The 288358-nt window shown below is 38.2% G+C and overlaps 3 protein-coding genes, 1 long non-coding RNA gene, 2 other non-coding genes and 1 pseudogene across 12 annotated transcripts; 4 read left to right on the top strand and 3 right to left on the bottom strand.

Moving 5' to 3' along the window:
• Positions 1-16480: 16480 nt before the first annotated feature.
• Positions 16481-19108, bottom strand: LOC105088814 (large ribosomal subunit protein uL24-like; annotated as a pseudogene).
• Positions 19109-50935: 31827 nt separating this feature from the next.
• GLS (glutaminase) lies at positions 50936-127596 on the top strand. 3 transcript variants are annotated; one of them, XM_031452111.2, is made up of 18 exons: positions 50936-51566; positions 64169-64265; positions 64618-64739; positions 69238-69367; positions 70096-70175; positions 72795-72958; positions 77795-77853; positions 85620-85652; positions 85741-85799; positions 88799-88865; positions 89334-89384; positions 91993-92169; positions 93932-94063; positions 95063-95155; positions 120858-120919; positions 122077-122153; positions 122240-122303; positions 124964-127596. In XM_031452111.2, the coding sequence occupies exons 1-18, from the start codon at positions 51166-51168 to the stop codon at positions 125118-125120; spliced, it is 2025 nt and encodes a 674-aa protein (XP_031307971.1). In that variant the 5' UTR covers positions 50936-51165; the 3' UTR covers positions 125121-127596. The 3 variants fall into 3 exon arrangements, with proteins under 3 accessions (XP_031307971.1, XP_031307972.1, XP_010978015.1); XM_031452112.2 differs by lacking the exons at positions 120858-120919; positions 122077-122153; positions 122240-122303; positions 124964-127596 and adding an exon at positions 96184-98821; XM_010979713.3 differs by lacking the exons at positions 50936-51566; positions 64169-64265; positions 64618-64739; ... (1 more) ...; positions 70096-70175; positions 72795-72958 and adding an exon at positions 84800-84833 and having other exon boundaries at positions 77794-77853.
• STAT1 (signal transducer and activator of transcription 1) lies at positions 73513-165269 on the bottom strand. 3 transcript variants are annotated; one of them, XM_031452109.2, is made up of 25 exons: positions 165131-165269; positions 162759-162887; positions 161898-162042; positions 160489-160587; positions 155439-155528; positions 154353-154431; positions 153190-153281; positions 152823-152974; positions 150467-150625; positions 148740-148832; positions 147178-147237; positions 144639-144668; positions 144449-144542; positions 143283-143324; positions 141933-142016; positions 141384-141482; positions 140144-140279; positions 138719-138768; positions 137916-138010; positions 137044-137189; positions 135354-135539; positions 134892-134967; positions 133868-133970; positions 105037-105080; positions 73513-73705 (listed from the first exon to the last, which is right to left on the bottom strand). In XM_031452109.2, exons 2-25 carry the CDS (start codon positions 162884-162886, stop codon positions 73666-73668), a joined length of 2322 nt encoding a protein of 773 aa, XP_031307969.1. In that variant the 5' UTR covers position 162887; positions 165131-165269; the 3' UTR covers positions 73513-73665. The 3 variants fall into 3 exon arrangements, with proteins under 3 accessions (XP_031307969.1, XP_010978010.1, XP_010978013.1); XM_010979708.3 differs by lacking the exon at positions 73513-73705 and adding an exon at positions 103380-103493; XM_010979711.3 differs by lacking the exons at positions 73513-73705; positions 105037-105080 and adding an exon at positions 128830-129984.
• An 8-nt stretch (positions 165270-165277) lies between these two features.
• LOC135321157 (uncharacterized) lies at positions 165278-178776 on the top strand. Of its 3 annotated transcripts, none has more exons than XR_010380682.1 (3): positions 165278-165342; positions 178000-178093; positions 178507-178776. It is a non-coding gene; the product is annotated as an uncharacterized LOC135321157 (long non-coding RNA). The 3 variants fall into 3 exon arrangements; XR_010380681.1 differs by lacking the exon at positions 165278-165342 and adding an exon at positions 170395-170552; XR_010380683.1 differs by lacking the exon at positions 165278-165342 and adding an exon at positions 174421-174916.
• STAT4 (signal transducer and activator of transcription 4) lies at positions 174921-257345 on the bottom strand. Its single transcript, XM_064485142.1, has 24 exons — positions 257191-257345; positions 254801-254929; positions 253351-253495; positions 209834-209932; positions 208337-208429; positions 207349-207427; positions 206225-206310; positions 204597-204748; positions 202747-202905; positions 201967-202059; positions 198505-198564; positions 198185-198202; positions 198004-198097; positions 196152-196199; positions 186044-186127; positions 184424-184522; positions 181919-182054; positions 180281-180330; positions 179946-180040; positions 179353-179489; positions 178828-179019; positions 177248-177314; positions 176226-176334; positions 174921-175210 (listed from the first exon to the last, which is right to left on the bottom strand). The coding sequence occupies exons 1-24, from the start codon at positions 257199-257201 to the stop codon at positions 175184-175186; spliced, it is 2262 nt and encodes a 753-aa protein (XP_064341212.1). The 5' UTR covers positions 257202-257345; the 3' UTR covers positions 174921-175183.
• On the top strand, positions 179614-179686 carry TRNAF-AAA (transfer RNA phenylalanine (anticodon AAA)). Its single transcript has one exon. It is a non-coding gene; the product is annotated as a tRNA-Phe (tRNA).
• Positions 249878-249950, top strand: TRNAA-GGC (transfer RNA alanine (anticodon GGC)). Its single transcript has one exon. It is a non-coding gene; the product is annotated as a tRNA-Ala (tRNA).
• Positions 257346-288358: the final 31013 nt, after the last annotated feature.

Here is a 288358-nt window from a genome sequence, read left to right as displayed (position 1 = left end):
CTTTTTATATCACCATCTCATGTTTAAAATTTAGAGGAGACACACACACATACATACAAAATCCCAATGATCTTTTCTGCTTCAAAGTTCATGAGCATCCCCTTTTTAGCACCTTGATCTCATTCTGTGAGTTAAATACTAGCATCAAGGATAAACTGTTAGTACCAAAATCACTGTTTCATGAAAATGCTAAGTCCTTTATAATTATGTAAAACCTATAAAACTTGAAGTAACATGGAAATAACACTTGAAATAATGTTGGTTGACAATCATTTTACTGAAAGATGTATCATAAAAATGAAAACTATGTATAAAGTTCTTATCAGAATATTTTACACACAGGACTCACCTAGACTTAGCTTTACTTCTCACTGTGAGGGAAGACTACAGTTCAGTTCATGCCCTTGTTTTAAAGGATGAAACTGAGTTAAATATGCAGTACTGAGAATTTGCTATCCATACCTGTGCAGACTTCTGGATACAAACCACGTTAAAAAAAAATCTGAATGTAGATACAAAGACTGACATATAGTATCACAGTGTTTGTCTACCAGAATTCCTTCAGTTATATTTATACAACATTTTTATTGAAGGTGCTCAAAGCCCTCCATAGCTATTATCTTAGATAATATTTTATTATCTTAGATTAGAATCTTTATAATATTCTCTTTAAGCAAGTAGAAACCAGAGGGATTATATTATCTCTTTCTTGAAGAACATGCTTTTAAGTGGAGGCAGCAAGGCCTTACCCCTGGTACCCCATTCCTCTCGACAGCTTGATGACTTGCCTTAGGTCAAGGACACTTATTCAGGTACCAGTGTGCCAAGAAAAGAATTTTAGTTTAATGATCCACCCACGAGATCTGGCTGACTTCCATGTGTACAAAGTCAGCCCTAAGACATTGCAGAGTAGGATGCTGGCTAAGGCTCTGTATATAAAACTCACTAAGTTTTCTATTAAAACATTTCTGGAAGATGAATCAAAACATACAAGTAATATAATGAATACTAGTCACATAGTTATGACCCCTCAGGCCCCATACTTCCTTGATATCACAATAGAAGACTAGGTTGGCCTGCACACTGTCATGGATTTACTCCCTTGTCTCATCCTGTCTCAGTTTCTGTCCCAGACCCTGGCTTTCACTCTTGATATTTCCAACAGGCAAATAATTAACTTGCTGCAGCCCTTCTCCTGGAATTAAAAGAAAAAGTCAGTAAATTTACACATTAATAATCCTCTTTAATTACACAAAGCAGTGGGGTTTGGAAACAGTCATATTAGGCAGTGACTTTATTGAGAAACAGGCTTCCCCACCTACCCTAACATCACTGTGGGAAGGTAAAACCACCTCTCTAGTATCTTCTGCCAAGGGCTTCTCAAGGTCACAGGTACCCAAGGAGGGGCCCTTTTCTGAGTCACCTGACTGATGCTTCTTCCATTTGTTATTTCTACCAGTGTTTTGGTGCCTTGAGGCTAGGTCTTCCTCTTCTTCTTTACTGCCCTGTTTCCCCACAGATTCCCTGTAAACATCCTGTCTTCCTTGATTATTCTACCCTCTCTACTCTAGACTTCTAAATATGTTCCCTCATCTTACCATCCCATTAACCTTGGACTTAGCCTTTCTTTGTACTACCAGTGTTTGCCCAGAATGGGTCTGAATTTGCTTTACTCTTGTTAGGACTTGCTCTCAGAAAGCTAACTTTCTCCATGGATACTGTGGCCATCACTCCCATTTGCCCCAAGTTCCTGTTAGTTTCTTAGCAATCCCCTCTTTCTCTTGACTTACATCCCCTTTCTCCTTGCTCCCCAAATGCCCTGTGGCAAATGCCATAAAAGGGTATTCTACTCCCTGCTGGCTGCCAGAATTCATACTGCCTTCATTTCCATGTAATTTCTTTCCTTCCAGACAGAGTCACCACCAAACTCTGCACAGTGGGGGCTGTTCATGTACTGTAAGTGGTTCTTCACTTACCAGAAGTGTGTAAAAGAACCATGGCAGGGCCAGAACTTCTGCCTCAGAATGAGATTCATAATTCAGCACTCTCATTGCTGACACATTGACCTGAGTCACTCAACTGCCTGGATTTAGGACTCTTTGTCTCTCCTTGACTCAGATTATTTCCTACTTAGGAATAGTTTCTTTACTGGGAAAAAAATTTTGTAAAACATAGAGGACTCTCATAGCTTAATAAGGCAAACAGCCCAATTAAAAAATGGACAAAAGAAATGGACAAATTTCACAAAAAGATATTCAAATGGAAAATAAATACATAAAAAGATGCTCAACACCATTAGTCATTAAAGAAATGCAATTAAAACCACAATGAGACACTACACATGCATCAGAATGCCTAAGTTACAAAGACAAGTAATACCAAGTTCTGTCAATAATGCAGTCTTTGGCATTCTCATACATTGCAGTGGAAATGTAAAATGGTACAGCTATTTTGGAAAACAGTTTGACAATTTCATATAAGATTCAACATGCTCTTACTATATGAGCCAGCAATCATTAGTGAGAACTGACATCCTATTTCAGAGAAAGTCTTCACCATTTGAAATTAAAAAAAAGGTCAAGGCGATGTTCCTACTTAAAGAGTAAAGATGAGTTTCTAATTCATTTCGGTGCTTTCAATGAAGGGTGTTTACCCTTTTAGCTGTAGGGCTGAAGAATGAGAGGCAGATCTTGTTCTTTTGGGTGGCCATATTGGCTTTGGATATTGGATTTTATGGCTTTCCAGGATAAATCTGTAAATGCAACATGTTACAGTCTTCTAAGAAGAGCAAAGAGAGACACATTTTGAGAAATCATGGCTATATTTACTTGATAATATAAATATACTACTGTTTTCATTGTTGATCCCATTACTTTTTCAACACCTCATCATTTGACCATTATTTAACAATTTGATGTTTTCAGATAATACGTTTGTCCTTTGTTTTTCTGGGGTTTTTTTGGGGGTGGGGTGGGGGAGATTCGGTTTGTTTGTTTGTTTGTTTGTTTGTTTATTTATTTATTTATTTATTTATTTAATGGAGGTACAGGGGATTGAACCCAGGACTTTGTGCATGCCAAGCATGCACTCTACCACTGAGCTATACCCTCCCCTCCCCGATAATACCTTTGTCATTTCAACAATCTTACGGTTTAATTTTACACCTACACAGATCTGACGCTCTGCTCCTAGTTGAGGATGGTGTCAGTTCAAAGGGAAAGGTAATTGTTGATCACTTGCATGCATTCTTTTGGTATTCATCAGATGTGACCATATTTCATCCTGAATGAAGTACAAAGCTTGAGAGCTTGATGGACCAGAGTGATCCATCAGGTCAGCTGTCACCTGTGTTCTCTTTCCCTAGAGATCAGACTGCCTGGTGGCTTCTTCCTTCTTTCTATCCTTCCTCCCTCTCTCATTTAAGTCTGCACCTGGCATAGGGATATATGATCATGTAAGAGACAAAGTTCCTGCCTTATAATCATTTATTACTAGAGCTTCCAGTTCATTCTGAATATTCAGTTTAAAAAGTTCAGTCTTTCTCCCCAACTCCATGTGTCTAAATCCTACCTGCCTTCAGCGTCCTCTCAAATGGAACTATCAGTCAGAAGCTTCCCTTGACCACCCAAGTCCTCTTCCTTTGAACAACCACGGTCACTAGTTGTATTACTCTTGTACCATCATCTACTCTGTGTCTTGTTCTACAATTTTTTAATCTCATCTCCTATACTAGACAGTGAGCACTTTGGGGACAAGATTCATCTTCATATCCTCAAAAAACCTACCATATTGATTTCTGCATAGTAGTTGCTTAAAATCACCTGCTAAATTATTGAATACATCCAAAAACTAAATATAGAAAGGCAACATACAATTTTTTTCATAGACTACATCTTTGGTCCAAAAACTTGTTCATTCCTAAGAGCCCTTGAATGAAAAGCAACAGGTGAAAAAGGTCTCTTAAAATTGATGTGTAGTAATTTTAATGCCAACAAATTTCTACTACTTTGGATTCACTTTCTGGAATCAGGTCAATTCTGAATCTCTAAGCCCCTGAGCAGGGAGGGAAGGATACATAATTTAAAAAGCTGGGCATGTTCAGGTTAGTATTAAATGCATTCTGCTAAAAACCCATACTTAGTACAGGTCATTCCTGACATAGGATGAGAATAACGTTTAGTTATAAGTTCTTTGAAGTCATTCACTCCTAATAGGACTTTCGCTATCTCTTTATTTTGCAGAGAATAATGTATTGGTTAACAAATAAAACAGTGTTATGTTTCACCAGCTAAACCTTAAGCTCTTTTCATTAAAGACAAATTTACACAATATTATCCTGCTGTGGTTAGAGTGTTGCTAATCCGGAAACAAGAAACACATTGTATTCTATTGCACAGTTAACTCTGGTGAACAAGGCTGAAGTTTAGTGTTTAAGCCTCATGAGCTCTGGTGTCTTGTTGCCTGCATTCACACCTTGCTCTGTGGTCTTGTAGTTTTGTAATCTTTGTAATCTAGTTAGCTTCCCTGTCTCAATTTCCTCATGATAAAATAGAGATAATAATTGCCTGTTGACCTGTAGTGAAGATTAAGTGAGTTTATGTAGCCAAAGCTCTTGGAATGGTGCCTGGAACATAGTAAACACCATGTGAGTATTGTTAAGGGTATAAGGGTAGACAGTAAGAACTTGAATCCCTTCTCTTCAAATTTGAGGAATGAATCAGACGAAAATGAATCTCATTTTAAGGTAGGTAAGTGGCTCCTTTTCCTGATAACCCTAAGGCCTGAAAGCTATTTCAACCAATGGAAGTCTAATTACTGGTATCTCTCCCTATATCTTTTTAACTCTTTCTATACCATCTCTGTTTAAAGTGCTATGCACCCCTCAGAGTCAAATTTCAGAAGGAGATCTATAGTGTCACATAACTGACTATAAACCTATGTAACATATCACCTCCCTGATCCGTGACTCCCATTCAAAGGTGAAAAGCGAAATTGTAGCTATTTCTTGATCAATAATACCCACATGGCTTAAGTGGAATTAGCAGGATTTTTTAATACTTCAACCATGCACTCCATGTGTTTGGCATATAAAGAGAAGCAAACTAATGGTGATATCAACTAACTTTAAAAAGATTAAATAAAAGGAAAAGGCTTAGTCTAAGAATTGGAGACAGAGGTAACACATGGCAACTGAGGTGTCTATCTTACCTCATTAAGCACAGGAGGCAAAGAGGGCCCCTAATTTCTTGGGGCAACTAGTTTCCAAAGACTCCTGCCAGTGTTTCTCAATTGCTTGGCTTGCTTCTATAAAATGCCAGTTTCTAGGGCTCACATGTGCAAATAGGATTCTGGGGGTGGGACCTAGTATCTCCATGTCTAACATTTTTCCCTCAGGTGATTCTAATGCCCCCAGCTCTCCTCTGCTAACTCATTTCTCAGTGATAAATAGGACACAAGGTATTGGTTGGAGAAATCTCTGATGAAAAGAGGACTCAGAGGTTATTTACAGTGCCTCCCTTTCATACACAGGACAAGGAGTTCCCTAGAAGTCAAAGAACTGGCCCAGGGTCACTCAGATTGGATAAGGTAGCACTTCTGAGGGGTTGCAAGAGCTAAGGAATTGCTCACCCACAAAATGTGCTTAAACTGCAAAGTTTTTATTTTGCTAACACACACAGCATTTCTAAAAATATCAAGGTAAGACAATGATGTTCTGTTTTAAAAGACTGCACTGCCACACATATATCTACATATTCATATCTCTTATAACCAGTTTATCTTGGGAGTTTTCTAATTAGCTTTCTTTTCCTTTTAAAAAAATCAACATTATTTTATTCTTTCTTTTGGTTTCTTAGATCAGGATTTCAGGGGGAGCTCAGGTGAGTAGTTCAGGATCAGGGTCTGCTTTTTTAAAAAATCATAGAATTCACCCATTTAAAGTGTACAATTCAATGATTTTTAGTGTATCCACAAAATTGTGCAAGGAGCACCACAACCTAAGTTTAAAACATTTTCACTATCTCAAAAGAGAACTCTGTATCTCTTGAGTCACACCTCATTCCTCTCACCCTTTCCCACACCCTTAACCCTACCTACCAACCACTAATCTACTTCCTTTGTCTATAAATTTGCCTATTTTGGGCATATCATATAAGTGGAATCATATACATGTGGCCTTTTATGACTGGCTTTTTTCACTTAGCATAATGTTTTCAAGATTTATCCATATTGTAGCATATATCAATACTTCATTTCTTCTGCTGAATAATATTCCATTGGATGGATATACCACATTTTGTTTATTCACCCAATATTTGATGAACATTTGGGTTGTTTCCACCTTTGGGCTATTTTGAATAATGCTGCTATAAACAATTCAAGTACAAGTATTTGTTTAAACACCTGTTTTCAATTCTCTTGGGTATATACCCAAGTGTAATTGTCAAGCCATATGGCAACTACATGTTTAACATTTTGAGGACCTGCCAGACTAGTTTCTAAAGGACTGCACTTCACATTCCCATCAGCAATGTATGAGGGTTCCAACTGCTCTACATTCTCACCAACAGTTATTATTCATCATCTTTATTATACTCATTTATTTTGATTTGCTAGGGCTGCTATAACAAAGTGCCATAAACTAAGTAATTTAAACAACACCAATTTATTGTCTCTCAGTTTTGGAGGCTAGAAGTCCAAGATCAAGGTCTGTAGGACCAAGTTCCCCTTGAAGATCCCAAGGTATTATCTGTTCCACATCTTTCTTCTAGCTTCTGGTAATTCCTTGGCTTATGGCAACACAATGCCAATCTTCACATGGTGTTTTCCCTTTAGGCAGTCTGTGTCCAAATTTCCCCTTTTTGTAAGGATATTAGCTATATTGGATTAGGGGCCCACCCTATTTCAGTATGACCTCATCTTAACTAATTGCATTTACAAAGATTCTATTTCCAAATAAGGTCACATTCTGGGGTTAAGGCTTTAACATACGAATTTTGGAGGATACAATTCAACCCATAACACCATACTTCTGGTATTTAATTGAGGATTTTTGTGTTTCTACTTGTAAGGGATATTGATATATAGTTTTCTTTTTGTGTAATATTTTTATCTGGGTTTGGTATCAGACTGATACTGGCTCACAGAATGACTGTCTTCTTTTTTTGGAAGAGTATATGAGGGACTGCCATTAATTCTTTAAATGTTTGGTAGAATTCATCAGTGAAGCTATCTGAAACTGGACATTTCTTTATGGGAAGTTTTTGAAAACTAATGCAATATCTTGTTATACAGATCTTTAGTTTTTATTTGAGCCAGTTTCAGTAGTTTGTGTTTTTTGAGGAATCTGTCCATTTCATCTAAGTTATCAGTTTTGTTGGCATATGCTCTTCATAGTTTTCATTTCCATTCTTCTCAAAGTATTTTCTAACTACCCTTATGATTTCTTCTTTGACCCACTGGTTATTTAGAAGTGTATTGTTTAGTTTCCACATATTTGTGAACTTCCCAGATTTCCTTGTTACTGATTTCTACTTTCATTCCAATTGGCTGGAAAATATACCTTGTATGATTTCAATGCTTTTAAATATATTGAGCCTTGTTTCATAGTCTAGTACATAATCTGTCCTGAAAAATGTTTCATATGCACTTGAGGAAAAACAATTCCACTGTTGTTGGACAGAATGTTCCATAAATTCATTCACATTCACATCTGTATGCTTATATTCTATATTAGATAATCTGCTTAGATTTACATCTGCCATTTTGCTTTTTATTTTCTATATTTCCCATGTCTTTCTGTTCTTCTCTTCATCCTTACTGTCTTCTTTTGTATTAAGTTGATTTTTTATAATGTAATATTTTAATTTCTTTCATAGTTTTTCAAAATTATATTTTTGAGTTTTTAAGATAGTTATTCTAGGGATTATAATATATTTATCAACTTAACAAAACCTACTTCAGATTTATACTATCCACATTCTAGGGAAATATGGAAATATGGGCTGTCATTACACCTGTATAATTACCTGTATATTACACCTTATGCCCTACTCCTTTTTTGTGCTATTATGGTTATAGCTATTACATTTACATGTATCACAAACCCAGCAATCCATTATAATTATTACTTTATATGATCTGATGTGTTTTAAAGAAGCTGAGAGAAGAAAGGAAAATTACTATCTGGTGTCATTTCCTTACACCAATACAGCTTTGTTTCTACCAGCCAACTTTGTACTGTTACTGGCAAATACATTACATTTCCATAAGCTATAGGCCCAATGATACATTGTACATACATATATTGTACATATAATCATATTATATTATTATGTTTTATGTAATTGCTTTTTATTTTTATTAAGCATATTATATATGTTGTTTTATGCAATTGCTTTTTAAATCATTTAAATGAAGAAAGGAGAAGAAATACACAATTATACTATTATAATCATCTACATAATTATCTTTCTTGCAAGGCAGGTCTGCTAGCAATGAATTCTCTCAGCTTTTGTTTATCCGGGAACATATTTATTTTGCCTTCATTTTTGAGAGATAATTTTGCTGAATATAAGATTCTTAATTGACAGTTTTTTACTTTTAATACTTTATGCCATCCTACTGCTTTCTGACCTCCATTGTTTCTTACGGGAAATTAGTTGTTAATAGGATTCGCTCGTATGTGATGAGTTCTTTTCTCTTACTCCTTTTAAGAATTTCTTGGCTTCTAACATTTGACTATGATGTGTCTGGGTGGGGATCTCTTTATAGTAACCTAATTGGAGTTTGTTCAGCTTCCTGGATATGTAGATTAATGTTTTTCATCAAATTTGGAAGTTTTGAGCCATTACTTCTTCTAACTTTTTTCTGCTACTTTCTCTCTCTCCTCATATTCTAGTACTCCCATTACAAATATGTTGGTACATTTAATTGTACCCCACCTCCTTCTGTGGCTACGCTCATTTTCTTCATTCTTCTTTCCTCTCTGTTCTTCAGATAGCACAATCTTTATTGATGTTCAGCTTCACAGGTTCTTCTTTTACCAGCTCACATATACTGTCAATAGTTACTGAACTTTTATTGTACTTTTCAACTCCAGAATTTCTGCTTAGTTACTTTCTATAATTTCTGTCTCTTTATTTACATTATCAATTTGATGAGACATTGTCATCATAGCTTCCTTTAATAATTTAAGCATGGTTTCTTTTAGTTCTTTGAACCTGTTTATAATAGCTGTTTTGAAGTCTTTGCTAAGTCCAAGATCTGGGTCCCCAGAGGCAGTTTCTGTTTGCCTGTTTTTGTTTCTATGTATGGATCATACTTTCCCATTTCTTTGCATATCTCATTATTTTTGTTGTTGTTGTTGAAATCTTTACATGATAGATAATATATTGTAATAATTCTGTATGCATATCCCCCTAGGGATTGGTGTTCTTTTTGTTTTTTGCTTGGTCATTACTTTATTTGTTCAATGACCTGGCTGAACTAATTTTGCGAAGTCTATTTTCCTGCAGTGTGCACTTTCTGATATTCCTACTCATATTTTTCTCCTTTGTTTCCATATTTCATCCTTGCTTTCTATCCTGGATATCTAGAAGGTATTCATGAGTCAGCACAAGTCACTTACTGTTTGGCTGTTAAACTTAAAAACTCTTAGCTAGTTAGATTTTCACTCTTCACTACTGACTGTGTGTGTGGCTTGGAGGCTGCTATCATAGTACATAGTTACATTTTTTACTCAGATTCAGAGATTAATACCTTAGAAATTCCCTTTCATATCACTCTTGAGATTCTCAAGTGCAGGCTTGGGCAGGCACACAGTCTTCCAGACTGCTAGGGATGTGATTTTATTTTCAACTGTGGCTTCATGGGAGTTGCCTCTGAATCAGGGTAGCTTATTTGTTCACTCAGTGTTTATGCAGAGGTTGTGCTTAAGTCCTTTGTGGCTGTGATGCTTCTGCCCTTTGTTGATGGATTTCTGTGTGACTTAGGAATGCTTTCAGTTCTGCCCCACATCCTGCTCTGATTGCTCCTGAATGGGTGCAGCTTAGCACGTTTGCACAGTCTCCTTGATCTCTGTTAAAACTCTGGCTGCTTTGGCTTCTTGTTTGTTGATGATAGTGTCATGGAGCTAAAAGCACCCTCTCAGTTGTTCTCTACCAAAATCTTCATTTTGAATAACACCCTTAAGCATGGAATTTCCACATTCTGTTCTAAACAAATCAGTCCCCTTAGGCGGAGGCATGGACCTTTTTGTCCTTGTGACCTGCCTCTCTACCTGAACATAATCTCTGAAGCACTGCACAGGAGCTGAAGGCAGAGACAGTAACCTGGTTCTCCCAGAATGACACTCTAGAAATACATGCAGTTGTTGGGAATGGAGGATGGAAAGCTGGTTTTCTCAGCTTGCCCCTTCCCCACCCCACCCAGTGTGGAACCTTTGCCCTATCAGTGAGCTTCAAGGCCCCAGTATTTTGGGCTTGCCAAGCCTGGAGCAGAGCTTCTTCCCTGTGACTAGGGGCTGGATGGATGAAGGAAACCCTAGTCCTTATAGCTGCACCTGTTGAAAATAGAGCTTCTAAAACACAGGGCTGAGGGTCCAAGAAATGCTAGTGGCTTTCCTCTGCTGGGGTGAAATTACAGCCCTAGACTGTGAGCTGTGGGGAAAGAGAGCTACCATCTTTTTGCCACACCATCCAGGAGTAGATCACCTAGAGCAGAGTTTCCATAGCATGGAGCTGGGGAAGAGGAGGGAGCTAGTCATGGCTCAAATGTCACAGACTCTCATACCAAGATTTAGTAGATTTTCTTGAATGAGTACTTCTCCATTTTCTCTATACACTTAGGACAATTTCTACAGATATTAGATAACTTTTTACTTTGGCTGTTTTACTGGGGAGAGAGTTTGCCAAGCACCTTACTCTGGAAGTTCCACTCCCTAATTTGCTTTTAAAGAGGTACCTTTCATAATCTCCACTGGCCTAGGTAGTTTCTCATATACTCCTCTACCAACATGAATTACAGAGCTTATAAAATAACATCATCAGGCAGAGAAGAACAAATTGCACATTTGGGAGAGAGGGGAGCTGGCTGAGGTCTGGAGTGGGTCATGTCCCCAGGGATGGGTAAGGCACCAGGAGGAAGAATCCAGCTGCAAACTAGTGAATAACTATCAAGGCAGGTAGAGCATGATCTGCAAAGTATAGTGAAAAGCAACAAGAGGCAACTCAAGGTAGGGTTCAGCATCAGAGTTGTCCCTAGAAGCACATGTGGGGATCTAAGAATAAGTAATCTGTGAAAACCCAGAAAGGAAAACACTATTATGTAGCAGTACCCATAGGCACAAGGAGGCAAGATTCCATTTCTTTTTTAAAGTGTGAGGTGAGGCACTATGTGTTGTGAAAAAGGCAGAAGCTCAGTTTTTGAAATTAAAAATAAGGTAAGACTCAGCAAAGTTAGTGAGCTCTGAGCTAGAAGTCATTATAAGTTCTCCAGTCTAAAATCCCTCCTGAAGTCATGGATGGTGAGGAGTCCCTGGCTGCACATTACAATACCTGGGGAGCTTTAAAAAAATCCTGATCACAAACCAATTACTTCCAAACACCTAGTATAGGGCTCAGGGCTCAGGAATAAGTAGTTTTTAGAGTTTTCCAGGTGATCCCAATGTAGAGCCAATTTAAGAACCACTATGATATGTGGCTGGGGAGGAGGATTAGCTGCGATCAAAGCAGGGTTAGAGGGGCAAGGAGACAGGTAGACCGCATGCAGCTTTTTCTTATCAAAAATCTCACCCAAGGAGTCTCCTCCAAACTTTTAGTTTTATATTAATAAATTTCTATACGCATGTGCCGGTCTTCTGAATTGATTATGCTACTTACTACCTTACATCTCATGCTTCTTCACTTATTTTGAATGTTATGTCTTTCCATTAGAAAGTGAGCTGTAATGTCTAACACTAGACATTAACTAAATGAAAAGTATATTTCATTTTGAATAAATATGTCTTTAGTATGTACACATTTTACTGACTATCTATCATACAGATATCCAGCAGGGATCCCAGCAGAAGTTCAGGCATACATTGGCATGGCTATTAAATTGGTGAAGATGGTCTAAAAGAAGTCTGTTCATGCGGAGTAAGAGCTTAATGGAAAGTTATATCCTCAGCAAGAAAATTATAGGGAGAAATTTATATATTAAATATTGATACATATGTTATTATTTGATATATAAATATCCCTTGCAAATAAGCTGAAAATTGAACACCCCAATGTAAATGTCCAAACTATATGAACAGGCAAATTATCAGGAGAATTATCAAACGTGGAATGTTAACTAAAATTTTTTAAATTTTAAATAAAAACAAGAATGCAGAATAATTTGTTTAAGTCTCTCAGACTGGCAAAGATGAAAAAGATTGGTAATATTATCTAGTGAAAATGAAAGAAAATAGCTAGCCTTATTCACAGATGACAGACTCCCTTCAACCTGTCTCCCTGCCCCTCTAACCCTCCTTTGATCTCAGCTAATCCACTGGTACAAACTCTGTACAGAAGATTTTCTCTTGTATCCATTAAAATTGTAATGTCTACTTACCATTGATTCACCAATTCTTCTAAGAATTTCTCCTAAAGGACTAATAATTGCATGTACAAAGATGTTTACAACATTACTTACAGTCAGGTGGCTAAAAACAACATAGAAGTCCATTAAAAAGGATCTGGCTAAAAAAGCTATACTGCATCCAACCACTACATGACCATGCAAAAAATAATAAGTAGATCTTTAATTTGAAATACATTTACAGAATATGGTGATTCCATTTAAGCAGCCACAATGAAGGAATAAAAGGACAAAACAAATGTTGGAGAAATAATAGCACATACACTTAAAATATTATTCACCATGGAATTGTGCCCCTTTCTTGGGGTTATATGACCACTGCCTTCAACACCTGAAGTAACAGTCTTGTTTTATTGCTGCAGAAAGCCAGATATGGCTTGATAAAAGTAAAATTATGTTAGAACTGAAAGTTATGCTAAGATTATCTTATCTGACCCTTTCATTTCATAGATCAGGCAACATATGACTTACATGATAATGACAAATAGTAAAATTATTTGATAAAACCATTTGGAGAATAGTTGATGGTTAACTAGACATTTCTATTGTATCACATTAAAACCACATAGACTATTTCCTAGTCACAAAGGAAAATAGAACTGTACAAGGGAGGGATCTGGTCATCATCACACTAAATGAATAGTTAAGTTTTATATCTCTAATGATGGTTCACCCAGAAAATATCTTCTGATGGGATTTAGCACGGAGTACCTAATGTTACCTATGACATAATCTAGGCAAGTGTTTAACTGGAATACATAAAGTTCAACAAGTGGTTCTGGGACAACTGGATATCCATATGTGAAAGAATGAATTTTGAATTCCTTCCTCATACCACACAAAAATTAACTCAGAGTGGATCAAAGCCCTAAATATAAGCATCTGAAACTATAAAGCTTTTAGAATGAAGCATGGGTGTAAATTTTTGTGACTTTATATTAGGCAATTGTTTCTCAAATATGATAGCAAAAGCACAAGAAGCATAAGCAATGAGAGGAAAATAGATAAATTGAATTTCATCAGAACTAAAACCTTTTTTATATTAAAAATCATTATCAAGAAAGTGAAAAGACAACTTACAGAATGAGAGAAAATGTTTGCAAATCATATATTTGATAAGGGTCTACTATCCAGAATATATAAGGAAACAAGCCAATTTAAAAATGAGCAAAGGATTCTAACAGACATTCCTCCAAAGAAGATATACAAGTGGTCAAAGAGCACCCAAAAAGATGCTCAACATCACTAGTTATTAGGGAAATGCAAATCAAAATCACAGTGAGATCCTTCACACCCACTTAGGTGATTATGAGTTTCTAAAAAATGGAAAATAATAGGTATGGGTGATGATGCGGAGAAATTGGAACCCTCATATATTGCTGGTGGAAATGTAAAATAGTGCAGCTGCTATGGAAAACAGTTTGGCAGGTCCTCAAAAAATTAATGATAGAGCTACCATGTGATGCAGCAATTTCACTCCTAGCTATATACTCAAAAGAGTTGAAAAATCTATGTTCAAATAAAAATATGTACAGGAATGTTCATATCAGCATTATTCAGAACAGCCAAAAAGTGAAAACAGTTCAAAGGTCCATCAACTGAAGAATGGATAAACACAATGTAGTGCCATGGAATATTATTCACCCACAAAAAGCAATAACATACAGATACATGCTGCAACATAAATGAACCTTGAAAACATTAAGCTATATGAAAAAAGACAGATACAAAAACACAAAAGACTGCATATTATATGATTCCATTTATGTGAGATGTCCAGAACAGGCAAATTTATGGAAACAGAAAATAGATTAGTGTTGCCAAAAGATTGGGGGAGGAAGATATTGGAAGATATGTGGTTTCCTTTTGGAATGATGGAAGTATTCTATAATTAGATAGGGGTGATGGTTGCACAAAACCATCAACATATAAAAGTCCACTGAATTGTACACTTGAAAATGGTGAAAATGGTGAATTTTATGTGAATTTTATCTCAGTAAAAAAGTCTTTTTTTAAAAAAAAAAGTACACAAAGTTTTAGATACAACATTTTACAGTTAACTCAGGCAATAGGGAAACAAGCTAAATGATATCAGGTGAGCAACAGGACAAACCCAGAAAGTGGCCCTGTAGGACAAGTGGACTGATGTTTTTTAAAGAATAATAACATAAAAAGGTGACTGGGCTAGCATATGAAATATATGGAAGAAGACAGCACCCCCTCTTCCAGCCCTTGGAAGGGTCCCAACAGAGGCTGGTGAGCCACCATTTGGGAATGCCGTGGACAAGACTCCTGTGTTGAGTCAGAAATGAAATAAATAGACTTAAGGGTCTTTCCACACTTAGAGACTTGGAAGTCATCTTTACCTTCTATTTCCATGTTATTAAACTCTGCCTGTCATTCCACTTCCTCAACATCTCTCATATTTATTCCTGTTTTTAGTTCTGCTGCCACTAGAGCTAAAATTTCCTAATAATCCTCTACATGAGCTCCATGATCACAGCAAACTTTACTAGAATGATTGCTCTTGCCTACTTATTTGTTGTGAATTCCATCATTTCTCATTTCTCAGCTCTAACTCTCCTCCTCAAGGAAGTTTTTTCTCATTCAGCCTAACAGAGTCCTTGATTACCTCCATTAAGCAAAACAATACCTTGGACATACTTCCATTATGCACTTATCATTCTATATTGCAATTTTGTGTTTACACATCTGGCTCCCTTACTAGAAGATAAACCTCCTCCAGGACAAGGATCATGCCTTATCTTTGTATCACCAGCACCTAGAAGAGTATTTCCTAGAAAAGTGGCTCAACAAATATTTGGTGAGTAAATCAATCAATGAGTCATTGGGATTCCATATTTCTATTAAGAATTCATATAATGTCATATGGCATCTTTGGAGATAAGAATGGAGTGTTTGGTGACTGAGGCCAGTATTTTTATATCTAAAGTAGTACTTCTCAGCTTTACAATTTTTATGTTCCCCATCTCCCAGGCTGAGGAAATGAGTTTGCTACAGATGACTAAAAGGAAGTATTGATGCAACAGTAAAGAAGAAGGTGAAAAGTTATTACAATGAGCATTTGGCTCTGGTAAGGCTCCATCTGAAGCCTTAATTAATATTAATGAGTAAGAAGAGAAATCAGGGGGTATAAAGGATATCATTTGATTGGTATCCAGGAGGAGATGAGGAAGCAGTGAAGAACATACATGGGCAGGAGAATGTAAACATCAGAGGACAGAGTGGATGAACAACATTTTTGGATTACATATATCAGTGCCACTTTGTGACACTGATACAAAGTGATGCTTAGAAGACCCTGGAAGTTCTCAATCTGAGGCAAGAATAGCGCACAAAGGGGCACAGCATTGCTCCTGGGAAGGGTTTATGAAGATCAGGCAGATGAAGATTAGCCTAGAGATATGCACTAAAGAAGGGTGCTCAGATTGCTGGTGCAAGGTCTCTTCCCCCTCCTAGCGTAAAAAGAATTCCCCCTTTCCCTGTGTATGCGAGATAATTTTTGGCTCTCTTGGCTAGCACCAACCTGAAGAAAATTTGGGAATTAGACAAAATTTAACATTTGTCCATTTTTTTTTAGAGTCCCTTCTTCCTTTTTACAGCCCCTGCTTTATCTCCAGTTTTTTCTAATTTCCCTATGGCCCTCTCCCCCATCTGTGACAACCCATCAGGGCATCCCAGCACTCCATTTACCTGGTTTATTCTTTACTAACCCTCCCTGGTGGCCATGGCACAGTGTTCATTCTTTCTGACAAAACTGCTTGGCCAGTCTGAGAAAATTCCACCCCCCCCCCCATTTTAATAGCTTTCTGTGAAAGTCATTTATAAAGTTACTTTATTCCTGCATCCTCTCAATTGTTTCTTCCTGATATTTGTCCTTTTCCTTTCCTACTTGGTGAGATTTGGCTTTACTTTCAAGGATCTTTTTGCAGTCTTTGTCTAGTTTTAGTCTAATGATAACCACCTTGCTGAGGTAAATGCCCATATCAGCCTTCTCCTGCTATGCTAGTTCAGGGTAGATGACTTATTTCTTCCTGTGAACTTGGACTGCTTTGCCAATTTGCTGCTCTTTGTAGTGCTCTTACGCAACCTGAACTTCAACATCCTTTCAGATGAGCATGGATGAAACGTCTACTTCTGTCTTAGTCCTTTGGAAAGAGGGGAAGACATCATCTTCCTGTGAATGTGGGAAGGTGAACTGACATGACTTTTCTGGTTCTTGCTTCAGTCAGAGGTCACAAGGGGACTGAACTTCGTTTTGGCTGCTGGTGCTTCAGCGATGGCTTTAAAGGGGAAGAGCTAAACCACAATGTTAATGACTGACAATGGCTTTGGTTCTTACTGTGCTATTCTTCTCATACATGCATTCTGCTAGAGATTTTCAGGGGCTTAATCTACAGGTGGAGTGAATATTAAATACTAACTAAAGGAAACCATTTGCAAAGCTAATCCAAACCAAACCTTCCATTTAAAATGAAGCTTCCTTAAGGAGCTGGAAATCCTTAAGAAACAGTTTCACATTTCACATTTCATTAAAATAAACAGAACACACAGTACTTCAGATTTTTGCTTCACTCTAATGATTTTGACAGCAGCTGTTGTTAATTGGGGAGGAGTATATTTGTCAAAGCAGCTAATCACCTTGTATTTTAAAAAACAGAATGTAATGGGAATTTGGAAATCTGCCCAGTGTGCATTTTGAGAAATGGATGGCGATAGGTGACGTCTCTTTTTTTCTGCCTCTTCCTGAAACTCCCTCACAGAGGCATAACCTGCCTATTCTCAGGGTGAACCTAAAGACAGATTGTTGTCTAATTAATGGCACAGAAATACATTCTCTCTGAACTGCACTGAAGGAGAATCTAATGAGGCAACCGTAAATTATTAACAGCTACTTTTATGAACCTGTTCTTCAAGAATGTAATACTGGTTGCTTTTAATGGTGCCTGGAAATTCTTTTCTCTGTTTTAAGAGCTAAAGAAAAAGTTTTTTTAAAAAGCAAGCAAACAGGAAGGGGTGGGGGGGGCAGTTAAAAATGAGAAGAGGAATACCTTAGCTCCCTACTGTTAAACAGTTCTGTATCTTTGAGATGTTGACATTTTGAAATGAAAGCTTCTTGGTACATTTATTTTTTCCCAAGATTCAGCCAAGGGCTTTGATGGGCAGTACCTGCTCACTGTCTTTCCCATATATTTTTTAAAAATTATGTACATATTTCCACATTTCATTTTATCTGTCTGGGTGGCTCTGTGTTGGAACATATGAGATAACTGTTTTAGGCACTTGTTTTTCCTCTCTCCAATGAACGCTATCTCTAATTCTCTTTACGCCTTTGTTTACATTATTTTGACATTAATAAAAAACCAGATCTGATAATGAGCTTTGATGGGGATAAGCCTCAGAAATGGCTTAGGATTCAGAGGTTAGCCTACTATGGCCCACAAACCAAATCTAGCCTGCTGACGGTTTTTAAAATAGTTTTATTGGAATACAGCCTTTCCCATTCATTTACGTATTGTCTGCAGGCTGCTTCCTTGCTATAATGACAAACTACACAGAGACTACATGCTCTAAAATTTTTTACTATCTTGTTCTTTATAGAAAAAACCATTTTTTTTGTGTTTACCCCTAAGCCTTGGATCTTGCTACCAAAAGTGTGGTTTACAGACTGCAATTTGTCTAGGTACTATTTATTATCAGTTTGCAGTAATGTGAGGAGCTAGCATGAACTATAAATAGAAACCAACTATGTCATAGGCACACTTGAATTAAGCTGATGTTCTTTTTGCATCAAGACTTTCTTGATGAAAGAAGCACTGTATAGATTTACATTCTGAGGCGAGCTCTTTATCTCTCTGTGGATCAGCATTTATAGTGGTACTGGCTTAAATGACAATAAAAATTTTAACTTACTTTGAGGAAAGTATTTACTTTATAACACTTCTAGGCTGTGACTTAAGAGAGGTACGTAGAGCTCTCAGCTAGCTTTTGCTGTTGAATAAACTTCCCCAAAACTTTGTGGCTTAAAACAAACTGCAGTTTGGCAATTTGGACAAGTCTTGGCTTGAAGGTTCTAGCCTTGGCTAGATTCAGCTGGTTGTTCAGCTAGGCTTGCTCATGTATCTGTGGTCAGTTGGAAGGTCACCCAGGGCTGGTTGGTCCAAGATGGTTCAACTAGAATAGCCTTCTGCTCCACATGTTCTCTCAGGATGCACAGTCTATCCCAGGCAGGAGTCTCAAAAGCAGATAAGAGGAAGCTGAGGCCTCTTGAGGCCTAGGTTCAAAACTCACAAAATACTACTTTCATCACATTCTTGGCCAAGGCAAGTTCCAAGAGCTGCCCACCTTATCTTGAGGATGGGAAATAGACTTTACCTCTTGATGTAGGAGTTGCAAACCACTGTAGTTCACTGTATTTCCCACATATTTTTGCAATCAACCGTAAAGTGGAAGGCAGAAACATTATTGCTTCTCTACACTCCCTTCTTACTTCTTTTCCAAACTTTGGTCAAATTTCACTATTCTAGTGAAAAATGCTAAGTGGAAACCTCTGAAACTGCCTCCAGACCCATACCAAGATAGCAAAAAAAAAAAAAAAAAAAAAAAAAAATCATATCCCATAAATAGTAGTGGAAATTGTTGCTACCATTAAATACCTAAATGATGCAGAAGTGGTGAGCCCTCTATTTCTGTTTAACTCACCAGTGTGGCCCCTGCAGAAACCAGATGAATACTGGAGAATGACTGTGGCCTATTACAGACTTAATCAAGTAGAAAACCTGATCATAGTTGCTGTACCAGACATGAATTTGTGCTAAGCAGATTAGTAAGACCTTAGGTACATGATATGCAGCCATTGATTTGGACAATGTCCTTTTTCATTCCACTTAGAAAAGAAGATCAGAAATGATTTGTACTCATGTGAGATAGACAATGGTGTTAATTTTCAATTTTGTCTCAGGGTTATATTAGTACTCTTACCCTTTGTCATAATTTTGCTTGAAAAATCTGAATCACCTCCACATCCCACAGAACATCACAGTGATTCATTATATCAATGATATCATAATGATTGGACAAGAGAGGAAGAGGTGGCTAGGACACTGAAGGCCTTGTTAAGACATGTTCTCCAGAGGGTGAAAGATAAATTGTCTGAAGACTCACGACCTGCCATTTCAATGAAATTTTTAGAGATCCAGTGGTCAGGGACATGCTAGGAGAGTCCTTCCAAAGTAAAAGACAGATTGCTGAAAATCTTGCATCTTCTACCATAAAGAGGAAAGCATAGTAGCTGGTAGGTCTCTTTGGGTTCTGCAAGTAATGCATTCAATACTTAGGAATAGAGCCCTGGTGACATGAAAGGCTGTCAGCTCTAAGTGGAGCCCAGAGCAGAAAAGGGCTCCAATTCAAGTCTAGCCTGTGATGCAAGCAGCTTTGCTGCTTAAGCCATATGATCTGGCAAACTCCATGATGCTGGAGGTGACAGTGGTGAGAAAATATGCAGGATGGTGTTTATGACAAATCTTGATAGGAGTTTCACAGTGTGGGACCCTGATATATGGAACAAGGCCATGATTAGGCAGCCTAGACCCTTTGTTACCTACCACAGTTGCACTGTACCCCTTCCCCAGTACCATGGCATTATGGAGGAGTCTGTTTGACCAGCTAAAGAAAAAAGTCTGAGCTTAGTTAAGATTGGCTTGACACATGAGAGTGAGCCAAAAATAGACTGCATTTCAGCCATACTAGGGATGGCCCTGAAAGACAGTGGAGAGGGAAAATCTTCCTAGTGAGCAGAGCAGTAAGCAGTACACCTGGCATCTACTTTCTACAGAAGTCAAGAATATTTATACATGTAAGTTCCTGGGTACAAGCAGCCAGTGGCCTGGCATTCTGATCAGAGATATGGAAATAAAAGCATTGGAAGGTTAGAGATAAGGGGGTATGGGATAGAGGTATGTGAGAAAATACATGGGAGGGGACATGAAGTGTATTGTACATTAATTCATCAGAAAGCCTCTACCATGAATGAAGTACTAAACAACGAAGTAGACAAAATGACTAGCTGATTGATGTTAGCCAGTCTTTGTCATCAGTCATCCCACAACTGTCACAATGGGTACATGAATGAAGGAGCCATGGTGGCAGACGTGCAGCCTATATATGGGCCCAACAGCATGGTCTACCACATATGGAGACTTATTTAGAAACTACTGTCTCTGAATATCCAGTCTATTAGCAACAGAGATCAATGCTGAGCCCTGAGTAAAGTACTATTTATTACTCAAAGAAACCAGCAGGCCACTTGGTGGTTAATGTTGACTACATTGGGGCCTTGGTTCATTCACAAGGGATAGATACCTATTCCAGGTTAGGGTCTGCCCTTCCTGTTCACAAAGTGTCAACTAGCACCACTATTTGCAGAAGTGAGAGGATGTATACGAGCTGCCATTCTGGGATCTACTGCAGTAATAGGGCCTGTAGTGCATCTCACTAACCTCCCCGTTTTTGGGTTCCCCCTAGGAAGATAGGTCCATGGTAGCCATGGAGTTGCTGCCCTCTGAACCTATGTGGAAAAGTAGATCTGTCTGATGAATGGAGTGGATAGTAATAGCCATGAAAATTTGACTTTCAGATTTCTAACCTTGGAAAGCATGACTGACCAACAGCCCTAGCTGTTGTGCTCAGAAATCTATCACCTATTTGCACTGAAACCATATTTCTCACAGGCTACTCCTAGGCAATGACCAAGTGAGGCAGGTCCATTCCCAGAAGGGCACAGGACTCCTCACAAGGTGACTTTGACTCAGGGACTCCTTCAGCCTTTCCTAACTTTCTCAGAACTGCACTGCAGTCTAAGATGTTTCTAGCCCACCTCACTTCCTTCTCTTTCTCATTTATCTAAAGGTAGACCTGTGCTATAGTCTGATGACTCTCTTGGCCTCTTCAGTCTCCCTGTTTCCCTCATAGACCTTTTTTAAAATAAAAATTTTCATCCAATCACATCCTGTCTTCTTCTCAAAAGACCTAAACTAACAAACTCAATAAAATCCTTTCAAACACTGCATGTATAAGAACATACACCTACACTTAAATGAGCCATTAGTTCAGACGATCTAGTAAATATTTCACCCCCCCCCTTCCCCATAGGTCCTCAGCACAAGAAAAAGAACCTACTTTCTAAGAAAAAAAAAAAAAAAAACCAAAAAAACTGAGTTAATAAAAGTTTATCATTAAAGCAAGGAAATGAGTAGAGTTGTCAGAGTAACCCATGATGCAGAAGTGAGGACTTTACACTAGAGGATCGAGCCCAAAGTCCTCTTTCCTTTTATACTTTTAGCCTGTTTTCTCCTTGCCTTCTGTGAAGCATCTGTTTTACCTTTTGTGAGATGGGAGAAGATTAGAAGCGAGCTCATAGAAAAGTGCCCAACCTGGTAACTCCCCTACTGGATGTCTCAAGCTACCAGACAAATCTTGAATGATTCAACATCCTGGTAGAAAAAGGAAACTACCAATTGTTCCATATACAGTAACTCACTTCAAGAAAACACACACACACACACACACACACACACACACACACACACACACACACACATACAGTATGTGGGCATTGTTTGAGAAAAGTGAAAAAAAATTAAAGCAATGGGCCCTTGAAAGAACTCTAAAGCACAAGAAAAAAAGTTAAATAAAGGATAGAAAGATCAAGTTTTACAGGAATTTAAAAAAAAAAAAAGCCTAAATGTTGAACTAGCAATACAAAAGAAGCTACTATACAAGGAAAAGTAACCTTGAAAGAATGGAAAGTTTGCCTTCAGAAAGTACCACAGAAGTATGGGTGTTAAATATATCAACTAAAATCTAGATGTCAAAAAAGAACTCAAGAAGAACTCAAGCGTCTTGAGGGGCTCAAAGAACAATACCGAGATTCTTTAAAATCCTTAATGATAAAAGTTCAGTTAAAATTTAAAAAGTACGAATTAATGTCTTCCTTTAGGAGGCATCAGAGGATTTCTAAGACCAAATTTTCTTCTGAACAACCAAGTTAGAGTGATTAGTCCAAGTTATGATAATGCTTATATCTTGTACAATTTATTAGCCAACCATTTGTAGGTTAACTCCTTAAAAACATGTTTTTCAAATATTTTACCACTCTTATTAAGGCTCTTACCAAAGGTTGTGGTTAGTCCTCATGGTGCCTTTGTAAGAATTAGAAAAAGATGCCCCCTCAGGAATTTCAGCTTCTACCGTAAAGGGCACAATCTTAATCCACTCACACGCCCACTCAGTGGATAAATTTAGCAGCAAATCTCAAAGAGAACTGAAACGAAGAGTTGTGAACTCTTTCATTTTCCAACCTTTCTACCTGAGATTTAACTCTGTCTCTCCACGCTCCCTCATGTCAGGAAGACATGCTCTTTCTGGACTTAGTCCATCCTCCTGGGCACTTCCTCCTCTCCCCTTCCAGGGCCCAGTTGTACCCATTTACATGCTCACACTGCTACTCCTGTGCTTTCTATAGCTTGTTTTCCTCGGTTTCCATGTAGGCTCAAGTCTCTTGACTTAAAAAATACTAACCCTTCTCTTCACTCTGTTCTCCAATGCCAAACTTACACACAGCTGTACGTACGTCTTTGTCCTCACTTCTTCACCCCTCATTTGCTCCTCAGCTTTCTCATTGTCGTATCTTATTTCACCACTTCATTCAAAAACATTCAAAAAAGGTCAGTCCTAACTCCGTAAATCACAATAATTTCTGTTTTTATCCTTCTTGATGTCTCTGCATCACTGGACTCTGTTGACTTTCTTTAAACTTTTTCTGCCACTGGCTTTTCAGAGACCTCCACCTCTCTGCCTTGTCTTTCTTAGCATATTATTCTGACTTTTATTGATTTAAAAAAGCAGGAAGAGCAGCACAGCCTCACCTCTATCTAAGCTTTAACAATGTAACTTACTATGAAGAGTAAGATCATTGAAAACTTGTACAAACTTGACATATTGATAGAAAATATATTTTATTTCATTAAGGGGAAATCATATCTAAAATAATGTGCCAAACTTCTTTGAAAGCAAAATTAAATACCTTAATGAGAGCATAACAATAAATGTAATGTTTATAGAAGTATTTGATAAGATTCTATACTAGAAACACTTAAAAACACAAAAGTCATCATGGAAAATATTTTGTGGGATAAGATCTACTCTAAAAGCACTAAATAAAGGATAAGGATAAATGGGCACTTATAATGCAAGTACTTTGAACAAGCACCCCCCTCCCCAAATTTAACTTTTCTCTCCAATTGCCTATTTACATTTATTCAGTGGGTCTGGTCCTTTGTCTGCTTCTCTGTAAAAACTTGGCTTTTCTTCTTACCCTTACATAAGAAGGGTTCAATCTGCTGGTTCACTTAAAGATTCACTCTTGGCCTGAGATAAAGGGGAATGTAGTACTTAACAACTTTCTCTCTTTAAAAAAAAAAAAATCACTTCCACAAATGCCCAGTAAAACTATAATTTGTTCCTTTGTGATAATGTGAGCTTTGTAACTCTAAAATTCACAAATTCACAATTCACTTAGGTACCTGATTCCTTAAGATCTCAGCTGAAACTTCCACCTTAACATTCCATTCCACCTGGATGAGAGATTCAAACAGCAGGGTACACCAGAAATTGGCTTTAAGGTATTCTTATGAAACAGTTTGGTAAATGATTTGAAAGTGAGCATATATGTGAAATCTCCAAAGTGTCATATGACACAAAACTTCCAATTAGTAAAATGTCAAGTCAATAGGATAAACTGCAGGAAGATGCAGGCTGGGTGAGTGGGCAGAGAAGTGGCAGATGGATATTCAAGGATAAGACAAAAGATGCTTTCAGGACAAAAATCCAAACACCACTGTTAGGGTAATGGTCTCTAGGATATCAGCCATGACTCTCTGGAAGTATGGGGTTCAGAAAAGGTACAAATCTGCACATGAAATACAGTTCTTATTTATAGTTCTTATGTTATTAGAGTCTTTTACATATTTGAACTAAAGTTCTTTATCCTCATTAAAATCATTAAAATAAGGCTGCATTCTATAGCAAGATTTTACCTTCAGTCAATATTTCCATATATACTTGTAATTAAGATAAAGTCTTAAAAACCGAAATTTATTATTCTTCACATAGAAGGTCTTTATTATGAATGTGCTAATAAAGTTTCCTTTTTGTTTCTATAAAGATGTGGGTATATCTTTCTACATGTATTTTCTCCCTATTGTGCATGTATGTGTACATTTGGTAATACATGTAATAGTATGTAATTACTTGAGGTGTAATTAAAAGTTTTTAGGAGACTCTTAAGATCTTTTTTCCCCAATTCAGAAGGCGAGGCATTGGATAGCTGGTACAATTTCCACTAATAAAAATAAATGTCCTTCAGACAGGAATTAGATAAGCAGCTTGTTTCTGCAAAAGTTGAACTGCAGCCAGTCTCCTACAAACTCATTTCATAAATATTTCTCTCTTCCAAAAAAAAATTGAGAAGATGGATGAACTAAAAAATTTCCAGGAAGGTACTGAGGATTCTGCTCAGGATTATCGCAGGGGGGAGCTTCCATCTGTTCTAATAGTTTAACTTGCTCTTCTTTGTTTCATATTTCTTTATCAGGACTTTGGAGTTTCTGCATAAGCTCAAATATTTTTCTCATTTCCCCCTTTTATTAAAAATACCACATGTATTTGAAAAACATTGCCTTGCTCTATTGCTTACACTATTATTTTAGGGTAGAAAAATATTTTGTCACAGAAATATTTCATGACATTTCTATGGCTATGTAAACATATAATTTTTTAAATGCTTTGATTGATTGGTTTTAGATTGTCTCAGATTCCATTAGCTTTCTCTGCCTCCCTGATAAACCTTCTTCAATTCCTGTGTAATTTCCTGTTTATTCCTGCTCCCTGGCCCACAAAGGTCACCTTCAAGATATTATCACATTTATGTAATGAAGGCAAAACCTAACCATCACCTAAATGATTTCAATATGAAGCATGACTATAAACCAATGTAAGTAATTTTTGAAGTAAACAGAAATTAAAGATAGTACAAGAAGAGTAACTCCACAAATCTCAGCATAAGAACAAGCACAAAACTTCTTTTCTGCTGAATTCTTCGAATATATAAGTGCTGTAGTACTTATTTATAAAATCATTCACACTGTTAATACTTTTATCTCATACTTGGTATTAATACGCTATATGGTTTTCTCTTTGTGTATGACATCTTCCTATTTTAATATTCATATTAATAGCTCTCATAACAGAAGTGGGCAGATTTTAATTTTTAGCAGTCCTTGGTTTTCTTCAGTACCTTCTCACTTTTAAAGATGAAAAACATGAAAGTGAATGTCTATAAGATTTTTTTAACTAGAGAAATTCCTTATATTGTTTTTAAAAAAAAAAAAAACAAAAACAAAAAACCCTGGGCCCAGTAATTCATGGTTTTAAATTACTTGTTTGGAATTTTAGGGACTTTTCTACTGCTCTGGTCTCCCAATTAAAAAAAAAAAAAAAAAGAAGAAGTATGCAAGGTGCATATGAAAACACTCTCAACTTCCCTGTGAAAGGTGATAGTTTATAATAATTCTTTTCTGATGGGTTTCTCTAATTTTCCATCACAAATTAGTATCCGAGGTTCTTTCAAGCAGACATTTCTTTCATATGCTCTAACCCTACATGGTTGACCTTGAGGTGGGAGTGGAAACCAGCCCAAATCACACTGACTCCCATTTTCTGCTCTAAACATTTTTATATGAAAATATCAGGTTAAAAGAAATAAACCTTAAAAGGAGGGAATGAGGAAGTCCAGAAGAGCCAAACCCAGTATGGGCAGAGGGTGTGCACAGAAGGTAAGCCAGTCTTACCTGACTGCTTTGACCAAGTGTATAGCAGTAAGTTGGGCTCACTGAATTCATATATAAAAAACTCCTCCCACCAAAAGAAAAAAGAATGCTGAGGACATTGAATTTTTACAGCCCTGTGAGTCAGGTAGTATTATTATCTTCATATTTTACAGATGAGAAAACTGTATTTCAGGGCATTTTTAGCACCAGTTGGGGAATTGGCCAACTGCCTGAGTGAGTCATGGTCCAGATGCTCAACCTTGCAGCCACTGGGGCCCAAGACAATTAGCCCATATTCTGATTCTCCTTGATTTAGCTGTGCCTAGTATACACCCTGAATATTTGATAATACAGGCTTAAAAATAACTGCATATTGTACAGTTTTATACAAATATCTGTGTTAATGAATATTTATTTTCAGTATTTTAATCACCAACTCTTATTTCAGTGCTGATTTTCACTTTGGCCATTTGTGCCAATATAAGGAGGCATTGGCATGAATATTGGAAGTGGGCAGTTTGCCCACCCAGCAGGACCACACAAATAAGCCAAACACTGAAACTTGCTGTCATATCATCCTTTAAAATTAAAGCTAGATTGAGGAAAGCTACCACCAGGGGGCAATAAATATTTTATCACATGGTCAGAACCAGAGAAAAATTAGTGGCCAGCAGCCATATTTTGCGTGGTTCAAGTGGTTTGTTGGTTTGTTCATTTTAAATTTAAGTCAACATTTAATAATCAGCCACGTTTACATAAAAATATAGATTTTCAGTTTTTCTGGGAAAATCAGAATATCGAGAAATTACTGACTCTATGTTTCCTCAAGATAACAGTTGGCTTCAGCTGACTCCAGCTGCCCTATTTGGATAGCCAGGCTATCTCCAGCACTCCATCATTCATACAATATATGCACATGTACTTACACCCAGCCTGCTTCAGGTTACCTGCCTGGCCTCTGTGGCATGTTAACGTGTGAACTCCTCATTCAAATAATCAGGTTAAGGCAGGAAGTATGGTTACAAGAAAGATCATATGTATTAACCGTCTAGAATTATTTAAATAAATATTTTAACTTTTTTGGCTAAAAACAACATTGTACCATCAAAGAATAAAATAATTGAACATTAATACTGAGATCAACATATTTTAAAATGGCCAAAACATTCTATATGTCTTTCACTAATGCTTAACTACTTTCAATTAAGTTATTCTAACTTTGTTCTTATCCTCTCTCTGAAACAGAAATTCGGATATTCATCCTATATCTACATCCTGAAGGAATCAGGGCCCTCCTAAAGAGGCTATATATTTTGTTACTTCAAACCAATTTGGCATCTGGTCATTCCCTTAGCTGCAAGTAAAAGCAAGAATTATACAGCTGCCATGAAAAGCTTGCTTAGATGCAGTTTCCTAACTTCTTACCTAACTCATTCTCTCTCTAGCAGGTGGAAAAACTGCTGGAGGAGATGACAAAGGCAGCATACTCTTCCTTTTTGCCTTCTTCTCACTCTTCTGTGAGTTTACTCACAATCAGAACAGGCAGAGAGAGGCAATGATGGTCTTCAAGGTCAATGGAAGCTTTGACAATGAGGATATTTCTCTTTTCAGACTCACAGACTGTTCTCACTACTCAGAGCCAAATTTTCTGGTTTCATAGAGAAGTTACTGTTGCTCTATAGAGGTAGTTTGGTGGCAGACAGAGTTCACCAGGTATTCATTACTAATTTACTTGTACTCTGAGGCTCAATTTTCTTGACTATAATATGAGGATAATACTATTGGCCCATACTACTCCCCCCATGTTATTATAAAGAATCGAAATAATATATATGATAAAAACAAAGTAGAGAACATTATGTAATATATAATAATTTGGAAAATGCTTTGGAGACAAACTGACCAAAGATGGCTACTTTTATAATTCTGAGGGTTTACTAATTAGGATGCAGATGAACAAGGTCTTCATAGTGAAAGAGACTTTTAAAAGTCAAAGCAGTGAGTCCTCAGGTAAGATGGCAGAGTAGGAAGTACCAGGAATCTGTCTCGCCAGTAAGACCAGAAACCATAAAACTTGTAGAAGAAAACACAGGCAATACATTTCTGGTCTTACATTTAGGTCCTTAAACCATTTTGAGTTAATTTTTGAATATGGTGTTAAAGAATGTTCTCCTTTTATTCTTCTACATATAGATGTTCCATTCAATAGATTTCCTAAAATAAAAGGAGAATCTGCTGAATGAGAGGAAATATTTGCAAATTATATGACTGATAAAGGGTTAATATCCAAAATATATAAACAGCTCATATAACTCAATATCAAAAAATAAACAACCCAATTAAAAAATGGGCATAAGACCTGAATAGACATTTTTCCAAAAAAGACATTCAGATGGCCAATAGGCACATGAAAAAATGTTCAACATCACTAATCATCAGAGAAATGCAAATCAAAACCACAATGAGATATCACCTCACACTTGTCAGAATAGCTATCATCAAAAAGATCACAAATAACAAATGTTGGCAAAGATGTGGTGAAAAGGAACTCTTGTACACTGTTGATGGAAATGTAAATTGATGTAGCCATTATGGAAAACAATATGGAAGTTTCTCAAAAAACTAAAAATAGAACTACCACATCATCCAGCAATTCCACTCCTAACTATATATCCAAAGAAAACAAAAACACTAATTTGAAAAGATACATGGACCCCAATATTCATAGCACCGTTATTTACAATAGCCAAGGTATAGAAGCAACCTAAGTGTCCATCAACACATAAATGGATAAAGAAGGTGTGGTATATGTATACCTATCTAGATAGATAGATAGATATAGATAGATATAATGCAATATTACTCATCCATAAACAAGAATGAAGTTTTGCCATTCACAACAACATGGATGGACATGGAGGGTATTATGCTTAGTGAAATAAGTCAGACAGAGAAAGACAAATACTGTATGTTATCACTTGTATGTGGAATCTAAAAAATGAAACAAATTAATATAACAAACCAGCAACAGGCTGACAGATATTGAGAACAAACCAGTGGGCTAGTGGTTACCAGTGGGCAGAGGGAGGAGGGGAGGGGTGAGATGGGGTAGGGGATTAAGAGGTACAAACTAGTATGTATAAAATAAATAAGATATAAGGATATATTGTATCACACAGGGAATATAGCCAATATTTTATAATAACTTTAAATGGAGTACAATCTATAAAATACTGAATCACTATGTTGTACACATAAAACTAATATAATATTGTAAATCAATTATACTTCAATAAAAAGAAAGAAAGAAAGAAAGAAAGAAGGAAGGAAAGGAAAGGAAAGAAGGAAAGAAAGAAAGAAAGAAAGAAAGAAAGAAAGAAAGAAAGAAAGAAAGAGAGAAAGAAAGAAAGAAAGAAAGAAAGAAAGAAAGAAAGAAAGAAAGAAAGAAAGAAAGAAAGACAGACAACTGTCCTAAAGATATTCAAAGAACTAAAGGAAGACATGGAGGAAGTCAAGAAAATAATGTATTAAAAAATGGAAATATCAATTAAGAGATAGAAAGCCTAAATTAAAAAGAAAACAAAAAGAAATTCTGAAGCTCAAAAGTGTAACTGCAATGAAAGACTCACTATAGAGATTCTAAAGCAGATTTGAGCAAGTGGAAAAAAGAATCAAGAAACTCAAAATAGGACAATGGGAATTCCTGAGCTGAAGAACATAAAGAAAAAGACCAAAAAAAAGTGAACAGAGCATAGGGGACTTGAAGGATACCAACAAGCAAATCAACATACAGATAGTGGGAGTCCTGGAAAGAGAAGAGAGAGAAAGGGGTAGAGGGAATATTTAAAGAAATAATGGACAAAAACCTTCCATATTTGATGAAAGTCATGAATATAAATATCCAAGAAGTTAATGAAACTCAAGTAGCATGAACTCAAAGAAGCACACGCTGAGACCTGTTGTAATCAAATTGTCAAAAGCCAAAGACAGAGCGATTCTTGAAAGCAGCAAGAGAAAAGCAACTCATCACATAAAAGGGACCCTCAATCAGATTACTAGCAAATTTCTCATCAGAAACTTTGGAGGCCAGAGGTCAGTGGGCTGATATATTCAATGTGCTAACAGACAAAAAAGTCAACCAAAAATCTTATGTCAGGCAAAACTGTCCTTCAAAAGTGAGGGAGAAATTAAGACATCTCTAGATAAACAAAGCTGAGGGAGTTCATGACCACTAGACCTGTCCTGTAAGAAATGCTCTAGGGAGTCCTGCAGATTGAAATGAAGGAACACTAGGCAGTACCTTGAACCCATGTGAAGAAATAAAGATCTCAATAAAGGTAAATACATGGGCAATTACAAAAGCTAGTGTTTTTGCTACAATGTTTGTAACTCCACTTTTTGTTTTCTGCATTATTTAAGAGACTAATACACTTAAAATTATTATTTTATGTTTTGGACACACAATGTATAAAGATGTAATTTTGTGACATCAGAAGCTGAAGGAGTAGAGATGGAGGTGCCAAGGAACAGAGCTTCTGTATGTTATTGATGTTAAACTGGCATAAATCCAAATTAGAGTGTTATAACTTTGGAATATTAAATGTAATACCCATGATAAGTACCAATAAAATGATACAGAATATACACAAAAGAAAATAAGAAAGGAATTCAAACATTTCACTACAAAAACACTAAACACAAAAGAAGACAGTAATGCAAGAAATGAAGGACAAAAAGCTAAAAAATATATAGAAAACAAACAGCAAATGACACGAGTAAGTCTTTCATCAGGTAACCTTAAAAAGAAATTCTGACACATGCTACAACGTAGATGAAACTTGAGGACATTATGCTAAGGGAAATAAGCCAGTCACAAAAGGACAAATATTGTATGATTTCACTTATATGAGGTACCTAGACTAGTGAAAATCATAAATACAGAAAATAGAATAGCGGTTGCCAGGGGATGGGATGAGGGGAATGGAAAGTTACTGCTAAATGGGTATAGAGTTTCAGTTTCACAGAATAAAGAGTTCTGGAGTGGACGGGTGGTGGTGGATGTACAACAATACCACTTAATACTTAATACCACTGAACTATACTTAAAAATAGTTAAAATGATATATTTTATGTTATACGTATTTTACCATAGTAAAAAAAATTGAAAAAAACCTATAATAAGGGCCTAGGGACTGTTAGGTGTAATGGGGTTTTCTTTTGGGGTGGTGAATATTCTAAAGTTGATTAGGGTGGTGATTGTACAATTCTGTCAAATATACTAAAAAAATTGAATCATACAATTTAAATGGATGAATTATATGTTATGTAATTTATATCTCATAAAGGCTGTTATAAAATAAAAATAATGATAATAATAGCTAATGAGTTCTTAAAATTCTGCCAATTTTGTGGTCTTAACTTTATAGAAAGATATAGACTCTTAAATATACAAGACCGTAAGATTCCCTTGTCATACAGAATTTTTCATTGATCAATAATTAAATAAACAAACTGAACTTTAAAATATAGCTTTTAAATACAATCTCTATCAGCTCAGTCATAACCAAACTTAAAACTTGAGTCCTATAAAGTAAGAGAGAATGGTTCAGGATTATAAAAATAAGATAGTCTTTTATATACAGAATGTTTCTCAGTTAAATTTTTGATCAACTATAGCTTCTTTTGCATAGTAATGATATGTAATCATACATTTAGGGATTTCAAAATATAGCCATAGCAAATACGTTTTGTTGATATTGCTAGGAACTACTAACTACCCCTCCCACCTTCTCCCCTTTTAAATGCATAAGGAAATTGAAATATGCCATCTTATAAACAGGGTAAAATATAATAGTGTATCATAAACAAATTCTGTGGGCAAAAGTTAACATGCAAAAGTTATTGCTGAGATATTTAAAAACTTGGATTTCTAGAATTTAGGAAGCTTGACAGTTCCTGGGAAAATCTGTATATTTAAATGGAGAAAATTAGGAAAATAATATAATCTTTCTGGAAATTCAAAATATCAAACAGCTCTTCATGTCAGAGAGGTATCAAAATGAAGCAGGTGGACCAATGTGATGGAGGATTTGGCCGTATCTCTCTGCCTCCATCCCTTTCTTAGCACCATCAAGGGTTGGGAAAGGGAAAGATCAGCCTTGCTCATAGGATTCCTTGCAGGATGTCTACTGTAGGTTAGCATTTTTCTGCTCTGCTTGGACCTGTCTCCTAGGGGATCACTCCTGTAAAAACAATATATCACCTCTTCACATCCAAATCATTTTTCTGATACAATGAAAATTGTTGCTACTGTAACTTTGGTTGATCAAATTTTGAAACTGGTTTGGATATTCGTTTATACTGTTCATTTTTACTCTTCTTTTCCTCTCATATCCAATCTGTACTGACTCAAACTTCAAAATGTTTTCAAGTCTGTCCACCTTTCTCACCCCTGCTACCCGAGTCCAATCTACCATCATCTCTCACCTCGAACTTCAGCAACAGCATTCTAACTAGTGTTCCTGCTTCCCCTTTTTGCTCTCTTCATCACACTCTCCACCTACTGGCCCACCAGGTCACATGACTCCCTGATGAAAATCCTCCGGAGAGGATTTTGCACAAGGAAGGCCTGTTACTGGGCCTCTGCCTATTTCTTCCTTGCTTACTATGCTCTGGCCACACTCACCTTCTTGCAGCTACTGAAATACACCAAGCTTGTGTGTGTCTTCCATTTGCTATCCCTCTGCCTTGAGAGTTCTTTGTGTGGCATGTCCTCTGGGTCATCCCAGGCCTCAGTTTAATGTTGCTGGCTCAAAGAAGCCTTCAGTCAGAAGTAACACTCCTCCATCCTGTTCACCCACTATCACATCACGTTTGATGTTCTCCATGGTTACCATTCTCTAAAATTACTTTGTCCATTTCTTCCTTTATGTGTATTGATGTTTCTACCTTCATGCAGTGTGAGCTCTCTAGGAGCAGGATCTTTCTATTTTGTTGACAGCTGTTTCTGTAGCACAAAGAACATACTGACATATGATAGGGATTCAAAAGTCATTTGCTGAATGAATAAGTGAAAAACAAATTTGATTCTGTTTTCAAGATGGAATATCTCTCAATTTCATCCAAAGCCTAGAGGCCCAATGACTCAGACTTGTTACTTTGTTCTAGTATCCTTGGTTTAGGGGGTAAAAAAAAACCACATTCTTTTCCAGCTTCTGATTTGCAAACCTAAAAAAGAGTTGAAAGAAAAATACAAAGAACACCCATATATTCTTCACCTAAATTCAACAATTGTTAATATTTTGCCACATTTGCAATATTTCTCTCTTTCTCTCCACACACACATCTCTCTAAATAAATTATTACAGTGATGACTATAAAATAGTAATTTTGTTTCTACTAGTCCTACCCTATTTATTAACTGGCATTATTCATAACCAATGACTTCTTAACACCAGAGCATATGGAGGCAGGTTTGTATTAACAGTGAAGTAGATAGATTCAGAAAAAAAGTTTCGATGATCTTGATGTACTTTTGAGTCAACCCCATTAGTGCAGTCCCCAAACAAAGAGCATGGAACTCAAAGCCCTGAATACTAAAATTCACTGCTGCCAGAAAAATGAAATTCTAAGATATTCATTTTTCTTCCTTCAGTGTAACAAGTGTAAAAGTGTCCCTATATTATTCTATTGTTATTATGATTGTTCCATCTGGTCCACAGACATTTTAAGTTATTTTGTTGTTAACACTAAAGTCAAAAGGAAAGAAATTGATGATATGTGTTTGCGATATGAGAAACAGTTTGGAATTGAAAGTTAATTTTAAATGTGTATAACATTTTCAAATGGCCCCAGATAACTGAAGAGGAAAACTCGCAGTCAGCATTTCATTATTGCCACTAATGCAGTGAGGCACTAATGCATTATTGTCATAATGTAGACCAGATATTCCCAACAGGATAAACCAAACATAATTTCTTAAGTTTAAAAATATTAAGTATAATTTTTGCCCCCAGCAGGTTTGATTAATAATATTTTTTCCACAAGTTAGGATTAGGACTAGTCTGATGGGGAAGGTTGTCTGGAAAAGGAGTCAGGGGAGCCAATCTGAAATTTGAAATCCTCCACAGGTATAGAAATTACTTCTTTTCAGGCTTTTAATATTGGCTGTTCCACTAATCAAATGATATGAACTTGGATTGCCTAACTACTGAGATAACCTCAGACAGTTCTAAAACATATTTATTCATTCATTCAGGAGTGGAATTCTTCTACATGCCACCTATATGCCAGGTGCTGGGATCCCCTGCATGTAACACCACAGTTCCTAACATCAAGTGTCATCACTCTCCTTTGGCTCTAAAGAAATCTCTCCCTAAGAAAGTGGGATAGGGTAGAGGTGACTGTAGGAAGGGATAAAAGGGGGCAGAAAAAGAATACTAAGAGTCAACAAAGAGTCTAGGCAAAAATAAAGCCTAACAGAAAAATGCAGATGGACCTTAGAGGTGAGATGTGAGTAGGGCAGCCACTAACTGAGTATTTAGTCTGAGTATCATGTAGACACTTGATGGAATAGCAAGGGGAACTGAAATCCAGGCCTAGTTCTACTTGTCAAACTTCATTCCCTGGGGGGTGGGAGAGACTTCATCTTCCCCTAAAAACAGGCACCTTTTTTTAATTCATGGTAAGACACTGCATGGGCTGTGTCCCTGAACCATTAAAACTAAACTTATTTCTCAAAAAAGGGATGTGAGTGGCATTTGGAGCAGGACAGTTCTTTGTTTTATAGAATGGTATTATATGCGGCAGAATATTTTAGCATCCCTGGTCTCATCCCACTAAATTCCAATAGAATCTCCCCTGCCACCTCACCTGCCAGTCACTGTGGCAACCAACAGGCCTCCCCACACATTTCCAAATGTGTGAGACAACCCTGGTGAGAACTTTTAGCCAATCCTTTTTAGAGCCAGTTAGATCCTTCTCTAATGGGAAGAATGCCCCGCCAGCCACACCCTCCAGGGAACTGACTTGCCTTGGACCTCCAGTGGCCACATCTCTGTTCAAAATACAGTGTGTGAATGAGAAAAAGCTGGCATGCACTTCCCTTTCAATATCCTCTAACTAATTCCAGTTAACTATCTTACCATGAGTCAGAAATTCAGACTAAAAGGATGGGAAATTTTTTTTGAAAATAAAGGCTTTCTTCAGATGGTGGCTTAGTGAGGAATCATTAGGTGGTTTGACATTGATCTTTCTAATATTGTGACAGTATCACTGGAAGAAACTATTCCCTTGGGGATAACATAACTTCAGAATTTCATCTAACTACAGTTGGAGTCATATTTGGTCTCATTCAAGACATCATTTTTAAAGAATTAGTACATAAGGAAAAGTTAGATAGAGGTACCATTGTCTCAAATGCCATGGTAACACACTAAAATATTGATTTTTAAAAAATTCCTCACTTGATACAATTTTTAATAAGTCAATTTTTATTACTTTCATTAATTTGTTACAATCAGGATTAAATGGTTTGAAGATATGGTCAGAATAAGAACTACATAATATCATAGCAAAATGCATTTCTAGTTTATGGTGGGTAGATCAAAGTTTCAAGGGCCACAAAGAGTTTTATTGGAGTGTAAAGTCCTTTTGTTTTCCTTTAGATAAGATATATGTGTAGAAGGCCCATGAGCAGCCATAGTGCTGGTCAGATGCCAATTTAGGAAAAGAAAGTGACTATACTTTGCGTTCAGGAATGCAGGGGCCATGTGATATTACTCTACCTCCAGTGGCTGAGCACAGGGCCTAGCATATAGAAGGCCCTTGAAGGAGTGGATAAGTTGAAAAACATTCACTCCTTTCTTCTAGTGTGACAGCCATACACCCTTGGTGATTCTCCCCCGAATCATACTCAATTCAACAAACTCTGGTTGTTAATAATAAGGCCTCTCATCATTATGCCTTTATCGTGTGCCAGGCACAAGATGACCATTATTTAATTTGATTATTAAATCAACCTCATGGCATAAGCATTATTATTGACCTTCTCAGATAAAGAAGCCAGATCTTAGAGAGGTCAGTAATTTGTTCTGGATAACATGGCACTGAATTGCAAATCCAGGTCTCTAAGACCTGAGTCTATTTATTGAGTGCCTAGTAGGCATGAAGCACTGTACCAGGAGATAGAGTTAGAGAAAGAAGAGCCTCTGGCCTCTAGTCAGGGAAAGAACCACAAGTCACCCCATTCACTATTAAATGGGCTATTAACAGAGAAAGCAATAAGGAAGCAACGAGTGGAATTTAGAGAAGAGCTAATCCTATGATAATAGGAGAATGACAGGAATTACATGTTGCCTCTCCAGATTCCCAGAGGCAAGCAAGTTATGTAAGCTGAGAAAAACCATCATACCTGGGTGTCCAACAATCCTGTCCCCGGCCCTAGTTCTCTTCAGGCAGCTCTGCACACCAGGCCAGTGTACACTGAGCAGCGCTGCTAAGCCTATCAGCGCTTACCTCAAATGCCCCCAGTACAACTCTTGTGTGATAGCTGTACTCACACACTACTCCTACCTACTTGAAAAGCTTCCCCCTGTTATTTCTGAGAGTCACCAAAAGAGATGCCTTACATGGAGAGGCAAATCAAGTCTCTCCTTTCTTACTGGGGTTCCCTCTTGCCAATGTCCACTGCAACTGAAGCTTCCTTAAGGAAACTGCTGCCCCTACTGCTAAAGACTGTTAAGCAGGATGCCTGTCAAGGATGCCAGTACTAATTGTGCCTTTACCCTGCAGAGCCATGGGAAATGGGAGGAAGCCCCCCATCTACAGTCAACTGGTCTCCAAGACACCCACTGCTAGCACCTAGTGTCTCTCAAAATAGAATTTCTTCCCCTTTTTTATCACCTTTAAGCAAAAATTTGTCTCAACAGAAAGAAGCAGCAGCATTCTCTGTGTGATCCCTATCCCGTTTATATGCTTCCAAGAAAAATGTTTTCTTTGCCTACTACTGAAATACAAGTAAACATGTATGCACACACACTCATCCAGGGGATTTGGAGATAGAAATCTAGCCCAAGGCTACACAATCAGCCATTTCCCTCACAAAACCAGAATGCTTAGTATCCTGTTCAGGTTAATGGTACTTGCTTTATATTTGTATAACTAAAAGAACCATTCTGGGTTTTTTTTCCCCTAAAACAAAGGAACAGTTTAAATTAAAGATGAATGAATATTTACTTGTAGAAACCAAAAATACATACAAAAAAGTTTATAAATTTTAAAGTTCAGTCTCAGCCAAGACACCTTATTACATCTAGGCGGAGAAATGAAGAGTTGGGAATATTAAGTTTGGTGGTTGAAATCATATGTAATAGCAGAGCTAGAGTTAGAATCTAGGTTTTCTGATTCCTAGTCTAATACTCTTTCTTCGGGGAGGGTGTGGGGCAGGAGGTAGGTTAAAAGAGGTGTAATGTGATAATTTTTCCTCTCTAGAAGAAAGAAGAATGGATTTCTCTGTTCTCCCTTGGTTTCCTTTTGGTCAGTTTTTGGTCACTTGCTTGGTATGTGTCATTTCTGGCTCTTGCCTTTTCAACACAACCGACCCTTGTATACTGAGCTGAGAGGCTCCCTGGTTTTCTGGAATGCTCAACATGAGTCTCCTCCAATGGGAGAGTTGCACAGCCCTCCTCGTTCTAAAAATACGCTTTTTGTTGAAATGGCTAAACTATTAAGGTTCATTTTACTATACTTTGAATTGGATCTAATTTATTTTTTATTGTTTTCCTTTTCATTTCCTGTGTTCTGGTTTTTTGAACAAACTGACCGTGATATGCTCCACATGGCCTAGAATCATTTACTTATGCTTTCTTATAAATCACAGCTTTTCCAGATTGTCATTAATGTTCAAACCTTTTCCCTTAGTATGGTTGCCTAGATATACTTACTGCCAGAGGTCCTGGAACATGATTTTGCCAGTACTAACTGCAATGTTAATATTCTGCTCAGTCTCCCTCTCCCCGGTCCAGGGAAAGGCTTCTTTTCTTCATCTTCATCAGGAAGTAGAAACCTGTGCATCTGCCAGCTTCGTAACCCTCTTGGCCGCTTTGAGTGTGATGCGGAAAAAAAATGTTGAGGGTAGTTTATAGCAGCTGTTTTACCACATTCCTGTGAAAATGCCTGCAGGCACAGACTGCTCCACTCAAGGCACAAAAAGGCCTTCTCCAGTCTTGGTAAATCTGCCTTGGCAGATCCCTGTTAGAATGCAGGGTCTCAGAGTTTAGCGTGCATAAAACACATCTCGGGGTGCAGATTTCTGGGATGTACTCCCAGAGTTTAGGAACCTGTCCATCTAGGGTAGAGCCCAAGGACCCTTCAGCAGCACCCAGGTGATTCCAATGCAGGCTGTCCGCAGAGCATTCTTTGAGAAATACTGGTTAGGACTTTAGAATTAGGTTCGTTATTATTTTAAGATTCTTTTTCTTGAAACCATGGCTGGATGGCCAGTTTTGAGGAATGCCAGAGGGGATTAACAAACAAGGGAGTGGGCCATACTTCTCAAGTCCCTTCCTTTTCACCTCTTGATTCCATGATTCTGCATTATTTTTTTTTTTTTGGATTATATATAATACATCTAAATCCATGGTATTTAGGCACAGTATAGAGAGGGTTCTTGGCATCTTTTCCCCACTACTGAAGCTCCTGCAAGATAAGGGTTGTGCTAAAATGTAGAAAATGTGTGCATAGAAGCAGTGATACCTTTTGGGAGTTGTTCTTTGCTAACTAAATAAAACCACAGCCTGCAGTCTATGGTCTCTCCCCATTCTCACCTTCTGGGCAGTTTGCTTGGTTTTACAAGATTAGACTGAAGTGAGTAGTTTCTGTAAATAGGAGCAGAGGAGGAATGTGCCCTGAGAATTGAGGTGAGCCTTAGAACCCAAAGGAGAGGGCTTGGAACATTGGGACAGGGCAGGCCAGGTTCACCTATGGGTGAAACAGACAGATCTTCTGTGGTGTGATTTTAGAAGAGACAAAGACACTTTGGTATGAAATTTCTCTATAGGGATGAAGGTGGCTGAATGCCAAAGACTCAGACTCTGTAAAGATAAAACTTATCTTCCTGGAAGGTATTTCTTAAATTCACACTATTATACACAAAAAATTTCCATGGAAGTTTCCAGAAAGCTGTTTTTAATGTAGAGGGGGGAAACTGCCATAGAAAGTTGGAGTGAGGTGGCGGCAGGAGGGGAAGGGGAGAAAGCAAATAAACTGGAGTATAAAAAATAGATCATTGACACCATGACTGTTCTGATTCTGTTTATCTGTAGGCAAAGACCTGACTATGTGGCCACCTCAACTAATAGGAGAGAAATTCTAAGCCAATTTAAGCACAAAGGGCCCTGACAAAGCAGATGCCACTGTGCTCTCATACTTCAGAGGAAGGGCCTCCGGTCCTCACTCAGAACAGCCTCAGGTCTGGCAGTTAAGTGGTAAATATATATTTTAACACAGACAGGGAAATCTCTTCAAGGACTTCCCCAGGACCTGCCTCTCACATTGGGAGTTTCCAAACAGGGACAGTCTAAAGGAAGATGTGAGACCAGGTTGGGGAGACAGACCTTAAAGAAAAATCAAAGACAGGTAGGGGGGAAGACTCAAAGTGGACAAGAAAATGCAGGAGAGACTGTCAATCTAGACAGACTACCAAGGCCAGAGAATGCAGAAGGGATGGCACCTAGCACAGTGCTTGGCACTTACAGACATTTCATTAAGTATCATGAAAAGAAGGGAGGGAAGACAGGGTATCCTATTAAAGCTTCCTGAGTTGTTGGAAGAGGTGGCAGGTTATAAAGTATTCTGTCATGCCTAAAAGACAAGTAGGACCAAATCTAGAATCCAAACAGAAAAGGATATTAGTACTTCCCTTCACAGACTTATGTAGAAGCACAACATAGGAAACTAAAGCGGGTAGCTTAGCCTATTGGTAAATGATCCAGAGGCACATGTAACACAGACTAGAAGCGAGGTACAAAGATATGCCTGGCAGGGACTTTCCTGCTGAGAGCTCAGGAGAGGAACTGCCTTGAGGCAGTACGTGTAGCTTGTCTCTTCTGTTCATAGTTGGTGACCCCTGCACTTCCTTCTCAAATCCCTCTTTCTATATAAAGTTTAGTTTTGCTCCAGAATCAACTGTTGAAATCCAGTGTATGGGGGTGGAAGAAAGGAAATGAGTTAAAGAGGAAGTAGACAGAGGTCACGAAACAAAGGCACAGTCTTTGATGGAAGCATTTACTTTCTCTTTTGCTTCTGGATGTTGGCTCAAGAAGGACTCTCAAAATCTGACATCAGCCTGGCTGGAGTAATGTTCTCCAATTTTTCACATCAGCAGCAAGATCTTTTGCTATATCTTTGGGTGGACTTTATTAGTAAATCTTTAACTCCAGCAACAAGCATTTCCTACATTCCTTCTTCATGCCAGACTATGGTGGGGGACTATCTCTCTTCAGTAGGGGAGAAACAGTCACCAGGATTATTCATTTGCTTGAAAGCAAAGACAAGTACTATGAGAGCTCTTAACAAGAAAATATAATTGAGAAGGTGACATTTAAGCTGAGACCTGAAGAGTAGCATTTCATCAGCAACAAAGGAGAAAGGTGAGGGTTTCAGGCAGAAGGAACATCATGTGCAGAAGCAGTGACAGTTCCCAAATTACAATTTTTTAAAAAAAATTTTATTTCATTGAGTTATAGTCCATTTATAATGTTGTGTTGATTTCCAGTGTAGCCAAATTACAATTTAAGAGGGCGTCAGACGCAGCAATTTGACTGAGTGGTGGACTGGCAGCTGTTTTTTGCATAGATTTACAAAATACCAATTATGCGTATCAAAGAAAAGATGGGCTTTGTGCATATTAAAAGATAAAGCCCCTCAACTCTCCCCTCATGCAATGACCACGCAGGAGCCATGAGACAGGCCTGTCCTATTTGAAGAGCCGAAAGAAGGCAATTATGGTCAGAGCATAAACCTCAATGGGAGACGGGCTGAAGATGCAGCTACATTTACGCAGAGCCAAGGAGGCCTTGTAGGGAAAATTGAATATTCTTAATTTTATCTTAGGTGTCATGGAAAGCCATTAAGGGTGTTAAGCTGAAGAATAATATGATATGATTTATAGCTTAAGATCACTCCGGCTTCTGGAGAGAAATGAACTACAAGGGACAAGGAGCTAATGTATGTTGAATCTGCATAGGCCTGTCCTTAAACAGTACGAGTACATTACTCACTTAAATCTCACAACAGCCTCCCCGAAGTGGGTGCTATTATCTTCACTTTACAAGTAAGGGAACTAAGGCCCTTTGAGGTTATATAAATTGCCCAGCATAACAGAGGGAGAGGCAAGAAAACGAGTGCAATTTGTTTTATTATTGTACAGTTAATGCATGGGGCTTACTTTACACCCAATAAAATCTCAACGATTGTTTTGTCATAAAATTTTGTAGGTAGTTGATAGTCATACCCAGAATGCAGTGATCATGGAAGGGTTAATACATGTTTTATTTCTAGCAAGGGTATGCCTGACACTGGCTGCTCATCTGAGAGATAGTGGATATAGCCACAAATGACTGAAGCTATTATAGGATTTTGCTCTTAAAACCTCTCTTATCATTGTTAAATGTGCGAAAGACCTCTTTTCACTGTTTTGATCTTTTTGTTAGGTCGTTTACCAGGAAGTGGTTGCTAGGAGTGAAAAGTTTTATTATTTAGAGATAAGTGGAGCTTAGGTAGACCATCTCCTTAAAAAGTACAAAAAAAAAAAAAAAACCCTACAGTAATTGACTTGAAAAGTATTTTTTGCTACACCATTTGTACCAGTCCACCTGCTTTCTATTTACTTACGGCTATCTCCTTTCGCTAATGATTCTCTGAAAGCACACACTAAGGTTTGCACCAAAATACTGTCCTGGAGACTGTTGGAGGCGTCTGCAGGGCTCTACAGAGTCAACAGTTGCCTCTAATGACAGTGAGCACGTGCACACTGAGTGACTACAGAGTTCCATGCCATGAGTGTGAATGTCAGCTCACTGCAGAGTACATGAATTACTCTTGAATATAGTTACCTTGATATCTTGATAACGTCTACCACTGGGAGAAAACTCATCGAGACTGAAACCAACCAGGTTACAGAGACACTGTTTCACATGCTAGGTGGGAACCCAGGCCCTGGGGTTCTTAGCTGTGTATCCCTTTGCCCCTTCTCATACCATCTCTTAAAGAATATTTGATTATTAACCTAAAGGTGTGTAAACTCTTTATTGCTCTTGCAGAACTGCCATATGCTAGGCTCTTTATAGCTTTTGTCTGGTCACTGGACTTAAAACATTCTTTAACCTTGTTTGATATTTATAATGTGTCACCCTGCAATTTTCATAATATCTGTTAGAAAAAAATAGACAGGAGATTTCATCAGTAAGTGACTAATAGTCTCCAGATAAAAACCACAACTGCTTATAACCGATGCTCAGAATCCCAGTTTAGACCCAGGCAGCACCTTTGAGGTCACTGAGGCCAAGCTTCCATTTTATAACAGAGGAAACTGAGGCACTGACAGATCAATGGACTTCCTAGGTCAACCAGTGAGGTAATGGCCAGGCTGGAGCTAAATTTCAGTTGCCTGACTCTCAGTTCAGAAAGCCTTTAGAGATCCACACACGTTATTAAAGTATTTAATAAACAAACATAAATTTAGTCTTTGAAATTGGACTTAAAATTTATTTATTGGATTTCTTACTATGCAAGAACTTGATTTTCCTCTCAATATTTGAGCAGATCCTAGAAAATATAAACACTTGAGGCACTTCCTTTGGCCATCACAAATTATTTAGGAAAAACTACAATTAATAAAGGAGACTAAGTTTTCTGCAGAGTCTTCATCTTTGTTCCCCATCCTCTCTTCTTCCTCTGGTTTTCTTCTTAGTATTTCTGGCATCTTAAGATAAGTATCCCAACCTGTTCATGGGCCCCTGGCCTTACATACTTACAATTTAGGATAACCCTTCATCATGTCGAGGCCTTTTCCTACCTTATTTCCTCCTTTGCCTACATAAACTCCCCTGTATAGTATATACTACCCTCTTAGCACCTCCTTTCAGGTAGTATGTTAGCAAAGCTTGAGTGCTAATCAACATAAATGTTCTCCTGTTTCTGTCTATCCCAAGGTGTCAACTTCTCACTATTTCAGTCACTCTCTTGGATTAAGACATTATTTCTAGAAATGACTGTTAAAATGTAATCAGTGTTAGCTGGGAGGTAAAATTCATGAAAGCAGTACTGTGTGAAGGCAGTACACCCTGCTAGAATTAAAACATAAGCCTGTTGTTCTCCAAATTGTAAGCATTGTCCTCTGTACCATGCCTCTTGCAGTAGAAATGTAAAAGCATCCATTGCTCAACACCAAGTTGTAGCTAATATATCCTGAGTCTGCAGATGCCTCTGGATGCTTTTTTCTCCAGATGAAACACTGATGAAATAGATCAGTGACTATGTAAGTGTGATTTTAAGTAAAGGATGGATTATGAAGACTTTTTCTTGATTCAAATTACATTTGTCAACTTTGGAATTAGTTGTGGAAATAAGAATAACTAGTGAGAAATGGCATTTAATTTAAAAAGCATAAAGTATGTTTACTTGAATTCACTGATTCCAATATTTCAGGCACACACTTTTAGGCAAATGGTCATTTTAAAGGCTGATCTTAGTATATGCTGGCTTCTCTATGATACAATGCTTTCTTCTACCTTCCTCCCATATTAGATGGATCAGTCAGGATAGGACAGCCTCAAAAGCACAGACACTTAAAATAACAAAGTTTCTTTCCTGAACTCACAGGGCCAGGTATACAGAGCAGCCACCAGCTTTAAGCATTAACAGAATAGCATAGGGAAAGAGAGAGTAGAAAATTGCACGTTTGCTTTTTAAGCTTATAATCACATTTCTCTGGCCAAAGCAAGCTACATGGATTCATCCAACTTCTAGGGAGCAGGGACATGCAATCCTACACAGGAGGAGACTGGAAATATTTAGTGGAGAGTGCTAATAATAACACACCAAATTGCTTGTAATTCTGGGAACTTACCATTTAACTTCTCTTTTTTGTTCTTGAAAGAATGCTCTCATCAACCTCATACACCTGGGTTTCTTCCAAGCAAATATCATCTACCTTCTAGAATATTCTACAATCTCTCTAATAGGATTTATTTTTATAACATTTTTATCCACTGAATGTACGTATATACCTACTGTTTACAGCATCCAGAATACTGTATTTTAATTAGGAGTTTATTTATCTGTTTCATCTACTGCCTTAAACCAAAAGACCATGTCTTATGCATCTCTGTAGTCTCAGCTCCCATCACAATGGTTGGCACAGGTAGATAGTCACTAAAAAACAAGGTGTCCATAAAGTCCCTTTACAGTCTGAATTTTTAATAAATATCCTCCTCTTTGTGAGATACATTAGACAAGGAACTTACTCAAGATTCAAATAAAATTGTAAAAGTTTTATTTATGCTAACACATTTATTTTACAGTTAATAAGTTCTATGTTACATTAAACAGCCTCAATTATGTTATTGAAAATGATGTTATTCAAAATGATAGTGGATATACTGAAAACTAAAAAATATTTAAGTCATCTTGTCCAGTTGGGAGAGAGGCACATGTAAATAATTAAGAGTAATACTGTAAATGAAGATATTACCAAACAAGCCCTGATGTAGAAAGAAAGTACCCCTTAACTCTACCTGAAGAGATCAAGGAAGGCTTCCCACAGAAGACATCATTTGAGCTGAGTTCTTAGGAAACAGAAGGTATATTTAGATGGGTAGTGAGGAGAAATAGGAGGGGTAAAAGCCATAGAGTCAAAAAATATGTGGTACTTTTAAGGCAAGTCACTACAGTGTTGAACAGATTATTTAATGTTTCTGTGTCAGTTTTCTCACCTGCAAAATGAACATACCTATTTGCCCATCTGAAATGGCTGTTATTATTTTTTAAAAAATCAGTCATTACAGAAACAGTCGAAGCTCTGTGTACATCTTCAATCCCATTCCCCATTAGACATAACCAGAGATAATAACCACTGCACTGAATTTGATGTTTATCATTCCTATATACATTTGAAACTTTTTAAGCCACATATGTGTAAATCTACAAACAATATGTTGCTTTGCATGTTTTACAATTTTATAATCATGTATCATAATATACATATCCACCTGTAACTTGTTTTTAAAATTTATCCACTTTAATACATGATACTGGGGATCATTAATTTTAAATAATTTATTTTGTCCCATTAGGTAGGAATATCACATTACCTTAATCCAGTCTTCTACTGACATTTAGGCTGTTTCTACAGAGACTTTTTTTTTTTTAATATACCACATTGTTGTACTCTCTGAGGTGCATATGAATAAAGCGCTGCCTCAGAACACACCACATGGTGCTGTCACTATAAGAAGCAGCGCTATCACAAATCAACCTTCCTTTTCTAGAGTTGCCTCTTATGACTTATAATTAGACAGAGGGACTCACACGCTAACTGTAAATGTCAGATACTTGAAAAATAAGGATAGTCTGAAGGCACCAACTCTATACAGAGGATGAATACTGATGCTTCTTTACCCCAGACATCAAAATACATTGCTGTATTCTGAACATCAAAATGTATCGCTGATGCTAAGCTTCTTTCCCAAATATCTGAATTTTGGATTTAGCTTCATAAATAATGATTTCAGTCGAGTTCGGTAACTGTTTTCCAAATTGGCAATACAATCTTACCATTTGGTGAGCACAAAGAGACAAAAGTCCAAGTTCATTTTTCTTTTTCAGGGCTTAGAAAATGTGATAAATTTTAGACACTGAACCAACATTAGATTTCATAGCATGAAACCAACGTAGCATAACTGATATGGAGCTCATACTTCAAACCACTTCTAATTTTCCCCAGTTAAAGGGTCCAAATATGTGCAGTATATTGAATAACCAATAAGACATCTCTCCTACATGAACTTTGATTTTAATCGTTTCTGAAAGAGAATGCCTATTCTGCATATGCCTATTCTGACTGTCTTCTCAGTGATACTCAGTTTCAACTGCTCTAGAGGTCATCTGCCTATCTTTTAGAGTTCTCAAATGCTCTTTGTAATTAATATTGGTCTTATGGCTGCCAAGTCTTCATTCAAGTTGGATAATGTATCAGTCAACTTAAGTCATTGTATGGTAATAACCCCCAAATTGAAATTACTTACAGTAAGGTTTATTTCTCTTCATGCTGTTAGTCACAGTCATCTTCAGCTTTGTTTCATTATTCTGGGACCCAGGTGAAGGAAGCATCTCCTCTTTAGAACATGCTGTTCATGTACCAAAAGGAAAAGAGAGATAGCAGAACTAAGTGATGACTCAAAGTTTCTGCTCAGCAGCAGCCTATATCACTTCTTTTCACACTATATTGAAGAAACCAAGGCATATGATCAAGCCTGCCATTCAACAAGGTGAAGAAGTAAAGTCCTTCCATTGAGAAGGACAAAAATATTTGGAAACAATAATACAATCTACCACAGAGGTTGTTTTCATTCACAAATAAGTACTCTTTTGACTGATATTTAGACTATTTATAAAGTCAAAACTTTCTAAAGTTTTGCTAATATACAAGTAAGACTTTTTGATGTCTAGGATAGGATTTAGTCCAATTTGATATTTTCTATGAATGTACAAAAAAAAAAAAAAGAAATTAAAATCACTTTGAAAAAATCAATAAATATCTGGAGGTCCCATGTGTATAACTGTGACCTAAGTGTAAACAATACTAATTTATAAAATGAACTAACTGAAATCTTTACCATAACACTCTGAATGAAGGAAAATAACTGATTACCACTCCACTCCCATCCCAGCCATCAGGGGACCCTCAAAAAGAATTTCACACAGCTAGTATTTTAAATGAGACCATTGAGTCTCTCCAAATTTGCTGAAAATCTCTTGCCATTTTTGTGTGATGTTGGAAGGAACAGAGTTTCGATTTAATTTACATAATTGGTAAATGATAGATTTTTAGGTTTAATTGTATGTGACATGTACATTTAGGCTAGCTTTTTTTTTTTTTTTTTTTTGGTCTAGCAATTCTTTGTTTAGTAAATTTTTTTTAGTTATTTGTAAATAGCTGGTACCTTGGGCACTGAGCCTAGCTTTGCTTAGTCTGACTGTCTTTGCAGCAGTCTCTTTCTATTTTAAAAATATTTTGGAAATTACTAGTTTGTTTTCTAAAAATGAAGAAAAATTATCTCATTTTGGGGAGCTAGCTTCTTCTTAAATGATATTTTATGGTTAGATGGTTTAAAACAGTTCCCAGTTTGCCTTTTCAATAATAGAAGTGACAACTAATCACACTGCACAACAAAATTTATTCAGTCACGGAAAAATAACAATAATTATAGCTAACACTTATAGAAGGCTACTAGCATTTTTCTAAGTCCTTTACATATAGATTCATTTAGTAGTCACAAAACCCTATGAGATAAGATACCAATAGTATCCATTTAAAAATATCACATATTTTACCATATATGGTAAAATAAATATAAAATGGTATGAGATACCATTTTATAGATGAGGGATTTATAATACTTACCTTAATAAAGATATAAATTCAGCTTTGGAAAAATAATGTTATGTTTGGCAGGGTTTATCAGAGAGGCTAGGAAGTTGGCCTGTTAAGCAGGAAACCAACAGAAGAAAGGGAAGTAGTAGCAGAAGCTTGTTTAGAGGTTTCCTGAACCTTACTCTATTCTCTACATAGATGAATTTCAAACAAACCAACAAACCAAAAAACTTACGTAATCCTTTTAAGCTGTTAGTCAAAGGATAATTATTTTCTATTTAGCTCTAGGTCAACAAACAACAACCTTTTTTAGTTTTTGTGAAGGCCAAGATCTGGAATTTATATATAGGTTACATTATGATCTTAGAACATTAGCCTTTTCTAACCTTCAAAAGAACACACAAGCTTAGGAACTGTTCTTCTAGTTAGAACAAAAACAGTTCATAAATTACAATTTTTCCCTTCTATGGTTGACTACCTTCTGAATGGCGATGAGAGCTCAACCCATTGTAGGGTAGATGCACTTATCTAGCAGCAAAGAGGAAGTATAAGAGTAGCTCTGACAATTCAGCCACATGTTAATCTGAAGAGCCATTCTTTATTTGAAGATATTTTGGTAGACTATGGTAGGTGTATGAAATGCTTACATAGGGATAGATTTTGTTTCATATGATGATATGATTTAATAGGTGAGTAATTAGCCTAAAGGAATTGTAATTAATTCCAATTCATAGTTCCAAAGTTGTATTTGATTAAAAAAATCACTAAAGATTTAAAAAATTATATAAGATGAAGAAAATAATCAAACAAAAGTACTAATGAGTCACACTTTAATTCTATTATAGTAGTCTCAATTTGCTGTCTTTTTGTTGGTCTTCTCAAATAAGGAGTTAAATTTCAGCAGACTTTTAAGTTCTTCTAAATGTTAGGAGAAACATTCTCACCAGTTCATTTTTAAAGTAGAAACTTTAGAAAATAATCTATTACTAGGTTTGCTTTCTATATTTGTTAAATACACTAGAAAGTATTTAAAACTTTAAACACTGGAAAGAATTTTCATAGGAAAATTTAAGAAACTAAGAGGAAAAACCAGGAGGAAAATAACTGGATTTGTCAATAAATTGGATGTGATTGAGAGAAAGGAAGCAGTCAAAGTTATACATAAGAGATGGGACAATACAGGTTTATGTCATTGATAAGTCAGACTGGAAAGATTATGGAGAGGTAGTATTTGTAACCTTTCCTCTAAAACTTACTGTTCCTTTTCCTGAATATATTGTTACTTTGACTCTTTATCAAATCTTAGTGACAGGTTACATTAAGTAGTAATAACAGCCTTGTAAATAATTTGCAATCATCTTAACTTAAAAAAAAAGTGACTAAGTGCTTTACGCATGATAGCTTTTCTCATGTTCTGGTTAAAGAGAAGATAGAAAAAAACTTAAAACATAGCAAAACTGTGACATGCCAAAGGTCACATAACCTGTAGGTACAGCCAGATTTCCTAATTACTAATTTAGTGCAATATTTTCAGATTCATTAGATTACTAAATTCGATGATTAATGATGTACCTGACATACACCCTTTCCATTTCATAAAAATCATCCCATTAACCTTTGTGGATCTATGCATTTAAGTCTAAGTGTTGCAGGAAATCGTCTAAAAACCTTTTTATCGTGTAGTGGATTGTATACGTAGGCTCAAAGGAAAACTCAGAGTTTATCAGTTCCTTGTCTCTTTTCCGACAGGTTCAAAAGAATAAATGAATAAATTGATACTAGGCTGAAACGATTTACAGAGAGCCATTATCCGGATGCTTCTATTTTACAGTGATGAAGCAGCTTTAAAATAGAAGTGTCTACATTTTTGCTTTCAAGCAAATTAATTTTAAGGTAATCACTGCTGTTCAAAAATATTTTTGAGATGTCGGTGTATATTTTAAAAAGTAATTTTTAAAAAGGAAAGCAGTCGTGTTCTGGAATTTCCTCCCTCTTTGCCCTCCCCCAAACTCCAACCTTCCAAATAGCTAAGTCGCATAGCTGAAAGGATTTTGCTCATTTTTTCCAAAACACTTCACATCTGGGCAGTCGCCAACCATGGAAAGTTTCAAGTAAATGTAACATTTGGGAGAGGGACAAAGATCGTCTGGGGCTGCCTTCGCGGGTCCGCGGCCCTCAGAGGCGTCGCCACACGCCCTTACCAGATAGCCGGGGTGGGGGTGGGGGGCAGCTGCAAGCTTGGACCAGCCGAGCTCCGACTGCCCGGCCAGGCGCCAGCCCGGGCCAAGCCCACTGACCGCCCGCCCCTCGGCTGTGGGGCTCTTGCCCATCAGTCGTCCAAACAGTTCGAGGCCCCACAGTCCAGGAATGCATCCGGGTCGTAAATGACGAGACCCTTGAGCCCCTCTAGTTCCCAGCTAGGGCAGCCTTGGCACTGAAGACGCGAGAAGGAAGGGGCTACTCTGGACACCGGCCTGGCTCCCCCGCCTCACACGTCAGTTTGATTCCTCTCCCCGCCCCACGCCAATCCCCCGCCCGCCTCCCGCCCGCCTCCCGCCCGCCTCCCGCCCGCCTCTACGCGCACGGGGCGCCGAAAGAAATTTGACTGTTCCAGAAACCAATCAGAAGCGAGATAGAGGATCTGATCCAATCAGAGCAGGCGAAAGGGGCGAGCCGCCGGCGTCCTCCCGCCTCCGGGAGGGTGAGCGCGGAATGTCACCGGCCCGCCCCTGCGCCTCAGTCTCAGTGCGGAACCCTCCGCTGTGTGAGGAGAGGCGGTCGCGGGCAGCCTTCGGGGCAGCAGCGGCGGCGGCGGCTGCGGCTGCGGGAGCAGAAGCCGAAGCCGGAACCACACCCACGTCACTGTCCCTGTCCTCTTGTGCCCTCTCGCCGTCCCACCGGAGACTGCGTTCGTGAAGGAGAGCGGCTGCCCACGTCCGGAGCATCCTCCCCTGTCAAGCGGGCGCTGACGGACCCGGCGGCATGATTCGACTGAGAGGCTCGGCGATACTGCGGGACCTTCTGCGGCCGCCTGCCGCCGCCTGCGCGGTTCTGAGGCGGGCACAGCCCTTCGCCACCCTGTGCCGGCGCCCCCGGGGCGGGGTACGATCAGCTGCGGGCCCGGCGACCGCCGTGCGGCTCTACCAGTGGTGGGGTGGGGGCGGCCGGCCGGCGGGGCTCCTCGCGAGGGGCTTGGCCAGCTCCCCCTCAGAGATCCTCCAGGAGCTGGGCAAGGGGGGCACGCAGCAGCAGCAGCAGCAGCCACCGCAGCCTGGGGCGTCACCTCCTGCAGCCCCGCCGGCGCCCGGCCCCAAGGACAGCCCAGGGGAGACGGACACATTCGGCAACAGCGAGGGCAAGGAGCTGGTGGTTTCGGGCGAAAAGTGAGTGTCTCCGCGAGGCGGAGGAGGCCTGGTCCCGCATGGGGTTGGGGTCCGGGCCCGGGAGGGGCCTGCGATGGGGCGGGATGGGAGTGGAGGTTCGAGAAAGAGAAAGAAAGAGATGCCGGGTCGGCCTGCGCCGTCTGCGCCATGTGATTAGGCCCGGCCCCGCCCGCGCCTTCCCCGCCTGCGCCCCTCCGCTAGGTCCTCACTTCCCTTCCTCGCCGCGGGGTGGAGCCGCCAAGGGGCTGGAGGGGCCCGTCTGGTCCACCACGTCACCCCCGCTCACCCGATCTGTGGCTGCCTGGTGCCCGCCGCGTGCTCCGCGCCCCGCTCCAGGCTGCAGCGCCTGGCCGCCCGCCCAGCCTTTCGTGGGTGATGCCGCACGAACATCTCCGCCGAGTGACATTTAGGAGGCCTGCGTCCTGTGCCGTCCTGACTCGTAGCTTTTCCAGGCTCAAGTTTCCTTTTTTTCCTGCTCTCCTTCGAACTCTGCCACCATTTCTTTGGAAGCCTATGTAGCAGAGTATTCTTAATATTTCTAGAGTAGCTTCTTCAGGCATGTGTAGAGCCATCTGGGGCACCGGAAATAATGCTTCCGAAACGAGATTAGGAGGAAAAAGGTCATGTGGCCGAGAAGATGGGGCACTCAGTTCAAACCACCTGTTTGCAATGGGGACCAGCTTTGGCCTGTACGATCTTTTCCATGAGATGGGCAAATGTTTGAAAATAAAAATTAGAATATCCTAGATGAAATGTGACAGATAAAACACTCAACTCTGAAAAAACCGAGTTAAAGAGTTTTTGTGACTTAAACGAATTGTGATAGGACGTTAACTCATTTATTCCGCACAGCAGTTTAGTCTTAAAATTGATTTTCCTTACACAGTTTCTGAGCCAATTTCCTGGATATGTTGTCTTGAGTTAATATAAATGGACACAAACGGTTTTCCCACTGTAGTTAAAAATTTATCTGTCTACTTTCTTTATACCCTGCAATTTTTCTGACTTTGTGCTGACATCATATGACCTGTTTTACCTCCTTTTACTTAATATATATCACTGTCTCCAGCCCCAGAATATTTTAAGCAAAACTGAAAGTGTGATTCTTGTACTTTAAATCTCAGGCCTGGCTTAATGTTTCCTGTAATTGAAATTGGCACCCTCCTGAAACATTGCAAGCTAAAGTTGTTTTCCCAGACTGAAAAACGACATTTTAGAAAATTATTTGGTGATGGGCAAAATTTGTGGTATTCTGTGATAATGATTTTGTGCCACAAAGTAGCCTTATGACTATGAGCAAGTCACTTAACATCTTCAGTTGGATGACTCAAATCTGTTCAAGTTCTAAAAATCTAGACTTTTGTCAAATTATTAGCTTTTCAATTTTTTTTGACGACTAGAAAGTGTATGCTTAATCTTATTTGGTACTCACTTACCTTAACATCATGTGAATCACCAGGCATGTAACTAGTTTAAATACAGTGCCCAGAGTTACAGAATCGAAAAATGCAATTACTAGCATTTAAAAGTTATCCTTAAAGGCTATAGAATGGGAACTGATGTCTTCCAGTCTGTCTCTTCAGTGACTTTAATGTCCCTCTTTTTTCCCCCTTATGTCAGAAAATTGAGCTCCTTTTCTAATTTACATGTTTCCCAGAAGCTTTTAGCTCCATTGCCTTCTAAATAAAAAATTCTTAATGTAACTTTGAAACACTGTTTTGTCTAATACTTATTGATAACTGTACATTGAAAATGTCCCAACCTGTCCCTCCCAACCCCCAGAGAAAACCAATTCTTTGGGGAGGCAGTCCTTCAAGAATATTTGCTCAGATGCCCTGAGAGCTTGAATGGCCAATAAGATAACCTTGTTTACTTAAGTTCATTGTTGTCTATTTTTTGCCACGAAAGTTTGGAGTAATATCTTCACAGCTCAAGTATATGATAAACCTGAGAGCTTTCAATCAAGGATTTCAAGAGTGAACCCCAGCTATCTCCAATTTACATATAAAGTAAAGAGCACTGACCTCAAGATTGTGAAAACATTTTTTAATCTGGTTAAAGATTCTATTTCCTGAATGATCTGGTTTCCAAATGTAGTTTTCCTCTTTTGACTCCATTTTGTCTTTATGTGATAAACGTTTCTCTTATTCTGGAGGTGAGGTTCAAGCTGTTTCTGTTGCCCTTTCTAAAGCTCAGCTTCTAAAGCATATGTCATCCCTCAGTCAGCAAGCCACCTGGAATGCCAGCACTCACCCAGGACTCTGCCACGTTTTACAGAGGATTATTAAAAGAAATAGCCACGTGAAAATGAATTGAGTTAACATTTTGTAAAAGGCTTATTAGAACAATATTTGGCATGTGTTAAATATTACGTAACTCTTCATTAAAAAAAATCAAATTGCTTTATTTATTGTAAAACCTTACAGGACATTGGCCTTTGAATTTTAGGCTCAAATCAGAAATTTCTTTTTGTTTCTTTGGTTTCTAGAAAAGATTTCTCTTGAGAGATTGTTGTACTTACGTGAAACGATGTGATTTGCGCTGTTTACCTTTTTGCCATGCTTCCAGTAAGCTTGGAGTGAATTTAATACTTAACCATAGCAATTTTATTAGTTCACATGGCTGGAATATTTGCTTTTCTTCATTTCCTTGACCCAACTCTGTATTTTATTAACCTTCATATTATATTCTGGAAGGAGGTGGGGTATAAGCAAGTTATTTTCTCATCTTTTTTCCATAGTCAGAGTCTTTGAACCAGGATCAAACTCTTTGATCCTAGGCTATGCCATCTCCTTCAGCCAACTTCAGTTCTAGTTTAGGTTACTGGTTTAGGTTAAGATTTTACTACTGTCCTAAATATCTTACAGGAAAATGTGATGATCTTTGCTCAGTTTGCTCTGCAGTGCTGTTAATTAATTTTCTTACCATCATTACATTGTTTTGGAAACCACTTTGTGTGGTTCTCTTCAATTTTTGGATTGTTCTTTCTTGTTCCCTGGCTCTTTTTGGGTTTGCTCACTGGGTAAGGCCTGAGGCTGAGAGGCCTTTGCTTCTTTCCCAATTGTCTGCCTTCTTGACAGCATATCCTTCTCTCAGCTTTCAGTCTCATCTCTGTGTAGATAATATTTCATCATTTATCCAAGCTGTGCTCTCATATTTACTTCAGATTTAAAATTTGTACCCCTGTATCCATTCTTTTGCCTCATTTCAATCTATTTTGCATACTGTTTTGAAATTAATTATTAAATTTTAATTTCAAAATATCACTCCTTCCAGAAAACCAGTATGGACTAGGATGAGCACTATGTCAGAGTCACAAGCCATACTGTGTAGCATTCAGGATTCTTGATTAACCTTTATTTTATGCCAGTACTTGCCCAACGTGAACATTTTTATCACACTCTTTTCAAGAATGCCATACTTCATTTCTGTAAAACCCAGAAGTGTATATTCTGTCTCAGTGAAAGATCCCTGGGAAGGGTTGGCAGGTGGGGATGAGGGGACATTTTTTTAAGCTGCTTTTTTGTTTGGGCAGTTTTATTGTTTAATTAGAAAAGAAAAGAGATATGACAGAGAAGGATAATGCTGGGAAAGTATCAGCATACGTATGCTCTTTAAAAAAGAGGTAATTCCTACAGGGTACAGTGTTGAAAGTATTCCATTAAAACAAGATCATTTTTCCCCTATTGGATTTGCAGATGTTAAATTAAGTGATGCAAAGGGTGTGGGAAATAGAAACTCTTCCATTACTGGTGGAGGTATAATTAGTTCAGCTATTTTAGAAGGCAGTTTGGTAGTATCTGCTAAAAACTGCATTCCCATGATGCAATCATTGTATGTTTGCTCATTTACAGGAAGTCATGGCCTTTTAAAGTATTTTTAATTGAACAAATATAATTAAAATATATTAAAAGTGAAAGTGCAAGCAAGAATGATTTTTAGCAAGCTTCAGATAGTATGATTTTGTTTTGGTAGTTTGTATTTACTGATAAATGGAAATCAAGGGGAAAAGAATCATTACATCATATGCTGTGAGAATTGAATTTCAAAGTAAGATTAAATACTTAACGCATTTCAGCAAACATTGAATTAAGTCTATAAAATAGTACTGATAATGAAGTTGAAACAGTATTTAGCAATTATAGATAATACATTTTGGAATTGAAAGACAGGAACCTCTGTTGAAATAGGTCACAGATTCTGTTATGATTCTTTAATAATGCATTTTCTTTTATAAAAGTAAATGTATTTACAGTTCACTTACATTAAAATCAAGATTGAAAATATGAACCCCTCAATGAACCCCTCAGATATTTTACTTGTGACTTCCTCAATATTAAAGTTTTTTTCTAGATTACAGTTATCAGTGAGTTTTAGTTTTGTTTGAATGGCCAGCCATAACATACATCATAAGACTTTTTGCTGCCTAATGTTTACTTTAAACCACATGCATCCATTTAGCTGTTGATAATATCTGTACATAATCGGTAACGAATAAACTACATGCTGCTAATTAACACTTAAAGTTCACTGAAAGCATGAATTAGATCCTGGAGTTTAGTCTTGAGTTTTAGCTTCTTGTTTCCAGGCTTTACATTTTCACAAAGAAGTTTGCCTACCTAAAAATCAACTAACTGAAGAAATGACTACCAAACAGAATTGTCTTTTTTTGTAAAGGCTGTATATAGGGAAAAGTAGGTGGCGGTTGAGGGTAGTGATGGACGGCACTGTTTTAGTCTGAAAAACATAAAAGTTACCTTGAAGAGAAATTTGTTGACATTATTTGTGGGTTTCTTTAACTTTAAAAATAAATCACTAAAAAGCTATACTACTTCCTTCTTTTGATGTTGAAGTGAAGAAAAATTACAGCTATAGAAACTGAAATTCTACTTGTACGATTTGCATTTTTAAGGATCTCAGTCTTCAATGCTGTATAAACCAAGGAGTTGCCTGCCTGCCATTTCGCTTAAGTCATTTGATAAAGAGGAATGCTTAAAACTAAGTGATCATATATATATATATATATATACACACACACATATATATATATATATATATATTTATAAAAATACTTAGTAACTATAGATATCTCTAAGGTTAATAGCTTTCAGGTAGACACATTGTTAATATGATTTTATCCTGGAATCTACTCAGGTATAAAATTACTTTGGTTATGAAATACAGGTGTATATGACAGAGAACTGCTTGGTGACTTTTCTGACCACTTATAATGTAATTAAAACAAAATGTTAATGTATCTTGGTTCTCTTTTGCGAAGTATTTTCTGGTTGGTGATTTCTAAAAGCATTTATAATGAAAGCACTATTTTAAAGCATAGAACTATTGATGTTGCATAATAAACAAACAAAAGATTGATAGCTTTCAGGATTTAGAAATATGTATTTTTGCCTACTAATTTCTGGTACAGGCCTCTAAAGAAGATTTTTAAATTGTCGTCTATATGAGGATATTTTGAGTGACATAGCCTGTTCCTTAGATTCTTGGTAGGAGTTAAAAGAGTACAGACTTCCTGAAGAACAATTTTTAAACTATATGAAAAACTTTAATTATGTTCATGCCTATTTAGGAATTTAGGCTAACAAACTGAGGTGTAGAAAGATATATTCACTAATGTTTTTGGCACAATATTAAGCTTCTTATAGAAAAGTGAAGAAAAACTTGTATTCGACATAAATGGAATGGTTAAGTAAATTATGGTACACGCATATGAGACTTTCTTATTTAGTTATTTTAAATGAATGCAGATACTTTTTAGGGCTATAAGATAATACAATGTTAAGTCAAAAGTTAGAATATAAATTTTTCCATGCAGTTTGATCTCAAGTGATCTTAAGCTTTTAAAAAATGCTTAGGAAAGGTGATGGAAATAAGCCAAAATGTTGTTGGCAGGTTGTGGTTTATGAGAATGGATGTTGTTTTTCCTGTCTCCTTATAGTTACTTTTAAGATTTCCCATTATGAGTATATTTAACTTCTATAAAGAGGAAACACATCTGTTAAATTTTAAACCTGTATATCTCTGCTTTGCTGTCCTAGTCTGCTATCTTAATATCCTGTTTCTGATATGTATAATAAGCACCATCACATTGAAAAAAGTTATGAAAAAGATTATGAATGGATTTATACAGCTTCTATTCATCAGCATTATCTAGTTGTATTCACTTTTAATCCTTAGACATCAGACTTTTTAATTTCTAAACTATTTTTGGTATAAGTCTCCTTAGAAAATGTTACTTTTTTTTTTGCCATATTGAAACATTATAATGAATAGAGTTCAACATTTCTTGTTCAACTCATGTTTACTGTAAGAGAGCATTACTATATTGTGCTAAAATACAGTGATGCTCTAAGGCAAGTGTTGGCAAACTTCTTCTCTGAAGGATCAAATAGTAAATATTTTTGGCTTATAGGCTATCTGGTTTCTGTTAAAATTATTCAAATCAGTTGTTGTAGCAAAGAAGCCATAGACAATAGGTAAACGAGTAGGCATGGTGGTCTTGCAATAAAACTTTATTTACAAAAACAGGTAGCCCCTGCACTAAACTGTATTTAGTTGTGTAAGGTGTTCTCTCCTATTCTGATTGGTTCTGCTTTACATGATCTGTTCTATAGATTTTTGTATCCTGTATCAGTTGCTATGTTTTGGTTTTGGCTTTCATGTTCCTACTTTGGCTATTTTCCCTCACTCTCACCTTCTATATCCAATTCCCCTTAGGTTTTTAAAAAATTGGGGTAAAACAAATATAAAATTTTTCATTCTGACAGTTTTTAAGTCTACAGTAAATGGCATTAAGTACTCCCCTTACTTTTAAAAGAACCCAGATAATTAAGCTCTTGTATGTAAAAAGTGTATCTGTAGGTCTTTTATGTCTATATAGGTCCTGTGTGAGTAAAGTTTATAATCTTTAGTATAGGAATTTAGGAGGACATCTATTTTCCACAACTCAAAAACTGAGAATTAGAGTTAGTGACTTTAAAGACATTGAATTCCACCTTATTTGACATTTTATAAACTGGTTACAGGTAATAAATGAACTAACCAAGTTCATACAATATTAGGACTTATTTTGTTTTTTATTCCACTATTAGGAGAGTAATACTTTATTGATTACTTTTTTAGGTTCAGTATTGGAAGAGACCTTAAAAACCCACTCCCCAGCTGAAGTTTTTTTCTCTTCTGTTATACTTCCTACATGTTGTTATTCATCTCTGTTTGAATACTTCTTGACAAGAGAATTTATACCTTTGGAAGTCAGCCCATTCCATTTTCAGAGCTGTTTTGTTTTTCCTCATATATAGCTGAAGTCTGCCTTTCGTTAACTTCTATCTATTTTAGTTATGTTGAAGAAGTCATCTCTAGTGTGATATCAAAGTGATTGCAGTGACATAATTCACATACTTATATTTTTACAACTAAAATGATTTGTTCAAGGACACTTGACTGAAGGAATACGTGGTTGGAAGGACTAACAGAGTCGGACATTAGACCTAATCTGTCAGGTCCTTGTTCTCCCATTGCAGTCAGGCAGACTGTCTCTGTGGGCTAGACTTCTAAAGCTGTACATGTGGACAAATTGCCATCAGCTGATGTGGACAGCCTGGCCACTTCCTCACGTAAAGCTGACTTTTGTGCTTCTTATTTTTGCTTGCTCTTGAATACATTTAATTGAAGTCCAGTCAAAACAGCAGCCCTAATTTAATATAATCTCATCCTTGCTTTGTAAATTTTAACAAGGCACAGTAACAATTTAGTTATCTGACATAAGTAATTTCCCCATTAGCATTTTGAATGGAAATTCTTCGATATGTAAGGAGACTCATCTTTTATTATTCTGAACAAATTTCAGGTATTCCTGCTAAGATGAAGTGTAACAGCTGAGCACAGTTGGTGTGGCATAGCAGGAAGAATCTGGGACTGGGAACCAAGGACTGGCTTTCTAGGACTAATTCTGGGTCCAGCCACTTGAGTTGTGTGACATTGGACATGTTACTTGACTTTGAGACTCTGCCCTTTTCTGTAAATTGGGGACAGTTTACCCACCTTGCTTTTAATACATAGACTTTTAACATAAAACAACAGAAAGTCCATTTTTAAAGGCTTAAAAGACAAAATATATTGTTTTTAAATTCACCAATAATTAGCCTTGGGGCAAAACGATTTAGAGGATGAACAGAATTTGTCACTTAGAGTTTTAGATGGTCAGCCAACATCAGTTCAGCTTTCAGCCTCACAGGTTTAATCTGCTAATTTACAGTGTTGATGGACACTTTCTATCAATCAAGTCACTCTAAATTTAAAATGATAAACTGATTGAAGAACATCTCTAAATACTTTTTAAAGATGATTGTTTTAAAATGAAGACACATGTAAAAACACAAAAGCATTATTTTGTATTGTTAGTGGGTGTCTTTTTTAAACCTAGTTGAAAAAAAGTTTTTTGATTATCTAATGGGTTTATCATACTATGTAATGCATTACATGAAGTTGACCAAAAAAGAAAGAAAGAAAGAAAGAAAGAAAGGCAGGCATTACTCTAGTCTTTATAGTTTGGAAAAGTTAAATAGTATGAAACATTATTTAACAAAATAAGACAGTATAGTTGGTTTCTTTTTTTTTTTTTTTTTTTTTAATGGAGGTACTGGGAAATGAACCCAGGAGCTCATGCATACTAGGCATGCCCTCTACCTCTTAGCTATTACTCTCTCTCCTCAGTTTTTTTCCCTCCTCTCACTTTGCAGTTCTTAATACTTTTCATTTTCTTCTTTTCGTTTTGTGGAGTTTTTTTTTTTTACTTAGAAAATTTTAATAGAATAGATAGTACAAAGTCAAATTATATTCAATTCAAACTTGGTATTGGGAAACTGATTAATAGAATAAACAAATGCAGCGTATCTTTTCATGTTTGCAGAATTTAAATTCCATATGTAAGTTTTTTGGCAGTCTCCTTATTTATTAGTTGATTTATATAGATCGCTCTCAACCCTGAAAATCAGGCATTTTAACAGCTAATGGGTAGAAACTGGCACCTTAATTCACATATCCTGTGCTTTAACTGTTTGCTGTTCTTTGTAAATACCTAGTGAATGTTTACCCTCATTGCTGTTGTCCTTCTATTTCTTTTGCCAGAAATCCTCTTCTGTTACCGTGTTTGCAGCTCCTACCCATCTTTCAAGTCTCACTCAAATTCCACCTCTTGTAAAAAAGCTTTACCTTATTATAATGTCCACAATGAAGTAAATTTCCAGTGACTGGATCCCATTGTTTCTTTCTTGTAATTTCTCATTTTGTGTCTTTTATTTCCCTTTTAGACTGTAAGCAATGGCTACTATAATGCTGTACATATTGTAGATGACAGTTAAATAAATGGTATTTTTCTTTTTCATTTTTTAAAAAAAATCATTTCTATTTTTTAAGCAGGTATTTTGTGAGGGTAAAGTAGGAGAAAGAATGGGTAAAAAAGGAACAAAATGATGGTGAAAAGACCTTAAAGGCAGAAATTAGAAAGGAAATGAGGGAGAATAAAAGGGAAGGAAATGAGGGAGAATAAAAGGGAAGGAATAAAAAGATATGAAACAAGGATTTTTCTTTGAGTTTACTAATCTTCTTTGTATATCCTATCTCAGTTGCTTAGTGTCATAACCATTTTATGTTTTTCCTAAGGGATCTAAGGAGTTATCAGCAATTGTTGGTATTACAATTTGAAGCCTGTTATAGTCTATTTTTTGTCATTAAATCTTGAATACTTCTCAAGGACTTCCTAGTTACTATATAGTCTGAAAACTGTAATTTTTAACTTTCGAGTTTTGATAGCAAAAACATCATGAAACGTTGCCACAAAGCCATATTAAATTTGGGGAAAGAAAAGAGGGTATTATCAAGAAAGGTCTTTGGAGTAATTTCTACTTGTTTGAAAGTTTGGCAAGAATCTTTGCATTTATTCACCAGACTGTTGAAGTGAACCATTCTCAGATCAGAGCCTGAGCTTTTAACAGCTGAGATAGGTAGTATTTTTTTTTAATCAATTTTTACCATTTATTTTGTGAGCATATTTTTTAGGGGTGACTTAAATCTTCTGTGGATAAAAATTAGTCTCTGGTCCAAAAGCAAGTAAATATTTACCTTTTTTGTTAGCTATGGCAATAAAACAGCCTTTTTTCTTTTTTTTTCTTTTTGCACTATGTACCATAAGCTAAAGAAGTGTATATTTTATGTTACTTACATAGCTTTTAGGCAAAGCAAATACCATTTACTGGTGTGATAAATACATAGAAAGCTTATTCTGCAGTTTTTTTAAAGTGAAAAACTACCATTACCTGAAGTTTATTTGGCAAACCATTTTCTGTAAGTAATTGGTATGTTATTTTCCACTGATTTTTTTCTTTTGACAGCTGGGTCAATTTTTCTTTAAATATTAAGTCATCAGTATTACTGAATGCTATTTAATGGTTTTAGATCAGGGTAAGATCTAGAAAAATTGTGCCTAATAGAGGAAGTAACTAGCTAGTAGGCTTGAGAGCCAGTAAAACTAGTGATAAATAGTTTGGGCTCTGGATTCTGAGAAATGGGGGTTCTAAATACATCTTTACCACTATGTAGTCTTGGGAAGTTTGTTGACCTGTCTGAGCCTCTGTGGAATGGGGATAGAGTGATTTTTATCAACAAATAATAAATATACTAAGCCTTTACTATGTACTGGGAACTATACTATGTTTTGGACAATAATAGTACCTTCTGTCATAAGATCATTGGAGGATTTAATTAGAATACATGTAAAACACTTAGAAGAGTACTTAGAACAAAAATGATCAATAAATTTTAGCTCTTATTATTAAAATATTCCAAATACATTTTAAAAAGTCCTCTAAGAGTTAAAATTGTTTCAGAGAGTAATTATATATCTGGGATATGTCATTAAATTACATTAATCCTATGTGTTTGTTTGTTTGTTTTTAATTGGCATGAAATTCTTATATTTTAAGGCTGATTTTAAAAACTAGTAGTTGGTTTAACAGCTTTGAAAACAAGTATAAATGATATTAATGCCAACATTAATGTTTGCTTTAGAAATTTTAATGTGCATGTGTAAGTGAACCAACACTATATTCTGTTATCTTTCAAGAAATATATGGACCACTGATAATAGTTAGGGAAGCAGTTATATTAGGAAATAAATAAATGTGGTTTATTAAAGTACGGAACTATTATATAATGTTCAGGTAATCCAGGAAATATTTAGACCTACAAAATACCTAGAAAAGCTCTTTTTAATAGTATAAAAACACAGTAGACTTACCCTCTGTGACAGTTAATTTTATAAAAGTAATGTATTCAATTTTCCTGTTGAAGTACCATTATACCTATGGCTAGTTAAGAATTGATAATATTAAGTTCTGAATTTAATTAAAAAAATATTTCCTCCTTTCTTTCTAATTTTCCATCTTTCTTGAAATACAGGTGAAGTTCTTTCCAGACACTTTATACATACACACATATATACATATACACACATGTATTTATTTCTTCCTTTGATTTTAATAAGTGATGGATGGGGAGGGGAATTGGTCTGCCTTAGATCTATAATTCTTACAGTATCATTATAAATCTTACAACATCACTTATGACAGTCATAAACATTCAGAATATTGAAGTGTGTTCATTTCCCTTCCAGAGCCAAAAAAAAAAGACATTTAATAGATTCATTATAGTTTATCTGAAAGCTTTTCAGCGAAGAGGAAAAAATTTTTGTTGTTTAAAAGTTTGGTTAATTATAGCATCTTATACTAGCTTATTAGTTAATTAAGATTTTAATGTGTTTTTTGTGGTAAAATTTTTATTCTAACAGTCTTTGTGACTTGTGGCATATGATCTGTGTATGTAAGCATAGATCACTTTAAAAATATTAACTACAACTGCCAACAATTGAGTACTTACTCTCTACCAGGGAGTTTTCCAAAGGTATCAAAAGTATCAAGTCAGCTAATCTTCACAACAGCCCTGTGAGGTGGGTGCTATTATGTCCCTTTCTCAGATGAGGAAACTGAATCACTAGAAGGTTAATTTACCCAGAATTACTCAGATAGTATTACAGCCAGGATTCAAGAATTTGTGCACTAATCTTTACTTAATTGCCCTTTCCCCAAGATTTTACAGTCAGGTTAACTATTTGAACAATATACATGTATAGTCATCATATTAAAAAACAACAACAACGGAACAAAGTATTGAACATTTGCTAGGCTCTATAATTAGTATTAGGTGATTGTATTAGGCTGTACAGGAAGGGTGTCATCATTAACAGATGGCTAGGCATTAGCACTACTAGAAATGGTAGTCAAGATTTTGAAACCTGAGATTAAAAAATATCTGAGTTAATGAATCTTGTTTTTGCTTGTTTTTTAGTAGAGTTTCAATAATACTGGTTTGATTTTGATAAATCAGCATTTATTATGACAGTAGATCTTGATGAGCAGTACAGTAGTCTCAACTGAGTCTGGTTCAATGATTATTTTTAAAATACATGTAGCTAAAATCTGCTAGAATGTTCATGTAAGGATTAATTTTATCTTTTTTTTTCCCTTTAGTAAAATAAAACAGGGTCTGTTACCTAGCTTGGAAGATTTGCTCTTCTATACAATTGCAGAAGGACAAGAGAAAATACCTGTTCATAAATTCATTACAGTAAGTTTTTATATTTTTCTGTCTTAATTTTTTTAAAGTCAGTAATACTGAATCAATAATATGGTAATATTGAAATGTAGTCTTAAAGGTCATCTGAAATGTAGATTCTGACTGACACTATTTCTCTTATTTTCAAATTTTCATCATGTTCATTTCAAGGTAATCAGTGAAAGAAAATGAAAGAAACAATGAGAATGTCCAGAAAGTGGGTAATAGTGACACTAAAATGCCATATACATACTCAGGTCTTGGGTAGAAGTTTTTATATACAGGAATTAAAAACTTGTAGTTGGAATAAGCATATACATTATTTGCACTTTATATTTACAAACTCTTATTTTTTTAAAAACAGGCACTCAAATCTACAGGATTGCGAACGTCTGATCCCAGGTTGAAAGAGTGTATGGATATGTTAAGATTAACTCTTCAAACAACATCAGATGGTGTCATGCTAGACAAAGATCTTTTTAAAAAGTAAAAAAAATTTCTGCCAAACCTTTAATGGTGATTTGCTATGCTATATGGTGTTTTTTCTTTTAAAAGAAAATTGCATCTTTGAAGGCCAGCGCTTCCTGTGTAACTGAAAAAAAAAAGGGGAAGGGTGTTTATAAACATCAATTGTTTGGAACAACCTGGTGCACATTAAGGTTCTATAATACACTGAGGCTAAGACTATACTTTGAAACTGTTCTGAGGAAATGTAGCCACAGATCTTTATTGCGTTCAGTTTGAATAGAGCACACTGTTTGTCCTATCATGGCTTAAATTAATCTTTAATTCATCTGCATATCTTGCAGGCTTTCTCAGTATGTTCTGTTTCTTGCCTACAAGGTGACTTAGATGACATCATAAAATGAGAAGGCTTCTTTCAGGCAGTGTATATTCCTCAGATTTACTTATCTCCTTTGTCTGCTTCTTTCCTCTCTTCAAACATATTACTACATAGGCTTTTGGCTATTTGGGATTTTTTTCCAGATTATTTAAAAACTTAATGCAGACTTTGGATATTAATGCCTTGATTTGGTTGTTGAAAATATTAATTTTGACCTTCTTATATTTGGCTATCTTTATTATTTCTCTTCATTAATGTGCTCCTACTTGTCTGATTGCTTAATGATTTAATAGATAGCATGTTTGTCATCGATCCCAAAGAGATGAACTATTGAACTACTAAACTTAGGTAAAAACTAGTATAAAACTGTAAACACTACTGTAAGACATTGGCTTTTTCTAGACCATAGGCTTAGGTTGGGATAGATCCAAAAAGTTCCAGCATCTGCCTTGAAAGTTTATTTGGATGTATGTATTTTTATTAACTTTTTCTTTTATTGTCTTTTGGGGGCTAAGATGATTTGTTCTTAGATATCTCCTGGGAATGTCCTAGAGTATTAAGTCATCTGCAGATAAAGGTATTTAGCTGAGATCCTCCCAGATATCTTGGCATACTGTGAAGCACTGCTGACAGTTTGGATTTTTATCTTTTCACCACAAGGTTCTTCAATCTGTTAATTCAGCTGACCTTATAAAGTATAGATTTAGGTCCACGTTGGAATTGGTGTTAGGAATTGTGAATCTTCAGAACCTGTTTCTTTGTGAAGAGAAGGAAATGTCTAGTTAACTGTGCTTTTGCAGTAAAGATTATTTTACTTTTAGTGTTCATGAACTGTGCAAAGTATCTTGATTATGGTGCTTTTTAGGGAGTTATTTTAGTGTATCTGAAAGTGAAGTTGTCAGAGAGATGGTAGGTAGATTTGTTGATAATGGGTATGAGGAATTGCTTTGGAATTCCTAAGTGAAAGCAGTATTTTATACCTTTGTAATACTGGTTAAATTTTTTTTGTGCTTCATAAACATTGCTGTGTTTAAATATGAAATTAAAAGTAACTTAAATATACTGATTATGAAGTCAAAAAACAGAACCATAAAATTTCTACCCATAAGTATATTTTAAAAATAATAATTAGCATTATTTAAACACTGATCCTTTTTTTTTTTTTTAATTGATGATTGTAATATAGGCAGTTCCCAACTTGACAAAGCTTAGTGGTACATGTGAGGAGGCAGTGGAAAAGTTTACGTTTATAGGCATATGATTTCTCTTCCTCCCTGGAATGAGGTGATTCAAAACCTCTGACTATTAACCTTTTCAGGTCACCTGGAAAGGTGACTGCTCCAGAGAAGTTTTTTTCTCTGTTTTCAAAATAAGTTTTCTTGTTAGTGTTGCCAGAAATAAACTATCTCAGCTCCGTGTAGGTGGGAAGAAGGTGTTAGGACAGTGGAATCTTTTTTCCCAGAGAAGTGATTCATAAAGGTGGAAAGATTTGGTTGAAGTCAATATGTTGATATTTTACCTAAAATACATTGTTGATTAATATGTTTAGCCTTTGATGGTAATCTGAGAAACAACTTGTATGTAGAACATTTTTTTAAATAGGAAAATGAATTCTAAGCATACCTTTTGGAGCATAATCTGTTTGAAAGTTGGAGACTGCCTGTACCCATCTAGATAGTGAATTGTTTTTAATGATAATATCTTTAATAGAAGTAGAAATTTGTGTTGAAAAGGAATGCATTAAAAAAAAAAAGAAAAGGAATGCCTTACTTATTCTTGCATTTTTAGCCATATAAACAGTAGAACTATTTTTATGTGTGATCATAATTTTTTCATCTTTTATGTTTTGGAGGAAAGTGAATGGTAGTCTTTGAATTTGTTTATTGTTTTATTTTTCTTAAAAAATTCGTATCCACTATGTTATTTTACTAATGAAAAATTATATGTGAGATATTTTATAAAACAGTTATGTGCATTACAGTTGTTAATCACAAACATTTAAGTAAAGAAGGAAGGAAAAATTATTATTACGAGTTTACAGTTAAGAAAACTGAACAAAGCATGAGAAAGATGTGACTTGCTGAAAAGCATAAGCAGTTCCTCATCAGCTCATTTTATGTGACTTCTGATTTTCTAATTAGGTTCATAAAATCTATGTTAAAATAACTTCCAAGAAAAACATTACTATTTGGAATGTTCATCAGTGTGGCACTAGGCACTCTTCTGAGTGGTAAGATTTCCTTGGTTGGGCACAGTAATTCACCAGGGAAGACTGTTAGCATAGCTTTACCAGCACCTTCTGATAGAGCAAAAACATCCCAGTTTCACTGACTACAGTTTTGTTAATGATAAAGCCTCCTTTTAAAAGTGCTGATTAATTTTGAATAGTTAAATAGTGGGTTAGTGGTAGGCTAATAATTTCTGCTTGTTTGGCAGTCCTCATATTTTCTCATGTAATACTTCTTGAAAAAAGGGGGGTGTAGATTTGATTTGATATAGATATAGTGATACAAGATCAGGAATTGTCTTTTCGGCTGAGAATACGACTTACAGCTCTCATGTGCAAGTTGAATTGCTATTTGAAGCATATTATAAATATTAAGTCAGTGGCAAAACTTAATACCTTTAGGTTAACATTGAAATTATCAGAAAATATATCAAAGTGTATTGAAGTAAATATTTATCTTTTGAATGTCAATTATTTTTATGTCTGAAGGTTAATAGAAATTAGGACTATAACTTTTACATGTTGTAATTGGGACACATCTTTATCACTGAAAATAATCTATTTTACTTTAAATCAGTGTTTAATTTTATGTTGACTGAGTATATGTTCTGGATTTTTATTAATAGTTAAAATATGATATTTGGCTTTTTAACTTTGATTTGATGTTTCATTTAGAACAACTGGAATTAAAATACTGAGAGAACAATTTCAAATACTGAGATATAAAAATTTATCATTTACCTATGGACTGAAAAAGAAATACTGAGAGTGCTTGCTCCTCCATCTCTCTTTTAATAATTGGTGCACATTAGTTACTTACAAGTTACATACAGAGTTTTCTTATCTGTAAAGTGGGAAATCATCTCAAAGTATTCATGTTTTAAGGGTTAAGCAGGATAAATAGTACTTGAAACAGTACTTTTTAGTCTGTTCTGGGCTTAGTCTTAAGTTGGTGTTATGGCTTGATGCTCACATCTGGAAAGTCTTACTTTATCAAGTAAGTATTCTATTACTAAATTTCTGAGACTCTCTTAAGAAGATGGACTTAGAGTATATGGTTGACTGCTACCTATTTACAAAACTCTTCTTTAAGGTTGTATTGATGAATTGATTTTCTGGCTTATATCTTTTTTAAAACAAAGCAGACCATTGGTTCACATCATTAGATTTCATGCTCTCCCATCCACATGATTTATCATACCTTTTAAATGGTTTATAACAATGAAACATTTTAATTCTTAATGTATTACGTATCTTACAGGGAATAGAATAATGTAGTTTAACATTTTTGGTGATTCAGATAATATAAAATTACTGTACTTCTATACATAATTTTTTAAAATTATACATTATTTTTATAAGCATTTTAATAAGTATTTCTTTAAGAGACAATCTGACTATACAAAGTTGATATTTCCATTTTTTTAGCTTGGAAATGCAAATTTTTCAAAATGTAATTCAGGAAAAATATGTTAAAATACAAAATGTTTAGTTTTTTGTCAAATACTAGTAATAGTTATATAGAAACTAAGGGATATATATTATTGAAGTCTGATTTTTATTAACCAAATGTCATGCTGAATGCTTATCAATTCTGGTAGGGTAAAAATCTTGTTTTTAGATGGTCTTGATACTTTACCTGGTGGAATACTCTGCTGTTTTAAACTTTGGCATAATTTTTAGGCTATCTAATTTGTTTCTTTAACTTGTTCAACAGCTTACAAGCAATTACATGAAAGGCTACTTGAAGGAAAGAGAATAATGTAGAAGGAGTATAATTTATAGAATTTAGTTTGTTGTGTAAAATGATGAATTTCTCTATTGTTTGAACATTCTCCTAATTAATATTGTTACTAGCAAGTACTAATATTTAAAAAGTACTAGTTTGTTAATTTTTTTCTCATATTCCACAGATGTGTTCAAAGCAACATTGTTTTGTTGACACAAGCCTTTAGAAGAAAATTTGTCATTCCTGACTTTATGTCTTTTACTTCACACATTGATGAGTTATATGAGAGTGCTAAAAAGCAGTCTGGAGGAAAGGTAACATTTTTGATGTGACTATTTTCCTAAACCAGTTAATTAAATTCAGCTCAACTTGAGGTATAGAGAGTAAAATTGTGTAGTTTTGTGCTTTGCTAATTAAGAAATTTAAGTTAAGTGAAGCTACTGGATTAAGTGCTTTTAAAATATTTAATTTAATTGTTATTTTAGCTAAAAAGAAATCTAAATTTAAGAATTCTTTGTGATTTTTGAAATGATTCGTACGGCTTTTAAATTTTTAATTAATTAGTAAGTAACTTATTGGAAATTTCTGCAGATATAATACCTTTGAACATTAAATAAAATGTTTCTAGTTTTTAGATTCTCCACATAAGGGCTACTTTATTTATTCTTCATATTGAAAGTTTTTAGACAATGAAACACTGTCAACATGACCCTGATTAAAAAAATTCTCTATTCCTTTCCCTTAAAAAAAAAAAAAATCAGGTCCTAGCTCCTATTTCAGACTGCTTTTTTAGGAAGAGAGGCACTGAAAAACAGAATGATGGAGATTGAGAGAAGTCATTTAGATCTCACTTACAATCCTCAGAAGTCTGTTGTGCCCTTAGTTTTTATGAATATTGTTATAAGAGATAGACTACAAAGCCACCGAGTGCTATAAAATAACTATTCATTGGTGGAAGCTAAATTGAGATAATTTTCTTGGTAGAAGAAAATACTATTTGCCTAGATTATATCTATTAATTTCTTTCCAATGTTTTGGATAGGTTGCGGATTATATTCCTCAGCTAGCCAAGTTCAGTCCTGATTTGTGGGGTGTGTCTGTTTGTACAGTAGATGGACAGAGGTAAGTTTATTTCAGACCCATCAAAACCAACTCTAAATCTTAAATTTTGCATAACTATGAACATGAGATAGAGGGGAACAACTTCTGTAATGGAAATTAGCGCCATAACATGACATAAATTCAAAAAGGTAAAGAAGTTTAGATTTTAGTTTAATTTAAGAAAATCAACTGAAACAATAACCGTACACTAAATTTTATGAGGCATTTCATCTCTCTTATTCACAGTTGTAGTCTTGTTTTTTGAATGTTTTTTGTACAAGGACCTGCAATCATGAATTTGTTTAGGAAGAGTAGACTTGGCAAAATGGGACATTATTTACTAGTGAATTGACCACCAATAAAATTAGTTCCCCTTTCTTGGCTTACCGTTGGTTACCCATCCTGTCATTATCTTTGTTCCTCTTGCTGCTGATATGATTAGAATCATAGTTAACACAATATAACATAATATAGTCTATTACTCATCAGTCATTTGCAAAGTGAAAAGTCAGTTGCAAAACATGCAGGACTTCATGAAGTCCATGAAAGCAATCTTTGGGATGTGCTCACGCTGTAGGCATAACCACTGACATATGAAGATCTAGGAAAATTATGAAAAGGATAATGATGTGAGAATACTTCACAGAGAATGATTTGATTTAAAAAGTCAGTTAGGAGAGGCCCTTCAAAAAATGGATAAAGTCTGAAATTCTTTTTTAAGAATGACTGTTAATGCTGTAAGTCAGACATGAAGATTTCTTACTGGGTTGCAATTTGGTTTTGTCAGTCAAAAAAATTATGCCAAAAAAGAAAAATCAATATTTTTATACTCATTTGAAGACTTTGGCTCAGAGGTATAATCCTTCTGTTTTTTTTTTTTTTTTGATTTTTAGTAAGATCATTATTACTTTTCTCAATAAAATATAACTTACATAAAAATGTATACTACTCCTAAGTGTGTACAGCTTGATGAATTTATATCAGAGATATAATTTTATCCTAAATTTTATTAAAACTACAAATCATTTAGCCATATAATTTTAGATTTTATTTTTCAGGATAATGTCCCAATTAAAACGTTTTCCACTCATTTATTAAATTTTAATCTCTTATCTAAGTGATCTTATTTTTCACTACTTACCCTCCTAAAGTATTTACACTACAAACTATGGTTGAGCTCATTGATTCTTACAACAAAGGAATCTGAGGCCCAGAGTTTGTATCAAACTGGCAGAGGTGGAACTAGCACCTAGGTCTCTTAACTTTTTTAGTCCGTTGTTTTCTCCATTATGAAAGGCTTTTACCTTCATTTAGGCCTTTGAAATGCACTAAACACTTGTGCGTTGAATTAAATGTTGGGTGCCATGAAAGGATACAGGTGTATGAAAAGACATGGCGTATCCTTATGGAGCAAATTCCAATAGGGAGTGATATTCCTATTTTTTTGTATTTGGAGGAAATGGTTTATAGTGTAGTGGAAATTGTTATATTTGGAGGAAATTGTTATCACCTAATGCTTACACATGCCTTTTTTTCTTCTTGAACATACTTTGTGAGTAAAATGGTTCTCTTTGTGTAGTTTTCTAATCTAGAGAATTCTTAACTTTGGACTAGAACATACGTATTTTTAAATTCAAAGTTTTTTAACTAAGACTTTAGTCAGGCTTTGATTAGAATGATTGCCAGGTTGAATTGGAAATTATTTATAAATTTGATAGGAAAAAATGTATTTTTGATATGTATACATATTTATTTATATTCTATCATATACTCAGAAGTCAGGTGACCCTTTGATGTATCTTTACCCTCTGATCTCTCCATTAACCTCTGTTTGCTCAGGGGTAGTTATTATAGTGCCCAGTTTCACTGTGACTGAGTTTCACTCTGAATGAATGAGTGCCTAAAATGTACTGGGGCATTGTTCAGGGCACCTGGGATGCTTCAGCAAATAAAACAGAGATCTGCCTTGTGAAGCTTACATTATAATTGGATTGGTCAGTTTTTCCTTTTTCATACCTATTCTCTACTTCATGTGCATCCCAGTTCGGTAACATGTAAAGCTTTCTTTTTGTTCTGTTGTTTACCTACATAGTGATAATGATTGCCATTTGTGCCAGCTTTGTCAGGTTTATGAGACTGAACGCTGTTTCTTTTAATGGGGCTTAAATTGTGAATAGATACTGTTCACAAGATGAAGCATTTATAGATAGGGTCTCAGAGAATCATATTGAATCTAAACTGAGTTCCATTTAAAAACTAACTACAGTTTAGGATGATTAAAGCTATGAGTAAAAGAATAGTGACTAATTTCTAAAAGGGCTAGCTCATTTTATGTGACTGAATACAGGTGGGAGCAAGGAGGGTCATACCCTCTTACCCTCAGAGGCAGTTTATCGCATTACTTATTTATTATCTAATTTTGAACCACTCTATTATTACCTGAGTACCTTAAGGTATTTGCCATTGTATTGTAGTATCCCTCTTAAAATAAACATACTTATATTTATTCTTTAATATCCAAGTAAACTTGTTGAATTATGGGAAAACTATTGAAGTTAGAATTAAAATATAAATAACAACTCCAATTATTGTTACGTTTTTTCCCAGTTGATCTTATTTTTTAAATCTACTTTTAAATAGACATTCTATTGGAGATACCAAAGTTCCATTTTGTCTTCAGTCCTGTGTAAAACCTTTGAAATATGCCATTGCTGTTAATGATCTTGGAACAGAATATGTGCATCGATATGTTGGGAAAGAGCCAAGTGGATTAAGATTCAACAAACTATTTTTAAACGAAGATGGTAAGAATTAAAGCTCTTGTTAAACTTTATATTCAGTTAATATAATACAGTGCTAAATTCCTGAGTTCTTTTTGTGATTTTTTTTCCTACAGACTTAGTGTCAACAGAATGTACATGGCAAAAAAATGTATTACTTAGAATGTTAAATTCATTTATCCCAAGCCCATTTTTTTGTTGTTGTTGTTTCTGAAATACTTCTTCACATTCAAATTCCTCTATTTGTTCATTCCTACTCTTTAAAGACCTCTCTCAAAACCAGTCATTTCACCAGAAACACCCAGTTTATTATTCTGCTTTGTCTTTTTTGGGAAATTTTTAATTTTTCTTATAAAATGTTTAATTTTGTTAGAAAAAAAATGTTAATTCTTTCCATATTAAATTTAGATGCCAGTGAGTTTATTAAACAAGGTGCTTCTGTGTATATGATATCCTTATTGAAGTTGCTAGTTTATAATAAGTTCCGTAAAATCAAATGTAGCATCAGGAAAGATTATGGTAAAGTAAGTAAGAAAAAGCAATTGCCCTCAAAACAAATAGGAAGAAAAGCAAGAAAATACTAGTTTTATAACTTTATTAAAAAAATAATAAAACAATAATGAGTATAAGCCACATTTCGTTTTTTATCCAACAGAAAGAAAAAATACAAAAGTATGTCTCACGACAATTACTGCAACCAGTAAATTCCTTCACTCTTGTTTTCTTTAATTCTATCTTAACTCATCACACAATGAGGAACCCAGCATATGCCTGAAAGATTAAAAAATAGAAATTAACCTATAGGTTGGTGTTTAGATTTAAAACCTCTGCCAGATCAGAAGTACTAATTACCTTTGTCCTCCCCTTTTCTTTTGGATTCCTGTAAAGTATTAAGACTTGTTAGTTACCCAACTATTTAACACAAGATATTTCTTTCAAATACCAAATGTTATGAAAGAGAAAAAGCAAAAATGCTCACCAACTCAACCAGAGCTACCATAAAACTTTTTTGTTATGGAAGTTCTCAAATGCATATAATATACAAAAGTAGAAAGAACAGAATATAAGCATGCATGTATCCATCATTTAGCTTCATGATTACTAACGTTTAGAAATAATCACACCCAGCACCCCCCACTACACTCCACTGAATTATCTTAAAGCAAATCCCAGACATTGTAAATTTATAAAGTGAAATCTTACTTCCTGCTCCCATCTTCTCTCCAGCCCACTTTCCAGTGATATGAGATGCCTAAAATAACCAGTTTTTAGAGTAGATGATTAAACTATTTCTGTGGGTTTCACAAAAATTCTATGACAAGTGAAAAAGTATGAATGTTTTTGATTTTCTTAAAAAAAAAAAAACTACTTAGATTTACACATGAAAATGAGGTATTTCTTTTTCCAAGTAATTTTTACATAAAACAAGGCTTTATAATATTGTAATGATAAATTACCATTAATATGAATATAATAAATAGATAAAGAAATTACAGTAGTTACTCTTTTATTATCAGTTTAAAAATGCTTTACAGCATAAAAAGTTTTAGCCCTATGGTGGGGAGTTGGCTAATACTTTCTATCATTATAAATAAGGAAATAAGTTACTTGATGGAGATGTCAATTTTGGATCTCCTCATTAAGTCTTTTCCACCTTAAAAAAGTTAAATATTTTTTAGCCTTCTTCCCCTATATTGTTAACATGGGCCTTGGTTCTTAAGTGTCTTATCTAGCTAATATTAAAGGATACAGAAAACAATTTACCTACATCTAATACATGGAAAAAGAAGACAAGCTCAAGTGCTGCATACTAATTATATTATCTTACTGCTAATATGTATATATCTTATATATTATATTATCTGTGTAATTGACAGAAGCCAAAATGTATGTGTTGGTTTATATGTGTAGAGGATTCAAAAAAGAAGTTGAGTTGAATTAATTTACATGAGAAGACAGGACTGAATTGTATTAGGAAGAACAGTTTGGGTGGTTGGGTAAGGGGGTACACTGCAGGATTAAACAACATATTAATTTTTATATGGTGATGTAAAATTCCACTTTAATACCTAAAATATAAACATCTGTTAAATTGAGCATTAATACTTTGTAGTTCTTTAGTATATGCATTAGCAGACTTTGACTTAGCCACAGTCATGAACCACATCTTTGAAAGGTTCATATGCTTAGCAATTAGAAAAGCTTTTTCCAGTATAATATGAAAGAACTTTCCACTTGTTTTATTCCCTTAGAGAGAATAAATATTTAAAAAATTGTTCAGTTTTGTGCATTCTAGTTTAAAAATGCTTATAAATTTCAGATGTCATCCATGTCCATTTTATCATTATACTAGGCTAATTTATGTCATTACTTCAGATATAGCCTTTGCTAATAGCTTAAGTGTTGTTTCTGCTGTCATAAATATTTTTAAATTATAAATTCTAAATGGAACCCTTCAATTCTTCCTTCTAACTACAGCAGAGCAGGAGACAAGTAGATTTCACTTTTAGGCTCAAGTTTTGTACTGCAGTAATGCTAGAGTTTTTAACATCTCTGGTTTATTTCCAAGTGTTCAGATGTCTGGCTTTTGAGTCATAGCAGAGTGAGCAAGCAGTTGCTTACATTTTAAAATTGTGCTGTCATGATGTGAAATGCTTTAGTGTTCTTGGAAGATCTTCTTGAATGTAGCTTATGTAGTATTTGCAGAATATTTATTATTTAGAAAATAGTAAATGTCCCCATACATGTGGTATCATTTGGAATATACACATTACCTCCTAGGGCCCTGGAGTCTAAACCTAATAATGTCAGGAAAAAAGAAAGAAGAAGAAAAGACAGATACATGAATATACGCAAGTACAAGTGTAAACTAATTTAGCACAGCCTGATGTCCATAGTTTGCTTCTGTCTGCATGTGGTTTTTCTTTCAGATGGATAATATTGGAAAATTTTTGTTTCTTGGCTCCCCATTTGCCATGTGATATTTTTCTGTGGTAACAGTTGCTTTCATTTTGTGTGATCTCAAAAGAAAGCAAACTTCTCTTAGCATAATTTGGAATAGGTGAAATCCTGACTGTACTAGTTAGATAGTATACCTGTACTAAGTTTTATTTTAACTTTTGAAATTAGTCATTATCATGGGTAACCCAAAATGTACAGTGTTTAAGGCATACCTAGATACTAAATCACATTGTTGATCTTATATTGAGGGAAACTGGTGTACTCTAAGTCAATGAAGATTTTTTTAATTAAAAAATTTTAGCAGTTTTATTGAGATACAATTCACCTACCACATAATTCACTCATTCAAAATGTACAGCTTAATGGCATTTAGCATATTCATAGAGTTGTGCAGCCATGACCACAATCAATTTTAGGCCACTTTTATCACACACAGAAGGTACCCTGTACCCACCGGTAGTCAGTACCTATTTCTCTTTTACCCTAGGAAACTAGTAATCTACTTTCTGTCTCTATGGATTTGCCTATTCTGGACATTTCATGTAAAGGGAATCATATTTGCTTTTATTACTGGTCTATTTAGCATAATATTTTTAAGGTACTTTTATGTTGTGGCATGTTTCAGTACTTCATTTTTTATTTCTGAACAATATCCCACTGTATGGATAATAATAATAACCACATTTGGTTTATCCACTTAACATTTGGCAGGAAGTTTTGGGTTGTGGGTTGCTTTCTGCTTTTTAACTATTATCAATAATACTGCTGTGAACATTTGTGTACAGGTTTTTGTGTGCACATACGCTTTTATTTCTCTTGGTTATATACCTGGGAATTGTTGGGTCATATGATAACTCTTTAACAGTTTGGAGAACTTCCTTATTTAGCTATAAGCTCATCTCACCAAAGATAACTTGCTTAAAATTCAAGGAGACTAGTAATGTAGCAATAATAACTTAATGAATTCTGTTAGATTTGTCAATTTAGGTAAAAAACTTGTTCTATAAGAAATAAAGTACTACCACAAATAGATTAGGAATTATACTTTCAAATAAATGTTTTCAGTGCCCTAAGAGTTTTATGTTTGGCATTTTGCTATGCTGTGAATGAAAATATACTCAGTTGAGATTTGAAATCCTGTTTGTCATAAGAATTAGAAGAAGTACAATTTTGGATGAATTTAAATTTTAAGTAATTTTTAAATTATATTAGGCATACATCCTTATTATCAGGAAATATAGAAAGTATAGGAAATACAACTTAAATCCCCTGTAATCTTTTATCCTATATATGTCACTTGTTAATGTCTGTGTTTTCTTTTTCTGTGTATGTATATACATAAACACAAAAATAAAATATTTTTAAAAAGGAAAATTGAGTCCAAACTAGACATGCTTTTTCCACGTTGATTTTTTAGTAATAATATTACTGAATTGCTTAAGGATGTGCCAGGTACTTTCTAAACATTTCATTTTTTTTAATTCATTCGAGTAGTATGACTCAGTGAGGTATTGGTGCTGTTATTACTCCTAGCTTACAGATGGAAAAATTGAGGCACAGTGAAAATCAATTACTTGCCTGGGGTCAAATAGCTAGTAAATGGCAGAGTTAGAAAATTTGATTGTGCTCTTTATTATACTACTATTCACTGCCTTTCTGTACTTGAATCTTTGCCTATATAATTATCATAGCCGCTTCCTAGAAGTGTATTACTGGTTTGGTATGTAAGTGCCTTAAATGCATTCCTCCAATCCAACTTCTCCCTTCCCCACTCCTGCCCCCCAAAGAACTATAACAATGGCTTACATAAAGAAAACAGATATGTTTATGGAAGTACCTGTGCATCACAGAAAATGGTGTCAGGTACTTGAAATAATGCTCTTGCTTTTATATTTTTAGATAAACCACACAATCCTATGGTAAATGCTGGAGCAATTGTTGTGACTTCATTAATAAAGGTAAAATGTTAACATTTCCTTTTAATCTAGTAAAATTTTAAATAGAATGAAAAAGATGAATCTTCATAAAGATGAATCTTACATATTTATGTGAAACTGTGTAAAGTTTTCTTTCGGTGTTAAATTAATCTTATAGTATAAGGTTAGGATATTTATTTCAAAATGCATGATGTAATTTCAAGGGCAAAATTAAAAATAGATGACTCATTATAAATTCCAACAGTTACCCTTGACCTGAAGATCTGGCAAAAATTCAAAAAGAAGTCTCTGCTGAATAATAGTCAAAGAAGTTTTTCTTCTTAAAGTTTAAGAATTTTTTCTTTCTCTTCTTTTTGGCTCTTCTGAATGAACAGATGTAAACAGAAGTAATAGCGTTTCACTGTTTGATGTTTCTCATCAGCATATGTAGGAACAAATGCTCTGGTACTTTGTTTTACAACAAAGTACATTTACCCTTGACTAGTCTCAAGTCCTTTATACTTTCATGAGCTGTAATCACAATTTTCACTTGAACTTGTTTCCTTGAATCATATAATAACTAAAATAAATAAGACTTATTCCAATTATTAAGTTATATTATTTTCACTACTCTTCGGTTTACATTGTATGTTTTGATTTTTATTGTTGTTGTTAAGTGTTTGGTTTGCCTTAATAATTGGAAACACTAATGTTATTTTGAAATAAGTATTTGAAAATGAGTCTATTGTGTGATACTGTTTAGTTTTAAATTTCCAAAAAATTTTATTTCTATTCAATTATGTTTCATTTGTGTTTGGAACATTTATATACTTTCTTCAGTAAACCTGTGCATATGTATTCCATGCTTGAAGAAAACATAACTACATGGCTTTGTAGATGCTTTACTGAGGATGGGATACCCTGGTTACACAAAGAATATTTGAACATAAATTATACCCTTGGCCCAATTAATAAAAATACACCCAATTTGTATACTAGAAATTTTCTCTTAACTTTCTTGAATTTTTTTTGTTCATGAGAAAAAGCCTTTAAAATGAATATAAATGTTGTTATTTTAGGGCAAATGCTTCGTGAGCACCGGCCCACTTATCCTTGTAACTCTAGTGAGGTAGATAGTATAGCCAAGTATTATTTTTTAATGTAACTAATTTTTTAGGCTAGGAAATTTTCATTTTGCCCATTATAACATTTAGTTATTCATGACTATTTTACATAAGAGAAAAGTTGTCAGTTTGAGATGAATGACACTATTTGTTTATTATAGAAAATTATAATATGAATATGTGCTAGGCATACTCATGCCTTCAGGTAGCTTTCAGCATAGTATAGGATATACACCAGTAAAAGGGCCCTTAACAATGAAATTCAATAAATACTGCGATGAAGGAAAAGCTCATTAATAATTATTCAGCTTGAACAAGTAACTTAAATTAGAAGTAAGGAAAGTTATGGTAATCTCTTGTGTGTGTTAGTGCTTGGTGAAAAAACCACTAGAATGGTTCTGAACCTTTTTGGGGTCTTCCTAGAATATATATTCATATATCATGATTTTATGTAAACTGTAGGAAGTTCACGACCCTTTAAAGCTGACTCATGGATCCCAGTTTAAGAACTCTTAACACTGGAGAAAGATTAACATGGCACACCAATAGAATTTTCAAGAAAGGGCATATGTGAATGATTAATAGAAGTCTTGCTTAACTGCATGCAGTTAAACATCTTTTGTTTAATGATTCATGGGCTTAATATACTACACTGAAATGCTGCACGTGGGAAATGCATGTCTGGTTAATCATATCATTACTTCATTAGTGTCACCAGGTTTAGTCACAAGCCATAAACTATACTTTGAGCCACATTAACATGAGTACTTAGAAATAGTTAAAAAAACACACATACACACCATAAGTGTTGCTCAGTGTCCAACTCTACAAACCTTTAACTAAGTCATTTTGTATTTACAAATTTGATCAGTGATTTTAAATTTATAAAATTTTAAATTTACTGACAAAATTGGAAATGAGGCTTTGGGGTATGGTGCATATTTAAGGTGACTTTCCTTGAGTTTTTTTGTTTGTTTTATTTTTAGAAGGTGTTTCACAAGTTTTGGGTCTTTTTTTTTTTTTTTTTAAATGTTCTTCTCTGTTTTGGAGGGGTAAGCCTGACATACCTCTGTATAAAACTGCCCGAGGATGTAATACTTTTCTTAGACTCTCAAAAAGAAATTCAGAACTTTCAGAAATAGTTATCTGTGATCTCTGCACATTGTATGATCACATCATATGTATGAATTGGTAGTTGAAGTAGTAAGACCATAGCTGAAGAAATTTTCAAACCTAGCCCTCTTACTGTATATGTAGATGCAATGAGGAAATGGAATGGATCATTCCAGTAGCAGTAGAATTGGGCTTGATCTGGGTCTCCCGATTTTCTGTTTGCTGCTCATTAGAATTCACTCTGCCATTTTTAATGTAGGTATTTGCTGTTTCTCTTGATAACGTTTTTGTCTTTACCTAACATAGTTATATTGTCCAATCAGCAGAAATTTTATTTTCTTTCTTTTACCTTTTTTTATTGAGTTATAGTCATTTTACAATGTTGTGTCATTATTTTCTTAATTTTAACTTATACGAAAGATAACAATTTGTTTCCTTAAAAGTCAGTTTAATTTTCAGTGAGAGTATGTAGTCATTCTTTGGGCACTAGTCAGTGCTTGCTGTCTGTAAGGAACTAGGCTTCTTCTCAAGGAGCTTGTGCTTTGAGTATCTGAAGTGTGGTTATTTTACCATGGCTACTAGGTGTAAATTCTGTGTTTTAGCTTTTAATTGATGACCTTAAGGCTATTTTTTTTTCTTTCAAAATTCAAGACTTTTATTATGGTGCTATTAAAACATCCTCCTCATGTTATTCCCCCTCCCACACAGACACACAACTTTAGTAGAGTCTTTAGTAAGACTCTTTGTTTCATAATTTTGTAGTATTGATATTTTTTCCTTGTAGGATTGGTGGTGATCCTCAGGAAATGGGGGAAGAGGCAGAGCAAATGTTCAAAAGGATTAGCAGATTGTGGAAAAAAAGGAGGATTTGGACAGAAGGAACCTGTTGCAATAAATTCTTAACTACTAAACTTGTAGGAATACTCCAGTATTTAAAAATTTAAACAAAGCTATATAGGTAAATACCTTCATAAAAACAAATGTCATTTTGTACTTAAAATGCACATAATTTAAAAATCATCAAGGTACTATACTTCCTCTCTTTTTCTCTGTGGTAGCTGCTAAACTCAAAGGAATGCTTTTTTGCAGTTTGTTTTATTCGATGATAATAATCTGGTTGTTTGCTTTAAAGTAAAGAATGAAAATAAATTTTGAAAGCACAGTTATTCTGGATGAAATAGCAGTATCTTTACATGATTTTTAACCTCACCTAGTTTTGTTTTAAAAATTAAGATCTTGTGATAACTTGAGGGTTAGGGTGGGAAGTTGAGAATAACGTTATAATTGTCGCACTTCTACTTTTTTATTTTCAAAGGTAAAGAGTAAGTTGTATTGTCTTCTATGTTTGTCTCTTGATTCTAGTAGTAGTTTCTGGCTTTTGTCATTTGAAGAAGCTTGATTTTTTTTTTAATCAGAAGTATTTTTGAGTTTATAATATTGAAGGCTTTTTTTCTCTTTTAAAAAAATAAGTATGCTCTATAAAAATCAAGACAAATTTAGTTAATATATATGTAATGCTCAGTTTGGTCATGTTAGCAATAACCTGTTACACTTTCTTATAAGCCACATTTTTAAGGTGATTTGTGGCTCTGGAGAGCAATGGATGATGCCTTGAACTTGGTAACATTCATAAGAAAGGATTATGTTGGTTTACTTCCTGTTTATATCAGTTGATGCATTTGAGTTTTTTTTTTTTTTTTAAATAAAAGGCAAGTAATTTATTGCCAACAGAATTCACTTTTCTGTTACTTTATTTCTAGGGTTGTCTATGAAAATGCTAGATTTAGAACTTTTTTTTTTTTTTACTGTAGTATCTATTTTAATCTCCCATGTATTATTTAGCTTTAAAGCATTTTCTTTGGTGGGATTAGACTAAATGTTTTATAAAATCATTTTTAATTACCTCTTTTTGCCTCTTCTATGTCTTTCCTCTATGATCTCTAATTTTCAGTTGGCTTCTACACCATACTTTATGAATGGAATCAAGTGATTTACTTACAAAATAACTGATTAATGCATTGACTTTAAATGAGTCATTTAATACTAAATTTATTGGCACATGTCCCTGTTAATAGTGATATTTTCACCTGTGTTATGATAGATAATATGTGATTTAGTTCATGAGTATATTGTAAAAACAGGCTATAAAACCACTCCAATGTAGTTATATTAATTATTTTAATTGCCAGTGTTAAAACTCAGTGCCTCTTTATCAAATTTTTATTCATAAAAGTTTTCCTCAAAGGATTGTAAATTCTTTAATTTGATAGGTATGTTTATTGAAAAGTTAATTTGTATAATTTTCTAATCTCAAGGTCTGGTTACTGACCTTTTCAAACAAACCACATGGTTTGCTTTTTAAAAGTCATTTGATAAATGGATTAGAAACTTTAGTAGATACATTTTGTCCAACTTTTTGTTTTGTTTTCCTACTGTACTTACTATAAATTACTCCAACTTTTTAAAGATTAAAATAACATATCTAATAATGCTTATGCAGTTATTTAAAACTGTAATAAACGTATCCCTGGGCATGGAAATTTTTTTCCGAGAGATAACGGGGTATTGAGAGTTTTAAGACTGTCAATTTTCAAATCTGTTTCCATATGTACCTTTATTAAAATTTAACCCACCTTTGGTCTAGGTTTCCTCCCATTTTCCAAAAGAAAGGCATACTTACTATGTCCTAGATTTTACTATGGTGCGCTGCTTCAGGTTATAAAAACTTCTTGGGCACAGTCAAAAGAGAGTTTTGAAACATTGTAGTCATTGGTATTAAGGATGTGCATCATTGTAATAATCACTAATGACTGGGAACAAGTCATATACTGGATTTCCAGGCTTTTGGTTTCAGCAAAATGGAAAGAGGATCTAATTAAGTTGTTAGTTAATAAGAGTACTAAATGTAATTTTTGAGGATGTTATTTTACTGTGTGACTTGTACGTAATGAAATAAATGTCTAAAGAACTTAGCGACATTGCTGTAACAAAACCTTTTCTATTTCCATCTACTCATCTGTTAGCAATATTTCTCAACTTGTAAATCTGTAAAAATTCAAGATAGTAAGAGAGTAAAACTCCTCATTCTAACGATAGAAAATATCCACTGATACATGAACTGATTAAAAATCAATGACTATTTCAAAGGAGAAAGAAAATACCCTAAAGGAGCAGTTTTTAATTATTGTGGAAAATTATTAGCAAATAAACATTTTTCCTTTAACTTTATGTGAAAAATTTCAAAGACATACAAAATAAATTGAATAGTTTAACCAGTCCCCATCAACTCATTCCTGGCTTTAATTTTCATAACATGTGTTCCTTTACTTCTCTGTACCCTACTACTAGAGAAATGACAATTTTTTTCTCTTTTTTACAGTTTGTGTTTTTGCTTTGGTGGCAGGGGGGGAGTTACTCTAGGTTATTTTGTATGTGTATGTGTGTTTTTTTCTAACATCTTTGCAAATAAACTTTATACTGTAAATTTTTCAAAATTAAAATTACATGACATCATAACAATTATTAGATCCCATATATCCCTGGGGTACATGAAGTCTTTCCGAGAGATTACAGAGGCAAATATATTTTGTCAACTTAAATTAAATGCTATTTCCAGGTAGATAATAAAAGAAATATTAATCAAGTGCTTTTACATTTAAATGGGGAAGTTTTGGGGGGAGAGACTTGAGTCAACACAATCATCAGATATTTTATTTTGCCTGTTCACATAACCTGCCGAGGACATTTCAAGTAGCTTACCCAAAATGTTATATAATGGTAGACATAGATAAATATCAGTTGTTCCTTAAAAACAGCAAAGAAGCAAAACCTAATTATAGTTTAATTTAGTAAGCTACAAAGTAGACTAAGAATGTGACCATAGTCAAGAGTTGAAACAGTTTTTGTTTTTTTAAAGCTAAACATGACAGCTAAATAAAGAAAATTTGTGTTAGTTTTATAGGCACAAGTCAGAGAATGAAAGTTCAATATAACTTGTTTATTTTTACATTGATTAATTGTATAACCAGTAATTATCCATGTGACATCCCAATGCAAATGCTGACATCCTTTTCCAAAAGAGTTGTTTTTTGTTTTTTTTGTTTTTTGTGCTTTCTCAAAGGTTGCAAAGGTTTTTGTGGTTTAAATGTTGTTACATATTTTACAGCATTAGGATCTATGGAATATTTTGACAACTGCAACAGTTCAATGAAGTTGGTAATTTCTTCTTTTAATTATTTTTCATTGAACAGCTTTGGAGTTACATTTCTACATTTTGATTTCTGGTGTATTATAAAGAAAGAAAATTTAGAATATGTCAAAGGACGCTTTAGAGAAATACATAGGTAGTCATTACAATATGACTGTAGCTAAATTATCCTTATCTTGTTTAAACTTTGTTAGTGCCTGATTTTGATGAAATAGTGTGGTGTTCTTTCCAGCTATTGATTGTATACGTGATTGCACATTCTTTCTCAAATAAGTTGATTTGAAAGGTTTCACAGATTATCAGCTACATGCTAATCCGCTTGTAAAGTGGAGATTGAATCTGGCTTTATTTAAATAATACTCTGGTACAGGTTTTCCCCCCATAATAAAATTTTAAAGTGTAATGTTTTGGGTTTTTTGAGGGTAAAGTTTAAAAATTTCGCTTTAGTAGTTGTCAAATTACTTTTATTTTAAACCTGTTGTAAAAAGTAGAGATGTATTGTTTCTTTTGGGTGCATATCACCAATTAATACGTTTGATTTCAGATCTACAACTTACTGCTTTGTAAACTTCGCCGAGGTAAAATGAAACCATTTGGCTACTTGAACTGATCTACGTTACATAGGTTTTTCCTATTGACATTTGCAGTAGCTAACGTGAGAAATAGAAGTGATGAAACAATACATCTTCCATACTCTGAATTGGCTTAATTGGCATAATAGCAAAATGTAGCTAATTTTTTTTAGAGACTATGAAATATAATTTTTTTAGTTCAAGTATTGTTAAACAAGTGAGATATTAAAGGTAGAGCTTTCTCTACAATAGTAAAATACATCCAAAATGTTTACATATACTAGAATTGCAAAAGATTAGTTTTGCAGTGTAACTCTTGTTCTAACTCTAATACTGGTTTAAGGTTATTTTTAAAATATAAGTAGATTGTTCTTAATTGAAAACCATAATTTATTTGTACTTAATTCTTTCCTAAGGGTAAAACTTTATTTTAAGTTCTTTTTAATGTGAAATTAAATAGCATACATTCTAGCAGATTATGTGGTGTTATGAAAGATAAGGGGATTTGGAAACTTGTATTTAAAATTCTGTAACTTTGGGTTGGGAAAAGTTATACTTAAAATAAAGCATTCCCTTTGTAATTCAGATCCATTCTCAACATATGGGTGTTAATGAAAGCACATGTTAAAAAGCTTATGTAAATATTAAATTAGAAGTATTCCTAGATTTAAAAGTACTAATGCACAGTATATTAATTATAATGTTAGCAGTTTGAAGTTTTGATATTATATTCACTTAAAACTTAACTAGGTGGGGCCTATATTAACATATTTATGTCTCATTTCTTTGCAGCAAGGAGTGAATAATGCTGAAAAATTTGACTATGTAAGTGAAATATAGAATTCAGTTTTCAAGCTACATTCTTTTTATATTTGTATTTTGATTACTAATACTTTATAACTTTGGATTATAGGTAATGCAGTTTTTGAATAAGATGGCTGGTAATGAATATGTTGGATTCAGTAATGCAACGTGAGTTTGATTTTTGATTTAGGTTTTTGTAATGAATCATATCTCTTGAAATTAATTTTTAAAGTCTATATTATAGAATTTTATTTTAAATACTGTTTTGTGACTCCTTGTGTATATACTTCAGTAAATAAGTAATTACTTCGAATTTAGTCATTAGAGGGAAATGTATGATTTCTAAATTACCTGAGGGAGAACACTTAAAATGCTTTAACTAGTTTTGATAAACTTCCTGTGAGAAAGCATAGAATTAGATGGGACTCCAAGTTTAACTCAAGTTACCTGCACTTATTCAGTTTTTTCTTTGCCTATAATACCTGTCTTATCTCTTATAATCTCTCTGTGCCTGGCTAACTTGATTTTTACCCCAATTTTTTATTTTCAAATTTGCAAGTCCACAGAAAAGGTCAAAGAATAAATGATGAAATTCTGGATATCTTTCACTTTATCTTCTGATTAATATTATATCTCATTTGCTTTTTCTCAGCCTGTCTCTCTTTATATGGACAGATAAAGATGTCTCACTATATACACATACATGTACATATATGTAAATATAGATGTACGTGGGGTGGGTTTTTTCAAAACTGTTTGAAATTAATTTGAAGACCTCATTTGACACTTCACCCTTAGTGTGTGTATCCTAGAAATAAGGACATTTTCCTTTATAACCGCAATACCAGCAATACACTTACTAAGAACATTAACATGAATTTTTAAATATCATGATAGTAATCAATATATAAATGTTCTCAGCTTTGTAAATGCCTTTTGTGGCCTTTTAGATTTTTTTCAGGAAGAAATCAATGTTCATGCATAAGATTTGTTATGACCTTTTTGCCTTTTTAAAGTAAAATAGTTCGCCTACCCTAGACCCTTCCTTTTTAAAATTTTATTAAATGGCTTTTTTTTTGAAAGTGTCAGTCAGTTGTTTTATAGAACAGGAATTAACCAACTTTTTCTGTGAAGGACCAGATAGTAAATATTTTGTGCTTGTGGGCCATATGGTCTCTGTTGTAACTACTTGCTCTACTGTTTTAGTAGGAAAGCAAGTGATGAACAATGTGAAGCTATATTCCAAAAATTTTTATTTATAAAAACAGGCTGGATCAAACTCATAGGCTGTAGCAGACATTCCTCATTTTGATTAGATCTGATTGTTTCCTTGTGATTAGATAAAACTTAAACAGTTTTGGCATGAATACTAAGTAGGTGATCTTCATATTTCATGTTTTCTGCCTTACCAACTTTTATTCATCATCTTAAGTATCTTATTCATGAATCTTATCTCGTCTTTCTTCTGTGCTTTTATATTATATTTTATTGAACTTACTCTATGATTCTGTCTCTTTTTGCCTTGTCATCCCCATTAAACTCTGACTTTTTTAAGACCTAGATAGAATTGTCTTCCAGTTCATTTCTGTATTCCTGCTATCTGGTGGATAATAAGCACTTGATACAATGTTTGATGAACAGAACCATGTGCTAGGCACTGTGATCATTGTTGAGTAGTTAGTCCTTTATCTATACTATATTGATCTGTTTTTTAAAAGTATAGCAGGTTGACAACTTCATTTCCAAGAACTTTATCTATACTATATTGATGTGGGTGTTTTGTTTTGTTTTGTTTTGTTTTGTTTTGTTTTGTTTTGTTTTGTTGTGGTGGAGGGGAGGTAATTAGGTCTGTTTATTTTTAGAGGAGGTACTGGGATTGAACTCAGGACCTTGTGCATGCTAAGCATATGCTCTACCACTTGAGCTACACCCTCCCCCCTTGATGTGTTTTTTTAAAGTATAGCAGGTTGACAGCTTGATTTCTAAGAACTTTTCTGTATCCAATATTATTTTTCTGGCCATAGAAATATTAAAATGTGCAGTTAGAAGGAGCTGTCCACCCATAATCGGTAATAAAAAGAGCGTCACACAGTTCTTTTAGCAGCAGCTGTCTGAACACCTGTAGGCTGAGTTCTCAAATGTACCACAAATTAAATCTGTTTATATCAGAACTCATTCTCTTCCACTGCAAAGTGCTCTTTGTTCTCGGGATCCCAATTTAGTTGATACTGCAAACCTTTCTGTAGACCATGTTAGAAATCTAGGCTTTCTACCAGACTTCACCCTGTTTCTCTTTCCCATTAGGTCAGAAGACTTGCTCATCTGCTGTCATGTTTGAGCATACCTCTCCTTCCATTCCTATCATCACTGCCTAAGTTAAGGCTTCCTGTGGCTCTCATTAACAGTAGTCTCCTAATAATATCATTCATCCTTTCTTTTCCCCTTTCCCAAACTGATGTCAGAGTTATCCTTCTGAAATATAGATCTCATAAGGTAACTTATTTGAAAACCTTCAAGCTTTCATTTTGTAAGCAATCAGGAGCCATTACATTTTTTAGCATTTATCAGTCTTGATAATTTGGTCCCAGTCTCCTTTGTTGGTTTGATATTTCTCCATGAACCTATTTCCCAGGCACATCAGAATATTTGCCATTCTTCAATGGCATTCTTGTCTTTTATACTTTTATAACTCTGTTCATACTGCATGGTATTTGCCACCGCCTAGGCTTCCACCAGTAATTTGTTAATGCAGCAAATGCTGTAAGGCTCATTTCAGGTATTCCTCTCTCAGTGAAATTTCCATAGGTTCCTTCAGATGGAATTGACTGTTGTACTTTTGGGGGAACCAGGAGATTCTGTAATTTTTAAGTATATTTTAATTGTAGAATATGTGATAATTTAAAAGTTAGCTTCTTTATTCACTAAATATGAAGGCTAGAAAGGGCCTAGTTCATTTCAGTCCTATTGTAGCTGAGAAAATTAAAGAAAAAATAGTCACTTAAAGGACCTTCCCAAGGCTACATAGCTAACCTGTTGATGGAACTTGGCCTGGAACCCAGCAACCTTCAGTGTTCTTTATACTGCACTTTGCTATGCAAGTTAAACTACAGAATAATTGTGCTTTTACAGAAAGCAAATAAATAGAGCAATTTTTTTTTTCCTTCTAGGTTTCAGTCTGAAAGAGAAAGTGGAGATCGAAATTTTGCAATAGGATATTACTTAAAAGAAAAAAAGGTTTTTAAATTTTTGTTTCTATTTCAAAAGTTTTTGCAAAATGCTCTTGAGTTAATACTATCAAAGTGTTAATCTCATTAAATCAGTTTGTATTTAGTAGTATTCAAATATTTAACTAGTTATATTAATGTAAATTTTGCCCAAGAATTGGACCATTTTTTCAAAAAGTGTAATGCTTGACTACTGATTACACTTGATTTTAAAAATTTAACTTGGTAACTTGGTTCATGAATTATGAATCAGTTTATCATTGTCAGTTAAACTAGTATCTAGAAATCTATATGTGAGGTAATTTTGCTTTATTGTTTGTCTTATATTTCGTGTTTGTACCCTTTGTGTGCTGTTTGGTTCTCAATTAGAATGAAACTTTTATGTACATTTTAAATTTACTCTTCATGTATCTTTTATTTATGTATATATATTTTTTCTGTGTGCCTATGTTTTTAATTGCCTTTATGTATTTTTCAGTGTTTTCCAGAAGGCACAGACATGGTTGGTATATTAGACTTCTATTTCCAGGTAATTTACTTTAACTGTATGAATTGTGTGTATAAATGGGTGTGTCACATTTTAAAGAATTTAGATGTCTCTGAAATCTTGGCTCTAGGCCAAGAAAAAATACATTTCCCATTGAATACTTTCCAAAAAAAAGTCCTCGTGAAAGGTAATCTCATGTCTATATCTCCAAAAAAAAAGTACGTCTCAGAATGTAACAGGGAAATGTTTTCTTCTGTAAAAACATTATATTTAGGAAGTGTGAAAAATAATGTACAGCCCCAGCAGTTGGCTTCTCTTTATTATAAACTGAGCTGTTCTCTTAGTTTTTAAGTTTTGTTTGGAGGAGTTATTTGTTTCTTTATCAGAAAGTTTATATTCATCATTTTAAAGCAGCAGTTTCTCAGTTTGTTTAGTTTGTTCCTTCAGTGTCACATAGTGGATTTTCTACCAAGTTAGAGGAGCTCTTCATATTCATAGGGGGAAGGGCCACTCACATATCTACTATGGTATTGAACTCAGTTTAAGATGGCCTTCCTGGACATCCCTCTCCCCCTCATATTTTCAGTTCAATTCATTCTTACCAATTTAATACCTTTGGTACCTCTGATGAATCTATAATATGAAGCTACATAGTAATTAATTATTGTTTGTTTCTGGTTTACCTTACATTTACCTGTTTTTACTTTTGAAGATTCTTTAATTTTAACCTTCCAGTAATCTTAAAGAATGTATAAGGAAAGTTGATAATGAAGTAGATTTTGATGGAAGTCCAGGTAACTGTTTGTCACCTGCCAATGTGAAGAACTATAAATTGAGAATCCATAGTCAATATAAAATCAAAGTCTAACCTGGCCACATTTTAGCCACGTGACCTAGTTTCACTTACTGAGCCCTGGTTTCATTATGTAGCCTATGCTTGACCTAACTTCCTGCATTGCATTGACAATAACATGAGATGTGTGTGAAATTCCTTTGAAACTATGAAGTGTTATATGAAACATAGTGTCAGATTTACTTTTTATCCAGTAGCCTTTGTTTTTTCCCTAGCCAAGTGGAGTTCTTCCATGTTAAAGGTTTTTTTCCCCTTGGTATACATATTTAACTTTGGCTGTTACAGTTTAGGTGCTTCTAATCTGCGAAATTTCTATACTTCAGGGCAAAAATCAAGAGACAGCCATGGAAGCCTTACTTGCTCTTTTGGAGAATGGCTGCATCTCATTGAACATCCATCAGGGTACCAGGAGAGTACTCTTAAATTGGGATTTGTCAAATTGGAAGTATATAACCTTATGACAAACAAAATTTTCGTTGATACCAATTATAAATTAGGAAATGGTCACTGGAATTTAAAACATTTCTGTTAGAAAGCCTTTCATAATTAAATCACATTTACTCTAAGTCTTTGCCACGTGGGTCTGTATAGTAAGTAGATTCTGTAGTTCTGAAGAAATAGGGAAGGGGTTTTAATATAAATAGCAAAAGTTAAAGTCAGTCAAAAAGTGGCTCCTATTCAGTTTCAGTGGCTCCTAATTCACTATAGTTAACTAGTTTTCCTTATTGCTATTTCCAAACCCCTTTGTGCCTCTTATAGATCTTGAAATATGAGTAAGGAAAATTGTAAGTTGAGAACTGAAGTGTTTTCTTCCTCTGACCCCTTCCTACCCTCTCTTTCTCTTCCACTTTCCTCTCAGTTTTGGTTACTGTTAGCGAAAATTAAAATAGAGCATTTATTGTTTTAGTTTTATGGATAAACTTAGGTTTGGTGTGGTAAACTATTTCTGTTATTTTGATTATATTTAAATGCAAAAATTTCACCCTACATTGTACCTGGACTTTACTTTTTTCATTATATCCAGCACTGATAGTCAATATCAAATAAGTATTTGAATGTTAATAAATGGTTTAAAATGTAATATTTTGGTTTAGGCACACAGAGCATGCAGGCTGGAACTAGCTTAGATTTGTTTTCCCATAGTCCTTTGCATGTTGCTGTATGGGGATGCTGAGCTTTGTTATAGGCAAGGTGTCTTTTTTTTTATTCTTAAAAGTCACAATTTCTTGTGTAGATACTAACTGTCATAATACTGATGTATGTTGCTTTATCTTAAAAATAGATCATGGCTTTTTTTTCCCTGTCAAGTTAAAAATAATTATATTTGTGTATCCTACAGGAAGCACTAATATTTAAGCAAATTTGAATATTACATGAGGCAGTTACAAATCTTAGTGCTTAGGAGCTGGCTCTTTCTATCCTACTTCTGCCATTAAAAGACTGAATGATGGTGGGGTGGAGGGGAGATGCGTATAGCTCAGTGGTAGAGTGCAAAAGTCCTGGATTCAATCCCTAGTACCTCCAATAAACAAACAAACCAACCAACCTAACTACACCCCCCACCCCCCCAAAAAAAGACTGAATGGCTGGGCAAATTAGGATAAGCCTTAAAGGAGCTAGAACATTGTTTAAATTAAAAATCATTGTAATGTCATCAAGTTAATTAATATCCCTTTGGGAGAAAGATTTCAGTTCTGTATGAAGTACCAGACAAAAGAGATTATCTTAGAAGTCAAATGTAATACTAAAAATAATGTGAGCCTAAGTTTTCAGAATTTAGTTTTTTCTTCCTTTTAGCTGTGCTCCATTGAAGTAACTTGTGAATCAGCTAGTGTGATGGCTGCAACACTGGCTAATGGTGGTTTCTGCCCAATTACTGGTGAAAGAGTACTGAGCCCTGAAGCAGTTCGAAATACACTCAGTCTGATGCATTCCTGTGGCATGTATGATTTCTCAGGGCAGTTTGCTTTCCATGTAAGTAATTGGTTAATCTTAATTTCTCTGGCAGGAAACTAGTCTGGACTAGCTCTTTTAAAAATGCAGTGTGAACTTTGCTTCTAAAGCTGTACATTAATTTTTGAGAGACAGGCTTGTTTTCAAAGTTAATTTGTTACAGAATTCGTAAGGAATAGAGTTAAGCAGTCTTTGAGATGTTCTTAAGAACTTGAAGTTTAATTTATAGAACCTCATCACTCTTATTTTTAAGGCATTTCAGTGTACAAGCCTAGTGCATGCAGACTTTACTCTTAGTTGTTAATGTTTAGCATTATGGTGATTACATAACTCAAGAATTTTTTAAGTTCAGAGAAAGTGCTTAACTGTGATGTTTAACATCTTTGGTCACAGCCATAAGTGTTTTAAAGGACTTAAAATATATTAAAGTTAATGTACTGTTGTGCATTTGCCACTTGTGAAATATCATAGGCTTTTCGTATTTCATCCTGTGTCAAGTCATAATGTCCTAAAATTTGTTTTATTTTGAAAATTTTAAAACAGAAAAATAGATGCATTTAAGGTTACCCATTACTCAACTTTAATAATTATCAGTACATGTATACTGAAAAATTGTGCTCTACAATGGAATTTGACACAACATTGTAAAATGACTATAATTCAATGAAAAATATTAAAAAAATTACCAATATGTGACAAATCTTGTTTCATCTATATTATACCTACTTCCCATACCCTTTTCACCGTTCAGTATGTAATTCTAAATGATAAAGACTCAAAAAAACCCACAGCACCATTATCATGTGTAAAAGTCTAAAAAGAATTTTAATCTTTAATAACATCAAAATATTTAGTCAATGTTCAGATTATTTGGATTATCTTAAAAGTTATTTTACAATTTGTTTCACTTGGGTTGCAAATAGGGCCATACATTGTGCTTGGTTGTGTCTCTTAATTATTATTTTTTTTAATCTTTAGTCTCCACCTTCACCTCTTTCTTCTTCTTATTTTTGGTTGGAAAAACTGGGTCATTTTTCCTGTACAGTTTCTCAGAGTCTAGATTTTGCTTATTACATCCCTTCCATTTTCCCTTCTATTACCTGTAAACTGGTAGGGCCCATTCAGGTGATTATTTTGTTTTGCTTCGTTTTGTGCAAGAGTGCTTCTGGTGAGAGGTACTCAGTGTCTGAATATTAGTAAGCCATTAATGAACACTGTCCTGATGATATTAATTTTGTCTTTTACTATAATTATTGTCAAGTTTTATATAATGTAAACTTAAATGTTTTGAAGAGGCTTAATTTGAAATAGTACCATCTTATCTCTATCCTTTAGAATTTCTCTGCCAGTATACCACAGAGAATCTTTTAATAAGATATAATTTCTCATTGTTTTTAGTCATAAAATATTTTTTGAAAATAACTTTCAATATTTAAAAGCAATACCTGTTTATTATAGAACAATTAGAAAATATAGTCAAAAGTCAAAATATAGTCAAAATAAATGCATTACTCCACCATTTAGATGTAATCTCCTTTAATTCCTTAGAATGTATCTTTCAAAATTTTTTCTATATTTAAATACATCCCAACTGTTTTATAACTGTCTTTTCACTTACTATATTTTAAACATGTTTACAAATACTTACCTACAACATTTTTAATGTTGGAACTCTGCTGTATGAATAGATACCGTAATTTTTTAACCAGTCCCTTATTGTTGGACATAACTTCTCTTATTTTAAAATGTTAACACGAATGTCCTTTTTTCAAATTACTTTCAGGTTGGTCTTCCCGCCAAATCTGGAGTTGCTGGGGGCATTCTTTTAGTTGTCCCCAATGTCATGGGCATGATGTGCTGGTCTCCTCCTCTGGACAAAATGGGCAATAGTGTTAAGGGAATTCACTTCTGTCATGTAAGCATGTTTTCTTAATGAGAATAATGATCATATAAGTTGAGCCATCTGTTAATTCTACCTTTTTACTTACTTCCATAGTTTATTGATTGTTGGCACTCTGACTGCCAGTTACTTGGTAGCCTTGGAAGTGTTCACAGAGGAGCTTTAAGTTACTTCTACCAGAGAGCTCCCATATAGTCATCCTCACAGAAAATTACATTTGTTTTATGCTTATATTTTAATTATTATGGTTGTAATTTGTTTTCAGTTTCCAAAAGCTCAGAAAAATATGAAGATTATTATAGTTTATAGTATGAACTTTAATCTGCATGACTGAATACCTTTATGCATTAAACCACCTTTGAAAGTCTGGGGTTTGTTTTTTGTTATTGTTGTTTTGTTTTGTTTGTTTTTGTTTTTTTAGGAAATAAGTACTATAATTTAAAAGCATTACTACTATTAATTAGTTCAGTATTTTATGTTGTGACCTAAGTTTTGCTAACATTGTGTCTTCTGATTTTATTTACACTTACTACTTTCCTAGAATATTCACTACCGTAATTTTTCCTGCAGACTTTCTCAATTAAAATTCCAATTTATTTTTCATTTTCTTATGTTTTACAAAAGCCAGAGAATGACATTGGATTCCTTAAAGACTATAATAGTTTGTAACCAGAATATTTCTTTATGTTTTTGTGATGCTTTATAGTTATTTGATACAAGAATTCTTTCATGTGGACTGTTACTATAATGCCCATTTTATAGAAAATGAAAATTAAGCAACTTGAGTGGCTGAGCTCTAGAGTCATGCTAGTAAGCAGTGTTTTCAAAATTTGTATCCATGTCTTATTCTGATTTCAGCCCTCCTCTTGATGCATCATGCTGCTTTGTTAACATGCAGTGGTGTTTTCCATGACGTAGTAATTAATTTGACAGCATTAGTGTAATGTGTTAGAATATGAAAAGACAATAGCCAGTGACTAGCCAATTTCTTATACCTGTTCTATTTATTTACAGGATCTTGTTTCTCTGTGTAATTTCCATAACTATGATAATTTGCGACACTTTGCAAAAAAACTTGATCCTCGAAGAGAAGGTGGTGATCAAAGGGTAAGCAAAACTCTTATTTAGATTATTATGTAATTTTTTTAAGAAAGAGAAAATAATGTTCACCAGTTTAAATAAAACATGGTTTAATTGTTAGTGGCCTTATGTCTTTACTAATATCAAATGAGTGTAAAGAAATTGTTGACATTTTCATCCTGGACCAGTAGTACATAGATATTATATATGGGTGTTTTATTTAAATTGAAACTGGTTAGCCTAGGAGCAGGGGTTCCTCCCTTCCCCCATTTTTCAGCTATTTTAAGCAATATTTTTAAGAATTGATTCTATTAAAAGAAGACACCTTGGAAAGTGCTACATGCTATAAAGAAAAAGCCCGTTTTTACTCTTTATATTTGTCAGCTATTGTCTTAAATTGTAGTTTATTTTGATGTGGATGGATTTGTAGATGGGAAAGGGATTATAGTATTAGTGAGAGACCTTACAAAGCTTTATAATGTTTTATAGGCCACTGTAGATGAAATATTTTTCTATACAAAATGTTTAATGCAATATTCCTGATTCTGTTATTTTAAAGTAATATTTGTTTATTATCAGTATGTTTGACTTCATGCTTTTGCACATACATATATATACTTTAAGGAGTCAGGACTTAAATTTCAGGAACAAGATTTTTTTTGTCTTCATTGTTCACTGGACTAAGGGACTTGTTTTGAATTTAAATTCCTTTGCATCCCATGTGGAAAATGTTGAGAGTAAACTTACCTAATTAGACTTGAAGCTAATATGTATAAAGCACTTAAAAGTAGAAAATATTTTTAATAGGTACTAAGTAAATTTTCCTATCGTTCAAATCAAAGTAACTTCTAATAATGTATGAGAATTATGCAAAGCCAACAAAATAGAAACTTCCATGGGAGTCAACACAAGTAACATGGAGCAAAACATCAGATGGTGGTGGGTGAAAATGTTAACAGACTTTAATAACATTCATTGAAAAATACCGTTTTATAGCTTGGACCTTTCTTCACTCAAGTGCACTAATAAATTATGTATGTTGCTTGAACAACTAGCATTCCTTTGGACCATTGGACTATGAAAGTCTCCAACAAGAACTTGCTTTAAAAGAGACAGTATGGAAAAAAGTGTCACCTGAGTCAAATGAGGACATCTCTACAACTGTAGTGTATAGAATGGAAAGTCTGGGAGAGAAAAGCTAAAGAAATGGGTTCTAGTTTCAGAATGTTCTTCATTTAACCTTTCAAACATCTTTAGTTTTTTGCATACTATATTTATTTGAGTTTTTTGTGTTCTCAACCTTGGGTGCTGGAGCCATAAAGCTTTTTCTTTTAATCTTTGTATAAAGTTAATAGATTAAAAAATGAATTTGTCAGTCTTTTAAAAAGTATTTATAAGTAAATAAAGCAAATTTGCTTTATTTTTAAAAAATGAAGAAAGGAAAAATTTCTTTTAAATTTTTCTTGATGTAGTTAAAAATTTAATTATATAGTAGTCTGATAGTCCCAATTTAAAATAGTAACAGGAATTTGTGATTTCTTGGTTCTGAAACCCACACATTGAACTCATAAATTTCACCACATTTTGTTTTTTTCTTTTCCAGTTTTAAAACTGACATATCTGTAGTAGCAATAGAAAGTATTTCTCTGCTAAATATAAACCTAAAAAGGCAAAGTAATGAATTCTAAATTATTTAATAGAGCAGTAGATTATAAAATTAGCTTAAATTAACATTTTATGCCATTTTTAGTGATAGATTGGCATTTTTTTGTTTGTTTTAAATTTTAAAAAATTCACTGAAAATTTTATCAAACACTTTAAAATATAAGTCCTGTTTTTGCTTTTTCACTTTGCAACTCCTTTGTTCTGTCAGAATTGTCATGTACAGGAGTGTCTTATGTTATTAAAACATTCCGGCCAAAGAATTTCGGATGTAAGATAATGACATGTTTCACTGTTGAAAAGCTATAATGGTTACTCAGAAGAAGCAACAGTGAGTGTCTTCAAGTGAAGTGTTTACCTGAACAATTTTATTTTCATAATATCCACATAATTTTTCCTGTTATATTTAAGTATGAATGGTGAATCTTGATTTTTAGCCTTTAATAATTTTATTATCATAATAATTTGACAAATGCTAATGAATCTTTTATGATAAATTATAATAATGCCTCATAAAGTTTGTTCTATCTGAACTCTTTTAGAGTACTTAGGAAATGAATTCAGTCTGAAGGTAGTAAGTATGCTTCGAAGATATCTATTAGATCTGAATCCTTTTGTTCGATTATAAAAATGCAATATTGAGAATCAAAACTTGTTTTTAAAAGGACTGTAGGTTCTACACAACCTAATTTCAAATAATTCACAATGTTTAAAGTCTGTCTTGGCAAAGTAATTGGAAAATTCTGTAGGACCTATTCACACTTCTTCCTTCCTCCATATACCTCTTTGGTTTTCCCCACAGTTCCCCTCAGCTTCAGGACTTGGGAGGGGCAGGAGTGAGGTCAGAAAGGAGGGCTTGATAGTTTCTTAGCATCATGGCATACATGTGGTAGGGTAAAGTCTGTAAAAGTAATTATCGTGTAGCAAAAAAGATTTTACTGGATGATTTAGCTGCTAGTGCAATTACAGATATAGAAAATCTTGATTAGATGATATTTTGAGTTTGGGAACTATGAAATTAGGAAAAGAAGTTCCCTCCCAAAGTTGTTGGTCAAAAGCCTTTGGGGTGTAACTGAAGTATTAAACATACATTTAAATAATTGTATGTTAAGTTTTAGGGGAGATATCAAGGATTTTATGACTACCTGAATGTTCCTCTAATGAACAGATGCAAATCCTAGCTGGATGCTCCTGGCTTGGCTATGTACAGGAGAGCGGTGTGTCCGAAGCCCTTCACCTCGGCCATACCTTCACACCCTGTTAATTGTATTAGTTTCACAGAGCCCTTTGTGGTTCGGGGAACTTAATGTCTTAACTGAGAGTTCGCAAAAAAGGCTTTTTTTTCCTATGACCTAATTTTTACATCTTACTGTTTTATTTGGAGGTAGATTTTACTTTATAAAATGAAATTTTAGTATTTCATATTGTATCCATATTTGTGTAAGTTTCAAAATTATGTTATTAATTTTTGAACTTACTATGTTGATAAGGCTTAAATGCCTACTTACCAATGAAGTAGGTTTATCTAGACTACTGTGTTTATAGAGTTTTGTTAAGAATGAGTAGCCAGAAATATTTGTAGGAAGGTATAAATGGGAGAAGGAAAGCATTGTGAATAGGCCTCCAAACTTTAAAAAAAAAAAAAGGAAAAGGAAAATCTTTGCCAGATTTAAAGACATTATTTTGATTCTTTCAGTATTTTAAATATCTTTTCAAATGAAGTTCTTGAAAAGTACCCAGCATTGTTGGATTTAATGTTTTATGCCATTACTGATTCTTGATATTCAAGCATTTAGAAGTTAGCATATTTGTTTATCTTTTGTTCCCATCATTAACATTTCATTTGAAATGCATATCCTTTCTGAAATACTTTTATTTTTAGCATAAATGTTGTGCATTTTATCTTAGTGTTTGAATTAAAACATTTGTGTTATTTAGCTTTCTTTTATTTGCTTTGTATATTAATGTACGTTTTATTTTCCAGTATGCTTATTACTTTTTGTATTGTACAATAAATTTATTTTAAGCTGATTTTATTGGTTTTTTTTTTTTTTGATGAAAGCGTATCTAGCATTTTAAGTACAACAAGATAGTTGGAATTTTAACCTAAAGAATCATCCTTTATGAAAAGACTATTAAAATACTTTATATTTTTAGTTAATTCTGAGGCTGCAGTGAAGAAAAACTAGAAACACTGAAGGGATTCATTTGAGTCTTTTTTTTTTTTTTTTTTTTAAGAAATGTAACATTGGTGGGGGTTTTTGGCGGGGAGGACGTTTTGGTTGTACTAGAAGTATTTGAATAAAGACTATTCTCCCAATTTTTTTTTTGTTTTGTTTTTCCATTTGACAACTTAAAAAAAAAAAAACACTATCCTGTGTGCCAGGTTCTTTCTGCTTTCTAGGAAGAATATCACTGATTCACTATGTGACTGTTGTTTTATCTGTTTTCTAGAGTAGGAAAAACATTGTTAAATCAGATAAAGAGAATGAATTGCTTTAGAATAGAACTGTCAATCTCAATAGAATTTATACTGAGTAGAATAACTGTACATTTGAGATTCACTTTAACTGCTTTTTAAGGAATTTGATTTTCAGAAGGAACTTAGTATATGTTTATAGCATGGTCTAAATTATACCTAGATTCCATATGTTGTAGGTCAAATACAGTACTTTAAATTTTGTTTGATGAAATCTGCCATTTGTATCCAGAGAAGATGTCCCAAATATATTGTGGAAGTTTTTAAAACTATTTGAAGGAGAAATATTGTTGTTTACAGGAATTTGTATTTATCTGTGGGATTTTTTTCATAAAATTCCTTTGGGACTAGTAAATAAGGTGTTCCATTGTCATGGTGTATTCAATATATGTAAGTTTATGATCACTTTTTAAAGATCATTTGGGGTTGTTTTTGTTGTTGGATGTTTTTAATCCATTTGAAATAGAGAGGTGACTCAAAGAGCTTGGTGATCTTGTCTAACAGTACAAAATTTCATAGGCATGTATGTGTGTGGAAAGAACCACTGACATATACTGATATGTTAGCCTGTATCCTGAAATTTATGTATCGTGTGTGTTGTGTATATATATGTGTGTGTTTGCATGTACATCTAATATATGTCAATCTGTCTTTCAGTTTATCTGTCTCTGTTTATCCATCCATCCATCCATCCATCCATATTCTGAAAATCAGCAGCAGTTATTTCTACATAGTGTGTCATGTATGAATGCTTCATTGATCTATTCCAAGTTTTGTTATAAGAGAACTTCGAACATTTTGGCTGCCCTAGAATTTATAAAATATGACATAGTTTACTTGTTCAATTTACCTTTAAAGATTTGTGGTTTCTGTTTTGCTCCCATTCACTACCAGCACTGTCAGGGTAGGAGAATTTAGGATGTGGGAGAACTCCACAAAAGGGAAAGCAAGAACATCAGGTTTCATGTGGAAGCTGACTTTAAAGTAGTTTCCGAAGTGACTGTTTAGAAGGATTGTATTGAACTTAAAATAATGTACTTCTCAGTTTGAACAGTTAACCATATGGAATAGTTTTATTCTAAAAATTGTGCGCGATTTTTAGTTTTCAGAATCTGCTTTGCTATTCATTTGTAAAAAAATTTGTTTTTTCTCCTTGATGGTCTCGAAAATGCTAAAATGCATTTAAAAAAAAGTAACATGCTTTCTGTTTAATTCCTTCTTTACCATTTTATATTAAATGCAATGTTTAATTAAAACCAGATGTTGGAGATATGGCTTCTTATGATGCATCATGGCCCAACTCTTCAGATTTTTACTTAGATTTATTCAGAATAGACTTGAATTTGGTCCATTTACTGTCATGGAGTTCACGTCCAAAATTATACATGAACATACATTCAAGCATATCAAGTTCAGTCACTTAAAAAAAATAGGCAAGTAATGATCCTTTGTGCCAACTGCTTTGATGAGCTCTATAAGCAGTCCAGTATGGAGGCTTCATAGGAAGGAGTAATGAAATGAAAATTTCTGGCTATTGATCTTATAGTGTTGTTACTGTTATTAGACTTTTAACTCTAAATCTCATTTTGAGTTAAAATTTGGAAATAGTTTAGTTAAAATCTCAGTGATAATGAACAATTTGGTGAACTTATGTTTAAGCCAAATTTGAATATCTGATTTTCCTGGGCATAGCATTATTAAAAAGAAAGATTTTTATTTCATTAAGCATTTGCCTTGCTGGAATATTTTCAATTCTAATGGCTCAGATGGTTGAAATTATCTACTTGGAGGGCTTAGCTTTTGGAAGGAAAAATTCTTACCTGAAATAATACTAAATTTCTGTTTTAATATTTCTATGATTTTTGTTTATATAATGAAAATCTCCTCTGCCCAGCAATTCCACTTGGAACTCATAATTTTAATTCATAGTCTGTAAACAGGTAAAGAATTTGTTTTATTTATTTATTTATTTTGTTTTATAATTAGTTTTTTTTTTTTTTTGTATTGAGTTAGTATACAATGTTGTGTCAATTTCTGGTGTAGAGCACAATTTTTCAGTCATACATGAATATACATATATTCATTTTCATATTCTTTTCACCATGAGCTACCACAAGATCTTGTGTATATTTCCCTGTATATTTTTATACAGTATAAACTCATTTATTCTATATATACCTGTCAGTATCTGTAAATCTCAAACTCCTAGTCTGTCCCTACCTAGCCCCCTCCCCCCTGGCAACTGCAAGTTTGTATGAATTTGTTTTATTTTTAAAGCATAGTTCAACCTTTCTAGATCTTTGTTGTTTTTTCATTTACCATAATCTTGTAATTTATTGGAATCACTTGAATATGCTGGAAGGTAATCTTAAAGGTTATCTGGTGCAAACCCCTATTCCTCCCAGCTGTCTTCCAGATAGCACCTTGCTTTCTCAATTAGCATTTTTTTCCCTCTTTTTTGATGGAGTTGGTCTGTTTTATGTTTTGTTTGGACAACCTTTTGTTTCTTGGTTGTTTATTTTTGTTGAGAAGCGTAATGGGCAGTCCTAGTTAACAGGACTAAGTTATTTGGCAGACTAATCGTCCCATCAGTGTTTATTCAAGTTACTTAATTGTGTTTTTCTAATATATAGTTATATGCCACATTTCTAAAGACTAATAAAGGTAGAAGTGAGTGTCTCAATTATACAGTAGTTCTAAAAATGAAACATTACCCTAGAACCTTTGGAAGAGCAGCAGAAATGTGACTCTAAAAATAAATATTGTACCATTGGCTTTTTAAAATAAATTCCTTTGGGGTTAGGCTAAATAAGTAAAAATATTTTAAATAACAGAAACTTATTGGAGTTCTAAACAGACGTTTCCTGGAAAAAAAGATTTCTTTTTCTTTGTAAATTAGCTTTTCCCAACACATACCATGCAAAATATCTAGTTACTTCCATTGTTTTTATTTTCAGTATTTGGATCTTTGAGTGGCTTCAGAATAAGGCTCCTTGTTTGTCTGTTTAGTACTCTATTGTGTATATTGTCTTCAGTACAAATATTTTTTCATAGTTCTGGGATTTTTATTTTTTATTTATGAAAGGAATGAATATTGCTGTTCTTGAAATGCATTAATTTTCAAAAGACTTAGTTGAATTAAATGTTAAAACTTAAATATTATTACTCTGAAAAGGAAATAGTGATTTCTCCTCAAAATTTAAACTTACTTAGGAAGCTTTTCTCCCACAAGTTTGTGAAGATGAGAATCTGAACATTTAAGAGACTGGCTCTTATTCAATATAAGTTATGTTATGTTGCTTTCACATTATACCTGTTAAAATAGAATGATGTTAAAATATTAAAATAAATTATGCAAATATAACTATTCATGTTTCGACCAGTCCATTGTGAAATCGAAATTAAAATCATGATCTTCAGCCCCTTGTTGTTTACAACTTAGGTTAAAATTACTAGTTGTCATTATTCTGCATCTGTCTTTCATGAATCATTGCTAGGGACAATTACAATTTGTCCTTTGAGGGGATAACATAAAACTTAAGTCTTTTTTCCATTTAATGAGATTAATGATGTTGTAGAAAACTATGGTATAAATTATTAATTGAGTTATATCCAAGGTCTATTGTTTTGTTCTTTCTCACAGTCACTCAAAATGTAAAGATCCTAACTGAAAAACTCACAAATCTATTAATTTTGAATATTCTTTCTTTTCTATCCTTTCCTATCATAATTCATTTTTTGCTGAACATGAATTTTTAAAGTTATATCAAAGTTGCTCATAAAATGGATTTTCATTTTCAAATCTTTACTGCTGATATGTTCATTTCCAAATCTTTTAATGTTGTTGACATTTGCCACTCTTTTATTTTCTTTGAAAGTTTTTTTTAAGCCCATAAGTGTTAGAGTCTAAACTTCTTTTTTAAAATATAATATAGCTTATTGTTGATAATTTATTTTACAATCAACGTTGAATGCATATATCTGTGGGTCAAGGTCTATACACAAGATTTATAATTTAAATAAAGAGATGAACCAAGTAATGCTGTTTCTACTTTGAATTGAAATGAATAAATGTTACATTTTCTGCAAAATAGAACTTCTTTGACATCCTTTGGTGAAATTGCAAGACAAGTGATTTTATTAAAATTCTGTGGTGACCAATAGTATTAACCCTCTTTAATCATACCAATAAAATATTCCTGGTTTACTGTCTCTTCTTTTTACCTGAAAGAGAAATTTTAGGGGATGGTTTTTAGGAAGAGGAGAAGTAGAGCTTAACCTTCTATTACCTGTTTGTGAAGTGTTTCAACTAAAACATGCTGTTAAAAAAGACATTGTATGACATTTTTTCTTTTTCACCTGAAGGAGAAACAAAGGAGAAAAAGCTAATTTGCTGTGTTTTTAGCCAAGTAATAAAAATTTGAGGAGCTATAACTTTTATTTTGTCTCTGTTGTACAGTTTTATTTTACATTCACCATATACGTCTGTCACATGGAGCCATCACTGTTGTTCATTTGGCTATCTCTTATATGTTGGATTTTGTCATGTAATGATCTACTTGTGTGTTAGTGCATTTACCTTGTAGGTAGGGACTTCTGGATAGAGGGCTGCTATTCTTTGCATATTGTGTTTTGTTGTTTTTGCAAAAATTCTTATTCAGTGCCATTGTGAGGCTTAGAACTTTGTGTTAAGAACTTGGGATCTTCTGCAAAAGTTCTTAATAGATTGAAACTTTGATTTACTTTGTGCTTTTTGGACTTAAATAGCATCGATGAGTGCTGGGCAGTTGGGCATAGGATAGGATTCGGGTGGGTAGCTTGATGTGGTATACCATGGGCATGAGCTTCTGAGTTTTGTTTCGTTTTGCTTTGCTTTTCATTTCCCTATTTACACACAAACATGCCCACAGCGTTCTGGCAGTATGTTAGGTGTTGGAGATGCCGCTCTAAAACGAAGAGGCAAGGTCCCCTCCTTTTCCACCCTGGAGGGGTGGGGGGCTGGGGTTACAATCATCTGTAGAAACAGCGAGGCTGCCTCAGTTCTATAACTCTAAGATTAACAGTGGCAAGTTTTCTGTGCCATATATCAGCAAGCAGTAAATATTACTGGAATCTAAACATCCTTGGGACTCCTGGATCAAATTTAAAAATTTCAATTTCATAAATTGTATGTTTGGCTCACTTAATTCCACGTAGCTAGAGGTTCAAAAGTATGTCATTGTTTAGTATTAAGCTTCATGTTGACTGTTCATGGCAACAATGTAGATGTTCAGCAGAAAATATCACTAGGAGAAAGGACTGAGTCAGGCTATGAAGTAATAACCAATGTGCCACCTTCCTTTTTAGAAAACTCTGCAATTAGCTTTCTTCATTGAGTAGTTGCTGGACCAAATACACAAAAGCAAATAGGTTTTACAGGACTTGGTGCCAAATCCAATGACTGTGTTGTAGTTTATTTTGCCCTAGACAACTTCGTTTGCAGAGAGGCAAGGGAAAGGAAGCAAGGCAGTACTACCAGAAAAGTTACAAAATGTTTTACAAAAACATAGACAGTAGGTGCAAAAGGTCATTCATTTGTTCATTTGTCTTCATGCAGCATTTACAGAGCACGTACTACCAGAAAAGTTACAAAATGTTTTACAAAAACATAGACAGTAGGTGCAAAAGGTCATTCATTTGTTCATTTGTCTTCATGCAGCATTTACAGAGCACGTACTATAAGCCAGGAACTATTGTATGTTCTGGGCAAGATCATGGGAGATTTTACCTCATGGACCGCACATCCTGGGAGTCAACACAGAAAGTAGCAGCCTAGAGAAGTAAATAAATAAGATAATTTCAAATAGTGTTAATATCTACAAGAAAATGAACTTCTGTCACTGATCTACCTTAACTTAGAAATCTCAAACTTAAGCAGGCACCAAAAAAAACCAAAAAAACAAAGGCTAATTTAGGTACTTCAGTCTCTATCATTACATAGTAAATTGCTGAACCAGGAAAAAGCCTTCCTCAGCTGGGTTCTTTGAGGTAATGACCACCTGGACCACTTGACTCATTCATTGATGAGAATATTATTTATCTCTTTTGGAATGTTAAAATTACAAATTTTTTGAAGTATAAGAAACAGAAAAGGACTTTAAGAAATGATACTGGTGGTAACAGCCCATTTACTAAGTTTGTACCTGATTCTGAGTAGGCTCTTTAATGTTCTAAAAGTTGGTTTGGGGGCTCAAGCAAAATCTTTTAAAGTTTAGTGTCTTATAACATATTCATGGAAACATTATTGGATGTACATACAGTTGAACCTTGAACGACACAGGTGTTAGGGACTCCGATGCCCCCCCCCCAGTCAACTTTACAGTAAGCCCTCTATATCCTTGGTTCCACATCTGTGGATTCAGCCAATGGTGGATTGTGTAATACTGTAGTATATAGTTATTGGGAAAAACCATATAAGTTGACCCATGCAGTTCAAACCCGTGTCATTCAAGCATCAATTGTATGGTTTTTTCATCCATTTTTCCCACCCTTCACCACTGCCTCTTGTAACCACCAATCTCTTCTATATCTATGAGCTTGTCTTTTTGTTTTTAGATTTCCAAATATGAGAGAGATCATACAGTATTTTGTCTTTCTGTGTCTGACTTGTTTCACTTAGTGTAATGCCCTTGAAGTTCATCTATGGCAATATTTCATAAATGGCCATATTTCACTTTTTATGGCTGAATATTACTCCTCTGTGTGTGTGTTTGTGTGTGTGTGTATGTGTATAGATCTCACAAATGCAGCAGTGAACATATCTTTTCAAGTTAGTGTTTTAATTTTCTCTAATACCCAGAAGTGGGATTGCTGGATCATATGGTAGTTCTGTTTTTAAATTTTTTGAGTAACCTTTGTACTGTTTTCTAATGCCATCTATTTTAATTACTATAACTTTGTAATATAGTTTGACATCAGGGAGTGTGATGCCTCTACCTTTGTTTTTCTTTTTCAAGATTGTTTTAGCTATTGGGGTCTTTTTTTGTTCCATACAAATTTTGGAATTATTTTTTTCTATTTCTGTGAAAAATATCATTGGTCTTTTTATAGGGATTGCATTGAATCTGTGTGTTACTTTGGGTAGCATAGACATTGTAACAGTATTCCAGTCCATGAGCAGGAAATATTTTTCTGTTTGTGACTTTTTCTGTTTCTTTCATTAATGTCTTGTAGTTTTCACTACATAGGTCTTTTGCTCCTTGGTTAAATTTATTATTAGATGTTGTATTCTTTTTGCTGCATTGCAAATGGGTTTTTTTTCCCTTAATTTCTCTTGGTAGTTTATTAGTGTATAGAAATGCAACAGATTTTTGTGCATTGATTTTACTGAATTCATTTGTCCTAACAGTTTTTTGATGGAGCCTTTAGAGTTTTCCATTTATAAAATCATGTCATCTGCAAATAATGACAGTTTTACTTTTTCCTTTCCAATTTGGATTTTTCTTATTTATTTTTATTGTGTGATTGCTGTGTGTAGGACTTCCAATACTCTGTTGAATAAAAATGATGAGAGTTGGCATGCTGTTCTGTTCCTGATCTTAGAGGAAAAGATCTTTCAGCTTTCACCATTAAATATGATGTTCACTGTGGACTTGTCATATATGGCCTTTATTATGTGAGGTACATTCCCTCTATACCCACTTTGTTGAGAGTTTTTATCATAAATGAATGCTGAAGTTTGTCAGATGCTTTTTCTGTGCCTATTGAAATGATCGTATGATTTTTATCTTTCATTTTGTTAATTTGGTGTATCTCATTGACTGATTTGTGGATGTTGAACCATCCTTGCATCCCTGGAATAAATCCTGCTGGATCGTGGTATATGATCCTTTTAATGAATTGCTGAATTCGGTTTGCTAATATCTTGTTAAGAATTTTTGCATCTATGTTTGTTAGGTATGTGGGCCTATAATTTTCTTTTTTTTTGTGTGTGATATCTTTATCTGGTTTTGGAATCAGAGTGATGGTGGCCTTGTAAAATGAGTTTGGAAGAGTTCCTCCCTTTCCAGATACAGAAGAGGCATTTTTCAGTCCTTTTGTTTGCCTTCTCTAAATGTCCATTAGCTACACTCAATTTATTAAAACCTTTATAAATCCTGACTTTTCATAGAGCTCAAAGTTAGGGGTTTTCATTAATCCTATTTATTTGTAACAGTTTTATGACCTAGAACTTTATTATCCCAAAATGAGTGTGTCATTGTTCACATTTGCACTTGTTTTTGGATAAAAATTTTTTTGGTAACCTACAGAACTGGATTGATTCAGTGATGAAAAGATGAAACAGTCTGTCCTCATCTAGAGCTATTTACAGTTGTCCTTGTATACCTTTGATTTTTAGTTTAATGATGATGTTAAATATAAGCAAAATCACAAAAATATGCCATGTATACTGGACTGTGAAGAAACACAATTCTGCTATTAAAATGTATCTAAAAAATAACTTCTGCCTGTCCCAATGCCCTTATTCTGGCAGGTTGGCAGTAAATGTATGCATTTTCCACGTGTTCTCCTTTTCTTCCAGAATTGTTTTTTGTAATGTAGAATGATACAAGAGTGGTCAAATAGTCCATTCTGTGTATAAAGTTGTTTTCTCACTTTTGTGGCTGTAAGAAAGTAGCTAAGATGTTTCTGGTCTCTAGGTTTCCACTTCAGTATTGTACTGTTGTACTTAGTTACCAAACAATTTTTCAACTCCTCTGTGTACCAAGAATTTTGTTTTCTTCCTGTATGTGTTTTCTCCTCTTTTCTGGTGCTATATGTAGGTCCCCCGCCAATGTCCAAGATTAGATCCCTCTATATAAATAAATATATATATAAAACCTTTAAAATTATTTTTCCTTTCTTTCTGTTAAGAACCAGTTATCCCTCAGTATTTATTAGTTTTTGTTTAAACAGCATGCTAACAATTAGTTCAAGATATTTAGCCTATTTCATTTGATGGAGTGGCTCAGATTTTATATAAATTAACCTTAGCATTATTATTCATTCATGAATTAGTTCTTCATTCAAGCATATATATATATATGCCTATTATGTCTATTATGTGCCAGAAACTTCAAAGTGTTTAGGATGTGCAGTGGTTAATGATTCAGCTCTTGGTGTTTATAATGTAAAGAGGTCTGCAGATATTGAATAAATAATTACTAAAGTAATTAAATGGTGATAAGTGATTTGTTCATACTAATACATGTACATGAGTTCATTTTAACTGTTGTAAGGGAGATGAAATGATATAAACTGTATGATACCCTTAACAGACTTTATGAGACAAGTATACAGTGTGGTTAAAGTATAAGAACATGCAGACCAGTCTTCACTACAGCTGAGCTCTTGGAAGAAAGGGAGTGGATACAGGGGGAATATTTAGCTATATGTTTAATATTTTATTTACTTAGAAAATTCTAAGCAAATATGATGGTAATAAATGGTAGGAAAGTACAGAATGCTGGGAGAGGGTGTAACAAGAAGACCTCATTTTATCAGTGAATAGGTGTGGTGAATTTTCCATGAAAGGTGATAGTTAAATTTTGAATGAGTTAGAGGAAGGGTGGAGTAGGACTGATAGGATAGCCTGGCTTGAATTCCCCAGGACAGGAAGGAGTTCAGTACATTTGAGAAGGTGAAAGAAAGCAAATGTGATGAGAGAAGAGTGAGGCAAGGTAAATGGAGATTGGATGAGTTTTAGAGAGAAGATCACATTATGTAGGGTAGGCTTGCTCATATTTTAACGTGCATCCTAATTGTTAGTGTGCCATAATTTTAAAGTGGAGATTCGTAAAGCCCAGCCCCAAAGATTGATTTTAAAATCTGCATGTTTAAGAAGCACCCTGGGTGTTTCTGCTGCTGGTAGTCCACTGAACATAGTTTGGGAAATATTTAGGTACGGTTTTATATGCCATGTCGAGAGTTTTAGACTATTCAAAGTGCAATTGGAAACTTGGAGGCTTTTAAGAAGAGGAATAACATGATTTGGTTTTTAAACACTGCTCTGTGGAGGACAGATTAGAGGGAGACAAAAGTTGAAGTTCTGGGTCTGAAATGAGATATAGTGGCTTAGAATAGGGTTTCAAGGTGCGAAAAGTAAACAGATGTGAGTTTAAGAGATGAAATTGGTAGCACTTGGTGATAGTATTTGGTGGGTGAAAAAGTATGAGATATCAAGTTGACTACCAGGTTTTTGGTGGGAACAATAGAGCAGATGCTCCTGCATTTACTATGATGAACGCTGGAGAAGCAAACCTTGAAAGTGCAGAAAGAAATTAATTTTGGTTGTAACATTAAGAGTCTGCTTGACTGTAGATATCAGGAGGTTAATTAACAGTGATTTAGACAAATGGGACTATTTTTCTAATATAACAAGTCTAGGATAGACAATTCAGGATGAGAGCCATCAGTAAGGTACGCTTCTGCTCCAGCCAGCCTTATTGTGTGTGTGTTAGACTTCATGTCTGTCACCTGGTAGCTGCATGATAGCGGTTCCACTTTTGGCCTCACTTGTATGATCAAAGTGGAAGAAGAAAGAGTGACACCTAAATCAGGTAAAAGAAGTTTCCCAGAAGCCCATCAGACACTCAGATGTAAGGGAATTGAGGGAAATATATTTCAGTTGGGCACATTGCTACCCCTAGCAAATAGAGATTCCAGTAGCATGGACAGGGGTAGGGAATGGATAATGGGGTAGGCAGTTAACAATGTGTGAAAGCTAATGTCTTTTTGACATGTCTATATATGTGAGATATTTAAGTAGTGACATCCACTAAGTGTCAATATACAGGCCTAGAATTCAGGAGAGAGGTCTAAGCTGGAGATAGAATTTTGTGAGTGGTCAGCATGGAGAGACGATTCAAAGCTGTGGAGAGGTATGTGAGATTGCCCCAGGAGACAGTGTGGAATGAGAAGGAATCCTAAGGAACTCCCATTTTAAAAGTAGGATAGAGAAGTAGGGCTCTTACTTAGGAAAAATGGCCAGAGAAGAGAAAATCAAGCATAGTATAGTATCAGAAGTCAAGGAAAGAGTATTTGAGGAAGTTTTGAACAATCAGTTGTACCAAAGCAGGTAACTGTTAAGATGAGGAGTGTCTGTTTACATGATGTCCTTCCTAATTTTCTTTCTTTTGGTATTAAAATATCTTTTTATTTAGTAAATGATAATAGTAGATGGTAAAGTTGTCTCTGTTGTTTGCACTCAGAAAATAAAATATTTGTAGCCCATATTGGTAACCTCCCCACCTTTTAAGAAAATTTTATTGGCTTTGAGATTTTAAGGTCAGAAAATTATTAGAGCAGGTTTGGCTGCTGATAGAAAAGATCCAGTACAGAAGGAAATGTTGAAGTAGATGTGAGGGAGAGGAAAAGTGAGGTCCCTGGAAGGAGATGGAGCTCTCAGCACAAGTGGAGGATTAGGTTTGATGGGAGGAAGAGCATCTCCTGCAATAAAGTAGAACGTGGAGAGGCAGGCAGGTGGGTTTGCAGACATAGTGGTAGGAGGCTGAGTTTCTGTCCGTTGGCTTCCATTTTCCTGAAGAATATGAAAGAAGGCTTTCTGCTAAGAATGAGGTGTGGCTTAGAGTGAGGCTATGAGGTTTCAGGGCATAGAGAGGATACGAAATGTTCATTCTTGGAGAGTGGGAGAGCTGAGGGAAACATGGCAACATTGTTAGAATACTGTTGAGGTTGGTAACCATGGATTTATAGTGATGACAATCTGTTCTGTTGTACCCCTACTCCCAGCCCATGCTGCATCCCAAATTTGGGGTTAGGAACTGCAGAAAATCAGGCAGAGGATTTTAGAGCATTTATCAGAAAGTGATTTTAACAGTAGGTTTTGAAGTCTCCTTTAGATACTTCCTACGTAGAAGACATGCTTTTAGTCTTTTAGACCTAAAAGGTCTTTTCTCTTTTAGAATTTGGTTCTACTTAAAAGATTTTTCAAATTATACAGATTACACTAACAAGTGAGTTCTGGGTATCATTTTGCCCTGTCTGTCCTCCTCCTTGCTTCACAGAGTAAAATATTACCAGTAATTATAAATGTTTAAATGTAGATAGGTTAAGCCGTCTCACAATAAGGCTTAAATGTATTTTTTCCCATCAAGTGTCACATTTCTTTATTTTTGAGGATCTTAAAAATATCCTATCCTATTATATCCTGGAGGAATGTGTTCTCCTAAATTGAATAGTAATCAAATTAGAATGTCTGTGAAAGCATTTTGAAAAGTACAGAGCACTAGAGAAACATATTGTTAATGTACCTGTTCTCTGTATGTTGTCCACAAAGCACGCATGTTGGACTTTTCACAGTACAACTGTGAAATGAACGTTGAAGAATGTAGAGAATTAAGTATGGCTCTCTGGAAACTGATGAAAATGAGAGAGATTTTTTTTCCCTAAAGTCAAAGCAGTCAATAAGGACGCATTGTGGTTTGAATAACTATGGAGTACTCACGTGCCGGAGCCTTGCTTTGTTGGAGTGGTATTCAGGAGATTCAAAGGAGAGACAGGTCCTTTAACTCTAAACTGAAATCATTCTGCCTCTATTGCAGCCGAAACTTTGTTTTGTTTTTCATCAGAAAGAGAACTCCACCTCTTTCAGGGACCTTGTTTGTATTTCTTTATTTTCAATTTTTACCGGACAGCGTGGTCTCTCCTTAATTTCAGTGGTCCTGATGCTGGTTTTTTTTAAAGTAATATGAACAAGCATCTGGTGACCAATTTCTTTTTCTGTCTTATTCTTTGCTTTTAGCTTCTTTAACTCTTTTGGATTTTATGTACTTGTTTTTTAGTTAATAATAATTGTAAAAAATCATGACACTTTGTCACGGCAGCAGTGTGGTACCTTGTTCTCTATCTGAACACTAGTGTATGTTAACTCGTCTTTATAGAATTTTATAACTATTTGTTTGTATGGGAGAGGGAAGAGAACCAGGAAGACAGTGAATACAAAACTTCAGTGGTTGTCAGGGCAGTGCAAATACTCTTAGGTCTGCCACATGAAAGATATACTTTTGTCCTTCAGAGGAATAGCTGCCTTTGCCCTTACTCATTTCTGTTTTTCTCGTATTTGCTGCTTTCTTCTTAATTAGAGTGCTGTTTGTCAGCCCACACAAAGATGAACGTTGTTAGCTACCTTTATACTGGGATATAAAAAGAGGGTTGCTTATGAGCCCATTGGTATCTTTTTAGAACATTCATTGGCATTTACCAGAATAACATGAGCCACTGAGATAAGTTTATTTGCTGCCAATGCTGTAGCATTCGTGCTTACTTTATTCACATTAACCCAAAACTCACATTTCATTTTTAGAGACTTAAACATAAAGAATGAAGACATCTTTTTTTAAACCCCTATGGCATTCATATGCTGAATTGAATGACTTGTTCCTTTATTTTCTGTTAAAAAAAAAACCCTTGGTTAGCACCTCAGTAGAAAATTAGTATCTCTGATTTCCCTATAAATTGTTTCTTAGTTGTTCTCTGGTTTTCCATCACAACATAGTTTAGTCTTGGTACTGTATTGGTGGGGAAATCTAATCTCAGGTTTACTTAGAAAATCTCTTGGCCCAGTAGACACTGAGTCGTGGCTGAGAACACTGACACTGGCATCAGGCAGACTGGGTCTGAGCCCTCATTCTGCCTCTTACTAGCATGATTACCTTGCTCAAGTTAATTAAAACATGCTAGCCTTCAGTTTCCTATCCTTTGAATAATAACAGGGATAACAATACTTAAAGCACTTATTTCAGTCAAGGGAGAATAGGTACTACATATTAGCTATTTTGTTGTAAATAATATATAACTTAAATTATTTTGTCTTCGTGGGTTGTTAGATTTCTTTGATATAATTGTGACTTCTTAGTTTAAGAGTGAGTAAAATTGTTTCAAATTAATCTACTCATTGTGAAATTTTGAAAATGGTGTGCTTAAGAGAGTTTATTGCTTAGCTGATAAGAGCAGAATGCAGTGTTTGGAGCTGCCATTTTGAGGTTGTATTTTATAAGTGAAATTCCTGTACTCTTTTAGAGTAAAATTTACTGTTTAATTTATTCTTCTCTATTAAAATTACAGCATGAGAACATCCTGCATTTGTGTAAAAATGTGGTCATGAAATTGCTGAACTGTTACTCCTATAAAGGATTTTCTTTAATCCTCTGATCATGTCAGATGGCTTAGTCTTTTCTATTTATAGTAACAGTCATCCCTAGGTATCTTTGGAGATTGGTTTCAGGACCCCTCCCCCTCCCACCACTGCAGATATTAAAATCTAAGGATGCTCAAGTCCCTTACAGTCAGCCCTCTGTATCCACGTGCAAAACCCATGGATATGGAAGGCCAACTATACAGTAATAATTGTGTCTGAATAAGTCATTGGGAAGCTTAGGATCATGTAGCCTCACACTCACACTGTCTAATCCTAAAAGAACTATAATTTTGTTTTACCCATCCATATGAATGTTAAATAAACTCAGGAGTAAGAAAAAGAGGGAATATCTTTGATCACATACACATACTGGTTTATATTTCTAACCTTGTCCACAAGCGATTACACTTGCTGGAGTTTTTCTATAGCTGCACTATAGTAGGCTTGTATTTTTTCAACCTGACCATAAGAAAAATATTTATGAAAGAAAGCAGGAAATTTATTTTCATTTAGAGGCTATAAAAGGCCAAGTTGGAGCGAAGCTTTTAAAACAAAATTGGATCTGGAGCGATGATGGTTTATTTAACAGATGAAGAAGAGTATCTGTTTCACAGCAACAGATACTGTAGTGAGCTAGAAACGAGAGAGCAGCTTACGTCAAACTGGACGCGGCAGGAACAGAAGGATGGTTTTTCAGTTACCTGCTTTTTTCCTTTAAAACCTTTTCCAAAAGGACGAATTAGTCTTTGTATGAAGACAGAAAGTAATGATGAAAAACAAGGCAAACCACAGTTTTGTCGTTGGTGATAGCGTTGGAAATAAAATACTTGGAGAAAAGTGTCAAGCCTGTGTGTGGGAGTATATCAGTCTCCCTCCCCCACTCTTCATCTCTCTCCTCCTCTTCCTTCTGCACTCCTTCCCTCCCATATATCCTTCCTTCTTTCCTTCTAATATCTAGCAAAGGATCTTTATGGATTAGAGCTAAATTGCTATTTAGTCTTTAACTGTTCTTCTATCCTTTGGATAACAGTCTGAGCTCTATCAAGGACTCACATCTTCACGGTCTAGTTGTACAAGACTGGGAATGTATCCCAGCTACATTACTAATTCATTATGTTATATGACCTTGAGCCGAGGCCCTTAACCTTAGTGGTAGTAATAAATTAAATATAATTATATTTTACAAGCAGCCTGTCAGAGATATTTTAAAATAGTTATAATTTTTAAAATGTTAAATTTTTCAAGGTCATTCACTATATAAATACAAAGTGGTGTGATTATGTAATCCTAAGAATTGCTACTTGTACAGAATTAGGGTATTTGGAAGGAAGACACAAAAGCTATACAATTCAACTTTAAAACAGGTTCAATTGAATAGGAGAATGATAAGACTGAAAAGTTAGGAATGCCATATTTTAGACTTGTAAAATTGAAAGAATCTTTAACTGCTTTTACCTTTTTGGGAAAGAAGTATGATTCTGATATGCCAGGCATGCTAGTGTTAAATGAGCTCATGTGAACTGTGACATTTTTGTTCCACTGTTGTTATGACTGTACAATCTAAAATAAGGTTGTCTGGTTCTGGCAGGTTCTGATAAAGAGATTTAATAATGAAAATGTAGTACTGGGAAATCTGCAATGTGAAAGGAGAACTTAACATTTAATTTATGAATTTTTAGTGGCTACCTGCCCAAATGAAGTTTCTCTTTGCCGGGGTGGGGGTAGGCATGCATTAAACATCAGATTCCTTCATTTAAATGGGCTACTGTTCTGCTGTGTTTGCTTGCTGTCTTTGTACTGAGGATTGAGTCATCAAAACACAGGTTCCATGCCTCTGGCAGTTAGTTAACACATTGTTTTCTGGACCCTGGCCTTCTTGACAGATATTTTTAAATTAACGTAACTGAAGTATCCATTGGGGAATTAGGAGAATGAGCCTTGATCAATGGTTAGCACACCTACATCCTTTACAAGAGTTGGCTTGGAGTTGGATGAGTCATCTTTTTTTTTTTTTGAATTGAAATTATAGTCAATTACAAGGTATCAATTTCTGGTGTACAGCATAATATTTCAGTCATACGTATACATACATATATTTGTTTCCATATTCTTTTTCATTATAAGTTACTATAAGATACTGAATATAGTTCCCTGAGCTATACAGAAGAAATTTGATTTTTAAATCTGTTTTATATATAGTAGTTAATATTAGCAATGATGAGTCATCTTACAGGTTGCTCTCCTCCTTCAGTTTGGTTTGTTATGGTAGTCATTCCAGAGGGCGTGTCAGTTTTGGAAATATTTATGGAACTCTTTTAACAGACCAGGAAGTGGACTGTCCCTAAGTGAAAATAACACTCCATCTGCTGTCTCAAAACTGTTAAAATGTTCCATTTTCTTTCTTGGCATTCTACTCATAGCTCATTTCTTGATTTATGCAAACCTTAATATGGGTGGCTGTTTGCTATAGTAAAGAGGCATTTGTAGTTTGAGTTTTAAGTGGTGCTTTGTGCTGCCTCCTAGTGTTTTTCTGTCTTGGAGTGAATGACACTCATTTTATATTTCTCTCTCTGAGCTGAAACATGCTTGTGAATAAAGTATTGGTATACCCTCAAGAAACTCATTATACTCTAAAAGCAGCCTTTCGTGGGCCTTATTAATAAGGTTATCTTTTAGCACTTTGGAAATATTAAGTAAGTGTTTAAGTGATACTATGTGTAATAAAATCTTTTCAAACTTGCTTGATCTAAATTCAGAATTTTAAAAGGAGATATAGTTCATGCATATAGTTATTGAAGTAGGTCACAGATTTATTGTTTAGAAGGGCAATGTACTTTAAAGAATAAGAATTATGGGTAGTTAATGGATCAGTGGTGTACACATTGGAATTCTAGATTTCTTTTGAGTAGTGGGGGAGACAAGAAACAAGTAAATATACCATGTGTGATAGTGCCCTAGTGAGGCCTGTGTAATAGAAAGAGATGACTTCTGATTTAAGAGATTGGTGTCGAGCTCACAGAGGAGGGGTTGAGAATAACACTGCAGGGAGAAAGGGGCGGGGGAAAGATACTTTCAGGGAATAAATAGTATGTACTGTGGTTAAGTAGGAACAGAAGGTATCTAATTGGTGACTCCTTGGCACGTGCTGTCACAAAGCCCTATGTGGGTAACCGGCAGCAAGCCCCATGGGTAGTGAATGTTGGATGGGATGCCTGGGGAAGGGGCTTTCAGGCTAGCCCTTGAGGGAGGGGAAAGATTTGATTAGGAATCTAGGTGTTCCCAAAAGGAGAGAAAGAGAGCAAAGGCACTAAGATAAAAACAAGGACAGTAAGTAAGATCAATTTTACTCTGTTGAGGTTAAGAGAGAAAAAAGTTAACCACACTGAAGGATCTTGAATGCAAGGCTAATGAATTTAAATTTTATCAGGAGTGAATTGAGTGGTTTTTTTTTTTTAATGGATCAGCTGAGAAACCTTTAGTGATCAGAGCAATGTTTCGTAAAGATGATGAGACATATGTGGAGAAGTTTTGGAGGGTAGAAGAAAGATTAGAAGGAGAAGCACATTAGGAGGATTGAATAAACTTCGTAATGATGTTTGAAGGAGTAAAAGTCAAGGGAGATAGAAGAATTAATAATTATTAGAATTTAACCCCCAAATGGGGGTAGTGATTTGGATATTTGATGCTTTTGGAGAGAATATTCATTTAGTCAACACATTTTTTAATTGAAATATAATTGACATACAACACTGTGTAAGTTTAAGGTGTACTGCGTGTTGATTTGAGTCAACCCATTTTAATGAGTACCTATTATGTGCGGTGGACACTGGGTAATAGTGGGGAAGAGAAAAGACAAGGTCTCTGCCTACATGGGCCTTGTGTTTAGTTGAGGAGACAAGACACGTGTGTGTGTGTTCATGTCAGATAATGGTAAGTCCTCTGAAGAAAAGAAGCGAGGCAGAGGATAAGGATTGATGAAAACGAGGGCAGTGTTTCAGAGTCCTTGGGATAACATTTGAGTAGAGACCTGAATGAAGTGAGGAAGGGAGCCTCCTCAGGACCTAGGGAGCGAGCATCCTGGGCTGTAGCACAGCAGGGTCGGCCCTGAGGGCCCGGGACCAGCAGGCCGGCTGGAGGGCGCTGCAGGGGGTGGGGCAGTAGGGAATGAGCCGCTTAGTGTGACCACTTAGTGTCCTGAAAGCTGTGGTACAGAGTTTGGATTTTATTCTAGGTTTGATAGGAAGTTGCCACAATCTGTCTTTTTAAAAGATCCCTGTGGAGTTGAACAGGTGGAACAGGCAGCTGCTGCAGGCCTCCAGGAGAGATGAGGTGCTGGCTCAGAGCCTAGGGTAATAATAATGGAGGTGATGAGAAGTGGTGGGATTCCGTATGTATTTTGGAATAAATTTGGTGGAGCAAATTTGTTTGAGCTTGATGAGGGTCATGTGAAATAGAAATAGGAATCCTTATCCCCAAGGTCTATGTGGTGGCTTTGTGTGAATTAGAAAAAGCTACTTCTGCCTCTTGGTGTTTGTGTGAAGAAGGCTCCTTTCTTCCCATAGATGTACCTGGGCACTGGGTGAGGGGAGCAGGGGCTGGGTACCTCCTAATTGGCTGGGCATCCTTGCGGGGAGCTCAGACCTAGGTGATGACTGTTTTTGGCCTGAGCAACTGGGTGATTTGTAGTGTCATCCCAAAATGAGGGACACTGTAAGAGGAGCTAAGTTGGGGTGAGAGATGGTGGTGGAAATCAGGTTTATTTTGAGCAAAAGTCTGAGATGCCTATTAAACATCCCAGAGGAAATGTCAAGTAAGCAGATGGATATGGATTTTTGGAGGCTGGGTGGGTAGCCATCAGAGCTGCAGAGAGGTTTGCTGTTTTTGAGTTTGAAATGAAAATATGACAAGTAAATCAAATTAAGGCTTAGGAATAAAGATTTTAAATGTAGATTGGGAAGTCATTCTGCCCAAAGGAATGTATGAAACCTTTGAGGGAAATTATGTTGAAAAACAAGACGGATGGAGACTGCCTCTGGAGTATTATCAGGCAGTGGAAAGTGGGAAGTGACTGCAAAGCAGCTGTTAGGAGGAAGCTCCTGGTAATCAGCATCATTGGAGACAAGGAATGAGAGGGTGGGGCATCTTGGAGAGGTCAGAAAGGTTCAGGGCTTAGGAAGGCTCCTGGAGCTTTTGAGAGTACTATTAATAGCTAATAGTGGGTGTGAAGGTGATCTGCAGAGAATTAAAAATAGAAACTATTCTCAGAAAATATGGCCTAAAAGGGGGTAACAATGGGGTTTTATTTATTGGTTTTTCAAAATAGGATGAAGTTGTGTCTGTATTAAGGCAGAGATAAGGGAACCAGTGAAGGAGGGAAACGTAGAAGGTGCTAGAAATAAAGAGGATAAAGGAGGGAGCAGGGCTAGGAGATCTGGAGGATGTATGTTGGAGGAATAGGTAAAGAAGTGTCTCAGAAATGAGGAAGGATGGATAATTTTTGCTTTCAGGTTTGGAGGGAAGGAAGAGATAATAGATATTTGAAGCTGGAATTTTGCATAAGAGTGGAAAGACAATCTGTTATGTTAGTAAAGCTGTGGTTAGGGTCATCTGTTTTGGGGGTCTCCATTGGTATAGGCCTGAAGAAAGTGTGAAAGTAAACTGATAAGAAAAAAATTGTCAAGCAGTAATGAGAGACCGGTTGGAAATACAGAAAATAATTTGTAATAGCCCGTCAGTGTTCTTCTGTGGGCCCAAGAGCACAAGGGAATTGAGAATTCCAAATTGATCCAATTAAAAAAGAAAGAAGTTTAGAGTACCTGGAACAGTGGTTCATAACCCAGAAGAGTGTGTATCAAAATCACCTGGAGACTTTTTCAAAAGACTATTTTCCCTAAAATGTATCGAACTGAGGTGTGGGAATAGGACAACTAGAAATGGGAAGACAGATGCCTATGTAAATCTTTAGAACATTCTGGGTGATTCCATTAAGTTCTTTCCCCTCACCCCCATTGAGAAAACTGTTCTGGACTCGGGGTTAGTAGGAGACTGACCACAGAGTGCAGGCTGGGCGGGCGTAGTAAAGGGTAGCTGGATGGGAAGCTGATGAACTGAAAGACTTAAGAGGGGTTTTGGGATGATCTCAACAGTATAGTTAAGTAGTAGTGAAATTTAGGGGGTGTGCTCAGCTGGATAGGTTCCTGTACTGCAGAACTTTACAGGGCCATCCATGTGCTCATGAATCTTCAAGAAGGGGATTTAATATTTTAAGAAAATATCTGAACACAGAACCCCTTTTTTCAGTGGCACATTTGTGAACTAGTTTCTGCAGAACACATTTTGAAAATGCTGAATTAGGAGTTCAGCAGTGGTTAGTTCCAGTTCAACTTAAAAGTTCACAGGTTGTGGGGAAAATAAGCCATCGTGGAAAGGGGGAGTGTCCAGGTTAAGCCCCAGCTTCAGGAAGCACAGCTCCCAGGGCCGTGGCTTTGTTAGTGGATAGCTGGGTTACTTTCCATCCCTCCAAGTAAACTTCTGTTTTCTACCATTGAGTCCAATATCAGTTGGATCATCAATATGAATGTTTAAGTTGCAAAGATTGAGACGAAAGTGGTGATCTATTAGATATTGACAGTGTATGTTCAGTAGTTTGGTTTCTCAAAAACAGTTGGATGGTCTTGATAAAAGCAGACCAAAATCCAGTGGCCTTTAGGATAACTAGCCTTTTCCTTAAAAAGGACAAGAAAGTAGTTACTGTCAAAAGAAGATACACTTTGAAGTCTTGGAGCACTTAGTGGCAGTGACAGTATTTTGGGAGTTTACCACCTGTTGAGCCAAGGCACTGTCGCAGGCTCTGAGAATGCCCCCATTTGTACTGCCTGGCCTCTGAACTGAAGTCTGCCTTTCCAGTGAAGTACAGTCCTGTTCTTAAGTTTGAGATGATTAATACTGAATGTTGTCTCTTAAGGTTTCCAAAGAAGCCAGTGATTGGTGATTGGTGAGGACAGTGATTGCTGGCAGGGATTAGACATTTATATAGCATGACTTAGTTTTTAATAATGCTGTGATGTGAATTGCATGAGTATACAAGTCAGCTCACAGCACGGCTCACATACTAAGTGAGGAAAGTTCCAAACAATTTTCAGTTGCCCCAACTATGTGTGTTTCACAGGTCACAAGTTTCCATTCTTTGGTGCCAATTGATACATTCATTCCATTCCTTCCCTCATGTATCCTTATTGTTGAATTTCCCCTCCTAATCCTCTATTTTGGTTACAGCAGTGAATTTATGATAACTTTCTGTGTGTGAGCCAGCTGAAGTGTTTAAAGCACGTGGAAATCACTTACCGGTGACAAGTGTACATTCTGTGTATTTATTTTCCCCTGTGGATGCCTGAACTTTCTTTTCTTCACAGGTTAAGTCAGTGATAAACCTTTTGTTTGCTGCATATACTGGAGATGTGTCTGCACTTCGAAGGTACGTTTACAAAGTGTGTTAGCACATGGTTTAGATGTTTATGAAGTTGCTTCTGGGCAAAGGGCCATTTTAGGGCTAAAATCTCACTTCCATTTCCCTCTAATAAAAATGGTCCAAACAAATTTATATTAAGTGGCCACTTTCAGTGCCGTAGTCTTGTTGCACAGTCTTTCCTTTTCCTCTGGAAACTACCTCCTATGAAAGCCCAGTCCTCTGTTTTCCCAAGCAGTAACTATTCAGCTAGTCTGGCTAATTAGTGTTAGTGTTTTACTGGAATTTGGACAATGCCTCCTCAACCCCCATCTACCTGCCACTCTCCATGTTTGGAGGTGAGGGGGGATGGGCAAATAGGGGCATTTGGTGTTCTGTAGATACCAGGGTTGGGAAGGTCACGTAGTACTACTGTATGGTTAACATAGGTCTCTTCTATAGAGTTACAACTGAACTTTAAGCTGCAAAAATATTTATGCTTTATTTCCACCTTTGTTTTAAAGTTGATTAGTACTTGTATCAACAGTACTGTATTATAAACATCAAAGCTGCTAAGAGACTAGCTCTTAGTTCTCGTAACAAAAAAAAGAAATGATATTTATGTGACATGAGTGAGAGAGATGTTTGCTAACGCTGCAGTGGTAATCATCTTGCAATATATCAATATATCAAGCCAACACGTTGTACACCTTAAACTAACATGATGTCAGTTTTATCTCAATAAAAATGTGCACTTTAAAATGAAAAAAACTTGTAAACTGTAGACTGTAAAATGTGAAAGAATGAGCGTCTCAGTGAAAACATTCAATTTTAATATAGGTATTAGTTTCTTATATAGGTATTAGTTTCTTGCCCATCTGAGTTACAAACAGGGTGTAGTTGTGCCACTATTCTTGAGTTTTGGACAATAATATAATGAAGCTTAATTCTGTGAGAGATGGTGCATGATTCCTCTTTCCCAGAAAGAGCAAAGCTAAGGAAGAGCAGTGAAGTGAAGTGGCATTTACTCAAGACACCTGTGTACTGGTTGAATAGGGTCTCCAGTTCCCAGTAGCCTGGTGAAGAATGGCACCTGTCTCACAGGACCTTAGGTTGAACCGATGGGGTAAATGTTGCAAGTGTGAATTAAGTTTATATAATGAATAGCTATGCTTACAAATTTTCAGATTTGCTTTGTCAGCCATGGACATGGAACAGCGAGACTATGATTCTAGAACAGCTCTCCACGTGGCTGCTGCAGAGGGTAATATATGAACCACTCATCTATTGTTTTTTCAGACTTAATTTCTACTCAGTACTAAAATATGCTTGTTTCTGTTTTGGATGTAGGTCATGTTGAAGTTGTTAAATTTTTGCTGGAAGCCTGCAAAGTAAATCCTTTCCCCAAGGACAGGTGAGTGCTATGTTACTTTCTAACACAAGGCTAGAATATTTAACTCCACTCTGTATATTGGAGACATTCTTAAACTTGCTGTGGTGCCTTATACAGGCAACAAACAAAACCTTGTTTCTGCTCGGTAGATCATTCTCTCTCCCATATCCTATTTCTTACCTGAGGAAGTTCTTTCACTTACAATTTTCCAGGTTAGTCTGTCAGTCAACACACTGAATGAAGAAAACAATTCTTGGTGTATGGAAAGATGAAATGGGAATTTTGTCTTCATGGGGCTTTTGACTACACAGAGTAGACAAGATAAACACTTATAGGACCATATTAAAAATGTGTAAGGAGATTACTGTTACAGAACTCTAAAATGAATATATTGGGGTTTGTTGAAATTCCTGTATTTGGAGTCAGTTTTAGAAAGCCTTATGGAAGCTGAATTTTAATCAGGACCCTGAGGGAGAGATGAGGGTGTGGCAGGAAGAGAAGGGCACTCTATCTAGAGTGGGAAAAGTCTGCCTGGATATGTTCTGCTCCTTCCTCTCCCTCCTGGGCACATGGCAAACTGACATTCATCCCGCAGTAAATGCTGCTCACAAGGTGGATGTTCGAGGGAGGAGTCAGGGTGCAGCTTCGTATGTACATACACTTGCACGTTACATAACTGGATGAGTCAGTGAGGCAGGAGAATATAAAGGTTTAGAAGAATAGTAGAAAAAATACTTGATGGGAGAGGTTTAATATGTATGATTAGGAGTTTGAATTGGCTGTTTGAGGACTGTATTAAGTTTGGAGCAAGTTGATTATTCTCTAGCTATTAGATCTTTGTTCTCATGTTTTACTGTTTTTTAAATTAGAGGTTTGAGTGTTCTTAGCTCAGCTTGCAAGAAATGCAGAAAAGTTATAACATCACTGTCTGAAAATTATTAGCAATTTTTTAAGTGTAGCTACACTATGATTACCTAAAATCATGACCTTTATTGGCAATATTTTAAAACCTCATGTTATGGTGACAATCCTCTGTTTTACCCCCAAATGTAATTAATACCCATACCAGCTCTTTCTAGAGCAAGAAACTGAAGAGAGTCATTCCTCCTTTCCCCTGTGTCTGTAATCCCAAGTAAAATACTATTTAACATAGGCTCAAAATATCTACTGTGCCTTGCATGTTTAAGGATCAAAATATTTTGTTTTGGTTTTGCCCTGAATTGGCCTCCAGGAGGGTGGAAGTAGAAGTACCCATCTGAGAGGCAAAAGTTAGCTTAGTAACTAACTTGAATGTAAGCTAGACCAAGACATCTCTTTTCTCTAATTCATAGAATCATTGTTACCTCAAACTGTAAAAGAGGCTTGAGCAAATTTAGTATATTCTTTAGAGTTGATATTTTGCATTATTTCATGGAAAAGAAAAGTTGTTTAAAAAAAGAAAGTAACTTGCAGTTAACATTCAGTTTTCCAGGAAGACAGATAATTATATGCTGTAGATGAATGAAAAGTCCCCCCACCTCCTGGTTTCAGGCCACCAACTCCCTAACTTAATGAAGGCCAGTATAGAAGTAAAAGGCAACTTTAAAAAATTCAGCTGTTTTTTGAGAAGCACAAAGATGCATGTAATATGTTACTTACCTGATTTTAAAAATTGAGAACTGGTTACCAAACTTAATTCAACAATATTTTTCAAATGAGACTATTTTAAAAAGACCTTTCAGTTCCCCATCATCACCCCATTGAGAAGGTAAAAAGTTAAGGACAAAGTTGGAAAGAAAAGAAGAAATGGAAAGGAGGAGAACCTGCAGCTGATGATCGTGGCATGTGAAAAAATGGAGTCAGGGAGCCTGGTGGCTATGAAGTTAAGTGACATAAGTAGAGAGAGGACGCGATGAGAAGCTTAATAGCTTGTGACATACTAGAGAACTCATAGACTTACTAGGTCATTTACTTGGGTTCTGAGTTACACAGTGCTGTCTCCTCTTTCAAGAGGCTAATAAGGTGACTAACAACTGCTGGAAACTCTTTGTTTCTTCTTATCTTCAGTCTTCATCTGTATGACTCTAAAAAGCACAGCCCAGAAGCACACTGCCTATGTAGGTAGTTCTTCTGGTTGTGCGGTGGTCTGCCTGACCACGGGAGTCCAGTCCTTCCCAGAGAGGAGGAAAATGTCACTTCCCCTGGGGCCCGTCTTGCTCCTCCAATGTATATCTGAGCCTAATGAGATCCTGCTCATTTCCAGGCTTGTGAGATTTATTGTGCTTTTGCACCAAAAGGAACACAAATTTTCTATCAAAGGCTAGGGTGATGGATGTTACAGAGCTGAATTTTCTTTAAACATTTTACTTAAAGAGAGATCCTTTGGGCTTTTCATGAAGTTAAAATTCAGGAATACTCGAGGACTCTATCCTATCTGTCAACACTAGGACTTTCCCTCCATAAGCACTTACATAATGTGAACAGGATCCTTTTCTAGAAGATAGGGTTCCCTTCCTCCTCATATCCCAAGTTGTCTCCAAAGACCACTTTTTGGATTATAAATCCCTTTCTGCATTTCTTCAATATTAAGCAGCTAAATCTGAATGGCCCTTTAACCTGCATTTAAAATCTAAGAATGCTGGACTATCACCTTTGTACAGAAATTACCTAATGACGCAGTCCATGCTATGCTACTTGCTTAGGTGGAATAACACTCCCATGGATGAAGCGCTGCACTTTGGCCACCATGACGTATTTAAAATCCTGCAGGAATACCAAGTTCAGTACACACCTCAAGGAGATTCCGACAATGGAAAGGAAAATCAGACCGTCCATAAGAATCTTGATGGATTGCTATAATGGTCGTAAGCCCAAGATTTAAATCACTTACCTATTTAATTGTGGAAAATGATTACGAAGAACATGTGTATTTCTATCTGGTAGTGATGTATATTTACAACATTTGTCGTATCAGTGTTACTGGAGTTTTCTTCATTATGTGCACAGGACAAATCTGATTTCTTTGGGACAAAATAGAAATAAAACAATCTCCCTCCATAATGTGAGCAATATTTACCTCGTGCATTGTATAATCTGATGTAAAAGAAATAGTTACCAATGCTAGCTTAACTGTGTGGTCCTCATGATTTATTTTTGTCTATTTTGTGAATTTTCAACTTATGGTGATGATCTGCTGATATGCATTTATAAATTAAACTCTGTTGTACAATCTGTCCAAATGGGTCAAGGCTGCCTTTAGAAGCAAAATAGTGTGATTTTCATGACTTCAAATAGAGATTTAGTTTGAATGTTTTAACAACTATATGCACTTAACGGTTATGTGTGTAAAATGTCTCCCATCATCCTAGCTTCATGATGTGACTCTAAAAATTATAATAGTTAACAACTGTTAGTAGATTGACCAGTTCTGATTAGACTTTATCAGGGAATCTGTTTAAGATATGTTTGGTGACCAAAACATAGGTGTGAATGTAGTTATAATACTTTTGAAAAAATTTCCTTTTTCTATATCCCCTTAGCCCAACCTCTCTTCCCAGACACTGAGCTATTTGCCTCTTTCCTTTTGCTGGGAAAGTGGTGCTGGCAGTCTATGCAGTTTTCACGTTTTCCACGACAAATCAGAAAATGCCTCATGTATCTGGCATCCTAGCTGTAACTATGCCATGTGTCTACAGAAGATGAACCAGAGACAGATTACTAAGTACAAATTAGTCAAATTCATCAGCCAGTAAAAAAGAAGGGATGTGCTACTGCAGCTCTTTAAGAAGACATTTTTCAGCTTTCAGGATAAAGAGAAATTCAGAAGTGCTCCAAGCTACCAAAGTGACTATGAAAGTATGGGAACTGCTACAAATAGCATTTGTTTTTAAACCTGTCATTAAAAGTCTGCATCAAGATATTTGTTCACTAGATGACCCAGTCAGTTTTCTTTTGATTCTCTACTGTTTATTTTTGGTGGACTTTACAGTTTAATAATAAGGAAAGGCCATTTCATTTTAAATCAAGACCCATCATTTGTCTTGGGGAAGGAACTGCACATAAACTATTCTATCATACCTCCAAGGTACAGGGGTGAATGAGGGTTTCTGATATTAAGCACACATACAAACACATACAAATGGACTTCTTTGAAGCTATGTTTAGTGAAATGAGCAGAATCCTCTACTACATGAATGCTGGTTGTTACATTAATATAGACAATACCTTTCTTTTCCTCTCTTTTCTATCGGCACACACTGCTGCTTCCAAGCTTTATCATTGCCTAATAGCCCTTTCCCACTCTAACAGCCTCCAAGTGTCTTGATTATTGCTTCTGGTCTCAATCAGTGGCTTCAGCCACCACCCTCTTATTACCTGGCCAGCGCCTCCTTTGGTGGAACCACAGCGTTCCTTAACTGAGCTGCATCAGGCACGAAGCCATTCCCGTGTGTGTGCTTCTGTGGGGAATGTGGTGGGTGGGATCTATCAAGCCATGCAGACAGGTAGTGTTTGCAAAATCCTGCAGAGGAACAGCATTCTCTCCAAAGATATTATGGGATAGACATTCTCTGACTGAAATCAATGAAAATAACTGCTCAAACAGCAGCTTGTTTGGTGTGATTTAAAGGAAACATTAAGATGGTTCAATTATGTGGCTTGAAGATTACCAATGATTTTGAGGCTTTTTTCTAATTAAAAGAGGTTTTAACTATTATTTGGGAACAAAGAGTTTCATCTTTTCTCAGATCAAAACTATTTTGTGAAATCTTTGTGGTTTAGTTAAATGTGCCCTTATTTACTCATGAGGTTACTTATCACTGTACACTGGTTCCTGCTCTGGCTGTTTGCTGTTGATTTAAATGCTTTTAACTATGCTGTTAACTGCTGTCATCAATATACTCCAAAGATCTTTTTGTTTTGCCTTTAGGATCATATGTGCTTTTTCTGTATCATGAGAGCTCTACACAGTGTGTTTATTTAAAGCTTTGTATACATTGTTGTTTTTGCTGGCCTCATTTCTAATGACCTCATCTCTGAGTGTACTGTGCTGTACCCCACTGCTGCCCCACACTGCCCTTTAGCTGCAGAGCTGGATAAGCTATCGACCATTTGATGCTGTTGTCTGCCTGGCAGGGACTGAATGACCTGATGCTGGATTTAGATTCTTCCTGGGGATTGTACAGCTATGAATGTATTTGCTTCCAGAACCTCCCAAAGTGAATCTAATCTTAAAATTATAAGTTGTAAGTATTCTGAAATTGGAAAATATTTATTTTAAATGAAATTAGGTAGTGTTGCTTTTTACAGCTTAATAAATACATGTATCAAGAAAAAAGACCTGTGAAAAATGAATTTTTTTAAACAACTAAGGTTTTCTCTTACATCACTGGGTTGGGAGCTCCATGAACACAGGAACTACGTCTAGGCGTTTCTGATGCCTACTGTGGGCCAGGTACCACTACACAAGGTGTCCAGTGGGACACAGTGATTAAGATGAGACTCACGGCTTTCTAGCTTACAACATTCAGAGAAAAAACGGCAGCTTTTTGTTGTGGGTGCATAATTTCTTAGTAATATCTCACCTCCTCAATGAGGTGTGGATTTTAGACGCTGCTGTGGAGACAAGATAGAGTCCCATTTTACATGTATTTTAAAATTAAAACCTTATATTAGCAGTACTGAAATTCACTTAAAATAAATGCCAGATTATTTCTGCATTTGGAGGCAGCTGTGGTCACCAAGACCAAAGGACTTTTGTTCATTTGCTTTTCATGGTACTCAGTATAGCTTGTTCCAACAATGTTTCCTCTATGAGCTCTTCCACTGACTTATCTTAATCTGGGTAAGAAAGGGCAACACTTAGGAAAATGGCATTAATCTTATTTAAAAATAAAGACTGATGTATTTTTATGTTTAATCATAAGAAAAGATGAGAAAAACATCAAACCTACACATAATGCAAGTAACTTTTAAAATCTTTACACCAAAATATTATTTATAAGAGACTATACTTTTTTAAAAGTAAACAAAGTTCTCTTGGCTGTTGTAATAAAATAAAACTATGTCAAAGCATTCTTAGAGGGCAAAGATACACCAAATAGTTATTAGCAATCGGAAACAATTTTTCTAACTGTTGTCTTGTTCCTTCATTATTTCAAACTTAAAAAATCAACTCAAACTCAGGGAGGTTCAAGTCAGTCATCTTATGTAAAAACTGAGAGGAGGATTTAATTTGTGTTTAGTACCAAGGAAAGTACCATGTGCATATTATATTTAATGTAATACATATACTTTAACTTTAATTTTAAAATAGACTTCAAGAGAACTTTATCCCTACCAGAAAAATACAGTATTTACACAGTATGACTGTGGTGGTGACAGCAGAAAAATAAGATGCAGCTGCAGATAGCAGTCTGAGAAAATTATCTAGAAGAACCCTGTCAAACGCACTCCCTAAATGCCTTTTTTATGTCCGCGCTAATGAAGGGAGGAGGGAAGTAACACAACACACTTCACAAACAACATCCAGTCCAAAAAAGGGTCTAGAAAAAGCACAAGAGAGAAAAAGCACAGTGGAACCATTTGCAGTGTATTTGTGAGAGAAACACATTTATCAGTGAAAAATATGCAATTCTTAACATGGTTACATAGGATGAGTTTTCAAACTATTTGATTCTCATAATTTCTGGTTTTAATGATTTGTCAGTTACTCTTTTTTCTTCTCAACTTGACAGTTTTATGACTAAGACTAAATACCAGTGAATAACAATAAAGTGAACCCATTTAAGAAACATGCATTAAATTTCTGAGTCTGTCTACATCTATGATTAATTTCAACTTTTTGAAAAATAACAGGATTTGCCTTCAAAGAGCTGTTACTAGTCTGGCTCCCTTGACAGAACTGTGGAGACAATTTCATTTACTAGTGACCACTGATGAAGGCAGAATACATTCACCTTTGGATATTAAAGTTTAAACGGAAAACACTACTCATGAATTAAGAAAGTTTACTTCCTTCTATTGGGATTAGCCAGCATCAAAAAGCCGTAACAGACAGAAAAGCTAACTCTCCCAAGAGTGAGAATTTGTATTCTGCTTCCAATGGCCAGTGTGGAAGACACAATAAAATAAAGAACGCAACTCTTATCCCCTGCCCAGATACAGGATGGCTACCTTTGATAAAGAAGGGATATAATTCTATATAAGCTTAACTTTGTACTATTTCATAGGTAAACCCCTGGAAAACTTCCAGCCATATTTAAAGCAGAGAGAACAAATAAGAATTCTCCAGAACAGAAATACTCCAATCCTGCATCTAGAAGTTGCCTATATAACCGTGTGACCACCGCCTGGAACAAGTGGGCACTGACTCTGTATGGCATTTGCTGGATGCTGCTAAACTTCCCACCTTTCCCAAAGGACTCTCACTCTATCCTGGTGTTTCTGGTGTATCTGGTTGTTTTTCATTTGTAAAACCCACTCTGGAGAGGGCCTCTCAATTTTACCTTCAAAAAGATGCATGAAGCCCTTCAGGGTAACATGTTTCTGAATTAGGGAAAAATCCATTTGCTAACAACAGGTTGCGGCGAATTTGTTGGCCTTTCTTTCATTTCCCTAGAAATACAGGACGTGAAGGAACAGAGTAGCAGGAGGGAATCACAGGTGGGAAGGAAAAATGTCGCCAGAGAAGATGAGAAAAGTTCATGCTCTATACTGCATTCATCTGTAAAAAGATAAAATGTGGTTACGTTTATACACTGATCTTGTGAAATGCAGACTCACATATTCAACATTACTTGTGTGTTCTACCGTGGAGGAGTAGAAAGACAACGTCCCACAGCAAAAAACAACTCTGGAATTAGAGGGCCTTCAGCACGCGCTGTCCTTTCTCCTGGACTAAGCGAGACCTTTTATATCACCTAAGCTGATGGATTATTACTCTGCAGCCTGCTGGCTTAACTCTGTGAATTCATCCAGGCTGCATAAAGCTTTTTGCTGTTATGCAAGTCTGGGGACAGAGCAACGTGGCAAATCGGCTCATACAAAACAAGGGTGAGGCAATGCTGAGCTGCACGCCAGAGGGAGACGGATGTGGGGGAAATGACGAATTTTCCTTAAAGGCCACTCAATAGGAGTAATAAATGAATGTGTTTCAGGTACAGGCTAGAGACGCAGAACAATTAGGAACCCCTCCACCTCCCTCAGCAGTGACTCCTGCCCGGTTGCCTGGAACAGGGCCCCTTGGAGGCAGTGAATAGCTCCTCCAAAGGACACCAGCCTGACACCACCTTCCTATCTCAAGATCAGGTGCTCCCGGGGGGAGGGCATAGCTCAAGCGGTTCACGCTTAGCGTGCATGAGGTCCTGAGTTCACCCCCCAGAACCTGCATTAAAAAACAAACAAAAACTCATAATAAATTAATAGACCTAATAACCTCCCCTACACCAAAAAAAAAAAAAAAAGCAAAAAACATCAGGGGCTCCTGACCAGGGTGTGACTGTCCAAAAATGAAGACGTTTTTGATTGTCATGCCCGGGTGTGTGTGGGGGGTGATCCTGGCATCTAGTGAGCAGAGGTCAGGGATGCTGCCACACGTTCTACGATGCGTAGGCCGGCCCCACAGTTGAGATTCACCAGCCCCCAAATACCAACTGCAACACAGCTACAAGTCTCTTGAGAACCGAGTCATTTTTTTTTTAATCCCAAGTACTCAATAGTGGCTAGTGGTACATAGTAGGCTTTTAGGGAAATATTTTGGATTAAAAAAGTACATTGAAAGTTTTGCCCTTGTTTCAATCTGGCTGACAGTGAAAATATGTAAAAATGGTATTTTCTCTTTAGAGATCACCCTCTTTAGTGGGGGAGTGGGGAGAGAAAGAGAGAGAGCGAGAGAGAGCACACAAACTCAGGTTCAAATCCTGTCACCGTCTCTTACGAGCTGTGTGACCAAGACATACTTAACCTTTCTAAATCCCAATCTCTAAATCCTCTAGTCAGAGAAGGCTCAGTCCCGAGCAGACACATCTACTGAAAGGACTAAATCAGACACCATATGTAGAATAACTAGTATAGGAGATGGGAAATAGCAGACAGTTAATAAATGTTCCTACTATAATCATCAGCTTTGTCCAGAGGCCTCTAGGAGAGCAGACTGGTTCTCATGTAGTCCCAGAGGAAAGTTGACTACACAGGAAATCCAGACTAAATAAATACTGGAGTCAGCTACAGTGAACACTGGTGCTCTGTCTCTCAGGAGCCTGCGGTCCTCCTGCTCCCGAGGCAGCACCCCGCCTCGGCCTGGTGCCCCACGCCCCCACCCCGGCTGGAGCCTGCAAACTCCAGACGTGGCTGAAACCGCCAGCTCCATGAAAGGTCTGTTTCAGAGCATATGCCCTAACTCCAAGAGTGGATGCTGAAAGGAAATCAGGGCCAAGGTTGAGGATAATTTGAGACAGGCAAGGAGGAGTCCACCCCATTTGGAGACTAATACAACTTTTTTTCTGTCTAACCACGGCTGTGCCTATATTACAGCCTGCTTTAGCCCTTAATTCTTCTCCAGGCTTAATCTGGAGATTTGTGTGTGTGTGCATGTGCGTGTGTGTAAAATAGATTTATTCTACAAATGAAACGAATGAAATCATCTGGAATGGAATGGATGGCTCCGGGGGACGGGGGATCCAGAGCCACAAAACCATTTCCGGGCATTTATTTAGAGTAACCAGGCTGCTCTCCCAGTATCGCTCCACGAGCACAGGGAGAGAGTCACACTGCTGCACAGATGGAGGGCGCTAATCCATCTTAGCTTCTCAAGGTCACAGGGAATGATGGTAATGACAGAGTTGGAGCTCTGGTTTCCAAATCCCAAACACAGGCCTCTCACCTGAAGGCGACACTGCCTTCGTCTTAATAAACCAGAATAACACATATTCAGTCAAGTGCAAGCAGCTTCTCTGGGGTGCAGGCCTTGATGAACCGGAGACCAGCTTTCTGTGGGAGGCACCCCAGGAGAGTGGACGAGGGCATGCACTCTAGAGACACCCCAGGTGGATTCAAATATTCGTTCCCTCATTTACTATCCACTTGACCTTAGTCAAGTTTCGTAGCTTTGAGGAGTCTCTTTTTCCACATCTACCAAGTGGGAACAACAGTAATACCTAACTCAGAAGGTTGTGTGGACCAAGTTACTACTCATGGAGTCCCTGGCACACAGTAGGTGCTTTAAAGGTGTCACCTATTAATGGTGGTGGTGATCATGATGACGATGTAACTTGCTCAGGAACAACAAAGGAGGCGTAGAAAGCCACTCCCCTTGTCTGGTTCCGTCCATCTATCTTACATTTTCAGAATAGAGCTTGACATTTATTCCATTTTAATGTCAGGCTTACAAAGCACTTTAGAGCAGAGTTGGGAGAATGCAACCTTACAAAGACAGGAGGTTCATTTTTCACTTGCCCACAGGCACTGAGCTGTTTTGCTATGACACTACCTAAGCATTTTTCTAAGTGATTTTTTCAGCCACAACAATGAGGAAGGTGTAAGAAAGCAGTCTCTAAATTTTAGCCTGTACTTCTTCAGGTGAGGAAAAAGGATGCAGAGAAAGGTTACACACCAGAAACTTGACTCTAAGCAGACATTAGTGATGCCACACAAATGCATTCCCCGAACGCAGGGATGTGTGACCCCAAATGTCAGAAGAGCGGCGCCCTCTGCCCCCACCCTCGCCCTCCCCGCCTGTCCCCCTCATGACAGTGCGCACCGTCTGCGCCAGGCATCGGGTACACGGTGATGAAGAAAGGCCAGTCATGACTCAGAAAGGTTTTTTCTTTTTTAAAAACATTAAACAAATTTTTAAAAATAAATGGGAAGAGCTTCTTATGGAAAAGAGCTTAAAATTAATTAGCAACAGCAAAAATCCAGCCAATCAAAGAAAAATCTGTAAGAGGGAAGATTTTGCTTTGAAGGCAAATGATACCGCTTGATGTACTGAAAAATATTCTCCCAAAGGAAGATGTGCTCTTTCATGGGCAACCCTGTCCCCATTCCTATCAAGACACTCATTATCTGTTTCACTCCTTGAACTTTTTACTCTTGGCAAGCCATTCACAGCTCCAGGTGCTGGCGGTGCAAATTAGCCTCCAACACAAAGCAGGTGAAAGTGTTTCACTGTGACTGGCCAAGTCATTAACAGTGATTGTAACTACCAAGCATTAGCCTCCTTCCTTCCTAAAAGTAACACCTCTTCACCCAGACACGCACTAAGACAACAGGCCAAAGGAAAATGTTTTCTTACCAGTGAAATCTTAGTTCCTCAATATATGAGATTTCTACAAGAACAACTTTCAAAGGCAGAGGGGGCACTTTCAAATATTTGAAATGTCATTATTTTTTGGAAGGTGCTGAATGCCAGGATTACAAATCCTGGTGATGATGTAGCTTGTTTAAACACAGCCAGCTCCAGCTGTCACAGCTAATCTAAAAAACACCCTTCTGGGCTCCGTGAGCGGCTCCTTCCAACAGCCAGCAGCCGCCCAGGTCTGCCAGGCGTCCCCCTGCTTTGGAGAGCAGACGCTCAGCTGGCGCTGCGAGCAGCCCCGCGTTCTACTCACCATGGTGTCGAATTCTACAGAGCCCACGATCCGAGACACCTCGTCAAACTCCTCGGGAGACATGGGGAGAAGGTTGTCTGTGGTTTGAAGTCGAGAAGGGTGACTAAAACGGGAGAAAGAAACAGGAAATATTAACATCTACACTATGAAAGCAGGGGTGCAAACAGTCATTTCATCTTTGACCTGTGACTGAAGCATCACTTCAGATTTTGACTTCAGATAAGTGCGTACACTTGTAAAATACATTTGAAAAAACACAGGTCACAGAGGTTCACGTCCCCAGCCCAGTCCCTTGGGAAACACACTGGACTCCAGAGACATGAGCAAGAACAGCCAGTCTGTACCCTGGGCCGCCTCTGACTGTGTAAACCTGGGTGCGAGAGTTTGCAGCACATCACCTGCGATGACAACACCTGGAGGCTGACCCTGGCCCGAGAAGCAGCAGGGAAATGTCTGGGGAGTCCCTCATCCCTACCTTGAGGTGTGTATGCAGATAAAGCTGCTCCAGAGTGTTTTTACATGAAGGCTACATCCATTCACCCCAAGACAGTGCTGCTGGCCAAATAACTGACATTGACTTTTCCAATTTTTTTTTCTACCTTTTACAAAATGAAACAACAAAATCAAAGAAAGTGGAAAAAAAAATGTATCTCAATCATTACTCTGGCCTCTTCTAGATCAAAAAGAACTGCTTTCCCACTCTGATCAATTTTTGTTCATTTTATTTACAAGTTTTCAAAGTATCAGTTTGGGGAGAACTTAGATACCTTAAATACAACTTTGGGGTTTTTTTTGGATTTTGGGGGGCTTTGGAGGTTTTTCTTGTTTTTCAATAAAGGCAGTAAAACGCTGACTGGCGGTGACACCGGGGTCTCTAATTAGGATCCTTCCAGCAAGTCCAGCTGTGACGGCGGCTGCAGCCATTACCACGGAAAAGCAAAGAACGAGCATCTTCAACAGGCCCCAGCCGGGAGCGCGGCTGGTGTGGGGCCTTTAAACATGGCACTCTTCTCTGTTCACTTACACTTCAGACACAGAGATCAGCTCCGTCTTGATGTATCCTGTTCCTTTGGGGCCATCAAGTTCCATAGGTTCTGGGGCTAGAAGCAAACACATCGTGTGCACATTCCATGAGAAGAAATGACACAAGAACAACCAGCTTCGTCTTTGATCAAGACTGTACTGCCTTTCCTGGCAGTCAGGTCAGCCCCCCTGCCTGGGTCACCTGGAGTTGTGGCGTGAATGCAGAAACAATCAGAAGAAAAGGGGAGGGGCATTTAGCATAGAACCCAAGCTTAATCAAAGGGTTCTTCTTCAGAGGCTTCAAATCCTACGGAAGTTATATCTGCGTGTAGACGTACAGCGTGTGGAATTAAACCCTGTCTCCTGCAAACCTCTGGACAACGATGGAACAAGAACACAACCACAGCAATGACTGGGCTGTGCTATTGACATCAGGGCCATGGGGGCTCGCTGGCCCACGTACCTTCCTTTGGCCTGGAGTAGTACTTTCCAAAGGCATGGTCTTTATCAATATTGGGATACAGATACTTCAGGGGATTCTCTGGAATATTTTCAGCGGCCATGACCTTGTAATTGCGAATAATATCAGGGAAGGTAACAGCAGAAAGTTCTTTCTTTGTGTACGGTTCAACCGCGTGGAAGTAGGGTTCTAGAAAGAAGAAAAGCGCAGTGAGTCCCACAGACTATCCGAAAACAATGGAGGCTTGAAACAAAACATTGCAAACATTGCAGAGCTTCTGGACTTGAGAGAACCTGGTAAGAGCGAACCACAACCTAGGAGTTACAGCACAGAGAGCAGCCTGCTTTACTTCTAAGCAAATTATAATCCTTTCTTCAAAACAGGAAAAATAAAGGCAGTCATTACTCTGAATAATACTGCAATTGTCATTACTTAAATTTGTAAATCTGGCCAAAAGAAATGTATTAACCACCTTTAAAATAGCTAATTACTAACTGGGTCATCTTGGCTCAAGCCACAGATTAAGTTACTAGAAGATAAGCTCACTTTGTTTTTCTTTTCACACAGAAAAATGAAAATAAATGATGACAATACACGGAAAGCAATTTTTAAACAACAAAAAAGACACTTTGCTATCTCTTTCTCTAATCCTTAACGTAAAACACCAGTTTAAATTCACTCCTGGTCTAAGTCCCAGACTCCATTTGAATCCTGCTTCCCAGCAGATCCAGGGTCTCACTTTTGGGGACAGACACTCCAGAGGCTGCTGTCCGGTGCTCTGGGGACCCTGCCCTAGAATTTCGGACTAACGCGTTGTAGCCAGTGCTGCCCCCCTTAAACTTCTCAGCTGCCAGTGGTTTGCACGTGGGCCCAGTTTGCCAGTTCCACCTCTCAGCAAGTGCAGGAAAGAACTGCCAGGGAGAAGAAAAAAAGAGGGCTCTAATCCCGGCTCCCCCCCTCCCTTTTTTTTTTTTACCAGAAAAAGAAAATAAATAGAACTAGAAAAGTCTCCCATCTTTTTGCATCTTCCCACTGAAAAGCATAAGTCATTGAACAAATTCATTTTCCCTCCAATCCTTCAAACAGAGCAAACTAGAAGCAACAGGGAAAAGTAACCGGTTTGGCTTTATCATTTTCTCATCTCTGCTATTCAGCCTCACCCTCAGAAACCTGTCTCATAAAGGATAAGGTTTTCAGAATTGTCTTGCCATGGATGCACTTGGTTAAACAGAAACCCAAACTATAACCCAGACAGACATGCACCTGCCCTACGTGAAGGCAGGTGGAGGGCTGTACCCAGTCCAAGGACCCCGCTCACAAAGCCTGCCCTCATCTCTGCACATCCTCGTGGGACTCCCCTCCATGGGTCTGGAAGCTCACACCTGTGCACGACGGATTTCCTACGAACCAGTTGCCGGTCATACCGACTCATCCTTCATCTACAAGTAACCAACCTGACAAAAGGGAAAGAATTTGGCCTTGTCTTTTAAAAACCGTCATTTACACAGTATATTGCAGGCAGTGCATCCCCAATATTCATGGTCATGTATCAGAGCCTATCTGGGAGGCTCAGCTGGGGGTAAGTACATGGGCTGCAGTTTTATGTCAAATCTCACTATCTCTATGAGCTGACCTGCAGCGATGAAGGACTTTCATGTCCTGAATCAGTGTGTGTAGAGGTGCCCTGGCTTACCACCTCCATTCTGGGACCGCTCCACCCACGTGAACGTGATGGCCCCTTCCCGGCAGCTCTCACTGAACCGCAGCAGGAACGTCCCCGGCTGCTGGTCCTTCAGCAGTGCCCGCTCTCGCTCCTTGCTGATAAAGCCCACGATACACCTGGATGTGGAAAAGGACTGACGTTCAGTCATGACTGTCATGTTCACGTTAACTTACAAATCAAGACGACTGCAACTTGGCAAAAGAACATCAGAGAAAAATGTATTGACTATATTAGATGCTTTAAAATCTATCTAACTGACACTTCAGGAAGCGTTTCACTCATACATATATATGTTGAAGTCCCCAGAAAAGCTCATTAACATGGTGCCAGCAGGATGCTACTGATCATCAATAAATATTCGCTGGAGTAATGAGCCTTTCATTTTCACTTGGTGATTTCAAAGGTCATAAAAATGTCTGAATTTATGCATCCTTTACAGTGAAGAAGGCTCAGACAATCTATTTTCATGTTCTAGACTTGCTGAAACATCAACTAATCCTGGGAATAAGACAGAAACAATTTACCAAGTTAAAGTTTTTTCCTCCTTTCTTGGTGGCAATAAGTAAGTGCTCAAGAAATTTTTGTTGGATGCATGAATGACACTAAGGGTTTTTTAATTTAGCTTTAAAAACGCATGTACATATACTACGAAAGTGTAAGTTTAATCTTATCAGGGCCCGCTATCATGAATCTCTGAAGGGACAGCCTATAAGCACCTGTTTCTGTGAGACACACACAAGTCTGTCTGGGTCAGGCCAGCCTTGCAGTAAGGGAGCATGTGCTCAACATATGTTTCAAAAATACATCTATCAAAAAAATATACATCTCTCAGCGGCCCTTACCCATCATTCCAGAGAGAGAGCAGGTGTTTTTTAATGAGTTCAAGGATGCTTTCGATCCAAAGCCAGAAAGGAAAATTTTTATCATTTATATTTTCCTGCAAGTATACAAATGCACACATTAGGAACCAAGAAATCCTAAATAGTGATGTGTACGCCTCCTCCCCCCATCAGATTTTAGTTTGCAAAGACTGCCCAGCTGCCAAAGCTAGCCCTGCCCCCCCAAGAGCAGTCTCTCCGCTCTTATCGGTGCTCAGACACCAAGCTCTCCGTTTCCTGAGCCGGGCTCTGCTTCCCTTTCCAAACAGTAGCGACCCAGCCAGGGAATGACCTCCAGGGTGAATCACGGAACACAGGCTGCCTGCCTTCGTGCTGGTAAAACCCGGTAGTGCAAGCCTGTCAGTACTGTCTGGTGACCCCGGGGGTCTGACTGCTCCCCACGGCCGGCCCCGCTGCCTGAGCAGGCTCGGGGAAGCTGGCGTGGCCCCACAGGCCGGTCACCCCGGCACACAGCACACACAACTCGGGGCTGGGACTGAAACGCCGCCAGGCCAGGGGCCGGCATGGGCAAACACAAGACTGGCTTCAGATACGAGAGAATGTTATCACACAGGCAGGTGCTTCCTGTCAGACTCACACTTGGAGACTAGCCTTCTGCGGAGGAAAGTAAACAGCTTGCCCTCGGGGCTCCGTGGGCGAGAGGAACAGGCCAAAGTCAGCACACAGTGCAGTCAGCACCGCGGCGAGAAACACGGCCACCTCCGGAGAGTGGGAAGAACTCAGTACAAAGCCCAGACAGCACTCACCTTACAGAACCGCGTCCATGGGATAAGACCGTCGGGGACCGCACTGGGACCTAAACAAACAAAAATAAGCTTTCTCAGGAAATGGACGTTGATTCTGAAGCTCTGGCTGGATGGCTGGCCGACACTCTACAAGGGAAGGTTGCACGTGCAAGGCTGACAGTCTCAGATTCACTGATGCTAATGACTTGCACTCTCGGGAGAGGCCTCCGTTTGGTCCATCCCTGTGCTGCATCATTTCCCACTGCCTCCCTCTCCCTCCTTAGCAGTCTCCTCTCCCACTGACCCTACGGAGGTTTCTCCCATGTTCAAACTAAGACCAAGATCACCCCTAGGTGATCTATTTAACTGACAATTGACTTTACAAGCTTATTTTAGACATTAATTAGGCATTTCTCTCAGCCCTCCTCCAATCAGGACATGGGTTCAGGCAGGCTGATGCAAAGCAAAAGCCAAGTGGGAGAAATGAGAGAGGGGAAGGGATACTAGGGGTTCGCAGCTACACAAATTGAAGTGGCCAAGGCCGTAAGAGGTGGTGAGCCACCATCTCCCTTCACAGAGAATCACAAGTAAGCCATTCCAGGCAGGAGAGACACCTGTCTTAATTCTCACCAAATAAGGGAATGGAGTAAGGAGATCTCTTACATTTTTATGAAAGAGCACGGGACCCCCACTGTGACAGGCATCTGGCCAAGAGAAGGCCGTTTGGTTAGGAAAAGCCTGCAGGTGTTTGCAGTTCATGCAGTGTGCTATACAGAAGGTAAAACTGGAAAAAGGTGCCCGTGGATTCTTAAAGAAATAGTTCAGATACTCCCATTCACTGAAGATCTGACTTTGGGACCAGCAGGTCTTAGATTTGCTCAGTGTGGAAGACTAGTAAAATCCATGATGTTAGCTCCTGAAAGGAAATTCTCTATCATGACCTGGACCCTGCCCATCAGGCAAACTGCTGGTCACAGGCACCCTCCTGATGTGGACAGTGTCTCCTTCTACCTGGACCACCTGATGGAAGAGACTTGGGTGTATGCTGTGCAGTGAGAGGCCCACGGCCTTACTTTTACCATGTTGGGGCTTACTTTTTTCTCCCCAAGATTAATAAGACTTCATCTTTCTCAAAAGGAACTTATTTTAGCCACAAGTAATATATCTTGCATAATTCAAAAATCTTTTCCTTAGGAACCCTGCTCAGAAATGTTAATATGAGATAATGGAGAAATGATCCATTTAAATCTTTTATGAGGTCTCTATCTTCTTCTAAGGTGAGGCATAATTCACACTTAGCTATAATAAACAGCAGATGGAAAATCCAACAGATTTTAACACTCTTCAACCTTGAGCAAAACAGAGAGCAAAGAGGGGAAAGGAGCAAGTCAAGATATTTTTATAAATTTCAACTTTTAGATACATAAAAAATTAATATGCTCATACCAAGAAGTTTCTCTCCCAGCATGTTCAGCTGGTCCACATTGAGACCTCTTTTGGTGACAGAAGAAAACTGCCAGCTCAGCACCTCTGAAAGCTGAGACCATCGTGCACAAGGTGGGTTCAGGAAGAAGGACAGATTCTAGAGAGAAAACACCCAGAAGCTAAGGGCTACTGGAAAGCCATCAGTCACAAGCTGGACACTGACACATGAGGTCTGTGCCAAGGTTCAGTTCTAGTCTCTGTGACACACAGAAGTTTTCGCAGTGTAAGAAGAGAAATACAGTTGATTCTCATTATTTGCAGATTCACATTTGTGAAGTCATCTACTCACTAAAATTTACTTCAACCTCAAAATCAGTACTCATGGTCATCTGTGGACACACCCATGCACAGAGCAGTGAAAACTTTGAGTTGCCTGGCATGTATATTTCCAGTTAAGGTCAAAGTTATGCTCTGCCTTCCTGTTTCAGCTCTCATACTATATGAGTGTCTTTTTTGAGGTCTTTTTAGTGCCATGGGTTTGGTTTTTTTTTTTTGCATTTTTGTGTGTTTCCTGGTTGGTGATTTCATTTTTAAAATGCCCCCCAAGTGTAGTGTTGAAGTGCTGTCTGGTGCTTCTAAGTGCCTTATGGAGAGGATGCATGTGCTATATAAGCTCTTTTCAGGTGTGAGTAAAATGCTGTTGGCCGTGAGTTACAATGTTAATAAAACAAATATATTAGGTAAGGGATCTTTAAACAGAAACACACATAAACAAGGCTATGTATTGATCAGCTGATGCAAAGGATGTGAATCAGAGGCTCACAGGAACCTAACCCCTAGGTGTAATGTTCAGTATTCACTAATTCAGTGTTCACAGTGACTTTAAAGAATGTAAACACAGCAAATAACGAGAATCGACTATAATTAACCAACCGTGAGTACACACACTCTAAGACAGGAGCATGCTTGTTTAGCAGATGTACCCATTTTTTAAAAAGAGTAACAATAAAGGACCTCCTTCACAATAAACGTTATATGAAATCATCTGTTTCCTGAGCTTATTCACATGGAAGGAAGTTCCTAATTCTCATTTCTAACACATACACATGCTTCGCGTTTCTGCAGTTCCTCGGCAAGGCCACTCAAGTTAGGTCACTTCTCCCTCAACACCCAGCCCTCAGGGGCTCTTCCCGACATGCAGAAGCTAGAGCCTGCAGTCTCTGGTTAACCCCTGGGATGAAAGGAGATGTGTTTTCCATACCCTGGGTTCTGCCACCAGCATGTTGTACCACAGGATGGAGGCCCAGCCGCTCGGGAGCTGGCTGACATTGGAGATCACCACGACAGGCAGGGAGGTCGTCTACAAGATGACAGAGACTTTGAAGTCATCCGAATCACAGGAACATCACCTTCAGACCACCATGCAGCCTCACAGCTAAGCAAGGGACTCTCTGTACATCTGCATATATTTTACGCTTGAAAACTGAAAATGTAAAGTTACGTTCTTTTCTTTGTAGCTTATCTTTGATATACCTTTTCAGTTAAGAAATAAGCTTTAATGCTTCATATAAAAAATTAAAACAGGACACCTCAACTGGAACATTTAGCTTGTAGTATCTGAAATTCCATTCAGTTCTCTAGCTTCCTGAACCATTAAATCAATGTCAAGATAGTATTGGCTGAAAAAAGAAAATCACCTTTTTTAGCAATTAGGTAAGTATGTCTAAAATAAAAATTGAGAAATAAAAATACATGTAACAGTTTAAAGTAAAAATAAAGTTCTCCACGTCTGGAACAGGTTAAGTCTTACCTCAAGGTCAATGACCAAACCAGGCTGGCACAGCTGGGTTTCAAAACTGAGAGAGTGAAGCTCTTCAGTAACGATGAGAGGACCCTTAAAAGAGAAAAGGGAAACAGAAGGAATATGGTGATTCATCCACTGATCCTGCAACTCTGAAGAGCCTCCTAAGCATTTTTTGCAACAGGCTGCAGAAAGCATGAACCCAACTAGCTGCAATTCAGAAGATGATTCCAGTTTTCGGTAACCTATTTTAGATGTAGTTATTCTGAGTATCTCAGTGTTCTCTCAAAGACAGAATTTCTGATACTTTGGCAAGGATTATGGATGAAGGTGAAGAAATGTCGACAGGGAAACAGCAATGTCTACTGGGTTTATTCCTGACCTACAGCTTCCTGATCCTCAGCCCCCTCTGCCCAGCACTGCCCTGCCCGGCAAGAGCTGCACACCTGAGGCAGACGGGGGTGGGGGTGGGTTGGGGTGTTGGGGGTGGGTGGGTTGAAGTGCACATGTGTTCCAGGTGTGATTATCTACTGGAAGGGCTGATTTGCATAAGCCTGGCAGGTCATAAAGTGCCTTGGTTTGGGCAGAAGTGTTACAGTGTTCAAAGTGCCTTCAAACATAATATTTCACACGAGCTTCACAACAACTCAGAACCAGAGAGGTGTGGCTCCCATCCCCACTTACAGGAGAGGAAACAAGTCCTGGGAGGCCACAAACACAGCAACAATCCAAACCAGGGCTGCTCGGCTTGTCCTGGCGCTGCCCCACACGACCTCTGCTGGCCGAGGTGGGGAAGGACAGCCCGCTATATAGGCACAAAGGACAAAAACTGTTCCAAACCAAGGCAACTCCAGGCATTTTGTCCTCTGCTCATCGTAAACAGTAACTCTTCAAGGATCCGGCTGTAAAAAGGAAACTGATAGAAGGATGATGACATTGAGTAGGGGATGCAATGGCAGGGCACATGCTGCCTCTCTGCACAAACTGTGTCCGGCAGGGCAGTCATGAAACTGGCCTCTAGTTCCAGTTCTGACAGTAACTTCCCGTGCACCCCTAGCTAAATCCCGCAAACTTCTTGTGATCCAATTTCCTCACCTGTGAAATGTAACGCAAAAGCTCACCACTGGGCTGTGAGGGGCCAGTAAATTCACATGCAAAATCATTTGCCAACCACAAAGCACTAGCAGAGTGTTTCACCATTACCACAGATACACCACATCCCACAGCTCATTCGCTGCTCTTCCCTGCTGGGTCTGAACCCCTCTGTGAGGTGTCTCCAGCCACCAGGGCTACTGGGCCACTGAGCCAACCTCACTGGACAGGTCTGCTAGTCAGAGACCAATCGTGACAGAGACTCACCTCATTAGTTCTGGCACCAGCATTTTTCTGTTCTTTCAGTTGCTACAAAAAAGAAAGGATCTTAGTACACAGCACAATAATCATCAAGTTGCTATTTTCATCTACAGATCAAACCAAAGTCAGGACTTAGAATAAAGGAGGCAAAATATTCTCAGAATGCAGATCACGAGATGAAGCGACCCTTGTGTGGGTTCACAAGTGGAGCGCCTCTCCCCAGCAGCCTGATGCCAGGCGGACACGGCGGGCTCAGCAGGATCCCAGGGAACGGCATCTCGCTAGCTTTTCCTGAACCATCCCCCATCACCTCCATTAGCCGTTTCAGGCTCCCCAGACTCAGGGCACAGCTCCTCTGTCTCCCACTTCCCCCAGCAGAGTCTCCCAGACTAGGTCCAGTGACTCCAGCCCTCAAAGACTGTTCTTAGAAGGACTTTGATCCCTGAGGCTTTAAGCGAGCAACGTGGAGCCCTGAGAGCAGCTCTGGACACCCTCCGACTCCCGAGTTGGACCGAGGCTCTTGCACAAGGTCAAGCTTCCTAACTGTGAGTTTGCTGACTCACAAGATGTTGCCAGCAAAAAGGGTGCCTTGAACAGGGAGCACACAGGGCCCCCAACACACATCTGCAGAACAACTGGCCACCCCAGGGTCTTCTTGGAGACAGGCAAGAAGGCACCACCCACTGAAAACCCCTCTGCTGATTTCTGCTGCCTGGTGCCCGGGCCCTACTCCTCTGGAGACAGAGCGCTAGACCCAGTGGTTGTGGACAAGATGCCAGGAAGGAGGAGGTAAAGAAGGGGCTGAGAGCTCCCTGGGGTCTGCCGCTCTTGGAGGGGTGAGAAGGAATGGTCAGGATGTGGAGCAGTAACAACCTCTTGAGAAACTGCCAGAGTCTAGAGCAAGTCCTGGAGGAACCACATACAGATAACTTATGTGCACACTGGTTCATGGAGTATTTTACTGAGTTCACTGCTCCCCAAAGAAGGTGTCTCTGGAAGAGAGAGATTGGCAGAGCACACAGGAACAGTCCTGGGATAAGGAGGAAGAATGAACATTCCCCAAGCCGCCAGCCGCAAACTCTAGTAACTCTTCCCCTGGGGGTCCGCCCACATCACACAGTGCACAAGGCGCCACTCTACTGTAACAAAGAAGGGGGAGCCGGTCTCCCTACCAGGTGCCGGAATTCTGCCGCCAGACTTCCATTGGTGGACTCCTCCATGTTCATCACCTTCGTGTGAGTGCCCAGAATGTTGAACTTTCTAAATCTAGACAACACAGGGCAGAAGTATGTAAAACGCTTGGAACTATTAAACACGCAAAGAAAGAAGATAGTAGAATATGGTGCAAAGGACTTCACATACCCTTTTACTGTATTTCTCTCATTTACATCTCTGCAAAAAAAAAAAGAATATATAACACATATGTGCATTTAAAATTTGAAATGAGCTTTGACAAAAATATAAAAGTCGGTGTGTAAAATCAACATCAAATCTATAGCTGTGGGTTTTCAGCCCATTCCCTCACTCATGCTCTCCCTCCATCAGCCATACCGGCGCTGCCAAGTACTGCTGAGTGACCTTAGGCATATCAACCATGTGGGCCTCACACTTCTCATATGCACATCGTGCTAACAGCACCAACCTCACGGGTTACTGAGAGGAGTAAATGAGTGGGTGGGTTAGGAGCACAGAGCACACCCTCAGCAGACGGAAGCCTCAGGTACCACTATTTCCTGAGCAGTTGCTCACTCCGTGCAGGCGCCGTGCTAAGCACCAGGGATTCAGTAGACAGCACTGCTCACTCTGCAGGGACAGAACTTAGAGGACCTTCTAAAGTGATAGCTCGATCCTTATTTTTGTTCTCTGTTAGTTTTAGTGCTTTCAGGGAAATACCCGAATAGTCAATTACTTGGGGAAACTGTCAAGCTGAAGTTTTAAATCTGAGGTTAAAATCCCGAGAGACCTTGCATTTTTTTATAAATTCAGTGATAACTTTGTCATGTTCTGGACAAATAATGTATCTGTTAGGCACAGGAGAAGGTTAGAGACTGTTAGCACACTCACAGTAAATGAGTTAGCTTCCTTTTCTATCTCAATGAGAAGTTCAAGGTTTTGTGAAAGACAATCACTGTTAGCTATGAGAGTGACCGATTTTCCCGTATACAAAAAGAAAAAAAAAAGAATTTACACTTTATAACCATGGAACCTTTGTCACGACCAAGAAGCCAGCACTGGTATGTGACTTTCAGCTACCTTGACACTTCATTTGGACTTCATCGCCTCCCCACAGCATCCTTGTCTGGTCCCAGGACCCAACATTACATTTGTTTTTTGTATCACCCCAGCCTCCTCTGGTCTGTAACAGTTTCTCACATGTTCCTTGTCTTTGAAGTTCCTGACAGTTTTGAGGAGCACTGCTCTGGTATTTTACAGAATGTCCTTCAATTTGAGTTTCTCCAGTGTGGCATCTCATTTTTTTTAAATTGTGGTAAAACATACATAACATAAAATTTATGATTTTAGCCGTCTTAAATGTACAGTTCAGTAGCATTAAATACATCCACACTGTTGTGCAAAAAAAAAAAAAAAAGAGAATTTACATTAAAAGGAACAGTGTGATACAAAGCTACCTTGTTAAAGCTAAGAAGAAAACTCAAAAGTGGGACAGAAAAGACAAAAGAGCAAGAACAAACTGAGAGACTGAGTTAAGCAGAGTGTGGTAAATTGCAGTGGCCACAAACCCTCTGCAGCTCTGTCTTCAAGAGACAGAAGGTATTTATTTCCCTGTCCCTTGAATCTCAGGGGACTCTGACTTGCTTTTACCACCACAATGGAGGGACGTGGAGCTGTGCAAGTTCCAAGTCTGGGCTCCCAGGCCCAGCACACTGCTGCTCTTACCCACTTGGAATGCTGTTGTCACATGAGAAAGCCCAGGCCAGATTCTCTGAGAGCCCCCTTGAGAAGGGCCCAGTTAACCCAGCTGAGACCTCAGACTTGTAAGGAGGCTATGCTAGACCACTCAGTGACAAGCAAGGCAGCCCAGACCAGAAGGACCGCCCACAGCCCACAGAGTAAAATAATACGTTTTTGACTTTTAAGCCACTAAGTTTTGGGGAGATTTGTTACACAGCAAAGATAACTGATACACAGAGAAACCAAGGATGATAGCAGGAAAGACAAAGCCACTGACTATGCTACTAAGAAGAATACAGTTATAGGAATGGAAAGAGACAAAAAGCCAGAGGAAAATGACCTGGATTATCATGAATGGTTTTGAAACTTAGTAAACTGGTATGTTACACACACCAACGAAAGCATTAAATACATTAAGGGGAATGTCGGGAGCTAACCCATCTTGTTCCTTAATGTAAGTGGCTGGGTCACTGCTAGTCCAGGTCCAGGGTCTAAGGACAAAACAGGATGAGCTTGCTCCATTTAAACCCCACAAGAGACTCTGCCCACTCCTGGGTCCCTACTGAAGAGACAAGCATGAAGCTGGCAGGCTCCACACAGGCCCCCAAAATGCCATCAGCTTCACACCAGAAACATCCCCACACTGGCCACAAACTCACGGCACCTGGAGGATCCTCAGACTGAGTCTGATCAAGAGCCCCTCCTCTGGGGCTGGCCTAGGAGGAGGGGTGGTAGCTACCTGAAGACTTGATCATTAAAAAAACATATGCATAATATGCACTCATTCTTTGGGTCATTTATTGCCTAAAAATGCACAGGCATCTTGATACCAGCTCTAGGGGAAGCTCCCAACATCCTGAACAGGAGGTACTGATTTAAATTTGCTGGGATCACTTACAAACAGCCCCCGTGTATCAGCCCATGTTTGGATAACAAAACCAGCATTTCAATAGTACTTATATCTTAGATAATATTAAAGATATCTTACTTATCAAATAGGACTTTGACCTTCAAATTATAATTCAGCTCTTGCAATTTCACCAACAGTCTGAAAAGAAAAATAAGCCATTGTTACTTTTAAAAACTATGCCAATTCTCTATCAACAACCATTTCAATAACCCTCATCCCATCCAGTTTTTGGTTATTACAAACAATGGAACTGACATCCTTGTATGTCTACTTGGATTTTTTTTAAAATGTATTTGTAGGATAAATTCCTAGCTATGAAATTACCAGGACAAAACTACAACATGAAATTCTGAAAGAGAGCAGCGCTGATTTTACATTCCCACCAACTGTTAGTGAGGGTACCTGCTTTCCTACACAGCCTCGCCAACGCTGGGTTTTATCAAAATTTCTATTTTGGCCAGTTCTATAGGTAAAACATAGTGAACATTACTTTCTACTAAAACTTGTACTTAATGCTTGTCCTATTCGGACAAAATGAAAATTCCACCCATAACTGGGGAGAAGGAGGCTCACATCTATAATTGCTCCAGGGCGGTATGGAAAGATGGAAGGAAGGAGACCTGGGCTGAGATGCAGATATGCCTCTGCTCCAATGAGCTGAAGACTTTGGGCAGGAGCCCCCCACTAGCCGGCTCCATTTACTGAAGCAGGTGATGGGATTAGACTTCGAGCCCCAGCCCTGCCAGCTGTGAGTTCTAGGACCCACGGGTGCTTCAGTGTGGTGCTGGAACACCAGCAGCCAGGAAGCAGCACCGTGAACCTAACTCAGCAGCATCCCGGAATAAAGGACTAGGGCCAACTCCGGAGGCAAGTCCAGCTCTTCAGAGTCCAGCTGCTCATCAGTAGAGGAATAGTTAAATGAATGTAGCCCACGCAACAGAAGAGAGTAAAGCCGTATGTTCTCATGTGGAAACACTCCTGTCAAGGAGAGAAACAGGTTGCCAAACACCAGAGACAGCAGAACCTTAGTTTTTAAAAATGAAATATTGTGGGTCACATATATTTGTGTGTGTCTATGCAGAAACAAACTATACACATGTAAACACAATGGATTCATTTATATATTTGTGTAGACATGGACAAAATTCTAGGAGGACTGACATTAGGCTATTTACCATGGTGGTCTATGGATATTGAGATCACACACAGCTCTGAGACTCTGATGAAAGATATGAACACACTCACCAGAAAAACGTTCCCCTCATGAGTCCACATTCACAACACACTGTGTATAGTTCCGGGGGAGATGTGCAGCTCAGGGTATGAGGGGATAAAGATGCAGGGAACTTTTACTCTCAACTACATGCAGCACTGTAATTTTGAATTTCTTTTGACAGTAAACGTTCATTACATTTACAACTGGAAGAAAATCAGGTATCTGTGTATGTATGTACACATATCTGTTATATTTCTAGTTTGAATAGAAAAGATACTCTTAGATATTCTAAATAAGAATTCATATTAAAATGCCTACTGCAGAATTACCTCTAAAGCACCCTGCCTAACAGTGCTGTGAAAGGAAGTTGGTGCAAACATCCTTCGCGGTAGGAGGTGTAGGGGCTACACCTTCTCTTTCTTACCTCAGCTTCACAGTAAACTGTACTCCAGTCTTCAAGACCAGTGGCCTCTGAGGATGAGTGGGCATGCAAGGCTGCCTTTCCACCACAAAGGAGCTGTAAATTCCCAGCAAAGAGCAAATTAGCATTTCCATGAATGTTGACGCAGTAAAAAGTTATTTTCCAGACAGAGAAGAGGGGGTTAAAGGGCACAAGCTAAAAACCAGTTTGAAAGAGTCTAACGGGTTGGATGAATAAAGTGAGGTTTTCCAGTCAGTAAAGAAATCCCCACATCTAACTTGCGCTCAGCAAAATCAGAGTAATTGCAGTGACCTGTGATGCTCTTCAACAATGAAAACCCTGAGTTGGATTCTGTTCATTTACAAATCTGCATTAAGAGTCAAGTTTGCTAATTAGACTTTGGTCTTCACAACATATACAAATGTCAAATCATAATGCTGTACGTCTGAAACTAATATGTTACACGTCAATAGTATGTCAATTTAAAAATAAAAATAAAAACAACAAAACAAAAATAAATTTTACTACAGTTGAAAATGAACCATGTACCCACACTGCTTATCACCGTAATTTTAAATTGATATTTTAACATCCTTTGGAAATTTGCTCTTCTTCTAGTAAAATTTAGTGGTATTTACTATCCAACAAACATTTCAAAACATTAATTTTCAATTTAAAAAAAGAATAAAATTTGCATTCCAAAACCCAAGTAAATATTCTTGATTATTTCAAAATCCATCACCCAGGCATTCCTGTTTGGACATTAGCCACAGGGAACAAAAGACACTTTTATTATGTCAAGTTAGCATTTTAAAAAATTGCAATATGAACTCTATTCTTCTACTCAGCACCATTTATTAATCTACTATCTACTATGCATGTCTGCAACACCTCCCCATGGGTGAGGCACTGCATAAGGCCCTGGTGGGGGAAGAAAATGACAAAGGTACATCTCTGTCTACTACGACTTTCCACTTTACAACAAAGATAACAGAAACACACAGACAACTATGTAAGAAAATCCAGAATGAGGGAAGGATAAAGAATGAACCATGCAGATCTGAAAGGGAGGCAGCATCTGCCTGGGAACTCTGAGACTTCATGATGAGACATAAGCTGAAATGTTCAGGATGTGCAGTTTTGAAAAGAGGTACCAGAGAAGGCTCTGAGGCCGAGGAAACACTGTACAGAGCGGCCTGGAGAAGCAACGACCAGAGTGGGCATGAGGTCAAGTCTGCCTGGAAATGGGGCACATGGAGAAGCTAATTCTGGAGTGGCTGCTGAGGGCCGGGCTGTGGAGGTGGCGCTTGGGAGTCTGGCTTAAGGGCTCCCCTCAGATTAGCAAGTGATGAGAAGCCAGACTGAACTCTGCTCTGGGACAGCGCAGGGTCACAGGGACGAGTGAGGGACCATTTAGGAGACTAAGAGTTCAGCAGAGAGGACTTCACAGTTTGAAACGTGACGAGACCACAGAACAGGAATGAGGACAAATATCAAGAGGTTAGACAGGTCTCGTTACAGACCAGCCACAGGAGGACACTGGTTACCAGCCTAGGTGGTCATAAGAACGATGGGCCATTGGCATCAACAAGGGATTCAGGAAGACCTGATTCAGGGACGCCATAAAAAATTTCATGTAACCTACTCAACCCTTCTACGTTACCAGAATTACCATAAAAATTTCCTTGCAAATCATTGCAAAAGGTGCAAAAACATCTCCCTCAAGTTACCTCTGAATGAGCTGCTGGAAGAGGCTGAAGGTGCGGTCCCATAACGCTTGTTTGTTTTTCGTGATGGGGTCATGTTCGTAGGTATATTTCTGCTCCAGTTCCTCCAGCTTCTTCAGCTGCTGACGAACCTGCTGCAGACTCTCCGCAACTATGGTGAACCTGGGAAGGCACAAGCCACAGGGGTCTGCATCAGAGGCCGTCCCCAGGCAGCCCGGATTGAAGAGAACCGCAGAAACCAACACGTGGTCTTTACAGGCGGCACACAAGGTTATCCGCCCAGCCGGCGCTGCAGGGAGAAACAGGGAGCAAACCTTCTCCTGGTGTAACGAGTTGTTATTTGGGAGGAAAAAAAAAAAACTACTGTGCACTGAATGATTACAGCCCAAGTAAAAAACCTCTGCACACAAATGAGAGGCACCAAAGAGAGGTGGGTGTGGGCCAGGGCTTCTGGGAGATCTGTGACTTCAACTGAGTTGTAAGATAACTGGGACTTAAAGGGACAAGGCAAAGGGAAGGGCGGAGGCAGAGGACGTCAGAGGTGATGTGGAGGCAGCGAGGGGCCGTGGGCAGTGACACGTGGTGGGGAGGAGCAGGAGAGCCCCGGGAACAAGGTCACTCTCCCCCTACACGGGAAGGAGAAGGCAGGACGTGCAATCAAGACACTCAAAAAAATACGTATATAAACCAAGGAGGACACCCAGCGACTGTGTTCAGTTTCCTCTGTCCTGACAGTAAACCACCAACGGTGGTGCCACCTCTGAGCCCAGCTGGGCTGTGGAAGTGCTGTTTAACTCCCCTGAAGCAATGACAGAAGAAAACCTTCTCCTAAGGGAAAAACATCTTCACTCGGTGGTCTCACTCCTTGGAAAGTTCAAAGCACTGAGCACAGCCGTTGGCCATGAAGTGAGAGGCAGGATAAAGGCAGGTGGGTGAGCTCTAGACGGATTCTAACCCAGTGATTCCCTACTTCGCTCAGGCCATGGCACACAAGAGCGCGATACTCCTTGTACAGCACAGTGGGGGACACCAGAGGGCATTCATGTCCCTGGAAGGGGTTCCTTGTGGCCTCAAGTGACCACTAGGGGACCCCAGCCAGCTGGAGGCCCCGCCGGGCCTCAGAGGCCAGTGTCTCACAAGGCACATGGGGGCACACCAGACTGGGGAGCTATGTTCCCACCTACAAGAAATTTGGGATATGGACTGGCAATTCAGAAATAAAAACAAGTGGCTGAATATTAATTGTGAATTACAAAAACAGCAATCCAGAAAGTAATCTATCTCATGAGCTCTCTGGTCCTTGGGCCTTTCTGTTCCAGGCCACCACCCCTCCTGCGGACTGACTCTACCTTTGCACCCCTCTCAGCTCGCTTCCTTCCTCAGCTCTGCAGGCCTCCCAGGAACTATGCGTGCACACCCTCAGGGCAGGCCACCTGGCCTTTCTGTCTCCGGTCTGTCCTCAGACTGCTGCCAGAAATCTGAAAAATTAACCTCCACTTAGGTGAAAAAAAAAACCCGCCTGGCTCACCAGTGCCCACCAGGTAAAGTCCCAGAATTCCCAGCTAGGTGTGGGAAGCTGCAGGAGCAGCTCCAGCCTCTCGCCCTCCTGGCACCCGACTCACTAGCCCCCAGCGTGAGGACTGAGGGCCCCTGCCCATGCCGGCCCCTCCTCCCATGCTCTTCCCCTCTCTGGTTCACAAGAAGTATGGCTGCTCACTCCCGAGTCAGGCCCACTTCCTCTCTCTAATCTTCCCTGTGACTCCTTCCTCGTTCTCCATGAGCTCTAGGCGGACCCTGTCAGAGCCCTGGCAACCTTTCACTGAACAGAGTCATTACCACGTCCATCTCCCGCCTCCACACTGAGAGCTCCTTACTGGCAACCACCAAGAATCATTCACCTTGTGTCCCCAGGCCCTCGCCCAGTGCCTGACACACACTGTTTAACAGGTGAATTTACTAGATGGATGACTGAATGAATGGCCCACTGACTATTATTTCATGTAAGCCTGGAAAATGCCTCAAGCTCTTTTGTTTTTAATAAACACTGGGACTCGAGCTGTTAAATGTGTTGTGTGACGACCATGGCACTGGTGTGTTGGCACAGTCAAACGACACATCCCACGGCACACGTACAGCAGGAGAGGAGGGCTCCAAACCAACCAGGACCTGGCTCAACCTGGCGTGATTAACACTGTGTTTTTCAAGTCAGTGTCTCCAGGGCAAGAAGCGGCTGGACTACATCAAAGTCTAAACCAAACTTTCGACAGGATCTGTTTCACTAACACAGCAGGAAGGTGCACACTATGAGTTTACACGGTTAGCGAGTCGGCTGCCAATTTTCTGCTTTGGAGAATCTCACCAGTTCTGCAGCTGATCGAGGCAGGCGTTGGGGGGTCCCCCAATACAGGCACTCTGCTGTCTCTGCTTCCATTCCACCAGTTCATCATTAATCAGGGCTTTCTGAGTAAGTTCGGTGACATTCAACAACTCTATTATTTTGTGAACTACTTCCTAAGGGGAGAGAAAGAAACAAAGTGAAATAAACTCATCTTTAATCACTGAATTTTAGAAGATTTTTTTTTAAGGAAAGCAAATATTCTTTCATCTCAATTGGGGCTGTAAGCCAGGTGGTTATAAAAATAACTTGTCCTCTGTTCTAAACTTCGAGTCCATTATTTACAGTCCCTGGCAAAACCAATGTGTTACCCTGGGAAGTGAATCACTACCTTTCTCTTACTGTCAAGCATTAAATACATCTTCTGGAGTAACATCTGTTCCTGTTTCTGATCATTCTTTGCCACACCATTGGTTTCATGTTCTGTGAATTGGGAGAGACAACAGATAAATATACATGTAAAAGAAGACAAAACCGACTAAAGCTAAGGCTCACATACATTTAGGAGAAATAAGGTCCAAATGCTGTCTGGAGATAGGTCAAAGTTGGTCCTTCTTTAGTCATTATTAAACAAAACAAGAAAAATGTCCTACACACAAAACCTGGACACCCTGAAACAAAGTACTTGCTTTCAGTGACTCATGTAAATGGTACTGTCTGGTTCTTAAGACACCGTCAGAATATTACCTAAATGAATATAAGTGACAAAATTCAAAGTCTCAGATAAAAAGTTGATAAAAAGCATCTCTGTGGCTTTGAAAGAGAAGCAGACAACTAGGAAATAGTAGTTGAAGTTTCTTTCTCTCCTACTTTGATTCAAGTTATTGCTAATAATCTCTCCATATTAACCATGGTATCCTCCAAACAACGCTAGGGGTACGTGGTAGCCTACGTGCTCTATACAATGCACACTTTCGGGTTACTTTCAGTGATGTTCTCTCATCATTAAAAACAAGGAAAACAACAAAATAGAGCAAAAGCGCTTTAAAACTTGAGGAAAAGGCTGAACTTCACCTGTGGAGTATATACGTGGAGCTGGAATGTTGGAAGGAACCTTGGGTTTTAGGGCAGGGGAACTCCACCACCTATCAGTCTATGTCAAAGTGGGCCAGGCGCAACGAGTGACGTGAATAACCCATAACCAGCGGCTATCAACTGGGTCGACTTTGCTACCCCAGGGATCACTGGAACGTCTGGACACCAGCTGGGCTGTCACCACTGGGGATTAGGGGATGATTCTCCTGCCATCTGGTGGGCAGAAGTCGGGGATGCGCCAAACGTCCTACAATGCACAGGACAGCCCCCACAATAAAGACTTATCTGGCCCAAAAGGTCACTAGCATGGAGGTTAAGAGACCCTGGCCTGGGTCATCAAGAAGCCAACTCTAGCAATTCAGAATCATAAAATATTTGGCAAATATGAAGGACTTTGTTATCTAGTGTAGACAGAAAAAATTACAGCCAATGGACACTGCTGTCAATGCTAACTCTTACCTCTGTTCTGCAAGGTCTTGCATTTAAAATCATATTCATCTTGTAAATCTTCTAGAGTCTTGATTTCATGCTCTATACACTACAAACAAAGACACAAAAAAGTTTCCCACTGTACTTAGAACAAAGACTTTAGGAAACAGATTATTGCTTCTATAGCTCCCAGAACACCGTGGAAACAGTCCTGCTCCCTCAAAGATGGATTTGACTTGTAAAATTCTGATCACACACATGAAATAATTTTCATTTCATTAGTAAGTATGTAATACGTTTATGAAAAGAAAAGCTATGGCTATTTTTGGACTGGGCCATTTGATATCTACTTTAACGAAGTATCTTCCTCAGAGGAGGCCAAATGAAGTTGTTCCAAGGAATCTGGAGTTTGGCAAGATGCTGTCTGATGCACAGAGTCAAGGCTATGCAGGTGTGACCTTGAGACCCACAGGAGAGCACAATGCCTGGTGGGAAGGCCATGTCCACAGACAGAGGCCTGGTGCAAAGCAGGACTCCTCACTCTTTCCCCCAAAGAGCCTCAACAGTGGAACGGAGTGAGCACATACCAGCGAGGGCACCAGTTCTACAAATGGTCTGGGAAGTTTTACCTTGAAATTATTGTGGCTGTTCTATTCTAATCAGAAGTATGTCAGAATTTCTTTTGTGGAGGTGCTTTTGTTCCCCTCCAAGTCTTAGAACGAGACAGGTGCTTGAGGAAGACGGACCATGTTTATCCTGGGGCTCTACGTAACCTCAGGAACACCTCAGTTTGAGAGGAGCAGACACAAAGGGCTGTTCACAGCAGCCACAGCTGGTGTATTGGGCAATGGGGCAAAGTCAATAGTTACTGCATGATCTCGCAAGGAAGGAAGAGATAAGCTCAATGTTTGGAAATTGTAACAGGGGCCATAAATGTCTATCTGCTCATTGGAATCACCAATTTGTTTAACTTATGGTTTGGAACCTGAACGAAGCTTTTCTTCCCAACTACTTAAAAGGCTGAAATCAGTTACCACGTTTATACTAGAGCAACTGAATCCTTATTTCCTCTGTAAAAAGTTACCAAGTAGACATGTACATTTACTCAGTACTCACCATAACCTTGTCCTTCACATTTCTCACTTTGCTGTCAAGTTCCTTCTGTTTGTCTAACATTACAGTGCTCTGAATATTCCCTGACTGAGCCTGTAATGGAAGGTACATGGTTAGCAGCCATCACTTCCTCCGTCATATTTATGTGCTGGTTCATCTCAAAAGTCAGGTCCACACCGTGTGCCCCACCTAACTCCCAGACCTTCCTAGACTTCCTGCAGGCCTCCCTCATGAGTGTGCACGAGAAACAGCTCAGTTCCCAAGGCCCTGGGAAATACGGGCAAGCTGTTAGCAAGGCTACGGAGAGACTAGGCTTAGTTCACGCCTGAAGTAAACTAGCCGTATTTCTGGAATTTTCCATCAAGTCATATAGCTCCATGGAACCACACAGGAATTTTCAGCAGGGTTTCTCAAATTCTGCAGACATGTTACTTTTACTAACCCTACTCATCTTAAAGCCATGCAGTTTACCGTGTGGACCCCAGACCAACAGCATCTTACCACCTGGGAGCTTACTGGAAATGCAGAATCTCAGGTCCTAATCTGATTTCTGAACCAGAAACCCAATTTTGACAAGATCCCAGATGATTCAGAGGCATATCAAAATCGAACAGCACTGCCATGAAGGCCTTCAGCGAATGTCTGCCGCTCTAGAGTGATCGTGAACACCAGCCCAGATGCACTGGGTCTGTTTTGTCTTCACCCCTGATAGCCAGGAAACAACCTGTTGCTATTTTTATTGGGGTCGCGCTAAGATTATGAATTAACTCAGCAAGAGCCAGTATCTTTATGATGTGGCTTTAATTCTTATGCTTCTAATGATTTTCTCGTCTGGCCGCAATACCAGGGACACGACGTTAACTAGCAGTGGAAGCGGTGGACATCTTTGCCGTGGCTCTGACTTCCTGATGTTTTCCCCAAATAAGTAAGACACTGTCTCTAGAACTGAGAGATGTATATTTTAATCTGTTAAGGAGGTACCCATCAATTCCTATTCTGTTGACTATTTTTTACCAGGGAGAGGTGCTGAATTCTGTCACACCTTTTCAGCATCTATAGAGAAAAGCGTATGCTTTTTCTCCTGACATCTATTCCTCATGTCTATTTATATAATGAATAACACCAATGGATTTCTCAGTCACTGTCTACACTTGTAATCTAAAATAAATCCTACTTGGTTATGATGTATTATTTTCTTAATGTAGTATTTAATTCTGATTCTTAATATTTTATTTATTTGATATTCATGAGTGAAATTGGTCCTTAACATTCTTTTTCTGTTCTATCACTATTACGTGTAGGTAATCAAAGTTATTCTTGGTTCACAGGAAAATGTTTGGAAGTTTTCTTTCATTTTATACACTCTGGAAGAGCAGAATTCAAAGCTTCCAAACTATATCAGAATAAAGTGTGCATTATAAATATACGAAGTGACTGGTATCCCCAGGTGCCACTTGTCATTAAGTGACAAATGGAGCTGCTCTGGCCATTCAGAATGAACCGTCACCTCGACCAGATCCATAATGCTTCTTGCCTCTACAGGGAAGTCTCTGCTGCTGTCAGTTTCTAAGCCAGCTGGATGCGGAGGACATGTCCAGTTGGCTCTGATAACAGCTGGACAGTTCACCCAGAAAGAGGGACCTGGTCACGCTGGAGGATCCCGACTTCCTAGTCCTCCTCCCCAGGCTGTCAAGGTCTGCTCAGTGAACAGAGGTATAAACAGTAATGGTTGTGTGCACGCAGCTGCACTTCCAGCTACTACATTCCCTTCCTCCCGTCACACAGGGAGATGCTCAGTGGAAAAAAATCTCATGATTGCGGCAGAGGCGTTAAGAAATCTCCCGCTTCAAACTTAAGCAAGAGTGCATCCGAGTTACCCAAGCCCTTTGCTGCTTTCTTACCCCCTCCTCTCACTCCCTGCCCCCTCCTCTACCCGACTCCTATCAGTTAAAAGATCTGCTTAGCTGGGACCTTACCATCAATTACCTCAAAGAGAACAACATCTGATTCTGATTCTACTTCCAGGGCGAGTCTTTAACTTTTTAACTTTCTGACACAGCAGGAAACATCAGGAAACCACAAGAAGGACAAGCGTTACTGTGGGCAGGGACCTCAGCCATCGTTGACTCCTATTTCCTCATTTCATACCTCCCCTCTAGAGACCTTGTCTGGAGGGTTTTAATGAGAACTCGGTTACTCACACAACCCAGACCAAAGAAGAATCTTCTGTTCAAGGAGGCTGCTCTCCTCAGCAGAATAAACAGCTGCCCAAGAGGCGATGTGACAGGCGCTCAGAGGGTGTCAGAAGCCCCAGTCAGAGTGCCCTCAAATCCCACCTCCCACATCAGAAAACTGAAGAGAGACTACGTGACTTCTCCAGTGAATTGGTTTTAGAGTCAGACAAATCTCAGTTTGAATTCCAAACCTTATTAGCTTTGTGGCTTGAGCAAAGTACTTGACTTCTAAACCTTAGTTATCTCATCTACCTTCAGTAATAGCTCTGAAAGCATTTATTCAAATGAAATAAAGGTTATAAAGTGCTCAGCACAGGGCCTGAAACGTAAGCACACAGCACATGGTGACTCTGTTACTCAAGATCACGCAGACGGAACCACAAAAGGAAACCGAGAGCCACTACAACCTGAAAGAAATGATCACCACCCACTGGTGACTTAGGATCTCGTGGACCTAATTTTGTCCATATGTAAATTAGCTTTTTCACCACACAGAAAGAAAGAAAGAAAGAAAGAAAGAAAGAAAGAAAGAAAGAAAGAAAGAAAGAAAGAAAGAAAGAAGCTTAGTGTGCTATAATGGCAACAGACAAAACACCTACAGTCTACTAAAAAGTCTCTCTGTATAATATTCTCAAACGTATTTTCTAAAAGCTTCTCTTTTCAAACGAAGAAAAGGAACCACACTTTCCTATCCCAACACTCCTACAGGGTTCTGTGCTCTTTAAATGCTCTGAACTGACTCTGAATTTTGCATGTTTTTCACTTGTTGAATGTTTTGAATCCTCACTTAACTATCCCACAGTGTCAACAATGAACAATTCATGGACACTCTGCTTCATCTCTGGCCCTAAAACTGGGTTCCTCTGAAGCAAATAACAGACATCACATCATTCCATACACACGTCCATCAGTATGAATAGAAGACATAGTTGTTAAAAAGTACTTCAACAAGCAGGGCAAATGGCAAAGAAATGTTTCTAAATTTTCCAGCCAGCAGTAGGCTGGATAATTTTGGAAAGGAGGGACCTACTGTGCCTTTTCCCTTCTTCTGATACCTCTAGACATCCAGGACCTTTCCTCAAACCCCAAAAAGGCCTCACATCTCTGGCTTACAGTGGGGCAGTCCTCTAAACGTCTTCACAGGGGTTCACTGATAACTCAGGTGTCCTCTGAGAGACTTAAAATGAACCTCTCCCTAGGAAACGCATATATTTTCAAAGGGGAGCCAAAAGCTGACAAGGCTTCAAGACCCAAAGCACACCCAGCAGATGGGGGCTGATCTGGCAGAGCAGAAATCACCTACTCTGCCTCCCAGTGCTGACCTGGGGCCAAATGTCAGGAGAGAAATGCCTGGGTACCAAGGTGACAGTTCATTCTTCTGCCCATCTCTGCTCTTGGCTTCCTCTCGAGTCTATCTGAGAAACAGGAGCAGCATCGCATAATGCTCTTAAGATGAAAATCCCATGTAATAACCAAAGCTTCGTGCTGAAAGTCTCCCAGGTCCATGCCATGCTAAAGAAGGCACACCTGTCTCAGAGAAGACAGCACAGCCAGCTTTTCCTGATAGACACTTTTGTTTGCTAGGCTGGGTAAAGGATGAACTAGCCAGCTTGAGTTTAAAGCATATAATATGTATTTTTAAATGCTTAGTGCAGCAAGATGCTTTCAGCGTGATGGTGAGACAGTAACTAAATGCCCAAGGAGGCAGCAGATGCACAAGGACTGGGGCAGTTGCTCAGGAAGTGCACAGAGAATGGTATTCACCACCACTACTTAAATGCTCTCTCTCCACCCCCCACCTCCCAATCTCACAGCTCATTTTGTTAGTTACTTGTTAGAGAAATGCACTTAGGTCCCTGGACTCTGCACACTTGTATTCCACCCTGTACTCTGGCCTTCTCCCCCTCGTATAGGAATGGTCTCAGCCAGAGTAACCCACACTCCAGTGGTTTCACAACTGTCTGCCTGCTAGGTTGTTCCCACCACTCCACCACTCAATGAAAGGCATGAATAAATGCCACGGCAACTTCCAAAAATTGCTGAACCCTGATCACCTTCCTGATTAGATCATGATAAAATCTCGGTGCTCATGTCACTCCTCCGACTCATTCACTACCGCGATGTCTTAGCTATTTAACAGATTATCTCAGTCCTATTCAAAACAAAGTTCTTGACTTTCCCATCAACCCATTCTTCTCCTCCAAAGCCAACTGCTCCCTGCAAAAACCCTACTCCTGTCCCTTCCCTGTCTCTCCCAGCTCAGTAAACAATATCGCCAAGTGACTCAAGTCACAATCAGAGTCATCCTCAACTCTTCACTCTCTCTCACACCCACGTCTGAGCCCTCATGTGAGCGCTAGGGGTACCATGTCTGAAACATGACTGGAATCTGTCCACTGGTTGCATCCCTACCGCACACTTCCCACTCAGCTCCCCTGGCCTGCTCCAAGAGCCCTCCCGCCCCAGCACCTCAGAGACGTTTCCTGACCCTGATCTAAAGAAACACCACCAGCCCCCAGATACTCCACTACTGTCCACGCAGTACCCTGCTTTGTTGCCTACATGGCAATTAGCACTATCTGAAAGGATTTTGTTTATTTTGTCTCTCTCTCACACTGGAATGACTTCCATTAAATCAGGGTCCTTTCTCAGGGCCTGGGTCTATAACATCTCTGTATCTGATTTTACCCACTTCTTGGGGCTATATGATCAGAGGCCTCATCACCCCTGCCTTGAAACAGGGCCTCAATAATAGGTGCTGAACAAATGAATGAGTTTTAATTTCAATTATCTTTAGTGTTCAATTAGGAAAAAAGTACCTGTTTGAATCTCTGGGCATTTTCCAAGATCTTTCTTTCTTCCTTCAGACAGCTACAGATGATCATAGACATCTGGATTGGGTCTTCCTGAAAATTATCCTAGACATGGGTTGTTAGAACAAAAATAAATTAAACTGCAGAATGCTTAAACTATTGTGTATTATATATTGAAATGAGTTGGTTCATATCCACTAAGAAACCTCATCCTTTACCTAGTAAATTTTACATAAACTATTTTTGGTAAAAATCAAAATATTCTTTTTACAATTTATGACAAAAAACTGTTTTAACTTTCCAATTAAGTGCAGGTACCTAAATTAATTCTTGGTCAAAAACAAGTATTTTCATATATGGTTCCTATAATATATTTAATTTCTATTGTTCTTGGGCCCAATTACCAACCTTGTTAGGTTCCTGAGACAATGTAAATGATACAAAAAATTATTCATGATATCCCTCAATTAATTTATCTACTGGTCTCTGCTTTTATTCAGACCAAAGATATTCTTCTCAGTTTTTCTGTTTTCTTGCCGAAGCTAGTTTTGCAAAATACTGGCAAATCATGTCTCTTTATAACAGGTATAATTAAGCAAAGTCTGTAGGAGAGCAAATTTCTGTAAAATTAATCTGGCTTTCCCACTCACTGTTATTATAAAATCACAGATGCATTCAGGGGGGCTGTGGGGGGGAGCGTCTAATTACCTAAGTTGAACAGTTTGGTTGTTTGAGGAATAAAACAAGAAAATGACAGTACTCACTTCCATTAACACAGGAAAGTTCCATCAATACAGAAGTAAAAATGGCAGCCAGCCTTAAGGGAGGCTGGGAGTACTTCTGAAGAATTCCTAAAACTTTGCAGCATACTCTCTCCTACCTAGAACTCCCTTTGACTTTCTCATCCGAGGGAAGGCAGCTCCAGCAGAAGCAAGGCAAGGTGGAGTCTAGCTCCAATTCACCAACTCACTACTGGGCCATTGGGACGTCAAACCTTTCTGGACCTATTCTTCATCTGTATACCATGCACTTAGACTGGCTTCATCACTGAAGTTCCTTTGAACTTCAACATGTTACTACAGCTCACCTGTTCTTAACATGTAACCTTTTTTGACTTAAATATTGACAACTTTTAGTAAAACAAGGTTAGGGCATCGCATTTCTCTCAGAATTTCTTATGCCCAACAGGTATGCCTAACCCTTAAGCCTGAAACTTCCTTTGTTTACAAAGTGAATTGATAATTTTATTTTACTTTTGCTATAAAATATTAGCCACATAAAATGAGTTTATTCAGAGTCTCTGTAGCTTTTCTAAATACCAATGAGTGCATGTTCAATAGTATTTGCTGAATGAAAAAAACTCTCTTATGTAAACAGGGGAACATTTCAACTCATATGCAAAAAGCAGGTCATACCTGAAGATTACGCTTGCTCTTCCTTATGTTATGCTGCAATAAAAAATTATTCTCCAATGAAAAGCGACTATATTGATCATCCAGCTGCGATAAGAGGTCGTGAAAACGGATGGTAGCAAATGAAACATCATTGGCGGCATGCTCCCTAGGAGATTCAAAATTCACACACTTCATTAAGATGCTACTTTAAACAGACCAAATAAATACTGCTTTCCTTATTGAAATTATTAAAAATAATCTTAAGTGTTTTCTTGGGATTTATTTCCTCCTTTTGAAACTGACATTGCTTTTAGCAGCAGCTTGTACAATATTTCTATTACATAAAATTAGCATGAGAAATCCTAGCGCTCCAAGATTCTGCACAAAACTGTGACTGGTGATTATCTCTGCAGGTGAAAAATCAACAGAGGGCCTTCACTTTCTACATCAAATATTTTCGGAACATTTAAAATATCTGCAATGAGAAAACAAAATTTTAAAAAGAACATATACTGGTTTTAAGAGATACTCTCTTAATTGTATTACTTCGTTCATACTTCTAATCAGTATTTTACCATAATTTGGCTTCATTTCTTTTAACTTACTTCTTTCTATAGCCTGGGTCCTAACTTGGAAAATAACTGGTGTCAGCATTATCTAACCTGTCCAAAGCATTTAGGAGGACAGATTATACTTAAATCGACAAAAATGGCATGTAGAGGCACATGTCATTTTTTCAAGTGAACACATTTTTCCACAACAGATAATCCCAATGGCTGCTGATGAGATTCACCTTGCAGTCAATGTGGCTCCCAGTTACTCAATCAACAAGTTATCTTAAAAGTGGAGAAAAACAACTTCTGTCTAGTGAGTTTTCCTTACCAGTCTTGCTTTTCCAGCCACTGTGCCAGATACTGTCTGATTTCCATGGGAAAACTGTCATCATAGAGCTGGTGAACCTGCTCCAGGAATTTAGAGTCAAGCTGCTGAAGCTCATACCACTGGGACATCCTACAGGGAAACACAACACAGATCACAAACGGAAGCCCCCCATCCCCCACCCCCAGCTCCAAAGAAAGCATATCTAGCATTGTGCTTCTTCTAACTATCTCACTTAATCCAAAACATACTTTATCTATGAAATACACTTTGTAAATGGTGTCTATATTTCAAAGCCTGTTTTTTTAATTGAGTTTTGGGTCAATATATTTTTCTTCTCAAAAAAACACATTTTCAGGTCTTTGCTCAAGTATCAACATATCAGGGAAGCCTTCTCTGGTCACTTTATTTAAACTGGCACTACCTCTCACCCTGGAAAATACTATCCCTCCTCCCTAATGTATTTTTCTCCATTGCACTCAACGTCATCTGACCTGCCACATATTTTCCTTTTTATTTTGATTAGTGTCTGTTTTCCCCACATGAAGGGAAGGATTTTTGGAGGGGTTTGTTCGCTGCTGTTATCTCCAGAAAAGTGCCAGGCACACAGTAGGTATTCAATAAATATGCCTTTAAAATGAATCTGCACTTCTATCAGATTAAACAAATGGAAAATATCATTTAATTAAATTTGCTTTAGGACAAATCATAAGACCTCTCCAAAACTTTCTCTTATAAATTACAGTTGTAATATATACACTTGTAATATAACTCAAAGAATTTTAAACTGGTTTTTTACATTTTATATAATTCACACGGTAAAAATGAATTATTTTTGTTATGTACGTTTTAAAAGAGATATGTTTTCTTCTTTTCCTACTGCAAACAAGAAACCTGGCACAAGAAGTCTTAAATCCCAGAAATAATTTTTAAAGATTGAAACATTTTAAAATGGAATTTGAAAGGATAAAGTAACACTATCTCTTTGGATAATTGTAAGTCAATTTTTATACAGCAGTTCTGCAGATTAAAAAATGAAAACAAAAACCTGATTCAAACAAATCCTAACATCTATTAGGAAAATGAAGACCCTCTCTTCACCATAGCATAACTGAGGATTTAATATCAGCGCACGGCTGACAATATTCAGAGTGGAGGTAAGTGAATCTTATCCTACCAGGCCTCTGAGAAATAGGTCTGGATTTTCAAGCAGGGTATGGAAAAGTGTATGCACGCTTGCTGGTGAGAACATGTGTGCAGGCATGAAGTCATGTCGACTCCACAAATTTCCTTCCAAAGGAAGGTTAAGAATACGGTGGGACTATAAAACTAGTTACCATCACAAAACCAAGCCACCCCTTTAACACATTTGCTGTAGCAATTTGATTTTTCACTTCAAAATTATTTTCCCCGAGTAGAAGATTCCAAATCTGTGGTGCTCCTCCTCCCAACTCAGTGTCTAATAAATAAGGATGTGCCTAAAGCGAATATGCTGTCCGGAATGTCAAACAATGGCGGTTGCAATACCTATTAGGTGAATGACCTCAGGAAACTCATTTCCCTTTCAACAGGGTGGTTGTTAAGACTGAATGACCTGGTATAGACACAGCACCTGGCACAAAGCAGGCAAGCAACACATTCATGTTAACAAATCCAGAACCCACTCCACCTTCTCACAAAACTTGTTACTAACACAGGGAGTGGCATGATGGTCCCCCAGTCACACCTGGCTCAAATTCCAAATTTAGGTCTGACACCTTCCTCTACAGTCCCAAGACCTCCTATCTCCCAGCCTCCAACACTATTCCCCAATCCACCTTCTTTAAGCTTCCTTAAGCTCTATGATGTCTTCCCTACATGATGTAAGCTTCAAAGTTGCTGGGACAATGTCTTAAAAAAAAAAAAGAAAAAAAACCTCTGCACTTTGGACAATGTCCTGCACATAACTCTGCTCTCAATAGTGTTTGTTCGCTTGAAATCGAGTATATTTCAGATTGAATTATAAAGTAAAGGGCAAACCATATTATGGTCCAACAAGTTTGAGTCCTGCATTCCCTGCATTAAGCAATGACTGCAAACTGACTTGCGTTGGAGGCTCAAGTCTTATTTCTGTCTAGTAAAAACCTATGCAACTTAATACAAACAACATTCAGAGTAAAATCAACCACACACCTATTTTTCTTCCTCCAAACACTCTGGTACTAACTAGTCAGATTTTTTTTTTTAACTAATTATATTATTTGAGGGTCAGCAGGAACTAATTATCACTTTTACATTCCAGGAGCATACTAAGCTCCTTTATCTTTACACACAGATATATAATTAAGTTCCAAAGTCAGGTACTCATTCATTCATTTCCATGAACATTTACTAACCTGTCACCTTGTGCCCCAGCAGAGGGCTGGGTATTCAACACAGGCAGCAGCTACACACAGCACGTCAGATGCCAAGACTGTTGCGTTTGTGTGCACAGGGTGCCAGGGCCTAACTGAGACAGCTCTGTGGAGGTGGCACAGTGCGAATGAAAATCTGCGAAAAGAAGAAAATGTGACTGGTGGAAAGGGGCGGGAAGGAGAGAAAAGTTAAGGTAAATGGGGAGATGCAGTGTTTGGGGCGGGGGGGGGGGGTCTATCTCACAGGGTATTTCTTCCTGCCAGAGCACGACTGGCTGGGGCAACAATGCCGTTCGAGAACAGTACCTGGGATACGCGTTCTTCCCCGGATGACGGATTCACCTGTCACTACTTAAAAGCTCGCCCTCGCCGGGCGTCCGGCTGCAGGCCCCAACGACGCCCGTCCAGACTTGCCCCACCCTGGCAGCCGGAACCTCACACCCACTCACTCTGCTCGCCGGATCCGGCAGGGGTGAGCGGGGCGCAGCGGTGCTGCCTTTCCTGGGCGCGCCGGGTCGCCTCTACTCTCTCTGGGGGGTCTGACCCGCGTTGTCCCAGGAATACCTGGGTCTCTCTGCAGATTCGGCTCGGGAAAGCGAAAGTACCGGCCAGGAGAAAAGGCATCCCCGGACGCCCCGCCTCCTTGCGCTCCCGCCAATCAGAAGGCTGCGCGCTCGGCCAATCGAACGCGGCTGTTCCGCGCGCGAGCCTCCTCCCTCGGGGGCCACTGCTCTGCCAACTTGCTGGGTCCTTTCTTAGTCTTAGTGCAGGGCAGCTGACTTCTGTGTTGCAAGTAGTTCGTTGTGTTTACACATATTTTAGAGATTAACTAAAAGGCAGTTCTGTGTTTGCAGAGGCCCAAATCCCGAGATCCCTACATTAGCCCCAAACCTAAGAATTCGAGGCGGAGAACACAGGTGGGGACGTTGTCATTCTAGAAACTTAACAGCTGACTTCCATGTTGCTAATCCCAGGGGACGCTTTGCTGTCCTCACCTTATTTGACCACTCAGAAACCTGTGCAGTTGACGCCTCCATTCTTTTAACACTTCTTCCTTGGCCATGATGACGACGCACCTAACTTGCTTCTTCCCACCTCTCTGGAATGCTTTCTCCATCTCTGCTCCACCTCTGCCACCAAACCGTTCAGTGTTAAGTATAGTCAGGGTCTGGATCTTGGTCTGTTTTACCTGCACGTCACACGCTGTCTTGTGATGAGCTCATCCACAAATTCAGTGTCCTAGATATGCAGAACTTCTAGCACCCTGTCCACACCTCTCCCCTGAGCTCCGCACCCATGTATACAGCCCCCACTTGAATGTCTGGTAAGCTCTGAAAACTAGTTCTGTTCAGAACGAGCCCATCATCTTTCTCCTCAGACCTGCCCTTTTTCTAGAAATGGTGCATGCCAGATAACTAGGAGCCACCTTTGATGATGCCTTCTCACCCCTCACAGCGGCAGTTCTCAAGCCTTGCTGATTCTTTTAAATATTTCTCAAGTCTCACCACTTCTTGCCATCTTCTGCGCCATCACCTCTTTTCTCTCATTTGAATCCTTGCAGTAGATTCCCAAATGACTGCCTCACTTCAGTTCTTAACTCCCATTTAATCCATCGTCCACACAGCAGTTTGAGTGGCTTGTTTATTTTTTTAATTGCAAAGCAGATCACGTGTTTGCAAACGTGAAAATTCTACAATGACATTTTTTATAAACTCCAAATTTCTTAATGTAGCTTACAAAGCCCTGGTTCCCCTGTCACTTTCTTTAACCCCATCATGTGCCACTCTTTCCGTTCCTTACTTCAGCATTTTTGTTCTTCAAATAAGACAAGCTCTTTCCATAAACTCAAGGCCTTCTCACCAGCAGTCCTCCATTTGGAAAGCCCCTTGAGCCAAGTCCCCTTTGCCCAACTTCTTTGCTGGCTAACTCATATTTTATGTCTTAGCTAAAATCTAAGCTTAAATGTCACTTCCCCAGGTAGGAATCCCTGAGGCCAGCCTAAATTAGGTCTTCTTGAATGTGTGCTCATTAAATCAATTGGTTCCTTCAAGTAGACAGGACTTGAATCAAGCCTAGAATAATAAAGCAACTTTGGGTAGGAAAAGGATCTAAATAATTTCCCAGAAGTATGCTTATATATGTGCATATTTTAGCTTTTTCTCATTTCATATCTATATGCTCCTTCTTCTTGTCACACATTCACCCTCACAAAGTCAGTACTGAACTGGTGATAGCAATCCCTTAGTACCAAAGTAGCAGCCTTCTGTGAAAAGGGATGTTAGGCCGCAAAACAAAAAAAACAAAAAAAACAAAAAAACAAACAAACAAAAAAAACCTTTCCCCTCCTATTTACCTGCACTAAGGGCCCAAACGATGTTCGAGAAAAGCTGATGCTGGGAAGGGTAAATAATGTGTTCCACATATTTTTTTCTGATACTGTAAGATTTGCACAGAGACTAGCTTCAGTATCGACAGGAGAATTAAATAATCTTAACGTTTGCAAGTACGAAGTTTCTTTTTGGCTCTCCACATTCTGGTTGTCATCAAGTTCTGTGGATGCTTCCTTCCCTATGCCCTTTATCCTCCTCAGTTTTCCCATCATCGACAATACCCCAAGCCTTCATCACTTCAGAACTGGAATGCTAAAATAGACCCCAGTTATACTACCTTCTTGTCACTTTCCCCTCGGCTATATTTGCTGAATTAAATGCTCTAAAACACCACACTCATAGAGACATTCCTTGCTTAAAAGTCTTGGTAACCCTCATTGCATTCATGATAAACACAAACCCTGCCTGCTAGTCTGGGTCCTCTACAGAATGTTCCTAACACGTTTTGGGGTGATGGGTTACTTTTTATACTTTTCTTCATGTCTACTACGAGCACTATGACGTTCGTAGTCCAGACACCCTCACGAACAGCTTTTGAACAGCCTGTGCTTTCAGGAGAGCAGCCCATGACCACCCAGGATGAGGTATACTCGGGGAGGTGCAGACTGTCAGGCTGTTTGAAAAGTTTCCAAAACAGCCGGGCCGGCGCGCGGCGGGAGGGACGTGTCTGCTCAGAAGAGCCGTCCCGCGTGCTTTCTGGGAAATGGTCCCGGAGCGAGAAGGAGCTGGATTGAGAGGAAACCGAAAAGCGAAAGTTAAGAGACAGAAAGCGCAGTACGCAGGCGCGGGCCCGGGGCTTTCCCGCTGCCGGCCCGGCCGGGCCCGCCGGCGGTTCCCTCCCACAGCCTCCGCTCGCTCTCGCGGGACCGCCGGGGCTCCCCCGCGCCGTCCCTGCTCCCCCAGGCCCAGAGTGGGGGCTCTGGACAGGCCGAAAGGCGGAGGCGGGCTGGTGCCTGTTAACTTTAGAGGGAAGGGAGGTCGGGGGTGGGAGGGGAGCGTTTTCTAATTGCTTAAAGTGCTGGAAACTTTACCCATCCACTTCCATCTTTCTTTCTTCGCGAGGCCTGGTGACGTCTCTAGCTACACAATAAGCACGCATGCTAACTCGTATCTTACTAGTCTTTCAAGCTCTGACCCTCCCAGAGCTGGCTGCCAGCCCTTAAGCCAGAGACCAAGGTGAGGATTCTGGCTGTTTTTTCAGCCATCCTTTTCTGCGTCTGCAAAGGAGCCTTTCTTCTGGGGACTTCTCATCCCGCCCCGTCCCCTCCGCTCCCCCCTCCCCCCTATGGTGACTATACCAGAAGGAGTGCGGAAGAAGTATAATGAAGGAGAATCGTTTAGTCACCGGACCAGGATTTCGGAAGTTTGGCAGGCCCAGGAAAAATCGTTTTGGCCTGCCTGCTGTCTGTGTAACTTACTGAATGGTTCCCAGAGGCATGGAGTGGGCAGGGTTTCTTTGAGCTCTGCTCAACCACTCTTAAAGGGCTCTAGCCAGTTAGGGTGACTTGGAGACCAACCTAGGACCTCTAGTGTGGGAGGGGACCGACCTTACTGGACCACAGCCTCCGGCCTCGTTAGAGTAAGGACCAGTCCCCAGGACTGCAAGTATACTGTACATGATTCTCGCAATGCCTAGGGACGTTTATTTTCACCTGTTAGATGGAGAGAACAGGACTTGCTATACAATTTGCAGGGCCCAGTGAAAAATGAAAACAAGAGGCCCCTTATTCAAACTCATTAAGAATTTCAAGTATAACACAGGGAACTATATTCAATTTCTTGTAATAAGCTATAATAGAAAAGAATCAAAAAATATGTGTATATATATGTATGTATATATATACTACTTTGCTGTACCCCTGAAACTAACACTGTAAATCAACTACATTTAAATAAAAAATGAAATTAAAAAAAAATCAAGACAGCAACAGCAGAGCACTAAACTAAGTGTGGAGCCCCTCTGAGAGTTCTGCACTGTGCAAATGCACATGTTGCACACCCATCAGGTCCCTAGTAGGAAACTGGGGAGAGGAGGGATTTCTTCTGTAGAAACCTTGTTATGTGTTTAATGAAAACATAGATGTAATGAAGAAACAAATTATAATACCATTCCTTCCCACAGCCCTCGCAATAAAACCCAGAGCCTTCAGCTCTCCCCAGAGCCCTGCATGATCTAGTCTTGCTTCCTTCTCTTACAGATCCTGTCCCACTCTCTCCATGCTTCACTAGGCTCTGCTCCCTGTGGCCTCTTTCTTTCCCTCAAGGATCCCAGGCTTTTACCAGCCTGAGTCCTATGTATATGCAGACTGCTCTTCAGGATGCTGAGTTCCTGTCTGGGTCATGGACTTCCTTCTTCTCATTCTTTAGGTCTCAGCTCAAATGTCATCCCAGAGAGACCTTCAGAGACTGTTTCTTCCAGTTACTCTATGTCACATTTATGTTCTTCATGGTGCTTATTAAATCTGTTATTTGCTTCTTTTCATCTCTCCTCACCACCGGAGGGACTTTGTGCTGTGTTACAGCCTGCCTTCTCCCAATTTCCGTGAGACAATTAAGCCTAATGCCCGAGGCATCTGTGCATTAATTACGTTCCCTCCTGTATATCTAGAATGGCACTAGGTAGCGTCCTTGGGAGAACTGAGAAAATAGTCAAGCAAACCACATTCTGGGTCTTGTGGTTTAGATATTAAACCCTGGTTGAGAAAGGCAATGCCTGATAGAGTCTCAAAAACATTTTTCAAACGAATGAATAACAGCATTGAACAACCCTGGGATCAGGAATCACAAGTTAAATCAACCATGCAGACCTCAGCACAGGCACCAGGCCTACTGAGCTAGAATTGAGGGGGAGGAGTATTAAGAGCACGTGTATTCTGGAAAAAGTCAATGAGAGCCCCGCTCCTCCGCACTCTTCCAGCCTCTCCCCCATCTCCACCCTGCATGGATGGCCGCTAGGGCTCTTTCTATCTGCAGCAGCCTGTGAGATATCTAAGCGGATGGCCGTCAAGCCTAAGGTACGAGAGTGCTATGCAGGACTTTCCCCAGGGGCGGGCGTAGCAAAGGCAATGAGTTTAATGAAGGGGAGTTAAGGGGGAATTTCCAGAACACTTGGTTCACCTGTGGGTGTCAGGGATATTAGGCACACATGAGATACCTAAATTAAAGGGAAGTCAGAGTGAGTTAATGTACAGTCTAATTCCAGAGCATTTCTATAGAGCTTGGAAGTCACGAGTGAGGTGAAGTCGAGGAAACGTCCACTGTTGTTTGAGCAATAGCAAGCGTGTTTTGGTTAATCGGGTTGAAGTATAAAATTGGAGACTGTTTCATAATTCTAGAGTTTGGAAGATTATAACGGGAATTTAGCTTAGTCTTGCAGGCAGATCAAGGAGCAAAGGAAAGAAACTAATTACTGTCCTGTAAGTCCTTTAGTTCAAACACTAAATCATTAACAAATATTTATGAAGAAGCAGACTGTGCTAGATTTTAGGGATATGACTGTGAACAAAGGCTTCTTAGTCTCTGTACATACAGGGCTTAGACTCTAATGAAGAGAACAGATGATGTGCATTTACAACCAAGGTGATAAGAACGATGCTGGGTGATCTAGAGGATGTGGAGGAGGCATGACATGACCTGGGCCGTGTGTGTGTGCGTGTGTGTGTGTGTGTGTGTGTGTGTGTGTGTGTTGGGCAGGAGGGCTTTGTGCACATTATCCAGGGGAAAGGGTAGATGGGATGGGGTTGGAGACTTGGGAGGATACAGCAGGAGGAGGTAAGAGTGAGCATGGGCCATCAAAGAAACTGAAAGCAGTTCAGTCTTGTGTATATTTTCGATGATAAGAAGCTATTGTTGGGGAGAACTGTTGAGAAATGTGTTAAAGACTAAGAAGAGACTAAATAATGTATCACTTGAGAAAGATCCGTTGAGAATTATAGTCTTCATCCAGAGCTGGGATTCTTAACTAATTTTTGTGCCATAGATCCCTTTGACAGTCTGATGAAACCTTTGAATGCTTTCAAAAAATAATGTTTTGGGGGAGGGTACAGCTCAGTGGTAGAGTGCATGCCTAGTATGCATGTGGTCCTGGGTTCGATTTCCAGTACCTCCATCAAAATAAATAAACCTAATCCTCCCCTCAAATAATGTTTTTTGTTGAATATAATAAAATACATAAGATTAAACAGGAAACAGATTACATTGATTACACTGAAACAGAGATAAAAATATGAAAGCCAGCTTTGTGATATAGTAATATAACTGCTTTTTAAATTAATGGCGTTCAATAAGATCTAGAGGTGACTCTGATGAATGCAATTTCAAAATCATGCTTAGCATAAGCAATATTTTGAGATAACTATAACAACTGTAATGTGACAAAAATGCATGGTTTATGGTTTGTTGCCTTTATTCCACATTGAAGGAAAGTCTAAGTTTCAGTTAGAAGTTTATGAAAATAAAGTGCTAACGTTTGCCATCCAAACTCATGACCCTCAAGAATTCTATCCATACACCACAGGTAAGAACTGCCAAGCCAGAGAGCCATGAGCCCTTCGAAGATTTTAGGCAGAGATTAAAATGATCAGATTTAATTTGAATAGAGCCTCTGTCTACACAGGAAGCCTGGAATTGTTTGTTGTATTTACTTGAAGGCTGTGGTGGAGAATGTCCTTCCTCATGTTTTTACAGTGTCCTCTTTGTGAGAAATGTTCTGTGCCTTACAGTGGTGGTTACTCAACTGTATGTGTTTGTCAGAAAAGGATGAATTTTATTATATGTAAATTATGCTTCAGTTAGCCAGACTTTTAGAAATGCAGGGAAATCAATCAATGTTCACAATCAATTTGAAAAAAGAAACAAGCCTCTATGTCAGAAAGTGGAAATGTGTCTAAGGAGGCCAGTTTGCTAAGTCTGAGCACAGCCCAGGGGTGCTTTTACCCCTAATTCTGTTCCTTCTACTGTACATGGGCCTCCTGAACCATGTGAGGTAAAGAAGAACCCCTTGGGTTTGCCAGAAGTATCCTCTTCCTTTATGGCTCCTGGTGGGGGGCGGGGATTCCTTGCCACCTTAAGACTTTGAGGAAATCCATGGGCAGCTGCCTTCTTCCACCATTCATTCCAGATAAAGGCACTGATACTCAGTACAGTTGGTCACAGTGAGTCTTTACATTTAAAAGAATTTGAAAAGGGATTAGTAAAATGGACATCTGTGATTAGTCTTGGATGGCTGAGGGGAGAGGTGAAAATGTGATTAATAGTTAGAAAATAAATCTACGTTTTGTTTCATTAAATGCTGCTTACTTGCCACTAGTTGGCAGAAAAAAAATATTCTAGGGTAGGACTGGGTGGAAATGTGGTCTAAATTCCTTCCCATTGCATTTCTGTCTCATGTGGCACTCCTTATCCTGAACTGAACAGGCATCCCCAGGAATCCCCTGACAACATCCCATTACCCACACAAAGATGGCTTCTGGAATGTAAAATTCACATCCTTGGACATAACTCTTTACCCTGGGAACTTGACTTTGATTTTCTCGATCCACTTATTGGGCTCTTGTTCTTACTGAGGCCGCTGCCTGTATTACAGGGAGCAAACTACAACCTGTAGTCCTTGTAACGTCTACCCCCAAGTAATGCCGAATCACATATGAAAGCGTGGCATTGTGCTGCCTGGCTCTATATGGATGAGTATTTCAAACTTCTGCTGGATAAGTAAGAGTCCATCATACTTTTAATACATTCCACAGAATAAAAAGCTTCCACAACCTTTTTTGGTATCTAAATCCAATCATTCAAGAGTGTTTCCTGGTGGAAATACTCTTTATCTTTAAAGGATAAAAGAAAATCTTTAAAGGATAAAATGATAATGATCATTTTATAGTTTAAAATATCACTCAAGAGGAAATACTGAAGAGGAACGAGAGGGAAATTCCAATGTGAGATGTGGGAAATTCTTGATTAAACTCATGTTAGAAGGGGGATAAATATTAGTCAAAAATATATACTAATTTAAAACCAGGTTAAAATACTTCCTTTACTTCTGCTGCCCACTGATACATGTGAATTTCAGAAAACTGGGCTTGTGGAGGGAAGTAGAGACTGAAGGAACGTACCTTGAGTTAGCCCGTGGTCCTACCTCAGACAGACACCTATACCCAGAGAGCACTGTCAGGAGCTTGCAAAGGAGGAAAGGAATTGGCCTTGGGGCAACTGCAGAATATGTCCCATAGGAACAATCTAGAATCCAGTCAGGCACATGGTAGGTGGGTATAAAGGGTGAGCTGGAGAGAATGGAATCTCTCTAAGGGAGAAGGCAGGTTATATTAAAAACTTTATTTTTTCTTTCAAATCATTTCCATCAAACATTAGTTTCTCCTTGTTTGGCCTGCCTGGGTGATGGGAGATGGTGGAAGAAGTTAGAGAGGAAGGAACCCTCTAAGGGGACTATCATCTCTGACTCTGTGGTCAGGACTCACCTTGGACACCAGCCTCAGGACTTATTGTGTCTGGTCATGGGAGATGCCTCGGTATCGTGACTTCCTCCCCTGGCTCTGCAGCTGCTCTAGGGCCTGGCGACATGGAGAGGTCCCCAGGGCCTGGGCAGTGGGGATCCCACACTACTACTAAGGGCAGGGGCTGGGCAATGGCACCACTAAGCATCCAGTCCAAGCAAGGCAAGGATCAAAACAAACCTGCAGTTCGTATACATGCATTACCATCCAGTTAAAAACCTCCCCTCCTGCATCATCAGAGAAAACTGAGCAGATGGAACTTCCCATCCCAAACTCCTTTCTGCATGCTCAAGTTGGATTCATGGGACCAGAGACTCTCAGAGCTTGTAGGGACCATAGCCCACCCAGCCCAGCCTCTTCTAGAGATGAAGCACATACCACCCAGGGCTTAAGTCACTCACCCAAAGTCAGGGCTGTTATTCTCCTCACAGGCCTCAATTCATGAGATTTTTACCCACGCATCTGCTTTCAGTGTGGTTTGCCTGAGATACCACCAGGAATGACTCTGGATTTGTCTCCCTAACAGGAGAGGTATCCTTGGAAGTGGTACCAGCAGCTGTGACCCCTGAAGTTGGGACAGTGTTGACATGGCAACCAAGAGGTTACCTAATTGGCCCCAGGACACTATGTGAATTGCTACTGTTAATGCCCCATCATTACTTCCATCGTGTATCTAGTGTGATGACTCTGACCTGCTACAACTCAGGACATCAGCTTATTTGGCTTTTTTCATCAGGCCTTGCTGCTGGCTTTTGAGTATTGTAGGTGTGATTCTGTTATTGTTTACCTATTGTGAAATCTTAACACTCAAACCTTCTAGAGCCAAAATCATAAGCGACAGAGAAGAAACAAAACCAGAAATGAAACAAGTGAGTCTTTTGTTAATATTATATTAACACTGGTTTCTTGAAGTGTTTTATCTCACAAGTTTATCCGAAGCTTTGGTTTTTAGCATTTCAGTCACTACACTCTCCTTTGGTGGTGTCATGCCAGTGAGAGGAAAGCTTCAGACTTAAACCAATTCCTGGAAAACGGTATATACAAAGCTGAAGAAATAAGATGTGATTGTTGGCCAAGAACAGTCTTTAAGCTTTTTCATTTGCTTCCTTCTTTTGAGTGTCAAGAGTTTTATCCTTTCATTCGGCAGAATAGGGAGATTTCATCTAAAATTGAAAATGAAAATGACCTTTGAGCAAACTATTTTTTGCAGGTGTCACCATTTCTTGAGTAAACATCCTCTGGTCTACTAAATACACATTTCATAATCTTCCTACCGGTTAACTGCTAAGTACAGTTCTCTCAAAACTAACTGAGGTTGATCAGTCTAAAATAAAAGGCACCTATTAAATAGATGAAAACTATTTTAAGAAGGCTTTTTCATCCCACAAAAATATAATGATAAAATAGGTGTAAAATGTAGCAGAAGTTCTTTTATAACAAAATGATTTAAGGACAGCTAACATTGAAATAAGTGGTTCCATCCCTGGAAATCTTCAAGAGAAGGACTAAAAACCACTTGATTCATAGCCAGACACAAATCTCTTGGGGCTCAGGGTCCCTCCAAGATTCTGTTATTCTGATGTATGTTGGTCCACATGTAATTGGGGTTTTGAACTGCTTGACAGTATTGGGGACTAAAATAAATAGAATGCATCCTACAGCACATCATCACATCTAAGATTATGACTCAGTTCTCAGAAAAGTATTATTATGCTGCTAATTGGTTGTTGTTCATATACCGCTTGAAGAAGTTCCCAGGACAGGACTAACAAGGCAAGTAACAATCAAGAAAAATTGGAATTTATGGTACTTGAACTGCTAAAATAAATATGAAGCTAGATTTGTAAATATTGACCGATAAATGTTATTCGCTCAAGTGGGGAGAGTAGTGGGGATGGGTGGGGCTGATGGTGGAAGCAGGGACAAAGTGTGCTTGAGTCGGGGTGGGGCACAGGAGTACTTTGCCCTTTGTTGACTTTTGATGGAAAAACAGAGCAGTTCAAGTCAGCATAGGTGTCTGCTTTCAGTGCCCATAATGTCAGCAACACGCAGATACCCCTTGTGCTGTGCTCATGGATTTGTTCCAACCAGTGTGTTTTCTCACTGCCCAGGCAGCTCTTCACCGCCTTTGACTCATTAGAAATGCCCTTGACAGCAATGGAAAGAAAGGGAACGTACGGCAGTTTCAATGGTTGTGGGACTCAGGTTTTCTCTCAGCACTGCATAGACACTTGGTGACATGGGAAGAAGGTCTGATGGAGAATGTGGCTCAGTTGAATCACTTCGGCTTAAAGAGATAACAGGGTAGATATTGAAAAGGATTAGAAATAATAAGCTTGTGGTGACTTACTGTGTTAGGAAATGTTGGGACTCAAGCAGGCTACCCCAAAACGTGCCTCAATACCATATTGATTATTTTGAATTAAATTAAGTTACTTAAGAAAGAATGGATGCAGGAGGGACACTTTGACCCCCCTCTCTGCCTCCCTGAAAGCAAGAAATCCATCTCTCCTGGGAAAGGTACCCTCCCTGCATCTGGAGGTGGAAGGACACTCTCATCGCCAGAGACAGGGGACTCATTTGGGGCTGAGAAGCCTGTGTAAGTGACCCTTGTTACTTCTTTAACTCACTACCCCAAGCCCAAACTCTGTTTAGATTCTTCACTAAAGCACCCAAAGCCCACAGTGTTCTGTCAATGCCTCACAAATTTACTGGGTTTTTTCTTCACCTAAAAAGTATAAAATCTGCCTGCTTTGGCCACTTCTTCGGTCCCATTTCCATGAGACTTCTGTGCGCACAAATTGAAATTTGTTTCTTTTATTCTGTCAGTTCATCCTGTGTCAATGTTATTATTAGTCCAGCCACAAGAACTTGAGGGGGTAGAGGGGGAAATTTTCCACTTCACAACAGAACTCCGTTCTAGGACTTCATCTGTCTGTGACACTAAGATGTCTAATTCATCATTTGAAGTCAGATCATCCAGCCTGCTATGGAATACATGGCATACAAAAGGGCAACTTTATAACTCTCATGTGATAGACTGTGGGGCGTCCTGAAGACTAGCTTTATGTGTTGACATTGAGCATTAAAATGCTTTATTCTCAGTTATATGTACCCTGATCTACCCTTAAACTTCCAGCTTTTTTTTTTTTTGGATAAGTTCAATAATCATTATTTTACATGTGACTAAGATTACTTACATTGTTGAGATGGGGATAAAAACAGAAGGAACATAACCTTTGTCTCCCCTTTCTGTTGGTCTTGAAACTGGAAAAGAAAGGCACAAAATTGGGGAAAAATGTTATTATTATTATTATTATTATTATTGATAAAACTAGAAAAAAGTCTAGAAAAATAAAAGTAATGCTAAAAAGAAGAGAGGGAGTACAATTGTTAAGTGATTCACAAAATTTTTTAGTTGAATTGATGACACAGTATTTCAGATGAGCCTAAAATGTGCAAGAAGAGAAAAACAAATCTCTTGGCAGACCTACTCTGACATTACATGTTAATGCTCTAAAATATGTGAGAAAAATTGGGAATCAACTACACTACTTGTCTTCTATGTTGCATTTAAGTTTAATTATAAGGACCAGTCTATTCATGGGTTGGAGATTTGTAATAACTCAATCCTTTTCATTAAAACTGACACTGATCATAATCTTATAATTACACAAATTTCTGCAACGCAGACATTTCAGTGTTGCTAAAAGTGCTACTGCACTGTAGTGACAGTAATGTGCAAACTTCATCTTGGAACCATCCCGAAATTTCTCTGGCATACTGCGGTGAACTTGTACTTGATCCAACTATAATTTGGACCAACTGTAATTTTTCAACTGTTACCTGTTGCACTGGCATTTGTTATTTCATTTGATCAGATTGTAGAGACACTTAAAAGCCACAGGTTTTTGTTGTGGTCATGGTTGTTGTTTTCTTTTGTTTGTTTCAGAGGGGGATGAAGTGGGGTGGCAGCAAGCCGCCACCTGTGAGTGACAATGGCGGGGTGTCCCACAAGATGGTGCTCATATATTTAATTGCTACAGGTGAACATTGTATTGGGTTGTATAATATTTTCATTTAAAGAAACAGAATAGTGAACTTAAATTACAATTGTACAGCTAATTTCATGAGTGTTCTTTTCATGTTATTCAACAAATATTTACCAAATGCCTGTTTTGGCCAGGTATTATTTCAGGCCCTTAGGATACAACCAGGAAAGGCAATCATGTCAAGACTTGTTCTCGATGGGCTGGGAGGTGGGGTGTGGGGGGTGGAGCACAGACCCCCTTGCCCCCTCCATGGCAAGTGAACAGTACTCTGAGTTCTGAGTCTACTACAGTAGGCAAAAAATAGAAAGCTTATAAGCCCTGAGCTTCTTTTGCAAAAATAGCCTTGCCTAACTTTTAACAGCTTTCTAATCATTACCTCCTCTTTCTTTTCTTCTCCCCCCGGGCAGAACGTGCAGTCAGAACCATCCCTACTTTAGAAGGGAGAAAAACGAAACTCTGCGGGTGCTGAGTCTCCGTGGCCATAGCGACATCCGGCCACAGCTACTCATGACTGACTGCTCTGCTAGCTGGGCCGCCCCGGGTTCCTTTTCAGGAACTGCTGACACATCACCTCATTTCTAAGGCTTTGACCTCCTCCACATACCCCTTAGATCTTTTAGTGATTAAAGTCAACATTAAAAAAAGAGAAACTTCATTTACTTTCCTCCAGTCTGAGGCCATTTTCCAAAATCTTAAGGAAAAAAAAAAGGGAATGGAAAGAACCTAACCTTCGCATGGCTGGGAGCTGTAGTGTTTACCGAAGGCTTTGTCTTTGGGAATGTCAGGATAGAGGTACTTCAGAGGGTTTTCAGGAATGTTTTCAGCCATAATGACCTTATAGTCTCGAAGGATGTCAGCGAAGGGCAGAGCAGACAACCGGCCTTTGTTGTAGGGTTCTACAGAGTGAAATCTCACTTCTCCTGGAAAAACCCAAAGGGAGGGAATATTCAGGTTCCCGCAGGCACGCCCTGTGGCCATTCTTCCTGCCCACATTATCCTCATGTCACTGGTTATAAAACAATGCCAGCCCTTCTCTGCAGCGTGGACAGTACAGATGGCCACATGATAGAGGACACCCACGTAGGCTGTGAGAAATTCAGAGGCTACCCTCTTCTGGGACAGCTGTGACAACTAATATTCAAATCCGCTGCACACATGCAAAACAGAACAACACGCCACATGCTTCTGAGAAGGGAAATACGAATAACCCAAACTCAATACTAGTTTCACATGAAGAAATAGTGACCATGTACCATTTTCAGAATGGTCCACCCAGGTGAAAGTTATTCCTCCAAGATGACTTTCACTGAATCGTAACAAAAAGGTTCCAGGCATTTTATCCTTTAGCAAGAGTCGTTCCTTCTCTTTGCTGACAAAGCCCATGACATACCTAAAAACAGAACAAGGCATAGTTTTATCTGATCAAAGACTAAAATTTATTGCACTTGCCTTTAATCCATTCACAAAGAACAGACCTAAATTTGTTTTGAGTATAATCAAAAGTCAATGGCGGGGGAGGGTAAAGCTCAGTGGTAGAGCACATGCTTAAAACGCATGAGGTTCTGGGTTCAATCCCCAGTACCTCCATTAAAAAATAAATAAATAAACCTAATCACCTCCCCACCACCAAAAAAAAAAAAAAAAAAAAAAGTCAACAGTGCCTGAATTATTCTTATACAGATTAAATATCAATACTCTATGAAGAATGTAAGAAACTATAGCTATTTTCCATGCTATGACACTAAATTTGCTTAAAAAGAAAAGAGGAAAAGAAAAGGGGGAAAAAAAACAACAGCATAAAAATAAGAACCTAATGATCGTATGGAACAAATAGTCTATAACTCACCCATCAATCCAAAGGGGAAGAATGTGTTTCTTAATTAGATCTAATATTGCTTCAAGCCACGTCCAGAAGGTAAATGATTTACCAGGTAGGTGTTCCTATTGGGATAAACAAACATGTTAGGATAATGATTATTTTAATAGTAATGTTCATATAATAATTCAAGTTCCTTTAAAAAATAAAACATTTCCTTTAAATGAGATAGCACTTTAGAATCTTTTAAAAAAAAATAATCTTATCTTGGAAACCCTCAAAACCCAGGCTATGATGTTGGGGCTTAAAAAGGAGCACTGGAGAAAAAAAAAGGTTAATTGACACTACCCTCCCCCTGTGTGTACCTTGCAGAACTTGGCCCAGGTGAGATGACCATCACTGTAGCTAGACTGGACTAAAATGAAAGAGAAGAATGAGATTTTTATTAAACAATTTCATTAAACAATAGAACAAATTAGACTCTTCAATTTGGATTTAATTTAGAAATTTAGATCCCTCCCACCCTGCCCCTTTCAAGCATTTCCTAAGCTGTGGGTTTACAGTGTTCTTCATGCTAAGAACAATAAAAATACAAGAGATCATGAAACTTATTATCTAGGAAAGAATTCTTTTCAATGGAGGAGCTAAAGATAGCCTTAAGAAATGGATGGGTGTCTAGAACCAGGCCTTCGTGAATATAGGATATAAATTGTCAGAGGAGAAGGAAGAGGCCACTCCAGTAGCAAGAATAATGTAGGATGGGGCACAGTGGACATGAGCACGGCTTATATAGGAGACAGTAAGAGCAGCCTAATGTTGGTAAATAAACATTATAAAGTAAATTTGTAGAGACCAGATTGCCAGGAGTCTTGAAGATTATCACAAAATGAATGAACTAGATGAAATCCATTTGGCAATGAGGAACCACTGACTGTTCTGATTCAGGGCAATGAAAGAAGAGTTTCTGTCTAAAATTTAAGGACAGTATAAGAATAATTTGATGAAGATCTGAAAGGCTAGGGCTGCATCTGCACTACATATTTAGAAGCTTTATTCACTCATTAATATTTATTGAATGCCTACTGTTGCGCTTTATGATTTAAATAAGGATGGAAAGGGGTATTTACATTAAGTGATTTTTGTAATCTTCCCCAAAGCCTTGATTTATTTAGACACCTATTGGTCAGAGAGTTGGTACAAGAGGCAACCCAGCATCACTTGTTAAGTCAAACTAAACCAAGTCACAGACGATTTCACTGCTGCCGCTCAAATGCCTCTTTGGCCCTACCTTACCTAGAAATGTATACAGATCCAATTTTAACTCTCTTTTTGGTGCTAAATGTGTTTACCGTAGACTTGTTAAAATACACATACGTTTTAAAAATCTTTCAGTAAAAGCTTACAATGTAGTCACTACACGGAGTACCCATGTTTCGACTTTGCAAACTTTGGAAGCATCAATCAAAACTGAAATTCTCTTGCTATAAAGAATTAAGTATTAGCTGGGTGGTTTTAAATTTCTGTTAAATTTCCTGGCCCTGGGATCAGCTATTTTCCGGATGGCTAATAACCATTGTGCTGTTAATATGAAAGATCAAGGCACCATTACGGCTTCACAGTACATTCAGTGGAAATGGCATAAGAACACCTTGGAGGCTGGAGTGTGGAATAGAAAGGAAGGGGCTTCAGAGCTGGACAGGCCTGGCCTGCATCTTGGCCCTGCTTGTACTAGCCCTGCAGGCGTGGCAAGTCCCTTAACCTCTGAATTTAAGAAGACTCATTTATAAAAATGGATAGAATAATGAGTTATCCTTATTATTCTGCCTTAAAGTACTTTTGTGAGAAAGATGATATAGCATTTAGCCCTGTGCATAGCAATATAACAGGAACACAATAAATTGTAACAGTCATTATTATTATTAACTGCAGTAACATCACCATCGGTCTTTAAAACACATGAGTACTGAAAGTGGGACAAGTCCTTCACATCTACCAGTTCTCACCTGTAAGCTTCTCGGCCAGCATGCTGAGTTGATCAGAGTTAAGACCACGGCCGACATATGATGAAAACTGCCAGCTCATCACTTCTAGGAGTTGACTCAAAGTGGCAGATGGAGGGTTATTAAAGAAAACCAAGTTCTGAAAGAGTTGTAGTGATGATTGTATTTGTTAATCACACTGAACACACTGTAGTTCAATATACAGGATTCCTGACTGAAACTCTTTAGGCCAACTTAAGTTAACAATATAGAATATTGTCTCATCTCTGTTGTGCTTTGTAATTAAGACCGATTTTGTCTTTTACTAAAAAGCTCCCTGTTCTTTGAGTCTAATGTAACATATGGCCCTGTCTTATCCTTGAATGACTCACTGGGCAGCTCTTTAACTTTCCCTGGACTATGGGCTATCAGTCAACTCATGCAAGTACTTAACACTGTCCAACAGTTAGACAGATACCCCCTTCTGAGATAATATTAATCTTAAACAAAACCTATATATGTTATTCAATTGGTTTATCATGGGTTGGTACAAATTATACCTTGAACAGACAAAGCATCCCAAAGCACAAAAACAGTTAAGTCCCAGGTTAAGGAAGGAAGGAGATCCTACAATATGAATTCATAATTAACCTGAAAATCTGGTTTTGCTGATAGTACAGGAATCTTTTCTTATTTTGCTCTAAATAAGAGGATCTTCTGTATGATCAACTGCAAATAAGATGGTTTGTACCAGAAACTAGGTCAACAGTGGTGAAACAGAAGACTGCCTCAGATTACTGGGAAGCGTAAAGTGTGAAAACCAAGAAAGATATCTTAAGAAGGGAAGGGGGAAGACTTGAGAAAGGGGGAAGAATCGAAAATTGGGGAGAAAGTCTCTGGTGAACATGAACTAAGCTGGGCAGCAAGAAAAGGGATCAATTCAAGAAATTTCCAAAGATGAGAATAAAAGAGGACACAGCATCTAGCAAGGAAAGGGAGATAAGGAGGGGGAGGAACAGACAAAAAGAATCTCTAGAAAGATAGTATTCCTTGAACCTGAGGATTGCATCTGCATAAATGACCTCAAAGCATAGAATAAAGGTCTAGGAGCTTAGGTTTGGAAGCAGAATAGAATTAAGAAGAGAAGCCAGAGTTAGTTGTTATACTGAACCCTGTAAGTAGGCTGTGCATTTATGTGTTAGGAGCTGTCTATGAAATACATCTCCAGGTTTCTCAACCAAGGCTAGAGCAGAATCTGAGATGGTTGGTGTGACAACTTTGATGGCTTTCTTGTAGAAGAAGGCTGCTGAAGAAAGCTAAGGGCGGCAGCACTGCACTCTGAGGCTGGAGGACAGAAAAGTATTCCATCTTCCCTCCTACATCCTGGAGTTGGATGAAAAGCTCCAAACGTGTGTAGCTCCTGATGGGGAATGACATTAAATCTCAGAAATGTGGGCTATTCTTGGTTTTAAAGACCTTTAAAGTAACCTTTCTAGTGAGTTCTGTTCTCACTGCAGGCTGAGAGGAGGCAAGGCACAGGCAGTCTTTCTGTCTGCAGTTAATCTGCCTCAGATGCCAGGGCACCAGAGGATGAGAAGGAATAGGGCTGAGTTACTTTCCATGTTGTTTCCTTGTTAGGCACACTCAATAAAAGGGAAAGAACGCTTGGAGCTGACTTATTGTGACTGTTCCTATTGCTAGGACCTAAGACAAAAGAATTCTTCTCTTTGGAGGGAAAAATTGCTCTGAAATCAAGAATTGTTATTGTTTACAGCTGACCTATTTTCTCTAGACCTTGGTGGTTTCCAGGAAAATACACTGGGGTTTTGCAAGAGGGAACAGGGGAAATGCTACTCATCTTTTGTGCCCCGCCTTTCCTTGGTGGTCTTTTAAGAAGAGCTTCTATTCTTGGCTTGCTTTGAAACTGGAGGCCAATTTTTGATCCGTATCTTAAATAACCACCAGATGGCACTAAAACCCAATTTTAGGCCAGAGTGGATTACATAAAAACAGCTTGAATGGATTAAATCTATAATCAACTCAAAAATTTGTACAGAGTGTCATTAGGCAAGAAGGATGAATATTCTAGTCACTTATTTGGAAACCAATTCTCCACCTGTGTGGAAGAGCCTGTGTGGAGAAGGTGTGGCCAGAAGTAGGTGAGGAGGTAAACACCGCAGTCAGACATCAAATTCTGGAGCCGAGTCTCCCCAGAGCCCAGCTAACAGAGCCACAGGATGGCCCTGGAACTCTCTGTGATGCACATAGGTGGGAGCTGACCAGACCCTCAGAAGTAACAAGTACTTATCTGTCACTATTGCTAGCCTCTCAGAGTCCAAGTACATCAGAACACATTACTTTAAATATGACATGAGGGAGGACTCATACAACTGAATATACTAGAGTTCTGGAATAAAAAAACCCACAAAGACAGGTATATATCTATGTATCTTTTGATGCAGATTGGTTTTGTTGACAATAAAACAAATCAATTGGAATTAAAGAAGGAGAAACAGGAACAGAGACTACCTGGGAATCGTTGGTTGACACATTGTACCAAATAATGGATGCCCAAGCGTTAGGTAACTGACTGACATTGGAAATCATCACCACAGGTAACGAGCTGGTCTGTTTAAAAAAAAAAAAAGCATAATTATTACAGGTAGTCACACAGTACATGACTTCACACTTGATCCTCTCCCCTAAAGGCCATCTCAAGCCAACCCCACTCCTCCAATCCTGGTGTCTACACTGCCCTGGTCACTAAAATGACTTGTGAAGGCACTGGAACCTTTGGAGAATATATGAATCAAGGTACAGGGATGAAGGAAGTTATGAAAACAAGAATCCTATCAGACTGCTCGGTGAGTTAGCTTCCCCAATGTCTTCCCTGACTCTGTAGCTATTTATACTTTCTTATATCACATACTGCCTAGAATGCAACTAATTAAAGCTGGTATTGACTTAGCAACTTTTCTCTTAATAAATTACATTAAAGAATCTAATTTTAAGTTTATCTCTGGAATGGATTAATATATTCAAATTATGATCTAACATCTAATTAATGACAGTTCCAGACATGGGAGTATTAACTGTAGAAGATGGAGAGCGATTTTGGAATACGAAGCACAATGGGAGACAGGGCTGCCCCATCTGTTGTTGGAGCTCTCAACTTCGTACTGTTGGGGCTGAAGTTTTCCACCTTATGGAATAGACAGGCTTCACTAGTTTAGTGAAGACTAGTCTGGGAAACTTAACACCTTATAGTAATTCTTTCCCATTAATAGAGGTTAGATTGCTTACAGACAGTGAAATGCCCAGTTGAGGAACTTAATAGCTCGTGGAAGCAGACATTTGGGGAAAATAGACAAGGAAGGAATCTATAGAAAATTTTATGAACATGTTTACATTCATTAAGATAAAAGGCAGAACTCTAAAATGATGTATCTCACAAATAGGACCATATTCAGGTGGGTGAAACCGTGTTTGTTCATTCATGCACTCATTCATTCATTTAATCAACAAACATAGAGTGTCTACTGTGTACCGGACATTGGGCTAGGCCCTGGTAATGGAGGGGTAAACAAGGTGTGATGTCCTGCCTTCAAGGAACTCATGGTCAGTCATGTTCCACTTAATCCCCAGTTTCTTTATACCTTCTTTGAGTTCAATGGTGACTATTATAAAGGGATTAAAACAAGGTACTGGTGATGTTCCTATCATTGGTTGTTGCTCATTACACTAGAAAAGACTTTCTTCTGAGGGATTTTTTTATGTACAAGTTAAATTTTTGAAAATATATCATATGTGACATGGTTCAAATATACTCATTTCCCTCTAGGCTTTCCAACAAATACCCATGGCTCAGGGAATCCCAGAAAACAAACAAACATACATACAGTCTGGGCAACAAATTATTCAATATGTATTGCATTCATAATGACTGTGAGATTTTTATCATTTATATTTAAGCAGAATAACATATGTTGACTAACTAGTGAATATTTGACATGTTGATTTTCTAAATTAAAAGAAAAATAAGGAATAAGGAATGCTAAAACCTAGAAAAGAGTGAGCTTTCATCTTCAAATGCTGACCAGTTCCTGAAAATGTTATTAGTAAATAGTTGATATTCGTAGAAAAACTTACCTCCAAATCTATGGTCAGGCCATAGAGGCAGATCTGTGTCTCAAAGGTTATGGAATGAAGCTCTTCAGTCACCATGTGACAGCCCTAAGGGGGAAAAAATAAATTGTTATCTTACAAATGCAGAGTACCTATATATTATTAGGCCTGTTTTTATAAAAATTAACAAATTCTTAAATACCCTCAAACATTTTGTAATACAGGACATTCCCTCTTACTATTTAAAAAGTTATTTAGTGTGTACACAGAATTTGAGAAATCTTCATTTCCACAAACAGAATGATTTTAAGTCTCCAAAACAGTATAATTTTTGGCTTCTTCAATTCCAGCATATTTTCTTCAGTTGAAATTCAGACAAATAGTTCTTTATTTTTAATTTTGGAAGTTAGTCTTTTTGACTTACCAACTATTAATAAAAGCAAGCCTTATGTGTGTAGCTATAACAGAAACAAGTCAGTGTCATAATGGATTTGTTTAAAAAGACAGCAAGATTTCCTTCTGGTTAAACTCGGTGAGTGGAATACATGTACTTTCCTCATCTCCTTCCAAGATACTTCGGTAAAGTAACAGCCAGAGTTTTATTTGCTTTCCAATATAGTAAAATGGTAATCTAGGTCTCTGAGTGAGAGGTCAGGAGGTCGGGGGTGAGAGTGGCAATTAGAAGCAGTGGGTCTTAGAGCCAGGGGTTGGAAGCCTTGAGCCCCCTGAGGCTGGAGTGTGTGGGGTGAATGGGAGAAGCAGTTACAAGCCACTGCCCATGCAATGAAGTCCCCTGCCTTCCCTGACCCTGGCAGAAGACAAGACGTTTACTCTCCGGAGAGGATGAATCAGAGGAACCAGAGGGCTCTCTGCATTTTTCATCCAAGGCCAAGCTGAGGGAAGGGTGAGGCACTGCGCTGGAAGATCCTGTAAAATCTAGGGAAGCCCATGCCCCTTTCTCTGCTTGAGATCTCCAGGAAAGATACCTGGGAGGAAGACCAGACCAAGGGAGACAACTTACCGATACTGCTTTGGGGTACCCCAATAAGACAGCCAGGTCCTAATAATCATCCTTAAGTCTAAATCCCCACCATGCACAAAGAATTTCCAATTTTTTTAGTGCTTTCTCCAGAACAGTAAGCTAATGGTCATCCAACACCTGACATGAAGTATAGATATAAAAATCAACAATGAAGGACTCAAAAAAAAAAAAAAAAGATAATGTGAGCAGCAAATGAAGAATAAAAAAACTATACTAAAAAAACATATGTCAGGCTCAGGTTTATATATCAGACCAACAAATAAATGGCATGGGAAAGGAGCCAACCAACCAATGTAATGGCTTGGATATTGATTTGCACAAACCAACTGTAAAAAGATCTTTTTGATACAGTGGAGAAATTTGAAAAAGTAATGGAAGTTTTATTAAGGAAAGATTTCAAGAAATTGTTATTTTTGTTTTTTGTGGTAAGGGTATTGGGTTAGGTTTTAAAAAATTTTTATCTTCTATATATAGTCCTCTACACTTCACTACAAAACATTACTGAGAAAAATTGAACAACATCTAAGTAAATGCTGGACATACCATGTTTATGTATTGGAAGATTCAGTATTGGAATTATATTACTATGTATAAACATATTCCCCAAAAATTTAGATTTCTGACAAATAAATTATATTACTTTATTAAAAAAATGATAGATTGATAAAAAATTCTTATCTTCTAGATGAGTACCTACCCAAAATATCAATGAGGAAGATGCTATACTACCTGGAATTTAAGTATTCCAGAAAAAAATGTGTTTTGGGGAAAATAAATTAAATAAGATAGGCAAAATATTAATTACTATTGAAGTTAGGTAATGTATAAATGAAGGTTCATTGTATTTCTCTATATAGTTTTGTATATTTGTGTATTATATATATATATTTGTTCATTAAAAAGTTCTTATAGATGTTTAAAAGAGTTTTCAGATGTTATATCCTTACAGATGTCACAAATATATTACATTAGTGAAAGACTAGTATACTATCAAAAGGAACATTCAGAAAATAATAATGAACAATTAAAAATATAATCAGAGAAATAGGCCAAAAAAAAAAAAAGTAGAAGAACTGAAAGTAGGGTGGAGAAAATGTCCCAGAAAGTAAAACAAACAAACAAACAAAGAAATAAAAAATAGGATAGAAAAGATAACAAAGAATAAACAAACTCCAACAATAAAATTAACAGAACTTCCAGAAAAAGAACAAAGAAAATGGCGTAGAGGAAATATGAAAGGCATAACCCAATGGTAACTCTTACACATTTCTATTTTTTTAATTGAAGTGCAGTCAGTTACAATGTGTCAATTTATCTTATACATTCTGATGGGAGTTGATACCATCACTTTGGACAATAATTTCTCAATGTCTCATAAAGTAGAAGATGCACTCCCTAGGATGATAGTGAGAGGAAGTTGAGAAAAAAAAAAACAAAAAACAAAAAATGATTGTGCAACAGGATCAGAGGACAATCAGCCCAGATTGGAGCAAGAGATGGAGGGCTCTCAGAGGGATGTTGCCAAGAAGAAAGAAAAAGACAGAAATTCAGATTGACCTGTTGGGCTGTATTTTAAGGAGCTTTCAAGTTCTGAAGGAACATTTGGAGCTACATTAGAAACAGGTACATAAAATAAATTGATCAAATAAAAAAAATTGAAGAAACTAATAATTCCAGGGAAAACTAAAAAATAATACAAGAATGGAAATACAATCATATTATGTTACATGGCTCAGCTGTTAACAATTTTTATATAATCATAGTAATGTAAACATTGAATATATTAACTAACCAAAATATGTTATATGATAATATTGTGAAGATGGGGGAAATGGAGAGCTGGTATAAGAGAGCCATAGCTTAATCTTTTATAGAAATAATTCAGGAGTTAAGTGCATACAAGAAAAAAAAATCAAGAAATATCAGTATGATATTAGCATGATATTTACAGCTCAAAAAGTGATCACCTCTAGGGAGATGGTTTAGGGTGGGAAGGAGTGAGACAGAAATTGCTGTTTTTTTCCAGGATAAAATCTTACAGCACCTTGCTGTGTGACCAGGACCAGCAGCGCTGTCATCATCTAAAGGCTTGTTAGAAAAACAGCATCTCTGGTCTCATCCCAGGCCTACTGAACCAGATTCTGCATTTTAACAAGAACCCCAGGTGGAATTTATGAGGCAATTGTTCTCAGTGTGATGTATCCACATTATGTTTAGTCTCAAAAGGGATGTGGAATATTTGGAGACAGTATAGAAGGCTTAAACAATTTTAAAAAGAAGCCCTGTGGGAACATATGAACAGAACAGGACTTACCCAGACTAGAAACATTGGGGTGGAGTTGGGGGCGGCAGAGTCAGCTCTGGGACAAAGGGAGATCTACTACTGAATGTGTGTTAATAACAAGCCAGCATCCATTTGTATTAAGTTTCAAAAAATAAAAATAGTTCTAGTATGATGATATGGATAACAAGCACATGAGGAAGACTTTACTGATAATGAGGAATGTTAAAATAGAATTTGTTACTGAAAAGGCAGTAGAAAATCTAAATCTCCTCTCTTCCCTGGGCTAGATCACTGTATGTCACATGGCCGGAGGTAGTTGGATTGACTAGGTGGGACTGCTTCTCCCTGGGTTAATAGAAAGTTACGCTACTGAAAATTCCACTTGAAGATTTCCCAAAATCACCCCTAAAATTACCCCCAGTACATCCAGCACACCAAACAACCAACCCCCCTAGCCCAACACCTTCCTACAGGTTGAAATAAATAAATAAACCGCTCTTCCTTTGACTGAGCATGAGATGAAGTAGTTGGCTTATGTTTAAGCACCAAATTGAACAAAACCTACCCATTTGCAAACAGAAACTTCCCCTACCCTATGGGGAGGAGGTGTTTACACTATGCGAAGCAGAGACAAATGAAGAATCCACAAGTTCAAGTTCACTAATGGGTGCCACGGTGGACATGATACAAGTCTGTGCAGAACATCTGGGAGCCTGCAGTAAGAGCACAGATGAAGACCACATGCCATCTTTCTAAATATTTAACCGTGATAAATCAAGTTAACAAACTGTTAGAATATGGTCTTAGCCTCCTGCCTTGACATCTAAGCTTTCACATGACCTAACGGGCTAGGTTTTAACTCCTCAAACTCCCACTGAAACATGCTGGCCTGGGGAAAGCATGGCCATCCTGGGCCATTGTCCACTCCCCTCTCTTCCACTTCTGTGAAGGGTCTCCCATGACTAGTATGGCCTCGAGGTCTCGCCTTGTGCCTAGAAATGTGTGCATTGACAGCGTCATCTGTGCCTGGGAGAGCAGCCCTGGGGAAAAGGCTTGAACAAGCCCTGGAAGTGGGCTCGAGGGCTTTGGGGCTGGGAATTGTGTGGTCCTGGAAACTGAGTGAGCACATAGCACATTTTTCTTTGTAGGCAGGACCTCAGCTGGAGGACAGCCAATGAGAGCCTTTTTAAACTCTTATTCCTCCCATTCTAGCCCCTATACTTTAATGTGTGTAATTAAATGTATATATCTGATAAGTCATAACAGAAAATTCCCTCAGATCTTTGGGCTATGTTACATGTGTGCTGACTGTACCAATGGCAAGAGTGAGGACTCCACAAATAGAGCAATGACGTCCATTAACTTTGGAAAAAAACCTTGTGCTTTAGATATTATTTTAATGAACCGGAATGTGGATGGTGAGAGGTGTTCTTAGTGATTCAAACTGATTTCTATTATTTACTTAAAACTGCTGATGCAATTGTGAGGCACATTTAGAATGAAATTCAGCAAGGAAGCTGACATATAACACACATGACTGGAGAAGGGTGGCTCTGACAGAAGGAAGCGTCATTCATTTTCAAAGCCTGCATGGCCATTTATTTTATCAGTGCAATCCAAGCCAGGCACACCATTCAGTCTCACGTTCCTGGGGTCCATTCCTTACAGACTGGGAAAACATCAGAGATAAGATGCATCATGGGTGTCTGTGTTAAGAGCCATTTTAATCATCTGAGATGATTATAGATTTAAAATATCCATATTTGTATTATATGGCATTAAATATTATAACTGAACTGACTGCATTGTACTTCTAAAGAAAAGTACCACTGGATAATCTGCTAAGAAACTGGAAAACTGGCTGAAAAACCTGACAAGGGCTCCACCTGGAAAAAAATACACAACCTAATGAAAGGTAGGTCTGGAAGTCGTGTTGTTTTCCGTTTGCTCAGTGCCTAGTAGCACACCCTGAAAACCTAGAATATGTTAACAAATGGTCGTGGCTTTTGGCTTTTGACTTGGAAGACAACATCTAATAAGAACATATGACGGGGATAAGAATGATTTTCATTGAAATTTCTTGCTCATCTTTTAACAAGTTGCATCTATGACAATGTTGCACATGGGAAAGTATGTGGAATAGAAAACAACTGTAATAATCCATTCACTTAATAAGTATTTGTTGAGTCACTATCATCTGCTAGACACTGGCCTAGATGCTGGGAAACAGTGACAAGAGGGGAAACAATGGGACAACCACAGGAAAGCTAGATCCCAATCACAGAATTACAGGAAATGAATGCAAAATGACAACGAATTTTCGGCCCATAAAATAAGGGACTGTAAGGAAGGTGTTGCATTAAAAAGTCTACATTTTAAGTGTTATTCTTGTACCAATGTCTGTCTCAAAAAAAGCATTTTAAGCAACTACTTAAATTAGTTCAAAAGGAAATCAGCTTTCCTGTGAAAATGCTCGGGCTAGTTGGAGTGAGTGGTGGGTCTGTGTTTGAGAACACTGAACCTTGAAAGAACATCTGTTTGGCTATTTTGTTAAATGAAACTCAAGTCACCCAGGCTTTACTAATAGCTTCTTTGTGCTTCATGACTTTCCACCACATAAACAAAATTACCTAACACCTCAGTCTATGGCTAAAACTGTCATTTATCAGTTAAAGCCTACAGACAAAGAGTAAACTCGAGGGACTGCAATTCCAGCCTCCCTGTTCAAACCGTTTCCACATTTCAACAATCACTTTCTAGCAGGCTCCCTGCCAGATAAGGACCTCCGGGAAAAGCTGCTTCCTGGGAATGTTTAGTTTACAGGACAGACTGAAGCCTTCACAGGATTTGACCACTTGCTAGGTGATAAAATCTATTCTTCACTGGGACTATTCCAAGCAAAGAGCAGAGGTAGAGGAAAGAGACAGTGATTGCTAACCTCGACTTTGTGCCAGCAGGTCTACAAATTCCTCATTTCCAAAGCAAATTCTCAAAATCAAATTCATTTTAAAAAAATGACCCTACCCTCTGTTGTACTTTTGAGGATTATAGAACTTTAATCAAAAGAACTTCAGAGATTGTCTAGTCCAATGGTTTTCAAATCTCTTTTAACCCTGGAACATATTCTTAAAAGAAAATTTCCCACCTGGGTGCCAATCTGTAAAATACATAAAATAGAGCTGTCTTGATTGAAACAGGGGTAGGAGACCCAGAGCTCCACCCTTCACCAACCCCCAATCCAGAGGTGGCTCCTCTGGTCTCTGGGATCTTCTGGGAACAGGATGGGTCTAGTGCAACTTCCTCCCTTTACCCAATGCTACGGCCAAGGAGCCCCTGCACATCCTGATAGGTCACCTCTTCCTGGATAATCTCAGAGCCAAACAGCCAAGAGGTACAGCAATTCTAAGGAGGTTTGGATTGGCAACTTTGAGAAACTGTCATGGTATCTTCTAGATCATTCAATTAGTATTCAATCTAAGCTCTCCCAACCATGAAAACAGAACTGAGGGACCCAAAGTTGGGGCGGGGGCAGACAGCAGTGGGTGGTAGGTAGACATGCACTCCTATAAAAGGGGCAAACATACGTGGTGGTCTGAGGTTTCATGGACCTGGAGCCATGGGAGGAACGTGCTCAGTGGTCCTTGAAAGGGAATGTTTCCAGCAGAGCACCTGGCAGGTATGCAGGGGAGGGAGGTAAAGATTAGTAGTTTATCCTAGGTCAGGTACCACCTTTAGGGCCATTTCCAGACCTGTGTGGACACCTGCTCTTTACAGAGGGGGCAGCCTGGAGGGCTGATCAGGAAGCCCGTGGTGGGCACCTGCACAGCACACAGCAGTTGGCTCCCACACTTCTCATTTGGTCCTCACAACAACCCTCTGAAGTGTAGGAAAACATGATCCTCATTTTACAGTGAAGGAAACTGGGAGTTAGTGAGGAAAAGTGGCTTGCACAAGGTCAGCTGCCTGTAAGAAGCAGGGCCAGAGGCAGTGCTATTTCTACTGCAGCACGATGCACGCAGCAGATACGGGAGAAACCAATGTTTTCTCAGGAAGCATTATTTTAAATTCCTCCTGAACTCTTTAAGGATTCTGGTAGCTGTGTGATTTCTCAGCAGCTGGGTAAAGTGAGGACAAAAAACAGCAGTAGCTACAGCAGAGAGGAAAGGATGAGGTGCTACTTGCAAACCCACAAAGATCTCTCTTATAGGAAGAGATCTTCCCAGCAAATGGAGGGGCTGTGATGAGATAAGGAGACAGAAGGAGGTCAAAGAGCAGTGCCAAGCAGGGAGGCCCCTCCCAGGGAAGGTTTTGTGATCTCAGAGGCAGCACAGCATAGTGGCCAAGAGCCAGATTGCTATGGTTAGAATCCTGGCCTGACCACACCGTGCCTCAGTTTCCCTAACTGAAATAAGTATGACACTAACGGTATCTACTTCATAGCATTGTTGTAAGTTTCCTAAATCAATGTCAGTGAAGCTGCTAGACTGTGTCTGATACATAGCAAATGCCACATGGGGATTTGTTAAAGTCCCTATCAGGCTGTAAACTCCTGCTGCAGGTGCTCACAGATAAGCGGTAAGCAATAGCTACTATTTGAAATTCTAAAATGAGTTTACAAACATCCTAGCTCTCTGCTTGCCTGAAATTTTGGTTGTTGTAATCCCTGATCCCATGACTTGATGTGCCCGATTTTTTTTTTCCTTTGACAGAGGCACTGGAGACTGAACCCAAGACCTTGTGCATGCCAAGCACACACTCTACCACTGAGCTATGCCTCCCACCCCTATGAGTCCCACTTTATGACCAGATTTTCCCCTACTCTTTCCTGACTTTCTTTTCATCACTCTTACTGCCTGGCCAAGCCCCTGATTCCCCGGGCTCATCTTTCTGAGCCCACTTCATACACTATGCGACTTTTCAATTGTTCTTGTAGCACATAAAACAGTGTTCAAGTCTGTCATACTGAAATTCTGTCAACAGGGGGAGCTCAAAGAATAGCTTAAAATAAAATTATCCAAATTCAGCAAACTTGGACCAAAAAAAAGGAATAAAATCATTCTGATACAACTGTATGATTTTGTTATTAATCAGGAAGTGGGAGGAAGTAAATTCAGAGTAAGATAAGTAGGCAGTGTTAATGAGACTTTTTTTAATAGTGGAAGATGAGTTATTCTGTCTCTAGAGAAAGCCAAGTAAAGATTTTGATTTTATATTCATTCACAAAGATGGACAATGTACTGAAGAGTTAAGCTATTTAGATTTATTCTCATTCCACTTGTTTTACTGAAGAAAAGTTTAGAAGCACTGTGCTTCGTCTATTCAGAGTTAGTAAATACTTGTCAGGGAGGTTATGCTGCATCAAACGCTATTTGCAACTCTGGCCAAAATTCCAGGGAGATTTGGGTGGGCTTTTATCTGTAATGGGCTAATGTTTCAATTAGGAAGTTTGGGAAACTTTTATGGATTTCCACAAGGTGGGAAGAATGATTCCTACTTGTTTGGTTTACAAGGATACCCTTAAACTCAAAAGCTTTTTTCCTGTGATATCTCAGCTGAGAGACCCTGAGCCAAGGTTCTACCGTGGAGGAAAGCTTAGCTCTTCCTCGCTGGGGCTGTGATATTGGGTAAAAAGATCTTTAAGACATGATTAAGGGAATGAAAAATTCTCGGAAGGGAAAATGTAGAGCATGAAACCTGTAATGATGGATCTTCGTGGATTCGTGGGATGGGCTAGACTGACTATAGTTGCATGCCGGATTTATAATGTGCTTTTTTTCTTCCAAACAATTCAAAGAGATTTCTCATAGGAGCTGTGACTATAAAGCCAAGAGATTGGATCCATACCAGTCACACCAGAAGTAAGCCTCATTGCTCTAGAATGGCCTCGTGGAGGTGGGCTGACATATGCAGTTTCTCTGAGCAGGGAGCATTGGGCATTACTACTCGGATCTCTGAGACAGAAAAAATGCAGTACTTCTCCATCAGATCATTTGTCAAGGATCACAATTTCAGTCACTGTCAGAATGGACTTAAACTCAGGTTTTCTAATTCCAAATGTGTAGGGCACAGACATGCTCTAGGATCTAGGCCAACTAAATAGATAATTTCCAAAGCCACTTCCAATCCAGGATTCGATCACTCTATCATGTATCGACTCAAACACTCAGGCTGCATCAGTTTATTCTTTTAATCAATTCATCCAGCAAAATGCCAACCTTAGATAGAAGAGGTATCAATTGATATCATCGTAAAGTATTAGAATTATTTTTCACCTGTGTTTTTCACATACCATGTCATGATGTTCAAGACTTACCTCTTATCTGTGGAAAATGAGTGATTTTTAAGATAGTCTATAGTAATATAGGACTGACTCAAGAAATGACAGCACACTTATAAAATGCAATACAATGCAACCACTTTAAATCATGTTCTCCAAGAGTATGTAAGGTTATAAAAAGTTGTTCACATCACATCCCTATATGATAAAAAAGCAGGTTTTAAGACAATGTGTATACATATGTATACATACATGTATATACTTTTAAAGCAATATATACATAGATTGAATTCTAGAATGATGTGAACAAAAACATTAATAATCATTTTCTTAGAAAGGTGTTATACACAAATTCGATTTTCCTTTTTTTAAAACAAAATTCCCGCAATTATCAAACTTTCCATTTGTGATCAGAGAAACATGAATTTGACTTTATAAAAAATATAAAGGGCAATTTAAGAGCTTCGTAAAAAGAAGATACTATACGATTATTTCCTAGAAAAGTTCCTTTGGAGAAAACATTTCCTACCTCATTTCCTTTGTTTCCAGTACTAGACGACTTCATTTCCTTTGGTTGCTTTGCGAAAGGAAACAAGAGTGTTTAGATAGAGAAGCATTAGCAACTAAATATCAAGTTAGGTGTACCTATTATAGGAGCTTTCTTGGCCACAATTTTGACTTCTAGAACAGTAGCTCAGATGTCTACTAATTCATCGAAACCTCACACGGCTGCCCAGATTTGACAGAAAGGAGCTTCCTGTTTCACCTCATGGGATGTCATTTTAGAAACTTTCACTGAGATAAGGGAGCAGGTTGGCATAAGACTGTTTTTCAGCCACATTTCGGAAAGCGGAAATCTTATTGAGAAGTTTCAGAATCTATTCAGCACGCTGTTGTACTCGAAAAGCATCATCTGAGCAAAGCTGTGATGATTCCCATGCTTACGAAATCAAGTCTACCACACAGGCCTGGGGAAATAAACAATGGGGCAGGGTGCCACGTAGTGCAGTGAGCTACTAAATGCCACACGAGCGGGAGACACAGAGGTGTTCATGGCACAGATTACATAACGGGAAAAACAAGGCAGAAAATAAATCAGTGTGTGCAATCTGATACCACTTAAAGAATATATATATAAAAAAGAACGAAGACATACAAATAAGGATGTCAATAGTGTTATGTCAAGGTGTTGGGATCAAAGGTGATTTTTACTTTTTAAAACTTTGCTTCTCTGATATTCTATATTGACTTTTGTATTAAAAAGTGATTAAAAGTATTATGTAAAAGACAATATGTGTAAAGAATGCTTACAACTAAAGAAGTACCACGAAAACTAAGGTTTTGTTATTTTATATATTATACTTGCTGGAATAGAGACCTAACCACCTTTTTGTATGTTCCTTGTCCTTCCAAGTGACTCTTCTGGTAGACAGATGTCTCTAAATAAAGGGCCACTTAGTGCTTTACTTATGAACAAACATTGACCATTATTGAAAGTTACCTGGGGATAGGAATTGAGCTTAAGTAAAAAGAGTGCTAGTTATAAGGATGTATAATATATGACTCCTCATTCTATTTTATTTATTTAGCAGTCTCATTCAGAAGGATTCAGTCAAAAAGAAATGTACTCTTCAATACAGAAGACCAAATGAAAGAAGTAAAAAATGAAAACCAGCATAAATTTATACGTATGGATATCTTTCTGTTAACATAAAGTTTGTCTTTTAGAAAGTAGACCTTTTGAGGCTGATTCAGTGGCGCCCCAATTGATGGGTGACGTGTTTTTTGGCAAGATAAGCAGTGGGGGTCTTTGGGAATCTAAGAACTATGCAAAGAATTAGAAAGAAGGCAGGAGGAGAACTCTAGGTCAAGAGGAAGTGGTAAAAACAAGAAGCAACAGGATGAGGCGGGGTCAGCTTTCTAGAAATGTCAAGGCCAACTGCGTGCAACTCTCACACCCAGGAACATACTATTCCCCAAGCTTAATCCTCCTGAAATGAAAGGGCCTTTAGCTAGACATGTCAGTACTGGATGTCACTTGGGTAGATTTAAAAAATGAAGCCGGGAATGCCTAGCCACTCACTATAAGGAAGACTGATTGTCTGTCATTATCATCACAGTATTTCGACCATTTATGACATATATTTAGGAATGACATCACCATTGTTAAGAACTCAGATTTTCTGAGTTAAGGTTCATTTTTTTTTTTTTTTACCATTTTAAATTCTTCAATGATGGCATGTTTTATTTCTCAATTTGGCCCATAATTTACATAAGAAGCACTAAAGAACAAAAATCATTACATTATAAGGCCTATTAGATTAGATGTGCCTGACGGGGGGGTGGGGGGAAAGCTTGTACAATTTTACTGCCAAACTCACCAAGTGTCGGAATTCTACAGAGAGACTCCCATTGGAAGATTCTTCAATGGACATGGCTTTGACGTGAGTTCCACAAAGCACAAATCTTCGATTGCTAGAGAGAAAATCTTAGCTATTTATGTGGTCCCAGGTAAAATATATTTATGAGAACAGCAAGAAATTTCTAAAGTAAATGTCTTACCTTAGAGTTGAAACATTCCTGTAAAATCAAGAAGATTCTTTAAAATGTGTTCTTTAATAGATCTAATAAAAACTTTCCTATGATACTTTAGAAGATAGTATATAAAATTTCATTTCAAGTCTTTATAGTAAAATTTTTAAAGTGAGACTTCATTGGAATTCTGTTAAATGTTTGAACTTCAAAGTCAAATATTTGAAGTACTGTGATATGTAATGTTAGAGAAGTAAACTGAAAAGTTTAAAATTATTCTATAAAATAAGGACAATTGTTTTTAAAAAGCCTTACACTTTTCATGTTTCAGAATGAAATTAGAAACTTACTTGTCAATTGATGCTTTCACCTTTACCTGATAGTTTAGTTCTGGTAATTTTATTAGTAGTCTGGAAAGACACATAAATAAGGAATTAAAGATAGTAATTTACATGACAGCCTCTTTATATTTTAAGAGTTAAATATATTTATGGCAAATACATATAAATCAAAATTACATCATCTCCTATTATATGTTAATGTGTTTTAAAAATGTCCAATTCCTGTATAGTTTGCCATGTTACTAATACTGACATCAACTATTTGGTATCACACGTACTTGGGAAGTGTTTCCATATTGCTTCAGTTGATTCGTGTTGGATAATATATTGGCTAGGTTAGAAAAATAGCTATATATTTTGGCTAAAGTTCAAATCTGGATTAAATGTATAAATATAAGAAAAAATTTTTGCAAGTCGATTAATGTGTTTCTATTGTATTCTCATATTATAAAAAATAGAAAAATATTGTAAGCTTGGTAAAACTGAATGTTCTGATGATAACTGTTTTATGGTAAAATACTGAGAAAGACTAGGACTCTGGTAGAAGGTGGGAAATTCCACTTTAAATGCATTTGCAGTCTTTAAAGACATTTAAGTAACAGCAAAAACGTTCATAACTAAAAAAGATGTAACTTCAAACAAACAAGTGATTAAAGGTCAGAATAACAATTCCTTTAATTCCTTCTTCTGGTATCAGCCTTCCTTTACTCCTTAGCATTTCCCAACTCTTCTGCGCTGCACCCTCTCTGTAGGTACAGTTGGGTTTCAGAGATATTCATTCAATCACTCACCTACTCATTCATTTACTTATGTACTCATCCCAAACCTGGTTCATTCACTCAGCATGTATTGAGCTCCTCATATAAACCCAGTACAGCCCTGGGCACTGGGAAACTGGCGTAGTGAAGATTAGGGGAGGGAGAAGCGTGAACAGGGCTCTACATAAAAGGAAGAAGTCCAGCCATATAGTTGGAATATAGAGAATGGTGATAAGCAACTGATTGGCATTAGAGAAATACAATCATAGATAATAAATAGCCTAAACAAAACAAAAAGAATGCAACAAAGTTTTCTTAAAAATTCTGCCAGGACTGGTTTCAGGGCTCGGAGTATGGGTGTAGCTGTTGGTAGTCAGGGGTGAAAAGGTCATATGAAGTAAGGCCAGATGGTTTCCCTCTCTGCTTTCCTGTCTGTCCCACTTCAGGAAGGATCTGATTCACTGTAAGATGCTGATGACAAAAGGGAGTCCCATGTCACCCTCTCCCCTTGAAACAGGAGGATGGAGTGCTGTGGTAGAGAGGAGTTTTAGGGAAAATCTTGAATACATTTTTTTTTCAATTGTAGTATAGTCAGTTTACAATGTTGTGTCAATTCCTGGTGTACAGCATAATGTTTCAGTCATACATATATATACACATATATTTGTTTTCATATTCTTTTTCATTATAGGTTACTACAAGATATTGAATATAGTTCCCTGTGATATACAGTATGAACTTATTGTTTACCTATTTTATATATATTAGTTAGTATCTGCATATCCCTAACTCCCAATTTATCCCTTCCTGCCCCCTTTCCTCCCTGGTAACCAAGTTTGTTTTCTATGTCTGTGAGTCTGTTTCTGTTTTGTAAATAAGTTCATTTGTCTCATTTTTTTTGATTCCACATATGAGTGATATCATACAGTATTTTTCTTTCTCTTCCTGGCTTACTTAGAATGACAATCTCCAGGTCTACTCATGTTGCTGCAAATGACATTTACTCCTTTTTATGGCTGGGAAGTATTCCATTATATAATGGAATATATATATACCACAACTTCTCTATCCAGTCATTGGTCGATGAACATTTAGGTTGTTTCCATGTCTTGGCTATTGTAAATGTAGCTGCTATGAACATTGGGGTGCATATATCTTTTCAAATTAGAGTTTCCTCTGGATATATGCCCAGCAGGGGGATTGCTGGATCACAGGGTAAGTCTATTTTTAGTTTTTTGAGGAATCACCATAGTGTTTTCTGTAATAGCTGCACCAAACTACATTCCCACCAACAGTGTAGGAGGATTCCCTTTTCTCCACACCCCCTCCAGCATTTATTGTTTGTGGACTTATGATTGATGGCCATTCTGACAGGTGTGAGGTGATACCTCACTGTAGTTTTGATTTTCACTTCTCTGATAATTAGCAATATTGAGCATCTTTTCATGTGCCTATTGGCCATCTGTATGTCTTCATTGGAGAATTGCTTATTTAGGTCTTCTGCTCATTTTTGGATTGGGTTGTTCGTTATTGTCATTAAGTTGCATGAGCTGTTTATATTTTCTGACTGAATACCAAGTAAAGGATCATCTATCAAGACAGTGGGGAACAAGGTACAGTGAAGAAGAATGGAGACCCAATAATTAGGTGGAAGAGGAGGGCAGAACACCCAAGCCAGGGACTGATGGTCTATGCCTCTGGCAATCGGTTCAAACAACATGCCAGGTAGTGCCCATTCAGGGATCTCTTCCACTCAGAACTTACACAGTGTTGTATGTTAATTACATCTCATTAAAATGAAACTAAACTAAAAATGCAGTTCCAACAGTGATCTGTGATCACGGATGCTGCCATGGGATCCTAAATCACTGTCTATCATCCATCATCACTTCTTGTACTAGTCTGGAATTTCAGCTTTACAGAGGTGAATTCTAGTGATTAGGAATTTAAAGCTTCGGGGCCTTGGAGATTGAGGCATGATGAAACTCTTTGAACATTTGATGTCAAACTCATTATTTTAAGTGTCATTAGGGAAAGCTATGTGTTTTGGTTTGCTCACGCTAATGGAAAGGATCAGATACACAGATAAAGCAGCAACATAATAATTTTTTTAAAAATCAGGTGCATAGTAAGAATATGCTGAAAATCATAGTGTTGAGAATTTTCACAGAAAATCCAATAAGCTAGCTGTAATCACAGGGGAAGAATGTGCCAATATATTTCCTGGATAGGATATTCAAACCCTTCCATAGTCTGTCCCCAATCTATCTACTCACTTCTCTCTCCCTACTCACGGTGCTTACAAAGCAGATGCAGGAAGTCGTCATTCTGTAGCCTTACTCTCCTACACTCCACTCTCCTTCCCCTCTGCTCGTTCCTCAAGGTCCTCCTCACCCTGACCACGAGGCATTCTCCAGTCTCCCCAGTCTCCTTGCTAGTCAGTCTCGTGAGCAGTTAATTCCATGTTGCCTGATACTGTGACTTCACACTTCCATGCTAATAACTCTCATGTCCTCGATTCACTGTCACACTCTTTACAAGCAGGGCTCTCCCATTACCATTTCTGTGGGCATTTGCTATAGCTTAGTGCTAGGCATACAGGAGGCACTCATTGAAGACTAGCTGAATGAAAGGCATAGTGAGAGAAATTAGCCTCAATTACGCAGTGGCTGGGGCACCGTAAATGTGAAATGACAGAATACATTCTGCCTACCTTAGCTTTACAGTAAACTGAATGAGAGTTTTGAGGACCATCGGCCTCTGAGGGTGGGTTGGCATGCATGGCTGTCGTTCAACCACAAATGAGCTAGAGTCAAAGGGGAAAAAAAAACCGTGTCATTTGAAAACACTGAAAGTATTGACAGGCTAAAAACCACAGAGGAACAGGATGCTGTCCTTTTATAAAATCCAAATTTTCTCCACTTTGAAAACATTCAAACCCCCGTTAAGCTCAAATCTTTCCAAGATTTCCCATAAATAATTACCGGGAGATGGGAACGACCTAAAGATTGTCCCTAAGTGACAACAGTAAATTCTGGTTATACTTGAGTGAAGAATAAAAGCCCCAGCCTATTTTTATCATAGAAAGTTAACTTCATGCCATTTTTGAGCTAGATACTAGGATTTCTTGTACATATTAGTATTTTTTTGTCTTTAGATGAGCTTATAAACATAAACATGTTCTCCACCCTTCATTTCTCGGATATGTACTTTAAAAGAAATCCTTGGAACTTTCTTTTTTAAAATATGAAAAATGAACTTTGGGTAGGTGATGTACTTGGCTCATGAAAAACGGCGTTAGCTGGTGGGAGAAGCGTTGAAGGGTAGAAATGTTGCTGGCACTCTCTGGAGCTTTATTCACTTCACCCTGAGGCTCACTAACACTTCCCAAACCCCTTCTTCGCCTTAACACCAAAACCCAAGCCACGTGTCCTTCTGACTCCACAGGACTGAGGCTGCTGTGAGGCATTTAAATGGAAAACACTTGACTTACTTCTTAAAGAGGTTGTAGATCAGGAAGGTGACTCTTTCCAGCAGATGTGCTCTTTGCAGTGGGATGGGATCACCTTCATACGTCATTTTGGTAGATTGCTCCTCTAGTTTCTCCAACTGCCTTCTGAGTTGGAACAGACTTTCTGCCAGCAGTGTAAAGCTATTGAACAGCAAATGAAAATGGAAGATAGTTTTTCACCTAACAGATTACCAATTTCACTGTTAACCATATTTAGCAAATACTAAATTATTAAATAATTATTAAATTAACTAAATTAATCACTTAATTCCATTCAAGATTAGGGACAGTTTTTATGTTTATTTCCTTAATCCAGTTTTTCTCTAAAATGCATGGAAGATGTTAACATTTTCAGATTTTTACTTTCAGTTATAGACAAGAAATCATTTAGGAAATTTTGTCAGCATCTAGAACCAAATCTCTTTTAATTATCCTTTGTTTAAAAGTGTTAAACACATATATTTTTACAATATGGCACTCACTAAGGGGGAAAGAAAGAGCAAATTTAAAACTCTGAAAATACATGATATAAAGAAAGTTATGTGTAAGAATACCGAAGAAAAAAAAATATGACATATATATATATATATATATATATATATATATATATATATATATATATATATATATATATATATATATATATATATTTTTTTTTTTTTTTTGTAACAAATCCTAAGTATTAGCCAAAAATTATCGATGGATCTCTCTGGAGAAATGTATCTGCTTGGAGACTGACTTGCTCCGTGTGATCTTACCTTGGAAGTGGAGGTGGCAGCTTGGGCTGGAAGTCTAGGGAAGAGGGAGATGAAAGGCACACAGAAGGGCCTCCGACTAAGAGGAGGCAGCCTGTCTCAGCAGACTTTTAAGTCCACATGGCCTTGACAGCAGCTCTTTCTACTTAAAGTGTATTCCCCAAATAACATTGCGGAAAGAATCGCCAACCCCCCATGGAGTTTGTCATGAGCACCATTATCTGCTGAGCTCTTTACTGCTCCCTTTGTTGTTTACCTTGTTTTCACAACAATAGAGCACAGTGAGGTCAGAGAATCAAAGTATCTCCCCAAGGAAAATCAATAGATTTTAAAAAGAGCCCAGTTACTTTTCTTGAGAAGAAGGCCTGGAGGTGCAGAGCTCTTTGTGCAAACGTGCCCAGTTACTACGTATTTTCATCGTATTGCATTGCACCCTTTGAAAGCAATTTTCAATTTCAGCTGAACATTTTCCTTCTTTTTCATTATATTTTCTAATTGCTTGTTCACTCAGTTTTTTATTTTGCATTGATGAGGTGGAATCCCTATCAACCTTTTTTCTCTTTTAGTACAAAGGATAGTGTCTATACATGATTGTACGTGCACATGTGTATCTAGGCAGGGGGTGCCATGTTGTGTTAGCTTGAGAGTTTCCATTTAAGTGAAAACACAAAACTAATGTTTAACTCTGACATGTTAAGTACTCATTTAAAAAATGAGATCTAGCTTTTGAATCTAGTGTTTCTCATGCCCTTCAAGAAAGGCAATTTTTAGTGCTGGTTTGAAAAATTCATTTAAGCCTTTTAAGATTGATGTATTAAATGAAAAAATTAAGCAATACTTATTTATTCTGTAGATTTCTATAGATGCTTTCCTTTTCTCCCCAAAAGAATGAAAATTAAGAACACTTAGACAATTACATCTATTTGTTTTCAACTGTGGAGTTCCCAGCTGCTAATAAACCATCAACAGGCTGAATGAATTGCTGTTTGGGTCTAAGCCTGCCATCTCTGGTGGGGCGACACTGAAGTTTTGTACTTCCTGTGGTTTTCACTAGAATCTAAACTCAATTCGCTTTACCAGTTTTGCAGTTGGTCGAGCCCACTGTGGAGTGGACCTCCGATGCAGGCGATCTGCTGCCTTCTCTTCCAGTCCTGCAGCTCTTCCACCAGCATGCTGTTCATTAACAAGTCCGTCTCATTCACGATTTGCGTCATCTTACTAAGGGCTTCCTAAAAACAAAGGTGACTACTGAAAAGATTTTTATGACACACAACCATAATCACTCATAATTCAACCTGTAAACAATTTGTCTGACTTGGGAAATAAAGGCTTGGTTAAAATCCTGACCAAATATTTTCACTAACTACTACCTTCTATTTGCCATAATGCTGCCTTTTCAAATAATTAAATTATCACAATTCAATAATGCCATGAAGAAAGAAGCCTGATCAGTTAACATTCTCATAATGTCTCGAAACAGTCTCATAATGTCAATTAGTATAAATACATTAGATTGGTAATTCCTGTGACAATATTGAATCCTGTTGTTATAAAGCCATATATATGCTTTTTAAAAGGCCATTTGTAAATTGAATTTACATTCTTAGAAATATGTTTATGCCTTTATTTTTAAATGTACTGACTAAAACTTGAGTCTTCCTGTGTTAGTTTTTATTACTATGTTACCTGCGTTTGAGAGGCACAGTGGAAGAACATAACCTTCAAAGGCCTAGGGATTAGAAGATGTGAATTTCTAACTTGACTTTGCCACAAGCTGTGTGAATTTGGACAAACCATTTAACTTTTTTAGAACTTGGTCTTCTGATCTAGACAATCAGGTGAATGGACTAAATTATTTCCAAGGTTCCCCCTCTCCTAAAATCTTATTTCTAAAGTAGAATAAGATGGTAATGCATAAAATGTATAGCATAGATTTATTGTGCATAAAAGCATTATTTGGGTTTAATATATGCATGTTTAAAATCTGACATATAAATCTTTAAGTTTATAATTAATTTAGGGTGAAAAAATTTACGTTTGTGTTTGCACAAATTCCTGCACAAAAAAATGAAGCCAAACTTTTAAAAATAACCTATTGATTTCTCAGTGACTGGTTAAATTTCAATTGTGTCTGTTTTCAAGGAGAGGTAGAAAATTGAAATAGACATGTTTCCCCTCTTTTAAAATATGTTTATTGTGCCAGAAAAATGTTCTTCCTCTCCTTGGGAGGAGTTCAGATTGAACATGTTCAGTCATCGATGGACTATCCTGAAGTCTAGGAAACTACCTGTCACAATATCATTTTTCAGAATAGAAATTGGAACGCTTATTTTTCCAGTAAAGTTTTAGTAGTCATCAAGTGGTATTTTAATTATGCATGTGCAGTAGAACCCATCTCAGCATGTAAGTACAGCATGTCTGAAATAGAGGCAAATAAAAATTGTGTAAAATGTTCACCTTGAAGTTAACAGTAGCTACAGAACCAGCACCACATACATAAGAGAAACAGACTCTAGAGAGGTCCTGCTTTATAAACGTAGGTAGAGAAACATGGCAAATGGTACAGTACTCTTCCTAGAAACACTGCTGTTTATTCATTCGGCGTAAATGAAACTGATAAAACCCAAGAGCTTGTTTTTTTTTAAGTAGGACTAGATATAGAAAAAAAAATTAGGCAAAAAGCCAAATTAAAGTTCTTTACTAGCCTTTCTTTTGAAGTCAAGACTGTTCAGCATTTCTTGCAGAGTCAAAACTTCCTGATTCATTAGAGCACTGTTCTTGTCACCCTGATCTGTAAGGGAAAGGAGATCAGAGTTAGAGTCCCCTCCTAGCCAAAGCCCTCTGTCCTGAAAGCCACCTCGACTGTAACGTGCCTTCCTAAGATCCCACGATGCAAGAGCCTAAATGGGACCATTAGTGATGAGCTTGGATGTAAATGCCCGTCTGCTTGTTTTGCCAGGAAGAATTACAACCAAGCAGACCAAAGAGGAGCTCTCTGTCTTACAGACCTCGAGAAAAGACCATCCTTCACACCATGTTCCTTTTGGAGGCAGGGAGAGAGGAGACAAAGTTTTTATAATGGATTCCTTATTAGATCATCTCTACATTGATAATGACCTTGGTTGGTTGGCATAAGTAAGGGGAGGGGACCATGATTAGATTAGACCATAGTCGACTCCTGATGCCTTTTCAACCACCTGGAAGAGTTGTGGTTTTACCTACTGAGGCTCAGGAACTAATAAAGACCAAATCCTTTGCGTTCCCTTTTTCTTTGCAAAACAGGCTAGCCTCACAGTAAAACTAGAAGAAGTGTGAAAGAGTTGCAAATTAACCAAAATGATTTCTCCTCTTAAATGGCTGACATGCAATAAACACTGTTTATATCTAGACAGCAGAATTTTGTGTGATTTTTAATTTTGTGATGCTTTACTTTCCAAATATCCTATAGTGAATCACATTTCTACTTTTTAATTTTAAAAATTATATTTAAAAAACTCACCTATTGATATTAGTAATTTCCTGATTCCTGTTAGGCAAATTATTACTTTTGTTAGTTTTGATAATGATATTTTGATTTGATAGAACGTTCTTAAGTTTTTGGAGACGCATGCTGAAGTAGGGGTGATTTCTCATGAGCTTTATAGTTTACTTTGAATTCGTTGGTAAAAAATATTTGTACAAGGACAGAAAAGAAAGAAGCAAAATACTGTCCTGCAATCTCTCTTCAATTAAAAAAAAGATTAATTTACCAATTCTGTCAGTGAAGAAGAAACCCTAGTCATGTTGCCTTTATGTCCCTATGTGGAAATATAGACAAGCAAAAACTTACCCATTGTCTGAATTGTTTTATACCTGTAGTCAAATTCATCTTGCAGATCTTCTAAATACTTGGTGTCTTGTTCTGTCATCTTTTTAAAAAAGAAAACATAATCTGTTGTCACAATTAAGCATGTCAATGAAAAAACATCATTCATCATCAGTATTTCAAAATACATTGACACTTCCAGTCTCTAATAATATCCTAGACTAACTGTATAGAATCTATATTTGCTAAGGGCTAATTCCCATGAACGCTGAATAACGCTGGAAGAACCAGACTAAATTTGCTCTTCCATTTTCTCTTCCTGAGTGTTCGCAAATCTTTCAGCATCTTGCCTCTTATTTCTCAGTCAGTTCCAAATGATGCTACTAATATACTTTTTACCTGAGAATATGGATAATTTTTCCATTTTAGCCCCATATGACTCTATTAGTGCACTATCTTTTCGCTTAAAGTCTCCATTCTCAACAGCTGTAGTTTATGACAATTCAGTCTAAAATTTTTTTCCTCTCTACTTCTTAGAAAAAAAATTTCCTCCTCTATGTCTCCTGTTCCTTCTGTCATTGAGATTTTTACTTTTCTTCAAACCTGATGATGTTTTTCTCCTCAGACGTAAGAGGGTCAAGATCTGGGCTAAAAGTTTTTCAAGCGGTATTATCTCATGCAGTCCTCATAACAATCCTGTGATGGTGGTTACCCTCACTTTTACAGACAAATAAGCAAAAGTTTAGACATGTGAAGTAACTTCCTTGCCTGAGGACACATGGCTTCTCAATGATGGAGTTTGGTGTGGGAACCCCAATCTCCAGTAAATTGAAATTTAAAAGCTTTCCCCAAATAAATCTTTTCTAACATGAACATAGTGTGTGAGAGATACTTCTAACAAATTACCCTATGATTTCTGTATGCACTCACTCTGGGCACATGAGAGAAAGGTGCATGGTTAGTTGTACAGGGACAATAGCTAGTCTTTCCTGGTATCTCTAAGATCACTCACCTGCACACTATTCTTAATGGCAGCCACTTTGTGCTCCACATTCCTCTGTCTTTCTGAAACTGAAGAACTTTGCAAGGATTTTTCCAGAGGTCCCTGGAAAAACAACATCCTGAAATTTTAATAATGTTGATAAAACAGGTTTATGATGAATGTAGTATATATAATACACTTGGAACTGAGGTTTGGATCAGAATTCTCTACAGCCTTTAAAAACCATGCTATACGTGGTATTGGCACAAAAACAGACATATAGATCAATGGAACAGAATAGAAAGCCTAGAAATAAACCCATACTCCTACGTGTGTGTGTGTATGATTGATACATCTATATCATATCCATATATTTGACACTGGTTTGAATACAAACCAGTGTTTCTTTTGGGGGTAGTATGTGATACCCACAGATTATGTGCAGAGTGATTTTGATGAGCAACTATTCAAGTAAACAGATGTTTCTAATTTGACTGATACCTGACATGTGAAGAGAACACACAAACACGCACATATGAAATGACGAGAGATAAGAGGGCTACAAAAAAAGGACGGCTGAGAATACAAATGAGACTATCATATATTAGTAATAACATCTCAATTTTCACACAAAAAGCACTGAATCAAACTATATTTATTTTAGAAACTTACTAACTTTACATTTTAAATTAAATAAAAATGATACCATCCTTCATCATCTAAAAAATTAAAGTAAATTGTTAAAACTTCATACTTCTCTGTAAACAATATAACGTGACAACAACTAAATCTGAGAATTTTTAACAGTTGAAAAAAGATACTTGTTTTGGACCTTCAAAAATATAGTGGTGTGATTTACTAAGTTATTTGGAAAATTGATTATTTTTCATACTCTTTCCTTTTTACAAGGATTAACTGAAAAAGCATTCCCAAGGACTCCATTAACTCCTCTACTTTGTCTCTGATGGGGGCTCTGAATTCATTCAGGACAGTGGGATAGAATACGATCTAAAATATGGCAGGGCAAAGCACACTGAATCAATCAACAAGCAAGTATTTACAGAGTTTCTGTAAGACAAAATTCCTGCTTGTGCAGTAGTTTGGATTTGTGGGGTAGGAAATCGGGAACTGCTGAATGGTTTTCAGCAAGATCACTACCTGAGGATAAATGTGCTGAGGGAAGCAGAGCCCAAATGGTTAGGAATTCATCTAAGAGGTGGTTACTATCCTCCTCAACTAATATTGTAAAGACCATGGACCAGAGTGGGACCAGCGGAAACAGAAAAGAACCTATAGATAGGATTCCAGAAGCAAATTCTAGGAAGACTTGGTAGTTATCTCAACAAGGAGGCAGGAAAAAGGAACTATTCAAAGATGATCCCAAGACCGTGATTCCAAGTGACTGGAAGGATGGTGTCACCATTAACATAGGAAGAAGAAGATGGTTGGGAAAAAGACAAGAATTTCTGTCTCAGAAAAATTGAGTTCCCCGGGTGATAACATGATTACAACTTCAGAAAATAATACCTGAACGGGCATGTTGGCTGCAGCCAATATTCTCCTCTCTTCTCTTAAACAATTTGAAATAACCACAGCTACATGCATTGGATTTCCGTGAAATTTTCCCTGGGGGGAAAAAAAGGAGCTTAAATATATATACAATAAAGAAACATCACTACTTGCAAATAAAAAATAATCTCCTGATAAATATATGGAATTATCTGGGATTTGTTTCAACAATCTACTCTATTATAAAGCCACAGAAATTTATATTGTAACTACAGACTCCTATGTGGCATATTATTCTGTCTTCAAAAATTATTTTTAATAATTCAAAATAGTTCTTGAGCACCTCTGTAGGAAAGGCCCTGAACGCACACTCAGGAGGGTCTGCTTACCTTGGGCTTACAGTAAGTTTTACAAGAGTTACTTCTTTGTAAATTATTATGAACCAGGGTGGTCCCTCCTGTTCACTTGTTAACTCTGTGCTTCATGATTTGGCTAAAGTACTTCTTTTAGTCCCTGTTTGGTGCTGCTCATGTCAACTGGCTCATAACAATATCAGTATGCTAGATGAATGTAGTATATATACTCAATAACACACACCAACAACAATATTTTTATGACATCTAAGCATATACAGTTTTTATTACCAAGGCCAATGATGCAGATACTGAATGCAGCCGACGGGCCTAATTCAGCCATTAGGTGTGTTGTGTAAGTTGAAATACCATAATTCCTTCAAGGGAGCATGCGCTACCCATGGTTGTTGTAGTGTCCACCAGGCACTCGTTTACTTTACCTGCCAGGCCCCTCTAAATGTCTGCGTTTTCTTGGTTTAGAGGACTAATTTGAACACCACTGTCATTTCAGTCAGTAGTGTTAAACTTCTTTGTTACTAGACCTTTCCAAGGCAGGATTAATAGGACGCACAATAAATGTAGACAAATGCATATATTTAGCTTCCCTCTGCCCTCCTCTCTGAAGGAGGTGCTGATTATCCATGAAATGGCCAAAGAGTCAATAGCAGAAAAGATAAAAATAATAATCCACAAGGTGTAAAATTAATAATTAATCAAAGGTTGATTATACAGACTAGTAAACCCAAAGTTCTTTCTAGGATTTCTTTCCTCGCAAGAGGTCATTGGTTGTATATACTTTTATGGCTTTGACCATTGCCACAATTTTATTAGATGATGGCACTCTGGACACCAAATATCTGAGTTCCTGATTTTCCATATTCTATAGCTTTCAAAACTTTCCCCCCTTTAAATCAGAAAACTCCAAAAGAAAAAACCAAAAATGAATTGGCAGAAACTCTTAAAGAAATTAAAATGATGCTATTTATTAAGCAAGGAAACCAAATTTCTGATTTCTGCATGCTGACAATTTCAGATTCTCCCTACTTAGAATTTGTTCCTGTTTTTTAATTTTCCTGTCTACTGATTTTTTTCCCCAAATACCTTCCATTTAACTCCCCAAGAAAAGCTATGTTTTCTCATTTTGCCTCTAATTTATTTTTAAAATACTCCACTGATAAAAATAAAGGGCTTCTCCCAGGGCTAATTTGGAGGCGCCGTTATTTATGTAAACTTAAAAACTATTCCCATCCAAGACCAGGGGTTCCTCTAAGACCCTAAGAATCACCATTTGTCTTTGTTTTTCTCGCTGTTACAGTTCTTCCTTGTCGATCATTCAGATACTACCTTTCAGCATTTCTCAACTCCTTTGTCTACACTTTTTCATCTTCCTTTCCTACTTGAACTTTTCTTACCTTCCCTTTCAGATTCAGCTTCCCCCTTGTTTTTTGAGGTTAAGTTATTCATTTTTTCTCCTTCATTAAGATCAAAGCATCACCATTGTTTTTTTCACTTTCCTTTTGCATTTGTCCTTAGTCCTTCACTTAAATGTATAAGACAAAAACATCTTATGGAAAATTGATCACGATAGATTCAAAACCAAATTAGCTCTTTTTTTTGATCAGGTAATTTATTTTTTAATTTTATTTTTATTTTTGATTGAAGTATAGTTGCTTTACAATGTTGTTAGTTGCAGGTGTACAGCGAAGTGATTCAGTTATACACACACATATATATTCTTTTTCAGATTCTTTTCCATTATAAGTTATTACAAAATGTTGAATATAGTTCCCTGTGCTATACGGTAGGTCCTTGTTGTTCATCTGTTCTCTATATAGTAGTGTCCATATGCCAATCGCCATCTCCTAATTTCTCTCTCCCTCCCCCACCCCTTTCCCCTCTGGTAACCATATGTTTGTTCTGCGAATCTCAAATTAGCACTCTTAATTTTCATATCAAAGATATCCTTATGTTCACCTTTCAATCGTTACCATATATATGGACCATTGACACTCCAAAAAAGCAACAACAAAAAAACAAAACAAAAAAATCCACCCTTAAGTGTGTGTTGGTGGGAGGAAGGAAGGAAGGGAAACTGGCCTTTTTTTCGTGTGTGTCTGTCTCTCTTATGTAGAGATACTGCAAATATCTCCCACTCTGTGGCTTGTCTTTTCGCTACCTCTTACTGTCAGTAAACAGAAGATTTTCACTATAGTGAAGTCAAACTTATTAATTCTTCAGTTTACTTTAGTGCTTTTTATTACCTAAGAAATCTTTCCCTAACCTACAGTTATGGAGATTTTTTCATGTGTGTGTGCGTGTGTATGTATGTATGCATATATATATATATATATATAAAGTCTTTAGAGATTTGCCCTTAATTGTTTAATTCACTTGTAGCTTATTAACAATGAGAGGTCCTTTTCACTATGTTCTATATGTATACTCAATTCCAACAATATTTATTGAACATTCTGTTCTTTCACCACTGCTCTGCTGGGCCAACTCTGTCATAAATCAAGTGCCCATATATGGTTGTGTTTGCTTCTGACTCCATTCCATCTTATGGTTCTGTCTATCTCTGCTTTATCAACAGACTGTATTAATTACTAGAGCTGTATAATACATTTTTTATGTCAAGTAGAATAGGTTTTCTTTGCATTTTCACATAAATTTTAGAACCACCTTGGCAAGCTACAAACACACACACACACACACACACAACCAAGCTGAGAATTTGAATGGCACTGTATCTTTAGATATGTTTGGGAGACTTGGCATTTTTATAATATGCTCTAATCTATTTAGGTCTTCTTTAATGTCTCTCTATTAAGCATCATTTTCCACAGAGATCTTAGACACTTTTTGTTAGATTTATTTCCATGCAGTTGGTATTTCTGATAATGGATAGTGTCTTTCTTTCCTAATTGCTTATGCTGGTATGTAGAAATATATTTGACCTTTATGTATTGATTTTGAATCCAGCAACTTGACTAAACTCTTAATAATTCTATTACTGTACTATAATATCTTTTATCAATTTTACTAAAAATTTATCTGCAGATTCTTTTGGATTTTCTGCAAACACAAGTCATATCTTATGTGAATACTGATAACATTTTTTCCCTTTTCATTCATCTAATTCCATCAAGATCTCACCTTTATCATATGCCTTGTTTAGAAATAAATTGGTTAATTTCTAAACATAGGGATTTTCTACTTATCCTTTTTCTTTTTTACTGATTTTTATCGATTTTAAAATTCTGATCAGAATAAATACTGTAAATGACTTTAATCACCTAAAACTTAGTAAGACTTCTTTGTGGCCCTGCATATGAACCTTTTGTAAATGTTCCACATGAGCTGTAGAGAATGTGAATTCTGCACTTGTTGGGTACAAATGACTTATACAGGTTCATTAACCCAACTTTGTTCATTGTTTTGTTCAAATTTCTGAATCCTTGCTGATTTTTTTTGCCTGATTAATTTTATCAATTAGGCATGTTAAAATCTGTTTTGTGAATTTTTCTTCTTGTGGTTCTTTCACACACATTCAGACTTGTTATACATCACTAGTGAATCAAATCTTTCATTATTATGAATTGACCTTTATCTTTAATGATTTTTGCCTTGAAACAAAATTATGAACTATGACATAATGCTTATTATCACTTAGAATTTTTTATTCTTATTGAAATAACTCTTGATTTATTTCAACACAGATATATTTAAAATCACATATGGCATTGTGCATGTATGAAAGGATAAATATACAGGAAATAAATTGGTTAATGTATTCCTAAAACATCTTCACATATTTACAATTCAATTTTTGTGAATCTCTTTTTTCACCTTATATTCATTGGCATTCATGTTTTTTCCATAAAATAATGTCCTTTGGGCCATCAAGAAAGTCAGTGACACAACATTTCTTTAAAATGTGCATCACTATTATCTCCATTCTGTAAGTTTGGATGCTGGCAATTTTCCTGATCTTACCAGAAGTTCTCAATGGGAAGTTTTCAGACAAGAACCAGGACTCACTCACATTCCTTCTGCAAATGGTCCTGTAACTGACTGATGACTGCAGCACTGATGACTAGTGACCTAGTCATGCCACCATGATTGTCAACTACATCACTATTTTAGATGAAATGATTAGGTAACCATTCCGATACATCTCCATAAAGTCACTGAGAACTAAAATATATAGCAGGTTCCCAGATGTCTGTTCCAGAAGATGTCTAACCAGTCCTCTATCTGCTCAACCACCATCCGTACTACTCTCGTTCACTCCCAATAACATCTTTGAAGAAGTTCTTATAATTAGACATGGTTTACAGTTTAAATTAAATATGGTGGTAGCTTTAGCAATTGGCACTGAGGCATGAGATTACAGTGATACACTGCTTTTCATAATCCAGACTCATACACTTGATCCCTGTAAAGATCCATTTGCATTGACTGTAATTTTAAGTCTTGTCAAAGAAAAACACCCCCTCCTCCTTCCCAGCATTGCCTATTTGATTAAACCCATATTTTAATTTGTCCTCAATGGCATCATGCTGGAAGTTAAGTGTATTCTGTTCAAAATCAGTGGGAAGTTTCTGATAAATGGATATTCTACATCTTAATGATAATCCTGTGCAATGCAGAATTCATTTATTCCAGCCTCCTATTGTGCTGAGATTTCATTCATCTACTCTGGGAATTTGGCGATTTCTCTTGCCACTGTTGCTTTGTTTATGATAGGCAATCCCTTTTCATGAATCTCAGTAATAAAATATAATACAACTTCTTCTACTTGTTGGCATCTTTCTTTCTTTTTTATATCCTGTAAAGCATTTTATTTTTGCTTTCCAAGAAAATATGGAATTTAGGGTCATCCATCCAGTGACAAATAACTTGCTTAACAAATAGTAAATTTATGCCCTACTGATTCGTCTGCATACATAAAACCTATTTGTTTCAATCCTAAATCATAGTGTTATATTGACAACACTTAGACAGCAATTAAATTTAATGTGTTGTACCTATAGTGCACATAATTCAACTGAAGTGACAACATGAATAGCTGTGACCCAATTTCACATCACAGGAAATGACAATGACATGGTGATTGCAACCTGACAATAGCAATTGAGATACTATTGATTGTAAGATGCATTTTGATTTCAGAGATGTTAAAATGCAGGGGGAAACGTGTCTTAGAATCAACAAATATGCTGTTTTATTCTCTTTGCTACTTTATGCTAAATTCCTTGGCTTAATTTCAAATTCCTCTTCTATTGCCTTTCATCTAGTTTCTAAATTTGACTTGTCACTACTGATAAAGGTCATGAGAAGGCTTGCTCAAAATAATCTCCATTTGGGTGGCATGAAATCTGAGATCTAGAGTTTCATTCCTTTGAGTTATTTTCCCCGGGACCCCCTTTAAAATGTAAAGACAGGAGGGAGCATTAATACTACATTTAATTAGTTTTCTATGCATTGGGAGGGATTCACCAGATGTGTTCTATGGCTGCAGTGACCTGGCACCTGCAGGATGAGAGCAATGGGTCCGAGAGCAAATAAAAGGGGATGTTTCAGGAGAGCCTTGAAAGAGGGAGGCAGTAGTAGCTAAGGAGGGTGCAGGATTCTGAAGAAACACGTAACCAATAACTATCTGAGCTTGGATTCCTCTACAATCTAACCCCGAGAAGAGGATTCAAGTGCAAGAAGTATACTTTAGAGTAGATCCCCAAAAATCACAGTTATGGGAGTGGATAAGTGAGACAAGGAAGAGAAAGCATCCAGTAAAGGTATGTTATCGAGCCATTGTCTCAGATGGGCTGGGAACCCTGGGGAGAGGGCAGAGCATGTGACTTTGAGTTATCTACCCAAGGTCTTTGGGAACCGGAGTATTTTTACATCAGCTCTTGTTATCATTAGAGCTAAAGCAAAAAGACACAGACGCTGGCATTTATAAATCCACTTGATTGAACTAAAATGATAAGGCTCAAGGAGATATAAGCAGGGCAGCCCTTGCCTCTGTTATACCAGCTCTCCTCCTAACTTCAATTTGAGAAATCTTTAACTTCTCTTTTTTTTAAAACTACCTGCAACCACACTGCACTCAAATGTTGACATTTCTTCTTCTATGGGATCTCTGGGATATGAAGCAGTTTTCTCCAATTATAGAGTAAAGTATTTTCATTCACATTTTTATTAGCAATCTGCAATCCACTGCACACTTCTGGTTGCCAGCTAGCTCTCTCACCTTTTTTTTAACCCCGAATATCTCTGTTAAATCCTTTTTATTCTTGCCACTTACTGATGTCAAACACACTGGCCAGTTTCTACATGACAGCATGCTCGCAGCTTTATCCTCCTGTGATTTCCTTCTCTTTGTTCTGAGCATATGATTTTTCTTAATGACTTCTACCTAATATTTCCTCACTAGAATCATAAGTGGAGATCCATGGTGAAAGATAAATTATTAAATTGAAGAAGAGCTAATCTAGTTGTCTTCAAGCTGATTTAGATGTAGAATGGTCAGTCTACTAGATTTAAAAAGCAATTATTTTTCATGATAAGTAAAACAACATGAGGTACCACTAAACACCTATTAGGTTAAAATTCAAAACACTGACCACACCAAATGCTTGTGACGATACAGAGCAACAGGGATTTACAAACAGCACAGCCACTTGGGAAGACAGATTGGCAGTGTCTTACAAAGCCGAAAATACTATTATTATATGATCCAGCAGTCATGTTCCTAGGTATTTACCCAAATGAATTAAAAGCTTATGTCCACATAGAAATCAGCATACTGATGTTTATAGCAACCTTATTAATAATTGTCAAAACTTGAAAGCAACCAAGTTGTCCTTGAATAGGTGAATGGATAAACAAACTGTGGTACATCTCTATGATGGAATATTATTCAGTAATAAAAAGAAATGAGCTATCAAGCTACATAAAGACACCAAGGAAACTTGTTGCTAAGTGAAAGTAGTCAACCTGAAAAGGCTACATACTGTAGGGCAAAACTATGGAGATGGTAAAAAGAGCAGTGGTTGCCAGAGGTTTGTGGAGAGGATGCAGGGACTAATAGGTGGAGTATGGGGGATTTTCAGGGCAGTGAAACTATTCTGTACAACACTGTAATGGTGGATATATGACATTAGGCATTTGTTAAAACTCATAGAACCATGTAACACAAAGAATGAACCCTAACGGAAACTATGGACTTTATTCAATAATAATGTATTCTTGGTTCATCGACTGTAACAAATGTACCACACTAATGCGAGATGTTAATAATAGGGGAAACTCTGGCAGGGGGTGGGGAGAGGCTAAGGAGTATATGGGAACTCTCTGTACTTTCCACTCAATTTTTCTGTAAACCTAAGACAGCTCTAAAAAAAAAAAAAAAACAAGCTTTTTTTTTTTAAATTGTCTTTCTGAAGTTACAGTTCTCAGATATCTTTACGCTATTCCTTTTGTCTGGAATTAACAAATTCAAATGAATAGAGTTGCCTGCCTTTGTTGTTCAGCTTTAAATTCTCTTGTCCCCACGAAGATTTTCTTGATAAAAGAGAACTGAGGTATAGATTCTTAATAGATATAAATTATTAATGCCCTATTTCTATTTATGCTAGAAATAATACATTCATCTTAAAACAACTAGCTAAAAAATTAGCTGAAGGTATAGTTTGTCTTGGTTTATTTTTTAAATTAAAAGAAAATACTTTTTAAAGACATCAAGTATGTCTTCTGCCTGGAAGCAACCTAAATGTCCATTGACAGATGACTGGATAAAGAAGTTACGGTGTATATAGAGAGAATGGAATACTACTCAGCCATAAAAAAGAATGAAATAATACCATTGGCAGCAACAGGGATGGACCTAGAGAGTATCATACTAAGTAAAGTAAGTCAGACAGAGAAAGACAAATATCACATATCACTTATATGTGGAATCAAAAAAATGATGCAAATGAACTTATTCACAAAATAGAAACAGACTCACAGACATAGAAAACAAAATTATGGCTACCAAAGAGGAAGGTGGAGGCGAGGGTAAATTAGGAGTTTAGGATTAGCAGGTACAAACGACTATACATAAAACATATAAAGAGCAAGGTCCTACTGTAGAGCACAGGGAACTATATTCAATATCTTGTAATAGCCTATAATGAAAAGAATATGAAAAAGTATATATATATATATGTATATATATATACATATATATATATGTAACTGAATCACTATGCTGTACACTAGAAATTAACACAATATTGTAAATCAAATATACTTCAATTTAAAAAATATATATGTATGTCTTCTGTAAATTCTGAGTCTATTTCCTGCACCATGTGCTATCTCTGTGAAGCCTTAACTCATCCTAGATTGGCTCTGTGAAGCAGCTGGAGACTTCTCCATAATTAAAGTCAGGGGAACCTGAGTTTGTGGCTGTTACTAGCTGTGTGACCTTAGGCAAGTCATTTCAAAACCTTCATTACTTTAACTGCCCCTTAGTTGAGATAATAATACTTGTCATAGAGTCATCATGAAGAACATGCCAGACAACTGAGAAAGAGCTTTGTCACTTGGAAAGCACTCTAAAAATATAAGTTTTCTATATTGCCTCTTGGGGGTGTTGGGAGAGTTTAAAGCTATTATAACCGGTAAATCAACCAAAACAAAATAAAATCTTCCCATTAGTTACACAGAAATGACCAAAACTGATTAAAAAGCCAATGAAGACCGAACTGTGTTCTGGGAAATATATTGACATGAATACAAAAGCAACTCCAGAAAAAGGAAGACAACGTATTTGAAATTTTCACATCATTACACAGCAGGGGTTTTCCTGGCATTTCTCTGGGATTAACTCACACACTCACACAACTACACTAAAAGCTGCTTTAAGTAAAAAACCAACTCCCACAAGCTAGCAATTAGAAATAATAATACAGTGCTCTCAACTGTATTATATAATTCATATAATCGTTGTAAGAAAGTGATCAATACTACATTTTCTATGCAAAGTAAAAGGCCTGGGGAGGAACACAACAAACTCTCATTAATGATGCTCCTTGAGGAAATAGGGGGGCGGAGGATATTTTCATTTTTACCTCAATTCTTTGGTATTAAAAAATTTTTTAAAGTAACTAAGCATGTGTTAATTTTATGATTAAAACAAAACAAGAAGTGATAAATTACACAGATCCTTCTCTTCATTTGACCCAGATGTTTTTGTAAAAGATGAACGCTGGCTTTGAGTATTTGTCCTTCAGTTGAAGAGAGGGAAAAAAAGGAGTTGGAGCCTAGTTAGATCATTATGATGACTAAAATTCCACACTCCTGGGGAACTCACAGTCTTGTAATTAAGAGATAAGCGAATTGCTTAATTCAAAATGACAGGAAGAGAACAAGGTAGATGCTAACAAACCCTACTTATCATTTCTATGTTTGAACATAATAATAGAACCTGCCATTTACTGAGTACCTATTATATGTAGAGTGCAGATAAGCTTTGTTTTTAGTGCTGACAATAGTCTGCAAAGTACATATTGGGAAGCCCAGGGGTTCTGTCATTTGTGAAGAGTCAGGGAACTCAGAAGTTGCAAAGGAGCACTTCAAAAACGAGGTGTATCTCTTTACAAACTAAGACCTTTCCAAATCGTTACTGCCTTTAAAAAATGCATTCCGTCTTTAACCGGACTCCTTCAGCCACAGCTGCCTTTAATTCCATTTTCCCCAGAAATTATATTTCCTATGATAAATCTGTTCAAGGATTAACCATTCTTTATGGAAGCTCAAAATAGTTGCAGTGGTTAAACAAACAAATCGACAGAAAATGACCATGCATCTGATTATGAAATTATTAAGTCACCTTTCCTGAGATTTATATTTGCTGTTGGTAGAGGCAATCTGTCATGGACCTTGAGTGTCCCTGGGTAATCTTGCTGGGTATGCCAAGAACGCAAGGACCACTCTTCACTTGTCCAATTTTTGGGGTTGTAGTCACAGCAACAATCTTAAACGATGTGGTAACATCTCCCCCAAGCTAAAAAGCAGGCTTGCTTCCCCTGGCTGTAAAAGTGAATTCCTCAGGTTCAATGTTCCCGTCCTGTAGCTCAACCCACTCAGTGTGCTGACAGCCAAAATGCAATCGACATTAGACTCCTAAGAGCTGCTTTTGAAGGATCTGGATTGAAAGCAAGAGGTAATAAATTTCATATGTGAGAAATGTTGCACAAAAGTTAAGAAAATTATTATATATATATGTATAACTGAATCACTTTGTTGTACATTTGAAACTAACATTGTAAACCAACTACACCTCAATAAAATTAAAAAAAATAAAATAGAGGATAAAGACAAAAAAAAGAAAATTACAAAAGCTAATTAATTTTTCAGTGCTTAAAATACATCAGGGACTTTTCTAAGTGTTCTATGTTTTATTTCATTTAATCTTCACAACAACTGTTTGTGATCAATACTATCATCCTGATTTTACAGGTAGGTTTGCTGAGATAGAGAGGTGTTAAGCAACTTGAAGCCAGGACTCAATTTGACTCCAGAGTGTATGCTTTCAATCAACTAACCACCAGGTCATTGTCTCCAAGTTGGAGGGAGAAGGACTTGCCTTACAGGATACTGAAATATACTATGAAGTGTTGTCTATTCATAAAGTATATGTACACTATATATCATACAATATAATCAATAGTACTGACATGTAACTAGATTAGCAGAGCGTAACAGAGAGGTGGAGAATTATTACATAAGAAAATTAATATACAAAAAGATAGCATTTCAGGTTAGTGGGGAAAAAATGATTATTTAAAAAATCTTGCTGGTATAATTGTATATCAATCCAGAAGTAAAAGTTAATTCTCTATATAAAGAATTCTATGTAAAGGTAATTTTTAAAATTTTAGAATAAAATTCAGGAAAATGTGTATAATTTAAGGCTTGGGAGACTTTTAACTGTGGCCCAACCCCAGAAACTAGATAAAAACTTGGATTTTCACCACATTTAAATATTTTTGCATGGAGAAAGGTGTCATAAAGTGAAAAGACATATGATAGACTGAGGAAAATATTAGTAACTCATATGAAAGAGTCATTTACCATGAAAAATATCTTTCATTTAATATTTTTAATATATAAAGAATCCTTTGAAACTGAAGAGAAAATCCAATAGATGAAAGTGAATGGGAAATTGACAAAAGAACACATCCAAATAACCAATAAATATGAGAAAGGATGCCCAGCCTCACGGATAGTCAGAGAAAAGCAAACTTAAAGTAAACAGAGAGATAGTACTTCCTAACGATCGGGTAGGCAAAAATGAAAAGGAATGAAAATTCCTACTGTTAATGGAGGAAGGGGGAAGACGGTTCTCACACACTTTTGTGGTGGAAATGTGCATTTTACAACCTATTTGGAAAGCAATCCGACGATACCTATTTAAAATTTTAAATATTTATGTCTTTGACTGGTAAGTCCATTTCTGGGACTCTGTCTCATAAAAATAAGAGCACCTGCACAGGGTTGTTTATTACAACACTACTTATGGTACAGAAAAACTGGAGGAGCTTGCTTCTTTATTGGGAATGACTCAATAAACTGTGGCACATCCACTCTGTGGACCATCTGCTGCCAATAAAATCTAGAGATTTCTGTGATATAAAATTTGGAAAGCGGAGAAATGAATAATAAAACTTCATTTTTGTTAATGACAAAATTCTGACTTCCCATTTACAAAATTCCATAAACACATACACAATATACATGGGGATAAATTGTACACTTTCCCATTTTATTTAAGAAATCAGATATAGGTATGGATAATTGCCCACTGGTTGTTAACACTGATGTCTTTGAGGGTGATGACATGGAAGGAGGTAAGGAAAAAAAAAAAAAGGAAAAAAAGAGTTTGTATTTTATAAAAGCAGCATGTATTATATCTAATTTATGGTAACTTAATTCCCATAAGTGTGCAGTAAAAACAAGAGAAGATAGTGACCAAAATAATAATGGTGGTTATCTTATTTTGGTGGAATTTCTGGGGGGTTTTTAGTTTCTTCTTATGCTTTTCATTATTGTTTGAATTTTTACAAAGATTTGTGTTATTTAAGAAAGCTATTTTCGTCCTATCAAAAATTCCATTAGTAAAAACTTTTAATTTACATATTGCACAAAAATTGGAAAATTAGAACTCCTAAATCAAGAAGTGGAAAAGTCATTCCAACCTGAAGAAATAAAACCGTTCTCTGAAGATTGTTGCCATTTACGAAGCAACCCTCAAAGTGTCCCTGTATATTTTCCACTGACCAAAAATCTGAAACATATTTGAATTGTAGTGGAAGTATTAATACCATCCAGCTCCTGAGAGAAATGGAAACTGAAGGAGTGCTAATAGCTCATTAATAATGGAAAGTGAGGGCCCAAATGAACTATTACTCAACTATGACCATGAGGCGAGGTCCCAGAGCCAGTTCTAAAACTAGGAATGCTACCAGTGGTTTACAGATACCCAGAGTGACATTTCAAAGTGGTCTTCAGGCCTAAAATGCAAGTCACACCAACATGTTTATATTTAGAGTGACGTTCTCTCTCAGGGCCATGCTAGAAAAGATGCTAACCAGGTGAAGTTTGTCCCGCAGGTGCCAGAGCCTTTTAAGCTGACCAGCTCTGGCTTCTATGACTGTATCTACTTTCAGCTCCCATCAAAATGTGTTCATCTCACTCTCTCATTCCATGCTCATGTAGAGCTAGTAATCAGATGTGGTCACCTCGTCCTCCTGTCTCTCACGATAGAAGAAAAATCTTATTAAGCTGTATGGCTTTATGTATTTTTCTACCTGGGGGCCTGGATCACTAGACGTGATCACTTGATAGGCCTTTGTGGAGACATAGTTCATCCAGAAGGCGGCATTGGAAAGGCCTCAGGATTTGAGGTCAGAAGTCAGGTTTTACCCTAGCCCTGCCATTAACTGTGACATTAAAAATAATGATAATAAAAAAAATTTTTTTAAGCTACTTTACCTCTCTGAGTCTTGATTTCCTCCCCTATAAATTCTGTACCTGCCTTTCTCTCCTAAGTTGTGAGAATTAAGTGGGATGTTTGTAAGATCACAGGCAATCATTAAACAAAGGTCAATTATGTTTTTCTGACTGCAGAAGCAAAAATATCCTTTGAAGAAAAAATTTAAAATACAAAAATCACTAATAAAAGACACTCTTGATCACAAGATCTGGAGATAACTGATGTCAACATTTGATGTGCCCATTTGGTTTACTTTCTCTATCTGTACATGTACATATATTTACAGATGTTTTACAAAATAAAATTTAGAGCACACTCTTTATATTATTACGTATCTGCTTCTCCATTTAATTGATAATTAAATTACAATGTCATTGAAACATCTCTAATATCATTTCTAATAGCTGTTGAATGGTTATTTTAGCCCTAGTCTGATTTAGGCATTTAGATTTACAATTTTTCACCATTAAAATGCTGTGATATATTGTTGGTTAAACCAACCTCATTAAGTTACAGTACTTAGATCTTGTTCGTTTATGGTTTTGCCTACTTGATATGTCAGAAACTAAGAAGAGTGTGTTAAAGTGCCCCACTCCTACTTAATTTCTCTCATTTCTTCTCATGTTTATAATTTTTACTTTATATATTGATTCAGTGCTATTTGGTACAAATTGATCTATGAATGTTATATGTTCATTTGAAATTGTCTCTTATAGTAACACAAGGTTTGTCCTCATTATTGCTTTTGTACTGGGATTTGACATTGTCTAACAACCTCATAACTACCCTGAGGATTAAATGAGACGTTACATGTCCTTAGCACTAAATAAATGTTAGCTATTACATTTCGTTTCTGTTTTATTGTTGTTATTATAACATAATTATATAGTGACCATACTTCCTTTTGGTCTGCATTTGCCTGATATATTTTTGCCCAGTCTTTAACTTTTAATTCTTCTTATACCTCATTTAGGGATTGCTTGTAAATAGCAAGTCCTTAAATTTCCTGTTTTGATTCTAAGTGAGAATCTTCTTATTTTTAAGAAAAGATCTCAATTCGCTTCCATTCATTGCCATATTTAATATGTTTGGTTTTACTTCACCTGGTTTTCTCTTTCCTTTGCCCATATTTTGCTGTGTAATACATATGTCTTTTCTGTCACCTTCTCCACTATTTTGGAAGATATAAATACAGTTTTACATGCTTATAAACAATTATCATTGAATTTATCAAAAGTATTTTTGCACCCACTGGTTCACAGCCTTGTTTTCAACGCAACCACTTGGTGGATAACCTCACATTCACTGCATACTCCTCTATGGACTGCTGCAGTGACAGCACGGGCTGTGGATTATACACAGTCCCCGGCTGCTCCACCTCTAATTCTGCCATTTTCACTTGCACCAGTCACAAGATGCCATGGCTGCACGACACTGCTGCTCAAACCTCATTTTAAGTGTCTGGGGTACAAGCTAAGCCTTTGAAATTCCCGTGTCAAAATAAGGAATGTAGCAGACTTTCCACATCTAAGTGTTTTCTTTGTCATCCCAGGGACGTTTTCTTCTAGAATGTGTTTTCAATTGTTACTCTTGTTTCGTCTGTTCTGGTCTCTTCACTAACTGTATGTGTGTTGGCCCTTCTGTCTCTGATTTCCATTTTCCATTTTCCTTCACTTTACTACATTAGGTGCTGCAAGGGTACCTCCCACATCACCTAGTTATTCTCCAAAGTATCAATTCTAGCCTTTCCTGTGTCCAACACGGATTTAATTCTACTCCTGATTCTCTTTCTTCCCTCCTTAGAATCCCTTCCTATCTTACGTATATCTTCCTCTTTTCATAGGATTCTTTTGATGTATTCATTTAAATCTAGTTGCCTCTCTTAGATTTCTATTCCTATTTTATTACAGACGGCTTCCTGAAAAATTCTTCATAGGGCAGAGCAGATCATTCTCAGAAGTACGCTGGTTTTCTGATACATCAATTTGAGCTTACCAGCCTCTTGTTATGAGCATTTTTTCATAAGTCCCAGGCATGTGTTTTCAGGCCATGTTTCATTAGATGAATGTGGGGCTGACTGTCCTGATTTTGTTTTATTTATTTGTATAATACTGGTATAGATTTCAATCACTCACTCATGTCCTGGTATTTAACTGTCTATTAATTTTAGGTTTTAATGTATGTGTATGTCTTTTTTTTCCTCTTATGTATTTTATCTGAAAGTTTGAAGAGTTTTCACATTCAACTGTAAATGAAGTTTTTGTTGCCAGAGTCAAAGGCATGATTTCCAGGCAGAGATCCTACTAGCAAAAGTAGAAAGCCCTGTTTCTCTTGCTCATAGGGTTGGCCCTTTTTCAAGCTTAAATTGATTTTTTACCATATTAGTCTCATTGAGATGCTAATACGTCTTTAATGTCTATTAATCTCTATTTTAACATGAAGGAAGTTTCTCAGACATCGGAGAATCTGTAGTTTTCCCCTAGTTTGCCTACATTTTTCATCACCCCAGCCTTTCAAATATATGTAGTTTCATTTACACATTTCTGATGAGCAAACAACGTTTGGGACTATAAGTAATGGGTTGATAAGTTTTCAAGGTATCAGAGCCTTGGCGATAACTTTTTGGTGTAACATACACTAAAGAAACAACCATATAATCTCCATTTTGTGGAATTATGCATGCATCCATCTATAATACATCTTCAAAGATATGAAGAAATATACTAAAGTATCAACAGTAGTTGAAATCTGGATGGTAGCATTATGGATAATTATCTTCTTTTTGTCTCTATTTTCCAAACTTCCTATAATTAATATGCATTATTTATATAATCAAAGAAAACCCCACTCTGTTCTAACTGAACAAAGCTTTGTTGATAAAGGAGTTAAACCAATGGATTGTTTTTCCCCTGTGCGGTTTATTAACATTCGTTTTCTGAGAAAGAATGAGAGTGGATGGGCGATACAGTTTTAGAATTAGTGTTCATTTCTTATTCAGTTACCATAAAATAATAAAAAAAGACATTCACAACAAGCATATGTGAAGAAGATTTTGCCATATATACTAATGCTGTTTTCCAGACTTGAGGATTTCATGGACCAGAAAATAGTAGAAGTTTTGGGGATTGATATAAAGTTGTCAATTTTTTATTCTGCTTAAATGAGTATATATTCAAGAAAGCTCTACAAACACCACCATCATTTCATAAAAGACAGAGCATTCCTACCACAAGTGATTGGAAAGACTATGTCTTGTTATTGAATTAACACAAAAAAACACTTTAAAAGGAATAAATTTGACTTTGTAACTTTTCTTTACATGGTGGTAAACTGGTGGTGACTTTATTGGGCATCTGGCTGGTGCTCAAGGCCCCCTGGACTAAGACTTGGTTCTTCTGGTGACTGGACCGAGAAGTCTCCAAGGCCCATCTTTCCTGGCTCCATAGAGACAGAGTAACTGTTGGTATAGAAGCAGGTGTTTGAGAAGGAAAGGAAAACATCAGACTTGGGGCTATTTTCATGGAGAAGACCTGCTCTACTCAATGTTTTTTCAGTTCATCACAGGTTCTATTGATGAAATAAAAATATATTTAAATTTAAATCTCTATGTAATAAATAATAGGTTGTGGGAAAAATAGTTTTCAAAATCTAACATTGTGATGGATAACCAGCTAGAACCCAAACCGCCTCACCACCTCTCCTGTCATCCTTGTTTAGCCTGGCGAAACATGGCAGCCAGAGTGATCTTGTAAAAACCTAAGTGGGATCATGCCACTTCTCTACCAAAACCTCCCACTGGTTTCTCATTTCAAAATAAAAGCCACAGTCCTTACACTGTCCTAGCCAAGCCAAAGTCAGGAGTTGGTGGCACATACATTATTTATCATATTCATGCTGACGTCTTATTTTAAAAAGAGGATGGCCCCTGTAGTTACCAGTGCCTCTCTTCCAGTTGATTATGAATACGCTGATTGTTTGAAATGATAATCGTCTTTCAGATTATAAATCTAATCCATGTCCACTGTAGGCAATACGTAAAACACAGGAAAATTATACATAAAAAATTAAAATCACCCCCAATTTTACCCACTAAAGGTAAGCATCAGTAACATTTTTGTGTAATTTAATTCCAGGTGTTTAAAATGACTTTTTCCCTAATATATGTAGTATGATATAAACTGAGTTGCAAGTGTGTGTTCTGTGATTTTCACTTAGTAAATAACACATCAGAAGTATTGCTCCACATCATTAGTCTCCAAACACATGGCGCTAAATAAATGTGTGCTGCTGAGTTATCTGGCGAGGCCACAGTTGTGGAACTAGTTTCCTATTATGATCCCTTAGGTTGTTCCTCATTTCTAAATACAGTATTTAACTATCCTTGCTAATAGGTATGAACAGAAAATGATTAACCCTGAACTTCTCAGCGTAAAGGCCTATGACCGCCTAAGACTGTGGGTGTATCACTGGGCTTTGCTGTGAGGACCACAGGAGAGACAGCAGGAGCGAGACCCTCGGTCAGCTTTTCTGTTGCTGAGGAATTTTGGTCACGTCATTATGGCCTCAACTGAATCATCAGCAACATTATGAGTTGGATTAAATGGTGTTAGAATTCCAGCTCTCCTAAATTTTGTTTTGTTGTTAACCAGTCTCAAGCCCCAGATAATTAGCCACCCCTTAGAACACAAATACTACAAAAGAGCTTGTAACCCTTGGGGTCTCATTTGTGTTTCTGTGGCTTTGCTGACAGATCAGTCACTTGGTACTGGGAATCTTTCCAACTTGGGGGAGCTGGAGACAAATCAAAACACATGCCTAATTCTGTTTAAGTTTCACGGTTTAAGACGGGTAACAGGCAGGACAAATACAATCTCAGTGATAGCTCTAGTTTTTCATGGTTTAGTGGCTGCTTAGGAAAAAAGAGTGAAAATGTGTCCAAGGAGCTTTCTGGAAAAAAAAAATTGTGTATGAATCAACAAATCATTTTAGGAAAAGCAAACGCACATCCTTCAGGGGCAGGCAAGACTGCATCCCTGGGACAGCGCGCCTACGCCCAGCATTAGCATTCAGCCAGATCCCTTTGGAATGTTACAGTATGTGGAGAAACCTCTTATGAGAACATTCCTGGAATCCTCTAGGTGAGGAAGATATTGTAAAGCAAACTGCACAAGGATGCTGCTGTCTGAAAAGGTGGCAAATTAAGTGTTTGGTGATACACCTAGTGTGTCAGCCAAGTGGTACTGAACTTGATCCTGATAGGCGTATCTGTTGAATTCAAGTACTTCTACATATTTAACATCCTCAGCAGAAACTTGTGATTGCATGGAATACATATGGGTGCTTTTCATGCTGTGTCCAGGGAGGACAGTAAGATGAAATGATGACCTCAATATGTGCTGCAAGCATGTTTTATCAGCTGAAATCCCCAACCCATCATTATTTCTTCTTTGTAATTGTCCTGCCTGTTACCCGGCATTTACTCTCAGTTCTAGATAAAGTAATATTTATAAAATAACATCTATTGAGGGTTTTTGGAGTGCCAGGCACCGTGCTAAGCTCTTCACATGATGATATCATCCAGTCCTCATAAGAGCCCTATGATAATGGGCACAGCACCACTGCTCTCCCCACTTGATTGGGAAGACAAGAATAATGAGGTGCAGAGGGATTAAGTAACTCATCAAAAGTCACAGAGCTAATAAATCAGAATGAAGATTCAACCCACGTAGTCTGGTTCATGAATGCATGTGCACTGAAACATTATGCTATCATTTTTAAATTGATTCCACGTTTTGGCTTTGATGTGGTGTTTTGTTTTGTCTTTTTAAGGTCAGTGAATATGGCTTCAGTTTAGCCAGGCTAAGTGGACATTTTCAAGGTGTAATCCTTTGTTTTTCATTGTTTCTGTCTGGATTGTTACTATCCCTTTGTGCTATCCTAATGTCTGGTCACAGGAAGAGAATCTCAATGATAGCGCTGGTGTTTTATCGAGTATTTATGACTTAGCAAAGTCCCAAATTCTCTACAGGCTGAAGGCACCCAATTTCTATAGAATGTTTCTTACTTGATCAATGCCCACATTTTACAAAATGAGGTAATTTCTATGATCTCTGAAAACTATTTTCATAATTTATGAAGCATACTAAGGATGAAATAGATTATGCATTGTTTCACTAATTGAGATGTAACAGAAAAAAAGGAACTTAATTATATATAAGTGTAATGAGGTAGAGTATTGTGCTAGATGAATATCATTTGGAAACAGATACTTTTTCACGTACACACAGTGATGCTTTGAGAAACAGATTCAGAAACTGACTTTGGAGTGTTCAAGACAAGTAAGTCAAATATGAGATAAGGAAGAGGAGGTGGCGAGGGAAGAAGAAAAAGGACAGATGAAATACTGCTTATTTCACTTCAGTATATGCGTGCAAGTTACACAAAGCTTAGCAGACGAATTTTTCTTACTTAGAAAAGGAAACCTTTTGGTCAGCATCAGCAAAACAGGAGTGAAGAATAGGTTAAAAGGAGAAAACAAGTTTGTGCCCTGGGACCATGATTCTGTGGTTGGACCTGACAGGTTTAAACCAGCCAAAAGGTCACAGCCAAAACAAGCGCTATTCACTAATGGAAACTCCCCTAAAATTCTAAAACTCTGGGTGCACGCCCTTAAAAATTTGATAGAGATTCACTAACAAAATAGTTTTTCTTAATTGAATTTTCCACGTCTAGAAAACTGCCTGAAAAATAAAACTGCGTGCGTGACAAATCTTTCCATTTGGCAAAAACAGAAACCTCTTGGTTTCTTAATGGAAAATTGCAAAATAATTAGCTTTATTGACTTTCCTATTTATCAAAGACATTCTGTCCCTATCTGAATCGCTCACATACTGACGAGCGTTAGCAACCAGCAGTGCGTTTCTGCTCCTGCGCAAAAGAGCTTTTTCAGATGCTAGTTAAGTGGAGGTGCACCTGGCGTGCAGTAAGCACTTTCGCTGATTTCCTGTGGTTCTCACACACTCCTTGGGAGGCAGGTAGACTTATGCCCATTTTACAGATACAGAACAAAGGCAGAAAGGGAATTCTATTAATTCTGATGAAAATTCAGCTTTTCAGAGAAAACTATAAAAATATGATTAAATATGTTTAAAGAAAAGGAGCGAAGCCAGAATGATGCTTTCCATTTCTATAGCTAAGAAGAGGTGTCCTCCTTCAGGCACTCATGCAACAGGGATCTACTGAGCACCGACTGTGCTAAGGTCTGTGTTCCGTTTGCCTGTCCTCACTTTACTCTCATTTAGTCCTCTTCCAGGTAGTTCAGTAAGACAGATGCCATGAATCACTAGTTCACAGACAGGAAAAACGAGTATTCTCGAAGTGGAAGTGGCTTCCCTCGGTCATTTATCTTGTTAGAGGCTGACCTGAAGCTCAGACCAAGTTTTACTGCCCCTCCAGACATCCTTCTATCATGGCGGAGGGAGAAATTTAAATAGGTGATCCACTCTTCTCTAATTTTTAAGTTGCATTGAATTGATCTTGTTCCAGTGGTTCTTAACATGTTTCTGAGAACATTTTACTTCTCAGTGCTGATATTTCCCAGGCCCCACTCCATCTCTCAGAACAACCCCACTTCTGGGTTTTCTGTGGTCAGTTAGAGTTTGACGCTCACTTTCTTTTTTTGGAGCAGAAGAGAGCACAGACAATGGAGGCCCACGGCACACAGCGCATCTCTGTCTCACAGAACAAACCACTGGCAGAAAGCAGCCGCACTGCAGAGCCAGAAACGTTGTCTAAGCAAACCTGTCAATATCGGCAAGAATTTTGCCATTTTCTCATTCTTCCTCAACATGGTCAAGTTTCTAAGCTTTTAAAGTCTCACAAGCATCTCTTGATAGACGTCCAGACTCCCTGGAAGCTAATAATTGGACGTCTCACAATGCCAAGGTGCTTGGTTTATTAATCACTGGCTTTGAGTGTATGCCGACACTCGAGCAATGCTAAACGGCCCTTGATAAGCTGTTACATTTCCCAGGGGCCCCCATTCACAAACAAAGACCACAATTAGCAAACCTCTGGTTTCCAATCTTAGCTGTCACCTCCCACCCAAGATCCAACAACCGACGGCACTATCTGCAAGGCCCTGCAGCAAACGCCAGCCACACAATGGCCTCAGTCCCCCAGAGAGACACTCCTTCATGCCTTCCATGGGGACAAGGCCACAGAGAAATCCCTCCCATTCCTCAGTCTGCACAACCACAGACTGAGTGTGATGCGTGCTAGGATAAAAAGGTCCCCTTGGGGCCTTTATTCATCACATATTCAGTTCCAGCTACATCCCTACCTCTGCAATAGGTACTGGGAAGAAAGTACATGAAAAGTGCTAAAACAGGAATGGTAAAAGGAGTCCTCTGTACCTGGAAGCCTAAAGAAGTCCTCAGGAAAAAGGACTGGGGAAGGGCAGGGAGAGGGAAACACCATTCATCATTATCTTCTATGTGCCGTGTGCTCTCAGCACCTTCATCCTTAAAGCCCAATGCAGTCCTTCGAGAGAGCTTGTCCTTGTTTTACAAACAGGGAAACCAAGGAGCAGGGAAGCCAGATCCCAGCCTAAGATCCATGGGTCTTTTGAACCATGATATCTGGAGCCAGGTGTCATATTGATTTCAATCTGCAAGTCTGAGAAAAAGAGTCACCCCTCTTTCTTTAATGTGCTCTTTCATGGTGTGAGTGTATCTAACGTGGGAAGATTTACTGGCTACTTACAGTGATATCACCAAAGAAAAGATGTATGAATTTCAACGGATACAGCCGGAGCACTGTAACACTGAGTGAGTTTCTATAGTTTATAGCTCCACATTGGATTAATTTAATTGTAAACATAATATTTCAAATGTAGAACTTTATGTATAGAATACAAAAATATGGATTTTAGATGCATGCCTGCAAGGGTAAAATTTCAAAATTAACTTATGGTTTTGAAAGACCAGAGTGATATTACATTTGGGAGACATTCTATCTGTCCTCTCTTCTCTTCTCTCTTAACTCCCTACATCATTCTTTTTCAATTTAGACATCTACTTTCAGGGACACATGGTTCTAAGTATTAAAATACATATACATTAAGGAACAGAATACTATCAAGTTTAAGAATCTGAATTGCTTTTTTACTTCTTGCATATTTCAGAGTATAGAGAATTATTAAAAATTATCATAAACAACCATGTTACAGTAAGTCCATACAATGGAATACTACTCAGCAACAAAAAGGAATAAACTCAAAATAATTATGATGAGTGAAAGATGCCAGTTAGGACAGCATCAGTGAGATTCTATCTATATTATAGTGCTAGAAAATGTGAACTAATCTTTAGTAAGCAAAAGCAGATCAGTAGTTGCCTGGGTAGGGGACCCAGGACAGGAAGAACAGGAAGAAAGAACCCAAGGAAGCTGCTAGAGGTAATGGATATGTTCATTATCTTGACTGTAGTCATGGTTTCATGGGTGGATGCTTATGTCCAAACCTGTCAAATTACATACTTTAAAGATGTGTTTATTGTATGTCATTATATCTCAATAAATTTTTAAATTATCCTAAAGTGTATTTTCTCAGAGAAATCTAAAGACAAAATTTGGGGAAAGTACCTACACGTATATAATACTTTGGGCACAGGCTCTAAAATCAGAAAAACTGAGATTGTATCTTAGTTCTCTCACCTCCTACCTGTGTGACCTTTTCTAAACTTCAGTTCTCTCATCTAGAAAATGGGGGAAATAACAGTAGCTCCCTCACAGGGTTCTTAGGGGATTAAAAGAGCTAATGAAAGTAGGCACCGGAGTGCACCCAGCAAACATTAAGCATGCACCATTATTCTAAGAAGTATACATGCACATGTAGGACTATGTGTGGATAGGTGTATGCATATATTTTTTTCATACAAGCAGATATTGTGGCACAAACTATGTATAGTATAAGATAGTGATGAACCTGAAAGAAGCAACGAATCAATCTATGAAAAATGAAACTTTTGTTATTACTATTATTACTTTTCCAAACGTCATCTTAGTTTTAATGGCTACGTGAGGTATGCCTTATGATTACCCCCATTCTGCAGCTCAGAAAACTGAATCAGAGGGAGGGTAAGTCAACCAGCTAATGAGTGGAACACAGACACTCCAGCTTCAGGTCTAGAGCTCTCAGGATAAATCATAGGAAGAGAATTCAAAGTCATTTCTCAAAAGGAGTTAATCATTATTCTGGGACTCAGATTAAACACACAATGTGCAGTCCTATGGTACAGCAACTATTAAGGAAAAGAATCTTTCTGCCCTGTACCCCACTGCCAGTTCACTGTGCTCCCTCAGATGAAGAGCACCCCCATTTTTCTGCATTGCTTGAGCACAGCTTCCCACAACTCAAGTGCGTGGGCTGGTGTCTACAAGTCACCATGTGTAGGTTCCCATGTCTCTCCCCATGGCTTTCCTATCTCTGGTGCCTTTGCACACATGGCTCTGTCTGTAACACCTGTCCACACTTCTGTTTACAAAGATTCTGCCAGGGTTTGGGGACATCAGTGATGCCACTTATTCCTTTATTCATTCATTTGTTCATTCCACAAATTGGTATTGAACACCAGTTATTGCCAGGCACTGATCTGGGTGCTGAGAAAACCGCACCAAACAAGTATCAGCTCCGCCATCTTTCCCTTCTTTGAATCTGACATTCTTCCTCAGCACCTATACTGTGGTTGTTCCTGCACCTGCTTTGGCAGGTGTACGGTACAGGGCTTGAGATATGGGAGACAAACTCTTATTCAAAATTGATCAGTTAAAGAGAAGGGAACATGTTAAACTGGATCTAATGAAAAAGTGCCTGATGTAAGTAACAGAAACTCACACGAGGTAGCCAAACTTAAATAAGGCTGAATTGGTTTAAGAAACACTAGGAGACTTTGGGGCTTTCAGGGAGATCTAGGAAGGCAAATATGTGCCACCAGGGCCAACTTTCAGCATCTCTTGTCATTGGGAAGAGGGACTAATGGGTTAAAGATAAAATTTAGAATGTGTTTCAAATGGGAGTTTCAGCAAAAGGACCAGGGAAATAGTATCAAGGAAAAGGAATTACAGAAATGAGTATAATGAAAATCTGCTGGAAATTTTAAATTTTTTTAAAAGTATGTTTTTTACAGTAGAAATTCTCAGAGGGCAGAAGAGAATGTTATATGAACATCATAGGTTTTTGAAATAGAGAAAGTGATTTATATAGAGAAAATGTTTTCATGCGTATTTTTTATGTGTTTTATCTTCTGCTCAAAGCTACCACAGACAGGAGGTTCCCCTAGAGTTTACAGCTGAGCAAATCTGATGTTTAAAATACATTGTTTCTTAAGAAAGCTGTGGTCTGAGCAAAGGTGTGATGCACAGGAAGCTGCTCTTAGAATTTAGTCTGGGCCACAGTTGTTTTACAGCGTAGGTAGCTTTTTAGACTTAATTTAAGCGACTAAGTTGCGATAGAGACAGGGAATAATTATCCACGAAATTAATGGCAAACCTCAAACCCTAAGTGTTGTTGTATGAAATGTTAAGCTGTTAATAACACTTTTAAAGCTGAACAAGACATAAACTTAACAAAAATTTATAGCCTGAAGTCTTATCAAAGTCATGATAATGAGACCATATATCAAGACAATGTTCCTTTCTCTAAAAGAGAAAAAAACATTTTGCTGGTTATTTTTGCATCATATTCATTACTTTTAAGGCCCCTTTCATATCCAAAATATTATTTTCCTAGGATGTTTATACATATAGTGTCATAAACAAATAATGTAGTATACTCTGTGTATAGTATAGACGGTGGGAAAAACTAAAGAAGAAACAGTATATCAAAAAAGAAGCATTTAAGAATAGTTTCTCTCTCACTGTTCTGTTCTCACCTCCTCCATAAAGTTCAACAGGAAGTCACAACTCTCAGTTGCATAATTTGTGTTTTCCACTCTGTATATTTTTCAGCTGAGCATTTATTAGAAATATTAAGTCAGTTCTAGCGAGAACACCGTCACAACACAACTTATCACATGTGATGTCACCTTCGTCTCAATCAAAGCCCCGGGGCTCTCTCACCGAAATATTTCACCTGCCAGGGGCTAAGTCCTGCTGATCGTGACCCTTAGGGGCAGAGAGATTTGAGGACTCCTTTGGTGTGGGAGACAGCAAATATGAAAATGGAAGAGGATGGAGTTCTGCTTCCAAATCAGTTTAGCAGCCACACTGTTTTGTTGGGTCCGGGAAAGGCATATTCCCATCCTCAATGGCAGAGTTTCACATGCCTTGGTTTCTGTGTTGCCATCATCATTACTGTTACTTTTTGGTTCTCAGAACTGATGTGCTGATGTACATTAATTTGGGTGCTTAAAAAGGTAAATTTCTTGATTTTCCCCTCTATATTTCGTATTTTGATTTTATTTTTTAAAAGCATGGATGTGCACTACTTTTATAAACAGAAAAAAAATTAGTTATTTTTTTTTTCAATTCCACCAACACCTATGGAACATCTGCTATGTGCCAAAGATTGTGCTAAGTAATGGGGAGCCAAAGTTGAATAGAATACAGCTCACCTCCAGGTCAGTTCATCAAAAACCAGGTCACTAAGAGCCCATTTGTCAAAGTGACTCCTGGCTGTTTGCTCTCAAAAACTCACAATCTAATAGAAAACACAGATATGTAAACAGCCATGACATGCCTTCTTTATTAGTGATGTGAAAGTTATTGTTCAAAGCTCAGAGGAGAAAATAATTCTTCTTTGGGGTCAGAGATCAGTTCAATGAGAAACTGTGATTTGATCTGGGCTCTGAAGGAGTTGGATTTAATGTGTATTGTGTCCTTTAGTTTCTCTTCACGATTTCAAGCAGAATGATGGAAAGGGTATTTTTAAAAGGCTACTTTGAACTTTAGGCTTTGGTCCAAACTAAGCACAAGGGAGGTCTTCCTTTTACTTTTGTGCTTTCGCCTTATGCTTATAATAATTCTTAAAAGTATTTGGACACAGCCTCCTCACCCATGCAGACTCACTGAAGCAAAAAGAGCAACTCCGTCCTCCCAGCTCCTGGTCTGTTGGCAAAGCCGTTTCCGAGTTAGGCATGTACACCCCTGAAGTTGGACGGGCTCATAAGCTCTGATCTCAGTGACGTCCTTCATCTGCCCCTGGAGTAGCCGTGTATGCACGGTTCTCCACTCTAGCTGGTGATCATGTCTTGCCTCATGATGTCAGACAGGTTCATAAACAATGCCAACGCAAGAGGACAAGAAACTGGATGTCTCAGCTGATGAAGGGCCAGGCTCACAGGCAGATGGGAAATTATAGAAACTAAGGCAGCTGTTGGTCCACAGGATGACTTGATGCACCTTCAATAAAGCAACCTAGGCAGTCTTGCACCAGGACACACAGCTTCATAAGGGGGGGGTGTCCCCGCTTGTCCCCAGCCTGATGCATTTGTACAGGGCATAACCTGTCAACTGTACACTTTGAATCTACTGTTTTGAAAACATCTGCATTGGTCTGTGCTTAATGCTACTTTATCAGACTCCCCAGAGGTCTATGCGCCATTTTTATTGTGTCCCATTAGGTCCTTGTTCACCTGTGCACAGTTGGACACAGTGGTGCTCCCACTGTAGCAAAATTGTAATAGCTTACAGCTCCATGTCTCCAATGAGGATCTTAAGCTACATTTTGCACTTTGGGGTCCAGGCAGTTGCATGACCTCAGTCCTTGGAAATACTGACTTCCTACCAATGAACAATGAAGAAGTCCTTAATAAATTAGGTATCTTCTTGTATATGCTATACCAGGAATACAGTAATCAATATACATCAGTCCTTGGGGGTCCAAAAATGTTCTCTGATTCTACATACTAGGTCCTTTGTTGCTTTTTCAAGCAGGCCTATGTGAAAAGGCCAGATAAGACTGTTTGTTGCAGAGTACTGCTTAATTCTTGTAGGAGTAAGAGATTAGTCAAATGGGACTAATGAACCTGTGGTCACAGAATCTACGCTTCAAATGAAGCATATGATCACAGGAAAAGCTCTGAATGCTGTTAGATTGTCAGAAAAACTGCATTTGCTTGGAATGTACTCTGCTTATTACATGAAGCACTTTGGTAAGGGCCATAACCAACAGACGGCAATTTCGATGCCCCCTTCCATTGTTTTCGTCCCCAATGTGAAACAAAGATCACATGCATCCTTTTTCCACTGGTGTTGACCAGAGGGAAACGGTCTGACAATGCAATACTTTTGGACCTACGATCTGGTACCCCCTCCTCTACAGGATCATACCACCCACTACATCCCAAACTCGACTCACGCCCTCACCAGCTGGCCCTGTGGTTATACAATTACTTTGCAATCTAAAGTTTAGATAAAGAAGAATCAGCTTAGTCGTAACAAAAAGCAGCCCAATGAAAATTAAGAAAGGTTAAAGTTGAGAAATGTTACTTCAAATTAAAAAGGAATACTCCTGAGTAGCATAGAAAAGTATCTTCTAATAAAACAACTGAATCTAAATTAAATTATGAAATAGTCTCAAAGAATTAGAAGATTTCTTAAAAAACACATTGCATTCACTTGAGACAAAAGTGGCATATTTTGGGAATGGTCTATAATGGTTAACTTTTTTGGTTACAAGCAGGACACCCCTGATGACTACTCGTAGAGTCAGCTCTAGTATAATTGCTTGCAATTACTTATTTAATTTCCATCTGCTCTGGTAGTTTATATGCACCATGAAGTCAGCATCCCCAACGTCAGCAATTCTCCTGACAGAAAACCTCCTGAACACATACTTGTTGGTTGAATGAATGAATGAATGAATGTAAATGTACTCAAACTTCTCATAAATGACAATGGATTCGAGGGAGACAGTCAATAAATCTTTAAGATCCATCACTTCCACTAGAAAAGCAACTCATTTATTCTCTACATTTAAAGTGGCAAAAAAAATTCATTTCATCAAATTATACATCTGAAATATGTATAGTTTACTGTATATGAATCATAACACAATAAAGGTGTTAAAAAAATAAAGTGGCAAAAATAATGACATACATTATATGTGAGATCTACACATGACAAATTTATTTATTTATTTTGCATTACTTTGGGCAATGAATCTCAGTCTTGGCTACACATTATAATCAACTGAGGAGCTTAAAAAAAAAAGTCCCAGTTGAAACAGAATCTCTGGAGTAGGGCTGAGTATGGCTAATTTTCAAACGTTTCCAATGATTCTAATAAGCAGGCAATGTTGAGAATGCTGACTGAGGGGCACTCTTTCCCAAACTTGTCTGATCTTAAGAAGCACCTGGGTTGCTCAGTCCACAATCAGCCCTGAGTGCTATCTAGGGTTTTTTGTTTGTTTGTTTGTTTTGTTTTTGTTTTTTTGCCAATTTGGAAGATAAAAAGTGACCTCTGTTGTTTTGACAGAGGAGCACTCATTTCTAATTCTTCCAGGCTGTCTGAGTTCAAATTTCACCTTCCACAGAGTTGCCACTGCTTCTAATTTAGTGTCAACACTAAAGTAATTTATTGCAGGATTATTTTCCAGGCTATTCTGGGGCATTTCTTCTTGTCCAGAAATAATACTTCTACAACTTTCATTAGACTATAGCTTTATTACTGTAAATCGATTTTCATCTATCTAAAGTAATTGCAGCATATGATTAAGTGTCAGGATGAGTTGTTTGGACATTTAGGGCCGTGGGACTGCAGCGGAGGGAAAAATCAATGTGGATTTTAATGACACAAAGAGAGGTCTTGGGCTGGAACCAGATGGATGGTGGGAGGAAAGGGGAATGGGGTCCTGGGCAGAGGGCATGGCAAGTCATGAGCAAAGGGTCTATCCTAGGGAAACAAAATACCCATAAACTAAATCCACCATTGCTTATTTTCTCTTCTGTTGCTTCTGCCTGGGATGCATCTCTCCTTTGTAGACTCTCTGAATCCTACCCCTTCCTATCCATATTCCCAAACCCCAGGCTCGACCTGCTCAATCAGAGTTGGAAGTGGGGGCTAGAAATCTACATTTTTAACAAGTTCCCCAAGAGATTTTTATAATGAAACGATTACTTAGGGTGATGAATCTATCTACACAATTTGAGAGGAAGATAGATGGAACAGAATATCCCTGAAGGGAAACAAATGCAACAAACTAGAACCTTTGTCGAAATAAATCAGACATGCCATTTTTCATTTGTCAAAGTGGCAAAGATTAAAACACTTTGCACCACTCAGTGTTGAAGATGGAATGAGCTTTTACACACTGCTGGTGGGAATGTGAATCGGTACATTACTAAAGGACAATTTGGCAATTCTTATCAAGAGTCAACATTTTTCATACCCTTTGACATAGTAATTCCACTTTTAGAAAATTTATCCTAAGGCTGCGGTCGCAACCTTGGCAATTTGTCAGAATCACTTGGGAAACTTTTACAAACTACTGATTTCTGGGCCCCAGTCCCTGGAGATTCTGATTCTGTAGATTTGAGGCAAGGTTTGGGAATCTGGGTTTTAAAAATATTGATGTAATTTGGGCATATATATACTTTAATTTTAGGTCATAGAAAAGTTAAAAATTGCTGAGGAGTGATGGAAATGTTAGCTATCTTGATTGTGCTAGTGGTTTCATTGGTGTATCTAGCTATCAAAATTCATCAAATTGTATGTGTATTGAAATATGTGTAGTTTACTGTACAGGAACCATACCACAATAAACGTGTTAAAATAAACAAACAAACAACTAGGCATGCTGCTTTAAAAAAAAATTGCTGAGAGCCCCATCCTTCACTTCGTCCCCTCATTCCCTGTGGGTAATCCCACAGAACATGTTGCTCTATGTTTTTTCACTCCGTAACATGGATTATAATCATTATTCTATTTCAGTATATTCAGATCTAATATTTTAATAGATGTTTCTGCATGGAAATAATTGCTTTAACCATTGTGATCATTTAAAGATGGACATTTGAGATCACTTTCAATGAATGTTCTTATACGGATATGCTTTTAACCTGTGTGAGAATTTTTGTAGAATAAATATCCAGAAATAGAATTGATGAGTCACATTAAACTTTGATATTGACAAACAAACAGCTTTCCAAAATGGTTTTACCAAATGTGGCAGACATACCTACCCGTTCCCCCAAATTTGCTTCCTCTCTGATAGGATGCAGTAAGTCCTTAGAACTGGAAAGTGGCAGCCCATTCAGAGATTACACTTCCTACCATTGTTTGCATGGTGTGGAAGGCATGTAACTAGTTCTTGCTAATGAGATGTAGATACAGTGTATCATTTCTAGGCCAAGAAATCTCACATATGGCTGTGACTTCACGCTCTTTCTCTTTCTCTAGCTCTTGTCTCCAAAGACATCCAGGTCCCTTCAGAATAGTCAAGCCACACTGTAGAGAGAACTTGGGTCTCTGAATTGCAATGAAAAGGAAAGCCACCCACTTAACTACAGAATAGCCAATATCAAACTATTATATACATGACAAATCCTATTGTCTGATAGTTTGTTTAATACAGTAACTGGTATTGTTCTCATTAATATATCAATTTACAGTCATGTCAACAGTGGGTATCTGTATTAAAAACAACTCTACAAGTGATTTTAATGCATAAAGTTAAAACCCACAATCCTAACATAATAACTATAAATATAAATAAACTTTTAACAATAGATATATGTACTTCACTTATATTAATGAAAAACAGGAAAAAGTAATAAATGTCTGATTAATAGGTGAATACAAATGATGCTGAAAAAGATTATTTAATGGCATGGAATGCCGTTCCGTGGTTGCTTGATTATTTAAGTGAATGTATGAAGCTTAGAAAGGATATAAAACAATATTGATTTTTAAAATAAGTTAAAAGATATATTTGAGTAGAAATATTGGCAGGAAATATAATATACTACAGCATAATACTAAAATGTTAACAATCGTTATCAGTTAAAGTTACATTTACAGATGATCTTTTTACTTATCTATGTTTTCTAAACTTTCATTATTGGATGTGTATCACCTTTGTAATAAGAAATAAAGTTCTTTAAAAATCAGTAGGTATAATATGGAACTACATCAGCAAAAAGATATAACCTACAGGAACTTAGAGATAAACCACCCACGAGGCTCTGGACTCTTGTTGTTTGAGGCTCAGTAAGTTATGAAAGTTGGCTGCCTCTGAGAGCAGACCTGAAACTCAAGTGTTCACATGATGATCAAAAGACTTCCTACGGGGCAGATTTCCAACAAGTACATGTTTATTAATTGATTAGCAAGGTTGGAGATTAGGACCTATATGTAGAGCTAAAAAGAGTTAGACACAGGAAATTAACAGCCTCCCCAAATACAGTTTCTGTTTTTCAATTCATGGAGAACTATTTTTAAAAAATAAGAACCTGATGTCCTTCCATTTGCTGATAAGTTCTTCCATTCACTGGTAAGTGAACAATGGAAATTGTTTCCCATTGTGAACAATGGGAAAATGGACTTAATTTATAACAGGTGACAAAAGAAGGCATTTTTTTGATGACCATGTTGGTAAGGTAGTGATTGGAAGGCTACAAAGTCTGTTCGTGCAATACCCTTCACTAAAGATTTTAAATAACAGGAAACAGATTGAAGTGGTTCCACTGTGGTTTTAAAAACCAAAGGGTGGGACACCTAGGGTGATCCTTCTTTGCCCTTTGACTTCTTGCTTGTAGATAAGAATAAAGGAAGGAGAGAATGAGTGGTGTTAAACACCAATACAGCACTTTAAAATGATAGTGAAAAAGAATATGAAGACGAATATACGTATGTTCATGTATGACTGAAACATTATGCTGTACACCAGAAATTGACACAACATTGTAAACTGACTATACTTCAATAAAAATATATATATATCAAAAAAATGATAGTTATAGCACTAAAAATGACAAACAAAAATTAGATGTGAAGTTCTTAAATTTCATTGTGCTTATAAAGATATAATGGAGTGAAAAATGGAAAATAAACGCCTATTTTTAAAAGATTGAGTAAAGTATAGTACATTCATAAGATGTGAAAGACCTACAAAAGAACACTGTAAACACTGCTGAGAGAATTAATGACCTAAACATATGGATACTTCATGTGATTACCAGAAGCTTGGGAGAAGGAAAGAATGGGGAGATGTTGGTCCAAAGGTACAAATGGAGTCATGCAGGGTGAATAAACCTAGAGAGCTAATGCACAGCATGACAACTATGGTTAATTACACTATATTAAACAATGGAAATATGCAAAGAGAGTAGATTCCAGGTGATCCTGCCACACACACACAAATGATAACTATGAGGGGAGAGGGTATAACTCAGTGGTAGAGCACATGCCTACCATGCACAGGGTCCTGGGTTCAATTCTCAGTATCTCCACTAAAAAATGAATAAATAAACCTAATTTCCTCCCAGCCAAAAAGACAAACAAAAATGATAACTATGTGAGATGATAATATTAATTTGATTGTAGTAACCCTTTGATTATGTACATATATTTTAAATTATCATATTATACACATTAAATATATATAACTTTATAAAAATACATAAAATATATAAAAGAAAACAACCCTAGACTGTGGTTTTGTATCTCATCAAGTAATCTCTGCTTTGCAGAATAAAAGGAGAGGTAATATTTCCAATTCATTTTATAAGATTAGTGTAACATTGATGTTGAAACCAAGTAAGAACTGTAAAAGAAAAGGCTATATTTGCAAATAGATGCAAAATCCTATATAAAATGTTAGCAAGTCAGTCAGCAGTGTATAAAAACCAAACAGTTTATCTCAGGAATGTAACAATGGTTCAATATAAAAAAATCTATATCATATATCTTAAGTATGTATTAAAGAAGATTAGTGTATAATTATCTCAAGAGATAAAGAAAAATCATTTGATAAAATTGATTCCTAAAAATATCTCTAAAAATATCTGTAAACTAGGATTATAAGAAAATTTCCTCAACACCATAGACCTACAGCAAGCATTATCTTAATAAAACACTTCACCTCCTATGACCGCTTCACTTCAATGTTGTAGTGAAATTCCTAACTGATAAGAGAAAGAAATAAGCATAAATCCTGCAAAGGAACAACCAAACCTCTCCTTATTTGCAGACGATATAATTGTCTACAGAAAATAAAAGAGAGTCTGCACAAAGCTAGAATCAGTAAGAGCATTCAGGAGAATTTGCATTCAAACATCAGTAGCATTCTATGGACTAGCAATAATCATATAGAAAATGCAATAGAAAAAAAGATACCACTCAAATATCAATAAATTGTTAAAAAAAAAAACACCTTAGGCATAAATCTAGGAAAAGACACACTATAACTTTACAGGGAAGGTTTAAAAATAGCACTAAAGAACATAGAAAACAACCTGAATAAGTGTAGTGACATACCATGTTCATTGATGGAAAGAATCAATATCATGAAGGGAGAATGGGCAGTGAAAGGAATGGCAGAGGCCCTCCCAAGTAATTTCTAGGTGAATCTCTAACAATTACTTTGCCATCGCACTGTTTTATTGTGTAAGGAACTTCAAAATCTTTTGTACTCTTGACCTAGCTCCTGGGGAGCTGGTATGGTTCAAAAAGCACCCCCCCCCAACTTCTCAGGTGAAGGCCAATGCTAGGATGGCTGTCTCTGGCTCCCTTTCACTTCAGCCTTTTTCCTCTCCCAAGTTAGCACATCTTCTCCAGGTTTCCAGATGCTTAGTGTTTCTTTCCTCTAAAAGGTGTTCTCAGCTCTTCCTGCTTCTCGTCCCAACCAGCTCGACCTTCTCTCACATGTGCCATACACTCTAAAAACACTTCTTCCCAAAGCCAGTTCCCTCCATCCTTAGAAATTGCTGGTTTCGGCAAGAAAATCTTATAATCCAAAGTGCTTGTGGACTCAACACTGCATTTGCAATAATGACATGACATTTGCTCCATTTAGTTAGGGATAATCATTGCAATAAGGCGATATTCACGTGTTCAGCGTTAGCTCAACTCTTCATTTATTAAACACCACATTGAGCCCCTATGATGTGCTGGGCTCTATGTTAAGCTCTGAGGATGCAAGGATGAATGTGCCAAAGGGTTCGCAGTCTTGTGGAGGAGACAGGTAAGTATGTAGACACATTTGTTTCAGTTGCTCTCCATTAACTTCCTACTGCACTCCACTTAGAATTTATCAAACTAATCTTGTTAGCCCACTTCCTTCCCCAAACCTAATCTTCATTATGTAGCAACATTCATGTAATAATCCAAACTAAAACTCTCAGTCATCTCTTATTTCTTGCTCTCTCACACATTTCATATCTATTCACTCGTTATGCATCAATTCTTTTATCAAATTATCTCACAACTCCAGCACATTTTTCTCATCTTTGTTGTCACTGCCTAGCTCAGCATCCTATTTCCTTTCCCTTGGACAACTGCAATAATGTCCAAGAAAAAGGATAAATTAGGCATTTGGGATTAGCAGATACAAACTACTATATATAAAATAGATAAACAACAATGTTCTACTGTATAGCACAGGGAACTATGTTCAGTGTCTTGTAGTAACCTACAATGAAAAGGAATATATATATATATATATGTGTGTGTGTATATATATGTATAACTGAATCACTGTGCTGTACACCTGAAACTAACACAACATTGTACATCAACTATACTTCAATTAAAAAATGTTTAAGTCCAAACAGGCCTCCATGCCCCTGTGTTCACATCTGCTGCGCTATCCTCCACACCGTCGTCATGAAGTCTTTGTCTCTGTCTATCTCTATCTCTATCATCTCTATCTCTACCTCTTTCTCTGGGAAGACTTTTTATTGTTCAGAAGAAGAAGTAGAAGAACCTAGCGGAGGAGATATGGTGAGTTGATGGTGTGCTGAACTACAGAGAACCAATGAGATATTAATTTTTCCCAAAATAAATCCCAACAGAGATGATGTAAGTTATGAAACCCTGGTAAGCATGAAAAACTAGTTGTTTTTTAAAAGTTGGATATGGTACTGCTCATTTTGTCATTCCCCTATCTTTCGACTGAGGCAGAGATCACAGATTAAAGGACAGAAAATAGGCAGGTTCTTGACTCCACAGGCAAACGGGAAGTTCTCATTTTTCAGGCACCAACAGAGTTCCTGGCTACCTGCAACACTTTCCCATCTCACTTGCACTTAGGAGTCCACTCAGCAGCTGGGAGTGACATCACTCCGTTCTTGACCAACGCAGCCAATCAGAGGATTATGGTAATAGCTGCTGCAGATCAACCATGGCTATAGAACCAGGTAGTAAATTGCAAGAGAAGATTTAATAAGGAGGAAGAACAATCCAGGCTTGGATAAGATGAAGGCTTGGAGGAATATGCACAAGATGATTCATGAACGAAGTTTCAGGTGGGTGGGATCTTAAGTCCATCACACTGGATTTCCAGTTTAGTGTGATGTGCACAGGACAAGGATTGCAATGCACACCATCCGCTTTCTGTTGGATGACCCAAGTTCTTAACAACTAATTCACATTTCATCTTGATGGCATACCATCCAGGTCTTAGCCCTTGAAATATGAGTGTTGTAACACTGGCATTAGGTAATAATCTCAGGGGATAACAGATTTGGTGGGGGGACTGCTGAGGACTTGGGGAAACAACGGTGGAGTGAAAATGACAAACCAGCTGCCGCTCATGTGCAGGAAACGACCTGAAAGGTTGAACCCTCCATTTGGCTTTTTCAGAGTTAACACTAAGTGACTACACCGGGTTCTGTTCAGGTTGGAGGCTGAGGTCACCCCTTCGCCTCTCTCTGTGTGCGGTGAACAGAGGGGAAGGAAGAGGAGTGACCCGAGAAAGCAGCCTGCGTTAGAGGACAAGATCTGGCAGATTCACAGCCGCTCAGGAGTTAAAGCAACTTTTTCCTCCTTCATATTGCAAAAATGTGTTTCTAATCCTCCACCTTGTCATGTTAGAAATCTCACCTCACCTGATACTCAGAACCATCAACAGGAGTTTTACAGACTAGGCAAGAAGAAACCTCTGTTCGCTCAACTTTCAAGGAGCTTTCAGCTTCAGCAAGTACTTTGGTTCAGTCAAATCTCAATCCCCCTGAGAAAGAGGCCATGAGTGCAGAGAATAGAACACGTGTGGTGTGGGTTACACTTGCACGTGCCCCCTCACACACTGAGTTTAAAACTCTCACTAATAGACTCATTACCCTGGTGGGTGAAAAATGCTCTGTGGGTGGTGGGATTACTAACCACAGGGTTAACACCCAAACCCTAAACACAGGCTTCTAATTGATGGAGATTTTTTTTTCCCCATTATCAGAGAAGTTTGCTGATGACTGTTTTCTCTGACTTCCCTAAAACTAATTTTTGAGTAATAGCCACAGAAGTTCCTACAAGTTAAAAACAAAAATGTAAGAGGTATGAATATTTTAGATTTCTTCCATGACTTCCTCCAATTGTATTCCTAGTGCTTAAAATGTGACTGATAACACAGTAAGAACTCATTAAATATTTGTTGATGAAATAAGATTTGTTATATAATATTTATAAAAGACTGTACAAAGTGATAGAGAAAGTATGAACATGATGAGATGGGTTCATTCTCCTATTAGCGAATGGTAACAAAAAGAAAGCCACACAATGAAATTTCAAAATGAAAAATTAATAAATATTCTTCAAAGAGAATATTTTATATTGATCTTTTTGAAAGTTTAATTCACCAATATTATCTTGTATGTAAAACGTTCCTTGCAACATAGTAACAAATACACAAAGCAAAAACTTCTAGAAGTTTGAGAGAGTTGATAAATCCACAGAAGTAGAAAAAGACTGACTTCAGAATGTGTACAAAAATCAATGGAATTGAATCACTCTGCTGTACACCAGAAATTAACACATTATACATTGTACACCAGAAATTAATGTAATGTTGTAAGCTGACTATACTTCAATTAAAAAATAATAAAAATCAATGAAAATTTCTAACAGGTATCCCTGATTCCTTCATAACTAACTACAATTTAATAGTCAGAGCAAGCTTTGAAAAATAGAAATCAGTTCATGTCACATTTCTGCTCAAACCTCTCAATGGCTTCCCATCATACACAGAATAAGACTCAGATTCCTGACCAAGGCCCACAAGCTTGTTCACAAGACAGCCCTAGCTCACCTCTTTGATCTCATCACTTTGTTATTTCATGTTTTTGATGCATTCTTGTAAAACCTGTAGTTTGCCTTAGAACTGCTGAGTTTTGTCCAGTTAATGGATATTTTTTTCTGATACTGTGTACTTCTAATCTCTTACACACTTTATTTTCACTTTTTGTAGCCATGCTTTTGAAATTTTAGCATGTGCACTTAACATCTGTGTCTGATTTCCTTTAGTATTTTGTTCAGTGAATGTGTCTTTGTAGTGAACTTTTAATTTTGTATAATAATTGAGCTGGGTATAGAATTTGAAGTTGATGGATATCATATTTCAGCTCTATGAAGAGATTGTTCTATTTTTTTCTCACTTGATATTGTTTTAAATTTGGCTTTCAGTTTCTCTCTCATTTCCATGTAGGTAATATATTTGTTCTCCCTGCTACTTTTAGGATCTTTTCTTTCTCTCTGGTGTCTTATAGTTTATTTTTATTTATCATGCTTGGGACCTGCATTTCTGGAATCTAAGAATATATGACAGCCACATACTTACAGCTCCTACTTATAGTTCTGTTTTACAGTTTTAAAATTTTTTGGTTCTGTAATTTCTCTCGATTTGTAATAAGTTTATCTATGCATTTAAAAAAGAAAGGCTGGAACTAAAGTAAGCACTTAAATAAAGAAGTTAGAAAGAGAACAAAAAATTAAACTGAAGAAATAAGATGGGTACAACACCAGACTGGTACATGATATATGTCCATTGCCAAGTACAGACAGGGATATGGAGCCAAAACTCTCACTCTACTGGGAGAATGTAAACTTGTATCACCATTTCAGAAAACATTCTTGGCATTATCTAGTACAATTAAATATGTACATACTCCATGATTCAGTATTTCACTCCTAGGTATACATCCTAGAGAATTTCATGCATATGTGCACGATGGGGCACACACAAAAATATTCAGACTAACATTGTTTGAAACAGCAAAGAAATACTGGAAATAACCCAAGTGCCCATCAACAGTAAAATGGATAAACTATGATATATTCACACAATGGAATACTATGTAGCAATGAAAATAAATAAACTATAGGTTTACATATCAACATGGATGAATCTCAGGAACTATGCTGAGTGAAGAATAGTTGTGAAGAATATTGTGTGATCTCATTTACGTGAAATTTGGTAACCTGCAGACCTATATACTATATTGTCTAAGGATGCCAATATATATGGTGAACTCACAAAAAGGAAGAGGCTGATAAATGCAAAATTTAGATTAGTGGCTACTGTGGGTAGGGAAAGAGCAGAGTGGAGTTAAGTGTGGGGGGCACAGGAGGCTACAAAGATACTGATGGTAACTGGGTAAAAAATGTCAACAGCCTGACCATCTGCATATATATGTATAGATGTTTGGAATGATGCTCATCAAATACTAATATGGTTATATCTAGGCAGTAGATTTTGGATTATTTCTTATTTTCTTTACATACTTTTGTATTGCTTCAATTTTTAAAATTATTACTGTGCACCATTAAAATTTTTTAAAGTCATTCTGAGGGAGAGAGAAAAATGTTGTTAGAGACTGAATATTTGTGCCTCCCTAAATTCCTGTGTTGAAGTCCTCACCCCTAATGTGATGGTATTGGGAGGTGGAGCCTCTGATAAGTGATTAGGTCATAAGGGCAGAGCCCTCTTGAATGAGACTAGTGTTCTTATAGAAAAGGACCTAGGGAGCTTCCGCCCACCCCACACTTCCGCCATGTGAGGTTACAGTGAAAAGACAGCCCTCTATGAACCAGGAAGCCGAATCTGACACTGAATACGGCAGTGCCTTGATCTTGGACTTTCTGTCCAGAACTGTGAAAAAGAAATGTCTGTTACTTAAAATCCACCCAATCAACTGTATTTTTGCTACAGTAGCCAGAACAGACTAAGACACAGACAGGAAGGTGAAAAAGGAAGAGATTTTCAATAGAAAATCTAAGAACAAAGATCTAGTAATCAAGCTCCTATGTATTTACCCAAATGGGTTGAAAACGCATGCCCACACAGATATCTACACATAAATGTTAATGTCAACTTTATTTACGATTGCCAAAAATGGATATACAAGGGAATATCACTCAGCGACAAAGAGAAATGAGCTACAAAGCTACAAAAAAGACACCGAGGAAATTTAAAAGCATATTACTAAGTAAAGGAAGCCAATCTGAAACGTCTACATACTGTATGATATCACCCATATGACATCCTGGAAAAGACAAAACTATAGAAAGAATAAAAAGATGAGTGGTTGCCAGGGGCTTGGGGGGAAGGAGGGGCAGATGAACTGGTAAAGCAGAGGAGATTTTTAGGGCAGTGAAACTGAAATGGTGGACACATGCCATCATGCATTTGTCAAAACCTACAGAATTGTATAATGGGAAGAGTAAACCCTGAGGGGAAGGTATAGCTCAGTGGTAGAGCGCATGTTTGGCATGCATGGGGTCCTGGGTTCAATCCCCAGTTCCTCCATTAAAATAAATAAGTATATTTTTAAAAAATGAGTAAACCCTGATGAGTAAAGTCTCGGACTTTTAGTAAATAATAATGTGTCACAACAGGTTCATCAACTGAAATAAATGTACAGCACCAATGCAAGGTAATCAGAGGAAAGTGGGGAAAGGCAGGTGGAGAGGGAGCATATGGGAACTTTCTGTACTTCCTGCTCAATTTTTCTGTAAACCTAAAACTGCTCTAAAAAAATAAAGTCTATTGGTTTAAAAATTAAAAAAAAAATTTTTTAAAGGATCAAGAACAGGGTGAAGGAATTCTTAAAATTTTGGGGACAGATATTTATTTTTAGCAAATCCTAGCATAGTCCTTGCCACAAGCATTACAGTTTTTTTTAATGCTTCTAACATCCCTGTAGGGTAGGTACCAGTGTGATTCCACTCAAACTGCTGAGGAAACCGAGGCCAGTGAGTGCAAGCATCTTACCCTGGGCCACACAGCAAGCAGGTCACAGAGCCAGGATTCAAGGCCACGCAGTCCTTGCTCCTGGCCTTGACCTGAGGCTGCTTCCCCTTAAAGGAACTAAGGCAAGCTGGACATCAGTGTTCACTGCTTTCATCTCTGAGACTGCCTTTACTCTTGGTTCAGTGGTTTTGTTTAATTTGTCTTCTCTAGCAAGCCATTCCAAATTCTTATTGAAAGTAGGTGGGATATAAATAGTAAATTAAAATATTGGAACTAGGGACCTCAGCTGCTCTGTTAAGAGCTAAAATAAATTTACCTCATACCTGCTTAGTTCCCCCTGGTAGCTATTGTTTGCTCTTTTTTGCTGTGATAGTTAAAATGGATTGTACTGAAAATCCCAGAGGATGAAAATGTTCAAACCAGATAAGCACAGTGTCAATATTCCTTTGATGGGAGTTTTTTTCCTCCTTTTTGGGGAATGGGGATGTTGTGTTATCAAAAAGACCTGTCTTAACATAATTGGTGATGTTCTTTATTACTATTTTCTACTATGTTCTGAATTAACACAAATATCCAATAAGTATAGTTTATAAACCAAAGAAGCAAGTGTTTTGTTAATTCAAAATATCTTAACCAACCAAGCTGTGTTTTGAGTTTCTAGTTTGTAGTAGAACCATACTGGGTACTGGAGGGGAGACGGAGGTCACAAAAGGACTTTGACCTTCAAAGAGCTTGTGACCTGCTTAGACACATTCAGATGAGATGCCACCCGAGCCCTGGGAGCTGAGGAACGAGAGCGAGAGCGAGGGCGAGAGCACAAGTGAGAGTTTCCTTGCTGCCCTGGGGCCGCCCCGCAGGTCCTCTGGGGATGAATGGGAACTGGACTGGAGGAAGAGGGATGGCAGAGCATTCCTGGCCACAAGACTATCACGGACCATGACAGGTGCAGAGTCATTCAAGAGTGAGTCTGATGTGCTCAGGAAGAAAGAGCATATCTGATGTTCTGGGCGGGCATGCTGAGCTCCGGGCAGTTTATTGGAAAAGGTTAACAGAGACAAGGAGGGCCAGTGACACAGGCAGAGCAGTCTGTGCTTGAGATGAAATGCCATGGGTTCCTGAGCTTCCCCACAGTCTCATCCCCACCCAGAGAAAAGATGGGCTAGACACTTACTCTTGATTTATTGTTGAGTTAAGAAGATCCTGTGGTTTCCCCTATCAACACCAAGGTCCATTTTTTGAAAGCCTATTTTTTTTTTTTTTTTTACCAGAATAGAAGTTCCAGTCTTCCTTACCATCCCCAAAGGGAAATAATCATCATCTTCATTTACATAAAAAGATATGGGAATTTAGAAAAATTAAGTGACTTGCCACATTTTGAGAGTCAGAATTTCCAAAGACCATGGATCACCCAAATTTTACCCACCCACATCCCTCCAGCATAGACCTGGAGGACCTTTGCTTCTAGGCGAGGGGTCAGCAAACTCTCCTATAAAGGGCCAGATAAATATGGTTGATACACACACACACACTCCATTTTAGGCTTTGGGTCCATACTAGTTTCTGTCACAACTCCTCAACTCTGCCGTTGCAGTACAAAGCCAGCCAGAGTCCATACATAACGGAATAAGCAAGCTCCGCTCCCCTAAAATATAGAACTTTGAATTTCCTATCATTTTCATGTCACAAACTTATTTATTTTTATTCTTTTTCAACCACTTCAAAATGTAAAAACCATTCTTCATCATGGACCATACAAACACAGGCGGCGACCTCACTGGACTTGTGGGTAACAGTATGCCAGCCCCGTTCTAGGTTTATCGATTAGAGCACTAGGTAACGAAGCCAAGGTTAAATGTCTTATCTCTGGAAGACACAGTTTGCTTTATGCTGGGAAAAATCCCGTTTTGTTGGCAACAAGTTCATTTACTACCCTGGGCAAGTGTCTTGCAAATTTGTAGGGGATTACAAGGGCAAAGATGGCTCAGTGCAATTCAAATAACAATATGTCCTCTCACATATGTCAGTAGCATCGAGCACATTTCTATTATGGTTTAGGTAAATTTTTCCCAAAAATGTACTAATTGTAAGTTTGAGATGCTAAAGATGCCTCACTGAGACATGGCACTTGTATGTTTCATGTTCATCTGTTGAACAGACACTCAGTAAACAGCAGAGCAGTCCATGTTCAGAGTTTGTTTCATTAGCACCTCTGTGTTTAGGTCAATATCCACCTGCCCTTAATTCTTTAGATTTCTATTTTACTGACTTCACTCATTCATCCCTTTGATCAATGAATATCACACACCTACCATATGTCCAGCTTTGTAAGGACACTGGGAATTCAAAGCTCAATACCAAAGTCGTTGCCTTAAGTAATCCACTGTTTGGGGGAGAAGACAAACATATAGAAATAACACTAAAGTAGAATATACTAAATGCCATGATACAGATGCGTTGTAGGGGTTGTGGGAACACAGAGAGATGGTATTTGCCTGTGTGAACTTTTGGAATAGGAGGTTACAGGGCACCAATCAATGCTTTTGAAGGAGGTGAAGTCTGAATCAAATCTGGAAAGATGCATACAACCATAATGCCTCCACACTGAATGAGAACACCACCAACTCTAAACTGTTACATAAGAGACAAAGGCAAGGGAGGACTGAGGGATCACTGTGAAACCTGTATCTTCCAGCCTTCTCAAATTTGATCATAACTAGTCAACAGTCACATGCAAATCATATACCCTCCCACTTGCAGCTTTTTTCAAAAGTTCATGAAAAACAAACACTGGGTAATGAAATAAAATTGGGCACAAAATGTAAAATGGTAAGAGAATTCCAATTTTTCCCTCTTAAATCTGGTTTGGAAATAATATCAGTCTATCTATTTGATTTTTTTAAACTGAATTTAAGACTCACAAATCCAAATATTTTGAAAAAATAGAATGTATTCTCACCTGAAGGACTTTCCTAATTCTTTTTAGATTGTGTATCAAAAGCAGGTTTTTCTCTTTGGAAACACGACCTAACTGTTCATCCAGTTGTATTAACAAGTTCTGAAGAAGAATTGTTGCCATGGTTTCATTGTTAGAAGCCGCCTCCCTAAAAAAAGCCGTAAGTGTTACTATACAGCAGGATACAGCTTAGTAAAATGCCTACTTTTTTTTTAAACACAATCATTTTAAAGTGATAAATATATTCCACCATGATAAGCATTTAGAGGTTTCTAAATTGTACACATGAAAGTATATGCAACATCACTAATCATTAGGGAAATGCAAACCAAAACATGAGACACCACCTCACACCTACTAGGAGAGCTGTTATTGAAAACACAAAGTAACAATTTTTGGTGAGGATGTAAAATTAGGACCCTTGTGTGTTGCTGGTGAAAGTGGAAAATGGTTACAGCCACTGCAGAATACAGGATGGAGATTCCTCCAATTATAAACATACAATTACAAACAACAATTCTACTTCTGGGTAGACACTTAAAAGAATTGAAAGCAGGGACTTGAGTAGGTATTTACACACCAGCATTTATATCAGTTTTATTCGCAATAGCTGAAAGGCAGAAACAACCCAAATGTCTATTGAAGGATGACAGAATAAATAAACCGTGGTACATACATCCAATAGAATATTATTCAGCCTTAAAAAGGAAGGAAATTCTGATATGTGCTACATGAATGAACCTTGAAACACTATGTTAAGTAAAATGTCAGTCACAAAATAACAAATACAGTGTGATGACACTTATGTGAAATATGTAGTCAAATTCAGAGACAGAAAATAGAACAGTGGTTCCCAGGGGCTGGGATGGAGAGAATGAGGGGTTATTGTTTAATGAGTACACAGTTTCAGTTTGAGAAGATGACAAAGTTCTGGAGATGGATGGATTGTGGTGATGGATGCATAACAATATGAATAGACTTAATGTCACTAACCTATACACCTACAAATGGTTAATTTTATGTTATGTGTATTTTATCACAATAAAAAAGTTAATGACTAAAGCAAAATAATTCTTAATTGGACAAGGTGAATAGAGCTTAAAAGAATTTTTGTAAAACATACTAAGAAAAAATACTTATTTATATTGAGTGTAATAGAGAATTGATAAAAACAATAGATTTACTTCCTGGCTTTTTAATATTTAGAAAATTGTTGGAGTTTGGCTTTTACAAAGCACTAAAACCATTAAGTTTTCATCTGCAATGGATGAAACCAGAAGGGACAATGATTCTCCCCCTTTGAGGAAATTTTCCAAATCCTTGAAGGAAGTTCTTTACCTGAAAAGAATGCATCTACAGAGTCAAAAGTGACCACAGAATAAATCCACGTGGACAGAGTATAAAGCATTTGTGTATCAATCCCTAGGGAAAATACAATAATGTTTGATCCTACCAGTCTTGATTTTCAATCCACTGGGCCAACAGATGTCGAATTTCCATAGGGAAGTTGTCATCATAGAATTGGTCAACTTGCTCCAAAAATTTTATTTCTAACTGTTGGACTTGATTCCACTGAGACATGCTATAAAAGAGGAAAAGTTAGAGTTTAAAAAGAATGTTAACAAATGACTGTGGTATATTTCTTTTTCTTGGATTTCAGACAATGTTGTCCATTATTTAGGTAACTGGAGGGAAAAAAATCCTCTTCTTTCATAGTTATCCAATCAAAGAAAACAGAGAAGAGAAAAATGCCTTCAATCCAAAGATGAAGCAATTCTCAGCTTTTTCCTAAAGTCATCCCTAATGAAGGAAACAGAATTCTTTCTCTGCCCCCAAACCATGTCCTTCTTTGTTCTAACAGAAACTCTTGTTCCACCTTCTCTAGAAAGCTTTCACTCCCCCTTGACACCCTCCCTCTGTTTACACAGATTTGTCTTCTCAATAAGCTCCTCCTCTACCCCTTGCTCCGTCTACACTATGACACTTTGAGCAACTTGAAGGCAAATAACAAACTCAGCTATACTTCCTAAGACCCTCTGAAAGGCTTCAGATGTGAGGAGCACCCAATAAACCTTCTTTTACATAAAATGACCCAATTCTTTTTTCTTTATTTCAGATTTGTCTGGCTCCTAGAGTCAGCCTTATATTTCCAGGCTTCTAGTCTAATTTGACAACCTCACTCTATGAAGTTTCATGTATGCACTTTCGTGGGCTCTAATTCTTTCAGTTCAAAATGCCTCTGAGCAAATATTTTTATTTCTCTCTGTAATGATTCAATACAGCTGGGCAAAGCTTTTAAAGTCTACTTATAATTAGCCTCTGGTGTTCATCTGATGATGGTTAAACCCTCAAGATACTTAAGGAGAAACCACATGGTATGTAGTTGGTAGCCTGCCATAAAACAAAAGTATGTGTTTCCCCAACATAATGCCATTCTGGCCAATTTAGAAGCTTTAGACATATTTTTTAATTCAGGGAAATTAATATGACGTCTCCCTGAAGTTACGTATTTTACTTTTTCCAGAGTCAAGTTTTTGATTGTTTTGTCAGTAATTCTAGATAAAAGAAAAAACTTTTACGTTGATTAATCACAACTTTCAAACTAACTCATAGGTAAGTGAAGATTTCCTTTTGCCTACAGAACATTATGATAATAAGTTTCACGTAGTTCATATGCATACTTCTCGGGTTTCAGATGGAGCCTTTTGGGGGCACCTTTTCCTTGATCTAAAGGTATAGAAGATTATTGCCAATGTTTTGCTAAAAGAAAGCAACTAGAAAAAGCAATGTTTCACTTTCCTACACTTTATATTTACACATATAATTACACATACTGTACATCTCGATAAGTGCTTGTTAAGAGACGAATGTGTGGCACGCCTGATGTGAGCAGCGCAGGTGGACAGTATGACCCCAGCTTTAACACGAAAATAACTGAAGGACAAGCAGGCGAAATGATTCTCGCCCGAGATCCGCAGCGCCTAAGGACGGACCTGAGGTCTCCTGACACCACATATGGTGGTCTTTCCAGATGCTTGGGTGTATACATATTCCACCCAAAACTGGAACATCTGTCCCCGTGCCATTATTGACATTGTCCTATCAATTTATTCTAGTTGATGACAGAAAACACCAGCTGAAAATAGCATTACAATTGTAATTGCTACTATTGTTGAACCTTTGCTATGATTGGATGAAAACCTGTTTTCTAACTAAGAATTAACTGGACTGAACCCATCCTAAAGTTAGTTAGATCACTCCTAGGACCTGAGTTACCCTCCAGAGAGCTGAACCCAAGGCTGAAAAAGGGAAGGATAGGTTATAGTCTTAGGACATTCTTCTTTGTTGCAGCCTCTAGAAATGCCTTTAGAGGACTTTCAGTAAGTTTCTTTGCTTTCACTCTCTAAAGGCTATTTATCCCACTCCAAGAAAACTACGGAGCATTTCCTTTGAAAACTGAGTGCCTGCCCATGCTCTTTGAACGCCTGGCCCTAGAAGATCCCTATGAAGGGGCATTTCGTCCCACCGCCTGGGAGCTAATGGTGCCGTCTTGGCTCTGCGACCCGCAGCTTGCAAAGGAGGCGACCTGCCCTAAAATATCTGCTCTCATCAAAGCCTCAATCACTAGCTACCTCAGCGGCGGACTTTCTGCTAAAATGCAGGCACGCAATCTAATGTCAGGCATCAGAGTTCAGAGAAGCTGGCTAAGAGAGTGAAGAGGGGCCCCCGCTCAGCGCTTGGCGAGGACACACCCCCCGCATCAGCCACGACGGTCCCACCCACCGTTCATATCCGGGGGTCAGAGCGCCCAAGTCCCGCCGAGAGACCCGCGCCAGAGCGCACCTTTGACTCATGGAGTCGGACGCTTCTTTTTCAAATTACCCATCCTCTGCTAGGTTAACGTGAAGAAACTGTCAAAACAGCACGGAACTGCAAAAGCCTCCGCAGCGTCCTGCAGAAGCATTTCCTGGCCCATGCGCCTCCAAAGAAGCCACGCGAAGGTGTGGTCGGCCCCTTACCTGGCTCTCTCAGCCCGGGTCCCAGGCGGTGCTCAAGACCAAAGTCGGAATCGCCCTTCACCGTCCCCAGGACCGAGCCGCTGACGCCATCGTCAGTAGGGGATTTGCATTTCTCCTCCCACTTGAGGCTTTCCTGTGCGTCAGTGTGCGAGTCTTTGGGACTTTACTTGGGTCGTTCACACCCACTCGCTATTCTAGAAACGCTAAAGAGCAGAAATAGGCTGAACCCCATTTGCCAGGCGCCCCCCCCCAGTCGGGCTACTGCCGGGGTCCCAAGGGTGTCGGGGGAGCCGGGTGGGTGGGGGTCACTCACACTCATTTTCTTCCTATTTTCCCAAACCATCTGAGACCCCCTGCAGACTTACTTGCCTGGAGCTAAATTCCTGGCTTCCGGACTTCCTCCTTTCAGACTCCACTCACCATGGAAGGTCTGCCCCTGGGCGGAAGAGGTGGGTAGCCAAGATGATAATATCAAATCAAAGACCTCCCTGTGCTCCGATTCCAGCAGGGTCTGCTCCCTGGGAGGAAGACAACCTCACCAAAAGGTCTGGACCACCTCACTAGCCCAGCGCCCACCTTCCCTCCCTAGTGGCCCTACACCTGGTTGCCGGGATACGCCCTTCTGTGACATAGGCGCCTTCTAGAATCACAGAGCTGGAGGGAGCCTTGGCCTCACCTGGTTCTAACTCCTCTTTCATATCTGAAGAGACTGAGCCCAGAGAGGTGATCTGAGTCCTTCCAGGAGTTAGCTGCGGGCCTGGATGAGACTCCAGGGGTTTCAGCTCCCTCCTTAGTAGTCTTTATATTTGGTCTCCTCCGAGCTCCTGACACACAGTAAGAGTTCCATAAATGTTCGGGAAAATAAAGACAAAAGTAAAGGGAGATAGACTAAAAGAGGTAAAAAGAATGACTCCATCTTCTTATACACATTCCTCAAGCAATATACCGAGGTTAACAGTCCTTGCTTCCCCTTTCACCCAGCCAGCCATCACACAGGTAGGGACGCTGGATTCTCCTCTTTCATGTGACATAATCATGTGATTAAATTTAACACCCCTTCCCTCACTCACAAAAAATAAGTCAATCAATCCCAAAGTCACACATCTAATTCAAAGTCATCACCCTGAATTCCCTGGTCAGGCAGACCCGGTCCTGGCTGCCTGCTCACTGGGCGGTTTCCAGGAGCTTTTGCTGCTCTGTCCCCGACTGAAGGAAGTGCCTCAGCTGGGCTCTTCCATAAGCTGCGGGGCAAAGGCTGGGTTTCTTCTCAGGAAGCAGTCACTGCCCAAAGAATTGGAAAATGTCAAATTCTTGGCCCTCAAAGCTCTGGCCTATTTGGTCCTAACCTCTCCTTTTCTCCCCCCAACAAGAGCCCATGATCTCATGCAGACCAACCTCCACTGCTCCCCAGAGGAACCTCTCATGTCTCAGTCTTGATGCTCCCTTCAACGGCAGTTTCTTCCCCCAACTTGTCTACTTATTGAAATCCTTTCCTTTGCAGTGAAAATTTCACTGATGACCCCAATCCACAGCAACTTTTCCCTGCTCTGAATTCTCATCTCTCTTCCCATCCAAGCTAGTGCTGTCCAAGAGAAGCAAAATGCAAACCACATGTTTAAATGTTCTAGTAGCCACATTAAAAAAGGGGGGGAAAAAAAAGGCAGGTGGAATCAATTTCAATACTATAACACAATACATACAGCATATTATTTCAGCATATAGTCAATACAAAAAGTTATAATGAGAGACAGCATTCAGCATTCCTTATTTCACACCAAGCCTGTGGAGTCTGGTGTGTACTTGGCACTTTGAGAACATCTCAGTTCAGATAAGTCACATTTCAAGTGCTTAGTAGCCACATCTGGCTAGCGGCTACCATATTGGACAGCACAGACCTAACTCACCCATTTAGCACTTTTCTCTTCCTGCCTTATAGTGTTAGTCACATTGGCAAAAGGTCTTTATCATCATTATATTCAACTGTTGAGTGACTGATGTACGAAGCAGAGGGTTTGTTCCCGTCTTCGTTTTAAGGACCTCACCTTGGGATGCTCCCAGCAGCTCTCAAACTATTTGGTCTCAAGATACTTTTATACTATTAAAAATTGTTGACAACTTCAAAGAATCTTCTGTATTAGAATTAATTATTTATTGCATCCAAACTTAAAACATTTATTCGTTTAAAATTATAGTCATAAACTCATTATGTGTTAAAATAAACATTTTTAAAAATGAAAAACAAGCTCATTTTCCAACACACAGAAAATAGAAGAGTTCCGTTGATGCACATTTTTGAAAATCTCTGATGTCTGGCTTGAAAGAAGATGGCTGGATTCTTATACCTGCTTCCATATTTGATTTACTGTAAAATATTATTTTGGTTGAAGTATTTGAAGAAAATTTGGACTCACACAGATATATAATTGGAAAAGGGAAGAGTATTTTAATAACCTTTTCAGATAATGTGAATATTCTTCTTTGATAGCTCACCAAAACTCAACAAATGGTAGCCCCTAAAGAGTTAGCTGTACTGTGGAATGTGAAATCCTATGAGCAAGTGCTATATATGCTGTTACGTTAAAATCCATTGGTATACCTTGTATTTTCAATTGAACTCTTACCCATACATAATTTTGTAATTTCTCACATTGGCCATTTGGAAAATATTGGTCTGCTGACTTATGCAGCTCTTCCAAATGTTGACACACTTCATTGTATGATATCAGAAAATCATATTTGTTAACATCACCATTGATCTCATTAGAAAAGTATTTTAAGTCTTGGGAAGCTGTTAAACACATGATGACAGACACAAGTTTTCCAAATTCTAGTTTTTGCTTAAAAGCTCCAATTTTATTATTGGCAACAGTTTTTGCCAATTGTTTTCCTTGAAGTGACTGTTCATTTTCAGGAAAATGTCTTCTGAATACCCAAGTCAGTACAACCATAGTTTGTCCATCATTCTTTCAAGGAAAAATGGCCAGGACAATGGGTGGGAAACTCAAACAATCACACAAGTGCTTTTCCTTGAGATGACTATCGTGTATTAATATGTATGTGTCCCATTTCATCACAGAGAATATTAAGGAGACATGGATTTAAGGTCTGAGATTTAATAAAATTAACAAGTTTTCCTGTTTCACTGAGAAAATTCTTAAGTCAAACTAGCATTTAAAAATGTTAAGTGTGTATATGTGGAATCTAAAAAAGTGATTCAAATGAACTTATTTACAAAACAGAAGCAGACTCAGACATAGAAAACAAACTCTTAGTTACCAAAGGGGAAAGGCATGAAGGGGAGGAATAAATTTGGAATTTGGGATTAACAGATGCACACTACTATATACAAAACAGACAAACAACAAGGTCCTACTGCATAGCACAAGGAACTATATTCAATAGCTTATAACAATCTAAAATGAAAAAGAATATGAAAAAGAATATATATATGTATCTATAACTGAATTATTATGCTGAACACCAGAAACTAACACATTGCAAATCAACTACAATAAAATATTTTTTTTCAGTGTGTGGTAATGAAGAATGCAATGACTGCAGGAAAATTTGGTACCACTGTCTTGGTTCATTCTGAGACACCAGCATTACCTGTCATTGCTTTGGTGCCAATGTCAACAGAGTGAAAAGGCAAAACAGTATTATTATGAAAAGCAGTTTTACCCTAGCAGATCCCCTGAAAAGACTTGGGGACTACCCACACTGATCCTTAGTCAACACTTTCGGAACCTCTGCTCCATCCACCATCTCCAATCCACCTTAGTCAGTTACCCAGAGATACGTATCATGACGGAACCTCTGCCAAAATGAACAGTTTTTCTTGGTTATAACATCTCCTAAAACCTGTTTCCCTTCTTATTTCATGAACTGAGCCAGGCTTCTAAGAAAGGGTATCTCTATATTCACTTTGCTTCTTTTTCTTAGAAACAAAGAATCAAGTCTAAAAAGCTGGGTTCTCAATTTCTTGGCCCCAACCTGACCTCATCAGTTCCTCAGAGGAAAGAAAAAAAAAAAAAAAAAAAAAAAAAGAAAAGAAAAGAAAAGAAAGAAAGAAAAAGAAAAAAAAATCTAAAGCAAAATAAACCAAAACACTCTAAGGTGAAATCCCATAGAGTTTCCCAAACTCAAAGATCTTCAGAGACTCCTCTCTCCCCTATAAATGGTCCCTCAATTGCCCTGGTCATAAGTCCTATTGTTAGCTTTTTTTTTCGGCTTTATCTTAGGAAGGAAATACCAAATTTATTGACTTCCAGAAGAACAGATTCTAATTATGATTTGCCACTTTCTAGCAGTACAAAGACCCAACCTGAGTCCCAAACTCCGTGTAAAAATGGGGATATGATAGCCCACATGAAATTGCTGAGATTCAAAGAACTAATGCCAGAAATGAGAGAACGGAAAGCCCCACAGCTGTTATTAATAGAATAATAAACATAAGGTTGTGAGAAACGTTGGAGGTCACTAGGTTAACCCTCCACCTTCCCTTTCCCCTCGTACAGATGGAGTTTCAAACAGAGATGAAACGAAGAGAGGTGAAGTGAGGTAGGCTGGTAAATCGTAGACTGAAGGCAGAGAGGATTCAGTCAGTTCTGCTGATTGCTTTTTCCGCTGTGCAAAGTTCCTTATTTTGGAGGCAATGAGACTGGATGAGAAGGCATATCACTCTCCCTTGCTGTAGGGTGTAAGCCAGCTCCACCTTCTTCCAATTCTCATCAAAATAATATAAACATTTGTTTGCTTTCATTTTGTGGTAGCACCTTACCTCGCCTGTCCAAACTTCCTCTCTTGTGTGTTCCAAGGGAACGGGACTGAGTGAGAGTTGCTGGACAGATGGAAAACGTACATATAGAAAGATACCCTAGGTTCCGAGGTAGCTAGTATCAAATGAGCGGTAGTAGGATTACTGGGACAAGGCAGTCTGGTATGGGTCTCACCAGCTCACAAATGAGCGGTAGTAGGATTACTGGGACAAGGCAGTCTGGTATGGGTCTCACCAGCTCACCTGTGTATAGATTGCTCAAGCTACACCAAAACAGGGAGATGAGTGCTTAATACCCATCTTAAATTAGTTCTCTCAGGTGCAGTTCCCAGTGACAGTGCTCCCTCTACTGGCCGCTCCGAAGCATTGCAATTTACAAATCAGCATTCTTTCCCATGATAGCACTTTTCCAGCTCTAATTCCATGCCAGGCATGGTGCTGAGAGCTTCACATGCATTGTTTTACCTAATCCTCACAACACACCCCTGGATTAAGTACCATTCTTATCTCCAACTGATGGATAAAGAGACTAGGCTTAAGGAAGCTAGAGAAACTGGTCACTGTTAATTCGATGGTAAGGGGTAGATTGAGGATTCAAACACAGGACCATCTGATTCCAGAAACAACACTTGTAACCAATCGACTTTACTAAAATCTTACCTGCTCTTATAAGAAAAGCAATAAACTGCTCAGAGAGCTATGGAAGAAGTAAGTTTAAGGCTCTAAACACAAAAGTCAAAATAGGCTCATTACATAGTTTGTTGGTTACAGGTGATGCATGGACTCTGATTCTCCAGTGTTCCTGTGGAGCATATGGACAATTAGCCATGCGTTTAAAAGTCCTTGATGTATCATGATGGTAGACACATTGCCAACAGAGTTCCAAAACATTTAGCAAGTCACATGCTTTTAAGGCATCTCGTTTCTACTATACATAAGGTGACTCTTTCTGCTGAGCTACAAATTAGAAAATGAGGTTTGACAGCAGGCTAGGATAGAGTTGTAGACTCTTCCAAAAAAATAAAAAACAAAACAATTCTGCTTGTCTGGCCAGTTAAATAGCACTTAACTACTCTATTTTATGTATTTTTCATATGCTGTTATATCTCTCTGGACTGAATATTGGAGGATGAGAAATAAATGTTATTTTTCTTTGTGTTTCAGTGTTCAGCTCAGTGCCTGGCATAGAGCAGGTATTCAAGAAAATAAACAGACAGAAGACCTGATGAAAGGCTCCATTATCATAGTCTGTCCTGAGAAGAGCTCTTTCTGGTGACTTTCCTTGTCCAGTCCCTTTATCCCCACCAAGGTGGTTCAGCCTATTAATATGATGGATTACATTAATTTTCAAGTGTTAAACTACTCTTGCACTCCAGGAATAAACCCCATTTGGTGTGAGGTATATTCTTTTGCACATTTTGCTGGACTTAATTTGCTACTATTTAAAAAAGGTTTTTAGCATCTATTTTCATCAGAGATACCGGTCTGTAACTTTTTTTGTTTCTTATAATGTCTACGTTGGAATCTGTTGTTAGAGTAATGCTGGTTTCAGAATGTGTTGAGAAGAATTTCTTCAATTTTCTGGAAGAGATTTTATAGACTTGGTATTGTTTCTTTCCTAAATGTTTGAAATAATTCATCAATGACGTTATCTCTGTCTGGAGTTTTCTTAGCGGGAAATTTTTAAACTACAAATTCAATTTGTTTACTAAACATGAGTCTATTCTGGTTACTTATTTCCTCTTGAGTAAGCGTTGATGGTTTGTGTCATTCAAAGAATTTATTAGTGTTATTTAAATTATTGTATTTAAATTGTAAAGAATACTCTGTAAAGAAAACTACAAAATTTAAATCATCTTTTGTTCAATAAAAAAGTTTAAAAATTGTTATATTTATTTATATAAAGTTGTTCATGTTACCTTTTTGTTCTTTTAACATCTGTAGAATCTGTAGTAACGTCATCTCTGTCAGTCCTGATATTGGTAAATTTGTGTCTTCTCTCTTTTTCAGGACAATCTGACTAGAAGTTTATCAATTATATTGATTGCCTCAAAGAGCAAGCTTTTGGTTTCATTGATTTTTTCTCTGTTGCTTTTCCGTTATTTCATTGATTTCTGCCCTCGTTTTTATTATTTCCCTTCTTCCACTTACTTTGGTTTCAATTTGCTTTTTTTCCCCATGTGTCTTAAAGTGGGTCCTTAGGTCATTGATCGGACTTTTCCACTTTTCTAAGATAAGCATGTATGTATTCCCCCTATTCACTGCTTTAGCTGCATCCCACACATTTTGATATATTGTATTTTAAGTTTTATTCATTCTGTTTCAAATACTTTCTAATTTCCCTTGTGATTCTTTCTTTGACAGGTTTTTTGTTTTTTTTTAAGAAGTGTATCATTTAGTTTCCAAATACATAGAGATTTTCCAAATATCTTTCTGTTTTCTGTCTTATTTAATTCCATTGTGGTTAGAGAATATACTTTTTATTATCTGAATCATTTTAAATTTATTTGAATCTTGTTTTATGGCACAGCATATGATAGTCAACATGATAGTCTTGGTCAACATTTAGGATGCACTTAAAAGAATATGTTCTCTTCTGCTGTTGAGTGGTGTTCGCTCATATCAGTTAAATCAAGTTGGTTGATGACATTGTTCAAGTCTTCAGTATCATTCCTAATTTCCTGCCTATTTATTCAATCTATTGTTATCAGAGGAGTGTTGAAATCTTCCGTTATAATTCTGGATTTGTTTATTTCTCCTTCCAGTTTTGTCTTTTTTTCTGTTTCATGCATTCAGAAGCTCTACTATTAAGTGCATAAGCATTTAGGATTGCTTGGTCCTTTTGATAGTTTCCCCCTTGATAATTATGAAATCCCTCTTTATCTGTGATAATGTTTTTTGCTCCGAGGTCTGCTTTGTCTTGAATTTACATCACCACTTCCGCTTTCTTTGATTCATGTTGGCGTGGCATATTATTTCCCTAATATTTTCCTTTTAACTTATTTATTTATATTTGAAGTGGGTTTCTTGCAGGTAGCCTATAATTGGGTCTTGCTTTTCTATCCAATTTGCTAATTTCTGTCTTCATCGTGTACTGTGTGCTTTCTCCTCTCTGGCTGTTGGGAATATGAACTATGCATAGCCTTGTGTAAACTCTAGAAATTGTCCCACCCTCTCCTTTCTAGAGGTTTCATACCCCTCTTCCCCCAGCTCTGGGTAGTTCCTTCACACAGACGCACTAGTTGGAACTCAGCTGAAGAAACAAGGGGAGCCTTACGCCATCTCCTTTCTGGTGCTCTGCCCTGTGAACTCAGCCAGCTTGGCCTCCCCAAGCTCTCAGTTCTGTCTTCTCATCTCAGGGAAACTGACAGGCTCTGTGAGTTCCCTCTTACTGCAGTGCAGTCTGGAAACTTCCTCCAGAAAATAAGCTAGGGCAATCATGAAAATCGCCTCATTTCTTCCCTTCTTTCATGGATCATTCTCTTGCACTGCCTGTTGACCATTGTCTGAAACACCAGTGTTTTATGTATCTTTCAACTGTTTTCAAAGTTGTTTAAGGCAGGAGGGTAAATCCATCCCTGGAAGTTTTGCCAGATTTAGCAAAAGACAAGACTCTCAGCTAAAGCTGAATATCAGACCAACAACAAATACTTTTTACTATGACCATACGTATAGTATAAGTATATCTGAAAATCAGATTTAATGGACTTCTTGGATTTTATCTGGCAACCTTACTCCCTATTAACCCCTCATGTCCAAAGCACAGGTCCCCAGGGACTCTTGTAGATGCTGGAGCTGTTTGGAAATCCATTCACTTCAGTATGAAATATTTACTAAGCTCCTATGTTGTGCTCATCAGGATAAGGATGATTTAGGGAGGCTTCTCCTTGAGGAGACACCAAATTGATGGAGAAGAAAAAATCCGCACATAAGACAAACAAAATCCTCAGCTGACATACAATAATATGCCTAAATGCCACGGGAATTCAGAAGTGTTAAAGACCAAAATGAACTGAAGTCGGAAAATCTAGGAGACGTGGTTAACAAGAAGTGAAGGATGAAAGAACCATATTCAGGCAGGGGCAGGGCAGTGATGTTCAGCCTACCTGAAGACGTAAGACGCTGGTGCAGGACTAGGATGGCATCCTTGTGCACAGTGAAGAGAATAACCTGAACAAAAGATGCCATGGAAGAGTCATTAGAAACAAGGTGAGTTGGTACCAGGTCTTCTGAGAATAGCTCTTCAGTTTGTTCACTGCACAGGGCGACTAGGTGGCAGGATGAGTGAAATCTAAACTGTCCCAATTTCCAAGATGTGAACCTCAGTGCAGGTTCCAATCAGAGGAAAGGTGCTTTTTTCTAATTTTAAGGTTCCTCTTGGGGCATCCGAGGCCCTGGGTGGGAGCTTCTGTCTCCTCCCTCTGAGTAGTCACAGCACGTCACAGTAGTCACTCTGCACGTCTGACCCAGATTCTTCGGGGAGAGAACCACCGCGGGGAGAGGTGGGTGAAGACGCTTGAAGGTGCGTCACCTGTGAACCATCAGCGTTTCCCTCTTGGGCTACTGTGAAAAATGAGGGTAAAGGAAAGGGATGGAATTTGTCATTATGGTTGAGGGAGCAGTGTAGGTGAGGGAGATGGAGCTGGTAAGGCTTTGGGTGACCATTTTGCTGGAACCCCTCGGAAGTTCAGCCCTAGCACCCAGTGGTCTGTATATCAAAAAGCCACACATTGAAGAACGGCCCTAAATCCAGTGCTGAGACTTCAAAGGCCAACTGGGGCAGGAAGAGAATGAGCTTGCAGAGAACTTTTCTAACAAATACATGAAAACGCATTTTCTCTTGGAAAATCTTTCAGGAGAAGCTGTAAATCTGGATTTTTAAGGAAAAAAAAAATCTCCTGAACTTTAATTGTTGGTGTAATTCAAAAAATTTAACCCCTTACATTTACACCCCCAAAACACAATGTGGATTTACAGTGTTCTAACCAAAGAACACACACCTGCAGGCCTGAATGCTACTAGCGTGCCTTCTCTGCTCTACAGCAGTATTTCCCAGCCCTAATCATGCTAAACACCAGTTTCATTATCTCCCCCAAAAAGGAAGAGAAAGGGAAGTGGGAGAAGAGGAGAGCCAAGGAAACACCACCCAATTTGGCAAGATGGACCAACGTCAGTGTTTTGGAAGACATGCACCGAAACGGCTACTTTCTTGCCCCTTCTCAATCATCAGGGTGATCTTAGAAGAATGAGGCAACCAGTGCAGATTTAACCAGTTGGAGCAACAGTTTTGTATGTAGTTTCACCATCAAAATTTCAGACCAGTATCCTTATTTGGAGATTTGGAGATTATGAGAGTTGTTATAACAAAAACCTCTATCATATCTTCACCAGCTTGGAATTCTTTGCTTAAAAAAAAAAATCCCTAAAGCAAATAACCACCTGTAACAAATACCTGATTTGTGGGAAAAAACTGTCATGAGAAGGGTATAGCATTGTTCTTTTCTATATATAGAAAGTACCAATGCTCAGGCAGTCCCAAACCAGAGTAAGCTAGAGGAAACTAAACTAAATTAGATGCCTCCGTGGAAGGTGAACTGTGACTGTCTGTGGCTCCACTGGGTGTGAAAATAATGAACTAACTCTTAACAGCAAAGGGTTGCTCTGGGGCGGAAAGTCTAACACACAATTAAGAGCACAGTTTTTAATGGAAAAGCACTATTTTAAGGACAGCCAGTCCTATTACCTGTGTCTTTCTACTTGGTGAAATTGTAACGGTTTTCTCTTCCTTACCCAATGTGATGGCTAGGACATGAAAGAAGCACCAGGGGGCACTATTCTCACAGGGAAACCAACTCACAGAGCGACTGAAGATGGAGGCTTCATCTGAATTTACCCATGAGCGTTCCTTTTGCATTTAAATGAGACGAGTATTATTCTCTAGGCCTTTGTCACCTGTGATTGAATAAGAGCCTTGTCCCTGAGACATCACAGGGTATACAGAATTAATAAACCCGACCCACTGACTTGCTCTGTGGCTACACAGAGTGTGTTGGATGGTACTTTATACCAGGCTGGTTGTGGGGGGAGGAAGCCGCAATGAGAACAGTAAGATGCAGGTCAAAGGGTTGTGGGGATTTATTCTTGGCTTTGCTTAACCTGAATACCTGAATGGTGACGCTGTCCGATTCATACCTAGGTGAAATCTGAGCCAGGAATGTGGTCAATTTAGATAAAAATCTTTGTTTGCTCTTTATTTACTTAGGTTTTCAAGCTTACATCATGGAGTGGTAATGCTGAGAGATCAGCAATCTCCTGCCTCTCCATGTCGCCACCCCAGAAGCATTTTATCTAAGTAAAGATGATGTACTTGCTTTGCAAAGGCACTTCCAAGAAAAGCCCTTTAGCTGTCCCTTCCAGGTAAGGTGCTGCTTTTAAGTTCTCTCTTTATGGGACTCCTAGAGCCACTCCTGCTTGTTGGCTGGTTGCTTGGCTTTTCCAGAGAACTTTCCCTAATAATCCAACTCACTTGTCATATAAAGGCAAGGCCCCTGCATTCACTTCCTCATTTGTTACAAGGGGTAGTAAAAACCACAAGGAAATTACAGGGGTAGTAGTCATCTTTATCAAGTGTTGCTTGATATAAAAGATTAATTAATAAAAATAACATTCATGCTCATGAATACCGAGATCCGTGGTAATGTACCAAAGAGCTGTCTATTCAAACTCCCTTTTAGATGGCATTCAGCCCGAAGAGTCTCTCAGGTTAGAGAAGCTTGTCAGATTTGGCCGTGTCAGAAGCAGCCAGTCAATCAGATGTAACAGGAAGCTTCGACATGATTGCACAGTGGTAACTTGTACCGTATGTGTATTGTCTGCTCGCCCGCACTCTGCCATGCTGCCCCATCGTAAACAAGGTGTCTGGCTTAACTGGGATATCCTCTAAAAATATTTCAACTGAAACAGAGGCTGACATCAGCAGGGAAAGCTGTGTTCCCTGTGTTTGTATTCCTAACTTCCTATGCCATTTGCAGAGAAAGCCACTGGATGCTGCTTAAGGGTGATGACAATGGATGGCATACAGTGGTTGGCAGAGAGTGAGAAAGTGATGAGATCACCCAGTCCACCCGTCTTTCCAGCAAAGGGCAGAGTCCCCAGGTGGAGAATCTAACACTTCATATAAGGCAAAGGGCCAACTGGTAAGAACTACACTGGCTTCGTTGTGTTGTCGTCTCTGGCAATGCTGACAGCACCCGATGTGTTTTAGTTGGCTGTACTCATGCCCTACTTAATTCTTCAAATGGGAGCTTCCAACACAGTGCTGCTCTCTTCTTGGGAGATAACCAATGGAGGAAATGCTATCTGGTGAAAGGTAATTAACTCCTGTAAATGATGTCTGCGCAAAACTCAAGGTCAGGTTACACACAGAACACCTTGATCAGACCCGGCCAATGAGGGGAAAATCCTAGACAGTTCTCCCATCTACAGAGTCCTTCACCTTTGTGGACGGTGTTGTGTCAACTCCAGCTCAGAAAGGGCTATTGTTTCAGGCTTGTTTATTCACCTGGTTGAATTTACTCAATAGCACAGCTGAAATGCTTGATTTCTCACCCTCTAGGCTTTTGGTCCTTTTACTAACTGGAGAGTCTACCTTGTTCCTGAGTGTAAGTTCTTCTTACAGTCAAATACATATATGGCTAATTCAAACTCTCAAAATGCATTTTACGAGCTGGAGGTGGGAGGCTAGAGCCCTCGGGATTGGCTGTCAGATTCTCACTGCAGTTTGGGCTTTGTTGTGAAGAACGCAGTCCTCTCGATCCAGTCACTTTACTCCCCGTTAGTCACTCGTGCTTTTAGACTCACAGTGGGACCAGAATGGCCAGTTAGGACACTCTATCTCTCTGACTCTCTTTGGGATCGTGAGTGGTAAGGACCATGTAAGCCTGGAACTTTCAGTGGCCTCTTCCCCTGTTTGTGGAAGATGTTACTCAGCAAAGCCAGCATGTGTCCCTGGATCTTGTTGTATCTGAAGCCCTGGACCCCTGGCCTTTTCAGTTAACCTAGGAAATGAATACCTTTTTTTTTCCCTTAAGCAACTTGGAGTTGAATTTCTATTAGAAGCAATGTGATTGATAGACCATCAAAATAGCACCACACTATGGATGAGAAATAAGGACAGGGCCCCAGAGAGAGAACAAGAGACTGACAGTATGTTGTTTATAATGAAGCTGTATTCAAACTTACAAGGAGTATGATTTACTTCACAGTGAACTCGCTGAATTGGTTGAAGTTTTGCAGGTTACATCTGTTATTTTTTAACATTTCATGGAGGACTGAGGAAGTGCCAGCACACTGGGAAAAGAGCCAATGTACAAAAAAGTTTAGTTTTGAAAATTAAAGACCTGTAAGCTCGACTTTTATAGCAAGGGGAAAAATTGCCACAGTGAATAATGTGTCTAGAACAAAATATTGACTTTACTTGAACTACATTTTCTCCAGACCTATCTAATATTTTAATCTATTGACAAATGATAGGTAAATTCTACCTGTGTGTCAGAGCTGGGATCACTGGTGCTAAGTATACAGCCAACCTGAAGAAGCCAGGACAAGACTAGGGGTGTCAAGGTGGGAGGAAGCAGGGTGGAGACCACAGCTGGGGACATACCTTGTACCAGGGTCTAAAACCAAGGGGATTAAGATAATCTAAGTTATTGTACCATTTTCTGTTCCTTAAAAAATTGAATTTCCAACCACAAACCTATAAAGACCTGTAAAGTTCCTTTGAGACCCTCTACCCACTACGCAAAGAACTGTCACTAGATGACTGTTTTGCACAGTATTATTGATTTATTCATTCTTCATTCATTCACTCACTCAGTCACCAACCACTTATTAAATGCCTTGTTTTTGCAAGGCACCTTATGAGGTGTGAAGAAAATAAAAATGATGAAGAGCTGGTGAAGTTTCTCCCCAATGAGAACAGCTGCATCCACGTCAGGGAGCAGTCTGATTCTGATCTAATCAGCACTGACTTTTCTATTTAAAAAATTATCAAAAGAATAACAATGAAGATGTAGCTAAGTCCTGGTTACTTTTTTCCATTACTTTGAAGATTTGGTGTAAACTAGGGCAAAAATTCCCCTGCCAATATTCTTAAAACAGCTTTTTAAATTATGACTTGGCTTCATTTTGACTTTTTAAGCTTACAGTTTACAGTACATTCTAGCTTTGTCTATAAATCCTGGATTTCTGACTGTTCTACATACTGTGTCATAGTTTCTATATATTGCTAACCACTGATCTGCTTTTACCAATGAAAAGGGCTGTTTTATCTGCAACTTTGTTTTTGTCACAGTCAAAAGTAAAACAAACATAAAACAAAACATACGGAGAAAAGATATTTCAGTCTTTTCACTATTTACTTCTATTTTTACTTCCCTTGTAAATTAGTAAAGTGTTATTCTTGGAAGCATGTTTCTACATCACTCCCACTTTCTGTGGCTTTCCATTATTACATATGTTCTTTTGCAAAATAACTCATTAAATAAGCTTCATTTAAAAATCTCTGACAAGCTTCTATCTCTTAAATGAACTCTCACTTTTCTCTTATGAACTTAATGTAAAACATCCAATTTGAATACATTTCAAGCAGTTACTAAATAACTTCCTCATACCTGTATAGAGATGTCTGTACAAGATGAATCAGTAGGTGGTTTATTTATTCATCTATTAATTCAGTAAATTACTGAGAACCAACACTGAACAATGAGCTGCAATAGGTTAAAGCCAGGTAAGATACCAACTTGTATAAAACTGTCCCTGCCATCAAATTCGATCCTAATTGCTGAAAGAGACAAATTATAGTATTGAATATCTCAACTCAAGGTGATTTGTGATTCAGATTGGGTCGTTTGAACAAACTAAGGAAGACTGGGTGGAGAATATGAACCTTAAATGGTGTTTAGGATTCTTCATGAGGACTGGGAGAAGGCATTATAAATGATGAGAAAGGTGTGAATGAAGGCTGATTAGAGAGGAAAACACAGTATACTTAGGGAAAGTCAATCAAGGCTTATTGGCAGAAGCAGACACTTCATATTGGCAATAGAAGTGAATGAAGCCAGTGAGTAGTGAAGGGGCTGAGGTGTTTTGAATGCCAGGCTCATGATTTGGAGTGTTTCTCTGGCCCAGTTGGCCTCCCCAGACCAATTTTATTCTCAGCCACTCCAAGCCATCCTCAGAACTGTTGCCAAAATGATCTTCTTAAAAGATGCAGTTAACACATAACTCTGTTGAAGATTTCTCAGTGGATTTTAGAGGGGTGGGGATCCATAAGCCCACTCAAGTATGCGCGTCTATGCAACTAGCCACAAATGAGCACCGAGACTAAGCTTCCCTCTGGCTGAGTGTGACTCATTGGGGTCCCCAGTGACCCTTGTAGGTAGCTGGGTGAACAGAACCCCTCTTCAGCCCAAGCAACAGTCTCAGACAGAGGTAAAGAACTAGTGCCTGGAAACCCACTCTGCCATGGCCAGCAGGCTGAGAGATCTCTCTGGGGACGAGCTGAGTTCCTGGGTCACTTACAGAATGGAACTTGATGTTATAGGCTCACTGAACTCAAACGAACCTCCATACAAGTATGTCAAATTCACATTGTAAATGTATTTAACCCCAGCAAAATAACACCCATTGTATTACATTTATATTGTTAATTTGAATTTTATAGATTATATTTCCATTTGAATTCAATTTTTAAAATTTGCATTGTACGTGCTGGAAAGTAGGGATGGATATATAGCCTAAGGGATGTCTACCTGGTTTTATGTGTGTGTACTTAAGTAGCCTTATGATAAAACTAATTTCAGTAAACACTGAATTTCACACAATTTTTTACTTTAAATGAGTTGTGTGCATTACCCAAGTAGGGGAAATAGTATTATCTCATTTAGTCTTAAAATTATCTCTGCAAGACACATTATTATTATAAATGAGGAGACTGAGAGTCAGAGGGTTCAAGTAACTTATGCAAAGTCAAACAGCAGTTAAGAGGCCGAGCTGAGATTGTAACCCAGCTCTGTTTGATGCCAATTCCTCTACACATGCAGATTCGAGAGTCACCTTCAGAGACGTGAGAGTACAATTTGTGAATGACGGTTGCGAGGCATAGAAGCAGAGAGGTACAAGGACCTAGACTCATCTGCAATACCTATTTCCAGGCTGCATCACTGCAAAAGAAAACTATGGATTATGGTCTTACTGAAGCAAAGAATTTTTAAATCTCTCATCCCCTTAAGTCCGTGTCCCTTACCGGATTTCCACTTCTCCCTGAACATTGCAATTTCAAGAGGTAAGTGGAAACAGTGAGGAGGTCTTTCACATTTTGAAGGAAATGTCTTTTATGGTGATAGGTGCCTGTTTCCCCAAACACCAAAAGCAAGTACCAGTTACCGTTTCCACTGCCGCCGCTTTCAAAAACAAATAACAGCAACAAAAGCCAACAAAATTTGGCTCTAGTCTGCTTGAAGTTTAAACCAGATCTGTGCTTGGTTTCCCAGGCCAAAGTGGGAGATGCAGTTAATTGGGTTTTTAAGTCCTTCATAGCGATAAAGAACAATGGAACAGAGCCCTTCAAAATTAAAACCATGCATTTGGTAGAAAACAGCTCCAGCTCCTGCTTGATTACTACTAGGCATTCTGCTTCTCACATGCTTGGGGCAAACACAGAAAACCCCACAGGCATGGATGGAGAGAGGCTTTCCCCTACAGGATGGAAAGGAGCAGCATCCAGTGGCGTTAGGATCCCCGTGATTCTGGACACCATCAAAAGCCAGGGCTATGGGGGTTCTCATTTCTATAGTCTCACAGGGAGCCCTTTTCTCTTCCAGGAATCCTCTGCAGAGGGAGAGGCTGTGTAGAACTTCCCTGAATGTAATGAATGTCAGCACATTCCCAGCTAGACCACGCGTTCCATTCTTATCAAACGAAACTGACCTCTGCTCCGGCTTGTTCTCTGTGTTCCTCACTGTGATTAATTTCAAGTTCTCAGTCATGCAGGTTTAAGATGGAGCACCCAGGCCACTCCAGATGACAAATATGTACCTCTGGAATCTCCTCGCCCTTATGGAGAGGTTGTGCGCTAGCTTACAAGAATGAGGATTTTAAGAATAGTTGGCTGACTCTCAAGTCTGCATCCTACAAAATGCTCTGCCCAGGCTAGCCTCTCCTTTCATTTGGCAGAGATCCGCCCCTTCCTACTCATTTTTCCATCTAATACCAAGTGACTCAAGTGGGAGTCAGGACCCAAATGAAAGTGTTTAGCACACAATTCAAGATTCTGAAGTATTCTTTCAGCCAACAGAAGCAACCAGAATTCATGAAAGTCCTCAGGTTGGCGTTCAGCGGGCCCCTGAGCCACGCTCAGCTACTAGGCACGTGCGCTAATTGCCCTGCTACACGCTGCTGAGCTTTCTCTAGTGAACAAAACCCTTGTTCCATTCGTCACCACTGTCGGAACGAACAAAGAATACAAACTAAAAGCTGGTCAGAAATTGCTCTTTGCATGTGTATTTCTGCATCAGAACGATTGTTTGAACTCAGATTTCCCCCAAGCTTTGTTAGAGGCTCTAAGCGGTTCAGGTCATGGAGAAGGGGTTAATTCACGTTTCCATCTTTTCCCTTTTCAAAATTAAGTCTCCTTGTGGAGGCACTTTCTTAGGATTCAAAGTAAAAAGGAAAGAAATTGTTCTTATGGGCAGCTGGGGATCCAAATACCCACATGGACAAGTGCTTCTCCCCATCTGCTTTTCTCTGCTTCCCAGGACTGTCATCTCCAGAAGCTTTGGGAGAAATCTCTTTGAAGCATCTGGAGGATCTGTGGATGAAAACATGGATGAAGACAAGACACTGAAAATCCAGGAGCAGAGTCTGGGAGTACAGAATCCTAAATATGGCTGGCTTTCTCCACCCAGCGATACCCTGGCTCTCAAATGATTGCTTTCTGATCACTGCAGTCCCCCAGGTCCAGTCAGTGACAGCACAATCCAGAGTGCCTTCTGCGTCCTGGGAAATCAGAAACAAACAGAAAGGAGCACTTCTCCTTGAGGAGCTCATGGTCTAGTGGGGTAGGAAGAAGCTAACACTGCCTGGAAGAGGTGAAAAAGCATCACTGAGGTGACTTTTTTAAGTTTTAAAATTTTTAATTTATTTTTTTTTTAACAGAGGTATGGGAGATTGAATCCGGGACCTCATGTATGCTAAGCAGGTGTTCTACCACTGAGCTATACCCACCCCCTCACCTCACTGAGGTGATTTTTGAGCTAGGTTTTCAAGGCTGAGTAGGAGCTTGCCAAAAACAAAGGAGAAGGCTGAGAGAGCTTTTACAAAGGTAAGGGCTCTAGTCGCTGTGAGATCTGGAGGAGGCAGACGTCACAGATGAGGCCAGGCAGACGTCACAGATGAGGCCAGGCAGACAGGGTCAGGTCAGGAAGGCTATCGTCTCATAAACCGAGGGATGAGGTGGTGTGATGAACAGCAGTTGAGGGGGAAGTCTTGGGGTCGGAGGATTTCAGGGGGAGAGAGACGAGATGTGAGATTTGTGACTTAGTCTCAGCAAGCACTGATGAAGGCTGGGACAAAGGCAGTGACAACAGGATTGGAGGGGAAAAAGTCACATTTCAAAGATTTTTTTGAGGTGGAAATGACAAGACTGGATGTGGATGAGGAATGAGAAGTCCTCAGAGTTTCTAGTTTGAGGGACTAGGCTGATGATGGCATGGTGGCAGATCTGAAAGAAGTTCCTCTCTCCCTCTCTCTCTCTGTCTCTCTCTCTGTCTGTCTCTCTCTGTCTGCCTGTTCATCTCTCTTTGTCTCTCTCTTTTTCTGCCTCTGTCCTTTCTGCTGACCTGTATTTCTCTGTGACACTCTATCTCTGTCTTCCTCTCTTGTTTGCTCAGCTTCTCTCTACATGGCAGCTCCGTTCTCTCTCTCTCTCTAAGGACCAACTTCTTCACCACCCACATCTGCTCTGCTCCCTGGTCACTTCAGAGAACAGGTGCCTTTGACTTTCCACAACCCTTGTTCAATCCCATGAAATTCCGTCACTTTCCATTACCTGCTCATGATAAAATTCGTCCCATGTTTCTTCATTCAAATAGGACCTAACTAGATGAGCTCTTCTTTCTGTGCTGGTTCAGAGAGTTATTTACCCTAGATACTTACCAGAATCAGCTGAAGAGCTTTTAAAAAAAACCCAAGCATGTGCCCACCCTGGACCCCTCGACTCAGAGTCTTTGGGGATAGAAAGCAAAGCATGTGTATTTGTTTTAAAATTCCAGTGGTGATACTGATTCCCAAAACGGACTGAACCCACTGCCATCGGTGACAAGTCACAGGTTATGGTTCAAAGTACAGACCTTGGGTCAGGTGCTCATACTTATTCCAGTTTTCAGCTGGAGAGGGAAGAGCTGGGGCGGAGAGGAGCAGGGCATACAAAGCATGACCTTCCAGGGGCTGAGAGTAGCAGGCTCCTCCCTGAACAGGCTGTGGTCATACAGGCACGGTGAACTGTGTTTGCTTCGGGAGTCTTGGGAGGGTAAAATGTTAAAGCATAGTTTACAGTGCCTTCTCATGGGTTCCATGGTAGATGGCAGAGGAGGCCTCCTCTAATCTAAATGGGAGGAGTCGGTGAGGGAAAGCTTCCTGGCCAGGTGACACCAGAGCTGAACCTTGGGGGAGCATTAATGATCGTTCTGGTGACGAAGATGAGAAACAGGACCACAGGCAGAGGAGAACAGCATATTCAAGGCACAGAAGGAGATTTAGGGCCAGGATGGCATGATAAGCCCACACTTTGAGCATCCTCTGCCTCCCTTTCCCAAACCTGCAGAAATAGCTCAGAAAGCGCCTCAAATTCTTTATTCTGGAAGGGAGTTAAGTTTCTGGCGGAACTTGAAAGGGTGTTCAAGCCAGAACAGGATGAACTGTGAGAGGGCGCTGGGAGATGAAACTGGAGAGGTGTGCTGAGGCCTGATGTTGAAGCTTCGTGGTCAGTTCATTAGAATGGTGGTTCCCGTTTAGTAAGCAACTGCATGCCAGGCACTTCGTGTGCATTATTTCATTTAATCTTCACAGAACCTAGAAAGTCCATGTTACTGTACTCGTGTTGTACCCAAGGAAACAGAGCCTCAGTAAACTTTACTCACTTGTCACGGCCAGAAACCTAGAAAGTGGCAAAGCTGGATTTTGAACCTAATCATTCAAGTTTTCTGCCTTAAATTAAAAAAAAAAAAAAAAAAAAAAAAAAAAAAAAAAAAAGGAGGAGGAGGAGGGTGGGAGGAGTGCTATATTTGGAAATGAAAGAAAAGAAGAGACCAATGTTTATGTGGCTTATGATATTGCCTGTCAGGGTCATTTCAGCACTCAAGTAGTTTAAGGTATTCATAATCATATCTGTAGAGATAAATGCTATAAATATTCTGTATCCTGTATTTTTGTTCTTTTCAAACATTTTAGCTGTTTTCATTAAGCAGAAACTGGTGTGGATGCCCAGAATGTAAAATCAATGAAAGAGGGGCATCTCAGGGTGTTTGAAGGTGGCAGGTTGAAGAGTCATCAGCATCCTTCCGTCTTTCCTCTCAACCGTTTCCCCAAACCTCAGGGACTCTTCGGCTCTAGGCTATGGCCAAATAATTTTTAGAATCCTCAACATTTGTCTACATACTGCTCAAGCAAACAAACGCCATGTGTGGGTGACAGAGGTGCATCTTTGCCAAGGTGGGGTGCTGTGGCCATGCAGGAGGGCCCTGGCCACCTGGTGGACCCACTCTTGTGTTGTCCTGGGTGCTCCTGTGACCTAGAGGAGGACGGTACCAATCACATACCTAGTTTAATGCCTACCAGCAGGGCAGCCACCTACTTAGAGAGGTCCTGACTTTTTATCCTCAGAGTCACAGAAGCAAACAGTGAGGTTAAACCTTACTTTGGATCGGAGATTGCCAAAACTGTTTTGGGTGGAATCCCCAGTTTGTCACAGCAAATGATAAAGTCACCCAGGGATAATGCCCTGTTGCTGGCTCTCTTTGCTCATTGTAGGATTTTTTCCCAAGGGGTAGAGGGCAGAAAGCATCATAAAGTAATTCACACCTATTCAAACATAAATTACTTCATTGCCAGTACAAACCACTCTTAAATCCCTGCTCATTTGGGGGAATAAGGATGGTTTAGCACAGACCACTGTGGTGGCCAGTGGCCTGGTTTGCTGGGATGGAAGAGTCTCTGAGGAGTGGGATTTTCAGAAAGTCCTAGGAAAATCAAAACAAATTGGTCACCTTACCACAGCTCAACACATCACAAAACTTTAGGGTGTTAACTGACCACATTTAGGGCCAGATGCTTTGGAGTTCAAAGAGAACAGATCACTTTTACATTTATTTTAAATGTATGATTTCACAACTAAGTCAAAGAATTTATGTTGCAAACTCAATACACTCATTGTCTCAATGCAAAGAAACAATTTTATAATCCAATTAAATATGTATGAATATTCACTTACTGCTTGTGATTGTTAATTTTGTATGTTACATGGCTAGGTCATGGTACCCAGATATTTGGTCAAACATTATTCTGGATGCTTTCGTGAAGGTATTTTTAGATAAGGTTAACATTTAAATCAGTAGACTGAGTGATGCAGACCACCTGCCACGAGGTGGGTGGGCCTCACCCAATCAGTTGAAGGACTTAATAGAAAAAAGACAGATGTCCTCTGATGAGGAATAACTTCTGCCAGCAGACTGCCTTTGGACTCAAATTGCTACTGTTCCCTGGGTCTTCAACCTCCCTGCAGATCTTGAACTTGTATCTCCACAGTTGTGTGAGCCAATTCCTTAAAATAAATCTCTCATCTATATCTCTCCCTCATTCTCTCTCTCTCTCTCTCTCTCTCTCTCTCTCTCACACACACACACACACACACACACACATCCTATTCTGTTTCTCTAGAGAAACCTAACAAATATACCGCTAATACACAATTTAAGTCCTATCTTCCAAATAACTAGTTTTATAATTACCAGGAATAAAAAAAAAAGTCTTATAAAAAAAAAAAGTCTTACTAGAAACTAATAACCTGATCAAGTTGCTTGTTTGGACCTTAGAAATTTAGAGGGATTTTCTAGCATAGACCTAGGATTCTGCAGTAACCATTTTTCATCCCATAGATATTTATTGAGTCCTCCTATAGTTCATCATACCCTTGTATATTTTGAATAAAAACTCATTTACTACATGAGCAGAAACTGCAGGAGTAGTGGGTAGGGAGATCTGTACAGGTATCCAGCTTAGTTCACTGAATCTTGACTTGTCACATAGACTGGATTTTTCTTGATTCTTTGGGTTCATTGTCTTTACTTTCTAAGCCTCAAGTACATCCCATTCCATGGCCACCTGAATGTCAATCCACTGACTTATCAGTATAGAGATCCCAATGACAAAGTTCTAGTTTTCCTTTCTCTTTCTCTTCAATTCGGATTTAAACAAGCTAACAGGTATTTATTCTCCTCTTGGAAACTCCCCACATTGCTTTTGTGAGTTCTTCTGAGAAGAAAAGTTTAAGTTTTCTTCCTTTTACCCTGTACCACTGTCATTTGTGTGTTGTGTATGTACACACACACCCATTTGAGTTTTTATTTAACAGAAACAAAACGTACAGAAGTCCCCTTTTCTACATTCCACACCTTGGTTCTGAGGTGGCTGATCTAGTTGACAGGAAGTCTAGTCTTTCCTTGATGACTCTGTACTTCTTGTCTGTTTTTTTTTGGGGGGGGGTGGTAATTAGGTTTTTATTTATTTATTTTTAAATGGAGGTACTGGGGATTGAACCCAGGGCTTTGTGCATGCTAAGCAGGCACTCTACCACTGAGCTATACCCTCCTCCTCTCAATTTTTTTTTTGGGGGGGTGGATATTTAGGTTTATTTATTTATTTATTTGGAGGTTCTGGGGATTAAACTCAGGACCTCATGCATGCTAGGCATGTGCTAAACCACTGAATTATACCCTCTCCCTGTATTTCTTGGCAGAAACTTGATGGGCAAGACTCAGTTCTGCTGAACATCAAGGACGCTTTAGATTTTTAGCCAATTGATACCCCGGGGGCAGCAGGTGCAGGCTCTTCTTGCTGTTCCTAGAACCGACGTTGGAATCAAGAACTGGCTTTTGCACCCCTCCTCCCCGGCCTCCTCCCCTCCCCCACCCCAGGGCCTCCCTAGTTACACTTTATCATGACTTACTGTTGGGCTGGTTTCACAGAAACACCTTGATTCTTCCCTTGCTGATGAGAAGCATCATGACAGAGTCTGAGAGTGAGCACGATGCTGGCAACATGACATGTGTCACAGGCAGCCCAAAGAAGGGGGGAGGAGAGGTCTGTTGTGATCCCTCTCTAGGGCTACTCTGATCTGAAACCCTGACTTTATTATCCATATGATAATAAGAAGTTCTTACTTTCCCCAAAAGGGGAAATTCAAGTCAAGTCCTTTGAGGCAATGGTCAGTTGTAATCTCTTCAAAGGCTTAAAGAAGGTTAACAAACCCAGCTACAGCCCTTGCTGCCCCAGCTGATCCTGGTGCAGTGCTGGCACTCACCATTTCCGGACCACTCATTCTAGATTTTCCTTACCCTTGACCAACATTTTGGTCTGGTGTGCTTGCTTGCCTGGTGTGGTGACACAGACCTTCATTTCTGAAGGGTTTCGGCCCCTGGTTGCCTTATTCCTATCAAATCATTTTTGATGCATTGCCCTTTAAAAGCTCTTATTGGACTCACAAGGGCCAAGAGAAGTTCCAGGGAATCCCTTGGGCTCTAGACACACTCCTCTCTGTAGCAGCGACCCTCACTCCTCAAGGGGATCATCGATCCTATCTGCCCGTGTAGTAACTATTTTTTTGCCTAGGTTCATTAGCATATGGAGCCCCAAGTGGTCAGGTGGTAGCTGTAGCCCTCAGTTCAGTGGAATCCTTGGTAGAAGAGTTCCCACCCTGTGAGGTAGAACATCCAATTTAGCAGACTAAGTCTGTGGAGATGAGAAGCTCAAATTCTGTAAGTAGGTCACTTGAAGTTATGGTGGAACAGGGTCAACCCTATATCACATGGGATATCTGTCTGTCTGTCTATCTATCTGTCTATCTATCTAATCAATTACACCATGAAAGACAGCACCCTAGCCCCAACAGGTGTCGTCCCTTTGCTGGCACCTTAGCTGAGATTTCCAAAGGCCATTCCACTGCTCCATCGAGCTAGTTGCTTCTGAGTGAGAGAATGCATTTTAAAACCAGTGAACTCTATGGCCACGAGCCTGTGGTTGCACTTCCTTCATTGTAAGATACGTCCTTTACTCTGAGGAAATGTCATATGTATAGTGTTAGTAGATCAGGCTTTCTGTGGGTCCTTAGGTGGTGTTGTTGGCACAGGTACTGAGGGCAGGGAGAGCAAATCCATCTCCAGAGTATCAATTTAGGAAAGTTTGAGTCACTGCTCTCTCTGAGGTAGAAGAGGTCTGATGTGACTGACTGGCCGTCAGCTGGCTGGCCAGTCTTATCAAGACTGAGGCCACATCAGAGGCTCAGCTTCGGTCTCTATCCTGCAGGCAGGGAACTCAGCAGCAGCAGAGCTAGACCGGCCTTCTGGACAGGGAGCCCGGGTCTTTTTGATCCATGCTTAGTTTCCATTCTTACTGTTGGTTTCATGGCCCCACTGCATGAGCACTGGATGACTCAGTAAGAAGCTGACTGACACTCATCATCTCCTTGGTTGCTGAGAGCTTTGTATGAGAATGTTGTTCTCTGGTGGATATTAACGTGTGATAAAAGATCTGCATGCATTGTGTTCACTCCCATTAGTCTATGTACGTACATTTCTGGTAGACATCCTTGTCTCATGTCTTGTTCCTTCTAAGTACTGACCATTTGATCAAATCATTTTCTGCTGCTCAGGACTCAATATATATACTTTCCTCAGGTTGCTTCTTCTTGAACAGGAAGTGGATAACCAATGCATTGCTCTTAATTCCGTCAAGTGGGAGGATTTCTCTTAACCACGCTCCTTCAGGGTCAGTCTCGCTTCTGGCTAGCACCAACATATTATATTTTCCCTCTTGTGAGCCAGGCCAAAGTCCTTTCTTCCTCTGACAGTGGCCACAGGGAATCCCCAACACTGCCGTAGGTGTAGCTGGAAGGAAGTTACTGGTACAAGAGAGTTAGGCAAAATGAGCCTCGGCCACCTGCCTATGTAATTTAGTCAGGTGCTCTAGGCTGACCTCAGTCTAACCCTGAATGTGCCCCTTCCATTAGGTCATAAATTTTGTCATCCCCACCTGGCCCAGTGACTTGGTGGATCTGATAACACTCAGCTCATGATGTGAAACAGCTGCTGTCTCACAGTCACTTGGTGTTCCATGATGATGACTATATTTTTATTTGTGACGAGTGTCATGCTATTTTTCCAAAGAGGGAGTTGTTCTAGGCCACAAAAAATGCAAGTGGGCTCCAAAATCTTAAGGGTCTGTCTGTGATACGATTCTTCTAATGAGAGTTTTCAGAGTCCCTGCAGTGTTATTACCCACAGGTCCCTTTAGGACCTTCAAAGCTGATGAATCACACAGCTCAAGTGGCAGGGCAGCTGTCACCGCAGAGACTGGCGCAGAGCCCTTTCTCCTCTGGGCCACATTTGAAACTGGCCCTTCTTTATATGGATCTGATTGATAAAGTGAGAGAGTGAGAACCCACACAGTATTCTAGCTGGCTGTCTCTCCGTCTCACTCCTAGCGTGGTCATGATCCATTACTCACCAGCAGCGATCCCTGTGGATCTGGGTGGCACATGAGCTGGGCCTCATACAGTCATCTTCCCTTCAACGAAATAAAGCTTGATGTTAAAGTTAAGCCTGCTTAAAAGTGCGGCAAGTTGGTACCCTACCTCTCTTAATGAGAACCTTTCCTCATTTCATAATTTCATAGACTCACAGGACTGGAAAGTTCTGTGCAAATCATTTGGTTCTGCTCCATATTTTTCAGGTGAGATGAGAGCTTTACAAAGCTTAGGTGATCCTCTCCAGCCAGCAGTAAGTGGAGAAGAGGGACCACTTCCCTCCAGAACAGGCTTCATTCTGTGATACCACACTGATAAGGCGGTGAAGGGGGGTTAGCTGGCACCACTTTTGTCTTTATCAAAGTGTTTTGAAGGTGTTGGTTTAGTGAGGTAACGTCTAGGAACTGTTTTAAGAACATTAGAGGAAAGATGTTATGTAATTTTGAAGTACTGCTGTTGGTTTTGGAACAAAAATTCTTTCCACAATACTAGCTTGCCTTGGTGGTGAATCGAAGTGTTACAAGAACCTATATTTCCAGAGGCGAGACCTCATCTTCGTATGTGAAATAGAGTGTAAGGCAGAGAAGGAGGTGCAATAAACAAAGGTGAGTATGTCACGTGGAGGTACTGCCTCCCCTGAATTCCAAATCTGTGTTAAACACCCTCAGGGATTGTCTGGGAGGTGTCCTCCCTATGTTCTAGGTCCACACCTAAGTGGAAACGTGGCATTCTGTGCCCTCTTGAGCAAAGCTATTGAAGAAGCATGCACAGCTGTCTTAAAGGTCAATATGCCCCTAGAATAGAAATCTTTGTTCCTTGAAAATAGCCTCATTTCTAACCAATCTACTTTCTTTGCCCTTGGTGGACACATTGACTTCAGTGCCATCTGGAGTTGCCTCCTGACAGGCGCACTGACAGCATAAAGATCTGAACTCCACCTTCCAACACCTTCATTTCCGGAGCTACAGAAGCTGCGCGAGGGTGTACCAAACTTTCACTTTATGTTCCAAATAATATCCTGGGAAACTTCTTGTTTTTATTTCCTGCCTGAGAAAATTAAAAAAATAATCCTGGCTTGCTAAAATCTGTTTTCTATCATGTCTTAAATGAACCTGGCACCAATTTGCTGGAATATCTGCCCCAGCTCTGTGGGAGGAAACTGATGAGCTGGCTTCGAATTTCCACGAGTGGATGCCAACCATGGTGCACTCTGGTGCTGCTTTCGGATGCTTTTTGGCAAGGGCAGAGTCTCGCTTCTGATTTCACAGCAAATCAAACCCTGAATGAGAAGACAGCTGTAGATAGAGGAAAACAGCATCTCTTCAACCTGTCAGCTCTTCTTCTATCTCTCCCCACCACAGAAGCATCCGTTGACATGCAAGAGGAATAATACAGATTAAATGCAATTCAGTGAAGTGTGAGAAAAAGCATAGGGAGTTTCCAGGCAGGCAAGACTGTCACATCAGCAGTGCAAGTAAAGCGTTTCAACTAGTGTTTCCATCGTAGAAAAGATGCTCACTTCCAGGGCCTGCCAGCTGCTACTTGGGCTCCTGAAAACCCCTCGTGGAATGGAAGTAATAGCACACATTTTTGTGCAGGTGGAATTTCCTTTTTTAAATCCCTTTTAGCTTGAGAAAGGCTATTGCCCTTCTGTGGCACCGTGATGCCGAAGCCTGAGTATACAATCACGCACTTCTTTGGTTGTTTCCTGAATTATTCAGGGTGTTCTTCCCAGTGAATTCTCCTTTGGAGGCTTTCTGAAATGTCAGGGTCTATTACCTGCTGCCTAGGAAAATCCATTATAGGCTTGCACACGTAGAGCCAAAAAATCAGACTTCACCCACTAACGGAGACCGGGCCGGGGCTGCAGAACTGGACCCCCTAGAAGTGTGCTTTTTTGTCTGTTTGTTTGTTTTTCTCCCTTTCTTTTTATATGAAGAAAGCTTGTTGAATGTACATGCCCCTCAGATCTGGGAGGTGCAGCAAAGCCTGCAGAAATCCAGGAGGGGCAATCCCAGAGCCTTTGATAGATATTCGAGGACTTTCTGCCTCTCCTTGAACCTGCGCCCTCATGTATGGTCAGGCCGTTCAAGACGGCTGCGCTCTTGCTCTCTGTATCCTTGCTCCACCAGCCTCTTGCTTCACTCACATGACTATTCAATCCTCTTGATTATTGGGCTTAATCAGTAGCTGCCTCCGTGCTTGCCCCGCCCCAGCCACTGGTTTCCCTGGTAACTGATGAGCCACCTGACATCAATTCCCCCTGTAAATGGTAGCCTCGTTCTCCCCGGAGTAGCAAAGATCACCGCCACGTCCTGCCTGCCATCCGCTGTACACGGTGCAGGTGTCGCTCCAGGATCCTTGGTCTCGGACTTGTAAGATCCCCTCCATTCAGTAAACCATTGATGTCTCTGCCACTGTCTCCAGGCTCTTTCTCCAGTCTTGAGGCTGGGCATGCACAAGGCTGGCAGGCCTGCAAGGGGCAGCCCAACAGTCTGTGAACCAGCCAGGACACCGAGGAAACTCCCGTGAGTGCCGCAATGTTGGGAAATAGGACAGGGAAGGCAAAGTTGCGGGGATAATCATGGCTTCCCGCTGTCCCCTAACAGGTGGGGCCCTGTGGCAGCTGACCACCATGACAGACATCTTTCTCTTCCATTATATGGTTGATATCCTGTTAACCTTAGAGTCTCTCTCCAGTTTGAAAGTAGCCGCCCCACGTTCATGGCTCTGACTCCATGGGGATGACTGGTGAGTACAGACAAAACGCAAGGGCCTGGATTATCTGTTAAATACTTGGGTGTTATCTGGTGGGTGAGACAAGTATACCCCCAACCCACCACATCGATAGCGACCAGTGACCATGAAGTTCAGGAATGGGCTGATAAAAATGACATATGCTGTCATTTCCACCTGTCTTACAACCCCACTGTTGCCGACCTATGAACGGACCACTGAACAATTGACGAGGGAAGCCGCTTTCTCAGCATGTGGACCAGGAGGCTAACTCAAGCCCTACGAACCAGAACTGCACATTCCAGGAGCAATTGTCCCAGTGCCTACGCCATGTTAACCCAGAGGCAACCAGTCAACCCAATCCAAGTTCAACTGTTGACCAGCAAAGGACTGTTGCCAACTATCAGTCAGAACAATTCACTTTTGCCCTTGTCACAGGATCGACCCCCAGGTGAACACATTATAGAATGGCCCTGGGACTGGCAGGTAAGTCCCTGGTGGTTTGGGTTTGCCACACTGTGGGGAGTAGGATTAGAAAGGGACTTACAGGTTTCCCTTGGCTTCTATCCGGCCACACCTAGACTACCGGGCCCCCTGCTGGAGACAGACCCATTATGTTAACCCTACGGTCTGTTGTTAAACCACCTCTCCAGTCCTCAGTCCTCGGCATCAGCTGTGGGGACTGAGGGTGGACAGGTGGGAGGAACTGCAGGCTAGGATGAAAACCACAGGCAGGGGCGGTGTTATCTCAGAATGCTGGTACTGCTTGTATTTTGCTTAATGGTCACGAACTCACCTGTTTTGTGCCTCTTCAACATCTTACACTTTGTCCCTAGTCTGAGCAGAAGGAAGCTGTTCTAGGGCTGGGCGACAGTGGTGGCTTCACTGCGAGATGAGTCTGATTGCTGGGTCTACAGCGAGATGCCATTGTGGTCCTCCTCTGGATTGCCGTGAAAAATTGATCTGGTAAGCGCCTGACTCCAAAGTTTGCCCACCTCTTGGTGAACTACTACCTTTTGTACACTAGGTTTCTTACTCTTGATAATATTTGGCTGCGGGAGTCTCTTCTGCATTTGTAGTATTTGGTTGCACCGCACTTCTACATTCCTGACCCCAGGGATATCATGGAAGGAGGGCAGACCCAGATTGTAAGGACTGTGCGGGGTGCGTAGGGGTGGAGCGTGTGGTCAGGCCACTCGAGATGGCTGTGCTCTTGATCTCTGTACACCCCTGCTCAGCCGGCCCCTGCTTCACTCACATGACTATCCAATCTCTTAATTGTCGGGCTTCATCGATAACTGGCTTCCTGCTTGCCCCGCCCCAGCTGCTGGTTTCCCTGGTAACTGATGAGCCACCTGACATCAATTCCCCCTGTAAATGGTAGCCTCCTCCCCCAGGCAGCGAAGATGGCTGCCACGTCCTGCCTGCCGTCTGCTGTACACGGTGAGGTGTCACGCCAGGCTCCTTGGTCTCGGATGTGTAAGATCCCCCATGCAGTAAATCATTGATGTCTCTGTCGCTGTCTCCTGGCTCTTTCTTCGGTCTTCAGGCTGGGTGACTATGAGGCTTGCAGACCTATAGGGTGCAGCCCAACACCTAAGTAGAGCAGTCTGAGTACCAGCACTAGCAGTATTCCTGGGGTGTCTCTGAGATTAGGTGTTGTCTCCAAGCACGCACTACAGGGCCTGACCTGCCACATGAGCACAGATGCGGAGTTATCTCCAAAACGAGGGGCAGGAGTGTTCATGGGTGCTATGCTAGAGCAGACAAACTGTCTTGGACACGTATGTACAAGTGCAAAACTGTAGTGTAGTATCAAAACCAGGATATTGGCCCTGATAATCTCTTCATCGCATGTATAGTAATGGTATCATTAATAAAACACAAATGTAAATATGTATATATTTTAAGAAATAAAGCTGTAGATATTTATGAATGCATATGCATGAGGGAATTAATCATAATAGTGAAATGGAAAAAACTAAAAATTATGGTGTATCTCTTAAAAACCAAAGCTCAAATGATTGTTGAGTGTTGGGATTAGAGGTGATTTTTAATTTTATTTTCCTGTTATGTCTATATTTTTTCTTTTCTACAATTTAATATTACCTTTATAATAAAAATTAAAGGTCAAAAAAAACCCTTTCCTTTGGGTATGATATGGATACAGCCTGAGAGTAAACATAAAAATATCTAGAATGGTCAGAATTACCTTCAAAAGGGCCTAGTTGAGTTTTCTGTCATGTGTTGTTAGTTGGAATAACAGTGTCTATGTATACTCGTTTTTCTAGTTGAGTTAGTTACAGGCTCACAAGCACTTGTAAGGAACAGAGCAGAGATCCCTTGCACGCTGGACCCGGCTTCGCCCAGAGGTAACACTCTGCTAAACTGTCATCACAGCCAGCACACGGACATTGATGTGATCCACCGACCTTATTCAGATTTTCCCAGTTTTACTTGTGCTCATTTGTCTGTGTGCCTGTGGGTGCACACACACTCGTGTACTGAGTCCCACGTGATCTTATGACCTGTGTAGGGCTGTGACCACCGTGGGTAAGACACTGAACAGTTTCAGCACCAGAAGGACCCCTCACACTGTTGCCCTTCCGTCACTACACCCACCTT

The sequence above is a fragment of the Camelus dromedarius genome, chromosome 4 (genome assembly GCF_036321535.1).
Source record: "Camelus dromedarius isolate mCamDro1 chromosome 4, mCamDro1.pat, whole genome shotgun sequence".
NCBI classification, from domain to species: domain Eukaryota; kingdom Metazoa; phylum Chordata; class Mammalia; order Artiodactyla; family Camelidae; genus Camelus; species Camelus dromedarius.
Note: the sequence above shows the minus strand (reverse complement) of the source record. Positions and strands in the feature narration are given on the sequence as shown.

Bases quoted from the DNA above. Each gene is read 5' to 3' on its own strand.
- STAT1 (XM_031452109.2), bottom strand. From the start codon at position 162,886: ATGTCCCAGTGGTATGAGCTTCAGCAGCTTGACTCTAAATTCCTGGAG. The intron at 160,588-161,897 runs GTATGACCTGCT...ACCCATGTCTAG, and splicing joins AGAGCAAGCGTAATCTTCAG to GATAATTTTCAGGAAGACCC. The intron at 153,282-154,352 runs GTAAGAGTTAGC...CCCAATTCACAG, and splicing joins CAAGACCTTGCAGAACAGAG to AACATGAAACCAATGGTGTG.
- GLS (XM_031452111.2), top strand. From the start codon at position 51,166: ATGATTCGACTGAGAGGCTCGGCGATACTGCGGGACCTTCTGCGGCCG. The intron at 69,368-70,095 runs GTAACATTTTTG...TGTTTTGGATAG, and splicing joins AAAAGCAGTCTGGAGGAAAG to GTTGCGGATTATATTCCTCA. The intron at 72,959-77,794 runs GTAAGAATTAAA...TTATATTTTTAG, and splicing joins ACTATTTTTAAACGAAGATG to ATAAACCACACAATCCTATG.
- STAT4 (XM_064485142.1), bottom strand. The intron at 207,428-208,336 runs GTGAGTGATCTT...TTTTTTAAAAAG, and splicing joins CCATTAAGAATAGTGTGCAG to ATGACAGAACAAGACACCAA. The intron at 180,041-180,280 runs GTACACACAGGG...TTATCCCAATAG, and splicing joins CCTGGGCCAAGTTCTGCAAG to GAACACCTACCTGGTAAATC.